The sequence below is a fragment of the Felis catus genome, chromosome C1 (assembly GCF_018350175.1).
Source record: "Felis catus isolate Fca126 chromosome C1, F.catus_Fca126_mat1.0, whole genome shotgun sequence".
NCBI lineage: Eukaryota > Metazoa > Chordata > Mammalia > Carnivora > Felidae > Felis > Felis catus.
In genome coordinates, this window is record NC_058375.1 from 41,741,375 (window position 1) to 41,999,556 (window position 258,182).

General features: G+C 39.9%; 4 protein-coding genes and 1 long non-coding RNA gene across 10 annotated transcripts; 2 read left to right on the forward strand and 3 right to left on the reverse strand.

Moving 5' to 3' along the window:
* Positions 1 to 627: 627 nt before the first annotated feature.
* On the reverse strand, positions 628 to 76,129 carry RAB3B (RAB3B, member RAS oncogene family). 4 transcript variants are annotated; one of them, XM_019837002.3, is made up of 6 exons: positions 75,985 to 76,129; positions 57,706 to 57,807; positions 57,332 to 57,559; positions 19,787 to 19,905; positions 16,754 to 16,878; positions 628 to 4,198 (listed from the first exon to the last, which is right to left on the reverse strand). In XM_019837002.3, exons 3-6 carry the CDS (start codon positions 57,557 to 57,559, stop codon positions 4,011 to 4,013), a joined length of 660 nt encoding a protein of 219 aa, XP_019692561.1. In that variant the 5' UTR covers positions 57,706 to 57,807; positions 75,985 to 76,129; the 3' UTR covers positions 628 to 4,010. The 4 variants fall into 4 exon arrangements, with proteins under 4 accessions (XP_019692561.1, XP_044891752.1, XP_044891751.1 ...); XM_045035817.1 differs by having other exon boundaries at positions 76,055 to 76,073; XM_045035816.1 differs by lacking the exon at positions 75,985 to 76,129 and adding an exon at positions 66,622 to 66,857.
* A 17,725-nt stretch (positions 76,130 to 93,854) lies between these two features.
* TXNDC12 (thioredoxin domain containing 12) lies at positions 93,855 to 121,269 on the reverse strand. Its single transcript, XM_003990099.5, has 7 exons — positions 121,049 to 121,269; positions 107,301 to 107,361; positions 99,832 to 99,884; positions 98,644 to 98,717; positions 97,701 to 97,770; positions 96,650 to 96,733; positions 93,855 to 94,710 (listed from the first exon to the last, which is right to left on the reverse strand). Exons 1-7 carry the CDS (start codon positions 121,143 to 121,145, stop codon positions 94,631 to 94,633), a joined length of 519 nt encoding a protein of 172 aa, XP_003990148.1. The 5' UTR covers positions 121,146 to 121,269; the 3' UTR covers positions 93,855 to 94,630.
* On the reverse strand, positions 99,850 to 104,312 carry KTI12 (KTI12 chromatin associated homolog). The gene is made up of 2 exons (XM_003990100.6): positions 102,701 to 104,312; positions 99,850 to 99,884 (listed from the first exon to the last, which is right to left on the reverse strand). Exon 1 carries the CDS (start codon positions 104,199 to 104,201, stop codon positions 103,137 to 103,139), a length of 1,065 nt encoding a protein of 354 aa, XP_003990149.1. The 5' UTR covers positions 104,202 to 104,312; the 3' UTR covers positions 99,850 to 99,884; positions 102,701 to 103,136.
* Positions 121,270 to 121,394: 125 nt separating the features above from the next.
* On the forward strand, positions 121,395 to 144,019 carry BTF3L4 (basic transcription factor 3 like 4). 3 transcript variants are annotated; one of them, XM_019837005.3, is made up of 6 exons: positions 121,395 to 121,443; positions 125,820 to 125,886; positions 129,192 to 129,305; positions 141,763 to 141,964; positions 142,799 to 142,858; positions 143,560 to 144,019. In XM_019837005.3, exons 2-6 carry the CDS (start codon positions 125,833 to 125,835, stop codon positions 143,604 to 143,606), a joined length of 477 nt encoding a protein of 158 aa, XP_019692564.1. In that variant the 5' UTR covers positions 121,395 to 121,443; positions 125,820 to 125,832; the 3' UTR covers positions 143,607 to 144,019. The 3 variants fall into 3 exon arrangements, with proteins under 3 accessions (XP_019692564.1, XP_011283292.1, XP_019692565.1); XM_011284990.4 differs by lacking the exon at positions 121,395 to 121,443 and adding an exon at positions 122,353 to 122,506; XM_019837006.3 differs by lacking the exon at positions 121,395 to 121,443 and adding an exon at positions 122,618 to 122,887.
* Positions 137,431 to 141,318, forward strand: LOC109502313. The gene is made up of 2 exons (XR_002160862.2): positions 137,431 to 140,757; positions 141,005 to 141,318. It is a non-coding gene; the product is annotated as an uncharacterized LOC109502313 (long non-coding RNA).
* Positions 144,020 to 258,182: the final 114,163 nt, after the last annotated feature.

Genomic DNA, 258,182 nt, shown 5'->3' on the forward strand with positions numbered 1-258,182 from the left:
GGAGAATATTCATATCATTCTGTGGACATTACAAGGCTGCACTCACAAAGTAATTGTGAGAGCAAAGGATTCTCAGAGATAATTAAACAATCTCAATTGGGACATTGGAGTCGGTCACTACTACTACTCTTGAGACACAACTTGAAGAGAAAAATTGAATGAAAACGAGTCAGACAGAGGTGAATTCAAATGACACTACCAAGTGACTTAAACATGTTAACTTTCCCAAGGCTATGTTTCCCTGACTGCCAAATTGGGATAATATTTTAGAAACAGCACATCCATTAGACTATAGGTACCTTGTAGGCAGGCATAATTTGTTTTCATATATATTTATCTAGTGTTTAACAGTGCCAGACTCACAGTAGATACAGAATAGATAAATTTCTACCTAGAGATAACCCAAGATCTAGTCCTGACTCTATCACTAATACACTCTCAGAGTGACCTTAGGAAATTTCCTTTTCCCAGGACTGCAACCTTCCTCTTTGTAAAATGGGAAGCCTGGACAAGCTTTTCTCTAAACTCCTTCCAGATCTAATATTTGAGTCTGTGGCCATTTAGTACAGTCTACCCCATTGCTGCTCCCAGAAGTTAATTAATGCTACAGACTGAGGAGACAATAAGTCACGAATCACTTTGTATTTACAGATACACATGCATTTAAAACAGATTCTGTAAATAGCTATGATACTGTATTGCACATTTGGCCTTCTTTTGCCTCTTTTGAGGCCAAGAGGTTTTTGTTTGTTTGTTTGTTTGTTTGTTTGTTTAGTCTTCCTTTATTTGGATTGTTAAGCAAGATGAAAACCGGGACAAGTTGCCACTAACACATATTATGCAGCTTGAACCTTGGTGGCTAATTGCACTATTACTGTGATTGATAAACATTGCACTGTAATCGGCTGGAAGCTCCTGGCTTCCATGTGGCAGAAATGAGGTCACAGAGCAGGTCTGGGGGACTGCCATCTAGCAAGCAGCTCTGTTGGTCTGTTGCCCAGTAGGTTTGCCATTATCACATTTAACTCTTGATTCTATCTGTTGTGAAGATGATTGCTCTCTTAAACTAGCTCCTGAGTTTTAAAGACTTTAACAATTTTTAAGTAGAAATTTCACTATTTGCCTGGATATCCAGTATGAGAGAAAAGATTGTTGGATATATGTGCTAAAATATCCAAAGGTCACAAGGAGCTCAGTTTGAAATCCTAGTACTAGGTTAGATGGGTGTTACTGCCCAGAAAAATAGTGATTATACCTGACCTGTATTGACTTAGCAGTATAAAAAGCACATCAAGAATCACTGCCTGTAAAGGGATCACATTTGTCCATGGTTGAAGAAGTTAATCAAGTCACTCCTGCAAAATGCCCCATTGCTGGAGGCTGCTTAAAGCATTGCTTGAGAGGTAGGTAAGAATTTCCTGACAGAGACAGATACAGGGACTTGGTCCTGAAAAACACTGGACAATTTTCGCTCAGGCCCTTGGGACCTGATTGCCTCAGAGACTGACTCCTTTCCAGAAGCATTAGATATCCATCATCTTGGATTAGTCTTAATAGTTGAGTAATTTGTTAACAGATTAGAGACATAAGTCTTTTCTCCAGTGGACTCTGAATCTGATGGCCTTGGGATTGAATCCTAACAGGGCTCTAATACTTGCTAGCTGTATCATCTTGGTCAAGTGTCTTAACCTTTTTGGGTCATAGTTTATCTATAAAAAATATCATATAGAATGTGATAAAGAGCACAGACCTTAGAACCTACTGCCTGGATTTGAACCCCAGCTCTACTATTTACTCGTTATGTGACCTTAGGCATGCTAAAGAACCTTTTTGTATCTTACTTAACCTCATCTTTAAATGAGGTTGATTATAGTGCATCCCTCACAAAGATATTGAGAAGATAAGTTAATATATGTACAGTGCTTAGAACAATGTTTAGTACAGAGTAAGCATGACCTCAGTGTTAGCTACAATGACATTGGGGTGATAATCCTCATCTCTCAGGTTCATTTTGTAGATAAACTGAAATGATAAAAGTGAAAAAAAGAGTCACAGAATTATTAGTGCTAGAAGAGACCTTAAAGATTACCCAAATAACCTCCACATTTTATAGGTGGGAAATCAAGACTCAGAGATGGAGTGATTGGTCCAGAGTCACACTTGATTTAAGGGCAGAGTCCAGGTCTCCTGATTCCAAGTCCAAGTCCAAAAGCTCTATCCTCTGCATCACATCAAAGAAAGCAACAACTCCATGGGGAGGACTCTGGGGGGTCCTCTTATGCAGTCATTGGACCTATGCTAGTTAATGTACTTTCCTAGGATAACGAACTGCATTTGGAATGGACAAAAAACTTGGGAGAGATTCTCCCCCTTCCCCCACCAACTTCTGAGGTGGCATGTTAGTGAAGGGGGAAGTGGGGATTCGGGCTAGGGCTGGGAGGAAAGATTTTTCAAGAATCAGTGCTAGTTCCATGTCATTATTTCAGCTAAAAACCAAACATGTGCCATGTCTAAACAAGCTAGAATCCACTCCATTTGTTTCTGGTGTCAAAGGTTTTCATGTGGTTTTGATTTTGGTTTTGGTTTTTCCTTTTACTCATTATGCGACTAATTAAGCAGCTTTAATTAAGGAGCTTTCCCTAGGAATGGTTTCACATCCTCTCTTCAGTGGAAACTAAGATTTCACTCCCAGGAGGGTGAGTTTGGGATTGGGACCTCTGAGTTCAGTTTTCCCAATTTTTTCAGGGTCATGCCCCCTAGATTTATTCTGCCTTAAATTACATTTCCCAGTTGTACTACTCAGCAGTGATTGAAAGATGGGTTGGAGGAAAGGGCAGTTTGGAGGGAAGACACCATGAAGAACAGCAGAACTATCTGACTTGGAGAAAAGGCAGAGGTCATGATTTCTGTTCTCAAATTATCTGAGGGTGTCAAGGGGCAGAGACTGTGAGGTCTCTGACAGCAGAGCTGGTACAAATGGGGTAAAAAGAGGAAGAAGAATTTCCAGGGCACAGATTTCAGCCTAAAGCAAGGAAAACTTTCAATTATGAGAGTTGCCCAAAGATGGTACGGACAACAAGCTCCCATCCCTGCCTAGAAGGTATGCTTTAGAAGAAAGAGATTTGGTTGTGAGGTCTGACAGCCACTTATCAGAGATGTGAAGACTGGAATTGACTAGTCAGACCAGGTAACTCTAAATATTTCAAATTCTGGGAGTGTAAAAAACAAAGACCAATTTCATGGAGTTCCCACGGTTAAGAACCACCTGGAAAGCAGCAAAATCAGAAAGTCATGACCTGTTCCTTTATCTTGCCTGTGATTCTCTTTTCTTTCTCTTTCTCTTTCTTGAGCTCACTCGTCTACTCTTTAATATAGCAGGAACCTTTGACATTTTGCAGGGAATAATCTTTTCTTTTAAATGTATTTCTGGCTTAGCCTTTGCTCCTTCAGCATCATTAGAGAGTCTGAGCTCTCTGGAGATTAGCTCTGGCCTGTCACCACAGCAACTGCCCAGGCCCTGTGGGCATCCATGGTAATAGGCATAGGGCTTTGAGAGGAAGCCCCACGGGGAGTCTGATATGAAACAAGCATGTTGTGTATGAGGAGGTTTTCTTTAATAGGATTAGCTGTGTAGGTTGGCCTCACTTACCCAGTTGGCCAGGCCTGAAAAGTGTGCATGTGTCAAATTTTGGTCAAAGGAGGAAATCTTATTTTAAAGGCAGAAAAGAGACTCGCTCTCCACATCCCTGAAGTGAATCCCCTTTGTAAGATTGAGTCTTCTTTTGTAAAGTGAACCTTAACCCATGCCATGACCTGGTTGTTGGTTTGGGGCTGGGTGTCTGCAAGGGAGGCCATCTGCAGAGAATTCGAGGGGCATGCTTCCACCTCCACTGCAGGCAAAGAACAGCAGCAACTCAGCTTGCTTGGGGCTGGGGGTGGACAGAGTGTAATGCGGGAAGCAGAGTGGGTGTGGGGTCACAAGAAGGGGAAATCGGGAGGGTGGGCCTTGCCTAACATGAGCAGTTCTGCTGCAGCAGCGGTGGGGTGTCTGAGAGACGGGTGTTCTTGGAGGTGCCCAACACAGAGGGGTCTGTGTCCAGCGAATCAGACATCTTGTCACAAATGGCATCTACCAGGCGCTCGAAGGCCTGCCTCACACTGATGTTCTCCTTGGCGCTGGCTTCAAAGAAGTCAAACCCTAAGAAGAGAAGACAGAAAATAGTAAGGATTTTTCCCTTCCTTTGTATGCCCCCTGGCCAGAACACTCCGAATTAATACAGCTGGTGCTAAGGAATGAAGTGAGGAGGCCTAATTCCATGGCAGGGGATTCTGCTTTAAAGAAATGGTACAAGGCAGGGGCATTACCTGCACGGGTTTTACAGTCAGTCAGGTCCTGGTTCTACCACTGGTCAGCTGTATTATCCCCAGCAAGTCACATATTCTCTTTATAAATCAAGTCCCTGGTTTATAAATTGTGTTAATTTTACCTAACTCATTAAACAAGATAATGCATGTAAAGTATATAGCCCTGTGCCTGACACAGAGTGGGGGTCACTAGGTGTTTTCTGAAAGAGTGAATACTCCAATATGTGTACACAGCACTTCACAGTGTTCCAATCCATTATTTTGTCTGATCCTCATGTCACCCCTGGGAGGAGGAGTATTTGGGCAGACCCCTCCATTTCACTAGTGCAGACACTGTGGCTTAGAGAAATAAGCTGACTTGCCCAAGATAAATAGAGGCACCAGTTAAAGAAGCCCAAGCTTTGACCTTTTTCACTAGGGCTTTTCCTCCTCTTTCCCTTGCCTTTCAGTCACCTCACAGCCTAGCCCTCTGGGATCTGGAAGGCACCCCAAGATCCACACCAAATAAAGCTTCATTTGCCCTTTCCACCCCAGACCCACTGGCTTATCTCTACTCCATGAGGTTCCTCCTCCCTGAATTCCCCTGGACTTTCTCTATAGCTCTGCCTCCCACACAAACCCAACAGAAGGCACATGGAAGGCTGCACTTGAAGCATAAAATATTCTTGTCTGTTTGGTACCTTGAGATCTTTAGTGACACTTTCTGTGACAAGGAACAGAACTTGATTGTCCCAAGAGACACAAGAAAGTCCCTCCTGATTCAGACAAAGTGGCTACTTCCCAGCTGAGGAATTCTGACCAGGTTGGTGGCAGTTCTTAGAAGTAAAAGCCTCCTTCTCTATAGGTCCCTGACCCAGTCTCCTCCCTCCTATTTGTCCAAGGAACTTCCTCTTTCCTTTCCTTTCAGGTCCATCTTTATTTCTTCTCAAAACTTCTCTCTTCCCTTGTTTTCATGTCTCTCCTTCTTTTCCCTTATGTTCCTCACACTTTCTCCTTTGGATTCTTTATATTTATTGAGCACCCACTATATGTCAGACACGATGCCAGGAGCTTTGGAACTATTATCTTACTGTGGGTAAATATAATCATCTTTAATTTATGAGTGAGAAAATGAAGGCTTCAAGAGATTGCATAACTCACACAAGGTCACGGGACTATATTAGTGGAAATTGGGTTTAAATCTGGGTTTGGCTAGCTCCAAAGTTCATACACAGTCCTGTCTCCTACTTCCTCTCTTTCTCTTCTTTCCGTCTTTATTTCTTTTCTTCCTTCCTTCCTTCTTTTTTAAAAAAATGTTTATTTATTTATTTTGACAGAGAGAGTGTGTGTGCAAGCAGAGGAGGGGCCAAGAGAGAGAGGGAGAAAGAGAATCCCAAGCAGGCTCTGCACTGTAAGCGCAGAGCCCAATGCAGGGCTTGAACCCACAAACTGTGAGATCATGACCTGAACCAAAATCAAGAGCCAGATGCTCAACAGAGTGAGTCACCCAGGTACCCCTCCTTACTTCCTTCTCTCTTTTCTTTCCTTTTCCTTTTCTTTTTCCTTTCTCCTTTCTCCCTTCCCTCCCTTCCTCCCTTCCTTCCTCCCTTCCTTCCTTCCTTCCTTCCTTCCTTCCTTCCTTCCTTCCTTCCTTCCTTCCTTCCTTCTTGACTATACCTTTCTCTTCTTTACAAGTCTCTTTGGCCTTTGCCTTTATCTGACTATTACCCTGTCTGAATCTGGACAAGTCACTTTATCTCTGTGAATCACTTAGCCTCTCTGAGTCTCAGACTCCTCAGTTGTCAAATAGGAATAGCTACAGTGTGTTCCTGCTGAGAACAGCTGGGAGAATTAAGTGAGAGGAGAGATAAACTGGTGTCCGAAGTTGCCTGTTAGAATAACAGTTTCTTTCCTTCTACTTTCATCTGCTCCTCTCACCTCCTCTTCATCCTGTTCTCCTTCTTTTATTGTCTTTTCCCACAAAGGAGGGGCTCTCTTTTCTCCCCACTTCCTACTCCCTATTATCCCACTGTGGACTGAAGGACTGAAGCCCCCGAGAACAAACAAGCCTCCTCTTCCTCCACCATCTCAGCTTGAAGGCACTCCCAGCTCCTTCCAGGCCTCCTTTGGTTGACAGTCTCTCAGTGGCCCTTTTCCCAACCTGAGAAAGGCAAGCAGCAGGAGTGCGTGCTAACCATCCACTTGTGATAAAGAAGGAGTTGGCTGCTGGCTCATTATCTTCAGACTACAGAAACCCAGTCAGCTTCAGAGACCTTCCAGCGTGTAGCTTTTCCTTAATGAGTATCATAAAAATTGACTCTCTGGCCTTTGACTGGCTTATCACAAGTGATAGTTTTTGGAGAAGAGGAGGGAGTTGCTTGCCTAGGAAAGGGGCAAACAGGTAAAGAAGTAAATAGGCTTTAACTATTAGTTTGGATGAAGATGAGGACCCAGTTCAAGGCCAGGGCACAAATCATTTCTGAGGAATTGGCACTGAGGGGAGGACATGTCATGTTGTACAGGTAGGCAGTGGGAAGAGGCCCAGGAGTCATATAACCCGGATTTGATTATAGTCCCTGTCAGCTAATGGCTGTATGACCTTGGGCAAGTTGCCCAACCTCTCTCAGCCTCTATTTCTTTATCTGTAGAATGGGGTGAATATTACCTACCTCATAGTGAGGTAATAAGAATTAAATGCACATAAGTATGTGAAATGATTGGCATATGGAATACATGTTAATTCCCTTTTCCTTATATTCCTAGTTCACTTTAGTCCCAGCTTCCTTGCACCCAGGGCCTTTAGGGAAATCTTCTTTCTCCTAATCATTCAGGGTCAATCAATAAACCAGTCTTTACTGAATATTGACTTTGTGCCAGGTCTCATGTTGAGAGCCAGGGACAAAAGGAGACCAAATCTAATTGTGGAAAAGATACACTAATCAGAGCCCTTATGTATGCATAGTCTATAACAGTTCACAAATACAATTTTATTTATTTTTTTAAGTTTTATTATTTGAGCGAGAGAGAGAAAGAAAGAGAATATGAATCCCAAGCAGGCTCCACGCTGTCAGCACAGAGCCCAACACAGGGCTCCATCTCACGAACCCTGAGATCATGACCTGAGCCAAAATCAAGGGCTCAACTGACTGAGCCACCCAGGTGCCCCCAAAATAATTTTAAAACAACCTTGTGAGCGGGGTGGGGGGCAAGGCAGGGGTTATTACTTGTAAGTTACAGACAGGAAAACCTAGACTTGGGGATGCGGTATAAGCTAGGGCTCTATCCCTTATGCCCCTTTGTCTCGCTCTCAGTTGGAATAGTGACTGAACACTATATAACATTTCTAACCCAAGTAGAGCAAACCAGAGGATGTGCAGGAATGCAGTGGAGAGAGAGAGTGGCATGGGAAGAGAGCAGGAGGAAGCTTCCAGAAATTAGTGGAAAGAAGAATCTTTGAGGCTACAACTGAGGAAAACTCTTCACCTAACTAACTTTTCATTCTTTCAGGCTCAGCTTAGATACAGCCTCTTATACAGCTATAGCACATGTTACCCTGCATGGTAGAAGTCCATTTGACAAGAAGGTCCCTGAACAGGGACTATGCCATTCATCTGAGCCCCAGAAATAGCCAAAGGTATAGGTGTTTGGTGAGTGCTGGTTGATGAAGAGATGACTGAAGGAGGGGGGAAGCATGGAGAGTGTGCTTGAGAGGATGTGGACAGTAGGGGTCATAAAAGTCAGCTCAACATGCACGATGACACTTGGGTGAATCGGTAGTTCTTACCCTTGAGGAGCTCCTAGTCTAGTGTGAGAGACAGACACACTGACAGTATTACCATGATAAATGCTGGAATGGTGGGAAGCAAGGGGATTAGCAGGACACAAGAGGAGGCACCTAACTGTCCTGGGGGGCCAGGGAAGGCTTCTTGGAGAAGCTGATTCCTACACAGATATCAACTAGATAAAGACAGGTGATTGTGAATGTATGTGTGAGCACATTTGTGTGTACTACACAAGGCAGGGGAAGCAGCATGAGCACAGATAATGGGGCAAAAACAGCATTGGTATATGCCAGAGTGAGCATAGTAGTTTGTTATCATTAGAGCAGAAAGCTCAAAGTGATGACAGATGAGACAGTAAGTCTCATGGAGACTCATGGAGGGCTCATGTGTCATGCCAAAGAGACGTCACTGTCATCTTAAAGGTACTCAAGGTGTGGGAACTCTGATTTGAGTAACCAGCTCATGGCCTTAGCCAGCTCATGGGTCTCTTTCCCTAGCAGGACCACTCCAAATTCACATCCATCCAATTACTGTCAGGCTTCTGGAAGGCTCTTCATTAGCAGGCCCAGAAGGTAACCTTTCCCTCAGATTCATTAGTAAGGATTCTCAGGAGCTGAGAACCTAGTGAGGTCAGAAAGATGACAACCAATTAATCAGACTAGCCCTCAGTCCTTTCCTCCCTCTAATTGGCTTCACAACAATATTTCTTCTATCTTTAATAGGGCCCAATTCTTAGCTGAATCTGAGATAATCCACATCCCCCCAGGATCATGTTTACCTATCCTGCCCAAAGGTAGCTGTCATAGACCCAGACTCTACAGTTTGTCCACGCTGCCTGCTTCTGAGTTTGACCTCAGAATCCTATTCAAAAATTCATAACCAACTGAACTTACCTCTCCTCATCCTGACACTGCCCTAGAACACTTCTCCACTTTTATGTTCAAATCCCTTCTCTACCTCCCTCTGATACCTCCCATCTCTGTCATGTATCAATCTTCAATTCATGACCTGCTGGTCATTGATAATTTGGCAAGTGACTCACTGTGTTCCTTTATGCCCAGGGTTGTTCTCATTCTCAGGAACTTTGGGTTTCATGTGGTCAATTCATCTAACACCCTTAATTTCTCAATCATCTCATTTACAGCGACCTTCTCTTTCATTTTGCTCAGCTATGCTTCTGTCCTATTTTGACTTGGATTTGTGTAACTGGGACTGAAAGAGGCCTAATTAATGCAATACCCAGACTCATTGGCTAAACATCCAAGATTTTTCGTGCCTTGGCCTCTATCTACTTCCCTGGCTCCATCTTCCTGGCACACACCATGCTCCAGAGATATGAACACTTTCTCATTTGGTGCCATTACTCATGCTATTACTCTCTAGCTCCTACTCCTAGTTACTTTCATTATTCAACTGTGGAATTACCTTTCTCTTCTCACCCCACCTCCACCACTTAGAACATACAATGTACCTCTCCCCTGTTCTCCCATAGTACCTTACGCAATTGTTTCCATCAGATTCCAACAGCAAAATGGGAACTATTCTTAACATTTAAACTAGAGGAAATTGGTTATATAAGAGACAGAAGAACAAAGAGGCCCATAAGAATAGTGAGGAAACCAGACATTATCACCAACAAATAAAACAAACCTACTACTAAGGCCAAAGGAAGCTAGAGCCCCGAAAGCAGGAGCCAAAGAAGAGGAGTAGCTTCTACTTGAGGAGTCATCCAAGGTGGGGAGAGGGAATATACAGGTTTCCCTTTTCCCCATCTCTAATCACCTGCCTATGTCTCTCCTTGGCTAAATGCATCCAAAAGCCACTGTCACAAGAGCCTGGGAAACACGGCCTGCAAATGTCAACCCCCTGGGATGGGGGTGGGGGACGGGGTGTTTGCAGGAGAGACAGCAGAAGAGTGAAGAATGATATCAAACAGGCTAAGGACTGACACAGCCATCTACCCAAAGGATGTTGAAATTACCTCTCTACTATTTTGTTTCCCTAGTCAATTGGCATCTTGAAGGCAGGGTGAAGGCAGGTGTTCACTTCTGTGTCCCCAGGGTCCATCATGTGTTAGACAACAGTGGCAGATTATTCACTGCCCTCTCTGTACAGGATTTGGCATATCCACCCATCGGCAAGTGCTTTGCAGAACCTCCTTGTGGGAGGATTATATCTTTCTGTTTCATTGACATCAAATTTGATCATGTAACTTGCTTTGGCCAACAGATGTGGGCATTCCAAGTCCCAACAGAAGATTTAAGAGCCTTTGTGTGGTTTAGCCATCCCAGATTAGACCCCAAAGTAGGAAAACACATGGAACAGATTCACAGCTGACTTGCAGCTAGCATATGTGAGAAATAAACCTTTATTATCTAAGCTCCTGACTCGAGTTATGTGTTACCACAACAGAATCTAAAGAAATCTCACTAACACTGTGACTAAGGGTAGAAATTTGAAGAGAAACAGTGGCAAGCTTTTGGGAAAATACCACTGGATGATGATATAATGGGAACATTAGGATTTTTAGTCCAAAGCCTGAGTTTGAGTACCGGGCCTACCACCTGATACCTGCATGGCTTAGAAAAGTTACAGAATCTTTAAATGAAAAAATAAAGAGACAGAAGTGAGTGGCACAGCTCATTGTGTGCAAGAAAACACAAGTTTGGATTCAGCTTCTTCGTCAGTATTATGGAGCTGATGATAATGACATCTTCCAGGCTAGGAGTGAGGATGAGGGTCACAGAAAATTGTTGTGAAAGCACCTTGTAAACTGTAAGTCACTGCATCAAAGTTAGTTACTATCAATGTCAGGTCTTTCCCTGCAACGAGGCTCTGTGGTGCAGGTTTCAACTGTTCATCCCAATCCAAAAAACAAACAAATAAACAAGCCCATTTAACAGGCACCTAAAATAAGCAAGGCAATGTACAAAGGTCTGTGAGGTCTGAGTGATAAGTAGGTATTGTGTGAACTGAAATCATGGAATCAAAGAGAAGGGATAGAGCCAAATGGACCTTCCCATTCAACTAACCCAAATCTCCTATTTTTCAGATGGGTAAACTGAGACCCAGAGACAGGAGACAAGATGCTCAAGATCATATAGCAAATTAGTGGCAGAAACAGGATAAAACCCTCAGCCTCCAACTCCTACTCTGGTGCTTTTCACACTAAACTTTGCTGGAGTGAGTGTATGTGTGTGTTCTAAGACCGCATCGTAAATGAGTCTCTCCCTCCCTTGTAAGCAGAAGTGCGTTTTTCTCTTTTACTATCCTCTCTGGGCTCTGGCCAGGTCCATTTGCATTCAGATCCAGAGAAGGGACAAGATGTCCCTTTCTGAGGGGCACAGGAGGGAAGAGGCCCCAAAATGCCATGCTTCTCACAATAGGAGTCCCTGAAACTGCTCCATACTCCCAAAGATCCACTTGCCACAGTCTCACCCATGTCCCAGGAACTTCGAGGATACTGATAGCCTGCTGCTACTCACAGCTTTAATAAAAGCTAGCAGCTGGCCATATGACTAGATTGGCCTAGTGAGCTAAGAAAAGCTAAGGGAAAGGGAGTCCTGAAGAGGAATCCCATCGAGCAGCGAGTGGCACTACTATGGTGGCAAACAGACCACTGAAACTCAATTGCTGGCATAGCAGAGATAGGACTGAAGTGGGAATGAGGAAGGCTGAGCATCCACCCTCACTGTTCCCAAATCTGATCACATCCTTGCAAAATTCTTAACATGATCCACAGGATCCTTCATGACTTGGCCCTTGCCTACCTCTCCACTCTCACCTCACACTACTCCCCCCTTGATTGTTCAGTCCCTGCGGTATGGCCTTCTTTCAATATCATGAGTGCTTCAAGCTTTACCCCACAGTAGGACTATTCTTGATCTGGAACATGGTCCTCTGCCTCTGTGCCCTGCCCCCGCCCCCACTACACGCTCACTCACACCCACTCTTTGCCTAACTTTTTCTCATCTTTAGTTCTCAGCTTCAGTGTTACTTTCTGGGAGGATCTTGACTCTCCAGTCTAAAATTAAGTTTCTCTGTTTCACTCTCTTCATAGCACTTGTAACTTATGTTACATTTATCTGCCCACCATTCCTTCTTTTAGGGAACCCTATTTTTAAACAGTTGTGGTGGCACTATAGGTCATAATACCCGCCTCCCCCAGCCATTGGAACAGGCACGTGACTCACAGGTGGCCAATCATAGTCTTCCCTAAGATTGAAGGGAGAGAGAAGAGAAGGCCTTTTTTTTTTTTTTTTCAGGAGTTGAGAAGATATGAATCTGGAGCTTCCATCACCCATCTTAATCCCCATGCAGAGTTTGCCTGGAGAAGGAGGGAGGCTGAAGGGATAAACAAAATTGAGAAATGGAAAGGGCAGTTGAATCCTGGGTCTAGTGAACTGTGCAGCTACATGAGCTAATAAGCTATTTTTTTTAATGAAAGCTAGTTTGATTTGGGATTTTATCACTTTCCATAACAAGAGTCCTAACTCATGTAGAACATATCACAATTTTTAACAGCTGTATTGAGATATAATTCACATACCATTCAGTTTGTCTATTTACAACATTTTAAATTATATATTTATTTGTATGATTATTTATTGTCCCCTTCCCATTAGTTCCATGACAGTAAGGATCATAGCTGTTTTGTTCACTATTATATGCCAAATGCTAAAATAGAACCTAGCTCAGAGTTAAGTGCTCAATGAATAAGTGAATAAATGTATGAATGAATGAATGAATGAATGAATGAATGAATATCTACCCTATGCTGGATCCTTAGGATAATGACCCAAATTAGACATAACCTGGTTGCTCTCAAGGTCTAGCAAGAGAAATAGATGTCCAATATGCAAATACTGGTAAGTAATGGAGGAAAACTCAGGAAATTGTACAGGACAGACATGGTTTAACTTTACTGCCCAAATAGGACTAATTCATTAAGACTCTCTTTAAATGCCTTCCTACACCCTACACTAAGAATTAATCTTACTTCCATCTACGTTCCTATATAAATTTGATAGATCTAAACTAACCCCACTATCTCTTAACTTGAGCAAATTATTTAACCCCTCTGAACTTCATTTTTCAGAGTACTGGACAAACCCTATAGTACCTACTTTGAAGGGTTATAGTGAGAATTAGATGAATTACTATACAGCATTTCATATAACACCTAGATCAATATATATATCACCTATTATTACCATATTTAGTGATAATACATGGTACCATATATAGTGAGGTTAAGTAGTTAGGAGCACAGGGTATGGAGCCAGACCACTGCTAGGGTTCAAATTCTGACTCAACCTGTTACTAGCTGTGTGACCTTAAGCAAGTTACTCAATTTCTCTGTGCCTTAGTTTTCTCCTCTGTTTAAAAAAACAAAAACAAAACAAAACAAAACAAAACACCTAACACAACTTAGAGATAAGAGAAGCACATATGTCAGAGAGTTCTAGGGGGATTAAATTAAGTGAGTGATACTTTAAAACACTTAGAATAGTGCCCGGCACATGGTAAACACCTAATAAATATTTAACCAACTCGCTTTTTAAAAATCTTAGTCCTAAGGGCTTGGCATGCTGGTTATTTTTTTTCCAAATACAAAACTACCTCATCTTTTAAAACTTGGTCTAAGGTCTTGATGTACTGATTTTTCCCCCCTTTCTTTTCTTTCTTTCTTTCTTTCTTCCTTCCTTCCTTCCTTCTTTCTTTTCTTTTCTTTTCTTTTCTTTTCTTTTCTTTTCTTTTCTTTTCTTTCTTTCTTTTTATTAAATAGGCTTCATGCCCAGCATGGAGCCCAACGTGGGACTTGAACTCATGACCCTGAGATTAAGACCTGAGCTGAGATCAAGAGTCAGATGCTTAACCAACTAAGCCACCCAGGCACCTCTATATTTTTTTCAAATACATACCAAAGTATATACATAAAATCATCTTGCACACTTCCAATGGCATAAGTCTCTTTGGGAAATGCTAGACTCACACAGTCAACAATTTATAGTACCCTGAACACACAGTGCTGTTCTTTGCCTTTGCCAGTGTTACTCCCCTGAAATGTCCTGGCTTCTCCTCACTTGGCTGCTCCTACTTGTCTTCAAGACTCAGCTTGGGCATCATGTTCTCTGATCCCCGCTGAGTTAGGTAACCTCCTCTGTACCCCCACAACCCTCAGCACATTCCTCTATCACAACACTGATCACTTGGGGTATCACTCTTTCTGTACTTCAGACCAGGGAATGTGTATCCTATTTCACAGCACAGTACCTGGCATAAAGTAGGCGCTCAGAAAGTCTTAATTGGATTGAAGTAAAATGAAGTAGCCAAATACTTAACATAATAAAATTTAATCGAAACATATTTCTGCAGTGTCTACTCAGAGCCAGGCCATATAGTAGGCACTGTGGGCACAAAAATAAACTAGACTCATTTCCTGTCCTCACAGAACTTTAGGGAGATGGACAAGTAAACAAGTGCACCCAAGTGCGATAGGGACTGTGACTGCTGTGTGTCTGAGGTACATTGGGTAGAGGCAAGAGGAAAAGAGCTCTGGGAGCCAGGAAGGGCTTTATAGAAGATGTGAAGCTTGAGCTGCTTTGAAAAGTGAGTTTAGGTTTACTGGCTGGATGAGGGTAGGGGGTGTGGAGTAGAAGAGAGCATTCCGAACAGATGGTTAGTCCAGGGAAAGTGCTGGGAGTCTCCCTGGGGACAGCAGGTTGAAGGCATAAAGTGATAGCAAGGGTCACCCAAACGTATGCTTAGCCACATGCTTACTGTTCTGTGAACCAGGGGGACAGGTAGAGCCTTTCTGGACCCTGTGAACTTCTGTAATGGGGTAAGAACAGCAAAATCCAAGATAACTCAACCTCCCTATTTATTAAACACCTACAGTTTGCTACTTTCTATTCCAGGCCACCCTGGGGAGCAGAGGAGGGAAGAAAGACATATAAGACACTCCCACACATGTACTCATAATATACATAATACAAATATATACCACACACAACTCACATTTATATATTACACAATTTTCCCACCTACAAGCCCAAATACCTATACTCTAGAGACCATAAGGGAGAATAACTTTAAACTTCCTACTCCTCAATACTTACAATACCTAGGTTGTGAGACATATTTAGGGAGGCTGGCTAAAAGTTAAGAAATATATACTTTCTTCTAGATGAAGTTTTTTCTGAGGTGATCCTACATTGAACCCCAATACTGAAAGGAAAGGAAAGGGGGGCGCCTGAGTGGCTCAGTCAGTTAAGCGTCTGACTTCAGCTCAGGTCATGATCTCACGGTTCATGAGTTTGAGCCCCGCGTCGGGCTCTGTGCTGATGGCTCAGAGCCTGGAGCCTGTTTCAGATTCTGTGTCCCCTTCTGTCTGCCCCTCTGCTGCCTGCACTCTGTCTCTTGCATTGCCCCAAAAATAAATAAACATTTAAAAAAAAAAAAGGAAAGGAAAGGAAAGGAAAGGAAAGAAAAGAAAAGAAAAGAAAAAAGCAGCTGCTCCTTTAAGCAAGTATAGGTAGGAGTTCTGCTGTGGGGCCATTGAGACACACCTGAGGTACCTGGGTCTCAGTGGAACACAGAGATAAGAGTGCTTTAATCTTGGAAAAAGTCAGACTGAGCTGCATACCTAAATCACATTATTTCATCCCTTCAAACATTTACTGTTGTTGTGAATTGTGTTTTGGTGAAGAAGCATCAGTTTACATTGAGAGAAATACTAAGACACAGTGTTGTGGTTGCTATAAGGATGTTTGCTATTAAGAACACTGTCACATCCAGCATATAGAGTCTGCTCTATCGTGGCCAGTGAAGAGAATAATGGGTTTGTTTTTATTTTATTTTGGAGGGGTTGTTTTTATTTTAAGGACCATCTTAAGACCATGTAATTGATTATGTTTCTCTCTTTGCATGGCTGGTAGGAAGCTAAAAGCCAATATTTTGACCCAACTCTTACACATGCCTGGGAACCTAAAACATACATACTTATCTCACCCCTGGCTTCCTCTTATTTTCCTCCTATCCTTGTTTTCCCTTTACTTTGATTTTCTAATTTTTTTGATGTATTATGATAATTAAAAAAATTTTTTTAATGTTTATTGATTTCTGGGAGAGCGAGAGAGCACGAGTGGAGAAGGGGCAGAGAAAGAGGGAGGCATAGACTCCAAGGCAGGCTCCAGGCTCTGAGCTGTCAGCACAGAGCTCCATGTGGGGCTCGAACTCACAGATGCGAGATCCTGACCTGAGCCGAAGTTGGATGCCTAACCAACTGAGCCACCCAGGTGCCCCTATTATGATGATTTTTATAAGATACCTCAAAGCCTTTGTGGAAGGCACTGGTGAAAAAAAATTGGTTCATAAATTTAAATTTTACTTATTAATTCAATGTAACAAAATATACACATTATCATAAATAATAAATTACCTAAAATTCATTAGCACAAAGCTTACACGTACATCACACAAATATAAACAATATACATAGAGCACACATGTACATAATTCACAATCACAACATACCTTTAATGTCACACTTAACTGTAAACATGCATGTGCACACACACACACACACACACACACACACACACACACACACGTTGTACACATACCAAGCTGCTCTGCAAGGAGCCGGCCCTTCTCAGTGGGAACAACCCTCTCTTCCTCCATGTCACATTTGTTCCCCACCAGGATAACCTGCGCATTGTCCCAGGAGTAGGTCTTGATCTGAGTAGCCCTAAAGAGAGACCAAGAGAAGACTGTGTTAATGACATCCTGCTCTGGTGGCAGACCCTGCAAAACTCTAAGACGTGGTTTCCCTTCCAGGAGGCAGGCTACACCCAAGTTATGTCAATTAACTCAGTTGAGGACAGACAGATACCTGCCCCTGCTGGTTGTCACAGGTGCTGACCCCTAAGCCCTGGTTGCAAACCTCACCCACCTCTTAGCAGCATTCCTCTAATACATCTGCCCATCCCTCTCTTCACTGGGCAGAGAGTTCTTTCTAAAACATCTAGCTGATCCTTTCCTGAAAGGACTCTTCTATGCTTCCCCCCCCCACCCCCAACCCTGCCCGCAAAACGAGTAGCTATGTGATGAAGTCTATATCCCTCAGGTGTTCAAGAACATTCACATCCTGTCTCTCCAGCTTTATCACACTTCCTCTCACTTCCCACCCATCCCCAAATGCTCTTCCATAGTTTGTGCCTTTGTCTATACTGGGAGTCCCTTCCCCACACTAACTCATCCCCCAAGACCCAAGGATGGTCCCACAATTCCTTGGGGGAAGCCGTCTCAGGCTTTCTCAGGCCCAGCTAGCCTCTCCTTCTTCCTCTGTGACTTGCAAACATTCACTGAAGCCTCAGATGATGAATATTTGTAGAAACCAAAACATCAGCAGTAGTTTCCCTCACAAAAGATGATGATGAAACTTTTCAAAAATACTTTATGTACTTCTCAATTTTTCAAAAGTGAGTATATACTACTTACATAATGAGAAACAAAATTTTAACGTAAGGAATAAAATAGGGCCCTTATATTGTGGACATCTCCTTGTGGGGATGGGCCTAACTCTGTCTCTAACCATCCCTTCAGACAAAAATGGAATCTCATTTTGGTCACTTAAACCTTTACCATGGCACCTGTTATATTTAGCTAAACTTATCAGTCTTTCCTTGAGGGCAAGGATAGTCTCATTGGTCTTTGGGGTGCCAGTCCCCAGCACGGAGCACAAAGTAGAGGAGATGTCAGCAAATTTCTGGTGAATGAATAAGCCAGCAAATGGTTAATCCTGAAGCAGATCTTAAATGCAACCCTATCCTGACACTGACACTCAAACTAACTGAACCCTAACTGTTTCTGGACCTATTACCAACCCTGCTCCTAAAGCTGATCCCACCACCAATCTTCTCTTTAAGGATGAGAAGCCATTCCCTTAAGGTACGGAATTCACTCAGCCACGTTGGTCATGGGCTGACAAAAAATGAGGCTCTGTGCTGGGCACTGGAGGGTCTAGGCTAGGACCAAGTTTCTCAGAGGCAAAACCTAAAGGCCAGGGCTTAGGAGAAATAGACACTTAATCTTTAGCCTCAAGGCAGGTCCCTGGAGCCAACTCTTAATGTCTCCCCATACTATTCTTTCTGTCATTTTTGTCCCTCTTCTCACCCCCATCCACTCTCAGCTCCCAGATTAGCAATTCAGGTTATTCTTGGAGGAATCGTCACCAGGTGTTAAAGTCACTGTGTTCCTGAGACAGAATGAACAGGGACTGATGGCAAAAGGGAAGGAGGTCAAGGCCAACAGGGAATTAGCAGTGTAGAGACACTGAAAGAAAGAGCTAATAATTCCATGGTAGGAGGTAGGGGGGAAGATGGAGAGGGAGAGAAAGAGGAGGAGCTGAGACAAATCGTGACTGAAGGGAAAAGAGGGAATAAGAAAGGAGAAAAGGAAGAGAAAAGGAAAGAGGAAAAAAGACTATTAAAGAGAAAAGGAAGATGGAGGGGTCTTGTTAAAAGGGAAGAGAGAAAAAGGAGGAAGGGGAGGATAACCAATAGGCTGAGAAGGAGAACCTAGACCACCATGAATGACAGACACGTGAATGGCACCTTGGAGAGCCTGCAAAGTCACTCACAACTCAAGACTACAAGGCACCAATAGTACTTCACACAGTCACGGCAACTGTTCCTTCACAGAAGGGAAGTCATCGAAGGATGGCTGTTGGGCAAAGGGCAGCAGAGATAACCTTGGCATTGGCCAGCACCGCTGCTGAATTGCTGGCCTTCTCAGCATCTCTGATTCTGAAGAAGACCATGGCACAGATGTTCCATCTTCTCCCATTCCAATCCTTTCTACTGATTAGGGGCACAGTGTCCTGGGCCCTCCCTCCTACCTGTCCTTCCCCTTGTGCTCCCTTCTCCCTGTGAATTATACTCTAGGAAGAAAGCTGTGTAAGTCATTCAGAGGTTGTACCTGTGAAGCTGTGCTGATTTCCATTGTGTGTTGAATCTTTACAAACTTGGACTAGATGTGCTCTTGACCCCTAGCCTGGGGATAAACTTTATGGGGATGTCATATGTGGATTCATTCACTACTATGACCAGGATGATCTTTCCAAAACATTAATCTGAACCTGCTGGTTCCCTGTTCAAATGTCGTCATCTAGGGAATAAACTCCAAATTCCTTATCCCAACACACAAAATTCTTCATGACCTCTGCTCTTTGTATACCCCTTACTTACCTTCTCATCTTTGTACATCTGTATACTTTTCCTGGAATATTCTTATCTATTCACCCCCTGGCTCACTCCTGTTCATCTTACAAAATGTAGCATCTGTGTCAGCAACTCCATGATCCCTTCCTTGATTCCCCAAGCTGGGTCACAGCCCTCTGTTGGATTCCCAACAGTACCTCTCTTTACCACTGCACATGTACATGATATTCTCACTGCTTGCTTACTTATCTTCCCCTCCTCTCATCTGTGAGTTCCTTGAGGACAGGAGCCATGTCTGATTCACGTAGATTTCCCTAGCATACAGCACAAGACCTAGCACACATTAGGTTTTCCTAAAGAGTTTGATGAATAATGAATAACTGAGGTGAATGAATGAATGAATGAATGAATGAGGCGAATGAATGAATCTCATACCAATCTTGGACAGCATTGAAGGACTCCTCGTTGGTGATGTCATACATCAGAATGAAGCCCATGGCCCCACGGTAATAGGCTGTGGTGATGGTCCGGTACCGCTCTTGCCCAGCTGTGTCCTGGGTAGGAAGAGAAAAGAGTTAGCATCCTAGAAAGTCTGCTTTTTTTCCTAAAAAGTCCTCAGGAACAATTAAGAAATAGCCCAGAGTATATTTAAGGAGTACCTATTATGTGTCTTGTATTGTACTTGGTAAGTAGAATAAAATGTTTTTTAAAACCTCATAAAAATTAATAAGAAAATAATTGAGGGGCTCCTGGCTGGCTCAGTCAGTAGAGAAGGCAACTCTTGACCTTGGGGTCACAAGCTTGAGCCCCACATTGAGGGCAGAGTTTACTTTAAAAAAAGAAAGAGGGGTGCCCGGCTGGCTCGGTCAGTAAAGCACGTGACATTTTTTAAAAAATTTAAATCTAACTCAATTAACATACAGTGTAATAATGATTTCAGGAATAGAATTTAGTGATTCATCACTTACATATATCACCCATCCCAACAAGTGCTCATCCCAACAAGTGTCCTCCTTAATGTCCCTTGTCCATTTAGCCCATCTCCCTACCCTATACCCCTCCAGCAACCCTCAGTTTGTTCTCTATATTTAAGAGTTTCTTATGGTTTATCTCCCTCTCTGTTTTTACATTATTTTTGCTTTCGTTCCATTACGTTCATCTGTTTTGTATCTTAAATTCCACAAATGAGTGAAGTCATACATTTGTCTTTCTCTAATTTTGCATAGCATAATATACTCTAGTTCCATCCATGTTGTTGCAAATGGCAAGATTTCATTTTTTTTTTTGATTGTTGAGTAATACTCCATTGTATATACATACACCACATCTTCTTTATCCATTCATCCATCGATAGACATTTGGGCTCTTTACATATTTTGGCTATTGTCGATAGTGCTGCTATAAACATTGGGGTGCGTGTGCACCTTTGAAACAGCACTCCTGTATCCCTTGGATAAATACCTACTAGTGCAATTGCTGGGTCGTAGAGTAGTTCTAGTTTTAATATTTTGGGGAATCTCCATACTGTTTTCCAGAGTGGATGCACCAGTTTGCATTCCCATCAGCAGTGCAAAAGAGATCCTCTTTCTCCACATCCTTGTCAACATCTGTTGTTGCCTGAGTTGTTAATGTTACCCATTCTGACTGGTGTGACGTGGTATCTCGTTGTGGTTTTGATTTGTATTTCCCTGATGATGAGAGATGTTGAGCATTTTTTCATGTGTCTGTTAGCCATCTGGATGTCTTCTTTGGAGAAATGTCTATTCACTAGCATTTACATTTTATAGTTGAGAATGCAAAAATGCAGGCAGGGTAAGTGACTTTCCTAAGGTCACAAAGCTGGAGACAAAAGCTATGCCTTGAATCCAGGACCTCTGATTCCAAGTCCAACACACACACCACTAAACTCCAATCAATGAAGGATTTATCCACAAGTATTTACTGAACACAATCTATTATGATAATAAAATAAGGGGACAATAATTCCAGTATGCCATTATTTGTGTATATGCTGCACCTGTTATCCACACACTTCAGAAAAACTCTGTAGGATATGTACGATTACTCTATTTTATTCCAGATAAGGAAACTGAGGCTTAAGAAGATTGCCGCTAAGTATCAGAATTAGAACTCAAAATAAATCTATCTGAGGGGTACCTGGGTTGGATGAGCTCCCGCTCAGTTGGTTGAGCGTCCAACTTCAGTTCAAGTCATGATCTCGCGGTTTGTGAGTTTGAGCCCCACATCAGGCTTACTGCTGTCAGCGCAGAGCCCCCTTTGGATCCTCTGTTCCCTACCCTCTCTGCCCCTCCCCTGCTTGCGCTCTCTCAAAAACAAATAAACATTAAAAAAAAATAAGTCTGACTCCTACACTCATTACAATTTATACCTTAGCCATGGACCATACTTTGTGTGATATAAAAATGGACAAGGCACTATCCCTAACTTGAGGAAGTCTCAGTAAAAGTGCAGAGGTAGCTAATGCTAATGGGGAGCATTAGACTGATAACTAGCAGTATGTGGCAGTATGTCATTAGTTCCAGATAAGCAGTATAAAGAAAATGCGTCAGGCTTGCACTGGCAGTGCAGAGCCTGCTTGGGATTCTCCCTCTCCCTCTTTCCCTGCGCCTCCCACCTTGTGTACACATGCTCTCTCTCTTTCTCTTTCTCTCTCAAAATAAATAAACTTAAAAAAAAAAAAAGAAAATGTGTCACACAAGTCAGGTAAGGTAGAAACATGGTGGTTTGGGGTAATTATAGAAGTTGTCAAAGCAGAGATAGTGTATCAGTTAGGATATACTGAGTTATTTAGTAGCAAAGCAATCCCCAAATTTCAGCAGCTTAAACGAGGTTTTATTTTTCACTATTGCTACATATCTATTAACAGTTGGCTGGGTGCTCTGCTTTTTGTCTTCCGTAGCTGACAGGGCAGCTACCAGAGGGGGGAAAAGTGTGTGAGTCATATTTTGGCTCTTAAAACTTCTACTTCTCCCACTTCACTAGCCAAAGCAAGTCACACACCCACATCCAAAAAAAATGCAATCTTATAATATGCCCACGAGGAGAATCATAAACGTGGTAGACAGCGTAACTCCCACTAATGGAATCTGTACCAAGTCCAGAAGCATTGGCCTGAAGATGTGCTTATTTGACAATAGTAGGAGGATAACAGGGACTTTCTTTTTATTTGAGGAAGAGAGAGAGCAACTGAGTGAGCAAGCAGGGGAGAGGGACAGACGGAAAGAGAAAGAGAGAAAGAGAGAGACAGAGAGAAAATCCTAAGCCAGCTCCATGCTCAGCACAGAGCCCAATGCCAGGCTCGATCCCACAACCGTGGGATCATTACCTGAGCTGAAATCAAGAGTTGGACACCTAACCAACCGAGCCACCCAGGCACCCCATCAGGGACTTTTCTAAAGAAGAATTTTCCAAGCAGTGAAGTGAGGGAAAAGTATTTTGGCAGAAGAAGAGTTTTTGCCATTGAGTACTCTGAAAGAACTTAAGGAATGGTAAGAAATGGGAAATGGGTAATGGATAAGTGCTGAAGCTAGAAAGAGCTTTAAATGTTGTGCTATGGGGTTTGGACTTTATCTTTTTTTTTTAAGTTTATTTATTTATTTTTGAGAGACAAAAGAGGGAGAGCACAGGGGAGGGACAGGGAGAAAGGGAGACAGAGGATCTGAAGTGGGCTCCGCGCTGACAGCAGAGAGCCAGACTTGGGGCTCAAACTCATGAACCATGAGATCATGACCTGAGCCGAAGGCAGATGCTTAACCAACTGAGCCACTCAGGTGCCCTTGGACTTTATCTTTTAAAATAAAAGATTTTGAGGCAGGGGATTAACATAATTAGATCTGAACTTTATTTAGAAAGATCACTCTGGCTGTAATGTGGGGAATGGACTGGAAGAAGAGATGGAAAGCAGGAAGGCTAGTTAGAAGATCTTTGCAGTGGTTCAAGTAAGTCCCAATAAGGATTTAAACTAGAGTGGTAGCAATGAGAATGAAGTCAAACAGATTCAAGAGGTATTTAAGAGATGAGTTATATAGGGCATGGTGATGAATTGGAGGTGAAGTGATGAGAAATCAAAGACAACAGTTATCTGTTACCTCATTTTCTCCATGTCCTCGGCAATTCAGCTCTGGTCTAGACTTGCACAACTTTACTCAGCAAAAAAATCTGTACTTACTACACCCACTATCCTTGGGGAGCATATAAATCTCCAACTCCTGTTTATTGAGCATGATCTTTGGGTGTCTTACTCTTCACCTCAAGCAGCTTATCAGAGTATCCCTTCTGACCACATACAATATTTCTTCCTACGAGCTCTGGTAAGAGTTCTTTCTAAAAGTTCTCCAGTTCATAAATGAGTGAGTGGATGAATGAATTAATATATAAATGAATGAAGAGATGGATGAGTGAGTGAACACATAATACTGGGAATTTTAGGCACTACTGAGAGAAATCATCAATTTGCACTATCTATGCAGAAGTTTTTTGGACCTATGAAACACTTCAACAGTATTTAATCCACCCCACACCCCTTGCCTTTGCTTCCTGAGCTCCCACACCACAAATAAGACTCCTCCCACCCATCTGCAGGCCAGGCCCCAAATTTTGTCCTGTGAGGTTTAGAATTAAGCCACCCATCCAGACTAGAGATTTAAAGGCCCAGACAGGATTTCTAAGCAGGTGGTCTCAACTCTTCTCACTCTGCCTGTGTTGTATCATTTCCCTGTGAGAGTTTTGAGGCCTCCATCTCTGACTGGAGTCTGGCCCTGTGCCCCAGCTCTTTGACAGGGGGGGTCCTGTCACCCAATTGATGCCCAATTAATTAGAAATCTTGGTATGGGGAGTGCCTGGCTGGTTCGGTTGGTAGAACATGCAACTCTTGATCTCGGGGTCATGAATTTGAGCCCATATTGGGTGTAGAGGTTACATAAAATAAAATAAAATAAAATAAAATAAAATAAAATAAAATAAAATAAAATAAAATAAAATAAAACAAAATAAATCCTAGTATGGAATACTAAATGAGCTTGGACATGGAACCAGTTTCATCTCTGTTCTCCTAGTGCCTAGCACAGGGCTGTGCACACAGTGGAGGTTCAATCATCACTTGCCAAACAAAAAGGCTACACAGTCTTGAAATTGAGGGTGGTCTCTGGGGTTAGACTCCTGAGTGTGAATCCCTGTTCTAGCACTTACTATGTGACTATGGTAGGCAGCCTTTTAAATGCCTCCTAATGATCACTATCTCCTGGTATTTATGCTCTTGTGTAATCTCCTTCTTGGGCAATTTGCCTTTTTGAGCCTTAGTCTCTTCATCTTTAAAGTGGGAATAACAACAATATCTACTTCACAAAGTTATTGTGAACATTAAGAAAGTTATTATACCTAAAATGCTTAGAAAAGTTCCTAGTACATAGTAAGAGCCATAAAAGCCTCAGTTACTATTTTTGCACTTTCAGAGTTAGCCCCAGGAACAGGGCCAGCTTCCCAGAGTCTGCCCAGCTGGAGTAGATGAGTTTCATGCTATGTGTCACTTCCCACTCATTCAAACCTGCTGAGGGCTGCTTCCAGTCAGAGTCTCAATATGATGCTTCCCTCAAAGAGTAGCAAATGGCCTGATAGAAAGGGAATGGATGAGTGTAAAAGTTGAGCAGGCCTTGGTCTGACTCCCAGCTCTGCCATTCATCACCAGTTCACCATTCATCACCAGCTCTGCCATTGTGTGGTTTTGGAAAGCTTGGGGTTTTTTTGTTTGTTTTGTTTGTTTGTTTGCTTGTTTTGTTTTGTTCTGTTTTGTTTTTTTATCCCTTTGAGATTCAGCTTCCTCACATCTGGAATAGAAATAATAATCCCTACTTTGTAGGCTGTTTGCAATTAAATAAGATTTTTTAAAATGTCTAGCTCATAATAGGTACTCAAATATGGGAGTACATATCCTTTTCATTATTACTTAACCCTTCTAAGCTTAAGTTTTCTCATTTGTAAAGTGATAATACCAACCTTAAAGTAGTTGTGTGAAGATTATAGATAACGTATTTGGAGAGCCTGGCAGAGTGCCAGGCACATAGTAGGTGTGCAATAAAGTCCATAGTAGTTCCTGCTATTACTGTTGATATTATTGTTATTGTCATTTCCCTTGAAAAGAAGCAAGGTTGGAAACAACAATCCAGCTCTCACCATCCTGTGCTCAATGGAAAGTAGCCCAGAGAACTGTTCCTGAACCTCCCTCTCTCTCCCTCTCTCTTTTATTTTTAAAAATCACTTCAACAAACATTGATTCCCCTCCCACTGATGAGAGTCAGAAATAGAACCAAAGAGGAGACAGGAAGGAGGAGAAAGAGGCATGACTCACTGGCTACTTGAGGAAGGAGACCATGTCATCAAGAGCAATCAATTCACTTCTATGAAGCAGGCATTCATTGAGCTCTTTATATGGGCAGAACATTATTCCAGAGAGTGGTCACCAGGGTGAGCAAGCCGCCGCCCTGGCCTCCAGCAGCCCCATGTGACAGACAGACACACAGGTAAGGGGCAGAGAAGCTAACATCAACTGAACACCTACTCTGTGCCAGGCATTTTGATAAATGTTTTATATGTGGGATCTCACTTATTATTTATAGTAACAAAATAAGACTGTTAGTTGAGAATTATTACAGGCCAGGCACCATGCTAAGCACTTAACCTATTTTATTTAATTACCAAATAACCTTGAAATATTGTTATCTCTATTTACAGATGAGAAAAAGTTAAATAATTTGCCTAAGATCTTGCAACCAGTTCATGCCAGACTGAGATTCAAACCTAGGTCTGATTCCAAAGCCTGTGCTTTTCCCAGGATGCTCTTTATTCTACATCATTTATCTTAATTGTTACAGCAGCCTAAAGCAGGACAAATTTGAGTCTCCATTTTATACATAAATCCACTGAGGATCACAGAAATTAAGTAAATTGCTAGAGTCACAAACTGTAAGGAGACAGAGTCAGGATTCAAATTCTGTCTTTTGACCACAGCCTGTGCATTTTCAACACAACCTATAGCCCAACCAGACTATGTATTCTTGATCCCCTTCTTCCCCCTAGGACAGGACCAATCCACTCTGCAGCACCCCGCCCCCCTCCCAGAGAGGGGGGTCCTCTAAGGTTTTCTGGGGTGAACAATCTCCCCTCCACCAGAGGGTAAGGCTGGAAATTACCCAGAGAGTTTAAATGGAATCACGTGTGTCTGGCACACATGTGCTCAACCAATATTAGTTATCTTCTTTATCTTCCACTGAATCATCAAACCACACAGACTCTTCATTTCTTTCTGGAGTTTCCTCATGGTCGCCCACACATGCCACACTCATTTCTGCTCCATATTTCTGTTCATGCTGCTCTCTGCCACATATGCCCCCTCCCAGTTCCTCCACTTGTCTTGACTACCAGATTGTTGAATTATAAAGTTAAAAGTAAACCTTAAATATTATTCAACTTACCCTCTCACTCAAACTAGGAATTCATTCCACGGCATACTTGTACTGAGTGTTTCTAATGTTGGACACCCACTACCTTAAAAGGCAGCCATTCCATTGACGGACAGTTCTGATTATTAGAACATTTCTTCCTTCTCTTGAGCTGAAATCTGCATGTGGCAATTTCTATCCATTGATTTAATTCTGTTCTCTGGAGACACAAAGAATAAATCTAATTTTTCACTCACGTGGCAGCCCTCCAAAAATTTAAATCCTATGTTTGTTTAGCTCTTAGAGGTTATAAAGTTTATTATCTCAGTTATCTCAGTTAATTCCCAAAGAAATCCTATGAGAGAAGAACCAAATCCCCATTCCACAACAGAGGCAACTGATGCTTGCAGAGGTGAAAGACAGTGAATGATGGAAAGGGGCTTAAAGAATACCAAGTCTTTTGGCTCCAAGAGACCATGGCTCCTGGCACAAGGCTATGTCTCTGTTTTAAGTCACCTGTCACAGGGACCTTCACAATTAGCAGAATAACCAGAACAGTGACAGGAACTTGAAACTATTTTACAGGGGGAACAACTACAGGATGGAAGATGTTTAGTACTCTAGGAAATAGCACTGCTATCTTCAAATATCTAAGGTGCCTAATAGGTTTTCCTCTTTTACCTTCCTTTTCTTTCAAATCTTCGCTGATTCTATGGTTAGTGTCTGCTAGGTCCCGAAGATCAAAGGATGAGTACAACGCAATACTTGCTTGAAGTTTGCTTTGGAAGGTAAACATGTGTCAGGTGGGAGTCTGAAGCCTGAGAGGCTGTTCCCGTAAAGCCTTCCTAGTGCCTTTCCTTGAGGCAACACTCTTCCTTTGGAGCTTAGCTCAACTCAGCAGAGAAGCTGCCCTGACCATCCTGGTAAAGTCAAATACTCCGATTACATGCTGTCCTGGCACCATGTACTTCTCCTTTGTAGCACTCATCCTCACTGTAATTTTGTATTTAGTCGTGCAGTTATTTGATTAAAGTCAGTCTCCTTGCCAAACTGCAAGTGCCACAAGAACACGATGTCTGCTTTTGCTTACGATTGTGTCTCCGTGACTGGCACAGCACTAGCACATAAGGTGGGGGAGATTTCCAATAAATACTTGTTGAAAGGATGAATTTATTGGGTGTCTGCAACATTTTCAACAGAGCATACTACAATGTCAGATGGGTCTTTCTAAAATCTAAATCTCATCATTTCCCTCTTGGTCTAAATCCCCTCTCTGGCCTCCCATAGCCCCCACCATAGGGTCCAAATTTCTCAGTAGAACATACAGAGTGTTCAGGATCTAGCTCAAGCTTCCCTTCCAGTTCTTTCCTTCTCATACCTCCACTGAACCCGTGAGTTCCAGTTTTGCCTAACTACTTGTGGCCTTTTGTTGATATGCAGATGTTTGCCTGGAATCCCCTTCTCTTTTATAATTTGTAAACTCATTCAAAGGTCACATCCTCTCTGAAGCTTTTCCTGGCCTTCCCTCCCCTGACAAAGTAACTTCCCTTTCTGCCCTTTCATGGTTTGGCATTATGTCACTGGACACATCACATTTATTATAGTACTGGTTTATTTGTCTGTCTCCTCTTTCAGATTATGAGCATCTTGAGACCCAATCCTATATTTAGCTAAATTCCAGGCCCTTGACTATAGCACTTGGGACATAGTAGGCACTAATAAGAATGCTGAATGAAACTCAAGAGCTGACCGTGTGGTTGGTAGGGAAAACTCATTTCAAACCTCATTTATAACCCCTTTGGTTATAAAAGGGTCTGTGAGATCATACAAACCACCTCCTCTTACTGGTCCCTTTCCATATTATAGATAAAGCAAGAGGCACAAAGCAGTGACACATCCTGGAAGGTCACACAACTGGTAAGAGGTTGTTTCTGGGGCCTCCATCCCTGGATACTGCCCTGTTGCATACTTTCTCCTCCGGGCCAGACTCCTCCCTCCCTCCTATTCAATTCACTCCCTCTGGGCCATGTTGGGAGATAGAAATAATGAACACCAGGAAGGCAGTAAGGAGAGCTTCTGGGCTGGCTCTCCCTACGCCTCACCCTCTGACCCACACCTGTCAAGCTCCAAGCCCTTTGTATTTGCAGCAGCAGAAAGCCAAGGCATTGTGTCCCATGGGAGTGGGAGGAAACCAGAGGTAGAGAAGCTTTTCAGAGAGGTTCAATGGAGTCTGGGAGAAGCCGAGGACTGAGGAATGGAGAAAGTGATCCCTTGGAGCTGGCTTGGTGTTACACCCATCTGTCCTCAGCAATACAGACCACACTGTGGACCACCTAGAGTTTATAAACATTTTGTTGCATCACCTTATTGGATCCTAACAATGACCCTGGATGCAGACTGTTTAGAGCCAGAAGAAATCAATCTTAGCTCATCTAGTCTGACTCCTTTATTTTGCAGGTAGAGAAATTGAGACCTAGAGAGGTAAAGTGACTTTCCCAAGGTCATATGGCTGCTTACTTTTTGGCTAGTCAAAGACTCAAATCCAACTATTCAGACTCCACATGATGTTCTCTTCAGCATACCATATATTATTGTCACTACTGGTTTACAGGTGAGAAAATTAAAGCCCAAGGGCATATAGGTAGTAACTGATAGATCCTTGAGGGCACAAGGCAGGAAAGAGGTCACTAGAATCCAGGACTAGGGATTATAAAGCACTTCCCTGTTCACTGTAATCCTATCTAACTTTGAGGTCCAGGTCAGCGGGCGCCTATTCTGGAAAGTTCTTTGGGATCTAGCATCAAAATTTGTCATCATTCCTTCTGGGCTTCCACAGAACGTACTTGGGACTTTATTTTAGCAGCAGCAGAGCACAGAATATTAGAGCTAGAAGGCCCTCACAAGAATATTCAATTCCACAAATATTTACTGATTTACCACAAATATTTCACTGTGCCAGTGACAAAGACCCATGTAATCCTTGCTCTGGGAATTCTCAGTCTAGTGGGGAAGCTACCTCATATGTGACTAATCCTATGATAGATACATATAGGGTCAACTCCCTCATTTTGCAGATGGGAAGCCAAGGCCCAGAGAAATGAATGCCCTGGATTCTTATTTTTGGCATTGGTCTCTTACACAAAACCCTTGTCAAACACTCAAAACTCAAAACCTCTCAAGGATATAACTATTGACTTCCATGATTTCCACATTTTACTTCAAGCAGATAAACCAAAGGTTATAGGACTTCCTTTCATTGCTCCTCAATGTATCTGGCATGTCTTGTGTGTTCAATAAATATTAATTTTATTTTATTTTAGAAAGAGAGAGAGTACACAAGCAGGGGACAGGGGCAGAGGGAGAGAGAGAGAGAGAGAAAGAGAGAGAATCTTTTTTTTTTTAATTTTTTTAACGTTTATTTATTTTTGAGACAGAGAGAGACAGAGCATGAACGGGGGAGGGTCAGAGAGAGGGAGACACAGAATCCGAAACAGGCTCCAGGCTCTGAGCTGTCAGCACAGAGCCCGACGCGGGGCTCGAACTCACAGACCCTGAGATAGTGACCTGAGCCGAAGTCGGCCACTTAACCGACTGAGCCACCCAGGCGCCCCAGAAAGAGAGAGAATCTTAAGCAGGTTCCATGCTCAGTGCAGAGCCTGATGCAGGTCTGGATCCCACAACCCTAGGATCATGACCTGAACTAAAACCAAGAGTCAGATCCTCAACCGACTGAGCCACCCAGGTGCCCCAATAAATATTTTTTGAATGAATGACTCACAGCACCTATATCAGGGATTTGTTTCCACTCCCATCTGCATCTCCTCATTTAGACTATGGTTTAGGGGCTATGTCTTTCATTTCTATACCTTCTGCAATGTCTAAAGCAGTACCTGGCAACTGGCAAGTATTCAAAAATACTAACTGAACAAAGAAATGAATGAATAAGAGAAGGGCAGATAATGTGGTCTCTCTTTTGCCCTAAATAACAAAGATGGCATCCCCCAAACATACATTCCTCTTCTTGAAACCCCACCTTTCCTCAGCATCACCTTGCTTCATCAATGTGTTCCCTTTATTTTCCCCCTGCTCCTGCTCTGTCTTCTACACTGGCTCTTTATCCTCCCCTCAACCCCTCACTTCTAAGTTTTAGATGGAAATTACTAATTATCTGCTGAACCTTTCCACTTAGTCTGGATGCCTTTAAAATATACGTAGTTGACTATTAATTACAACCTATTTCTGGGATGCCTGGGTGGCTCAGTTGTTGGGCTTCCAACTCTTGGTTTTGGCTCTGGTCATAGTCTCATGGTTCATGGGATCAAGCCCCAAGTCAGGCTCTGTGCTGGCAGCATGGGATACTCTCTCTTCCTCTCTCTCTCTCTCTGCCCCTCTCCTGTTCAAGCACACGTGCACATTCACCGTGCTCTCTCTCACTCTCTCTCAAAATAAACCTTAGAAAAAAAATTATGATCTATTTCATTTGTGTCTTCTCTAGCTAGTAAGCCCTTATCAGCACCCAGCACAGATCTGAGCATGTAGCAGGTATTTTAAAGATACCTACTGAATGAACCATCATCCATAAAACCTCAGTGCTTTGGCATAGACAAATTTAGCATCAGAGTTGGCAACCCATTTCCTCTTCACCGTTTTTGCCTCCAAATTGACATCAGCACCATTCAGAGCATTCTCAGAAGTCTCTCTGAGGAATTTACTTAATTTTTTACTTCCTGTATCCTTTAGGTGACTCACCCAACTCCCCTTCAGGATAGCAAGTGGTGGGGGAAGAAGTGAGGTAGGAGAGGGCTAGGAGAAAAAAGAGAAGCTTGGAACAAGATTATACTTAATACATTCCCAGGTCACAGCAAGTAAAATGAAATGAGAATCAGACCTTGTACTGAGAAATTGACAGTGATAAAAATAGGAACCTTGTCAAACAGACAATTTGCAGAAAACAAATGATTAATAAATATATAGATGACTGTTCCATATGTAATCAGAGGAATGTAATTTGAAATGATGAGGTACCATTTTTAACCTATTGAATTAGCTAAAATTAAGCTAACATCATATTCCATGCTGGCAAAGATAACATGAATTAGGATTTTCACTATTGAAAATCCATTTAAAGGAAATAATCTAAAACCTAGGAAAAGTTTTACGCACAAGGATGATCCCTAATCACTATAACATGATTCATAACAGCCCCAAACTGAAAAATAATTAAATATTTAAACCACAGAGAACAACTAAACTTTGAGAAACCAGAGATTGTGCCTCATTCTTTTACCTTATTTATAGTGCCCAACACATGTAAGTGCAACAAATATTGTTGACTACATGAATTAATGAATGGATCGGGTGCATCCTCCCTATGATGTACAATGAAGTCATTAAAATCATATTTGTAAAGACTTGCTAATAATTTTAGCTATATTTATGCTATAATGTTACATTTTTAAAATTTTTTTTAACGTTTTATTTATTTTTGAGACAGAGAGAGACACAGCATGAGCAGGGGAGGGTCAGAGAGAGAGGGAGACACAGAATCTAAAATAGGCTCCAGGCTCTGAGCTGTCAGCCCAGAGCCCGATGCAGGGCTCTAACTCACGGACCGCGAGATCATGACCTGAGCCGAAGTCGGACGCCCAACTGAAGTAGGGGCCCCGAAGTAGGGGCACCACCCAGGCGCCCCTATGTTACATTTTTAAAAAGCAGGATATAAAATTGAATATACAGTGTGACTTCAATTACGATAAAAACTCATAGAAAAGAAACTGGAAAGAAATGAACCACAACAACAATAATGGTTTTTTTTTTCTTTATGCCTGAATGTAATCTTAAAGTATTTTTTTTTTCAACGTTTATTTATTTTTGGGACAGAGAGAGACAGAGCATGAACGGGGGAGGGGCAGAGAGAGAGGGAGACACAGAATCGGAAACAGGCTCCAGGCTCTGAGCCATCAGCCCAGAGCCTGACGCGGGGCTCGAACTCACGGACCACGAGATCATGACCTGGCTGAAGTCGGACGCTCAACCGACTGCGCCACCCAGGCGCCCCTAACGTTTTATTTTTGAGACAGAGGCAGAGCATGAACTGGGGAGGGTCAGAGAGAGAGGGAGACACAGAATCTGAAACAGGCTCCAGGCTCTGAGCGGTCAGCACAGAGCCCGACGCGGGGCTCGAACTCACGGACCGCGAGATCATGACCTGAGCCGAAGTCGGACGCTTAACCGACTGCGCCACCCAGGCGCCCCTTAAAGTATTTTTTAATGGGCATATATTACTTCTATAATTAAGAAAAATTAAGTCCATAGTAGGTAGTGGCAGTTGCTCTTAATATAGCCCAGGGAAAACAAAATATGGAGAAAACATGGAGGATAAACCATAAGTTGATAATTGTTGTACATGGATTATGGAATGCATGTAATATGTAGTCTCCCCATTTGACTGCGTGTTTGAAATTTCCTATAATAAACAGTTTAAAAAAAAAAAAAAAGTGAAGCCTGAAACGCCATGGCGTCTGGGGAGAGTACGAGCAGTTCCATTTTCACTGAAGTATAAGATACTCAGAAGGACTCTAAGATGTTCACTTTTTCACATTTTAACATCTCTGAAATAAGAATATAATTTACAATTGATAGCATTTTAGATTCTCTGAAACAGAATAGTTAAAATACTAGGTGAGGGTAGAAGTAGGAAGTGAGGCTGGAGCTACCTAGATCATTGAGGCCAGGGCAGGTGCTTGGACACTGTCCTGCAAAGAAAAGCCACTGAGGGGTTTGTGGCACCCAACATTGGGCCTGTCACCTGGAAGACATTCAGGAAGTGTGTGCTAAATGGTGAGGCCACTGAGGATGGGGACACTGCTGCTTATGCCAAGGGCCAGGGAAATTGCCCTTTATGGGAGACGTGCTTGAGGCCTTGTTCCCGCGTCCTTCTTATCATCTCATTAGTCCCAATTCTCTTCAGCTCTGCAAGGCAGAACCATTGGGTTGTCTGAGAAAATTATCTTTTTCCCTCCAATCCCCCATGATACTTCTATTTTCCTGAAAGTAAGAATCATTTCTCCAGAACGTGAGCCAGCATCACAGCTAAATAGCTGATATGAATGTCCACAGGCCTGGGTTTCACATTACCTTCTGACATGACATTTGAATCCCAAAAACTCAGCTTGGAACCTGGCCAAAGACCTCTTTATGAACTCATTTCCAAACAGAGACAACAAGAATTAAAATACAGATGGCAGGTAAGACATTAGAATGAACTCTTCAGGGGGTGCCTGGGTGGCTGAGTCAGTTAAGTGTCGGACTGTTGATTTCGGCTTAGGTCATGATCTCACAGTTCATGAGTTCGAGCCCTAAGCCAGGCTCCTCGCTGACAGCCGGAGCCTGCTTGGGATTCTCTCTCTCTCCCTCTCTTTCTCTCTGCCCCTCGTCCGCTCACCCTCACTCTCTCTCTCTCTCAAAATAAATAAACTTAAAAAAAAATGAATGAACTCCCCAGGACTTCTAAGACTTCACTAGAAAGATAGTGCAGGATCTCCACCCCACCCTGGGCTGTGCTTTCCCTTTGGTTTCATAGCTGCTTTCTTTGGGGAGTTGGCCCAAGTCACCATAGCAGACAAAGTCCCCTGAGGATCATTTGCATACAGGTGCCAGAGTGTTCTAAAAATAGGATAAGCACAAAATAAATGCCTTGAAATTTATTTACAAAGGAGGGGAGACAATCATCTGTAGAGGGAGGGAGAACCTGTCAGAGGTGGCCTGACAATAGTCAGGGAGCCACACGGTGCAGGCTGGGAGTCACGAGTCCTGCGTATGATTTAATTCTACCACTAACTTGCTTTGTGGGATTATAAATACACCCCACTTTGGGCCTTGGTTTTCCACCTTTAAAACAGGGACATTAGGGGCACCTGGGTGTCTCAGTCATTTAAGTGTCCGACCTCAGCTCAGGTTATGATCTCGCAGTTCATGGGTTCGAGCCCTGCGTTGGGCTCTGTGCTGACAGCTCAGACCCTGGAGCCTGCTTCAGATTCTGTGTCTCCCTCTCTCTCTCCCCACCCCCCCCAACCCCCCCCCCCCCTCATGCTCTGTCTCTCTCTCTCTCAAAACTAAAATAAACATTAAAAAAAAAAACAACCAGGGACATTAGACTAGATAATTTTTAGGGCCCCTTCTGGTTCTAAGGAGTCAGGATAAATACTACTACTACTACTACTACTACTACTACTAATAATAATAATAATAAATTGAGTATTTACTAAGTATCAGGCACTGTGACAAGTATTTTTCATGCATTATTTCACAATCCTCACAACCAGCTCTGAGTGGGTAGGGCAAAGAAACCAAGGTACAGAGAGGTTAACTAGCCCAAATTAGTAAATGTTGAAGGTAGTTTAAGCCCTGTACCATACTTCTTTTCAGGATGCTAGGATGCTAAACTTATCCCTTGTTTTCTAACCTAATAGTTTTACTGCCTTAAGCTCATGCCACCCCTCCCATTCTTTCTCCTCAGATTCTAACCATTCTGAGCTACTCTCCAGGTCCCAAATATTGTTCTCCTCAAAGTCTCTGTGTTTTCTTCCATGTTGTTCCCTCTGCCTAGAACAGCCTGACCTGCCCTGCTAAACCAGTCCCTACTTACCATTCAGAATTCTGTTCAAATCTCCCCCCAAAACCCACAGATAGAAGGAATGACTGGCTGCCATTTGCCAAGCACTGCGCTAATTCATTGTTACAGCTTTCTGGGAGAGGTCCCATTGTCATACCACTTCAACAGATGAGGTAACTCAGACTCAGAGGTTAAATGCTTGCCTAAGGTCACATAGCTGATAATGGTCTGAACCAGGCAGTCTGACCCCAGGGTTAGCCTTCCTAACCCCCATTCTACCCTCTCTCTAGGGAAATACTGTATGAATTGCCAAGTTGTCTTATCCACAAGACCATAAACTCTTTTAGTTTTGTTTGGTCTGGTTTTTACTTTTTGGGATTGACTAAACTGCTAGGAGGTAATTTGGAGCAGCAAACCTGAGGGAAAAAAATCAGGCTAGAGTCAGAACCAAACTGGAAAAAAGAAAAAAATGATTCATTCTGTCTAATCTTTCTCTACCATTTTAAATCCCTGTGGAAACAAGACAAAAATATATTTTTTGTAAATATTATACATTGGTATTCAATTCTGTTCCCATCTCAAGGTGGGATCACCTCCTCCAAGAAGCCTATTAAAATCCTCATTCTCAAAATCCCCCCTAATTTTAGTACCTTCAGCACTTAATTTATCATTTAACCAAACACTGTGAGCACTGAATGAACGGGTACTGTAAGGAACAGCAGTAAGAGCATGGATTTGGGGATGGAACACATCTGAGTTCAAATTCCAGTTCTGCCACTTCCTGGCATGTAACCTCAGACTAGTTATCTGACTTTCTGAGTTGATTTGTTAGCTGCAAAATGGAGTTGAAAATAATATCCTTTTCTTTGTATTGCTGGAAAGATAAAATAACTGTTGTGACAGTGCTTGGGCAGCTGTAAAGCTTTGTATAAACATTAGTCAGGTTCATTCAATTTACATGCCCTCAATTATCTGCTGTTCCTCCCCTAGTGCCACATCCAGGGAAGACCTCAGATTCCCAGAGAGCTGGAGGTGTGGGAAAGTGCTAAGAGGGAGAAGCCCAAGAAAACAGGGCTGGTAACTACCTGAGCAAACTTCCGCTGGAAGGAAATTAAAAGGGTAATTATGCCTCCACTGGTGGTAAATTTCCAGGCTGGCCTTTGGGCTCAATCGGTTGACACAGCAACACAGCAGTCGGGGAGGACAGTATCCTGAGAGAACATTTTCTCTCCTCACAAAATGACTCCTCATAGGAGCTTGGACACAATGTCCAACCTTAACATCACCTCTGATTTCCTGTATTCACTCTTTCTCTTCTCTCTTAATTCTCTCATCTTTCTCTTTTGTTTTCCAAAGTTTATTTATCTATTTTGAGAGAGATAGACAGAGAAATCAGCGGGCAAGGGGCAGAGAGAGAGAGGGGGACAGAGGATCCAAAGCGGGCTCTATGCTGACAGCAAAGAGCCCAATTTGGGGCTCAAATTCACGAACTGTAAGATCATGACCTGAGCCAAAGTGGGACACTAACCAACTGAGCCACCCAGGAAACCACTCCCTCATCTTCTCCTCCCCAGTCCTTCCTGAGGAAACTAAAGGGTTCAGCCTGGACCCCTATTTAAAACAGTTCCTGCAGAGGAGGCTGGGATGTCCCGGGATGCTCTGAGACAGCACTAAACTGTTGCTTGGGGGTTAGGTCACATTTTTTATATGCAGAAACACTGTGGGCCAGTGAGAAAAGCCCAGGTTTGAAGGTGAGTCACAAAAGCCTGGGTTCAAGTCTCACTTAACCCATTTACCAGCTGTGTGACCTCCGGTAAAGTACAAACACTTCACCTCTTTGGTCCTCAGTGTCCTCATGTGTACAATGAGGATGACAAGACCCCCTCTCAGGATTAAATGAGATCATTGATGTACCTGATGATCTAACAGGACTGGTGTCCACATGGTTCTGAGAAGAAAAGCACGTGAGAAAGTGGTTGTCCATTCTACAGAGAGGCTAACCCAAGAGAAGCCTCAGACCTCCCAACCACCGAGGCGCAGAATTGACCAGAGGAGGTTCCTAGGGGCGGCAAAACTTAATCTAGGCCAAAGGAGTGTCAGATGTGCTGGGTGCAGGAGGAATGGCTAGCCTTGACTTTAGGAAGTATAAAGCCACAGCCTGAACACTGACTTCCATTTTGCCAAACTCTATTGAATGCTTACTCTTTGCCAGGCCCTGCTGGGCAATGGAACTGTAGACATGAATCAGACCTGACCCTGCAGTCTGGGAGGAAGACAGACAAGTCTGAAACACTTGCAGTATAGCTGGTAAGTGTAGGAAGTAAAGGAAGGGCCCTTAACTTAGGCTAGGGGTGAGGTGGGTCAGGAAAGGTTTCCAGAGAAGCCTTTATTTGCACTGAGCCTTTAAAGTCAAATAGAAGTTTGCTGGTGGAAAATGGGGGATGGGTGTGGGGGAAAGTATTCCCTACAGAAAGGGAAAGCAAGACACAAAAAAAGTGCATCCTAACTCTCACAGCCATGAGCAACCTAATCAGACATGACAACTAAATGCAGTATGGTATCCTGGATGGGATCCTGGAACAGGAAAGGGATAATAAGTAAAAACTAAGGAAGTCTGAATAAATTATGCACTCAGGTTAATAACAAGGTGTCAATATTGGTTGATTAGAACAAATGTACCATATTAATTAATGTAAGATGGTAATAATAGGGGAAATTGGGTGTGGGATAAATAAGAACTCTGTGTTATCTTTATAATTTTTCTATAAATCCAAAACTATTCTAAAAAATAAAGTGAGTTTTGTTCTTTGGTGGGGTTTTTTTGTTTGTTTGTTTGGTTTTTGGTTTTTTTGTAAGTGCATCCTGTGTTTGGATTTGGGGTTTGGAGAACACGCAGGTAGAGTGTGCCTGAGGGCTGAGTGACTGAGGATGGAGCTGGGAAGGCAAGAAAGGGCCTGGAATGCCAGGCAAAGGAATTTATTGGGTATCAGTGGACAGACCTTTCTGGGTTTTACGCAGTGGAGGGACAGTGACCAGAGAACATAAGGAGGGAGCAAGACTGGGGGCAGAGAGATTCCTTCAGTCTGTTGCTACAGTCTAAGGGGGGAAATAAGAGGAACCTAAAGTAAGAAAGGGGCAGAAGGGAGGCACATAGTTAACCCTAGATAAATGTTTATAGCACAGAACCAAGGAGGGAAATTTGGGAGATAGAATTGATAGTTCTCATGAACAACTGGATGACTAGGACAAAAGCTGAGAGGAATAAAGGAGGACCCTCAGTTTTGAGGTGGAGGCTCAAAAAGAGAGGGAGTATAGATATTCCCTTGGACTTGACCTCCCATCCTTTTCGTGTCTCCTCCACCTCCACCCGGGGCCTGAGCTCAGAGCCTCTGCGTCATTAGCACAGAGTTGACAGACTTCACAGAGGAAGGTGAGAAGCACAGGAGTACAGAGAGGATAAGAATTTCCAGCTGCCACCTGGCAACCCAAGGTGTGGGGCAATGGTGTTGGGCAACAGTGTGGGGGAAGAAGAAGTTTGTAGAAGGAAGGAATTATAAAATTCTCAGTTGAATGGCCTCCCCTACTCCTTCCCCTGCCCTTTGCAACACATCTGGCAGTACTTAAGCAAGCTAGGAGAATCTTTGAAGGCTTTGAAGGCAACTGGGCATCTTTGAGAGCGGAGCACTGCTGCTGTCTCTATCCCCCACTGAAAATGCGGGTAAAGCGTCCGTGACTCATATCTAATTTCTCTGCTGATAGACTCTACCCTGTAAACCCCACAGCTCGTAATCTTTGTTTTTTGTTTCTAAAGTTGATTTATTCATTTTGAGAGAGAGAGAGAGAGAGAGAGAGAGAGAGAGAGAGAGAGAGAGCGCATGTACACCCATGAGCATGAGCAGGAAGAGGGGCAGAGAGAAAGGGAGAGAGAGAAACCCAAGCAGGCTCTGGGCTGACAGCACAGGACTGGATCCCATGAACTGTAAGATCAAGACTTGAGCCAAAATTAAAAGTCGGACACTTAACCAACTGAGCCACCCAGGCACCTCCAATCTTTGAAATGGTAGTAACCAAGATCAGTACAATAGTATGGCACAAGAGAACACTCATGAATTTATCCTGGCTCTACCAATCACTGTGTGGCATTGGGCAAGTTTATTTGAGCACATAATATGTCATAGGCACCATGTTGGGTCCTTTCCTTATATTGTCTCATTTAATCTTTACTGCACTACAGAGAAGTAGCTATTAATATTATTCCTATTTTATAGCTGACGAAACAGGTTCAGAGACATCATCACTTATCACATTGCTGGTGCTGTGTTTTCATTCTACTTCTTCCTTAGCTGAACTAACCCAGTCCCCCATCCTTCCTTTGAATCTGCCAGAATGTGCAGCAGGAACTACTATATACCTATCTATCAGTGTTGTACAACTTTGGATGTCCATTAGAATCACTTGGGAAGTTGTAGTGGGGTGGAGAGAGGGAGGGGAAGGAAAGCTAAGAGGAGATAGATAGTTTACAACACATGACCCATCCCTTTCTGGGTGTTTGCTTGGAGGTTCCAAAGTTTCAGCCATGACATTGACACCTGTGAGGTCCCTGGGGTATCACAGGGCAGTGGGAAGAGTGGGAGGGGAGTTGGCTGTGAAAAGAATACAGGCTCCACAGCAGATGGCCTTAATTTTGAATCTCTGCTCTGTCACTTACCAATCTTAGTAAGATTAAGTTCCTTAACTTTTGAGTCTTAGTTTTCTCATTTGTTCTGTGCAGCATAGTTGTAATCACTTTTTGAAAAATGCATGTAATCATTTGCACAATATATAGTTGCTTCCCAATAAATTACAACTCTTAGCAACATCTTTACCATCTATTGAGTGCTTTCTAAGCACCCAAGCCCTTATCCATGTGAAGATATAACAAGAAGAGTAATGGCACAGGACATAGGGGAGTTTTAAAGACAGAACTCAGTTCAAATCTGGACTCTGTTACATGCTATTTGTATGAACTTAAGCTACCTAACTTCTCCGGACCTCGGTTTACTTATCTGTAAAATAGGGACGATAACAGCACCTAGCTCATAGGGTTTTGTGGGGATGAAATGAGTTGATAAAAGCACTGAGTATAGGGGCTCCTGGTTGGCTCAGTCGGTGAAGCCTGTGACCCTTGATCTCAGGGTCATGAGTTCAAGCCCCACATTGGGGGAAGAGATTACTTAAAAAAAATTTTTTTTAGCACTGAGCACAGATGGCCATCAGCCAGTGCCACTGGCAGCTTATGCTAGTCCTGTGAGAGGTATTATTAGCCCCATGATGCAGGTGAGGATATTTTACATAAATGGTAGTTGGTGTTTATTGCCACAATAATCACTGATGTGTGAAATCGAGAGGAAGGCAGTCCAAGTAAGAATGGCATCTCCACCAGCCTCTTGACTTCTAAAAGCAGGGACCAAGAGGAAGCAAGGCCCTATTCCTCTTCCCCTACAACCACCGCCTGTCTTGGTGCCATCTGTCTGCATTTTAATTTATGTTGCACTTTTTATTCCTCTATTCATGTCAGTCATGGCAAGCATCCCAAGCCTCTCAAGCCATTCTGGATCTCTGGACTCTGAATCTCATACAGCTCTGCACATTATCTTTTCCAACCCTCTCCAGTCCCCTCCCTACTGACACCTTTCACTGGGCCTTCTGAAACACAGAGTCATCAGAGAAATCTCGTTTTCCTCAGCCCCTTCTCTGAATGTTTTCTTCACCCCCTTGCTGTGACTGAAACCAGCTTTCCCTGAGGCCACACCTTCTCCTAACACCTCCAAATTGATAGTCCCTTTCCCTCTTACCACCTTTGAATCTCTGGGCCAGGAGGTGGGATAGATATTGCTGCTTTTCACCCCTGCTTCCAGATCATTCTTCCCCTCCTTCAAAAGTCAAATCAAAACACCTTCAGCTTTGAATCTCGAGCATCATGAGACTGTGCCACCCACTTATTTGTCTACTGACCAATCAACAACTCCTGGTTCATTGTTACTCTCTCCATAATTCTTGGTGATTTCAATATCCACAGAGATGAGACTTCCAATATCTTGGACTCTCATTTCCTCGAGCTTTCTTCTAGTAATGTTCATTTCTAATCCAGCTCAGCCATTCACCCTCATCGTCATACCCTGCACCTTGTCATTGCCAATAGTAATTTCCAGTCTCCCACTTTCCGATCTCTATGATCTTTGTAGCTCATTCCTTCTCAATGCTCATCAACCCCCTGTGATCTTTTCACTGTCCTCTACCCGCCTTATGTCATCACTTCCCTCTCTGCCCAGCTTGAATCCTATGGTCATTATACAATGGCTTCTCTGTACAAAACCCTGACTCCCCTGGCCTTCTATTGCTTTGTCCATACTCAGCAAAACAATACTTTCATTAAAGCCAACTCTCTGCCTACTCTATGACTGTATCCACAGAGCAAATCATGGTTGCAGAGAAACATACAACCTTGCTTCAAATTCATGAATTCATGTATTTAAATTTATGATCACTAATTTCAAGTAGAGCCTTAATGCTAATGAGCAATCAAATTACATTTCCCTAGTCTATTCACTCTTCCTAGATGACATTCTCCTTGAATCTCCACACTGCCTGCTCCCCATCCTCACTCTCCACCAATGACCTTGCTTTCTACTTCATCCCAAAATTGTATCCAGGAGAACCCCCACCAGCACATGTAGCCCCTGGCCACACCTGTGCCCAGCCTCTTTGTTCTCTCTCCTGTTGATGTGGATGCACAGTCTGTGCTCCTAGCAAGGGCTTACCCCCTGCTTGTGATGCCACCTCTTCTTATCAATTCAAGGATATTATCCCAGTAATTGTCCTCTCTCTCCTACAGCACCAGGTTTGTGTTTTTGTTTCTTTGTTGGTAGTTTGGTTGGTTGACTGCTATTGGATTGTTCCACCAGCACACGAACATACTGGTACTTCTACCATCTTAAAAAACAAAAAACATAAACCTTTTCTGACTCACTTTTCCCTTCACCTTCAGGTACCACACATTTGAGTACTTTTACCTTTTTTTTTTTTTTAATGTTTATTTATTTATTTTGAGAGAGAGTGCGTTTGAGCAGGACTTGGGCAGAGACAGAAAGGGAGAGAGAGAATCCCAAGCAAGCTCCATGCTGTCAGCACAGAGCCCAACATGGGGCTTGATCACAGGAACTGTGAGATCATGACCTGAGCCTAAACCAAGAGTCGGACACTCAACCGACTGAGCCACCCAGGCACCCCTCCAACAGCCTATTCTGTATCTCCCTTCAGTTTTCCAAAAGGCTTTTCAAACTCAACATAAACAGAACTCAGCCCCAATTATCTCCCCCAAATCCTGCTCTCCCTGCAGTCTTCCCTTCTCCATTAGACGCATCTTCAACCTTCTGGTCACTCAGCCCAAACCCTCGGCATTGTCCCTGATTCCTCGTCTTCCTTCTGTCCCCACTACCAATTCATTAGCAAATACCGTCAGCAATATTTTCAACATATACCCAGAATCTGACCACTTTTACTACCACTCAACTTCCAGACGCATTATTCCTGGCCTGGATTATTACACATCCTAACTGATCTTCCCTGCTTCTGCCCTTTGTCTCTTTATAATTTATTCTTGATGTAGGCATAATCCTTCCTCAGAGCAATCATATTAAATATTGAAATGTAAGCCACTAAAATATTCTGGAGTTAGTAGTGATGGTTGCACAATTTTAGGAATAGTAAAAATCATTGAACTGTATACTTTAAAAAGGTGAATTTTATGAGATATGAATTATACCTCAATTTTTAAAATATGTTATTAAATATAACATGAACTGGATCCTGGAACAGTAAAAAGACATTATTTGAAAACTAGTGAAATTCAGATAAAGTCTATAGTTTGGTTAATAATATTGTACTAATTTTAATTTCTTAGTTTTGACAAATGCACCATGGTAATGTAAGATGTTAATATTAGGGAAACTGGGTGAAGGATATATGAGAACTCTCTGTACTCTCATTGCAAATTTTCTATAAATCTAAAATTATCCAAAAATAAAGTTGATTTTAAGAATGTTAGCCAGATCACGTAATTCCTCTGCTCAAAACCCTCCCATCTCATTCTGAGTAAAACCAAAAGCCTTTTCTTAATTTTTTTTTTAACATTTATTTATTTTTGAGAGACAGAGTGAGCAGAGGAGGGGCAGAGAGAGAGGGAGACACAGAATCCAAAGCAGGCTCCAGGCTGCGAGCTGTCAGCACAAAGCCCGATGCGGGGCTCAAACTCACAAACCGTGAGATCATGACCTGAGCCAAAGTCGGACGCTCAACCGACTGAGCCACCCAGGCGCCCCTACCTTTTCTTAATTTTTTAAGGAATCTTCATATGGTCCATAGTGGCTGCACCTACATTCTCACCAACAGTACACAAGGTTAGAACAGTGAACAAGTGAAACAACGGTTCTGATTTCCCCACATCCTTGCCAACACTTGTGTTTTGTTTTGTTTTTAAATAGCCATCCTAACATGTGAGGTAATATCTAATGGTCTTGATTTGCATTTCCTTGATGATTAGTAATGCTGAGCGTTTTTCATATATCTGTTGGCCCATTTGTAGGTCTTCTTTGGAGAAATGTCTTTTCAAGTTCTCTGATAGAACTGCCATATAATCCAGCAATCCTACTTCTGGGTATGTACCCAAAAGAACTGAAATCAGAATCTCAGGGATATCTGTAAACCCATGTTCACTGCAGCAGTATTCACAGTAACAAGATATGGAAACAACCCAACTATCTATTGATAGATGAAGGGATAAAGAAAATGTGGTATACACATATGATGGAATATTATTCAGCCTTTGAAAAAAGGAAATTTTGCCATTTGCAATAACATGGATGAACTTGGAGGGCATTATGCTAAGTGAAATAGGCCAATCACAGAAAGATAAATACTGCATGATTCTATTTATATGACATATCTAAAGTAGTAAAATTCATAGAAGCAGAGAATAGAACAGTGGTTTCCAGGGACTATGGGGAGGGAAAAATGGGGAATTATGTAATTGGTATAAAGTTTCAGTGATATAAGATGAATAAGTTCCAGAGATCTGCTGTACAGCATAGTGCCTATAATTAACAACACTATATTATGCACTTAAAATTTTATTAAAAGGGTAAATCTCACCAAAAAAAAAAAAAAAAAAGATTTGGGGAAGAGGACACAAGAAAACTTTTAGATGTGATAAATATGTCTATCATCTTGATTATGGTGATGGTTTCACATATGTTTGCATATGTCCAAATTAATCAAGTGGCATACATTAAATATGTACAGGTTGTTTTGTGTACCAATTATACATCAATAAAGCTGTTTTTATTTTATTTATTTATTTTTTCAACGTTTATTTATTTTTGGGACAGAGAGAGACAGAGCATGAACAGGGGAGGGGCAGAGAGAGAGGGAGACACAGAATCGGAAACAGGCTCCAGGCTCTGAGCCATCAGCCCAGAGCCTGACACGGGGCTCGAACTCACGGACCGCGAGATCGTGACCTGGCTGAAGTCGGACGCTTAACCGACTGCACCACCCAGGCGCCCCAATAAAGCTGTTTTTAAAAACCGCAAAGTCCAGAGGCACCTGGGTACTCAATCAGTTAAGCGTCTGACTTTTTTTTTTTTTTTTTTTATGTTTTATTTATTTTTGAGACAGAGAGCACAAGCAGGGGAAGGGGCCGAGAGAGGGAGACAGAGGATCTGAAGCAGGCTCTGTGCCAATAGCAGTAAGCCCTATGTGGGGCTCCAACTCACAAACTGTGAGATCATGACCTGAGCCAAAGTTGGATGCTCAACGACTGAGTCACCCAGGTGATCCAACTCCCTGGCTCTTGATTTTGGCTTAGGTCATGATCTCACAGTTCATGAGTCTGAGCCCCCCATGGGGCACTGCACTCACAGTGTGGAGCCTGCTTAGGATTCTCTCTTTCCCTCTCTTTCTGCCCCTCCTTGGCCCACATTCTCTCTCTGCCCCACCCTCTATCTCAAGAATAAATTAATTAATTAAAAAAAAAACCTCCAAAGTCCAGTTATGAAATAAATAAGCTATGAGAATAAAGAACACAGCATAGGGAATATGGTCAGTGATATTACACAGACAATAGCTACCCTTGTGGTGAGCACAGCATAATGCATGGAGAAGTTGAATCACTATGTTGCACACCAGAAATTAATACAACATTGAGGATAAGTTATATTCAAATAAAATTTTTTTTCACTTTTTTGAATGTTTATTTATTTTGAGAAATTTTAAATAACACTGCACTTCCCAGTGTGGAGTTTCCTCAAAAAAATTAAAAATAGAACTACCCTAGGACCCAGCAATAGCACTACTTGGAATTTAACCGAAGGATACAGGAGTGCTGATTCATAGGGGCACTTGTATCCCAATGTTTATAGCAGCACTTTCAACAATAGCTAAATCATGAAAAGAGCCCAAATGTCCATCAACTGATGAATGGATAAAGAAGATATGGTTTATATATACAATGGACTACAACTTGGCAATGAGAAAGAATGAAATCCTGCCATTTGCAACAATGTGGATGGAACTGGAAGGTATTCTGCTAAGTGAAATAAGTCAGTCAGAGAAAGACAGGTTATCATATGTTTTCACTCATATGTGGAACTTGAGGCACTTGACAGAAGACCATGGGGGAAGGGAAGGGGAAAAAATAGTTTCAAACAGAAAGGGAGGCAAACCCATAAGAGACTCTTAAATACAGAGAACAAACCGAGGGTTGATACGGGGGTGGGGTGGGAGGGGAAACTAGGTGATGGGCATTGAGGAGGGCACTTGTTGGGATGAGCACTGGGTGTTGTATGTAAACAATGAATGACAGGAATCTATCCCCAAAACCAAGAATACACTCTATACAATATATGTTAGCTAACTTGACAATAAATTATATTAAACATTTTTAAACATATAAATAAACAAACAAATAAATAACACTCCACTTCAAGGGCACCTGGGTGGCTCAGTCAGTTAAGCGTCTGACTTTGTTTCAGGATATGATCTCGTGGTTCGTGAATTCAAGCCCCACATCAGGCTCTGTGCTGACAGCTCAGAGCCTGGAGCCTGCTTTGGATTCTGTGTCTCCCTCTCTCTCTGCCCCTCCTCTGCTCACACTCTGTCTCTCTCTCTCTCAAAAATAAATAAATAAATATTTTAAAAATGTTTAAAAATAACACTCCACTTCCTATATCCCTTTTCCTGCCATATTTTTCCCCAGAACACATCATCATAGCATATACTGTATATTTTGCTTGTTTACTGCCAGTCTTCCCCCTTAAATCTAGGGAAATGTGGGATAGGGGATTCTGTCTGTTACTTTTACTGCTGTATCTGTAGCACCTAGAACTATGCTTGGTGTGTACAATGTAAATATTGTAAGGAGGGAATGGCTACACCACATGGCAATTGAGGCAGAGGCAGGAGCTGTGACTTACATATGGGAGAAGTCCAGTCACCTCACTGGAAAAACACTGTACAAAGTACACTACAAATCATGCCCTCCTCTAATGTCAATCCCCTTGCTTGGGATGTCTCCATCACAACCTTCCTTCTTTCCCCATCCTATAGTGGTCCCCTTGCTGCTTTCCTCCCAGAAGTCTTTCTTACCCACTCTTACTGAACTCTTTCCCTTAAACTTCCATTAAATTTATTCAGTACCACATATTTTAGTTTTTTATGGCTTTCTAAATTGTTCTATCCCCCGAGCTAAACTGCATGTGCCATCAGGCACAGCTCTGTCAAAGAGATCAGCCACCAACCACTGCAGACTCAGCTCAGGACTCAGAGAAAGAATTCAGATGGATGTTCATCAAATCCTAAAAGATGCAGAGTCCAGCTCAGATAACATCCAGACTTTAGTGCCACAAATCAATCCCTGAGAGTACCAGAATAATAATAACAAAAACTACCAATTAATGATCACTTACTACATGCTAAGCATTATCTTATTTCATTCTCTCAACAACACTATGTAGTTGTTACTAAAATTATCCTTATTTCAAAAAGAAGAAAGAGAAACACAAGGAGGAAAGGGGACATGAACAAGGTAACAGTCGCAGAAATGGGTTTGGAGCATGGACCTGGCTCACTCTAAAGTCTCTGCTCCTAAGGACATGCTGCATTGCTTCCTGAACATGCAAATCGTTTCAGGGAATGTCAGAACATTGCCTCTGAGTCAAAAACCGGGGTCAGCCTGGACCACAGACCTAGAAGAATGAGACAGATAGCTCTGCCTCTGAGGATGTTATTATCTGCTAGACCTGACTTTCATTACAATAAGGCCACCTCCTCAATGAACCCTTCCCTGATGCTGTCAAGCTGAGAGGGAGCACTCCCTCTCTGAACTCCCTTAAAACTTTCTGTACCTCTCAAGGCATCATTCATGTCTACAACATCATTGATAATTTGTATGCGTATTATATCCGTCTTACTGCACTGAGTGCCCCTTAGAGGTAGAGTGCCCCTTAGAGGTATATGCCTACCACAGCCAGGCATATAACAGGTCCCTAAAAGTGATCATGCTTTTGCAAATAAATGTGTTTCCTTTTGCTTGATAAGATCTTCCCCAGCATTAACCTGAAAAACTCTGACTCATTTGCTAAGACCCAGCTCAAGTGTCCCCTCTTCGTGAAGCCTAAAATAACTTCCCCATGCAGAGGTAGCAGCTCCTTTCCCTTTCCTGGCACTTTCTTCACTCCTTTATTATATCATTCATATTGTATCATAGCTGTGTATTTGCCCTCTTATGACAGTGCCTGGCACGTAATAGGTACAGGTTTATTGAATGAATGAGTATGCAAATGGCTTGTAGGTATTTACTTTCCACCCACACCAGTTTGAGTAGAGGTAAAGGGGCGGTAGCCTTAAAGAACACAGACCCCCTGGAATAGCCAGTCAGGACTTCTGGTTAATTTATTTACAAGTTGCAAAGGCAGATGAGGCCTGCAATTCTGGTTTGACTTCCCATAGTCTTTGTTGTGATTTAAAAAATCAGATTAAACCTCTCTAGCAGCTGGTTCCTACACGCTTTGGGAGGTGAGTGTCAACATATCTCTGCAGCCACACCAGGAAACTTGCTGCCTATAAAAATCAATTCTGATTATCATAAGAGCTAAGCATGAGATGTTGTACTCAGAACTGTCTCCAGATTCCTGGAGCAACAGGGCCCTGTCAGAGCCCTAGTGTTCCTGTTCGGCCTCCAGCCTCTTCTATGCTGCCCGTCAGTCTCTCTATGCTCAGGTGGACAGACTTCACCTTCCTGAAGTGTAGGAAGAGCACTGAAATGTGTTAGGAAACCTTGCTGCAGCCCCTTAGTAAAGTCTGTATCTCTATGGACCTTAGCCTCATGTCTAAAATGAGAGACTAAGGTGTGATAAGCTCTGAGCTCACAGGCTTATTGGGACCTAACAATGTGACAGGCATTCTCAGTGGGCAGTGTAAGCCTAAGACATAAACAGTGCCTGTTTCAGGCAGCTAGCAGCAGGGACTAACATCAGAGGAGAGAGAACTTAAGTTAGAGTCTCGAAGGATAGGGAGCATTTATATTAGATCTTTTCCGTGGGTTGTTTTGTTTTGTTTTGTTTTTGCCTCTATCACTTTTATTTATTTGTTTGTTTGTTTGTTTGTTTTTGGTGTGGGGGGTTTAGGTTTTGGGGTTTGTCTGTTTAGTTTTTGTTTAAATTCCAGTTAATTTACAGTATAATATTAGCTTCAGGTGTATAATAGATCTTTTCCATGTTATTAATAGATGCTGTGGTAGTCAGAACAATTGCATCCCAAAAGATACTCACATCTTAATTCCAAGAACGTGTGAATATGTTACCTGGCATGGCAAAAAGGGCTTCATAAATGGGATTAAATTAAGGTTTTGAGGTGGGAGATTATCCTGATTATTCATGTGAGCCCAAGATCATGAAAGAGTCCTTATAAGAGAAAAACAGGAAGGTCAGAGAGAGAGAGAGAGAGAGAGAGAGACAGAGAGAGACAGAGAGAGAGAGAGAGAGAGAGAGATTGAAAGATACTGCATTGCTGGCTTTGAAAATGGAGGAAGGGACCCCAAGCAAAGGAACACAAGTGGCCTCCAGAAGCTGAAAACTGCAAATTAATGGATTCTCCGCTAGAGCTGCCAGAAGGAATGCCCACCTGCAAACACTTCAATTTTTTTTAAGTTTACTTACTTGAGAGAGAGAGAGAGGCAGGGAGAGGCAGAGAGAGAGAGGGAAAGAGAGAGAATCCAAGCAGCCTCCCCATTGTCAGCACAGAGCCCAATGCAAGGCTCAAACTCATGAACCATAAGATCATGACCTGAGTGGAAATCAAGAGTCACTCAACCAACTGAGCCACCCAGGCGCCTCCAACACTTCAATTTTTAACCCAGTGACACCAATTTTGAACTTCTGACCTCTAGAACTATAAGATAATAAATTGTGTTGTTTTAAACCACTAGATTTATGGTAATTTATGGTAATTGCTGCCCAATCTCATATAATCCATTATTATATATTCTTAAATTCTTAGAAAAAGTCAATCTCTCCTGATGTCCTAGTTTGTTTCCCTTAACCAGAACAAGAGAACTATGCTACTCATTTCACTTTTGGAGCTCACAGGTAAATCCAATCGCACGAGTTTCTGGAGAGCACAGGATGTGTCTCTTCATATTAATTTCTCTATCACCAGTGTAAGCCACAGTAAATATTTGTTAAAAAACTACTTGGGGCGCCTGGGTGACTCAGTCGGTTAAGCAGGGGACTTCGGCTCAGGTCATGATCTCGCGGTCGGTGAGTTCGAGCCCCGCGTCGGGCTCTGGGCTGATGGCTCAGAGCCTGGAGCCTGCTTCCGATTCCGTGTTTCCCTCTCTCTCTGCCCCTCCCCCGTTCATGCTGTGTCTCTCTCCGTCTCAAAAATAAATAAACGTTAAAAAAAATTTTTTTTAATAAAAAAAAAAACTACTTAAGGGGCACCTGGGTGGCTCAGTCGGTTAAGTGTCCGACTTCAGATCAGGTCGTGATCTCACGGTTCATGAGTTGGAGCCCCGCATCAGGCTCTGTGCTGACAGCTCAGAGCCTGGAGCCTGCTTCAGATTCTGTGTCTCCTTCTCTCTCTGTTCCTTACCTGCTCACACTCTGTCTCTCTGTCTCTCAAAAATAACTAAAGATTGAAAAAAAAATTTTTTTTAAAGACTACTTAAGATCCACAATCCTTCTTAGTCTAGGCTTCTGGTATAATTATATTTCCCCATATTCCTAAACCCCATTCCATTTATTGTTATCTTACTGGTTCCAAGATATAAGTTTTTTGCATTCCCAGATTTAATATTCACTACTTTTAATATTTACAAGTGACTCCAAAATCATGTGGTAACCTGTTATCTTACTGGTTCCAAGATATAAGTTTTTTGCCTTCCCAGATTTAATATTCACTACTTTTAATATTTACAAGTGACTCCAAAATCATGTGGTAACCTAAATTTCATTGAGGTGGCTGTGTGGGAATAAGGCAGTTGGCTAGTGAGTAAACCTAGCTGACTCCCAACAGCCCTGTCTCAACTAGTCTTACTTTTTCAGCTCCTGGTTACATAGGAAGTGAATCGTGTAACTGTGAAATTCAGGATTCCCAGGAAATCTGTTAAGACTCCTCCTATTTTTCCTGGCTTTCATTATTGTACTCAACCTCCTTTTGGAGTGAATGCTTACTTCCATCTATCTCCTTAATACAAAAAGAGCTGTTGGAGGAGGCACCCTCCTTTCCTCCATGAGAAAGACTGAACAGGGACATAGAGGCATCTACTATCATCCTAAGTGGGATGCTTTAGGTCTGAAGCATTAGTAAGTCTGGGCCACATGGACTTTGACCTTGGGTGTGCACTGCATGAGCAGATTGCAGCTAGCTCCCCATGTTGGCCTGTGATTGGGTTTCTACATCTATCCGACTCCAGAGTGAAGTATTAGCAAGCTCCACTTCCCTGAGGACTTGGGCCATGTGCTTCATCCTAGCTTTTATCAGTAGTAAGGCTGTCACATTACTCCCCATCTCTCTGACTCCTGCATCTATCTCTCACTTGCTTCCAAACTTAAATGGGGAGGAAAATGAATATCATTTCTTGATCACCCAGGAACCTTAATAAATACTACTGTTTGTTGAGTGTTTCCCCCATGCCAGGCAATATGTTGGTGCTTTATACACTTCACTACTACCACAACAAAGAAATAGAATAATGGAAGTACACACAAGGGCCTTAGTAACTGAGGGCTTCAGAGGAATGAGTTGCGGAGAAAGAAAGATGATAGGAAACAGTGATACCACAAGAGGCCCAGGAGTAAGGATAGTGGCCTATAAATCCTTCACAAGACAGAGTTCTTAAAACAGCCAACAGAAGAATGTTGGACAGGCCAGCCAGTATATTCCCCAATCTTTATACAAGTAATCCCAAACACGCGAGGTACTCCTATCTTTAAACCTTTCTGGACATTCAGGTCACCCAAAGCCTCACTGGTGGATGTAAGCAGGAGATACTATCTTTCCACAATGGAGACCCCTGCCACCATGTCCCCTAACAGAGACAGTTCTGAAGTGAACTGGTATGGTGAAGGTCATCAATTAAGCTAGCCTTTTAAATTGTGAATAGAGGGGCGCCTGGGTGGCTCAGTCAGTTAGGCATCCAACTTTGGCTCGGGCCCATGATCTCACAGTTCGTGAGTTCAGGCCCCATGTTGCGCTCTGTACTCATAGCTCAGAGCCTGCTTCAGATTCTGTGTCTCCCTCTCTCTCTGCTCCCACCCCCCCCCCCATGCCACTCGCAGTCTGTCTCTCTCAAAAATAAAAATAAAACATTAAAGAAATTTAAATTGTGACTAGAATTTGACCCTGAAGTCCAGCTGCAAGCCCAGGGATGAGATTAAAGTCACAGTTCAGCGATTCCAGAGTTCGGAGTCCCAGTGCCTGGGTTTGAAACAAGTCTATTCTTTTCCTTCAGGGTCCTTACCACAGATAAAATTATGTATTTTTTATTCATGTATTTAGTATTTATCTCCCCTCCTAGAGGGTAAACTCCATGTAAGTAGGAAGGGTGTTTCCCCATAGCTAGTATAATGCCTGGCATAGAGTGAGCACCAGGTAAATATCTACTGAATGAATTAAAGAATGAAGTTTAAGTTTGGCTCTACACAAGTAACTTCACATCTCTGACTTAAACACCAATTCTTTTAAGGCGATCAATACTTCCCTGGGTCAGAGGGCAGGTGGGAAAGATACAAAGAATGATTGAAAGCATATACAAGAAGAATTCACATAGCGGACAATATCCATAATCCTCTGATCTCCTCAAAGCTTCATAGTTCTCTTTAGGCTCTCCTTTGCATTTCCTCACTTGATCTTCACAACAACTCATGAGGCATGAAGAACAAGGATTATTTTCTCCGTTTGATAGTTAGGGAAGGCCCATGGAGGAGAAGGGTCACTCCAGCTCACATGACTGGAGGGCAGAGCCAGGACTGGAACCCAGGACTCCAGAGTCCTAGGTCAGCTGAGTTCTCCCACACACACCCAGATTCTTCCCTTGACCAGCACCAGATCCAACAGTCCCTGCAATGGGCTCAAAATGGAAGTAGTGGAAGGCCCTCTCCTGCTCATCTCTTCCCACAGGCCTCCAGTGGTTGCTTGGCAACCAGCACCAAGCAGTAAATGGCCTCTAGTCAGTCTGTTGCTGTGGAGTTACCTAATCTCTCTCCCTTCACACCTGTGCATGCTCTCACTCTCTATTAATGAGACTTCTCCCCTACCCCCACCTCCCCAGTAAGATTCTCATCTCTGATCCACAATAATTAACCTCTCATGAAACAGAGGGGTCTCTTAGGGACCTATGTATTCAGGGGCCCCAGGGAACAAAGCACTACCAATACCTTCATCATCCAACATCCTCCAGAGATGATAGAAACTCTTTCTGCGAATGGTCCTGCTCAGCAATGCTCATAACCTCCTCTTCCTCCCTGTCCACCTTCCACCCTGACAATGGCTTTCTGAAATCCCCTGAGAGATCAAATTGACCAGAGAAATTTAACTGAACATTTCAGACAGTGCTAGTGATGTTCCAGCACTCCTGGAACCATGGGTGGAAAATCTGGCAAGGAACCCAGTCACACTTTGCATTTATATCAGGAACAGAGAGAAAAAGGAACCTAACATTTATTGTGTTCCTAACATGTGCTAGGCACAATACTATGTTATCGCATGTAGCACCCCCCGTCAACAAACCTGTGAGCCTTTTACAGTTGAGGATATTATCTATTCATAGAAATAGAGTGACTTACCAAAGCTCACATAATTAAAAAAAAAAAAATCACAGAACTTTTGTTTACAGAAGTAAATATATGTAAGCAGATATATATAAGCAGATATGTGTTCCTCCTTCTTCCTAAACAATTAATTGATCATCGAATTCTGTAAATTCTAGTCCTAAATCTCTCTCCTCATTTCCATCCCTTTGGTCACTTTGTCGCTGTCATGATATTATGTTCCAAATGTCTGCATTCTCCTAAAATTCATAGGTTGGAGTCCTAACCCCCCAGTGTGGCTATATTTGGAGATGAGGATTCTAAGTTAGTGATTAAGGTTAATTGAGACCATAAGCGGGGGGCGGGGTGGCTGATTTGATAGGATTAGTGTCCTTATAAGAAGAGACACCAGAGAGCTCCCTCACTCTCCATATATAAGCACCAAGGAAAGGCCATGTGGGCACGCAGCTAGAAGGCAGCTATCTGCAACACAAGGGAAGAGTTCTTGTCAAACATCAACCTTGCTAGCACCTTGATCTTGAACTTCCAGCCTCTAGAACTAGAAGAAAATAAATTTCTATTGTTTAAGCTGTCCAGTCTGTGGTATTTTGTTACAGTAGCCCAAGCAGACTAATACACTTAATTCAGGCCCTTATAACTTACCTGAACCACTGGTTTCTTTGCCTTATTTCCATCCTTTCTCCAAACTGAAAGAAGGGATTTTTCTAGAATGCAAATCTGACCTTATTAAAACCCTTCTATGGTTCCCCATGGTCTGGTAATGGTCTCCAAATTTATACCCTTTAAGTAAGGCCATGTGAACAATGTGAGCACATACCCACAATATTTGTATATTTATTTAGATTACACATACATATAGATCTATATCTGTACACAAAAGATGTTAAAACTCATAAAAATGACAAATATTTAAATCTTTACATTTTAATGTATTTATGAACAGTAAACTTTTTCTCTGCTATAGAAAGGCACATATGCACACACGCACAAAATCTCTTTGCTAATTTTTTTTTTTTTAGCAAAAGCAATGTGATTGACTATGTCAGATCTAATTAGATCATCATTGATTTTACCTCAAAACATGGCTGACAATGAACTTATGCTGGGAGTCTGAGAAACATCAGTTCAGCCATTTTCCATGCTCACTTGGGCTCACTATAATTAGTATAGTCTTCAGGCAGAGGTTTCTTCACAGGACTCTTTTAAAGCCACATATCCATTGTGAGGGTTTATTTAGTTAAAATTAGGTAGTATAATCAATAAATCCACTTAACCAGGGACAGAGAAACTGCAAAAGTTCACAATGTACTGAACATAAATGAAGGACTGAGGGAGCCACCACTGCCAAATCCCTTAGAAGGGCAGACTGTCTTCTCCTACCTGAAGATTTTTTGAGTGTAGGATATGTGATCACGTGATGTGGAGATCAAATGAAGACATCTGTGTCAATCCATATAGGAAATATGAGTAAACCTTTATCTTATGTTTATAGATTAAAAAAAAAAAACAAACTCCTAATAGTTTCTTCAGGTCTCTAAAGAATCGTCAGGTATGTAAACTCCGGCCCATGATAAGAAACTTCTGTTTGCTGTGCAAGGTCTCCCTTACCCTCAAGCCACTGCCTAACAGCCTCTCCAGCAAATTTCCCTCTTAGCACCCCTCCCTGCTCTTCACAGCCTTGTTCCAGTTCCCCTGTATTGCTCACCACCCCCCAATATCCTGTGCTTTCACTTCTCTGTGCATTGGCTGCCAAGAGGATGTCAGATTACACAAGTGGAAGCAGTTGGCACATAATAGGTACTTAATAAATGCTTATTGATTCTCACCATAAGACAGTTAAACCAAATGGTAGTTAAACCAAAGTGGTTCTTCAATTTTAGCCTGCCTCAAAACCACCTGGAAGGCTTGTTATAATTAATACACATTGTTAGGCCATAGCTCAAAGTGTCTCATTTAAGTAGGTCTGAGGAGGGGCCTGAGAATTTGCATTTCTAATAAATTCCCAGGTAATGCTGATGCTGATGACCTGAAGACCACACTTCTAGAACCAATGAACTGAGTGGTCTTTGTAGCTTCTCATATTTCTAATAACTCACAATTCCTCAGTGATTTTAATAAAGACTAAATGAACAAAATAAACTTTTATCTCTATATAAATTAATACTTAACATTATCATAAATGGAAATAAGGGCTCTATAAGACCTAACATGCACAGTGTAGAGAAAAGAGCACAAAACTTGGAATCAGAAGGCCTCAATTGGAATCCCACTTTGCAATTGTGTGGTTGACTTAAGGCAAGTTAATTACTGAGTCTGACTTTTTTTCTTCTGTAAAATAGGAGTGAATTAAAATAATATCTGTCCCTTGGGGTTAATCAGAAGATAATAACATATGGAGATAATTTATAAAAAGAAAAGTACTGTATATAGCCAATAAGATATGTGCACAATGTATCAGGTTGAATGGAGAGATCATAAACAACACATGCTTTGAATACTAAAAATCACTAATTTTCAAAATATCTAATCCTGGCAATAATTCATTATTGAAAAGCATATGATCTACATTTTGCTATATCATCTCAAAGATGTATATATTTTATTAGTACCACTGGTAAATACCAATAATAGTAGCTGTGGTGGTCCCCAATGATCCTCACCTCCCAGGATTCATACCCTTATGTAATTTCCTCCTACACTGAATCAGTGACCAAAAGATACTCTAAGGCTAAGTAACAAAAGACATTGTCACTTCCTCTCTGCTTTCTTGGATCTTTCCTCCTGGGGGAAGCCAGATGCCATGCCATGAAGGCACTTACACAACTCCATGGAGAGAACCACATGGGAAAGAACTAAGGCCTCCTGCTAATAGCCAATACCTGATACATGAGTAAGCCACTTTGGAATGGGATCCTCTAGCCCCATTCAAGCCTTCAGATGACAACCCAAGCCAATATCTGACTGCAACCTCATAAGAGGCAACAAGACAGAAACCAAGCCACCCCCAAATGTTTCATCCACAGAAACTGTGTAATAATTAATTACTGTTATTTTAAGCCATCAAGTTTTGAAGTGATTTATTACACAGTAATAGATTATGGACACAGGAGCTAACATTTACAGTGCATTTACTGCATTCCACGAAGTATGCTAAGCACCAACAGCCCTATGATGTCGATGCTACACCCCCAAAGAGGAAAGGGTGGCCTAGAGAAGATAAATATTTAGTCGAGATTCCGTAACTAATAAGTGGCAGAACTGGAAGTTGAATCCAAATTTCTAACCCCAAAGCCCAAATTCTTGGTCACTCATTTGTATAGGCAGGATAAAGCCTCTTAGAAAGTTAAGCAGCAGAAACAACTGAGGCCCCAGAAGCGAGCAAACTTCTATCAAAGCAGCAAGGGGCAGTCCAGGGGCCAGGCCTTCAACAGCACTGGTGCTTGATGCCATAAGACCCAGAAGTTCCAGACTGGCCTGCCTCCCAGCTCTTGTACTAGCAGACCAATCACCCCCCAAGACAATCCTGCGCAAGATGCTCAGGACTCACCCAGATCTGCAGCTTCACTCGCTTCTCATGGCGGTAGACTGTCTTCACCTTGAAGTCGATGCCCACAGTGCTGACAAAGGCTGGGGTAAAGGTGTCATCGGCATAGCGGAAGAGGAAGGAGGTTTTGCCAACACTGCTGTTGCCAATAATGAGCAGTTTGAACATGTAGTCAAAATTCTGGTCAGAAGCATCTTTGACTCCGGCTTTACCATCAGTCACAGAAGCCATCTATAGGAAAGACCTGTGGTCACTCAGGAGGAACACACCTCCAGTGTCACCAATCTTTAATGGTTACTCCACCATTCACATACACTCTCTCCACCCAAGCATCACTGAAGAAACACACACACCATAGAATCACCCCAGTACTTCACCTGCTCCAAATGTTGTCTCAGGACTGGGGTGGAACCCGGTTCCTCCCATTCATTCTTTCAGCAAATATTTACTGAGCACGTTGCTCTGGGTCAAGCCTTGTGCTGGGTATGGGGAATACAAATATGAATCAGACATGGTGCTATAACCTCTGAGTGGCCACAGATTAGAGTAGAAAAGCATGTAAACACAGGGTAACAAGGCAGTAGATAAGTGATAGGACAGAGGGAAGGCTTGGCCCAGGAAGCCCACAAGAAACATCTAACATCTAACCCAACCTAGAGGCATGGTGGTCAGGAAGAGTCTCTTGTAGGAGGCAACTCCTGAGCTGAGTTTTGAAAAGAAAAAGTCAAAACAGTAAATATATGAATATTTCAGGAAAGGCCCAGCATGGGGCTATCATTCCCCTGTTTCAAAAACTTTCAAAGGGGCACCTGGGTGGCTCAGTCAGCTGAGCGTCCGACTTCGGCTCAGGTCATAATCTCACAGTTCGTGAGTTGGAGTCCCATGTCATGCTCTGTGCTGACAGCTCAGAGCCTGGAGCCTGCTTCGGATTCTGTGTCTCCCTCTCTCTCTGCCCCTAACCTGCTCACGCTCTGTCTCTCCCTCTCTCTCAAAAATAAATAAACATTAAAAAAATTTTTTTAAAACTTTCATGGCTCCCCACAACTCTAAAAATCAAGCCCAAAGAACCAACTTACCAAAAAATAAACTTGATCTTCTAGGCTTTCTCTCTACCAACCACTGCCACTTTTATACCAAATTACACACTTTACTCTAAGCCATGTTATTTCTTGCTTTATCCCTTTAGACATGTATTCTTTCTGTTTATAAGACTCTTAATAAACTCCTACTCATCCTTATAGATCCAAATGAAATCTCACCTTCCGTTGTGCATGATAAAGGCACGCACTCCTGCTTCTATGCCCCCAGACCACACTAACAGCACTGGTGTCATTTAGAAACTGTTTACTATTCCAGCTCCTCCTTTAGACCAAGCATCTTGGACTTAATGTACTTCATTTCTGCATCTCTAGCTTCTAGCATAAGTACTCGTACATAATCAGCACTCAGTAAATGTGTGCTGGATTCATAAAAGTCACTCATCACTCTGGGACTCAATCTCATCATCTGGAAAATGGAGAGGACAATTTCTGCCCTGCTTTGCCTACAGGGCTGTTATAGGACCCAAATGAGATAACACTAAGGAAGACCTTAATAAACTGATAAAGCCCTCACAGCTGTGAACATAAGTTATTATTATTCCAAATCCTTTAAAGCCCAGATCCTTTGTTTATTTATTTGTTCATTTGCTCACTCATCCATATACTCATCAGCAAGTATTTATTTACGTGCCAGGCCTTCCCTGAGACCCCAGCTCCCTCACACCTGCCACCATCCTCTCTTTTCCTAGAACACTTTGGATCTGAACCCCATAATCCAGCACTTGGTCCCATAGTCTTATTGGAATAAGTAAGTACCCTACTTCTCTACCTGCAGTCACCCCTTATGCTCCGCACTGGGTTCTTGGGCAGGCTGTATAAGCGGTCAAAGGAGGGTGGGAACACAGCCCTAACATGAGATAATGTCCAGGGTGCCACTCTCTTTGGGAATTCCTGGTTTTGTTCTTCAAAGGAAAAGAAAGAGAGTTTGGCTGGTGGGTTTAAGTCTATGGGCCTCTCAGGTGAGCTGTAAGGACAAGGAACTGACAAACGTGAAGGTTTAAAGCTCTCTTGAAGAAAGGTCAAAGAAATATATGGGATTATTAGCAGTCCTTTAAAATTTTTTTTAATGTTTATTTATTTTTGCCAGACAGAGACAGAATGTGAGCAGGGTAGAGGCAGAGAGAGACAGACAGACAGACAGACAGACAGACAGACAGACAGACAGACAGAATCCGAAGCAGGCTCCAGGCTCCAAGCTGTCAGCACAGAGCCAGGTGTGGGGCTCGAATTCACGAATTCATGACCTGAGCCGAAATTGGATGCCTAACCGATTAAGCCACCCAGGTGCCCCTGATAGCAGCCCTTTAATAATACTTTCTTAAATATGCCACCACTAGCCTCTGGTGGCCTCTGTTCTTCCTTCCTCTTTTCTCCCAGCTCTCAAGCCCTTATCTGAGACCCTTGGCCCCACTCCCATAATCAATCTGCCCCAGATCAACACTCACTAGTGGGTGTGGAACGTGCCCAGGACACCTGGAGCATTTACACGGAAGAAGAAAGTGAGATTAGAGGGGAGGATGCCATTGCTTGCTTAAACTGTCTCATAGCCCAGCTTTTCAGCTTTTCATGGTACCAGATGGAGAGCCTGTTTCCAGAATTGGCAATTCAAAGGAATTATGCTTCTTTTCCTACCTAAAACAAGGGAAGCAACCACAACAACCTCACACCATCCTCCACTCTGCTGCCAGTCATTATTGTTTGTTTACAAGACAGAATTTTTGCTTTGAAAGTATAAATTCACTATAAAAAATTAGAAAAGAACACAAGAGGGGTGCCTGAGCGGTTCAGTTAAGCGTCTGACTCTTGATTTCATTCAGCTCAGGTCATGATCTCATGATTTGTAAGTTCGAGCCCCAAGTCAGGCTCTGTACTTGCAGCACAGAGCCTGCTTGGGATTCTCTCTCTCTTCCTCTCTCTCTGCTCCTTCCCAGCTCATGCTTGCACTCTCTCAAAATAAATAAATATATAAATGAAAAGAAAAAAGAAAAGAACACAAGAGTGTAAAACAGAAGGTTTTACATTGTAAGATACCCCATCTACTCAGAAACAGCCATCATTAACAGTTAAGTGTATTCTCTCCCTTAATTTCTTTATTCTTTTCTTTCTTTCTTTTTTAGAGAGAGAGAGAGAGTGCACATGAGTGGGGCAGAGGGGAAGAGGGAGGGAGAGAGGGAGGGAGAGAGAGAGAGAAAGAGAGGGAATCTTAAGCAGGCTCCACGTTCAGCACAAAGGCCTAGATCCTCTGTGGGCTAGATCCCACGACCCAGGGATCATTATCTGAGCCAAAATTAAAAGTCAGACACTCAACTGACTAAGCCACCCAAGTGCCCTTGCCTTTTTTTCCTCCGTTGCTTTCTTATGCAACAAAGTACCATCTGTTTTTAAATTATATCTTATTATTTGTTGATTTTAAAGGTAATACGGGCAGACAGCCTCTCCTTTGCTGTCCTGCCTACCTCTCCCTTGCAGTGTATTCAATAAACTTCTATCTCCTTTAATAAACAAACAAACAAATAAATAAATGGTAATACATATGTTGAAAATAATTCAAACTTTTACTATTTGCAAGCATTATCTTATCACCATCTGTAGTTGGCATTATTTTAATTTTTACTTAAAAAAGAAATAATATGTAAAGGTTTATAGTGCTTTCCACTCCGACTTCCAGTCTCTGGTCCTCTCCTCAAAGGCAAACATGTTACCAATTTATGCACCCTTCAGAGATAGTTTTTGTATATATAAACATAGAAATCTATTTATACTTTTTATCTATATATAAATGACAGCATACCATATATCCTTGTTTGTAACTTCTATGTATATTTCACTTAACATTATATCATAAATATTTTTTCTGAGACTTCTATTTTTTCATTTTTTTTCAAAAACTAACAGCCACAATAGTTTATTTACAATTGAGACCTTTAAAACTTTTCAGAAATATCATTTCAATTGACTACATTGTATTCCATCTTATGGATGTGTCATATGACCAATTCTTTAATATTGTACCTTTACTTTTCTATTCTTAATTATTATAAATTAAATCAAAGTGGTCATGTATTTACATAAATATGTGTTCAGTTTTCTATTACTTCCTTAAGAAAGATCCCTAAAAATGGGACTGCTGGTCAAAGAGTAACTTTACCGAAACACAGATTTGATCCTTACTTCAATTGCAAGTCCTCTACCTTATTTTATTCTCTAAACCTGGGAGATAAAATTGGAAGAGGAGAGATTATAATTCCTATTTAATCAAGAAAGAAACTGAGAACCAGAAATTGAGGATTTGCTCAGGCGTTACAATTAACAGTTGAGACTAGACCTAGTACTGTGCATTATTATAGGGAGTTCAAAATCCCTGCTCTATTTATTGTTCAGCTGAATTTTTGGGTGAGTCGTACTGCCTCTCTAACCCACAACATTTTTACTTTACAATAGAGAAAATACTCTCTCTTCACAGAGTTGTGGTACATATGGAATAAGCAGTTGCCATATGTAATTAATCTAGCATAGTTTCTTGGCCTATGAGAGATACTCAATAAACATTATTTTACTGGCCCCTTTAATTCACTTCCATAGTCAGATCTTGTTCAACTGCCCTCTCCCTAACTGGGCTACATTATTGGAGTTTGTTTTACAATTAGCTGTCTGCTTCTTCTTCTGGATTCATCTGAGTTTTATCTATCCTTACAGCCTGGCAACACTGGACCTAAAGCAAATCTTTAGGGTATGCTACTCCTTAATTATTATTATTATTATTATTATTATTATTATTATTTTAAATATACATTGTTTTTCTTTTTTTTTTAACGTTTATTTATTTTTGAGACAGAGAGAGACAGAGCACGAACAGGGGAGGGGCTGAGAGAGAAGGAGACAGAATCCGAAACAGGCTCCAGGCTCTGAGCCGTCAGCACAGAGCCCGACGCGGGGCTCGAACTCACGGACCGGGACCGTGAGATCATGACCTGAGCCGAAGTCGGATGCTTAACCAACCGAACCACCCAGGTGCCCCTATTATTATTATTATTATTTAATGTTTATTTTTGAGAGAGAGAGAGACGGAGCACGAAAGGGGGAGGGGCAGAGAGAGAGGAAGACACAGATTCTGAAGCAGGCTCCAGGCTCTGAGCCGTCAGCATAGAGCCCAATATGGGGCTTGAACTCACCAACCATGAGATCAGAACCTGAGCCAAAGTCAAATGCTTAACTGACTGAGCCACCCAGGCACCCTATGTTACTCCTTTCAATAAACATTTACTGAGCATTTGCCATGTGCCAGACTATTAATGTAAAAGTCATATTATTGGTCTTCGTTTTTTCTGAGGCAGCTGTTTACACACTTAGATTTTTGGAATAAGAAGAGATTTGGGTGTGGCAGATTTACCATAACAAAAACCCTGACTCCTGGTCCCAACTTTCCCATAACTCAATGTATGAACTTGGGCAAGTCACTTAAACTCTGAGCCTCATTATCCTCATCTATGATATGAAAATATTACCTACCTCAGAAAGCTGCTGTGAATTTTAAATAAGAGAATGCATATAAATGTGCATCATACACTGTGTTGAGAAAAACACATGGGGCCTCCTGGAGAATCAGCGGGAAAAGTGCCTGCCTTTATGAGCTATGCCTGCCACAAGGAGTGAGACAAGACTAAAAACTAGTTTCGATTCCTGATATGATCCACTTCCCTTCATTGCACAGGTAAAAAGAACAAATAATAAAAATAAAATGAGGCTCTATAAAGACAAGTGATTTGTCCAAGGTCACACAGCAAGTCAGTTGGAGTATCATGACTAAACCTTCTGTTATTTAATGACTCCCAGATTAGATGAGGCTTAGGGAAATTAAAAACTTCAGTAACTTTAGCGTGAGTAAAGAAGCATCTCCAGCGCCCTGCAGCTCTTTCCTAGCGCTTGCCATACTGTACTATCAACATCTGTTTATGTGCACACAGCACAGCATTCCCAGTAGGTGGTGTGAGAATAGGGAGAGGCAGAGGGCAGAGAGGTTCAGTTGCAAGGCACATTCAGATGGAAGCCCCCAAGGAGATCTTTTCAGAAAGGTGGCAGGGGCTACTTAGACAGTTGGAAGGGAGGCAAAAAGCATCCCAGCAGGCAACCGCCTGAGGCAGATATGAGCAGACAGGTCACTCACTGCACAGCAGGGAGTGCAGAACGCATTTGTGAGATAAGCATCAATCAGATCTTCCTGTCTTTTGTGACAGTCACATAAATGATAGAGTTGGGTAGCTCACTGTCTCCATGACAAGCAATAAAGATGAAGGTCCAGGGACCATCTGGGAAGGCATCTCTAGTCCCAAGCTGGGGGAAAGAAGGAAATGGCCCCTGCAAGGATTGGTATGAAAAACAAGGCTTTCGGTCTGATAGGCAGCAAAAATAAGCACCCACGGGAGAAGCCAACTTCAGCTAGGAAAGAGGGGAGAGAGGAGGAGAAAGCCCTAAAATCCAGCAAGAGATCAATTCATTACATGTAATGAACAAGTGATCGGATGAACTTCTCTTTTGGTGGAAAGAGCACAAGATTGTGTCTGAGACACCTGGGTTGAGCTCTGGCTCTCTCAGCGCTTGTAAAACCTTAGGCAGATCAATGTTCTCACCTATAAAATGAGTTAATAAAAGACTTCCTGGCAAATTGTTATAAGAATTAAAACTACTATATGGGAGAGTGCTTTATAAACCCCTTAGTTTTTTTTTTTTTTTTTTTGTCTGCTTCATATTTTCTTCTACCAAGTCATCTTAGGTAGTGGAAGTAGCTTGGGGTTCCAAACCAAACAAACTAGATTCTGTTTCCAGGTCTGTCATTTATTAGCTCTGAGACCCTGGCAAGAAATTTTACATAACTAGGACACAGTTTCCTCATTTGTAAAACAAGCATCATTGGGAAAATTATAGTCAATGTTGGTAAAGCATCTAGGTAATATGTGACACATAGCTGGTGCTCAATAAATGTGACTCCATCTTCTCATTGGGAACATTTAGTGAGAATAGAAAGGGAGTTGGGCAAATGTGGACTTCATCCTATTATATCCAGCCTCCTCCCTAAAGCCAAACTCTACTAACTTTTCTAATTCAACCTTTCTTTAGACCATTCCCCAATGCAGCACCACCAGCCCAGCCTAGGCCACCTATTCGCTGTTTCTCCAGGTCTCTCAGAGCCACAAAAACAGTATCATAATAGCTACCATGTACTGAGCACCTACTAAATGCCAGGCACTCTATTAAGTGCTTTCAATGCAATCTATCTTGCACAGAATATAGGCACACCTGCATAATATTAGTGGCCTCTCTCTTTTGTACAGTGCTTTATAGCTTATGAAGCTCTTTTCACCCATGTTATATTCGCTTCTCACAATTCTTGCCTGGGGTGTGGGGTGGTAGTGGTAAGTGAATTGAGGCACGAGCACCAGCACAGGTCAATTGTTCACTGAATCAATATTCACTGAACACCTACTGTGTACCACACCTGTACTGTACTCTAGAGGGAGGGAGAGGAACCATAGGAGTTCTGAGTTTAGGGAGGGAAATCCTTCAAAACATCCTCTATAGGTTACTGGTATCTCTCTTCACAACATATTCCTTAAGAAACTGGAGATTCATTTAGTGGACTGGAGATCATGTTAGAGTTTGGGCTTTTCCCACAGTGTTTCCTCTGACAGAAACACATTGTTCTCCACTGCTAGCTAAATTCTTCATTACCAGAAAGGTTTCCCTTACCCATCGTCTTCTAGCAAGATGTCTCCCCTGGCAAACACAGGGCCAGGACTTCCCCACTACCATAGCCAGGGCTTTTCATGGCATTCCATGATTTTTCTCCCTTTATAGGCACAGAACATGTGGTCATCCACCTGTACACACACACTCCTTTTACCCTCCCCCACCCCTTTCTATCTGGATTCCAGAAAGTTGGGATGGAGGCCCTGTCTTTCTCCCACCCCCCTCCACACTTGCATTAGCTTCCAGAGGCTGCCATCCTGCCATCCCTGAAGTCCCCTCCCACATTTGGACTCTGGAACAGAGGGAGCCAGTGGATGAATTTTTCTTTCCAAAATTATCTTCTTGTCTGTGATCCCAGATGTCGGTGTAACAAAGTTCAGTGACTGCGCCCCCTCCTCAGCCTTCTTGAGTAGCTGAGACACAGCTAGCACCTGGGTGCCTGTGGACTCCACTACGGGCCACATCATCGTTTCACCCTCACACCACAACCCACACCTGGCTTCCTCTCCAGCCTGACCCAGCACACCCAGCACTGCCCTAACCTTCCCAAGGCTCTCAAACAGTTCCTCCACTCCCAGCCGCCAGACCCCTGCTCTATTCCAGTGCCTCTCCACCCGCCACCCCTAGCCAGAACTCAGGCGCCCACTGCCCATATCCAAGGCCACTGCCCTCTCCCTCCACCAGCTCCCCGCACCCTTCTTCTGCAGTCCGGGTAGATCCAGCCTTGCCTCCCACCTTCCCATTCTTCCAGGATTCCCGCCTCCGAGCCCCACCCCCCAGTCCCCACTCACGGTTATGCCCCGTGGCCACACAAGGCTGGCCTCTGGCTCCGCATCCTTTTCGCTCCCAGGTCTCCACTCACATCCCCTCGTGCTCTTCCCCTCTCCCCGACCAGCACCCCCCCTTTGCCCAGCGCCCCTTCCCTTCATCCCCTCACTCCTCTCCAGCTCACAGCGACCCCTGCGGATCCCGTCCCCTGCCCTTAGCTCTCCACCTCCAGCCACCCCCTTGCCCTAGCTGTCCTCAATGCCCTCGCTTCAGCTCCCGCTTCATGCTCCTCGGCTGCCTGGCACCCTCTTCCCGCACTGCCCCTCAGTCCCTCCTTACATCTCCCCTCCCCCAACGCTCCGCGTTTTCCCCCAGAGAGCCCCTACTGCGCTCCAGTGGCCGCTAGTCCTTTCCCACCTCCTGCCGCCCCCTGCCCTCGGAGCTCCCCTCCCCGCCCTCACGGTCTGGTAGACTCCCCCCCACCCTCAGCGCCGCTCCCGAAGCTACGCGCCTCCCTCCCGGCCGTGGCGCCCCCTCCTCAGCGGCCTCCCCCAGCCCCTTCTCCTCGGCGTCCCCTCTGCTGCCCTGCACTCGTTAGCGCCCGCCCGGTGTCGCCAGCGCCCCTAGCCCGGGTCGGTCCCACATCCTCCCCGGGCGGGGCGCCCGGGCCGCGCCCCTTACCTGGGACTTCGGGTGTGGGACGAGCGGCTCGCTCCTGGCAGTGCAATGGGACTGGAGATCTAGCTGCACGCGGCGGAATGTGCAGCCGGGTTCCCAGAGCAGGGAGGTGCGGTGCGGTGCGGTGCGACACGGGGAGGTGCGGGGCGGGTCTGGCGCCCACCGCAGCTACTTAGGGCTGAGGCTGTAGCTACAGCTCTGCTCCGCTACGGCAGCGTCCAGGCCCCACCCACGCCCCGCCCAGGGGCGTAGTCCGTGTTCGCTCCTCCCCGGGCCCCCGCAGCCTGCAGGTGCAGGAAATTAGTGGTATCTTGGGCCCCCCAGGCTTCTTCCCACGAGTTCGCGGATATCTGAGTGACTACAGTGATTTATCTTAACTGTCATGTCTCGTTCCATAGACTAAACTTACTGCTATGGTGGTTGAGAGCTTTGATAATAATATAGATGATGATTGGTACCCAGCTTTGCCATTTCCAAAGAACTCTCCTGTCATACTGCTTCATCCTCACAAAAGCCCAGGGAGAGAAGCAGAACCTGGACCGCTGACTGCAGGAGGAAACTAAGTCAGAAACCTGGGCACTGTCCTCTTCCCTATGCACTCCTTCACACCCCACATCCCATCAAGTCTGGTAATAAAACCCACTTAACATACCCTATCCCTGTCCTTCCTCTCCATCACCACTGCTCTCACCCTGGTTCAGGCTCATCACTTCTTGCCTAGGCTAATGTAACAGCCTCCTAATAGATGTCCCTGCCTCCACTCCAATTTATCCTCTATACCAGCACCATGAGTGATTGTTCTACATGTCACCGTGTTACCATCAACCTAGTTAAAACAAAACAAAGTTTCAATGGCTCCCCATTAGAGTGAGAAAATGTTATTTCCTAGTCATTAGGAAGCCCCAATTCTGTCAGAGGAGGCAGGTATAGGAGGCAATTTGACCTCCCATCCTGACCTGCACTTCACTTTAAGTCTTCCCAAGGTCATAGGAGTCAGCTGCCAGCTTTGGTTTAGAATCATTGTCCTTTTCCACATTCTTCCTCCAACCCAAATCTTATAGGTCTGAATCAGATACCAAAACCATTTTCCCTCAAGTTCCATTACAACCCTATCTATAATTTGTCTCCCCAACATGGGAAACCACCCAATTGATAGCCTCTGGTTGTCTAACTTCTCTCTGACTCATCATTATACATTTCTGAATTTCTCCATCTTCCTCCCTTTCACTCACCTTCTCCCTGTCCACTTCCCTGGCAGACCTTTCCACTGTGCCCTCTAGAACCCTGTTCCTTTCTCAATAAACTCTCCTACAACCTCTGCTTCTTCAGTGAGTTTTCTTCTTTGCCTTTGTTGAAACTTGACCTTCTTCCAGGACTCTTCTTGTAGTCCCTCTGCAGGAAGACTTCTCACTTTCCCACTCTCCACACACCAAAAGCTAAAAGTCAGCATTGCCACATTTACCCTCGTACAAAAATTCCTTCTCCTTTGCTCTTCAACCATACCACCTTCTACTCTTCATCATTGCAAATATCACTGACCCCCTTAGTTGCTCCTTATGCATTGAAAATCCCAACCGCCGATTTGTGGTTATCCCAATTAACACCTGTCCTGCCTTCCTGACTTCAGTAGCCATATGATGTCTTGATCCTTCAGTCCTTGGTCTACTTCTCACATCACTTTTGCCACTGGCTCCCATGGCACACCCTGAACTTCTTACTAACCTGGAACTAGTGCTTCTGTGATCTCAAAATCCAATATCCTATACTACCTGCTCCCTCATTTCCTGTCTCCCATAAGGGCCTAGTTTACTCACTTCAAAGTAGGTGTCATAATAATTACTATTCATTCTTCACAGGAAAAATGAGTTAACATATAAAAACATTCTTTTAAAGTTGTGAAACAATATGAGAACAGATGGTGTTGTGTTTATGTAGCCTCAGGTCTTCTGATTACTTTCTCTTTCTGCTTCCCCTGGAAGGCCATGTAGTAAAGTGGAAGGAGCACAGGCGTGGGGCCAGCTAGATCTGGTTTTCAATCCTTGTTCCACCACTTGCTTGCTATGTGATCTTATGCAAATTACATAATTTTTCTGATACACACACCTCATCTTCGTTTGTATTAATCGCAATAATGAGAGGTACCTCTTAGGGTCATTGTGAAGACTAAATAAGAAAATGAGATTGCTACTGGAAAGCACTTGATAGATCGCCAGGCACATAGTAAGCACTCAATAAAGAGGAAACACTGTGGTTATTATACCAGAAAAAAAAATGCTATTTTTAGCCACAATTGCCTCCCAAGAAGGATTGACCCTAATGTACAAAGATCTTTTGTCTACTTAGGGCCTTGAGGAGTGTGGGTATGTAAGTGTAGGAGGAGAACGGGTAATACTAAATTGCTCTGGGTAGGAAAGGGAGGAGAATTTAGAATTCACTTGGCAAAATGGAAGGGAGAGGCAATAAAGAGAACTTGAAGGGGGAAAGGAAAAAGATGAGTACGAAAATCAGTGTAAGGGTAGGTGCTACATGGGTAAAAGCTGAGAAAAAACCCTCCCATAGCAGATGGACAGAGTGTTTAAGTTCTAGAATGTATAAAATGTGATATGTTGTTTGTCATACATATGATGTAACTCTCGAGACTTTGGAACTCAGGAACGCTTTCTGAGACAGGGGCATACTGAGGATGAGTAAGCAGGGAAATTGTGCAATGGGCTTTGTTTTCCTGAGTTGAAAAAGGAGACTAGAGGCAGAGACTATAAGAACACAGTCCTCATAGAATTTACAAAAATTTCCAGGAAGACTTAGAACATATAAGGATTATAAAATGTAAAAATTGAGGTTCGAGTCCATTGCAGTTAGATCTTAAGGGGGCAGAGAGGCCACTTCTGGCATTTGGACTGTATCAATTATGCCCCCTGATAGCTACCTCCCTATTATTAACTAGCAGGTTACCACCAGCTCAAATTATATTGAACTGCCTTCACTTCCAGATCCAAATGCCCAAATAAGAACAGGAAGAAAGATCTATTCTATCCCAAAAGTCTAGTCTTTGTCTTTGATTAGATTGATTAATAACTATGATCATTAAGACCTTAACATGTGATGGGCCCATTCACATCTTTTATCTCCTTTAGTTCTCAATACAATCATGCAATGTATGGATTGTCATCCCCTTTTTATAAATGAGGAAACAGAATTCAGAAAGTTCCAGTGACTTGCCAATGGTACATGTCTGGTAAATGGCAGAACCAGATACAAGTCTGTCTGATTCCAAGTCTAAGACCCTTCTATTAGACCCCCCAGAATTGTGGTTGGTCAATGGTCACCACCGTGGTTTAGAGTCCTACAAATAAAATCTCCTTAAATCTTTTCTAACTTCCAGAGTAATCATCCTTTTCCAGCTCCTATTTTTTACATGAAATATAAAATTGATGTTTTCTGTTGAATGAGAATTAGTCACTTAGAAAAGGTAATATCATAAGTGTGTATATCATTTGGAATGTTCAAATCTTTACAAGGTTCAAATCCACACCCCAGTGCCAGTCCCTTATGACCAACCTAGATGTGTTGACAGGTTAAGTAAGTGTTTTCATCTGACCTCCTCGATGGGTCATGAGCTTCCTCATGCAATGAGGGAGCTTAAGCAGGTGTCGGAAGGTCACTAGAATCTGTAAAGCAGCTTTAGAAACATTGGGTTCAATGAGAGGAGTGTTGGAAGACAGGACTGGGAAGAGGAAGGGGCCAGGTGATCTTAAGTCCTCATAAATCAGGGCAAAGATTTGAGAATTTACCTTGCAAGCATAAGGATTTAAGCAATGGAGTAACCTGGCTACATATACATATAATAAAGAATGGTCTGGGGCACCTGTGTGGCTCAGTTGTTTGAGCATCCGACTCTTGACTTCCTCTCAGGTCATGATCTCAGGGCCATGAGTTTGAGCCCTGCATCTGGCTCAGTGCTGACAGCACAGAGCCTTCTCTCTCTCTCTCTCTCTCTCTCTCTCTCTCTCTCTGTGCCCTTCCCCCGCTCACTTGCGCTCTCTCTCTCTCTCTCAAAATAAATAATTAAACATTTAAAAAAAATAAAGAATGCTCTGATTGTGTTGGGTATGACAGATTGAATGGGAAGGGTAGGGAGCAGGGCGACAACATTCACTAAACAGGGAATATAATTAGAGATTGCTCTGATAATCCAGGTGAGAGATGAAGAGGGCTAGAACTCATGTCCTAACAGTGGGGAAAATGAAGAGTAGAGAGATTTGATATGTATTTAGGAAGGATTAAATGTGAGATATGAGGCAAAGGGAACTGGCATAACTAACCAGGTAGACAAGGAAGCTATTTATTGACAACTGGAGCCCAGAAGCTGATTTAGTTACCTATTGCTGCATAACAAAGAACTCCCAAAAATTCATGGCTTAAACAGCAATACTGTATTCTTTCTCCCAGTTCAGTGGATGGCTGAATAGGTTAGTCTGCTAGTTTTGTTTGAGATCACTCTGAGCAGCATTCAGCTGGAAGTTCAGCTGGACTAGGAGGTCTAAGATGGCCTCACTAATAGGTCTGGCAATTGGTTCTGGCTGAGAGCTGAGCGCCATGGTTCTTCTCCACTTTCTAATCCACCAGTAGGCTAGATCAGCTTACCTGGTGGTCTCCAGGCAGTATGCCAAGAGGATAAATGCAGAAGATACAATCTCTTAAGGGCTAGCCTCAGAAATTGCATAGCATCACGTGTACTTTATTCTATTGGCCGAATCAAGTCACAAGAACAGCCCAGATTTCAAGGAATGGAGAAATCAACTTCTGATGGGAAAGAATAGCAAAGTCACATTGCAAAGGGGGCATCGATACAGGGAAGGGAAGAATCTATTGCCATTAACCAATCTACTGCAGGAGTGGGACCAGATTTAGATAATGAGTATCTCAAATGCCACTTCATGCACTAATCATTCCTTCCCTCTCTGTGCTCCAGTTTCTTCAACTGTAAAGTAAATGAATGTGCATGGGCATTCTCCCCACTAGTATAAGTTTATAAGTGAAATTCGGTAAAATGTACATTGAGGACACTGCCCCCATCATCAGGGCACACCACTGTCAGCAGGAGTGGAATCTGAGACACACAGGGAAACATTCAATTGTGAATAGTCAGAACACAGGTACCACCCACCACTCCTCCCTCTTCCTTCACCCACTCTGCCAATCCTTCACAGAAGCTGATCCATTCTACTTCCTGAGAACTCTCCATTCCATTCCTTCCTCTTCATTCCAGTGCTGTAGCCTCTTCACTGTCCTACTGCCACCATAGCTCCCAATCTTCCCCTGTAATCTGAGCTCCATGCTGCAGCAGAGGGCTCTCCCTAAACCCAGTTTAAAATCCCCCACCACATTGCCCTCCTCCAAAGTCCATCTGTTAATATGCACATATGGCCCTCTGTGGTCTAGCCTCACTTATTCTCTAGACTCATTCCTAAAAATTCCCCCATCATATCCTAAGTACCAACATTAAATTACCTACTGTTCCCTGAATGTGACCTGATCCATAACACCTCCATGAATTTGTGTCAGGGTCTTCTACATGGAATGCCATTCATTCATTTATTCATTCACTCACTCACGCAGCAAATATCTCCTATGTACCTATTATATAGAGGGGTGAATAACAAGCAGTCCCTGACCCCAAAGAGGCTCAGTGTCCGGTGCAGCACAGCAAGCTATAAGATCCAGCTAGTCTGAGTTCCATAGGGCAAAGGCCACACTAGTACTCAACAATGTGCCTCCTGGGTCATTCTTAGAAGGGGTCAGGAGATATTTGCTGAAAAATAGTCATATAAATATTTACAAAGGGTTTCTCCCACCCACCATCTCATTGAACTTTCACAATAAACCTATAAGGTAGAGACTAATTCATACTATCTTGGATGTGAAGAAGAAATAACTAGGCCATGGTTTCTTAGCTACTGAGAGTAGGGAAAGCCAGGACTAAAATCAGCCACAATAATAAATCTGACAAGACAGGACTGTATTCTCACTGTGGGATGTGTCAGTAGGGAGGTGCCTGAGAGTTAGGTTAGGCCCCATGCTGGAATGCAGAGTTGAGACTTAAGCTGAGCCTTCAAGGATAAGTAGGAGTTTGTTTTGTTTGTTTGTTTGTTTTTTAGTTTATTTATTTATTTTGAGAGAGAGAGTGCAAGTGGGGGAGAGGCAGAGAGAGAGAGGGAGAGAGAGAGAATCCCAAGCAGATTCCATACTGTCAGCACAGAGCCCAATGCGGGGCTCAAACTCATGAACTGTGAGATCATGACCTGATCTGAAGTTGGACGCCCAACTGACTGAGCCACCCAGGCACCCCAAGGATAAATAGGAGTTAAACTCATAGAGAAGCAACCCAGGAAGATGGGGCATCATGAGCAAAGGCCCAAAGGTTGGAATGATGTGTGAAGTCTTTGGGGGAACTGCAGGGGTTGTGAGTTGCTGGAAGCACAGACATGACAGGCACAGTAGAGGTGATGAGTGAGGTGGGAGGTAAGTCAGAGCTGGAGGCTGGCCAGGCCTGGGAGGAGGGGAGAGGCGTGCTAAGGATGATGGACTCATTGATCAGGGCAATGCGGAGCTGTTACAGGGCTTCATCCAGAGGGAAGACTTAGCCAAACTCACGCTTTGTAAAGATCTCAGCCTGCACAATGGGAGACAGATTGGAGGCTACAAGAGACAAAGGACAGGGAGACCAGAGAGAAGACTGGTGCAGTGACTTCAAAAGAGATTATGAGACCTGATCTGGGAGGTGCAGTTGAACATTAAAGGGATGAAAATATAAGAGCTGGTAACTGGATTAGATGGGGAGAAAGAATATTGAGGCAACTAGGAGAACTTTCTGACATGGGTGATGCATTCCCTATGAGAAAGGGAACAGAAGAGACAGCCAAGGGGGAGGTGAGTCCCGGAAGAAGGGAACATAAGACCAGTGGTAAAAGCAGCAACTGAGCTGGAAATGATTACTCATAATTGTTTTCATTTATTTTATTCAAATTTAAGCAAGCCCACCAATGCCTTAGGCCTTTGCCATAGAGCCCAGAAGAAGGAGCTAGTATTGACAATTCCCTTGTCTCTGCCTCCCCTATCCTCTGGGCTAATCTTCCCCTAGTTATTAAGAGAAAATACCCAGTTCACAATTTTTTTCAAAAAAAATTTTTAATGTCTATTTATTTATTTATTTTTGAGAGAGAAAGACAGAGCATAAGCGGGGAGGAGCAGAGAGAGAGGGAGACACAGAATCCGAAACAGGCTCCAGGCTCTGAGCTGTCAGCACAGAGCCCGACACAGGGCTCAAACTCACAAACTGTGAGATCATGACCTGAGCTGAAGCCAGACACTCAACCGACTGAGCCACCCAGGCGCCCCTACCCAGTTCACAATTAAACACCAACAATGACTAAACCACATACTATTATCAGGGTTTTAGTTCAAAATCTAATTAAGATTTTACTGAGAAGCCAAAGGAACCTCAAATCAGCCCTTCCCTCCAACCCAACATGGAAGCCTCCCCTAAGCCTTGGCACGCTCAGAATGAGAAGGCTACCTCCTCCAGAGCAGACTTTGTCTTTGAACAACTCTTATTGTTAGGAAGTCCTCTTCTTTGTTGAAATATGCCTGCTTATAGCTTTCACCCTCTGGCCCCAGGTCTTTATCATTATGTCATTCATTCATTGATTCCACATAGGTTATTGATCACTTAGCAGTATTCTAGGCACAGGATACACAAACAGTGAACTAAACAAACAGAACCCTACTCACTGGGAGGTTATGAATCCTAGGAGGGGAGACTAACAAATAAGTAAGCAAAATGTATAAGATAATTTCAGTTAGTGATGAGCACTTTTAAGGAAATATTCCAACAAGACAATGGAATAAAAAGTAACTAGGGGAGGGGATTATTTTAGAATGATTAAATAGGGAAAGCCTCTCTGAGGAAGTGACATCTGAGTTGAGACCAGTTGGAGACCAGCTCATTTTAGAGATGAGGAAATTAAGAGCCAGACAAGACAGGCAATTCTCCTAGGGTGAGACCACGGCTAAATAACCAAATCAAAACTTCCCATCTTGCAGCATGTTTATACAGCAGCAACATGGGCACAGCAATGGTCTGTGGTCAGGGTCTTTGTGTCCACAAGCCCACTGTGGACACAAAGTCCCCCTTGGTCTCCTCCATTACTACTCACCACTGACCAGTTCTCCTTCTAGACCATTTCTGTTAAATAAGGGAATTGAATTAAAATAAACCCCAAGACTTTCTAAGGTAAACCAGTGTGGAATAATCAAAAGCATATAAGGTCTAGGTTCAAATCCAACTTTCACCATTTGTAGTTATGTGATTAATTTTCTCTTGATCACACAGGTTGCTCATCTATAAAAAGGGAGTGAGAGTTAAATTAAAAGTGATAATATATGTAAAATAGGTGGTGTGTAATAGGATATTTAAAAATATCAGCTGTTTTAAGGGATCTGATGGCTCTTATAACTAAATCCATCATGCTTGCCAATAGTTTCCCCCTTCATATACATGTCCAGGAACCTAAAGGCAGTTACTACTTAGTCAGGTTTCCTTTCTAGTTTTGGAAAAACATCTATTTTGTCTTTCTCAGAAGGTTGGCTAAGTGAGGCTAAGTCAGCCCTGTGACGCTCTGGAAAGGTTTGGTTTCATACTCCCTCTTGTGCTCTAAATGGGAACTGCATTCTCTCAGGACTGACCAAAAGCCATGGTGCTGAAATCATAGGAATGAAAGAAAGGGAAGTAACATTAAAAAAAAAAAAAAAAAAAAATTGGGGGCGCCTGGGTGGCGCAGTCGGTTAAGCGTCCGACTTCAGCCAGGTCATGATCTCGCGGTCCGTGAGTTCGAGCCCTGCGTCGGGCTCTGGGCTGATGGCTCAGAGCCTGGAGCCTGTTTCCGATTCTGTGTCTCCCTCTCTCTCTGCCCCTCCCCCGTTCATGCTCTGTCTCTCTCTGTCCCAAAAAAAAAAAAAAAAAAAAAAAAAAAAAAAAAAAAATTTAATGTTTATTTTTGAGAGACAGAGAGAGCCAGAATATGAGTGGGGGAGGGGCATAGAGAGACAGAGATACAGAACTCAAAGCTGGCTCCAGGCCCCATGCTGTCAGCACAGAGCCCCACATGGGGCTCAGACCCACAAACCACGAGATCATGACCTCAGCTGAAGTCTGATGCTTAACTAACTGAGCCAACCAGATGCTCTGGAGCTAACTTTTTTTAAAGTAATCTCTCCACCCAACTGGGGCTCAAACTCATGACCTGGAGATCAAGAGTTACATGCTCTACTGACTGAGCCAGCCAGGCACCCCAAAAGGGAACTCACATTTGATAAGCATCTACCATATTCCTGGAACCTCTGAAGTACCATCCATGCCTTATCTCATGTCTCTCACCAGCCATTCAACAGGAAGGGAAATTGAAGCTCAGCAAGATTAAATGACTTTCCCAAGTGTCCATGGATAAAAGACAAAGCAGACCTAAACAAAGGAAAGAACTGTAAAAATCAGTGATGTTTATTGCACTATAAAATAAAATTCAACCTATTTAGCAAACTTGACCAGATTCTTTACTCTTATCTTTATCTCCCATCACTAATGCTTTTTGCTCCTTGCTCTGTGGACACACAGAATGACTTATAGCTTCCAGAAACTTCTTTAAAGTGACTTTTCACAGGCCTTTTCTACCTTGAGTGTCTTTCTCAATACCTCTCCTTTATCTAGAAAACTCCTTACTCATCCTGCAATCCATCCTATCCTTCTTACTTGGAGATAACTTAATCACTTTCCTTTGTACTACTTCTGGACCTTAGGCTTGCTGTTGTTACATGAGAGCTAAAGTAGAACATTCAGTACTAAGAAATTAACACTGGCCATGCTTTTATTCAACAACTATTCATTTATGGTACAGAGGTATGGTTGCAGTCTGAGCACTAGAAATACAATAATGAGCAAAACATATATAGTCTATTCTCCCAGAGTTTGCATTCTAATGAGGAAATCAGACATTAAACAAATAATCACATCAATAATTAATTAACATTGTGATAATTGTTTTGAAGGAAAAGAAGTGGGGGATATGGGTGTCATGATCAGAAAAGATTTCACAAAGTAATATTTAGGTGGGATTTTTGGAGAATGAAGTAGGCAAAAATCTGGGGAAGATTACTCCAGTGAGGGAATATCATGTGGAAAGGCCATGAGGAACTTTGAAGAATGGCTGGAATACTCATGATAGAATGAGAGAATAATATGCATCAAAGATGGAGACTTGTGGGCCAAATTATGCCATCCACTTAAACAGTATTATTGATTTTGGACTTTATCCTGAGAATAATGGAAGAGAGACAATAAAGAGTTTCAAGCAGGGGAATGATATAACCAGAATTTTTATATAAAGAGAATAGTCTCTGTGGAGAACAGTTGAAGAGAGGGGCAAGGATGGTTGCAAGGACACCATCTAAATAGCTATTTGATTATTTAGCTGTTTCATTAATATTTATCAAATGCCTATTATTTGCCAGATTCTGTCCTAGGCTTTGAGGATATAGCAGCAAATGAGATAGATAAAGCCCTTCCCTGATGGATCTTACACTGCAAAAATCTAGGCAGCAAATGTTTGTGGTGATGGGGATAGAGATGAAGAAAATGTATTAGTCGACTTGGCCTGCCATAACCAGGTACCACAGACTGGGTGGCTTAAGTTACAGAAATTAATTTCCTCACAGTCCTGGAGGCTATAGGTCTGAGATCGGGGTTGGTTTCTTAAGGTCTCTCTTTTTAACTTATAGATAGCCATCTTCTCCCTGAATCTTCACATGGTCTTCTCTTTGTGTGTCTATGCCTTAATCTCTTTCTATGAGTACATCAGTAAGATTGGATTGGGGCCTACTCGATATGACATAATTTTAATTTAATAACCTCTTTAAAGCCCTCATCTCCAAATATAGTCACATTCTGAGGTACTGGGAGTTAGGACTTCAACATATTAATGGAGGGGGGACATAATTCAGTCCATAACAAGGAGCAAATCAATTTTTAAAATATTTAGGAGAAAGAATGAACAGTAATTGATGATTAAGGAGTAAGGGAGAAGATGTGAAGGATGGTGTCAGTTTTCTGACATGTAAAACAGTGGAGGGTTGTGCTATTTACTTTGATAAGGAACTTTGTAGGAAAGTTCACTGTTAGGCCCATTGGGATCCATTTCCTATTTTTTCAGTAGTTGTGATCTTTTGGAAGTTGTAAAGCAACATATAAAAATACAGTAGTTTGACCAGCAACATATTGGGGCATTTATTGGCACATAACATCACAAATGCATGGGAGGTTGTATCAAGCATTATCCATGCAAGTCTGAATTAGAAAGAGAACTTTCAAAAATAATTTGATCAGCCAAACTCCCCTGACTCACTTCTCAATATCTTCTCCCATAGAGTTGTAAAGGGATAGGCCAGAGTGGAGCAGGTAGAAGGTTGAAGAGAGAATAAGAGGTGAAGAAAGGTTGACTGCATTGGGTCAGGTTGAAGAGACACATAAAGTCTACAGATGGTTTGGGTTTTTTTTTCTTTTTCACTTTTTATTTTTTTAAGATTTTGTTATTATTTTTTATGTAATCTCTACCCTCAATGTGGGGATTGAACTCATGACTCCGAGATCAAGAGCCACATGCTCTACCGACTGAGCCAGCTAGGTTCCCCTAGATGGTCCGGTTTTAAATTTTTTTTTTCAACGTTTATTTATTTTTGGGACAGAGAGAGACAGAGCATGAACGGGGGAGGGGCAGAGAGAGAGGGAGACACAGAATGGGAAACAGGCTCCAGGCTCTGAGCCATCAGCCTAGAGCCCGACGTAGGGCTCGAACTCACGGACCGCGAGATCGTGTAGATGGTCCGGTTTTAAATGAGAAAAACAGTGCTTGTTTAAATGTGTATAGGAATGATCCAATGAAGATAGACAAATGATATAAAAGAGGGAAAAAGAAACATTTATGATGGAAGAAAAAAATATGAGGACAAAGAGGGGATGGCTCCAGAGCTCAGTGGAAGGATTAGCCTCTGATAAGTAGGAGTCATCTCCTCCACTGAACAAGAGGGAAGAAGATGGGACAGATTTAGGGAAGGTCTATAAATTTACCAGTGGAAAGTTGAGCAAGTTTCAGCAGAAGATTTAGATAAAGTCAAAGTGTAATAAAAGATGTTGATCAGTTAGGAAGAAAGGACAAATAGGTGGCTGTGGTCAAAAGAATTTCTGAATTTAAGATTTTAAAAGTAGAACAGTTTTGAGTGATAACAAGATGAGACCATTGGAGTGAGTGGCTGAGATAGAGTGGAGGTCATTGGTGATGATAAAGTCAAATAAATGAGAGGTTAAGATGTTAGATGATGTTTTACATAGTTTTTCATGGCAAGTAATGGGAAGCTGAGCTTCAACGGTATTAAATATAAGGGAATGTTACCTCACATATCTCAAAGTCCAAAAACAATGTGGAATTCAAAGTTGGCTTAATATCCTGGCTCCCACCATGTTTCACTGTAGTTTTCTCAGTATACCCCCTCCTACCATAAGTCAACTTCACAGTCAGTCTGGTAACATGTAAAAATCTTTCTTGTGAGACCTCTCAGAATTTCTAAAGTATTCCTTTGAATTATGAATCATTCTAAGAGATACATTGTTATCCAAACTTACTGAGCCGTGGACTCTTTTTCTGAGAAACTAGTGTTCCATGAAATAGACTTTTGAAGATGCTGCTATAACCTTTTTTTTTTTAGATTGTTGCATATCTTTTACTTAACTAATTCTCAGTAGATATTTAAGCTGTTCCCAATTGGTTTTTTTTTCTTATTTATTTATTTAAATTCAAATCCAAGTTAGTTAACATATAGTGTAGTAATGGTTTGAGGAATAGAATTTAGTGATTCATCACTTACATATAATACTCAATGCTCATCCCAACAAGTGCCCTCCTTAATGCCCATCACCCATTTAGCCCATCACCCCACCCAACTCCCCTCCAGCAACCCTGAAAGAGCCCAAATACCCACCCACTGATGAATGGATAAAGAAGATGTAGTATATATATACAATGGTCAGTGATCAAAAAGAATGAAATCTCGTCATTTGCAACAGTGTGGATGGAGCTGCTGTAACCTTTTAAACGATGGTATTGATAATTATATCAATCACAGTTAGTGGCTAACCACAGAAACTTACTCTGGCTTATATATGGAAGAAAAGAATTTATTATATAATATTGAATAGACCATGAAATACCCAGGGAGGCTGGAGAACCAGGTTTGGGGGTACATGTTGCAGGCATGCTGGGAAAGACACTACCGCTGTCGCCACTAAGCACTAAGCTTGTACCGCCAACACTACTAGCTTCCAACACTGCACACCACCATGGGCACTACAACCACCATTCCCCCAAGAACTGTCACATTTCTGCTGCAGAAAGTTGCAGGTGTATCTGATTGGCTGAGCTTAGGCCATGCGCCTGTAGTCTAGCTGCAGAGGAGGCCAGGAAAGCAATTATCTGGCACTTCCAACTTCTAAAATGGAAAGGGGGTTTTGCCTCCCTTCCAAATTTATAAGGTGAAAGATTTATTAAATCTAAGAATGAGATTTTAATGCAACGGGTAAAAAGAATTTTTAAATGTCCGTATAATTCACTAATTTATTTGCCCTCCACGAACTATAACCTTCCTCCCTTCCCCCATATTTATGCTTCAGAAAAATCCCAGTTAACATAGTGCAACTCAAAGTTGCAATTACTCACTCACTAAAGATGGTGCAACCCAAAGTCTCTTCGTTCACTACATCCAGTTACAAATCTAGAACCTCTAAGTAATGACCTGGGAGTTATGTCTGTACATAGGATATCTGAATTAGAAAGTTCACCACTATAACCATCAAGGTTCTTTTGTGGTTACTAGGAGCCATTCTAACTATTATAATCAGAAAAGCATTTTTTTTAACGATTTAATTTTTTTTTTATTTTAGAGAGAGAGGGGAGAGGCAGAGAGAGAGAGAGAAACTTTAAAAAAATTTTTTTTAACGTTTATTTATTTTTGAGACAGAGAGAGACACAGCATGAACGGGGGAGGGGCAGAGAGAGAGGGAGACACAGAATCTGAAGCAGGCTCCAGGCTCTGAGCCATCAGCCCAGAGCCCGACGCGGGGCTCGAACTCACGGACCGCGAGATCGTGACCTGAGCTGAAGTCGGACGCTTAACCGACTGAGACACCCAGGCGCCCCAAGAAAGAATCTTAAGCAGGCTCCACACTCAGCATGGAGCCCAACATGGGGATCAATCCCATGATCCTGGGACCATGACCTCAGCCGAAATCAAGAGTCAGACATTCAACCAACTGAGCCACCCAGGCACCCCAGAAAAGCATTTAATACAGAGAATTAGGTACTAAAAAAAATCAGGTTGAGGGTTAGAGGCAAAGATACTGGGCTGGGCCTCAAGGAATGACTCCCAGAACATCACAGACTGTCCTGAAAAAAGGAAAGAAAGTTTCACATCAGGAATTTACTACCCTCCAGATTCTGGTTCCAGGATCATACAACCTTGGCCACAATCTGGAAATAAGGAAGCCATTGTCCTCTTGGAATACACTGACATAGTTACAACCTGGGATGAGGAAGCTGCTGCCAGAACTGTTAGCTCAAGAGCCATGTCACACTTGCAAGGTCATGCCAGCAAAATGGTGGCCTCATACTCTACCAACTCTTTCCCCCACAATTCCCAGTTCAGGTATCACAGGCAAACATCACTGTAAAGTGAGTTCACTGCTCAAAGGCAGTATTAAGCGAGGTAGCATGATGATATATAAAGCAGTCTGTAAATCCACAGAGGGCGATGTGACAGCAGGAGCTTGGTGGGTGAGAAATCCAGATTAAGATTCTCTTCCAATAAAGTCAAATCACTACTTGATCCATGATAGAAGAAACCGGTTCAATCAAATGGATTTTGATTCAGTGCCTGACTGGAGCTTCAGTGTTGGTTGCTACTGCTGCTGGCCTAGTGGACACTCAACAGTGCCAGGTGACTCAACAGTGTCAGACTTGGAGAAGCAGTGTAACTGCAAACAGTAGCCCTGATGCTGTACTGCTCCTCATGGCTCTGAGTGGCCCAGGAGGGCAACCAAATTGTCCTGCCCACAGAAGGGAGTAGAAAATGGTGCTGAGGAGCTGATGGAGCCAGAGGGGTCTTGCTGACAGGATAAAGGAACAGAGTGAGTGGACTGACCACTGGAGGCTGATAGGAAAATAGACATCTCAGCAGATGCTTTCATAGGAGTGCCAGGACCAGGCAGGATGCCTTACATCTCGGAAGATGGCAGCTTGGGCAATGTCTATCTGATGTCGTGACACTGCATAATTTTCTGAGATTTAGATGCCACACCCAAGGGAGAAGAAAATAAAAATTTTAAAAGCTGACAGAGTTAAAACTTCAAATACCTAAAAAACCTTGGATCTGACTACATAAAATATTTCTCTGTTTTCATGAGAAGGGAGGCTTGAGAAATAATTATTGGAATGTACAATTGTTCCCTCTTTTTTTTTTGTAACTGTATTTATTATCTTGAAAATTTAGATCAGCTACACAGCACAAGGCATTGATGCATTCCCTGAGTTGGTTGACTAGAAACTGTATCAGATAGGATAGCAGTTAAAAGTATGGATTCACCAGCCAAACTGCCCACATTCAAATCCCAGCTCTAATACCTACTAGGTTGGGTAAGTTACTTTCTCGCTGTGTGCCTCAGTTTTCATGTGTATAAAACAGATGATAATGATGATAATAGAATCAAATCCATCAGGTTGTTATTAGGATCAAATGAGCAAATGTAACTGAAGGTTTAGAACAGTTCCTGGCATATAGTGCTATATAAATATTTGCATTATTAGATGAGGAATGTTTGAAATCAGTAGTCTTGAAAGAAATTTAGGTTGAATAATCCTTGAAAGAATTTTGGAAAACTATGTACTTTTAAGATGACACCTTTAGCTTGATATTTACAAGTTTCATTATTTAAATAACTGCTAAGGACATAATTTCTGGCATACTGTAAATATTAAAATTTAAAAATAAAACTTAGGGGTGTCTGGGTGGCTCAGTCAGTTAAGCATCTGATTTCGGATCAGGTTATGATCTCATAGTTCGTGAATTCAAGTCCCACATCTGGTGAGCTTCAGCCCTGCTTTGGGTGAACGGGAGCCCTGCTTCCAGTAAAAACAAGTCCCACTTTGGGTGAGCCCCCTTCTCCCTCTCTCTGTCTCTCTGCCCCTCCTGGATTCTCTCTCTGCCCCTCATTCACTTACACCCTCTAACAAATCAATAAATAAAATAAAATTTATGTCATTTTCTAGAATGTATCCACTAGAATCTAAGTACCATAGAAATTTTATACCCATCTTATCCACTTAAAACACATGCACAAGCTCTTCTTAACAATTGGAAATTTTGTATCATAGTTTCCCCTTAAATTTGTATTTCTCTCATTCTTAGAAAATTTTAACCTAATGGTATACTTTTATATGCTTTAAAGTCTTTTATTGATCATCATGCCATACTTCTCTGTAGTAAAAATATGTACTTGATTGGTATTAAAATGCTAAAATTTCCTTTGATTGTAAGAAGCTATGTTAGATAGCTTTCATACCTTATTTTACAATCTTTTGACCTCTTTTTTTCCCCTTCAGCTGTCACTCTGGTGACCAGCTACAACAAGAAGCTGAGGACAACTCTCTATAACTGCATTCCCTTATCTCTTGCTGTCTGCCTCAAGGTTCTCTGTCACTTTTTCGTGTATGATCTCTCAAGAAATTAACTCTTCTGAGGCAATCCTTGACCGACAAGGATAACCAGCTCAACAGTAGACCCTATTTTGACTATCCCTCCTATGCTTCACTCTCCCCAGTTCCCCACTCTTGTTCCCTAGAATCTCTTCCTAAAATATATGAGCTGTACAGAAAGCTTTATCTCAGGCCCTGCTTTTAGGGGAACCTAAACTAAAACATATGAGTTAAATTTTTTCTTCCAGATTCAGTTATCACTATAAGAATCATGAATATGTCAATCAGAACAACAAACATTACAAATGCTGATAATTATTAAATATAAAAGCAAAACTTTACTGAAAGTGCATCTCTTAGTGACACAACTTTTTAAAAATGTCATTCATGTATCTGTGGGAAGAATGTTCGTTATGGCTAGCAGGACTCAGCATTAACTCTATTTTTTTTTATATCAAAAGTAATTCTTAGAATGTTAAAAACTTAATTCTAAATTTCTGAGCACATGCCAAAATTTTAACTGATTAATGAGGACCAGCAAGATGACAAAACTAATTCAAAAGAGGATACAAGAAATGTATATACATATCGTCAGTAACAAAAAGGAATCCTGAGATAAGATTGCTAAATCAGATATAAAACTGGTTAATGACCAAAAGGTAACAGAGCCAACACTTTTAAGGTTATTTTCTCCCTGGGAAAGAAATCATTTTCATCTTATTAGTTTTTTTTAAGTTAACATATAATTCATAGAGTTGTAAAATGTCTGTACCCTGATTAATAGTAAATGGTGAATTAAATTAAGTAATATTCTCCTAGAAAGTCATATAACCCTTTATGCAAGCTTGTTACAACAATGCTCTACAAAAACATTAAAAGTTTCACAGAACTTTTATTATTTAGTTATTATTTTTAGAGATATAATTGCTGAGAAATGTTCATATAAATAAATACAAGGGAATGGAAGGAGTTTTGTTATTGCCATGGCATTAAATTCTTTCAACTCTCAACCGAGTTATATACTCCAAAATCACACTGGTGTAACATCAAAAATTTCAAATGATAGATGAGTTGATAATTCAATTAGGTCATCTTTAAATCACATTGTAAGCAAAGAAGTAGAAAATATCTACTTAGTGAAAGAATTTGTTGCCCATTCATTAATCATTCACTTTCTCAATTTCTAAGACATGTACCACAAAGACTTATCAAATACTCATTAACCAAATCTCAGACCTTTCCACTTGCCTTTGAGATATACTGTATAACCCAATTCCTCACAAAGGGCTAAGAAAACCTTTGCCAATACAATATACTTTGAAGGAACATAAAATAGGTGATGGGGATTAAGGAATGCACTTGCTGTGATGAGCACTGGGTGTTATATGGAATAGTTGAATCACTATATTGTACACCTGAAACTAATATGACACTGTGTTAACTAACTGGACTATAAATAAAAACTTTAAAAAAACACAATACACTTTCATAAAATGTATCTTCTCATGTAATTTAAGTATGTTTTTTTTTTTGCTTTTGTGAATTTTTTTTTAATATGAAATTTATTGACAAATTGGTTTCCATACAACACCCAGTGCTCATCCCAAAAGGTGCCCTCCTCAATACCCATCACCCACCCTCTCCTCCCTCCCACCCCCCATCAACCCTCAGTTTGTTCTCAGTTTTTAACAGTTTCTTATGCTTTGGCTCTCTCCCACTCTAACCTGTTTTTTTTTTTTTTCCTTCCCCTCCCCCATGGGTTCCTGTTAAGTTTCTCAGGATCCACATAAGAGTGAAACCATATGGTATCTGTCTTTCTCTGTATGGCTTATTTCACTTAGCATCACACTCTCCAGTTCCATCCACATTGCTACAAAAGGCCATATTTCATTTTTTCTCATTGCCACGTAATATTCCATTGTGTATATAAACCACAATTTCTTTATCCATTCATCAGTTGATGGACATTTAGGCTCTTTCCATAATTTGGCTACTGTTGAGAGTGCTGCTATGAACATTGGGGTACAAGTGGCCCTATGCATCAGTACTCCTGTATCCCTTGGATAAATTCCTAGCAGTGCTATTGCTGGGTCATAGGGTAGGTCTATTTTTAATTTTCTGAGGAACCTCCACACTGCTTTCCAGAGCGGCTGCACCAATTTGCATTCCCACCAACAGTGCAAGAGGGTTCCTGTTTCTCCACATCCTCTCCAGCATCTATAGTCTCCTGATTTGTTCATTTTGGCCACTCTGACTGGCGTGAGGTGATACCTGAGTGTGGTTTTGATTTGTATTTCCCTGATAAGGAGCGACGCTGAATATCTTTTCATGTGCCTGTTGGCCATCCGGATGTCTTCTTTAGAGAAGTGTCTATTCATGTTTTCTGCCCATTTCTTCACTGGGTTATTTGTTTTTCGGGTGTGGAGTTTGGTGAGCTCTTTATAGATTTTGGATACTAGCCCTTTGTCCGATATGTCATTTGTGAATATCTTTTCCCATTCCGTTGGTTGCCTTTTAGTTTTGTTGGTTGTTTCCTTTGCTGTGCAGAAGCTTTTTATCTTCATAAGGTCCCAGTAATTCACTTTTGCTTTTAATTCCCTTGCCTTTGGGGATGTGTCGAGTAAGAGATTGCTACGGCTGAGGTCAGAGAGGTCTTTTCCTGCTTTCTCCTCTAAGGTTTTGATGGTTTCCTGTCTCACATTCAGGTCCTTTATCCATTTTGAGTTTATTTTTGTGAATGGTGTGAGAAAGTGGTCTAGTTTCAACCTTCTGCATGTTGCTGTCCAGTTCTCCCAGCACCATTTGTTAAAGAGGCTGTCTTTTTTCCATTGGATGTTCTTTCCTGCTTTGTCAAAGATGAGTTGGCCATACGTTTGTGGGTCTAGTTCTGGGGTTTCTATTCTGTTCCATTGGTCTATGTGTCTGTTTTTGTGCCAATACCATGCTGTCTTGATGATGACAGCTTTGTAGTAGAGGCTAAAGTCTGGGATTGTGATGCCTCCTGCTTTGGTCTTCTTCTTCAAAATTCCTTTGGCTATTCGGGGCCTTTTGTGGTTCCATATGAATTTTAGGATTGCTTGTTCTAGTTTCGAGAAGAATGCTGGTGCAATTTTGATTGGGATTGCATTGAATGTGTAGATAGCTTTGGGTAGTATTGACATTTTGACAATATTTATTTTTCCAATCCATGAGCAGGGAATGTCTTTCCATTTCTTTAAATCTTCTTCAATTTCCTTCATAAGCTTTCTATAGTTTTCAGCATACAGATCCTTTACATCTTTGGTTAGATTTATTCCTAGGTATTTTATGCTTCTTGGTGCAACTGTGAATGGGATCAGTTTCTTTATTTGTCTTTCTGTTGCTTCATTGTTAGTGTATAAGAATGCAACTGATTTCTGTACATTGATTTTGTATCCTGCAACTTTGCTGAATTCCTGTATCAGTTCTAGCAGACTTTTGGTGGAGTCTATCGGATTTTCCATGTATAATATCATGTCATCTGCAAAAAGCGAAAGCTTGACTTCATCTTTGCCAATTTGGATGCCTTTGATTTCCTTTTGTTGTCTGATTGCTGATGCTAGAACTTCCAGCACTATGTTAAACAGCAGCGGTGAGAGTGGGCATCCTTGTCGTGTTCCTGATCTCAGGGAAAAAGCTCTCAGTTTTTCCCCGTTGAGGATGATGTTAGCTGTGGGCTTTTCATAAATGGCTTTTATGATCTTTAAGTATGTTCCTTCTATCCCGACTTTCTCAAGGGTTTTTATTAAGAAAGGGTGCTGGATTTTGTCAAAGGCCTTTTCTGCATCGATTGACAGGATCATATGGTTCTTCTTTTTTTTTGTTAATGTGATGTATCATGTTGATTGATTTGCAAATGTTGAACCAGCCCTGCATCCCAGGAATGAATCCCACTTGATCATGGTGAAGAATTCTTTTTATATGCCGTTGAATTCGATTTGCTAGTATCTTATTGAGAATTTTTGCATCCATATTCATCAGGGATATTGGCCTGTAGTTCTCTTTTTTAACTGGGTCTCTGTCTGGTTTAGGAATCAAAGTAATACTGGCTTCATAGAATGAGTCTGGGAGTTTTCCTTCCCTTTCTATTTCTTGGAATAGCTTGAGAAGGATAGGTATTATCTCTGCTTTAAACGTCTGGTAGAACTCCCCTGGGAAGCCATCTGGTCCTGGACTCTTATTTGTTGGGAGATTTTTGATAACCGATTCAATTTCTTCGCTGGTTATGGGTCTGTTCAAGCTTTCTATTTCCTCCTGATTGAGTTTTGGAAGAGTGTGGGTGTTCAGGAATTTGTCCATTTCTTCCAGGTTGTCCAATTTGTTGGCATATAATTTTTCATAGTATTCCCTGATAATTGTTTGTATCTCTGAGGGATTGGTTGTAATAATTCCATTTTCATTCATGATTTTATCTATTTGGGTCATCTCCCTTTTCTTTTTGAGAAGCCTGGCTAGAGGTTTGTCAATTTTGTTTATTTTTTCAAAAAACCAACTCTTGGTTTCGTTGATCTGCTCTACAGTTTTTTTAGATTCTATATTGTTTATTTCTGCTCTGATCTTTATTATTTCTCTTCTTCTGCTGGGTTTAGGCTGCCTTTGCTGTTCTGCTTCTATTTCCTTTAGGTGTGCTGTTAGATTTTGTATTTGGGATTTTTCTTGTTTCTTGAGATAGGCCTGGATTGCAATGTATTTTCCTCTCAGAACTGCCTTCGCTGCGTCCCAAAGCGTTTGGATTGTTGTATTTTCATTTTCGTTTGTTTCCATATATTTTTTAAATTTCTTCTCTAATTGCCTGGTTGACCCACTCATTCGTTAGTAGGGTGTTCTTTAACCTCCATGCCTTTGGAGGTTTTCCAGACTTTTTTCTGTGGTTGATTTCAAGCTTCATAGCATTGTGGTCTGAAAGTATGCATGGTATAATTTCAATTCTTGTAAACTTATGAAGGGCTGTTTTGTGACCCAGTATATGATCTATCTTGGAGAATGTTCCATGTGCACTCGAGAAGAAAGTATATTCTGTTGCTTTGGGATGCAGAGTTCTAAATAGATCTGTCAAGTCCATCTGATCCAATGTCTCATTCAGGGCCCTTGTTTCTTTATTGACCGTGTGTCTAGATGATCTGTCCATTTCTGTAAGTGGAGTGTTAAAGTCCCCTGCAATTACCACATTCTTATCAATAAGGTTGCTTATGTTTATGAGTAATTGTTTTATATATTTGGGGGCTCCGGTATTCGGCGCATAGACATTTATAATTGTTAGCTCTTCCTGATGGATAGACCCTGTAACTATTATATAATGTCCTTCTTCAACTCTTGTTACAGCCTTTAATTTAAAGTCTAGTTTGTCTGATATAAGTATGGCTACTCCAGCTTTCTTTTGGCTTCCAGTCGCATGATAAATAGTTCTCCATCCCCTCACTCTCAATCTAAAGGTGTCCTCAGGTCTAAAATGAGTCTCTTGTAGACAGCAAATAGATGGGTCTTGTTTTTTTATCCATTCTGATACCCTATGTCTTTTGGTTGGCGCATTTAGTCCATTTACATTCAGTGTTATTATGGAAAGATACGGGTTTAGAGTCATTGTGATGTCTGTATGTTTTATGCTTGTAGTGATGTCTCTGGGACTTTGTCTCACAGGGTCCCCCTTAGGATCTCTTGTAGGGCTGGTTTAGTGGTGACAAATTCCTTCAGTTTTTGTTTGTTTGGGAAGACCTTTATCTCTCCTTCTATTCTAAATGACAGACTTGCTGGATAAAGGATTCTCGGCTGCATATTTTTTCTGTCTAGCACCCTGAAAATCTCGTGCCAATTCTTTCTGGCCTGCCAAGTTTCAAAAGAGAGATCAGTCACGAGTCTTATAGGTCTCCCTTTATATGTGAGGGCACGTTTACCCCTTGCTGCTTTCAGAATTTTTTCTTTATCCTTGTATTTTGCCAGTTTCACTATGATATGTCGTGCAGAAGATCGATTCAAGTTACGTCTGAAGGGAGTTCTCTGTGCCTCTTGGATTTCAATGCCTTTGTCCTTCCCCAGTTCAGGGAAGTTCTCAGCTATGATTTCTTCAAGTACCCCTTCAGCACCTTTCCCTCTCTCTTCCTCCTCTGGGATACCAATTATGCGTATATTATTTCTTTTTAGTGTATCACTTAGTTCTCTAATTTTCCCCTCATACTCCTGGATTTTTTTTATCTCTCTTTTTCTCAGCTTCCTCTTTTTCCATAACTTTATCTTCTAGTTCACCTATTCTCTCCTCTGCCTCTTCAAGCCGAGCTGTGGTGGTTTCCATTTTGTTATGCATTTCGTTTAAAGCGTAATTTAAGTATGTTTTAATCAAACACTCGGCTTTCACTCAATTTATGGGAAAAATCTTATATGTTACCTAACTGGCCACATCGGCCTTTACTGTTAAATCAATCAGCCACATCAGACCTCTTTCAGAGACTTCAGTTTGGAGAGTTGGAATAGGTATTTTAAAATCAAATGTATTGGCATATAAATTACATACAAAAATATACGTTTACAGTACGAGTTTTGACAAATGCATAAACCTATGTAACCATCACAGTCAATACTTCCATCACCACATAAAGTTCCCTCCTGTGCCATTGCAAGTTAATTCCCTCCCTGCCACTCCCAACTGCAGGTAACTGCTATTTGATTTCTTAGACTATAGGTAAGTTTTGCCTGTTCCAAAACTTCACATAAATGTACTTTTTTTTTTTTTTGAAAGAGAGAGAGAGCGCACACACACACGTGGGGGAGGGGCAAAGAGAGAGGGAGAGAGAGAGAGTATCCTCACCGGGCTCTGTGCTGACCACAGAGCCCGATGTAGGGCTCAAACTCACAAACCATGAGATCATGAGCTGAGCCCAAACCAAGAGCTGGACATTTAACTGACTGAGCCACCCAGACACCCCCCACACAACATGTTTTTAAGATTCATCCATATTGTTTCATGCATCAGTAGTTTGTTCTTTATTCTGAGAAGTACCCCTCTGTATGAATATACCACAATTTATCCATTTATTTGTTGATAGACATTTCGGTTGTTTCCAGGTTTGGAATATTATGAATGAAGTTGTTATGAACATTTTTATACAAGTTTTTTGTTTGCAGACCTGTTTCATATAATCCACATAGTCATAATCTTGGAATTGCTGGGTTACAAAGTAAGTGCATTTTTAACTTTACAGACATTCCCAGACTGTTTACCAGAGTGGTTTTACCACTTTACATTCCCACCAGCAATATATAAGAGTTGCTCCATAGCCTCTTCAACATTTGGTATCATCAGCCCTTTTAATTTTAGCAATTCCAGCAGGTAGGAAATGGTATCTCTGAGTTCTAATTTGCATGCCTCTGATACCTAATAATATCGCACATTTTCATATGCTTATTGGCCGTTCATTTATCTTCTTTTTGAAGTATCCATTTAAGTCTTTGCCCAGAGGCAACATTGTAACTCCATGTTCCAATTCAAGTAAATGTGTTAACATGAATCTCTATGACAACTATCCTAGGTCCAACTTCTAAGATTAATTCTGAATTCTTTTTTTCTTTTTTTTTTTAACGGGGTTTGAACTCACAACCCTGAGATCAAGACCTGAGCTGAGGGGCACCTGGGTGGCTCAGTCGGCTAAGCGTCCAACTTCGGCTCAGGTCATGATCTCGCGGTCCATGGGTTCAAGCCCTGCGTCGGGCTCTGTGCTGACAGCTCAGAGCCTGGAGCCTGTTTCAGATTCTGTGTCTCCCTCTTTCTTTGACCCTCCCCTGTTCATGCTCTTTCTCTGTCTCAAAAATAAATAAATGTTAAAAAAAAAATTAAAAACAAAAACAAAACAAAACAAAGACCTGAGCTGAGATGAAGAGTCGGACATTTAACTGACTGAGCCACCCAGGCATGCCTAAGATTAATTCTGAATTCTAAGAGGTGAAGACTTGTCCTGAATTTGTCATCTGGATGACTTCAAACTTCCTTCTATGCTCCCTTAGAATTCTCCCTCAGGAGAGATCCCTTCTTTAATAATAACTGGGGATTAGAAGAAGCAAATTTTCAACACTTCACTGTACAACTTGCCTGAATTCAAAACACTTCCAAATGGTACAAACTGTCCATTTCTAATGTCAAGTTTTGCTCCCAACAGAACTATGCTTAAGACAGAACTGACAGGACAAAAGGCCTTTAATCATGGCAACTTATTAGTCTTATTTCAGTTCTCCTTTGTTTAGCACCCCCGAGGTTTTACATACCAGAGCAATGCACCACGTTAATATTCAAGGTGAGAGGTGTGCTTTTTTTCTGTAATGGGGAAAGGTGAATAGTGAAAAGGGAGGTGGGAATGATATTTCTGGGTAAATCTTTTTTTTTTTAATTGTGATAAAATATATGCATAAAAGTTACCACTTAACTTCTAAGTGTACAGTTCTGTGACATTAAGTACATTAACATTGTTGTGCAGCCATCACCAACATCCATCTCCAAAACTTTATCATCTTTCTCAACTTCAATTCTGTAAATGCTAGCTCCCCATTCCCCCTCCCCCCTGTGAACCACATTCTGCTTTGACTATGAATTTGACTGGTATCTCACATGAGTGTAATCATACAATATTTATTCTTTTGTGATTGGCTTGTTTTACTTAGCATAATGTCTTCATGGTTCATTGATGTTGTGGCATGCATCAGTCCTTCCTTAAGACTGAATAACATTCCACTATATGCATACATCACATTTTGTTTACCCATTCATCCATCGATGGACCCTTGAATTGCTTCCATCTTTTGGCTATTGTGAAAAATGCTATGAACATGGGTGTGCAAATTATCTATTGAAGTCCCTTCATTCAATTCTTTTGAGTATGTAGCCAGAAGTGGAATTGCATTATATGGCAATTCTATGTTTAATTTTTTGAGGACTCCTGGGAAATCACTTTTAAGAAAATGAAGATCTGGATATCAATTCACTGAAGTTTCTGTGTCCATGTCTCTCTGGTAAAGTCTTTATGTAACCCAGATTAAATACTCCTGTTCTGAGTCACACCTTAGAACATAAGGGAGGTAATGCAATGTGTGGTGTGAAAAAGCAGGAGTTTGGAATAAGATACGTGTAGTGAGAATCCAGTATTTACTTAACTCTAGAAACTGTGGGCAAGCCATTTCCCTCTCCATAGTTTCCTATTCCATGAATGAGGCTAACAATGCCTGTACTATAGAACTATAAAGAGAACGGATAAAAAGAACCTACCATAAGACGTTGACAATTCACTTGAAACTACATTGTTTGGAGACCTGGCTACAGGCCTAGGATCTCTGCCCTGGAGAAGAATGACCACCTGGTGACAGCCACAGATAGAGAATTATAATATAATGTAGTGTGGTGCCGGGACAGATGTGTTTGCGGGGGGATACGGGGACACATTATTCTCATGAGTAGGGTCAGGAAAGACTCTCAGGAAGAGATGGCAGTGGAAGCAAGCCAAGCAAAGACACAAAAGCATAAAAAAGCATATCCTGGGGGGAATTTGAAGCAATTTGGTGTCACCACAACACAAAATGCAAAGACATGAATGGGAACAAATGTGGTTGACAGAGCAGGCAGCTTCTTAAAGGCCATGGTAAAGATTCTTTCTTCTGTGCCTTGGTTTCATTGCATATTTCAAATTCTTCTGTAAAATGGGGATTGTTATATATCTTTTCTTTTTTAAAAGTTTATTTTGAGAAAGAAAGCAAGCAGGGGAGGGACATAAAGAGAGAGAATCCCAAGTAGGCTCTATACTGATGCGGGGCTTGAACCCATGAACCGTTGAGGTCATGCTGTGAGCTGAAACCAAGAGTTGGACACTCAAACAACTGACCCACCCAGGTGCCCCTATACCTTTCTCATAGGGCTGTTAGGACTATAAACACATGAACTGGGATAACATACACACACAGCACTTAGAAGAGTGCCTGGCACATACTGAGGCCCAAATATTTCCTTATGTTAATACTATTTTCTTGAGGTGGCAAGAAAGGCTTTAAGCAGGGGAGTGACACTGTCACATTTGCATTTTGGAAAGATCACTGGGGAAAGCAAGGAGGATGGACTGTAGGAGAAGAGAATACTGGAGGTAAGTAGGCAAGTTAAGAGCCTGTCACAATAAATCATGTACGAAGTAGAAAAAGCCTGCTCTACCTGAAAACAGTGACAGTGAGGAGAGAGGGAATCCAGCTATTTAACTAGCAGAAGACATGAGTTCTGATGCCCATGTGAATGTGGGAGAAGCAGGAGTGGGAAGAGTCCTAGATTAGGCCCTCAAGCCTAGTCTTCTTCCTGAAGTGATCTCCATCCCTCCCTCCATTCTCTAGTAACAAAAAGGCCATCACAACACATTTCCTTTCAAAGTTTTATTAAAGTTTAATGGAACAATTAATATCTTTTAATTTTTTTGTTAACCTCAGTACAAAAATACAGTTGACGACTTGACAAAAATGGCTCCACATAGGGCTTGAAGGTTTCTGTTTCTGTAACAGTAACAGGGAAAAGCATGCTTCCAGCTGGGGCTGAGTCCAAGCACACAGCCATTCTTGCACACACATGCGTGCAAACAGGGAAGCCCAAGCAGTAGAAGAGGATGGAAGTTTCTGGGATTCAGGAAGAAGCCCAAGATTATTCCCAGGAGAAAATGAGAAGAAACAGGCTGGTCTCCTTGGTGGGGTAAAATTACTGATTTACATTTAGGTTTGTTGTTTTAAATGATAAACTATTTCTGAAGTTTTACTATTGTAGAAAAGATGCTACTTGTCTCCTTTCACCGCCAAGGTGAATAAAGCTGGAGGAAATGGAAAAAGATTCAAATACTGAAGTGTGAGGAATAAACCTCCAAATGGCTCAAGTTTTGTGTCAAAAGTGTCATCCTTTACATTCAATGACAAATAGACATCTTTAAGAGGGTGCGAGAAAAGGAAGTCTGCCACACTCTGCTGGATCCAAAGCACGGAGACCAGTTTCTGTTAGAAGTCTTCCACAGTGACAGCGCTCCTTCCCATGTAGGCAGGAGCAAGGTTTCCTGGTTGGTTTAATTGTTCTGAGTGATTTCTCAATGTTCCCTCCCCTGCTGCTTTCCTTCCAGAACACTAACTTTGATGAAAGAAGGGATATATTCATGTTACAACTCATCTTCAAGATGTTTCTCTCTGAAGGCATCACCAGTCAACCTTTCCTGAGCTTCCTTCATCCCCTGAACAACTGTGAAATAAAGGTGGGGGTGGGGGGAGTATGAAGTAGGTTTTTAATATCCGACATTTGACAACTAACACAGATTTTTGTTATAGGAGAAATATGACAGGAGCACAGGATCTGGACTCGAGATCTAGTTCTGGATTTTAGGCCTGGAAAGTCATTTACCTCTTTGAATCTGTTTATAGCTTATCTATAAAATGAGCTAACACTACTTACTTCACACAGGATTATTATAAAAATTAAATAAATAATAAGAGCTTTATAATTTATGAAATACTACAAAAATATTACTAGTTACTATGGCTTACCATCCAGGATTAGGACTGAATCCCTGTCATAGACTACAGATGTTCACTTGACATTAAAGGAGTAGAAAACACCTTCCTGCCATCCCCATCACATCGTTTTGATGAATGCTGCATTTATTTCATGTGCTGTGGAAGTTACAGGCATGTGTGTGCATGTGCTAGAAGGGGGAGTGGTCTTCAATGAAGTAGGTAGTCATTTCTAGTATCACCTATACATAGAAGAAGGCAGGTTCTCAAAGAAAGAGTAGACTGGAAGGAGGGCCCTACATAGATGAGACATGAAATTTCATGTTTATCTCAGGACATCTCTCTTGTAGATTTAACTTCAAGGAGAGCAGGTGTTTTGGTACAGGCTCTCTAATACAGTGACAGGCCAGGAGCTAGATTGAGCCAGAGTCTGTAAATCTCAGAAAGCAAGCCTGTAACCTCATAAGAGCCAGGTAGAATAGTTGGTTACATCCCTTTTGCTTTCCCTAAGCCTTTAGTAAAGCCAAGTTTGAATGTTCCAGTTTCATGTCAGCTGAGCCATGGGGGACTCAGGCAAAGGTTCTATGTCCACATTTGGACTAATGTGTTAAAAGATGATGGCAGTGTGGAGATGGCAATGGTAAGTTCGATGAAATTCTAAAGGGAATGTGAATCTCAAGGTTCAAGAATTGGGGACCTAAAATCTAGCTGCCCTTCCCATAAGGGAAATTTCCAGCTTTTAGTGATCTGCATTTGGGTAAGGAAGATGACATTCTCCTTACCCATGGGAAGGAGATAACTTCTCCAGATCTTGTTCCTCTCCCTATTCTAAGAAATAAGAGTTCCAAGGACTCAAAACAAAGTGATCAACAACAACAGCAACAGCATGGCAATGCTGAACACATGGCAACTTAGCAAACAACCCCCTCTTATAGATGACACAGGGGAACTTTGGAAGGAAAACAGGCAGTACGTAGCATGAATTCCATCTCTGCCTCTAGAATGATTGTGCTCAAGGATTAGAGAACAAGAAGGCATGACTGACATGATTTCAGCCTTCCTTCACCTGTTTGTGCTGATGCTGTTCTCTTTGCCTGGAACATGCTTTTTGCATTCTTCTGCTGGCTAGGTCTCACTCTTCAAGATTCAATCCAGTCACTGGGTCCTCCACCAAGCCTACGTACTCCATGCTGGGCTACACCTCCCACCCCTTGCTTCCATACCTTGAAATGTCCTCATATCTGTCCATAGAGACAAATTCTTATCTTTCTAGGTCCAATTAGAGATTACGATCTATGAAACCTCTTAGACTTGATCAGCTAACAGCATTCCCCCTCCTCTGACTTCTTACAGGAAGAGTGCCATTAGTGCCATGGGAAAAAACTTAAGTTCTGGACTGAAATCCTGGCTGTGACTTAATTGTGAGACCACAGGCAAGTGACTATCTCTGTAAGCCTCAATTCTTATTTCCTGTGTTTCAGTTAGCTCCAAACTAGATTTAAGCAGCTAGGGATAGGGCTCAGTCTCATCTTTCTCCTATATTCTATACAGATCCTAGCCAAAAGCTGGTCATGCAGGAGACGCTGAGCTAACATGCTGAATCGAGTCTCCTACCATAGAGCTAGTTAAATTTAGCAGCAATTCTCCTCCTCTCTCTCAACATAACATACCTTGTTCAGCACTGACGTAGAAATACTTGTAGCTGGGGTTTCCATTCTCATTGATGATTTCAGGATGCACCTTGCCACTGGGATCTATTATAGACATAATGCCACAAGGATTGCAGTAATTATAACGGAGAGGTGTTTCAAATGCTATAGAGTATATTAGGCCTTCTAGGAAACAACACTTGCCCATCTTTGCAGCCCATTATCTCACCACTCTACCCCTTGTGTTTTATGTTGTAATCACAATGAATTCCTTGCAGCTCCCTGAAGTCAAGTCCCCCATGCCTTGGCATATGCTGTTCTCTTTTCCTGGCATGTTTCTTTTCTGCTTGATGATGGGGGGATTCTGCATTTCTATTGTCTCCCCCACAGAATCCAGCAAAGATTAGATGGTCATTAAATTTAGTATCTTTTAGGGGCACCTGGGTGGCGCAGTCGGTTAAGCGTCCGACTTCAGCCAGGTCACGATCTCACAGTCCATGAGTTCAAGCCCCGCGTCGGGCTCTGGGCTGATGGCTCGGAGCCTGGAGCCTGCTTCGGATTCTGTGTCTCCCTCTCTCTCTGCCCCTCCCCCATTCATGCTCTGTCTCTCTCTGTCCCAAAAATAAATAAACGTTGAAAAAAAAAAATTAAAAAAAAAAATCTTTAAAAAAAAAAAATTTAGTATCTTTTATAAGTTGTTTGTGGAAAGACATTTGTTAAGTTATAGTATTCCACTGCCTCAGTTGCACTATGAAGTCAAGGGTAGGAACTATGGCTTCTCTCTGTCCCTGTAGTGCCTAGCACAGGGCTTGACATGTGGCTGATACCCGAATGAATGAATGGATGCTCAGTACTCTGTCATTGCTCACAAAAACAGTTAGTTAATAAAAAAAAATGTTCCTTCCAATTTGAAGTTCTAGCATTTAGAACTCCCCTACTCTCTTGAAACTGGTGTTTGTTTGTTTTTGTTTTTAGCCATCCTACTACAATTTCACTAGATGGAGTAAGTGCCTTGACTCCTTTACCTCTCCTTCCACATCACAGATCCCCAGATTAAGGTCTTTCACCTTACCCAGAAAAAGGATTCGTGGAATATAACCCCCATCAGGGCTGAAATCTTCATCCTTGGGCTCTTCTTCATCCTATTAAGTATAAATCTTAAGTCAGATCATGCATGTCCTTTCTTTCTTTAAAACCTTTCAGTGGCTTCCCCTTTCACTCAGGGTAAAACCCCAAGTCCTTGCACTGGCCTAAGAGGCCCTACATAATCTGCCACCTGGGCACTTCTCTAACTTTATGTCCTTCTACCCCTTGTTCAGTCTTTTTCAACCATGCTAACCTCCTTGTTGTCAAGGCATTAAGCCAGGCATGCACCTCACTCAGGCCTTTGTACTTACTCTTACCCTCTGCCAGGACATGCTTTCTCCATTATCCACAAGGCTCACTCCTTTTGTTTCAAATCTTTGCCCAAATGTCACCTTCTTTTCTATTTAAAATTGCGAAGTATCCCCTCCATCCCTCATTTTAAGCCATAGCATTTACCACCATCTGACATATTTTGTTTCACCTGTCCCACCATATTCAATTCCCCATATATAATTTCAATGAGGGCATAAAGGATACCTAATGAAGAAACAGGAACGTTGTACATACAAGCCCAGCACAGACAAGGTGCTCAAATGAATCACATTTTGCAGAGATCTGTGTCCTGCATGTGTTACTATACCTTTAGTTCAGCAATACAAAGATGTAAAACATGTCATAATTATAGACCAAGACTGAAGGACCTTACAATGTGGTCTTCTTAGCTAATCTCTCCTCCCCTTCCTCCCACAAGTGGAGGCTGGATGGCCTTTTACACCTGACACAAGCTTTACTATTAGAAGTGAAGAGGAAAACACATACATACAGGATGCCTGCTCTGCTAAATATGATTTTACACCATTAATGATGTTAATTCTAAAACAGCAAAGACTTAAAATCATAGCAGAAAGGAGAAATCCCCAAAGTCTTACCTCAAGATTCACCATAACGAAATTATGGGAAAGTTCTGAAATTTCTGTAGATTCTGCAAATTTGGGCTTTAAAGCTACGAGGGAAAAAAAGAGTTTGAAATATAAGAAAACATCATTTTCATACCCAAACCCTAATTTGCAGAGTTGATTCAAATAACTGAACTCTTTTTTGTTTTAAACTCCTAAGAACCAGAAATCAGGACACCTGAATTCTGGCTGTGTTTCTGCTACTTACTCACACAGGTAGGTCACCTGGAGTGAATGACTATTTCTCTGAAACTTTTACTTCATTTATAAAATATAGATAATGGCATATAAATGAAAAAATTATTCCTATTTACTTTTTATAGCCACATGTCAGTAACTTCTATTGAAATAACAGAAAACACAGTAACATTACTGTGTGCGTGTGTGTGTGTATATATCATATATATATATATATAGATATAGATATATAGATATAGATATAGATATAACACTATTCGCACTAATTTTCTACTCCTTTTCCAACTAGGATTCTGCTGAGTGTAGCATACCAAAAAAAGGAAAAACCTGACCGGGAAGTGGCAAGATGGCAAAGTAGAAAGAATAGGTGCCACAAATAACATTGGGTTCTAAATTTCATTCCCACCTCCTCCAGAAAGACTTCCCTAACCACTTCTCATGTTTCCCTAACCACTTCTCATGTTTCTGTACACTTCAGCTTCCTGTATTTACTGTCTATACAACTACTATAGCACTAATACTATACTCTCCCTAACCATATCTCAATTGCTTTACTCTCCAACCCCTTGCAAAGGTAACTGCAAACTTCTTGAGGGCAGGGAATCTATGTCATATATATTTCTTTGGTATTCCTTAGAGCAATCAGTACTGCTGGGAAAAGTCTGTGCCAATGTTTTTTATTTATTTTTTTAAAATGTTTATTTCTGACAGAGAGAGAGAGAGAGACAGACACACAGCATGAGCAAGGGAAGGGCAGAGAGAGAGGGAGACACAGAATCCGAAGCAGGCTCCAGATCTGAGCTGTCAGTACAGAGCCTGATGTGGGGCTCAAACTCACGAACCGTGAAATCATGACCTGAGTGAAGTCAGACACTTAACTGAGCCACCCAGGTACCCCTGTGCTAATTTTAACTAAATGTTAATATTTAAGAACACATTTGAGGTTTGATTATTTGTACTTACCTTTGCAAGCTCCACACCAGGACTTATGGATGATCACCATTAGGGGCAAGCCACTTGAAAAGAAAACAAAGGAATTAAAATCTAGTAATTCCATTTCTTTAAGTCTAGCCTAATAAAATGACCATATATAAAGACAAAGATTAATGTATAAAGACGTTCAGGTAGTAAGTACGATTTGGATTAAGAAAATTTTTAGGCAACATAAATATTCAATAATAGATTATAATAAAATTATTGGTAAGTTCTGACATTCCTATAAATTCTGCAAATTTGGGCTTTAAAGCTAGGGAGAAAAGACTGTAGAAGAAACATCAAATTACAGTATTTCTAAATGTTATGGTTATATAATCATTGAAAATGTTAAAATTTTTCATTGGTACATCAAATTAAACAGAATGGGGCGCCTGGCTGGCTCAGTCAGTAGATCATGTGACTCCTGATCTCAGGATCATGAATTTAAACCCGTTGGGTGAAGAGCTTACTTTAAAAAAAACAAAAAAACAAAAAACTAGAATATAAAATTATCATCTACAGTTTGGATTTAATTGTACAACTATGTACAGAGGAAAGACCCTAAAATGAAATGAAATATACCAAAACATAATAGTTATCCCTAGATAATGGGATTGTGGATTTTACTATACTTTTTCTATATTTTCCATTTTTTCTACAATTAAATATAATCTTTATAATCAGGGAGGAAAAAACTTTTTCTTTTTTAAAATGATGAGCAACATCATCCACCTGAACCAGTCTTGGCCAAATGAAGTCCTTAAGCTCTCAAGGCTTAAATGCCAACTTGTAGGAAAGTCCTATGTAAGCAGCCATGGCTTTCTGAATCATACAACCCCTGTAACACCACACTACACAATACAATCATTGCATTTACTATATTTACTCTATTACTTACCCATCTCCCTGCAATAGACTCGGGAGTTCCCTAAAGCAAAGAACTCAGCTCTCCCTACATGCCTTACATGTGGCACATAGAATATTATTGATATTATTGAATATATTGATAAATGCATAGCATTTACTATGTACTAGACACTATTCTAAATACACATAATTAATTGTCAAATGAATTATTCAATACCTCATTAGAGGCCTACTACAAATCCGGGGTGGATTTGTACCTCTAATAGTCGTAAAAACCGAATAAGCAGGAAAAACTTATGTGAGAAGTGGGATCTAAGTAACCATAATAATAATAATAATAATAATAATAATAATAACCAAAATATGCTACCCATTTATTATACATTGTGCTATGTGCTTTACAGGCATTATCTCATTTAAATCCTCACAACAATCCTAATGTATATACTACTAACGTTCTCATAATAGAAATAAGAAAACTGAGACTCCCAAGAGATTAAATATTTGGCCACATAAAATCTAGGTTCTGTCATTTATGACCTAATTCATTAAGTCTGACTCTAAAACCAATGTTCTTTCTGACCATTACTGTCTACTTCAATTTAGAATCGCAATCCACAACCAATAACTAACTTTGAATCTGAGAACAGAGGTTGGAAAAGGCATTAGAAGTTGCCTAGTCCAAACCTTCCTTTCACACAGGAATTCTAATATATATCATCTAATATAGCATATGTAACTATAATACATCCACTATATCAAATATAACAAAAGGTGGTCCAGACTGCCTAATGAGCAAGAAACCCACCACCAAGGTAGCCCAACCTTTCAATAGCTCCATGCACTTACAGAGCAGTTTGGAATGCCTTGCTCCCTCCTCCCTCTTTAGTAAACTCTTATTTATCCTTCTAGAGCAGAGATCAGCAAATCTCTGCAGACCTGATCCAGGCCACTGCCTGCTTCTGTAGAGCTGTAAGATACAAGCTATTTTTTTTTCATTTTTAAATGGTTGAAAACAAATCTAAAAATAGTCCCCCTTGTGATATGTGAAAATTAAATACAATACACATTTTGGTGTAGTTTTATTCAAGCACACTTATACTGAGGTGCCTGGCTGGCTCAGCTGTAATAGTATGCAACTCACGGTCTCAGGGTCATGAGTTGGAGCCCCGCTTGGGTGCAGAAATCACTTAAATAAACACAAACACACACACATACGTACTCATATTCAGTTGTATACTTATTGTATATGGTTGCTTTTGTGCTAAAATGTGCTACAGCTAATAAGTTACAACAGAGACCCTATGGCCCACAAGGCTAAAACATTTACTATTTGATGCTTTGCTGACACATGTTCTACAGTAACAGCTCAAATATTAACCCCTCTACAAGCCTTCCCAAAACTACCTTCTCTCAACAGCTAATTAGTCCTTTCCTCTTCTGGGGTCCCAAACCATTCTGTCATTATCCTGTAAACACCGACATTTTTACACCATAATCATGTTTACTTGTATTTCTCACCAAACTATTAATTTCTCAAGGGCAAAGACATATCTAATTCATCTTTGAAAATCACAAGTGCTGATTTTTATTTAATAAAATCAGTGAAAGAATGAAAAAGCTTAAAGTGATATTTGCCTTGAAATAAAGAATGAAGCACAACACTTATGGAAGTTGTCATCATCACTCTAGGTTAGACCAAATATCCAGTCTCTCATCAAGCACTGTCAAAGTACTATTTTGGTCAAAGGCATAACAGTGATACATGTGTCTCTAAATGTTACATTAAGTAAATTACATGAAGAACATTAAGTTACATGAAGCAAAAGAGATTCCAGCAGACTTTCTTCTAAAAGATTTTATTAGATGTAAACTCTAATAGTTATGTCTTTTGCTTCCACTAGAACCAAAGCTTCCCAAGGACAGAAACCAGTGGCTTTATCAGTGACCCCTGGCCCCAGGACAGACTAGCAAAAAGTAGACACAGTACTTTAAAAACTGGTATGAAAGAAAGGCCAGTGCAGATGCAGAACTGTCTCATCTTCAGTTTCCACTCACAATTGTTTAAAAAAAAATTCATCCATCCAGTCTGCTCTCCTACAATTCAGATGGGGGAAATCCTGGGTGTGTGACACCACAGGTAGAACCCAATCTAAACAAATCCTGTGCACCTCAGCTCTGTCCTGGAGAAAATTGCCAAGATCCTCCAAACCAGTTCTCCATTTTCTCTAGTCTCAATTTATGCTGTAACTCAAGGCCTGTCACAACAGAGGCACTCAGAGGAAAATGTGAGTAAAATCAGTCACAACAGCTGTAGTACGACACATCAACATGCTCTGTAGACCTTCAGATTACTTTATCAAGAAACACAGAGAGCAGTGGCGGTTAGACAAGGAGCCAGGGCTTTCCCCCCACACCTCCTCTGTTTAGTGCAGGCTCTGGCTCAGATACTGCAGAAACATGTTGGCCAGCTGAGGCAGGTTCTCATTGTTGGGATGCATTTTGGTGTAGGAAATAAACTGGCGACGGAGGCGACTCAGTTCTGCCATGGTCAAAGGCCGGGTAAACTGCAGGTGCTCCGTGGTGCCAGGAAGCTTAAGCAAGTCTCCAGGGACCGCGCGCTTCTGAGCTTCCATCAGTCCTGCCAACACCTGGCTGGTGACCTGATCCAACTGGTGCAGAAAGCTGCCGGAGGCAAGGGGCTGGGACTGTGTAGACTGATGGGGTGGGGGAGCCTGGTTCTCAAACAAGGCAGCCCGTATCTCTGCCAGGGGTAATGGCTCCTCTAAGCCCACCAAGGTGAACAGGGGCCGGTCCCAGCGGTTCCGAGAGTCGGGAGCCTCAAAGCGCAGCGTTAGTGCCTCCATAAGTTCAGGAGAGTAAAAGGTACTGACCATACGCTTTTCACATGTATCAAATTCTGAAGTCACAGGAGCTGGAAGATCTAGCACCCCGGTTTCCTCCGGCTCCAGTTCCTTAGGTACAACTGCTTGGGTTCTCCCGCTTGCTACAGAGTCCACTGCCTGTGGTTCCCTGAGGACAGGGGTGCCCACCGCCAGAGGTCTCCCTCTTTCCTCAGTGCGCGGCCTCCAACTCACACTGAGGTTCAGGCCTCGGTGGTCCACCGCATCAGCCACCCGAGGTCCCCCGCTCAGATCGCCCGGCCGTACGCAATATACCAGACAGAGCGGAGTGCGCGCCGCCCGCGCCAGGCAGTAGAGCTCGTAGCGGAAGCCCTTGATGTAGTTAAGCGAGTCGAGGATGACTACATCGTGGCGACTGAGGCGCCGCTCCACTGCGGCTCGCAAGGCCCCGCGCAACGCCTTCTCACGGGCCGAATCGCCATACACCGTCGCGTCCTCCGTACCCAGCACCAACGCGTCATCCACTACGTACACCGCGCGGCCCTCGGCCGCTAACGCCCCACGGAGCTCCTCCGCCCGCCGGCTCTTGCCGCTGTATGGCAGCCCGCAAAACACTACGAGCGGCATCCTTACGGGACGCGGCCATGTGCAACCGGGTAGCGTCACTTCCGGGTTGCTGAACTCTTCGGCGCAAACCGGAAGGGCAAAGTGCACTTCCTGTCCCTCTCTACTCTTTTTTTTTTATTTTTTTTTTATTTTTTTAAATTTTTTTTTAACGTTTATTTATTTTTGAGACGGAGAGAGACACAGCATGAACGGGGGAGGGGCAGAGAGAGAGGGAGACACAGAATCGGAAACAGGCTCCAGGCTCCGAGCCATCAGCCCAGAGCCCGACGCGGGGCTCGAACTCACAGACCGCGAGATCGTGACCTGGCTGAAGTCGGATGCTTAACCGACTGCGCCACCCAGGCGCCCCATGTCCCTCTCTACTCTTAAAGGACTTATTGTTGCTGTGGAAACATGAGATCTACCCCAACTAAACGCAGGATCTGCTCTCAGAAAAAAGATGGAAATAAGAATGACATCAGTTATTTATGTCAAACAAGCCTCAAGAGAATGGGATCTGCCAAAGACTGCCCAACCGTTTATAATAGGGCCCTAATGAGCATTAAACATTGCAAAGCAGTCAGCACCATATTTATCATACAAAGACCATTCACAAACGCTAGTTCCCCTTCTTTCCTTACACCCAGTGATTCTCAGTAACTGTTTACTCAATAACCATTTCAATCATTCAACTTCTTCATGATTGGGAATTCAGATGAACATAAAACAGTTTCCCCATAGAAGTCTGAATGGGAAAAATAAAGCACCTTACATGGATAGAATACGTCGTTGGAATATAAAAGTATAAAAGAGAAAAAACAACATACCCCCCAAAGTCACTTAAGACTTCATCTAGGAACAGTCATTTGATTTAGAACTTGAAAAACTGGGGCGCCTGGGTGGCTCAGTCTGTAAAGCTGGGGACTTCAGCTCAGCTCACCATCTCCCAGTCTGAGTTCCAGCCCAGGGTGGGGCTCTGTGCTGACACGTCAGAGCCTGGAGCCTGCTTCGGATTCTCCCTGTCTCTGCCTCTCCCCTGCTCACGTTCTGTTTCTGTTTCTCTCTTTCTCTCTCTCTCTCTCTCTCTCTCTCTCTGTCAACAATAAATAAACATTTAAAAAATTAAAAAAAGAAAAAAAGAACTTGAGAAACTAACATAAATTTTTCTCCTGGGTAAGGTTGCTTGATAATATACAGGATGCCTAGTTCAATTTGAATTTCAGATAAGCAACATGTTTTTAGTATGTCTCAAATATTGAATGGGCCATATTTAAAATTACTTACAATTTACCCGAAATTCAAATTGAACTGGGCATTCTTATTTTTATTTGCTAAATCTGGCAACCCTATTCTACAGAATGTGTAAGACTCAAAGTCATTAAGCTGTAGGGTCTGTTCTAGCAAAAGCAAGCACTATACAGTTGACCCTTGAAAAACAGGGGTTTGGATTGCACAGGTACACTTATAATGCAGATTTTTTACAGTACAGTCTATAAATGTATTTTCTCTTCCTTATAACTTTCTTAATATTTTCTTTTCTCTAGCTTACTTTGTTGTAAGAATACAATATGCAATACATATAACATACAAAATATGTTAGTGGACTGTTTATGTTATCAGTGAGGCTTCCAGTCAACAGTAGATTATTAGTAGTTAAGTTTTTGGGGAGTCAAAAGTTATATGCAGATTTTGACTAAGCAGGTGGTCAGCATCCCTAAGCCCCCATCCCAGCATTGTTTAGGGTCAATTATAATTTTGTAGGTGCAGAAGTGTGAGAGTTTCTGTGCAAGTGTGTGTGTGTATAAAGTAGATGCACAGGGGTGCCTGGGTGGCTTAGTTGGTTAAGTGTCCAACTCTTAATTTCGGCTCAGATCATTATCTCACAGTTCATGAGTTTGAGCCCCATGTCATGCTTTGCACTGACAGCACGGAACCTGCTTGGTATTCTCTCTCTCCCTTTCTCTCCAACCCTCCCCTGCTCATGCTTGCTCTTTCTCTCTCTCTCTCTCAAAATAAACATTAAAACATTTTTTTAATAAAGTAGATGCACATATTTTGGGTCTTTGTATCTCTCCAGTACAGTACAATAGAGAACATTCAAGTATTGGCTTTATCACTTACTAGCTGTGTAATCAATTGACAAATTATTTAATCATTCTGTGTCTCAATTCCTCTCCCATACAATAACAACAGTTCTTATTTCACAGGCTGAACCAACCTCATAGGTTATTAAGATTAAATAAATTAATGTATGTAAAGCACTTAGATCAGTGTTTAGCCTTCTCTCCCCTGCTCTGCCTTTTCTTCTCCTTTGCATCAGTTATTTGCATCAGTGCATAGACTAAACCTAACTGAAACTTGAGACTATTCAACTTGAGACTATAAGGCAGTGTGGTTTACTGGTGGAGTGCAGGCTCTAATGCCATAGTGCCTGGGTCTGAATCTTGGCTCCACCGCTTACTAGCTATGTGATCTTGAGGAAGTTACTTAACTGCTCTGTGCCTTAGTTTTCTCATCTCTAAAATGAAGGTAACAGCATTAGCCACCTCAAAAGAATTCTTGTGAGAATTAAATGAGTTAATTCACATAATTCAGTGTCTGGTGCATACTAAGCACTTATTAAATGTTAACTAGTAGTGCTTTTTTTTTTATATTTGGTTATTTTTTGAGAGAGAGAGAGAGAGAGCGAGCGAGCAGGGGAGGGGCAGAAAGAGGGAGAAATCCCAAGCAGGCTCCGCAATGTCAGCACAGAGCCTGATGTGGGGCTCAATCCCAGGAACTGTGAGATCATGACCTGAGGTGAAACCAAGAGTCCGATGCTCAACCAACTATGCCACCCAGGCACCTCAACTAGTATTGTTGTTGTTGTTATCATCAGGCAACTCCCCAGTTTTGGCTCTGTTTTGGCATAATCCTTCACCTGAAATTAATGTTAAGCTGATGGCTGGAAAGTGTTTTACCACCATAAATAACCTGCTGAATGTATTTTATTTTTACAGCAACCTCTAGGTCCAATGTGGGATTGTACTTGTGACACCAAGATCAAGAGTTGCATGCTCTATCTGATGAGCCAGCCAGGCGCCCCTTCCACCATAAATAACCTAAAACCATATCTTGTACCTTGCAGCTGCTTCCTTCTTCCCATCTTCTAGTGTCCTCCAATGAATGTGATCTCCAAAACCTGGAAGGAAAGAGCCTTATAAACATTCACCCGTGAATAAAGGCAAAGACCCAAAAAAAGAAATGTAGCATGTTCACAAGGTAGCCATAAAAAAGTTTTCCTCTGTCAAGAACATGGTGTTCAAGTCTCAGCTCTACCACTTTCTAGGTGTATGGGACCATGAATGGTCCCATACCTCAAGCCTCAGTTTACTTTCATATATATAAAACAGAGAAAACATGACCTAATTCATAATTTTTAAGAACAGCAAATAATGGTTGTGAAATTCTTTAACATTGAGTATGCAAATAACACTATAAGCATGAATGAGAACTTTCCACAGAGTAAACACAAAATAGGTCATAACAAATCATTACTGGCTGGAGACAATACAGGAACATAGATTTAGGGTCAGAAATACAAGGGTATGGGATGCCTGGGTGGCTCAGGTCATGATCTCATGGTTTGTGGGTTCGAGTCCTGCCTCGGGCTCTGTGCTGGAGCCTTCTTTGGACTCTGTATCTCCCTCTCTCTCTGCCCCTCCCCTACTCATGCTCTCTCTCTCTCTCTCTCTCTCTCTCTCTCTCAAAAATAAACAAACGTTAAAAAAAATACAAGGATATGTGACTCCACTTCCTATTAAATGTGTGAGTTTTGTAAATGTAGTGAACTCTCCAAGTCCCAATTTATTCATCTTTAAAATCAAGATAATAATACCTACCTCCAAGTGTTGGTGTAAAGATTAAATGAGATAATGTATCCAAAGCTACTCTTATTATCCCCCTAACTTCCACCAAAATCATACCTCTGTTATGTCAAAACCTTTCAGAGGCTCTCCAATTACCTAAAAAGAAAGGTCAAACTCTGATAGCAGGGCTTACAAAGCCTTTCAAAATATGGCACCTGCCCATCTCCCCAGGCTCACTTTCCACACTTTTTCTAAAATCCTCTACACAAAACTATTTTCATTTCCTTAAACTTGGCATGTACTGTCTCCCCTCCAGCCTTCATAATTACTGCCTCCTCTGCCTTTCCTTCCATCCTCACTTCCAATTTATTCTTCAAATACAAACCCAGAGGGCATCATTACATCTGATAAATCTTCCCTGACTCCCAGAGCAGCCTATTCTTGCTCCATCACAGCATTTCCCAGGCTGAACTATAAATGTTTATGTGCCTGTCTCCTTCACACTAAAGGGAACTACCTTAGGGCTGAGATCATATCTGTCTTATTCCCTCCTGTTTCTCCAGCATTGAGCATTATACATGGCCATAGTAAGTGCTCCATAAAATATTTTTTGAGTAAATGAATCTTATTTAGGCCATATCATGTAAATGACTTAGTTTTATTACTTGAAAAATGTTGAGTGATCACAGTAATACTGTCATTCATTGGCCCCTCTATATGTGCTCATGTTAACTACATGTTATCTCATCTAAATTTGGCCTTGGGGCGCCTGGGTGGCTCAGTGGGTTAAGCATCCGACTTTGCCTCAGGTCATGATCTCAGTTTGTGGGTTCGAGCCCTACATTGGGCTCTGTGCTGACAGCTCAGAGCCTGGAGCCTGCTTCGGATTCTGTGTCTTCCTCTCTCTCTGCCCCTCCCCCACTCATGCTCTGTTTCTACCTCAAAAATAAATACATAAAAAAATTTTTTTTTAATTTGGCCTTAACAATAACCCTATCTATATTTCCCTAAACTTCTGTTTTCTCATCAGTAAAATAGGTAAAATAATAGCTGTATCTCATAAGATTGCTACTGGATATTATATAAGAAATAAGAATATATAGTACCTTAGCACACTGCTTAGCATTTATAAATGATCAGTAAATAGCAGCTTTTGTTATGCTTTTCATTTGAGACTTCTGAGGCTCCGGGAAGTTACATAACCTGTACCAGGTCACATAGCTGGTAAATGGCCAAGCTGGGATTTAAACTTCAATTCTATGACTTTTCAGTTATGATACTTCAGTTATGAATTTCCCAGAAGAAATTCAAATTTCCATCAGTGTTACCACAGGGAAATAAACAGCTCATCTAGATTAGTGCACAGAGGCAGTATCCCAACTAATCATCATCATTTTTCATTTCCAGCAGTGTGGGTTGCTAGTCAAGAGAAATATGTCACTTGCCTAGGGCCCAAAGTCTAATCCTGAAGAGTTAATGATTAAGTGAGAGTGAAACTGGGAGAACTGGAAGGTGCCTAATGTGACTGATCACCATCATTCTACCTGTCAATACCTAAACTCAGTGAACTTAATCCTGCCTTGGCGGGATTGCCCAAGTAGACAGTTTGGGGCGGTATCCACCTACAAAATAATAAAATCCCAGATAAAACAGACTTTCAAAATGTACTCACTGGGCTAAAGTAAGCTAAAACCAGATAGTGAGCAACAAATAAAAGGGAAAGCTGACCTGAAAGCAAATGTCTATTACGATAGAGCAAAATGGAGATAAATCTGAGATTCCATATTTAAACAATTAAAAAAAAGACTGAAATGATAATACCCCTAGTTTTCCAGATAAGTCAAATTTCAAACCTTTCTAGAGGAAAGTACTCCCCACTTTAGGCCTCCAGAATAGCCAAAGATGAACAGTTCACAATCATAGATTCCCCCAAACACATAAGAAAACAGGCCACCACAAGTAGGAATCAGCAGAGGCAACAAATAGATTTAAACCCCCTACGGACTTCAGATATTAGAATTATCAGCCATAGGACACAAAGATAACTATGTGTGAACATTTAAAGAAATAACACATGGAGGGTGCCTGGGTGGCTCAGTTGGTTAAACGCCCGAGTTGATTTTGGCTCAGGTCATGACCTTATGGTTTGTGCACTGTCAGTGGAGAGCCTGCTTGGGATTCTCTCTTTCCCTCTCTCTCTGCTCCTCCCCCACTCGCTCACTCTTTCTCTCTCAAAATAAACATTTTTTTAAATTAAAAAAACATAAAGAAGTAACACATGGGATCACAAAAATGCATGCAACACATGAAATAAATAGGCAAATCTATAAAGGCACCTGGACTTCTAGAAATTAAATATATAGGGGCAGCTGGGTGGCTCAGTTGGTAGAACATTTGATCCTTGGTGTCGGGGTTGTGAGTTCAAGCCCTACCTTGGGCATAGAGCCTACTTAAAAAAAATAATGGTTGAAATATAATATCAATGGATATTCAGTGATAAAAAGAAATGAGCTAGTAAGCCACAAAAAGACATGGAGGAACCTTAAATGCATATTGCTAAGTGAATGACGCCAATCTGAAAATGCTACATAATATATGATTCCAACTACATAACATTCTGGAAGAGGCAAAACTATGGAGATTATAAAAAGATCAGTGGTTGCCAGGGGTTCACGGGGGACGGAGGGATGAGTAGGTGGAACATAGAATTTTTATAGCAGTGAAACTATTCTGTACGATTCTGTAATGGCAGATATATGTTGTTATGAGTTAAATTGTGTCTACCCCACCAAATTGGTATGTTGAAGTCCTAAACCACAATACCTGAGAATAGGACTGTATTTGGACAGAGTCTTTAAAGAGGTTAATTAAATTAAAATGAGGTCACTAGTATAGGTCCTAATCCATTATAACTGGTGTCCTTCTAAAAAGAGATTAGGACAGACACATATAAAAAAAAGGAAGACCATGTGAAGACACAGAAAGACAGCCATCTATAAGAAGAAACCAATCCTGCCAACCACTTGATGTTGAACTTCTAGCTTCCAGATTTGTAAGAAAATAAATTTTTGTTAATTAATTAATTAATTATTAATTTATTTCTACAAGTCTGTAGAATTTGTTATGGCACCTCTAGCAAATTAACATATATGTCATTATACACTTGTCAAAACCCAGAGACTATATAGCACAAATGTAAACCATGGACTTTAGTCAATAATAATGTATCAATACTGGCTCATCAATCGTAACAAATGAACAACATCAATGCAAGATGTTAATGATAGGGAAAACCCGGGGAGAGGGAAAGTGGAGGGGTGACAGCTGACATGGAACTCTATTTTCCACTCAAGTTTTCTACAGACCTTACACTGCTCAAAAAAATAAATTCTATTAATTAAGAAAAATACAATGAGGGGCACCTGGGTGGCTCAGTTGGTCAAGCATCCGACTTTGGCTCAGGTCATGATCTCGTGATTTGTGAGTTCAAGCCCCGTGTCGGGCTCTGTGCTGACAGCTCAGAGCTTGGAGATATTTTGAAGGGGCACCTGGCTGGCTCAGTCAGAAGAGTGAGTGACTCTTGATCTCAGGATTGTGAGTTTGAGCCCCATGTTGGATGTAGAGATTACTAAAAAAATAAGTAAGTAAACTTTGTATTTTTTAATAAATAAGTGTTAAATGTTTTTTAATTAAAAAATAAAAAAATTCAATGAATAGGTTAAAACAGCAAATTAGAGACAAGTGGAGAGATAAATCAGAAGTTATCCAGAATGCAGCACGGAGAGATAAGGGGATAGAAAATTTGAAGAAGAGGCCAAGAAATATTGAGAAGATTAATAGAGCTAGTATAAAAAGAATTGGAGTTTCAGAATGAAAAGATGAGAGAAAAGGATATATTTGAAAAGACAATATCACTGGGATAGGGCACTGGGTGACTGGGGAACAAAAATGGGAGGAAAAAATACCTTTTGAAATATCAAACCATATGAATGTATTACTACTTAAAATACATTTGCATCTTTCAAAAAGAAAAAGAAAGAAAGAATGGCTGAGAATTTTCAAAAACAGAGAAAACATAAATTTGCAGGTACACAAAGCACAATCTGTAGCAACTGAGACAAATTACAAAATCAAAATACATACACTTACACCATAGTGAAACTGCAGAGCAGCAAAAATATTAAGATCTTTAAAGCATTTCAGAGACAAATGACATATTTCCTACAAAATATCAATAATTAGACTGACAGGAGCAAACTAGAAATCAGAAGAAAGCAGAATACCATCTTCAAAATACTGAAAAGAAAATATCCCTAAATTTAGAATTACATGCCTAGTAAAACTATCTTTCAAGAACGAGGGCAAGACAGACATCTTCTGAAAAACTAAGAAACTTTTCCACCATCACGTATTCACAACTCATTATTATTTCAATGAATAAATATTTACTATGTAGTATTACATAGTGGTTAAGAGCATGAACTCTGGACCTAGACTCCCTAGGTTGGAATCCTAGTTGCAGCTTACTAGCTGTGTGACTTAGGGCAAGTTTCTTACCCTCAGTTTCTTCACCTGTGGATAACCAAGGATTACAACAGTACTTACCTGTTAGGGTTGCTGTGAGGATTGAAAAAATGAATACATTAAAGAACTCTGAACAGTGTCTGGGACTGGAGAATTGCTACAAGTATCCGCTGTTAATATAATATGCAAGGCACTGTTCTAAGTACTTTATGAATATTGATCCTCATAATAACCCTAGAGGTAGGTACTCTTATTAATCCCATTTTACAGATGAGAAAACTGAGGCACAAAGTCTAAATAACTCCCAAGTTTATATCACTAGTGAGTATCAGAGCTGGGATCTGAACCTAGGCAATCAAGGTCCAGACTCCCTGCTTTTAATCACTACACAGTGGTGTCCCTAAAACTAGAGGGAGGTAAGAACAAAGAGGGAACAAAGAGGAGGGAACAGATAATGCAGGGCCTGTTAGGCCACTGTAAAGACTCTAGCTTTTACTAGGCTCTTGGGTTTTGATCAGAGTAGTAACACAATGTGGTTTATGTTTTCACAGGATTGCTTTGGCTTCTATGCTGAAAACAAACTATAGGGGGTGTTATGAGTTGAACTGTATCCCTTAAAAAAAGATATGTTGGAGTCCTAACCCCCAGACTTGTGACCTTATTTGGAAATAGGGTCTTTACAGAGGTAATCAAGTTAAAATGAGGTCGGCGAGGTGGGCCCTAACCCAATGTGACTGGTCTCTATCTAAAAAGGGAAATGTGGACACAGATATGCACACAGGAAGAGCATAGCCATCTACAGATCCATCCCTCACTGTTCAGAAGGAACCAATCCTGCCGATTTGAAACTTCCAGCCTCCAGAACTGTGAGACAATAAATTTCTGTTGTTTAAGCCACTCAGTTTGTGGTACTTTGTTACTGCAGCCCTAGTAAACTAATATAGGGGGGAAAAGGAAAAGCAAATGAGACTAGTAAAGTGGCTATTGCAATAATCCAGGCAAACAATGATGACGGTTTGGACTAGCAGAGATGATAGAGGGTATAAGATACTACCGGATTCTGGATATATTTTGAAGGCAAAGTCAAAAGGATTTTGCTATGCATATGGGGTGAGAGAAGTTGAGGACAACTCTTAAGGTTTTTGGCTTGGGCAACTGGAAAAATGGAGTTGCCATTAACAGAACTGGGGAAGGGAGCAATTAGAGTGAGTTTTGGAAAGAAACATTAAGAGATTTGATTTGGGTATGTTCACTTTGAGATGCTTACTAGACATCTAAGTATAGATGCTGAATAAGCAACTAAATGTCTAAGGCTGAAATTCAAGGGACAGGTATCAGAATGTGGATGTTATTAAAGTCATGAGACTGAATAAGATCACCAAGGGAGTGAGTATAGATGGAGAGGGAGTCTAAGAGCCCTGGAGGACTCCTAGGTCAGGGGAGATAAAGAAGAACAAGACAAGGACAAGAGAAGGAACTGCCAAGTGAGAGTGGCAGAAAACTAGCAGTGCATGGAGTCCTGGAATCCAAGTGTTTCCAAGATGTTTCAAGAAGGAAGGATGATCAACTGACTCCAATGTTCCTGTTAAATCAGAAATGACTTCAGCATTTAGCAACTGGAGAGCAATGCTGACCTTGATAAGATCAGTTTCAATTAGACAAGTGGGATGAAAGCATGATTAGAGCAAGATCAAGATAGCCCAGGGGAAGAATCAGAGGAGTACCTACAACTCTTGCACAGAATTTTCCCATATGGGGGGTAATTGTTAGGGGGAGCAGTGACTTGAGGAAGGGTTTTTATTCAATATGGAGGAAAGTATAGAGATGTTGAAAGCTGATAGAAATGATGTAATAAAGGGAGGACAATTGCTGATACAGGACAAGAAAGATGAGTCAAAAATATCTAGAGGAGGTGAAAGGAGAAAGGAGTTAGTACTCCAATAGAGGGATCAGCTTTTGCTAGGAGCACAGATAGTTTATCCAGCAGACAGGGGAGGAAGAATATATGGACACTGGTGCTAGAAGGTGGGTAGATATAGTGGTAACAATTTTTGAAAGGCCTCTTCCAATTGCTTCTATCTTCTGTTAAAGAGGAAACATGATCACCAGCTGACAGCAAAGATTGTGGAGAAAGTATTGGAGATTTGAAGAGACAAAGGGAAATTAAAATAGTCCCCTAGGAGGGAAGAACCAGAGAAACTAAAAGAATAAGTGAAGGTCACATTTCAGGAAGAAAATGATTCCAGAAGAAAGCCTAGATACAAGGAATAGCGAACAAATAAATTGGGAAACATGTGGATAAATCTAAATATTATCTGTACAAAGAATGTTAGTGCTCAATTGGTAGAGTTAAAAAAACAAAACAAAACACCAAACAACTGCTTATAAGTAAAGAGGAGGTGACTGAAGTTGAAATGTTCTAAGACCCCTTTCCATTGGACAGTTAAGATATTAATATTAGATTTTGTAAGTATGTAGGTAAAATTTCAAAAGTAATCACCAAAAGAAAAGAACTAGACTGTCAACTTCTACACTAATAAAGGAGACAAAACAAAATGAGAATAAGAAAATACTAAATCCCTAAAGTAAACAAGAAGAAAAAACAGTAGCAATGCAAACCAGATGACAGAAATAAGACCAGCTCTGGCAATAATCACCATAAATATAAGTGGACTAAACTTGCCAGTTAAAGTTAAAAAATAGAAATTGTCAGATTTCACTTAAAAAAAAAAAAAAAACCTACCTCTATACCATTTAAAAGAGCACCTAAAACAGACAGACTTGAAAAAGTCTAAAGTAAGTTGATTGAAAAGTATGTGTCGGGCAAATGTCACCCAAAAGAAAGTCAAAGAAGCCAGATTAATATCAGGTAAAATTCAATTTCTCCATAAACTGGGGCTACTAAGAAGCTAGCTGACACAGCTAAAGGTCATAGGAGGTTCTGGCTAAGAATAGAGACCCTGTGGCAGCACCATTCAATAGAACTTCCTGCAATGATGGAAATGCTCTAGATCTGCACTATTTAATATGGTAGCCACTAGCCACAAGTGGCTACTGAATACCTGAAATGTGGCTAATGCAACTGAAAAGATGAATTTTTTATTTTGATTAGTTTAAATTTAAGGGTGACATGTGACTAGTACCACTGTATTGGGACAGCACAAACTTAAGAGATTAGTCCAATCCTTTAATACTAGGAAGGCCTAGAAAAAGGAAAAGGCTACCCAAAACCACAAAATCACAACCAGAATTTAGGTCTCCTGATTCCTAATTAACATGCTTTTCCAGTATCCCAACATGTGCCAACCTGCCTTACTGCATCATCCCTAAGAGTCAGTCTAGAGGTATTATTTGAAACAATTCACTACATGTACAAAATTGCTTTGAAAATTTGTATTAAAAAGTACATTGGAGGGCCTCATGGGTGGCTCAGTTGGTTAAGCATCCAACTTTGGCTCAGGTTATGGTCTCGCGGCTTGGGGGTTCAAGCCCCACATCAGGCTCTCTGCTCTCAGTGCGAGCCTGCTTCGGATCCTCTGTCCCCCACTCTCTCTCTGCCCCTCTCCTGCTCGCACACGCACACTCTCCCTCTCTCAAATATAAATACACTTAAAAAAAAAAAGTACATTGGAGGGGCACCTGGCTGGCTCAGCCGGTAGAGCATGCACCTCTTAATTGTGGGTTCTAAGTTCAAGCCCCAAGTTGGGTATAGAGAGGACTTAAAAATAAAATTGTTAAAAAATAAAAATAAAAAGTATACTGGAATTTTTCATAAGAGTCATAATCACCACCATCATTTTCTGAATGCTTACTTTGTGATGATCACAATAATACAACGATAACAACAATATTAATAATGACTAATACTCACATGGCATTCATTGTATGTCAGGTCCTGTTTTCCATACTGTTATACATATTAACTTATCTTCCCAATAAACTTACAAGGTAGAAACTCTAATTATCCCCATTTTACAGATATGGAAGCTGAAGTCAAACACCTTGCCCAAGGTTGCACTGCCAGTAAATGACAGAACTGGGATTAGAACTTAGGTGGCCAACTTCTAGAGTCTGTATTTTAACCACACACTATACTGCCTTTCCAGCAAAGATTAAATGAACAAACGAATGAAAGAATACAGTCTCACCAAAGGAGAATGAAAACACTGACTTCAGATCTGGAAAACCAGGTCCTTTTGTTTCACTTCAAATATAACTTGAAAGGGTACAGTGTTAACTTTGTTATTAAAATCACCTACTCTCCTGACACCCACCCACACTTATACACCCATGCCAACGTGGAACATTTGAAAACAGTCCAACTTCCTGAAGTGTCACATGCAGAGCCACCTAATTTATGCCGCTATCTGCAAAGTGAGCTGAAGGCTCCCACATCAATAGCCCTTTCCCTAAAACATTAATTTTTAAAGTGGGGTTGGGGAGGACCATTTCTAAACACAGCATTTACAGCAGAATTCCAACCCCTTCATCCTGAAAGTGTTTTCATGAATGTATGTGAAAGACATCAGGAAAGTATTATCCACCCACTCCTGCTGTTGAAACAAAAGGTCAAGTGTCGGAGCTGGCAGCCAAGCCTCTAAAACAAGCAACACTGTACCTGAGAGATAGAATAACACAGTAGCTAAGCAAAGTCCAACTACAGTAGAGCAGAACTGGACTGGAATCCCACTTCCACCCTCTTGGCATTTTCACAAATGCAAAATATGGCTAAGAAAAATATCTATCCCATAGGATTCTTGTGAATGTGCGTAGGACACTGACACTTCATGTGTCAGTGCCGAAATTTTTATTCCAGAGACTTAACAAAGTCATCTATCTCTGTTTCAGGCAGTGACAGCATCTGAACCACCCCCATTGACAACTTTCTTATTTCTCCTGTGAAGTCTTCAAAGGAGTTTCTGCACTCTGAGACAGGAATGGTATACTGGTTAAGAGGACGGGCTCTAGGATTTCTAAACCAGAGAGTCCATATACCAGCTGTGTGACTCCCTTGCCCCATTTTAGATTCTTCATCTGTGAAATGAGGATGATAAGAAAAAATATTATCCATCTCAGAGGGTTATTGTATTAAACTAGTTAATACATGAAAAATGCACAGAACAGTGCCTGGAATATAGTAAATGTACAGAAAATGTTAGTCATTACAATTCTCCCCATAGATGATATATCCCAAATTTTTAGGACACAGAGAACAACAAAATTATCGTTGACCCCTGAACAACATGGATTTGAACTGCATGCACCTACTTATACATGGATTTTTTTACAGTACAGTACTATAAATATATTTCTCTTCCTTGTGATTTTCTTAACATTTCTTTTCTCTAGCTTACTTTATTATATAAAAACAGTATATAATATATAGAACATAATAATATGTGTTAATCAAATATTTATGTTATTGGTAAGGCTACTGATCATCAGTAAAGTTTTGGAGGCGTCAAAAAAGTTATATGCTGATTTTTCGACTGTGGGATGTGCAGGGGTCAGCATCCCTAACCCCTGTGCTGCTCAAGAGTCAACTGTATTTGTTAATACCACTCCAATACCATACTGTTAGAGCTGAAATGACTCTTAGGAATCATTTCTAGTTCAACACTCTCATTCAATTAATAGTGCCCTGGTAAGACCAGAGCTACACGGTCTGACCAGCATTAAAACCCAGGTTTCCTGGGGCACCTGGGTGGCTCAGTCGGTTAAGCGTCTGACTTCAGGTCATGACTCGGGGTTTGTGAGTTCAAGCCCCGTGTGGGGCTCTGTGCTGACAACTCGGAGCCTGGAGCCTGCTTCAGATTCTGTCTCCCTCTCTCTCTGCCCCTCTGCCACTCATGTTGTCTCTCTTTCTCTCTCTCAAAAATAACATTAAAAAAAAATTTTAAAACAACAAAACAAAACAAAAACACCAGGTCTCCTGATTCCTATCCAGTGCTCACACTTCTGTATTTCCTATTTTTAATGAAAATAGTAGGGTCGTTCAGTCTTTTCTCTCTGCAAACCAACAGGCCATCTTCTGGAAAGAGCCAGAGCTCTGAAAACATTTGGGAACAAATCATACTCATCAAAATTTTCAGGAAATACTGCTTCAGGTAGCACATTTTGGGGGAGGTAGCGTAGGTAGGCATAATTTATTTTCCAAGAATCCATACCCAAGAGATACAAAAAACAAAAATTTGAAACATTATTAATTCCTTTCAGGAACAATTAAATATTCTTCCTTGGGAGGGCATAATAATAAATATTAACTAAATCCTTTCTAAGTTTATAACACAATATTACATGCCTTTTTTTTTTTTTTTAATCCTCAGAGCACAGCCCCCCTTCCTCAAGTTGCCTTCTTACATACTGCTACAGTTACTGGTATTTTCCTTGCTCACCATACATATCACAGCTTATGCAATTGCTTGCTTACTTGCTTTGACAGTCCTCAAACTATAAGCAGAAAAAAGACAGGGATCTCAATGATCAGATACACCATTCATTTCTTCTTTCAACAGATATTCCTGAGCATGAATGAGACAGAAATGGTCCTGGCTTACTGGAGCAGACTATACTTGTAGCAATATCTCATTCCACATGCTTTTCTTACAAAGTGTCAACATTCTTTCCATGGAGGTCCTTCCCCTTGAACACGACCTTACAGACTACAATGGAAGTGATGCTATGTGACTTATAAGGCTAGATGATAAAAATGCAATGCATTTCCACCTTGGTCTCTTGGGATGGACCCTCTTAAGAGTCTGGCTGTCATACTGAGGAACCCCACACCTGGTCTATGAAGAAAGACCACATGGAAAAGTAACCAGACATGGAACCAAGGGACACACCTTCCCCATGGTGCCTTGTTTGAAATCCTGACTCACAGAATTATGAGCATAATAAAATGAGTTCCTTACACTATTAAATTTTGGGGTGGTTTATTATGCAGTAATGGCAACTGGAACAACCATTAATAAATATATGGCTTAATATCTACCAAGGAGTAAAGATACTGAACACATGACTCTAAGGTATTGCCTACACCTAACGGTAACTGGAACAGAGTAATTATTTGTTGAGTGTCCAAGGTAGTTATTATTATGCCCATTTTGTAGATGAGGAACTGAGCTTTGAAAGGTGAAGCAACTTGCCCTAAGCCTCTCAGCTGGCCAATAGCAGAATAAATTAAAACTCAGATCTACACCCACACTCATAACACCATACTCTGTCTCCCTTGGTACTTACATTTTTGTGCTAAATATACAGTAATCTGTTTCAAAATGAGATTGTCAGTACTGAAAATATTCTGGCCCAGTAGAATTCACCATGAAGTTTCATCACTGAGATGGAAATCCACATATCACCTTCTTACAGAAGTCTTCTTTGACCTTCCTAGCTCAAGTAATGCCAGCTCCCTCACCCTCCCCAGCCATTCTTTCTACTCCATCACGATTTCATTTTCTTCACAATACTTATCCCTAGCTGAAATTCTCTTGCTTCTTACATTTGTTCTTGTTCACGTGTCTACTCTCTGTATCTCTGACTTGAATATGAACTCTGTGAGCAGGACCCTTATCTGTCCTGTCTATTCCAAGATCCCCAGTGCCTAGTACAGTGCCTGGAATATGGTAGGTGATCAAAAATTAATTATTTACTGAAGGAGTGACCACCCAACCTCATCACCTGCCAATAAATATGCAAATTGGAAGGATAAAGCAAAGTTTAAAACATCAGGACTGCATCAGAATCACTCCATCCAGTAAGGTTGGTACAAAAAAGGGAGAGGAGAATCCATGCTACCACTCTTCTACTTAGAAAAAGCATAAACCCTGAATTCCAAAGGAGATGTAGGTAAGGGGATGGGGTGGGGGTGGAGGTCACACCGATCTCCCATTCATAACCACTGTCCCCTCAACTCCTCAAAAAAAATCAGTTTCTTCAGACACATTGACTGAAGCACACCAAGGACAACTGTTGGTGACCCTCTAACACCAGACCTTCTATCCTTCACCTGGCCTTTCCTTATATACCAGTCCTAGGATGCAGGTGCTGTTCTCCCCAAGGTCCGGAAGAAGCAGTAACCTAACTCTTCAGGGAGAAGGTGAGTAGGGGGATCTTCATAGCCAGGGAAAGGGTCTCTGCATGTGCAGGTCTCCAAAGACCATATTTCTCCCAAAAGGAAAAATGATTGTTCCTGAGGACCTACCAAGTGCTAGGCACCTATGCTGGCTCTTAAACCTGCTTTAGGGTCGTTCCTTACCTCCAACCCAAGAATTTAGGGAGGCCTCAAGCACAACTTCCTCATCTCACCATTTCCCAGACCCGCTACTCCTCATCCCCTAGAAATCCTCAAAATCCAGGAGCGGTTAGAGAGGATAAAAAGAAACCTGGCGTGGCCTAAGAGACAGAACGGGAGGGGGATCGTGTTAGCATAAGAAGAGGATTATACTGGGCTGGGGCCCAGTATGAGTAAAGATTAATATAAGAAGGCAGTCTGACCCTTTCCAAGCCCAATATGTCCATCAGAAGAGGTGATGAGAAGCAGGAAACTGAAGCTCAGCAAACAAGTGGCCCCGAGATGAGACCGAAGCTCCATGGTGGTAGGTGCGCGGAGCCACCGGGCTGAGCAGACGGAGGAGGACCAGAGTCCTAGCAGAAGGTCCGTGCCGTTCCCCAAGTGCGGCTCAGCCCAACCCCTCGCGTTCCCAGATTTTTTTTTTCCTAACCGTGAAGGAAGTGATGTTAGACGGATGTGGGTGGTGCCTCCGGGGTCTGGTTTGAGATGGAGTAAGTTTAAAGGTGCAGATCACGTAGAAGGGTGCGGGAATTGCTCTCCTGCGCGACCTGCTTCCCCTCGATTCTGGATATTCAGTCCGAAGACTGAGAAGGAGAAGGTGGGCCGAGATAGTGGGGGTGGGGAGAGGGCTCAAGAGAACCGTTGCTGGTTGCCTCAGCCTGCAAGCTAGCCCCTCCCCCCAAGAACCGCTGCACTTAATATTCACAACGCGAATTATTGATCGGTGAAGTCAGCTGCTCCCTACAGTGGGCGCGTTGCCCATTGGCCTCCCCTTTCCTCCTCCTCAAAAAAACCCAAACCAAAACAAAACAAAAAAAATCCCAAAAACCTAGACTACGCGATTTCATTCTTAGGTTCCTGCTCTGGTCACGAGGAGACCTGGCAAACCTGTTCTGCAGTGTATTGTCTCGTGCTTTGCAAGAATGCCCCTTACTGCTGGAGAAGCAGCGCTGGACCTTATTTTTCCTTGCAGCCGCAATTCGTCCACTCTGGGATGATGCAACCAACCGATGCAAGCTCCCAGAAAACCAAATTTCGAATCCCTTATTGCAAAACTAACCCAGATCTTCAGGGAACGAGGACAAAAGTCACTGCAGACATTTAAAGCGTAAAACTTCTGGTTAAATCTACTTGACTTGTTTTTAAACTTTGTGGGTTGAGTATTTCTCCTCAAGTTTTCCTCTCTGATTTACATAACAAACGGTAAAATTTCCCGTCTCTCCTTCCAGTAGAAGCTGGTTGAGTCAATACACTAGTGAGTCCGCACTAGTTGACTCCGACAGTGCGTACTTAATGAGTAGTGAAAGACATGAGACAAAAATACATCCTCAAACAAAAATACACACCTCTTTTTTATTAGTACCCTTACAAAATTGTAGGCACAATGGAATCCTCGGGAGACTGCAGGCTCCAGAATGCAGTGCGGCCACCTGCACCTGCCGCATTTCTATTGGTAGGCGCAGAGCAGGCTGGGTTTTGTAGTTCGTGTGTGCGCTCTCCACGATAGGCTGCTCTGGTGAGAGAGAAAGAGAGGCGGAGCCGGTTGTGTCACGTGGGCCCCGCTCCCGCCGCCGCTGCTGCCGTCGTCTTTCTCTGTCTCGACTGAGGCAGCCATCTTGCTCTTGCCGCGTGCTGTTGTTGGAGGACCCTCCCTGCTTCAGGTGAGACCCCCGGCGGTCCCGCCACTCCACGGCCATAGGCCGCTGCGCACGGTCTCCCCCCGCCCTCTTTTTCCGACACCCGCCAACCATTCGGGCTGCCACTTCCGCCGTGGCGGGCCGAGTGGGGGCGGAGGCGGCTGGTTTGGCTTGTCGGTTACCGGCGGCGCAGCTGGGGGTCGGCACCTGAGGGAAGGTCCCCAGCACCATCGCCCCCTATGGGGGCGAGCGGGGACCCGCGGTGTTGCCTCCCAGATCCAGTCCCAGGAGGCGGGTTACCCCCGCCTCTCTCCTGTTACTCTATTCACAACAACAATGCTGTGACAACAGCCTATCTGTTGTCATCTCGTTTGATCGTCCCACTCTACAGATAGGGAAACTGAGGTTAGCAGCCCCCGGCCCCCAAGCGCTTGGGACTGAATTCCGTTGCAGCTCTGTTCACCTCGCAATGGCAGTATTTACAATTCTGATTCCCTCTCTGAGACATTGCCTTGTCCATCTCGATAGCCCCATCAAACTGCCTGATGCATAGTAGGCTGTCAGGAAACAGATGATCGACCGACGGGCACCCTGTTACACAGCTAGTGAATGGCGGTTTCAATTTCCGTTCCCACGTTCTTTCACTTATACCATAGATGTTCCCTCGGGAGTGGTAACAATAGTTACCAGTTTTTGAATATATACTGTGAGCCATACCCTGTGCTTGTTAACTTAACCTTTAACCTTTAAAACAGCCCTATGAATTGTGTAGTGTTAAACCTTTTCTAATACAGAAGGAACACAAGTTCAGAAAGTAAAATACCTTTCTGAAGTCTTAAGGGGTAGAACCTTGATCCTTTTGATTACAAAACTTGTGCCTCTGTTAGAGGAACCCCACATAATAAAAAGTCAGGACAAAGGATTGAAATTACTTTATCTGTGTAAACAAAAAGAAAGTGCCTAGCATAATGCTTGGAACTTAGGCACTCAATAAATATTGATCAGAACCTCATTATTTACACTTTTCTTGAGTCCTTGAGTAAAGGGCTAACCGATCCTAGGATCCCCAAGGAAGAACGCAGTAATTTATGTTCTTAGGAAGTTCTTCCTTTTGGGTCTAGGAAGTGACTTGTCCCTTCTGGACCTTCATTTCCAAATCTGTTAAATTAGGAGGGAGGTGAACTGTTTTATTTGTTCATAATTTTTTAATACCCTGCTGCTGCTTGCAGGTATTTGAGATGGCCTCACATACAAGACAGGAATAATGGGTACAATGAAGTAAAGGTTGGTCGAAGAATAGGGAATTAAGCCAGGTGATCTTTGAGGTCTAGTACAGATTCTGAGCTTGACACCTCATCTCTCATAGACTGAGTCCAGTCCTCTTTTCTCCTTCAATTCCACATACCCCAACCTGCTAATAGACAAAGGACCATCTTTCTTTCTCCCCTTCCCCCTTGAGAACCTCCCTAAAATGCTTTTTCTCTGAGATAATTCTTGGGAACAAGTTTTCTGTTACACTGATTACCTGGAATGGAAATCTGTTCTTTCATCAACACATTGATATAAAGAGTTAATTTTGTTTTTGCTTTTGTTTCAAACAAGTCAAGACTCTTTATCTTGACTTCATTCTCTTGTTTTGCATCTCTTCTCTTGGGGATTGTTACTTCAAAATGCAGAAGAGCCCCTAAGGTTTACATTGTATCTAGTTCTAATATTTTTACTTCGTCCCTTTTTTGTAAAAAAAAATTCCTTAGGCTCTATACTAAGTTCACTATACTTTCATGGCCACATTCCTTTGAGAAAAGTGAATATTGGTCCTCTTCTATGGATATTGAGTATAGACATTGGGATTTGCATCAGCAAATTTAATTAAGTCTGGCAGAGTTGAGATTGACCTACACCTAAGCCTTCTGGCTTTGTACTCCTCCTGTAAAAGCGTGTTTTTAGCTGCTTGAGCATTGTGATACAGTGCTGAGTAAAGATTGAAGAACTATAAATTCTGAATGTTATTTGGGAACTGGACTTTATTTGGCCTTGAAGCATGTGTATGTGTATGTATATATATATATATATATATATATATATATATATATATATATGTATGTATACACACACACACACACACACACACACAGGTTAGTGCTCCAGTAGTGTCAGAAAACAGAACAATTAGTACTTATATAATCTTTATTCTCTTTCATCTCTCAAATGAAGACATTATCTTTTTCATGTGAATGATAATTATAAAGAGGTTAGAGAATTGGCCAAAAAAGGTTTGAGAACAGCCTTTATTCCCTCTCTCACATCTTGGTAATGATCTGTTGTTCCACAGAACAAGTAAAACAAGACTTTTAACCTTGGCTTTTATTTGTTTATATAGTGTGGAATGTTACAACCCATTATAAACTTAACTTTTTTTCTCTAGTCAGGAATATCACTGACCAGATTAGGTTTTATGGCTTTATAATTTTCTTAAGAGTTTTCAAAATCAAAATTGGCCTTAAAAAGGCTATTTCTAAGACTCTCCTCCCCACTAAGCACTCACAAAAATTTAGTATTAATGTAGCAGAGATGTTTTTGTCAAATTGTGCAGTGAGGAATTTTACCCAGTGTGCAAGAATATCTTGACAAGTCTGACATACTGTATCAGTGCAAGGTACTGAATGAACTCTGTGGAAAGGGCTGCTGAAGTGCTGAATGTCTGAAAGTCTGGCTCTCTTTTCCTGTTATTAACATACCATCTGACCTTGAATAGAAGATGTGACTCCCTCATATCTTGACAGCTAGAGAGCCTATTGTTGAATTTCTTCTTTGTCCTGCTTTTTCTTCTTCTTCTTTTTTTGTTTTGTTTTGTTTTGTTTTGTTTTCTATTTATGGGCACAAGGTTTTTTATGGCTCATTTATTATTTGAGAGAAAAAAATCTACTTAAAGGTTGTGCTGGTAACATTTGGTAACTGCTCTCTGTTGTAAAAACCTTTGGGGGAAAAACTGGCTTGTCTATAGAGATTTTCTAATTGGTTAGGTTTTACTGAATGCCCAAGAACTGAATTATGCATTTAAGGAGGGATCCTCAAATAGGTAACTTTGAATCCTATTCTATTTTATGTTTGTGTATTTGATTCCCTGGTGGTTTTATTTAATTTTCATTCTCTTAATATCTGGTTTATGAAGCGAGAACAAGTTATTAATATTTATTAAGACTATATAGACAGTATTAATATGATCACAGTGGTAATGCCTATTGCAAGCCTAGTGAACCAGAAGGTACTGTTGCATAAACAGTTATTTTGTTTTGGTAAAACAGTGATTTTAACAAATGTATTTTTCCCCCCCTAGATTTACCAACAGCATGAATCAAGAAAAGTTAGCCAAACTTCAGGCTCAGGTCCGGATAGGGGGCAAGGTGAGTGTGGCATAAGAAAAATGGATAGGAAAATGTATTATCAGAAAGTAGTATTATTTTGGATTTGTGGTCATTGAAAATCTAAAATCTTTTCAATAATCAAGATCAAACCACATTCCAATTTGAAAAAACTTGTCTAGATTTAATATAGGTAACTAGAAGACTTCTCTCTCTGGTGGTGCAATGTTAATAGCCACCTTTGTTTGAATCCTCTTAACATCTGGTAGTTATGTGACATGAACGAGTTACCCAACCTTGTTAAGCTTCCATTTTCGCATGTGCAAAATAGAAAAAATCCTGCATAAGATACATCTAAAGATTAGAGTAATACTTACAAAACACCTATCTGGCACAGAATAGATACTTAATAAATGATAGCTGTTATTATGTTAGACTCATTTACAGGGCATCCCAGATGTTGAGGTTACCTTATCTTGACTGGATACACCTATTTGGTACAGTTAGGCTTATAAGTGGTTTAAGTGTAGATGCTCAGACTGATTATACTTTTTTCATTGCTGGGTTTTCCTCCCAAATTCCTGTCTGTTCTTTGTTGGTCAATATAAGCATGAACATTCTTATTCCATGTATTTTGAAGCCCAAAGAAAAGCTTGTTCTGAGAATCTTTGATTCCCTTCAGCTCTTGCCCCAGGCTTAAGGAGAATACTCTGCCCTTATTTCTGCCTAGTACAATATTTGTAAAAGGAAAAGAGATAGTACTTAGCTCAGACCTGGAAGGCGGTAGGTAGGACACTATGTAGCAACTCTACCTGTCATTTACTTTGATGATTACCACAACTCCTAAGAATGGAGATAAAAGGGGAAGGGAAGAAGTGACTAGTACTTTCTCCTTCTTCCATAGTGACACAGGTATAGGACTCTGGAGTCATATTAACATATTCATGTAACTAAAGTAGTCACATGGTAGCATCAAGTCTAATGCAATGTACAAATGAAAAAACTAGGGATATTCAGGAACCATAGAATATACCTGGAAGAGCTTGATGCAGCACATCACTGTTACATATTTTAAACCAGATGGTTCACACATTCATTCATTTAACTAGTTTACTGAGCACCTACTATGTGCTTGGCACATAGTAGATAACCTAGTCAGGGTTTTCTTCTCTTGACATAACTAAGCTTGGAAGAGAGACGTGCTCACAGTTACACTACTGGGTAGTAAATGTTAAAATGAAGTACAAGGTGCTTTTGCCTAGGAGGGACAAGGAAGTCATCACTGAGCCGAGATTTGGAAAACAAACAAGAATTTATCACTAGGTAGACTGGTGAGGGTGAGGGTGTGAGGTGACGAGGGGATTGTTATTCTCATACATGCTAAGGCACCTAAGATGCTGAGATAACATGGTGCTTAATGGAATGGCTTGTTTTAGTTTGGTACAGTTAGAGTTTAGACTATCCAATGGATAAAGAATGGTAGGAAACTAAACAACCAGGTAAGTCAAGGTTATATCGTAGTCTTATATGCCATATTAAGGAGGTTAGGATTTTATCCTATAGGCAAGGGGCAACTATTGAAGGATTTTAAGAAGAATAGTCATTTTAGAAAGGTAGGTGCTAACAACATGGAAAATGGAAATGAAATAGAAGTCTGGCATAGAGGAGAACGATTGAAAGGCTGCTGCTATAGTATATGGAACACAAATTTAGGAGTTGGAATTGACATGACTCAGAATACAGAGGAGGGATGACCCCCAGATTCCTGGTTTTAAAGACTAAATATATGGTAGTACTACCAGCTACAAATCTAGGAAGAATAGTTTGGTGGACTGGTAAGCTTTTAGACATTGAATTTGAGGTACTGAGGATCATTTCATTTGAGCAAGCGATTGAGCTTTCCCTGAGTCAGGAATGTTTCACAAATAAACGAGGATCTATGAAAATAGTCCTCCTAGTCCATCCTCCAGCAACTGGATTTTGTCACATCCTCTGCTGCTACTCACAGAGCTCTCTTTCACTCCCATCAGCATTGCTGAGACGGTAGCCCCTGCCTACTGTATAAGGCTGGTTCCCTGAGTACTGCGGGAACTACCCAGAGAATTAAATCTCTCTTCCTTTCCCCTTACTCCTGCCAGGTGTCAGAAAGATTTAGCCCTCAAGACGTAGGCTTCTTTTGGTAATGTTTTATTTTTGCTGTAGGTTACATTTTTGTAAATTGGCCCAGGAATTTAATCCATTATTTTAAATAACTTTTCAATGGAAATCTATATTAAGAGTTTCGAAGTATCCATTTAGAAATGAGCTCTTTCTGTCTTTGTGAATAGTGTAATTTTCAACCTATTTGCTCAGGCCAAATTTCTAAGCATCATTCTAGATTCCTTTTTTCCTCATATCCCACATCCAGTCTATTAGTATGTTGGTTCTTCTGACAGTCTAAGATCTCACCATCTCCACTGCCAGAACCCTCATCTCTCATCAAGACTACTACAGTAGCTTCCTGATTGATCTCATTGTAGTCCATTTTCTACAGCAACTTCAGTCATCTGTAAAAATTATAATAAAAATCATAAATGAGATCAAATCATTCCCATGCTTAAAACCTTCCTATTGCAATCGGAATAAAATCCACCTGCTGCCCATGGCATTCTAGGCTACATGATTTGGCCCTTGCCTGTCTTTCTGATTGCATTTTCCTCCTCCTCCTTTGTTCACTCTGCTCTAGCCATAACTGACCTGCTTTCTCTCTGTAGAAACAATAGGTTCACTCTTGTTTCATTCTGCTTGAATCACTCTTCTGCTAGATCTTCCCATGGGTCTCAGCTCATAATGTCACCTCTTCACTGAACATTCTAATAAAATAGTGCTTTGCCCTCACCCAGTAAATATTCTTATCACTGTTTTTTTTTTTTCCCTTACTACCCTTATCTCATTTGAAAGGATCTGATTTGTTTATGTATTTATTGACTTTTCCCTCTCATGTATGCTCCTTGAAGTAAGAACTTTGTCTTTTTCATTGTCAGGGGGTGGTAGGTACTGTAAAAAAACATTCCTTGTAATGTTTGGAAGTTGTTATAAAACACTAAATTACCTTGAAGTTATAAATTATTTTTATTAGAAAACTTTTGAAACATTGAAATGATAAATGGATATTTAGAGAATAAGAACTGGCTAGAACTGACCCTCAGAAATCTGGGTTAGGTTGACAGTCACAATTCTGAAAAGTCTTCTTAGTTGTTACTATTAAGTCAGCAATTTCTTACATGGATTTTAATTAGAATAGGAAGTCATGTGACTGCGGTTACCAGATGCAAGCATCTTAACACTTCTGTTTGGTTATTTTTCAGGGTACAGCTCGCAGAAAGAAGAAGGTGGTACATAGAACAGCTACAGCTGATGACAAAAAACTTCAGAGTTCTCTAAAAAAACTGGCTGTGAATAATATAGCTGGTATTGAAGAGGTACGGTCATTTTGTAAATTGTTAAATTGTGTGGACATATGGCACATTCACAAATATCCACACTTTTTGAATGTAAAATATCAGCTTAGAAGAATCTGATGTTGTCACTCAGGTAGCTTTGAAGAACTAGCTGTTGAATTTGCTGACTGTATAAAAATGGCTGATTGTAAAAAAAAATAATTTTAGTGGACGGTTAAGGAATTCATCATACTTTTTGGACTCAGAATTTGCACATATGACAAAATTATGGAACTGCTCTTGAATTTTCATGCAAAGTAACATTTTTTTCTAATAATATAGAAATAAACTCCAAGATTTCTTCAAATAAGGTGGACTTTTTTCCCATAAGAGCACCTTTCTACTCAACAATATCTCTTTAATTACCTCAGCCAAGAAGCTCTAGTAATAGCCTTACATGGATTGGATTTCTTATTAGACCCTTTCCAGAAATTATTGGCTACATTTTTAAATCATTTTATTATATGTTGGTGATACTGCTTTTCTCAAATATGAAACCAAAGACTGATGTTATTTCAAAAGATACTCAAGAAAAATGATAACATCAACTATTTGTGATCTGTTACCATCTAGAGTCACTTCTGCCTGATGATTAATTTCCCATAGTAATCAATGTTTAAATTTTCGCTGCCATAAATTACGTTGAATGTTTAAATTATACTTAATGATATCATTACTTTGTATGGTACCACCCCACAATTTTTAACAGATTGTTAATGCACACGTGCTGTAAAACAGATCAGAAATAATGTGGAGTCAAGGATCACTAAGAAATAGCAGAGTACCAAAGAAAAGGCAGTGAAATGGCCACATGTTCCTTCTAATATGCATGTATGAATAAATATTACTACACTATTTAATTCTGCATTGTACTTTCAAAATTAGTATACTGAAGTAGTAGAAAATGTAAGCCACATGTATCTTTTTTTCCTTTTAGCTTGATGTGCCTGTGCATTCTTACCCTGATAAAGATAAGAACTTCATTTGCAAGTCTTGAAATTAAGCATTTTATATGCATTTTTCCTTCTGAGTTATTGAAAACTTTTATATATCTTTATTGACCTAAAATAATTTTCAGAGAGATCATTCTCTTTATCTGGGGTATATATGAGAGAAAAAAAAATCTCAGCCTCTCTTAAAAAATCTAAAGCTTGGTAAAAAAGAACAATTTGTGGGGTGCCTGGGTGGCTCAGTTGGTTAAGCGTCCAACTCTTGATTTCGGCTAAGGTCATGATCTTACAGTTGTGAGATCAAGGCCCAGGTCAGGCTCCGCACTGAGCATGGAATCTGCTTAAGACTGTCTCCTAGGGGCACCTGGGTGGCTCAGTTGGTGGAGCATCCGACTTCAGCTCAGGTCATGATCTCATGGTTTGTGGGTTCGAGCCCCACGTTGGGCTCTGTGCTGACAGCTTGGAGCCTGCTTTGGATTCTGTGTCTCCCTCTCTCTCTGCCCCTCCCCCACTCATGCTTTGTCTCTCTGTCTCTCTCTCTCTCTCTCTCTCTCTCTCAAAAATAAATAAATGTATAAAAAATTTTTTTAATGAAAAAAAAAAAAGATTCTCTCTCTTTCTGCCCCTCTCCCCAGCTTGCTGTCTTTTTTTTCTAAAAAAAAAAATACACAATAAGCTGCAATAATAGACAATAACTCTAATAATGCTAAACCTAAACAACTTGAATTTGTAAGTGTTTTGGCAGTCTTCCATCTTCGCCTACATTTCTACTCTCCAACTACCACCCACCCCACCCCACCACTTCAGCACTACTGATATTTTAAATCAGACAATTCTTTATTGAGGGAACTGTCCTGTGCATTGGAGGATGTTTAGCAGCATCCCTGGCCTATACCCATTAGATACCAGTAAGCCCCCCCCCAAACCCTCCCCCCAATTATGACAACCAAAAATATCTTCAGACTTTGTCATATTCCCTGGGGGACAAAGTCACCCTTGGTTGAAAAATAACTCTTTAGAGAGGAAAAGATTCCATTTATACCACCATGATGTATAGATTTAACTATGTAATATCTCCAAGGGCATGTTTTTTATTTATTTATTTATTTATTTTTTAAGTTTATTTATTTTGAGAGAGAGAGTGTGAGCAGGGGAGGGGCAGAGAGAGAGGGAGAGAGTGAATCCCAAGCAGTCTCCATACTGTCCAGAGCCTGATGCAGGGCTACATCCCACAAACCATGAGATCGTGACCTGAGCTGAAATCTAGAGTCAGATGCTTAACTGACTGAGCCACCCAGGCACCCTCAAGGGCATGTTTTTCTAAATGTTTGTTTTTGTTCAGATTTGGGACACTTTATGGTTCTTATAATTAATAAAACTTTTCATGGTTGGATAGCATTAATTTTATAAATGTTTTATAATAAAATAAGGAAATCAGTCAACTAACAGTTTTTGATTTTTTCAGTATACAGCTAAACTTACTACAATGCTGTGCTGAGTTGATGGTATTACTGCAGTTGAAATTTTCTTAATAAAATATTTAATGATAGTCAACACTTAGTGAACATCTACTGTGTGCCAAACATATTGCCAAGGACTTGCTAGGCAGTAGTGGAGCTTATTATGATCTAGTAGGGAAACTAATTGGTTAACTAGACAAATACAAATTACCCCATTTCAGCTTCACAATATCTCTTTGAATCAGTTGTTGTTGGCTACAGATGAGAAAGCTGAGACAGAATTAGGTACCTGCCCAAGATCACATAGCTAGTAAGTATTGGATTCCAGATTTGAACTAAAGTGTGTTAAAACCAGAGTTCATTCTGTTCATCAATTTATCCTGCTTTTGGTCTTTTCAGTTGTACTTTCTTATATCCACTCTTGGCCTTTTCCTCTCCTATCTCCCTGTCCATCAACACCCACCCCCTTCCCACCTTATGCCCTGTAATATTGAGCACCTACCATGGAGAATTCATTAGTTACACCATAACAGATAAATCCCCAACAGTATTTCCAAGGACATTGCTGTTTCTCTTTTTTTCAGGTCTTAATGCAGACATTATTTCTTCCAGAAACCTTCTTGTTAGCACCCATATACACTTGTGTAAAGAAGGGTTAGATGCCTTTCCTATGTGCCTTCGTAACATACTTTTATTTTACATAATATACTTTTATTTTATATAATATACTTTCATTATAGCATTTATTAAACTGTAGTGTGAATTCCTTTTTGTTGGTACTACTGATGCAATTCTAACCTTTTGAGGAGTCATAGCTCCAAAACATTTCACAGAAAATTGATGCTACATAATAAGCGTTACTACTTTCATTGCACCCCTACCCTGTGTGTGTGTGTGTGTGTGTGTGTGTGTGTGTGTGTGTGTGTGATGTATTCCAGCCCTCACAGACTAATTATACAGAGAAAATATGTATAAAAATAATTAACAATGCAAGGTAACAGGTATAAAATTTCTGAGTATTTGAACCTAAGATGGGAAGGAGCTTTACTTTTTTCGTACTTCTCCCTTTTCTAAAATTGATTTTTTGAGAACTAAGATATTCGTACTTTATATAACACTTTGCAGATTTTGTGTAGGAATATCTAGTATACTATATATAACATGGTTTGCCTCAAACATTATGTTTTTTGTTACTATATTTAGAGTTTTTTTTCAAGAAAATTTTTTAAACAAAATGATGACACATACTGGGTTTAAAAACAGCTCTTCAGAGGGAGAAAAGAAACTACTGCATTCAGTGTAAACATGAAAACATGTACAGAAGTTTTCAGAAACACAAAGATGTGAAAAAATATATCTTAGACTAGAAGAAACACATTACTGATTACAATTTTGTTATCTTTAGTTTCTTTAGTTTCAAACAATGTTTGAAACTTGTTTCAAAGTGCTGAACTCCGGGGTGCCTGGCTGGCTTAGTCAGTAGAGCGCGTGACTCCAGCTCCACTTTAGGTGTAGATTTCGCGTGACTCGAGCTCCACTTTAGGTGTAGATTTTACTTTAGTATTATTTTTTAAGAAGTTTATGTATTTTGAGAGAAAAAGAGAGACAGAGGGGATGAGGGCAGGCAGAGAGAGAATCCTGAGCAGCCTTTGCGCTGTCAGCGCAGAGCCCAATGCAGGGCTTGAACTCATAAACAGTAAACTATAGAGTTTACTATTAAAATAAAAACAATGCAGGGGGGCACCTGGGTGGCTCAGTCTGTTAAGTATCTGATCTGGATTTTGGCTCAGGTCCTGATTTCGTGGTCATGAGAATGAGCCCCATGTCAGAGTCTGTGATGAGAGCACAGATGAGAGCACAGAGCCTGTTTGGGATTCTCTCTCTCTCTCTCTCTCTCCCTCTTCCTCTCTCTCTCTCTCTCTCTCTCTCTCTCTCTCTCTCTCTCTCTCTCTCTCTCTCAAAATAAACATTAAAAAAAAATGCTGAACTGTGAGGAATATGCTGTCTTTTTGTTTTTTGGCAGTTTAAGAAAAGCAGATAAAAACTTTCAAAAAGATAAGACACCACTGCCATTGTTGTAAAACAAAAATAATATTACTATGTTTTCTGTACTTAGATATTCAAAACATCAAACAAGTAGAAAGTACTCAGTTTATTGGGTGGGGAAGAGGAAGATTGACCGTGGGTTCCAAAAACTCATGGAATGTACTTCTGCCAAATAAAGTTTTAATCTTACTTTCTAAGCTGTTGGTATTGGCGACTTTTCCCCCCCTCAAAGCTTAATTTATGTCTTTAGAAACTTTAAAAACTGAAGGACTGTTTGGATTATGAGTCTCTGGTCTTTTATGTATTTACTAGTTTATTGATTTGGTGTAATAAATTAGTCATCTATGGATCTTTTACATGTTACCAAAGAGAAATACACAGCTGTCAAAAAGTAAGGGGCAGGGGAGTGTCAGAGACTGTCTCATACAAAAACCAAGTAAATAACCAGGTTTTTGGAGGGAATTCCTAGGCAGACTCCAAAAGATTTATAACCCAGAACTAAATTTCTAAAAATGGTTTATATTCTATGACATTTGAAGGTATTTGGATGTGCTTCTTATTTGGTATTCTGGTTGAATATAGTGACCTGTCTTCATCTGATAACCTAAATCTATCAAACAGTGGGATCTGTTGCATTTCTCAGAAATGATTAATTTTATCAGATTTATTTGGTAAGAAACATCACCAAAAATCTGAATTTCAGATTCAGATGGCCTAGTTGCTTTGTAGAGTTTTATGTTCAGAAGACATCTTCTCTTGTACCTAGGATATAATTCTGCCTCTATGAAACTTCTCCTATCTTTCCAGGCATAATTAATCAACCCTTTTCTCTGTACTTCCACTGCCCTTACCTTAAATTGCTCTGCTCTAATACATTTATTATGACAACCTCATATTGTGGGATATAATGGTTACTTATTAACCACCGATTAGTGTCATCCCCCCCTCCCCCCCCCCCCCCCCCCCCCCCCAGATTATAAGAGTCTTAACAGCAGGGATTGTGTTTATTTATCATTTTATAGTCTGTAGCATTCTGGCTCCCATGATGAATTTGTTTGGGGTCCATTAAGTTTAAGGGATACTGATTATTTGAGATGGAATTGTTCTCAAGAAGTTAGCCATTGGGGTACCTGGCTGGCTCAGTTGGTGGAGCATGTGACGCTTGATCTCAGGGTCGTGACTTCAAGCCCCACGTTGGGCATAGAGATTACTTAAAAAAATTTTTTTTAAAAAGGTAGTCATAGGAAACTTGAGCTCAGGAGAACGCATAAGGCTAAGAAATGTAGATTTTGTAATTGTACACATAAGTGTTACTGTTTGTATTTTCTTCTTCCTGAGTCTTACTTTTCCTGAACCACTTATACCAAAGGAAGACCTAAAGTTATTGGTGACTCTTCACTACAGTTTCTTCTCCCTCCAACTAGAGCCTCAGATACCAATTGGTGGACAGCTCTGAGTACCGGAGAGTAAAAGGGAAGCACCATGTCCCATTCACCTTATTCCATAGCAGCCTTACTTTATCTTTTAAGATCCTGCTTTTTGGGTTTGTGTTTTGTTTTTTACTACTTTTTTTATTATGGTAAAATATAACATAAAATTTGCCACTTTAACCATTTTTAAGTACAATTCAGTGGCACTAATTACAGTCACACTGTTACTCAACTACCATCATTATTTATTTCCAGAATTTTTCATCATCCCAAACAGAAACTCTGTACTCATTAACCAGTAACTTTCCATCCCCTCTTCCCCAGCCCCTGATAACCTCTAACCTACTTTTTGTCTCTGTGGATTTGCCTCTTGTAGTTATTTCATGTAATACAATATTTGTCCTTTCGTATCTGGCTTACTTCACTTAGCATAATGTTTTCAAGGTTCATCCACATTTTAGCATGTATCAGAACTTCACTCCTTTTATAGCCAAATAATATTCCATTGTTTGGATAATACCACATATATCCATTCATCTGTTGGTGAACATTTTCTGATTTTGAAATAGCTTCCCCCCTCCAATATGAAAATATATTATCATTGTAGAAAATTACAGGTATATAGAAAATATGAAGAATGTTAACATTCAGTCATAATCCCACTACCCAGAAGGGACTACTATTAGTTTTACATTTCTTTCCCATCTTTATATGCATATATTTTTAACATATTTGAGACTACAGCTGGAAGCACAATTTGGAATCTTTTTTTCCAAGCATTATATCATAAAAATTGTTTCGTATCATTAAAAAACTCTTCTTAATCATCACTGTAGATGTCTACATATATTCAGTAAATGGATATACCACAATTTAGTATTTCTTAATTTATAGTACATTAAATGCTTTCATAATAAGAGAACCATATGTTGGACTTCAATATACATAATATGTATCTTCATCTCTGATTTCCTTCAGAGAGATTCTTGGAAATGTAGTTACTGGCTGAACAAGCATGAACATTTTAGAATTCTTCATCCGTGTTGCCAAATTGCTTTTCAAAAAGGTTATGCCATCTTACTCTATAGCATAGCTGTGGAGAATCACATCTCATCAGACTCTTGCCACCAGAACATAAGAGAAAATGATCCTAGCTTATCATACAGTTTAATGACAGCTGTTAGCTTTAGCTCATATCAACAATAGTAGATTATGCTTCATATTACGCTTTAGAAATAAGCAGGTGCTGAGCTTAGAAGCATTGAATGTGAAAGATACTGATTTATGAGAGTGCGCCCCAAGCCCATAATCTTCAAACTCATATATCCCTTAGCCTCACAAAACCCCACACTTGTGTGTCCTCTTCTTAAAATGTTTACTATTTCACCTTATTAAGATATAGGAGGAAGGCAATAAAAGGTGAAGTACCTGATAAACATTTAAATGCTACTACAGGGGCAGCTGGCTGGCTCAGTCAGTAAAGCATGCGACTCTTGATCTCTGGGTTCTGAGTTTGAGCCCCATGTTGTATGTGGCAATGACTTGAAATTAAAATCTTAAAAATAAATACATAAATGCTATTACATACAGGAAGGAGTAGCAGAAAAACTTGATTTTTAAGACAATTGTCAATTCTTAGAAGTGCAACTACCTGACCTAGTGGGGACTTGGATACAAAAAAAAAAAAAAAAAAAGGAAGAATTTAAGCTTCCTTTCTGAACTGTGAGGGCAATTGTCAGCAAGAGATGTAGAGTCAAGTATAACTTTGTGAGCCTCCTAGAGCCATAACAATTTACTGCTGTGTAGGAATAAAGCAAGCATCAAATTTACCAGCTAGAAGGGTTGCTGTGATTAATATATGTGCCCTACTCAGAGGTGAGCAAAGGTAGGGGTTGTTAAGATTTTGATAGCAGCATAATGGGGCCACCCAGCAGTTGCTAGGAATTACTTAAAATTCCCCTGAATTCTGTCAGGCATTCAGGCTGATTCTGAAAAGTCAGAACAATAGGAAAAGTCCAGCCAAAGATGCAGCTCAGCGGGTTCTGGGCATTTTCATCAAGACCACTACTGGAGTTATTTCTTTTTTTTTTTTTTAATTTTTTTTTTCAACGTTTTTATTTATTTTTGGGACAGAGAGAGACAGAGCATGAGCGGGGGAGGGGCAGAGAGAGAGAGAGAGAGAGACAGAGAGACAGAGAGACAGAGAGAGAGACAGAATCGGAAACAGGCTCCAGGCTCCGAGCCATCAGCCCAGAACCTGACGCGGGGCTGGAACTCACGGACCGCGAGATCGTGACCTGGCTAAAGTCGGACGCTTAACCGACTGCGCCACCCAGGCGCCCCGCCCCATGGAGTTATTTCTAAAACTTCAGATGACCCCTCATCTAGCATTTCGGGAGTTTAATTCTGACAGTATCCAAGATTTGAAATTGTATTGGAGGTGTCCATTCATTTGGCAAATGTGAGTGACTATTATGTATTGGACACTTAGGGGCATACTATGTCTAGTAAGGCATGGTCTCTGATGGCAAGATGTTTACCTTCTAGTAAGGTCAAAGACTTGCAAACACAATTATAGTACAAGACAATTCCATATAATTGCAATACCCATGAAGTACAGAAAGTGCATAAACAACCTTAAATTTTCACAAAGAGGCATCTGACTCAAGTCTTGGATAAATGAGAATTTGCAAGGTGGAGAAGCATAAAAAGATTCTAAACAGTAAAAACAGCATATGTAAATGTACTAGGCATGAGAGACCATTTTTTAATAACTACAAGACACAGCAGTACTGTCCAAGCACCACCCGGTGCCTGGGTGGCTCAGTCAGTTAAGCGTTTGACTTCGGCTCTGGCTCCAGTTGTAATCTCACTGTGAGTTCCAGCCCTGCGTTGGGCTCTCTGCTGTCAGCACGGAGCCTGCTTCAGATCCTCTGTCCCACTCCCCATCCCCATCCCCCCCCCCCCGCCCCGTGCACCTCCCCTGCTCGCTCGTATGCTCTCTCTCTCTCAAAAATAAACAAAAAAAAGAAAATTCTACTTCCTCCATAGCTCAAGTAGCATCCTTTACCTTAAACTACCTGTTAAAGTGGAAAAAACATTTTGACATAAGGGGTTGTTTGATTGAAAAGGGACCTGAGTGCTGGCACAGTAGCTAATTTAATAGTCTTTGTTTCCTTGTCTGCTCCTTATTTTTATACTGTATATAGACTATGTATGACTTATTCTGACTAAGCAGTGGTAACTGGAAAAGGTGAAGTCTCCTTATGAAATGTGTACAATTTGTATTGTGAATTTAACAAGGTCCTTAATCCCTTCTTTTGCTTCTAAAAGGGTAGGGGAAGTGTCTGATCTTGCTCAACCCAACAATTCATCCTTTGATAGTTTCTAATAGCTTGAGTCTAGAAGCCTTATATAATCATGTTATTTGCTCAGTAGAGAGGAATGAATGGTAGATAGAAATAAAATATTTTGGCCTTCTTTAACTTAAAGTACTTCATTTTCTATTCTAAAATTAACTAAACTTGGGGCGCCTGGGTGGCTCAGTCGGTTAAGCATCCGACTTCAGCTCAGGTCATGATCTCACAGTCTGTGAGTTTGAGCCCCGCATCAGGCTCTTTGCTGACAGCTCAGAGCCTGGAGCCTGCTTCAGATTCTGTGTCTCCCTCTCTCTCTGCCCCTCCCCTGTTCATGCTCGGTCTCTCTCTGTCTCAAAAATAAATGAAAACATTAAAAAAATTAAATTAACTAAATTCTTCACCCCTTTCTGGACCTTTCTCTTCATGAAGCTACATCTTTTGTGCAACCCCATTTAAAACAACTATTTATAAATTTATTTCTGTTTTACAGTCTGAGATGGAATTCATCCTGCTTTTCACACTAAACTCAGCATATTTTAAACTACTAAGATATGACTTAATATTTAGCCTTTGATAAAGAAGCTTGAACAGAAAAAAAATCATGTTTTTTTTTTTTTTTTGGCCCTGTGTTAGCTTTTTGTTTTGTAGCTAGCAAGATATATATTATCCATATATCTGTGTCAGTTTTCTTTTACATTCTCCACTTAGCCTATATTCTGAGATAAATAATTGCTGGCAAGCTTTCATGGGGCCAAAGAATTGAATTCTTAAAGGCAAATAAGCAATTTTAAGAATGAGAATGACACATGCAGAGGGAGAGAGGCCAACCAAGAAACAGACTTTTAACTATAGAGAGCAAACTGATAGTTACTAGAGAGGTGCATGGGGGAATGGGTTAAATAGTTGATGGGGATTAAGGAGGGCACTTGCTATGATGGACACCAGGTGATGTATGTAAATGTTAAATCACTATGTTGTACACCTGAAACTAATATAACACTGTATGTTAACTTGAATTAAAATAAAGTGAAAACTTTAAAAAATTTAAAAAAAAATAAAAGAATGACATCGTAGGAAGGAAACTAAACAAAGTTGGGAACCCAGGTTCAAGTTCTAGGTTTGCATGTAACTATTTATCCTTGAATATTTGCTTAGCCAAGAGCTCTTGCCTTTAGTATTTATTTCTCTCACGAGATTTGAACTAGAAAACCTCTTAAGTTCAACAAATATATGGCATGACTTTTGGAACAATATTGATTTCAAAATCTCTTATGACTTTAACATCTGTAAATAAAAAATATCTCAAATGCTAATATTTCAGACTTTTCAGTCCTGGAAATATTGTAGAAATCCTTTATTAAAATTATGTGATTTAGGGGCGCCTGGGTGGCTCAGTCGGTTAAGCAGCCGACTTCAGCTCAGGTCATGATCTCACGGTCCATGAGTTCGAGCCCCGCGTCGGGCTCTGTGCTGACAGCTCAGAGCCTGGAGCCTGTTTCAGATTCTGTGTCTCCCTCTCTCTGACCTTCCCCCGTTCATGCTGTCTCTCTCTGTCTCAAAAATAAATAAACGTTAAAAAAAAATTAAAAAAAAAAATTATGTGATTTGGTCTTGATTTGGAAAATGGAGTCCTACCATATCTTTATTCATTTCCCAACTAGAACTATGTGATTCTAGGATAGATACAGAACAACATCCCATTTCATATCCACTATGCCACCTCCTTCTCAAGCCGTTCCTCTTCCAAATTTTCAGCCGCTTTAACATTAAAAACTTTTCTATCTAAACTTATACCTTCAGAACTATATAATTTTATCTTTTTCTAAAGTCAGTATAAATTATTTTTAACTCATAATGGTATTTGTTCAGAACAGTTGGATTGAATGCTTACTGTGTGTAATATGCATAATGGAACCTTAAGTACAATACCGATACTGGGAAAGATAAAGAATTCAAATAGTAATTTTTGTCAGAGAAAATTTGGGAAATTATTTGTGTAGCTTAGTTATAATTTTCCAGGGGATATGCCTTTATTTTCTCTGTGTTCCAGGTCTTTCCTGAAATTTAGAAGCCCCTTTGTTCCCCTTCCTTTCTGATGCTGTCAGTGGTGATGATCACCTTTGAGGAAGAAAAGCCCACTTCCACTGACCATGGAGAATACACAGCATCTCTGCTTGATTGTGACAAGGGTAGTTTTTGGATGGATCATGAAATGCTTCTAAATTAGCCAAGAGTTAACTCTCCTAGCCTTTTTATATAATAAGCATGTTACCACCAAGGTAACTTATCCAAGTGGAATCAACTACATAGTGGAATCACATTATTTACACTTTTAACTTATACAAATTTAACACCACTAAAACACAAATAAGAAAGTACATGAGTGAGAGAGAAAAATAATATTGTAAATAGCACATGTTTAACCTTCCTTTTCAGCAAGTCCCAGGCAATGGATAAAATCAAATCTGAAACAGTTGATTCATGTTGGTGAAAGCTACCGAAAGAATGTGAGGATGGTTTTAAAGATTTCCTGGTAATGGATAAAGCATGTTCAGGTGGCCAGGCAAGTTTAGAGACCTTCTTTGACATTTACAAGGGTTATTAAAGGTTGTTGAGAAGCTACATTTAGGAGTTAGAGGAACTGACAAAATGCTTTTCACAGAATGACATGGTGAGAACAAGTTGAAATTTTTGTAAATTTATTAAGTGTTCAAAGGAGTGAAACACCTGATTAAATTTCTGATGCTCTTTATGGATCTTCCGTGGTTATTTTTACCATACGCCATTACCCCTTTACAACCTGTTGCCTAAGTAAGATGCTACCCCACCAAATGGTATCTGTACCAATTTAGTTTGATAGTGTAAATTGATTAAGATACTGGGTAATTTCATTAACAAGGCAGTTCTTGGCTGATAACTTCCATTATTTTAAAAATATGGTCATAAACTTCTTTTTCATAGTAGAAGTCTTTGAATTTAAAATCTAGATTCTATAATAAAATGTAATCTGTGCCGCCTACACCATTTTACTTTGTCATTAGGGTCTTTTTCCACCCATATCTACTGCTTACTACCTTGGGGTTGTTAAAAAAAAAAACAAAAAACAAATGTAATTGGCTAAATCGTTATTTAAACAGATACTGTTTTAGTTGTACCAAATATGTGATGTACATTTTGCTTCTGTGATCATACAGGTGAACATGATTAAAGATGATGGGACAGTTATCCATTTCAACAATCCCAAAGTCCAAGCTTCCCTTTCTGCTAACACCTTTGCAATTACTGGTCATGCAGAAGCCAAACCAATCACAGAAATGCTTCCTGGAATATTAAGTCAGCTTGGTGCTGACAGCTTAACAAGTCTTAGGAAGTTAGCTGAACAGTTCCCTCGGCAAGGTAGGTATTTCAGTTTAGTGTCTTTCCTTCTCCACCTCTGTTTAAAGAACCTAATGATTTAAAAGGTGTTCCATTTTATACTGGAAGGATTTGCTTGCATGTAAATTTTACTTTTAAAAATGTTGCTTTGCTTATATGCTTCATAATTTTTTGAGTTTGTTTCTTTAATAATTATGCAGTGTAGCATACTGAATATTCAGATACATTTCGGTAGTAATACAGATATGAGAGGTAATTACCTAAAAGCAAGGTGCCAGGATCTGCAGACCACATTTTATGGACAATATTTACTATTCACTTCTGACTAATGACAAGAAGATACTGTTATTACAGAACTATATTTTTGTTTAATATTGTTGATTGTACTATAGGTGCAGCAACCATAAGTTCTGAATTTCCAAGATAGTCCTGGTTTCAAATGTGTCTTCTCACCCCTAAAAATCAAAGAGCCTGTTATTTCAGTAACTAGATACTTTCTTACACCGAAAGAGATGGAAAAGGTCTTGAATATCGACTTTTGACTTGGAGCATATGGAATTTAAAGAATAAATTAACTGTAATGTGTTTTTATTCCAACTCATCCTGAATTATTTCATTTTTCATATAAATTTTACCTTCACTACCCATTGAAATTGCCAGCTATATTTAGTATATGCCTAATGAAGTTAAAGTTTTATTGATTTTACTATTAAGTAAAAAATATGGTATTAGATCAGACAATCTTTAGCTTTTTCCAAACAACTATATAAGATTTAGACAGAAAGAATAAATATTACAAGTGTTCTATGAAGGCCTTTATTCTTCAGGACTAATTTTAAAATAAACTTTTCATAGTGTTGGATAGCAAAGCACCAAAACCAGAAGACATTGATGAGGAGGATGATGATGTTCCAGGTAAGTGACATTTCTTTAGCTTTAAGATTTCTAGCAGCCTGTTTATCACATTTAATTCATTGTATAATGAGTTTCAGTTTTTGTTGATGGTAAGCTCATAAATTTAAACTGATTCACGACAATAAGGATACATCTAATGAAAAAGAAAAAAAGCCCTCCCATTTAGAACTTAGAATCAGAAATTGTAACACAAAGCTCTGTTACCTGTGTTTATTAAATTAGAATCACTGTGATTATAAATTTGCTTAGTTATTGTTACATTTCTGTGGGAATTATGATTGGCATATAAAAATGCTGTTCACCTTAGTAGTTTGCATAGACTAAAAAAAGACTTACATTTCGTTAGGATTACTGTTTTAAAAACAGATAAATGTGGGGCGCCTGGGTGGCTCAGTCGGTTGAGCATGCAACTCTTAATACCAGCTCAGGTCATGATCCCAGGGTCGTGGGATCGAGCCCCGTGTTGGGCTCCACAGTCAGCGTGGAGCCTGCTTGAGATAGAAAAAAAAAAAAGGAGATAAAGGAAGCATTATTAATAAGTGAAATGCCACCAGTTCATTTCTGCCTCTTGTCCTATATGTTTTCAGGCTAATTCTAGTAGCAACAATTTTGTTTTTATTAGGATTAGAAGTTAGGAATTTAATTTACCACTTTTTTTTTTCTTGTATCTTTTACTCATTTCCTTTTTTATTTTTTTCCAGATCTCGTAGAAAATTTTGATGAGGCATCGAAGAATGAAGCTAACTAAAAAATTTTTTCTGGTGTTTGGAAGCTGGCATGGACTAGATTTAACAAATCAGCTATGTGGTTCCAAAGTTTTACAGACATGGAGAACATCAACTGTTACTAGTTCAGTAATATAAATATTTTGTATATTAATAATGCTGTTTGTTCAGCATTTTTCGGTCATTTGATTTTGCATTTTGCACTTCCTCCCAGGATCTATTCTTTTGGTCAAAATACGAAGTATTGGTGCAGTTTGAGGGTGTTTTGGTGTTTGATTCTCAGTTTTTTGTTTTGTTTTTTTGTTGGAGTATTTTTGGTGTGTGTATGTGTATGTATGTGTGTGGGTATGTGTGTATACAGTGGAGAGCAAATTGGAAAACAGTTCTATTTATCCTCCTTCTTCCCCCAGTAGAAATAAAACAAATCTTTACATTTGTTACTTTTTATTTTTTTCTAATAATGCAGAGAATTAATGAAAAGTGAGTATCTTGGATTTCAGATCTGAGGAGATTTTACCCTTGGAAGTTTGGTTAATTTGCTTGGTTAACATATTTTTCATACATTTCTCTGGGTTTAAAATGTCTTGAGATATTTTGCCACCAGCTCCATGTTGGCATAGTGGATAGCATATCTTTGGTGTGGTTGCCTTAGATTCACTTACCTAGTCAGACCCAGAAGATTTTCTTCTAGCTTTCTTCCTAAATGCCTTTTTCCCTCTCCCTTTGGTCTCCCAGTGGCCTGGTCAGCCTTTGGTAATGCTCTTCCTCATCTTCTACCTAGCCTGAGAAGGATGTTCTCCATATAGAGTTAAGTGAGTGCCTAATCCCCTCTTTTTGTAAGACATTTTCCCCCCATCTTGAGGAACAACAACTCCATCTTCAACTTTTTATTTCCCCATTAATTTTATAGTTTGGTAGATTTCAAACTGGAATAGCTAGCATGTGCTTGCTAAATAATTTTATGCCAGCCTTATCCTGTATACTAGCTGTTCTTAATAGCAGGTGCAAAAATACCTGTTTCCAGCAAGGTTAAAATGAGGAATGTTCTTTTGAGTCAGAACAAGACAGGCCATAGACTCATTCCCCAGCACAAAATGTCATTCTATGAAATGGTACTGGCCCCAGGAGGATTTCTTCAACCACTCTCCAACTATTGGTCTTGAACCTACCTCTGGATTGGATCTTACTGTTGTAGCTGCTCACAGCATCCTCCTGCATGCTTAGAGTAATGCTTTTGGGGGGACACTGGTAAAATACAGTATTTATTTTTTCACCTCCTTTCAGAAGACTTGGAGGTAAGTTGCATTCATTAATTCAAGATTCCCTCTTGCTGTCTGATGATAAAAGCTTGCATTTTGCCATATCAGCATTTGTTATAGCCAATATTTAAGGATAAGATTTAGAAAACCTGTCATTTCCTGGCCTACCAGCAAACTAACTGTGGCTTAACCTTGTAGCATATCAGCTTTTGTTTCAAGCTAGATATCTTTATTTGATATCTAAAGTGCAAGACCAACAACATATCAAGAGATCTATAGACAAGAAGGCAAAGCTCTTGTATTTTTTTCATCCAGACACTTCAATTTATTTTATAAATTTGTTCATTTTTCCTGTTCTGTTTTATATAATATATGGACTTAACTACAAAATAAAGTAACAGTAATAAAATAAAAAAGAGGATAATATTTCCTCTTGTGCTTCTCTTATTATTGTCTACAGAATTTCCTTCTTTTGTATTTCCTCTCTACTCCCCACCCCCAGATGAATTTTAGCCTAGTCATTATTTGACATAATGTTTCATCCATTGTTACATCAGTAGCTCTAAATATTCTACATAGTCCAGAATTCTGTTCTTCTGACTGTCCCTAAGGGGTACATTGTGGGGCAGAGAGGGTTATGGATACTTCCAAGTGGTTAAGGACATATAAGAGATAGTATAGCAAATTTTTAAAAACAGAGCTCTCGTCTGGAAGTCAGGAAACTTGGGTCCTAGTCCAGACTGTGCCATTAACTGTGTGACCTCAGGCAGGTGACCTAACTACTCTGAATTTCATCATCAGGAAAGTGAGATGTTTCTAAATCTTAACGTTTTTTCTGCTCCTGCAGTTTGGTGAATCTCATTTCTGAAAATTCTCAAGGAAGTGATTTTATGTTTTCAGAAATGTCTGTTTTTATCAAGATCCATAAAACTATATATATACATATATATATATATATATATATATGAAATGGTATTGGCCATTTTTTGTACTGTGGTACAGTGGTACTGTACATACAATGGTACTGTGTGTATACATACATATATATATATATATGTATGTATACACACACACACACACACACACACACACACACACACACACACACTGCTCTTTTTCCTTTTGATCACATTTTAACTACTGACCCAGAGGAGCTCCAGTCAGTATTTCCTTTTATCCTATTGACAACAACTCTGAATGGCTGGCCTCTCTTGGGTGCAAAGAGCCAATATTCTTTTTTGCTTTATATTTTCAAACCTTCCCCTTTCCTGGACAAAGCATATTGAGATCCTGACTCAATCCAAAGAAATTGTTCTGCCTTTAGAGTGAGTAGGCATAGGTAAGAGTATGGATGAAACTTTTGTAAGTAGTGTTCTTGGCATAAATACTAGTTCTATAGTTTTTAATATATGAAGCATAACTAAATGTATACTTTTTACTAAGATCATGTATTTATTGCCGCGATAACTATAGAAGTATTTTCTGGGGAAATTCACCTTAAAATTTTGGGATAATTAAACGTCTGTAGAAATTCATTCATGGTCTTAATTTTTGTGATTAGTCCTTTCCAATCATGTAAAGCTACTCATTTATCTGTCTTGGGAAGCCCAAAGTAAATTGTTGAGACCCATACTTGTTTTATCCTATTTTTCCTATTAAGTAATGGTTTAAGACTACATCAAGCAAGGAGTGCCTGGGTGGCTCAGTTGGCCAAATGTCTGCCTCTTGTTTTTGCCTCAGGTCATGATCTCATAGTTCGTGGGTTTGAGCCCAGCCCTATGATGGGCTCTGCACTGGCAGTGCGGAGCCTGCTTGGGACCCTCCCTCTCTCTCTGCCCCTCCCCTGCTTGTGCTCTCGCTCTCCCTCCCTCTCTCTCTCTCTCTCAAAATAAATAAACTTAAAAAAATACAACAAGCACTTTGATTTGTTGTCAAGTAACTAGTATTTGTGGGATTCCATTAAACTAATTTTAATATGCTTACCAGGTTCCTGTGAAGACCCATATTGGGGTGTTTTGATTTGTTTCTTTGTTGTAATTCAGTGTTTAACCTAACTATGCAATATACCCATAAATAGTAAGACCTAGTATAGTATAGTATAGTATAGTATAGTATAGTATAGTATAGTATAACATAACACGAAATGCACAGGTTTTTAGTTGGAGATCAGTTCCATTATCTACCGCGCTGTAACCTTTACAACATGGCTGCTACAATGCACAACTTCAGGGGCCATCATTCATGTTTGTCTTCCAGGGAGGGCCATTTTCATAGAATACAATGTGAATAGTGCCCCTGTAATAGTGCAATAATGGCCTTGATCTCTGAGCCTGTTTTCTCCTCTATAAAGTGATGCCTGAAAAATGGCTGAACAGGGTTCCTTAGAACCCCCTAAATGGTTAAGGTGTGTCGTGTCTTAAGCCATGGGAGAAAGGAGCTCATGTTTCTAGGCACAGCAAGGCTCTATTCTACACTGCTACCCTCCCAGTTCAACCTTTTTTGCTCTGTCACATATGAGTTTGCCTGAATTATCATAGCCTCCCTATGGAGTCACTCCCTTCAGTTCACAAACTACCTAAATCTCATATCTGAGCATGTCCCATCCTTACATTTATCTCCAACATGCCATTCTGTTTCAAGCTTCCATTCCTTTACACACATTTTTACTGTAACATTATTTTTATTTGTAAATAAATTTTCCCCTTTTTATTTGTAAATTATATTTTCCCCTTCTAGATCATGAAAACCCTGATGGCAGATGGGGTGTCATACATCTTTTATCCCCAATATCTAGCATAGTGCCCAACATGTAGTCTACTCATAATAACTAATACATATTGAATACAGAGTTATTTAACAGTCCAGTGGGACAGATATTCCAGTCTTACTCTTATTTTATTTTTTACAAAATTTTTTGTAATGTTTATTTTTGAGAGAGAGAGAGAGATACAGTGCACCAGCAGGGGAGGGGCAGAGAGAGGGGGGACCGAATCTGAAGCAGGCTCCCAGGCTCTGAGCTGTCAGCACAGAGCTCAACGTGGGGCTCAGACCCATGAACCATGAGATCACGACCTGAGCTGAAGTCGGACGTTCAACCAACTGAGTCACCCAGGCACCCCATATTTTAATTTATTTTTTAAGTAAACTACTCCCAACATGGGACTAGAGCACGAATAGTGGGCCATGTGTAAGCTGGGGAAGCTGGCAAGAATGAAGTGGACTTGATAGGTTATATAACCCTAGAGAGAGAGATCAACCTCAGAAAATAGCTTCAACATTCCTGTCCTCATGAAGCCTAGTTACCCTTTTTCTTTCCCTGGGTTGCTTATTTGCCAGTGAGATTTTTTTGTTCTTTAAAAAAAAAAAAAAAAAGTCTACAAAAATAGTTAGAACTAATAAATCTGGCAAAGTTACAGGGTACAAGACCAACATACAAAAATCAGTTGTTTTTTTATATACTAACAATGAACAAGCCAAAAAGGAAATTAAGAAAACAACTCCACTTACAATAGCATCAAAAAGAATAATATACTTAGAAACAAACATCACCAAGGAGGCAAAAGACTGCTACCCTGAAAACTACAAAACTTTGCCGAATCAGGGGTGCTTGGGTGACTCAGTGGGTAAGCATCTGACTCTTGGTTTCAGCTCAGGTCTGCTCTGTTTCAGCTTCCATTCCTTTGTTGTTAAAATACCTCCCTCTGCCACCATTACTATTTGTTTAAGCTAGCTTGAGTGAGTGTTCCCTTTAACTAAATGATCCTAGAGAGAAGACATTTGCATTTCCTCTATAAGAATCTGATTACAGATGAAAAGGAGTGCTTTGAAGAGCTCTCTGGTCACTGGAGGGCGGCAGATACGTTAAATGAAAGAGTTGGAACAGATTAAGATATTTTTAGACCACTGTGGACTGCTGGAAGTAGCACGAAGGTAGTAAGGTGTAATGGTAAAGAGGGTTTGAGGTGCTAGCAGTAGTCATATATTCAAATCTGAGCTCCACCACTCTGTATGTGACTTGGATGTTTTACTTAATTGCCTAATAATCCTCCATTTTTCCATGTGGAGAGTGAGAGATGATAATACCTTGCAGAATTATTGGGGAAAATAAATGTATATGAAGTGTGTGCATATAGTATGGACTCAGTAAATGAGATTTTATTGTTAAAGCATGACTGGGATGCCTGGGTGGCTCAGTCGGGTAACTACCCAACTCTTGGTTTCCACTCAGGTCATGATCTCACAGTTTGTGGATTTGAGCCTTGCATTGGGCTCCACACTGACAGTGCTGAGCCTGCTTAGGATTCTCTCTTTCTCTCTCTGTCTCTCTGTCTCTTTGACCATCCCTTTCTCATGCTCATGCTCACTCTCTCTCTCTCAAATAAACTTAAAAATAAATCATGACTAATATGGATTGTTCAAATCAAATCATGGTGGTCTTGGCCTAATGTGTAGTATATTTTTAATTAATAGAATTGTTCTCAAGTTTTTCCCCATCTGACCCCTCTTTGTTACTACCTGAATCTTACTTAGCAAATGCCAGGAAGGATAGAAGAATGGATGAATCAAACAGCATACAACAGTAAGAGTAAAATAGACTCTGAGTTACTTAGGAACAGGGGATGGGTTTTATTACATCTTTGTGTCTTTGGTGTCCAGGACAGGGCCTGGAATATAGTAAGCACATATGAGGTAAACTTGAATCAATTTAATTTAGAAATCCATGGATGACCAAATATTTGAATTGACTGGTAGGTAGTCAGAGGTTTCATACCGTGTTGTTGTCTACCCCAGATAGCTCAAGTATCATGGGATTTATTGAGTTATATAGCATTTGCTTATGCCTCAGCCTTGACCTTTCAGAGCCCGTTCTTGCTCTGGACCCCAGTCAAAGGTACCAACTTGTATCCACTTATAAATGGGTCATAGCAGTATTTTCCAAGTGCAGAATATGCTGCCTCCAAAACTCAAATAGGTCTACCGAACGTGTTTTCTTCTTGGTGGTAAGAGGTACTTTGTGCAATGGCTTGTTCTTTTCTTTGGAGGGAATGTCCTGGAAAATTTCAGATCCTTGAACCCCTAAAAACTTTACTGATGTGGTAAGCCTCTAATCTTTTGTGTAGTTTCTTCCTCACGTTCTGGAGTACATGTGCCTTACTTACTAAGACATCCAGACCAATTGACATTTACTTCTTATTATGTCTGATTAACATGACGGTATTGGCATACTGGGCCAATATGATGTTTTGCAAAAAGTTCAGGTCCATTTAGACTATCTTATGGACAGAGAGCATGTGAATTAACATGACAGTGGGTCAAGACCATGAATGTATACTGTTGCCCATCCTATGTGATCATCTTTTCAGATGGGTGTGGAAAAGAATACATTTGCCAGATCAGTGGCTGCACACCATGTACCTGTTAAACTCTTCTAGAAAGCTATCACATCTAGCATAGCAGGTGTAGTTGGAGCCACTTCTTGATCAAATTTGTGTTAGTCTTCTTGTTATCTGCCATGGTCCATCAATTTTTGCAGAGGACAGACTGGTGAATTAAATGTGAATATGACAGGGGTGCCTGGGTGGCTCAGTCAATTAGGTGTCTGACTTCAGCTCAGGTCATGATCTCATGGTTCGCGGGTTCAAGCCCCATGTCGGGCTCTGCCAATGGCCCATATCCTGGAGCTTGCTTCGGATTCTGTGTCTCCCTCTCTCTCTGCCCCTTTCCTTACTCTCTCTCTCAAAAATACATTTTAAAAAATTTTTAAAAATTGTGAATATGACAGTGACCATCATTCTTGCATTCTTTAAAGTTTTGAGGGAGGCACTAAACTCTGCCAGTCCCCTAAAATGTGACAAGTTTTTTTATTTATGTTGGCCATTGTCAAGGAGCAGTTTCAGGGGCTTCCGGTTGGCCTTTCTTACAACTACTTAGTAGCTCATATTCTACAGATCAGAAACTAATGTGAGAGTTCTTTCATTTCTATGTATGTTCATTCAATTATACATTCAGGAACAGGGGAAATAACTGGGTAGGTCTGTATCTAGTAGAACCTGGCCAAAGACTCCATGTATTAACTGATTCACTTATGCTCCTATTTCAATAAAAGAACGATGTTAATGTTTTAGGTCCCCGGGTATCAGTGTTAATTTGGATCCTGTATTCATCAACCCTAAAAAGATCTGGATATTTTTATTCAGATAACTAGAATACTAGAGTTATAGTATATAACATAAATATATAAGTATATATTTAATATTAATTTTATATTATATATTAATATATATTTAATATTATTATATATAAATATAAATAATATACAAATGGCCATAGTTCCCTTTGGGGAAGGACTTGGGGAATCACTACCATATTTACTTGCTGTGATTTTGCAGGGTCCTTCGTGATGGGAACCTGGTCTCCTTCAGTTGGTAGCTTCTGAGTCTGACAATAGGCAAAGATTTTCAGCCTTTTCCTCCTCATCCATTTTTTTAACAATTAAAAAAAGTATGGTGAAAAAACACAACATAAAATTTACTATCTTAACCATGTTTAAGTGTACAGTTCAGGGGCACCTGGGTGGCTCAGTCGGTTAAGCGTGCGACTTCAGCTCAGGTCATGATCTCGCGGTCCGTGAGTTCGAGCCCCGCATCGGGCTCTGGGCTGATGGCTCAGAGCCTGGAGCCTGCTTCGGATTCTGTGTCTCCCTCTCTTTCTGCCCCTCCCCCGTTCATGCTCTGTCTCTCTCTGTCTCAAAAATAAATAAAACGCAAAAAAAGAAAATTAAAAAGTGTACAGTTCAGTAGTGTTAAGTATATTCATTGTTGTGCAAGAGATCTCCAGAACTTTTTCATCTTGCAAAACTAAAACTCTATACCTATTAAGTAACTCCCCATCTACCCCTTCCCCAGCCTCTGACAACCACTATTCTATTTTCTATGAATCTGACTACTTTAGATGCCTCATATAAGTAGAATAATATATTAATTGTCTTTTTTGTCTACTTATCCATTCTTGATCTCTTTTAGTTATATATAATAGGCAGTCAATCTATATTGGCTCTGAGAACAACATGTTCTTTGAGCTATCTCCAAAATCTGTCAGCCAGACCTTCCTGGCTACCATTCTGACATTAAGTCCACCCTTCTGAGGGTTAAGTACTGCCATCTGGCCTCTAGTCTGAAGTCTTATCCCCACTGCTACTAGGGAGCCCACTTCCTACCATCAGTCCTAACTTAGAGACAACAGTTGCTACAAGATTCTCAATGATGCTAGTGCTTTCCTTACCTAGTGCATTCCTTGGTGCTTCAATAAATGGAGTATCTTCCAGGCCCTTCCAAAAAAGCACAATCAACTGGTGGATTTTTCAGTCTTAGATAATAGATCCATTATAGCAAGCCTACCTCTTTGAACCTTTTGATTCCTTTAGCCACAGTTTTTCCTGGCAGTTCTGGCATGTCTGTTTGATTTAATGCGGATATGGGTTGTCGTTTTTTTCAAGCTTCAAAGAACCATCCCAGTAGTGTAGAACCATCTCTTGGGGTCCTTGCAGAGTATTAAATCCTATGTCATAGCACAGTGCCCTGATACTGATGACTCTCCCTTATCCAGCCTTAAATCCCACACCCATTTATCGAACTCTCAGTTATACTCCCCTACTACTTGCCATTATATTGAAGTCAGGTCCTATAGCTGCTCTGGGATATAATCTTGCCTCATTGGGCTATTTGATCCTAGTTATGGATCCGTGACCAGGAGGAGAAATCAGGGCATATCCTCAAGAGGACTTGCATTGTTTTATAAGGTACCTACAAAGTGCGGAGGGATGAGTCTTTATCTTCCTTCCTGAGAGACAGTCACTTATATAGGCCCAGAGTGTCACCAGCTAGACCCCAAGACCTGATGTTTACTGCTCACCTGCTTGTACCCACTGACATTTGTTCCACATTTTCCCTTAAGCTTTTCTTTCTGGCTCATCTCTTAACTCAGACAAAAGACCCTACAGGCATAACATCTCATGATGGAAACTGAAACCATCCCACAGGCAGTAACAACTACTCAGAGGAAGAGCTGTGGTGGCCCAGATCACCCGGACCAGTTTGAGCTAACTCCCCAACTTGCGCCTGCGCAGATAAGCCATGGAGTGACCTCTGGAATGACCGACAATTACTTTTACCTCATTATAATACTAAAATCTCCACCCAAGGAGGAGCACAAGCTTCATTTACATAACATATACTGTATGTACAGGCATGTTTCCTTAAGAAGCATGCATGACCTTATGCCTGCCTCTACATATATGACAAGACTTCCCTATTTAAATATTCATCCTAATCCTAAATGAAAGGAGCCCATTCACCCTTGCTCAGGGAGTCCTGGCTTTGGAAATTATTCCCCGTGATCTCCTTATTTGCTGCAAATAGTTTCATTCATGCAACAACTCACCTGGTGTAGTTTCTATCCGTGATTCACCAAGAAGCAAACTCATGTTAGTTCAGTTACTAGAGGATTCAGAGGAATCTTGGGATTCAAATTTCTCAAGGACATTTACTTAGATATCTTTGCCTCAGATCTCGGGTTCTACTTTTTCCCTATTAGGACCCAAGTTTTATGAGGAGACTCTCCTATACTGAAAATTCAGTCTTTTCTAAAATTCTCTAATTCTCGTGTTTGCTTTTGTTTCTCTTGCCTTTCGTGACATGTCTATTGAGAAGTTGCCCTGGCCAAGGCCAAAGGGGTTGCTGCGGGTGTTCTCCTCCAGGAGTTTGATGATTTCCTATCTCACATTTAGGTCTTTCATCCATTTTGAATTTATTTTTGTGTATCGTGTAAGAAAGTGGTCCAGTTTCATTCTTCTGTGTGTCATCATCCAGTTTTCCAAACACCTTTTGTTGAAAAGACTATCTTTTTTCCACTGGATATTCTTTCCTGCTTTGTTGAACATGAGTTGACCATATAGTTGTGGGTCAATTTCTGGTGTTCTATTCTGTTTCACTGATCTATGTGTCTGTTTTTGTGGCAGTACCATAATGTCTTGATCCCTACAGCTTTGTAATATAGCCTGAAATCTGGAATCATGATGCCTTCAGTTTTGTTTTTCTTTTTCAGGATCGCTTTGGCTCTTCAGGGTCTTTTGTGGTTCCATACAAATTTTAGGGCTGTTTGATTTAGCTCTGCTAAGAATGCTAGTGGTATTTTGATAGGGATTGCATTAAGTGTATAGATTGCTTTGGCTAGTACAGACATTTTAACTATTTTTATTTTTCCAATCCATGACCATGGAATGTTTTTTCATTTCTTTGTGTCTTCTTCAATAGCTTTCATAAGTCTTCTATAGTTTTCAAATTACAGATCTTTTACTTCTTTAGTTAGGTTTATTCCTAGGTATCTTGTTTTTGGTGCAATTGTAAATGGGATTGATTCCTTGATTTATTTTTCTGCTGCCTCTTCATTTGTGTGTAGAAATGCAACCAATTTCTGTGCATTGATTTTACATCCTGCGACTTTGCTGAATTCATGTAGCAGTTCTAGTAATTTTTTTGGTGGAGTCTTTCAGGTTTTCTAAATAGAGTATCATATCATCTGTAAATGGTGGAAGTTTGACTACTTCCTTGGTGATTTGTATGCCCTTTATTTCTTTTTGTTGTGTGATTGCTGATGCTAAGACTTCCAGTATTATATTAAATAATAATAGTGAGAGTGGGCATCCTTGTCTTGTTCCTGACCGTAGGGGAAAGGTTCTCAGTTTTTCACCAATGAAGATGATATTAGCTGTGGGTCTTTCATATATGGCCTTTATGATATTGAGGTATGTTCCATCTCTTCCTGCTTTGTTGAGGGGTTTTGTCAAAAATGGATGCTATATTTTGTCAAATGCTTTTTCTGTATCTATTGGCAGGATATGGTTCTTATCCTTTCTTTTATTAACGTGATGTACCACATTGCTTGACTTGCAAATATTGAACCAGCCCTGGAGGCCAGGAATAAATCCCACTTGGTTATAGTGAATAATTATTTTAATGTATTGTTGAATGCAATTTTCTAGCATATTGTTGAGAATTTTTGCAGCCAGTTTCATCAGAGATATTGGCCTGTAATTTTCATTTTTTTGGGGGGGTCTTTATCTATCTATTGGGACTTCATCAAGATAAAAAGCTTCTGCACAGCAAAGGAAATAATCAACAAAACTACAAGGCAGCCTACGGAAGAAGATATTGGCAAATGACATATCTGAAAAAGGATTAGTATCCAAAATCTATAATGAATTTATAAACTTGACACCCAAAAAACAAATAACCCAGTTAAGAAATGAGAAGACATGAATAGACACTCTTCCAAAGGAGACATCCAGATGGCTAACAGACACATGAAAAGATACTTAACATCACTCATCATCAGGGAAATACAAATCAAAACCATGATGAGATACCACCTCATACCTGTCAGAATGGCTAAAATTAACAACACAAGAGACAAGAGGTGTTGGTGAGGATGCAGAGAAAGGGGAACCCTCTTGCACTACTGGTGGGAATGCAAACTGGTGCAACCACTCTGAAGAACAGTATGGAGGTTCCTCAAAAAACTAAAAATAGAACTACCCTATGATCCAGCAATTAAATTATTATGTATTTACCCAAAGGATACAAAAATACAGATTTGAAGGGGTACATGTACCCTGATGTTTATAACAACATTATAAACAATAACCAAACTATGGAGAGAGCCCAAATTTCCATCGACCAATGAATGGATAAAGAAGATGTGGTATACATATACAACGGAATATTACTCAGCCATCAAAAAAATGAAATCTTGCCATTTGTAATGACATGGATGGAGCTAGAATGTATTATGCTAAGCAAAATAAGTCAACCAAAGAAAGACAAATATATGATTTCATTCATATGTGGAATTTAAGAAATAAAACAGATGAACATATAGGAAGATGGGGAAAAAAGAGGAGAAAGGGAAACAAACTACAATAGACTTTAAACAATAGGCAACAAACTGAGGGTTGATGGAGGCATGTGGGTGGGAGATGGGCTATATGGGTGATATGTATTAAGAAGGGCATTTGTTGTGATGAGCACTGGATGTTGTATGTAAGTGATGAATCACTGAATTCTTCTGAAACCAATATTTTACTGTATATTAAATAATTAAAATATATATAATAAAACAATTCTCCAATTCTCACTATTCTGCTTTATAATTAACTGTCTCTGACCATTGGCTGCAAAAGATGAGGATTTCTTTAAATGCTAACAGTGAGGTCCTTTGCTTTGAATTGTTGATTAACAGATCTGAGCCTGTCATTTTCTTTCATCAGTTAACCAATGGCTCTTAGCAATAGTCACCCACTTCCACAATCCTTAGAGTTGTTATTTCCCAAATATCTTACAAATGCCTGAGACATTGTACCTGTTACACTGAGCATCCCCTTCCTTCTACCTGTGTCCCACCCCAATTCACTACAGGCGAAAGACTGCAATTGGATCTACAGTATGCCAGAGAATTTCATGCTCCATCTACCACAGTCTGTATGATCCAACTCCAGAATTCCATCATTTAGTATCCGCTTTTGAGGAGCATTCTTGGCAACAAATGTCTTAGGTTCCCTAGAAGCAGAGCCTGAGATAGGGATTCTAGTTCAAGTGACTTATGGAGGGATTTGCTCTTAGGAAAAGAGGAGAGATAAGCAGTAGTAGAGAGGGGAGAAAAACTAAGGAACAGTGTAGATTTTTTTTTAGGTTTATTTATCTATTTTGGGGGGGGGCAGCAGAAAGAGAGAGAATCCTGAGCGGGCTCCACACTTCCAGCGTGGAGCCTGATAAGGGGCTTGAACTCATGAATGACCTGAGCCAATACCAAGAGTTGGACATTTAACTGACTGAGCCACCCAGGCACCCCAGAACAGTGTAGATTTGAAGACCAGCTTCAATCTAATCCCACAGGGAAACTCTGAAACAAGAATTATACTCTAAAATTACTATCTTCAGACATGGGACTATGTCAGACAGCCATTGACAATTCTCCCCACTTCCTTTGCCCCCGGGAGAGATGGCTCTTGTTTGGTTGAGGACAAGTTTCCAAGAAGGGGAAAAACTGTGAGTTGTTATCAACCAACACTGGTAGTTACTGGAGATTGGATGCATCAACTGGGAAAAAGGATTTGAATGTGGCACCAATATATCTTTCATCAAAAAAAAAAATACATATTTTCTTAAACTTTGGAGATCTACCTATATATAGCAGTCATATTATCTTCAAATAATGTTTACAATTCCTTATCCACAAGTCCAAATTCCCAAACTAAATGCAAGATGGTTTGAAAAAAGTGTATTTTCGATAAACTTGGTACAAACTGCAGAAACATAGATGTGTTAGATTATAGAGTACTGCCTTAGACTCAACTGGATCTTACTTATATGACCCATTTCCTATATTACATTTTCTAAATCCAAAAAAAAATCCTAATTCTGAAGTAAATCTGGCTTGGAGTACTTTGGATACAAAATTATGGACCTATAGCTACCATTTGTCAGTGTGTAAACAGTTACATGTGCTAAAAGTAATCCTTAACAACCCTGAAACAGGGATTTACTTTCCTCATTTTTCACATGAGGCATCAGTGGTACAAAAAGGTTAACTAACTCGAGTAATTAACTTACTCAAAGTCACAAGCTAGTGAATGGAAAAGTCAAATCTGTGAGACTTCAAAGGCTGGTCCTTCCCGTTACACCATGCTGTGTCTGCTAGTGAAATCATTTCTTGTTTATGTAATGATATTAGCTCTCAGTAATCTGTGATGTTTTGCAAAGAGCACTGTGACTTCTAGGAGCTCTATTACCTGAACATATTTGAAAATCCCTAGATTTGATAACGTTAATGGTCTTTTCTACCCCCTGGAATTCTGTGTGATTCTGTAATTCTAAGCACACTGCCACTGGTGGGCTACTACAAAAATGACAGCTAGCTATTTTACTCATTAGCATTTATTCTTCTCACAGGATAATTTTCATGGGATTTAGAAAGGACTGCTTATAAGTACATCATGCCCAAATAAAATGAAAATGGGTTTGGGAGTTAAACATAAATTCAAATCTGGTTTTTGCTACTTCATTCATTCAATAACATACAAAGGAACTACGTCACTGTGAGACACAAGGAACAAGTTGGTCCTTAGATGTCAGACTTCTATTTTACTGTCAGGTTTCTATTATGACTGAATATCATATGTTGGATTTTAATATATATCTTCCTAATGTTAGCAAAATATATACCAAATATAATATATACCAAGTAATAAATCAAAGTTACTTTCTGCAGCTAATAAAAAATGTGAAAGTGTGACATTTTCCTTTCACAAAATGAATATAAGAACATTCATATCTTTTTTTTTTTTAAAGTTCATTTATTTAAATAAGACAAGGACACAGAGAGTGCAAGCAGGGGAGGGGCTGAGAGAGAGAGAGAGAGAGAGAGAGAGAGAGAATCCCAAGCAGGCTCTGTACTGTCAGCGCAGAGCCTGATGCAGGGCTCAAACTCACAAACCGTGAGATCATGACCTGAGCTGGAATCAAGAGTCAGACACTTAATTGACTGAATCACCCAGGAGTCCCAAGAACATTCATATCTTATGTATTCTTTGTGGAATGACTGACCACCAAGGTCAGGTTATTTTGACTATGATTGAATCCAGGGAGCCAGAATCTAGGTCATTGATAAACTTGCCAATGCTCATATTATCTAATTAGACCTTATAAGGATATTGCCCACCCCCATCTCCTGGAAAAAATGGGACAGCAACTAGGACACATGGCTTCCTCAATGAAACTCCGCTACCCACCACAGGCACTGGTTGCCTGCACCAGGGGCTACTCAGAGGTGACATTCATGAAGGGTACAAGAGGATTCTTACCTTGCCACTTGTATTATTTTGCCTTTTATCTGACTTTTCTTCCTTCCCTTGGAGGCCTGAGGGATGTTTTGGGGTGGTGGTAATAAAAGAGAACAATGAAACTTTCATTTGGCAGTTGCTCCTGAGAGTTATTTCCTTAACCTTATTGCCTGAGCCTAATAAAATAGAACTAAAACCTAAAGATAAGAAGTTTTCCACAGCTTTGATTGTGTCCTATCCCCCAGAACATTATCCAATCATGACCTCAAATTTATGAATTCAGATTTACTTTTTATATCACTGATGATCTTGTTCAGTGAATTAGAAGAATTTAATCTTGACTTATTTTTGCTTTCAGTTTTACATATACAGATCTCTAGGCACTTTAAAAGTCCTGTTTTAGAGGCAAAATTGGAAGTGGCACTGAGTTGGAGGCTTGCAAGTCACATTCCTGTGGCCTCGACGGGGAGGTAATCAGAAAAATATTTTGCAATGCATACATACATAGGCAGGGGTCTGCTTTACTTTTTTTGTTTTAATCAGCATCTAAGGTGAGATCAGATAGATTTACACTCATCCTATTTAATTCCAACAACTTTGAGATAGGTACTATTGTTACACCTGTTTTATCAGTGAGGAAAATACGGATCAGAAAGTTTGATTAACTTGTCCAAGTGTATTTTCAATAAACTCGGTACAAACTGTCCAAGATCACACAGCTTGCAGGTGTCCTAACTGGAATTTAAACCTATTTAAACAAATAGGTTTGTGGAACTCCAAAGCCAAGAGGTTTGTGTTTGGGCTTGAGTTAAGAATAAAGTAAACAAGGGGCACCTGGGTGGCTGAGTCGGTTGAGTGTACGACTTTGGCTTAGGTCATGATCTCACCCTTTGCGAGTTCAAGCCCCACCTCGGGCTTCCTCCTGTCAGTGCAAAGCCTGCTTCAGATCCTCCGTCCCCCTTCTCTCTGCTCTTCCCCAGCTTGCGCACATGCTCATGCTCTCTCTCTCTCTCTCAAAAATAAATAAACATTAAAAAAAAGAGTAAGATAAATAGTACAATCCTCAGGGAATTAGCTGTACTGATAATCATCCCAGTAACCATGTTTCTCCTCTGTCCCCCACCCCCCAGCCTTGAATGACAGCATTTAATGATTGCTTCTCTGTGCTCATCACTATGCTAGGTGCCTTACAGGCATTGCATCACCTAGTCCTCAACAGCTTCCCTGCTGAATGGGTATTACTAGCCCTCTTTTACATATGAAGAGACTGGAGTTTGGAAAAATTATAGAGTAATTACAAAGTATTATTAATAATATAGTAATAAGGTACAGCTAACATTCATTGAGCTCCATGTATAAAGTATAGCTAATATTTCTTGAGTCCTCACAACAACTGTATGAAATAGGTGCTCTTATCTCTACTTCACAGATGAGGAAACTGGGGAACAATTGATTTAGTAACCTTCTCAAGGGAATACAGCTAAGTAAGTGGGGAGACAAACCTAGGTGCTCTGGTTTCAGAGCTCATTTGCTTAACTACTGTGCCAAATTGCCTAATGCCAGGAAAACTGGATTCATATCCCAAGTCTGTCTGACCCCCAGTCATTCTCTGTCCAGGCCATATGTTGCTCTTCTGCTCAGTTTTCCACATCCACTTCTTTCGTCCTCCTTTTTCTTTTCTTTTCTTTTTTTTGGAACCACCCACTTCCTCAACAAACACTCACTGAATACCTACTGTATATGCTACATACTAGGGAAACAGGATACCCAACCAATGAAATATTGTGCAGTCATAAAAAAAAAAGAGAAGGAAATATTTCTTTTTTTTTTTTTTTTTTTTTTTTTAAATTTTTTTTTCAACGTTTATTTATTTTTGGGACAGAGAGAGACAGAGCATGAACGGGGGAGGGGCAGAGAGAGAGGGAGACACAGAATCGGAAACAGGCTCCAGGCTCTGAGCCATCAGCCCAGAGCCTGACGCGGGGCTCGAACTCACGGACCGCGAGATCGTGACCTGGCTGAAGTCGGACGCTTAACCGACTGCGCCACCCAGGCGCCCCAAGAAGGAAATATTTCAATACACTGATAGAGCATAATCTCAGAGCTACATTGTTAAGTGATTAAGCAAGGTACAGAAGAATATATATACTTTTTTATGTGTAAAAAGGAAGACAACTATCGAAAGAATGGTCTAAACTCTTCACAAGTGTTGGTGTAATGAATGACAAAGAAAGGTTAAAGGGTGAATATTAAAAGACACTAAAGAGACTTGACAAAGTAAATGCAACATGGGATTCCCCAATAAGATCCTGGATTTAGGGAGGAAAAAAGTTATCAAGTGTTAAGTCCTAAATTATAAAGGGTCTGAGATGCTACCCCAGTTGCACAAACACACTTACACACATGAAACCTCCAGATCTGGATCAGAGATAAACTGCTTTTACTGACACAGCAATCTTAGTCCCAGTCTCCTATGCCCTGTTTTCCCATGGGGTGACAGAAAAAGGGCCTGGTGTCACCTACATGAACAGACTACATAAAAATAAGTCTAAAATTATTGGTCTCAGAGCTTATCTAGCACGGCCTTCACAGCTGCCCATCCTTCCTTCCAAAGATGGACAGAGAGATCCTGGCTCTGGAATGTAAACAAAGCCTATGTGGGAAAAGGTAGGAAAGATCTCTAATTCACCTTTTTGGAATGTAAACAAGTGGCTGGGGAGGGAGGAAGGTAAGACTTTTTGTCACTCCAGAAATCTTTCTCTTCAGGATTTCTATTCAAACTAGAATTTTTTTTTTTTTTCTCAGAAAGCCCTAACCATGCAGAAATGTAAAAGTATTTGTGGAGAATTGTTTTTTGACCTTAGGGACATCAGTGGGACAATGAGTGAAAATTACATAAGGATTATATGTTAGACAAAAATATGGAACGAATATTAAATTTCCTGAAATTGATCACTGCGTTAATATATACAGTAAAACCTTGGTTTGCAAGAATAATTCATTCCAGAAACACGCTTGTAATCCAAAGCACTTGTGTATCAAAGCGAATTTCAAGAACAATTGACTCAGTTGTGATCATGTGACATTTGGTGTCACAAACTACTCGTATTACAAGACTTCGCTCATTTATCAAGTTAAAATTTATTAGAAGTGTTTGCTCATCTTGTGGAACACGTGCAGAACAAGTTACTCACAATCCAAGGTTTTACTCTATTTGAAAATGCCCTTTTTCTTAGGAGATAAATGCTGAAGTATTTATGAGTAAAGGTTTGTGATGTCTGCAACTAATTTGTAAATGGTTCAGCAAATAATAATACAATGAGCCTAAAATAAAAAATACAAGAAGCAACAAGTGTTGGTGAGGGTGTGGTGAAAAAAGAACACAATCCCAACAACAATCCTTTAAGGAAGGCATCATTATCCTCTTTGTGTAAAGGAAGAGACTAGCTCAAAGATAAAAAAGGACTAGCTTAGTCGCATAATTAGTAATTTAAGGAGACTGCTTTTCAAACCGAGGTATGTCTAATGCCAAAGTCATTTTATTTGTTTTTCCACATGATTTCCTCAGGGGCAGAAACTACTTGTGATTTCTTTTTATATTTCTAAGGCCTACATTGTGCCTGTGAGTAGTAGCCATGCCATAAATATTTCTTTGCTGAAAAATTGCTAGTCCAAACCATGTTAGATCATACTTCTGTGTTTTCTTTGAGTATTTTCCCACCTGAAATACTCTTATTCTTTGCCTATTTAAACTCTACCTATCTTTGAAATGCCTCTTCTTGGAGTTTCCCTGACTGTTGCAGCCTATATTGATCTCTTTCTCTTTGTTTGAATAATGCCAGCCCATACATGTTAGCACTGGATTGCATTCTGCCCTATATTGCCTGTACTGTCTTATTCATAGCTACCGTCTCAGGACAGGGTCTTCTCTTTGGAATGCATCAGAGCACATAACATAGGAGTAATCACATGGCTTATTGATTGGAATACTTCTTTCATCTAGAGCCAAATAGCCTTTAGTAACACTGGACGTTACATTCAATTCTATAGACTTCTGAGATTAGCAGTTGAAATCCTCTTCTCTGATTAAGAGTCCTCCCTCACTGAGGGGTGCCTGGCTTGCTTAGTCAGTAGAGCATCTGACTCTTGATTTTAGGGTGGTGGATTCAAGTCCCATGTTGGGTGTAGAGATTACTTAAAAATAAAATCTTAAATAAAAAAGAGTCCTCCCTCATCGAACAGGAATTGTTGCTGAGGCACAATAAATTCACTATTAATATAGGATAAGGGTTGAAAACAGAGATGAAAACTAACTACATCAAGATCCCACCAATATAACTCCGAGTTCTACTTTCAGTCACAGAATTATTTAGTGTCTCTAGATTGTTCTACTGGAATTCCCAGGTTCTATTCTATCAACCCCAGATTCTAATATTGGACATCCAGGTCTACTCTGAGAATATCAGATTCTACTATTGGGAATCCATATTCTCCCATCATTCTACTGTTGGGCTACAGATTCTACTCTAGGAACCTAATAATTTATGTTTGGAATTCCAGGTTGCATTCTTTGAGTCCCACATTCTCCCATTGGACAAACAAATTCTGCTATTAGAATCCAAGATGCTGCTTTTAGAATTATAGCTTCTATTTTGGCAACTTGAGATTCTATTTCTTAAATTCCAGATTCTAATATTCTAACAACCCCAGATTCTATTGTCAAGGCTCAAGATTCTTACATTGGGGGGCAATTGGGTAGCTCAGTCAGTTAAGCATCTGACTCCTCATCTCAGCTCAGGTCCTCATCTCAGGATCTTGATCTCAGGGTTGTGAGTTCAAGCCCCATGTTGGGCTCCATGCTGGCAGTGGAGCCTACTTAAAAAAAAAAAAAAGATTCTAACATTGGAACTCCAGATTCTATTTTTGGAATCACATATCTCACTTTTGGAACAAAATGTTGTACTCTTTGAACTCAAGATCTTAATACTGGACATTACATTCTGCTATTACAATTTAAGATCTCATTATTGGAATCCCAGTTTTTGATCTTGGAACTCAAGAATCTAATAATTCTAGATTCTATTATTAAAATGCCTTGGTTTTGTCTCCCCTAAAGTTTCTACTATTAAAACTCAAGGTTTCATTCTCAGAAACTAAAATTCTACTTTAGTAACTTACACTTTAGTCTCAGAAACACAGAATCCACTATTAGGATTAGATGTGACAATTCAGAGTTGAAGCAGAATTTTGGAATCTCATATTGAGGTTAAATCAAGATTCTTCATCTGGAACTCTAATTTCAGAAATGAATAATTTTTTTTGAAACCCCAGATTCTATTGTGTAAGCCCCTCATTCTATCATTGGACATAAAGATTATTCAAGATGCTGCTACTGGGACTATAGTTTCTTTCTTGCTTGCTTGCTTGCTTGCTTGCTTTCTTGCTTTCTTTCAATGTTTATTTTTGAGAGCAAGAGTGCTCATGAGCTGGGGAGGGGCAGAGAGAAAGGGGGACAGAGGGTCTGAAGCAGGCTCCATGCTGACAGCAGTAAGCCCGATGTGGGGCTCGAACCCATGAACTGTGAAATCATGATCTTAGCTGAAATTAGACACTCAACCGACTGAGCTACCCAGGCACCCGGAACTATAGTTTCTATTAGGGTAACTCTAGGTGCTATTTATTAAACCTCAAGTTTTCCTAATGGAATTCAAAGTTCTAGACTCTAGTATCTAGAGATACTTATCATGTGGTTGGAAGCATGAGCTGTAGAGGTACACAGCTTATGGTCAGATACTATCTCTGTGCTTCCCAGGTGTGTGACCTTGGAAAGTTACTTAATCTCTGTGCTTCAGTTTCTTATTTGTAAAACAAGAATAATAATAGAATTTTTGTGAGCATTAAATGTAATAATAATAATACATGCAAAACACTTAGAACAATGTTTGGCACATAGTAAGCACATAGTTAGCTATTAGCATTATCACTATTGAAGGCTGATTATAACAGTAATCTAATAAATTAGATTCCAATTTCAAAATTTCATAATTTAATATTGCACCATTATGGCACCTCAAGATTCTCTACTGAAGCTCAAGTTGTGCTATCTGAATCTCATACTTTATACTTGTATTTCAGGCTAAGCCTTCAACCTTCAGCACTATATTATTGGAACTTAAAGTTCTAACCTCAAAATCAAAGATTCTAATTATATAATTCCATGTTCTAATATTGGAACTCCAGGTTCTAGTTCAGAAACTCTAGGTTCTTTCTCTGAAACTGAAATTCTGTTGTTGAACCTCTAGATTTTACTCTCATAACCTGACATTCTACTATTAGAACTTCAGGCTCAAAATTCAGAGCCTGAGATTTGGATACTAAATTATAAAATCTACTACAAAAACTTCACATTCTATTTTGTGAACCTGAGCATTCTACCACTAGAACTCAGCTGCTACTTGGAATTCAAAATTCTACTACTGAAAGTATAGGATCTACTCTTTGAACTAGAATCCTATAATTAGATTCCTAAACCCCAACCAGAAATTCTACTTTAGGAATTTCAATAATGGCAACCCAAGATCTATATTTAGAATACCAAGTTCTAATCTGTCACTTTTACATTTTATTTTTGACCTCCAAGTTCTATCAAAGTCTGATATTCTAACATTAAATTACAGGTGCCAAACTTGGAATGGCAGACTTTACTATTTTATTCCAGATTTCATTCTTTTAACCTTAGATTTGAGTCTCCATTTTCTAGCTTCTATCTAGTGGATACTGAGAAAGGTTTCTTGAGAATTTCCTAGGCATTACTACTTGATTATACACTGTCTGAATCATGCTCTCATATTCCTGAGATAACAAACTCCTTGATGAATGGAGTCCTCTAACAATGGCTACAGTAATAGGGAACAAAGTTAGCCTATGACAAAATTGTTAAGTTAATGAAACTTCCCATAGTTTTCCTTCCTTTCCCCCACCTACTGTCTCATGTTTGAGGCTCTTCCTCAGGTACCCAGTTCCCTTATGCACTCCCAATGCATCCATCCAATCCACTTCAGTCAAGTAAGTGGCTCTCAAGAATATATTTGAAACTTTTTACACTAAAGTAAAAATGAATTAAAGTATTTCATACATTCTCCCTTCTCCTCCATTTAAATATTTACAATTTAAAGCCTCAGCCAGAGAGTTGAAGCTCCTAAAGTGACATTTCCTATATTTTCAAGAAATGAGAGCAGTAATTTGGAAAGAAAATCACAGGGCCTCTGGAGGACCCTTGTAATCAATCACCTTACCTGGATAATCTATATTACGATCCAAAAAGATTCTGGGGTTTGGAAAAGTTGTCTCGTTTCCATTACCATTTATTAAATGGGGATAAATATTTATGTAGATAATTTATATAAAAGAGCTTTGTGAACATTATGCAATTATGCAGTGTTGGTTATTGTTATTGCCTCTCTCCCTCACTCTTTTTTTTTTATTTATTTTTTCAACGTTTATTTATTTTTGGGACAGAGAGAGAGCATGAACGGGGGAGGGGCAGAGAGAGAGGGAGACACAGAATCGGAAACAGGCTCCAGGCTCCGAGCCATCAGCCCAGAGCCTGACGCGGGGCTAGAACTCATGGACCGTGAGATCGTGACCTGGCTGAAGCCAGACTCTTAACCGACTGCGCCACCCAGGCACCCCTCCCTCACTCTTTTCTAAAGAGCACTTCCTAGCTGCTTTGACCAAGACTGCTGTGCCACGTGTTGGACATGGCTTGAATTACATTGCTATTTTTCTCCTAAGCAATGTCCAACAATCACGTTAGACTTTCTCTGACACACTTGAAGATCCATTAGAAAGAAAACTCCCCTTGGCATAAAAACAGACACTCAGATCAATGGAACAGAATAGAGAACCCAGAAATGGGCCCACAAACATATGGCCAACTAATCTTTGACAAAGCAGGAAAGAATATCCAATGGAATAAAGGCAGTCTCTTCAGCAAGTGGTGCTGGGAAACTGGACAGCGACATGCAGAAGAATGAACCTGGGCCACTTTCTTACACCATACACAAAAATAAACTCAAAATGGATGAAAGACCTAAATGTAAGGAAGCCATCAAAATCCTCCAGGAAAAAGCAGGAAAAAACCTCTTTGATCTTGGCTGCAGCAACTTCTTACTCAACATGTCTCCAGAGGCAAGGGAAACAAAAGCAAAAATGAACTATTGGGACCTCATCAAGATAAAAAGCTTCTGCACAGCAAAGGAAACAATCAGCAAAACTAAAAGGCAACTGACAGAATGGGAGAAGATATTTGCAAATGACATATCAGAAAAGGTTAGTATCCAAAATCTATAAAGAACTTATCAAACTCAACACCCAAAAAACAAATAATCTAGTGAAGAAATGGGCAAAAGACATGAACAGACACTTCTCCAAAGAAAATATCCAGATGGCCAACTGACACATGAAAAAATGCTCAACATCATTCATCATCAGGGAAATACAAATCAAAACCACAATGAGATACCACCTCACACCTGTCAGAATGGCTAACATTAACAACTCAGGCAATACAGATGTTGGTGAGGATGCGGAGAAAGAGGATCTCTTCTGCATTGCTGGTGGGAATGCAGGCTGGTGCAGCCACTCTGGAAAACAGCATGGAGGTTCCTCAAAAAATTAAAAATAGAACTACCCTACGACCCAGCAATTGCACTACTAGGTATTTATCCAAGGGATACAGGTATGCTGTTTCTTTCTTTTTTTTTTTTTTTAATGCTTTTATTTATTTTTTAGAAGCAGTCTCCAGGCTCTGAGCTGTCAGCACAGAGCCCGACACGGGGCTTGAACTCACAGACTGTGAGATCATGACCTGAGCTGAAGTCAAACGCTTAACTGACTGAGCCACCTAGGTGCCCCCAGGTATGCTGTTTCAAAGGGGCACATGCACCCCAATGTTTATAGCAGCACTATCAACAATAGCCAAAGTATGGAAAGAGCCCAGATGTCCATCGATGGATGAATGGATAAGAAGATGTGGTATATATATACAATGGAGTATTACTTGGCAATCAAAAAGAACGAAATCTTGCCATTTGCAACTACGTGGATGGAACTAGAGGGTATTATGCTAAGCAAAATCAATCAGTCAGAGAAAGACAAATATCATATGACCTCACTCATATGAGGACATTAAGACACAGAACAGATGAACATAAGGGAAGGGAAGCAAAAATAATATAAAAATAGGGAGGGGGACAAAACATTAGAGACTCTTAAATATGGAGAACAGAGGGTTACTGGAGGGGTTGTGGGAGGGGGGATGGGCTAAATGGGTAAGGGGCATTAAGGAATCTACTCCTGAAATCTTTGTTTTACTATATGCTAACTAATTTGGATGTAAATTAAAAAAATAAAATTAAAACACAGCCACAAAAAACAAGAAAACTCCCTTGATTGGTTTCACTGAATTTATAATAAATTATTTGAGATTAATGGGTTCAACAATTACCTATTGAACATTTACCAAGTGGAAAGGACCAAGGAGACAAAGATGGAGAAGTCTTAATGACTAGAGTTGAGGGAATGAAGGATATGCCAGTGTGTTAGGGAAGACTTCACAGAGTAGGTGATCTGGGGAACCTGGGTGGCTCAGTTGGTTTAGTGTCTGACTTCGGCTCAGGTCATGATCTCACAGTCTGTGAGTTGGAGCCCTGCATTGGGGTCTGTGCTGACAGCTCAGAGCCTGAAGCTTGCTTCAGATTCTTTGTCTCCTCTCTCTCTGCCCCTCCCCAACTTGGGCTCTTCTCTCAAAAACATAACATTAAAAAAAAATTTTTTTTTTAATTTTAAAATGGTGATTTTTCACGAGACCCAGGTGATTTCCTACCTGGGTCTCGTGAAAGCAGTAGAATTTTGAGAGGGGAATAAGAGCACTCCACGCAAAGAAAACAATATGAACAAAGGCACAGAACTGTAAATGTGCTTTGGGAGGGGCCCCTGGCTGGCTCAGTCAGAATAGCATGTGACTGTTGATCTCAGGGTCATGGGTTCAAGCTCCACCTTGGGTGTAGAGATTACTTAAGTAAATAAACCTTAATAAATAAATATTTAAAATGTCTTTGAGAATGGTAAATTTCTCTGTATAATCAGAGCGTTAGGTCCAAGGAAGAAGGAAGTGATAACAATGATTAATAGTCAATATTCACAGCCTCCTTGTGTACAAAGTCCTTTTAAACGTATTCCCTCAATGCATGCTTTATAGTACAATGGTTGACACCATGGACTGTGATACCAGCTAGATCCCGGTTTAAGACTGTGTTATATTTGATAACTGAGCCATTTAGTAATTATTTAACCTAAGTTTCAGTTTTTTCTTCTGAAAATAAAAATGCCCACTTCATTGGATTCTTGTCAAGATTAAATACATTGGTCAAATTCTTATACACTAGCCAGCACTTAAGAACTGCAATAATTAGTAGCTAACATAAGCTACTATTATTTTTTTTAATGCTTATTTATCTTTTGAGAGAGAGGGAGAGCACAAGCAGGGAAGGGGCAGAGAGAGAGAGGGACACACAGAATCCAAGGTAGGCTCCAGGCTCTGAGCTGCCAGCACAGAGCTTGACATGGGCCTTGAACCCACAAACCATGAGATCATGACCTGAGCCATGAGTCAGACGCTTAACTGACTGAGCCACCCAGGCACCCCCTATTTTTTAATCTAGTAGGTAGAACATACTATCACAGTACTACAGAGGAGGAAAAAGGTTAAGTGGCTAACATAAGATGCCAAATATTATGCTTTTTTTTTTTTTTTAAACCTATATCAGAGACTCCAGATTGCAAAAGTAGGAAAGCAGGTTGGGACCAGAGTGTTAAGAGCTCTAAACGACAGTATAGAGTTTGGGCTTTATACCATATAGGTTTATGGGGAGCCACAGAAGATTTTTCAGCAAGAGAGAGTTTTGAATCCGATTTCTATTTTATGTTATTTTAATTTATTTTATTTAAAAAATATTTATCCATTTTTGAGAGAGACAGAGAGAGACAGAGAGAGAGACAGAGAGACTGTGAGGGAAGGGCAGAGAGAGAGGGAGACAGAGGATCCAAAGTAGGCTCTGTGCTGAGAGTGCAGAGCCTGATGCAGGGCTTGAACTCACAAACCATGAGATCATGACCAGAGCTGAAGTCAGACACTCAACTGACTGAGCCACCCAGGCTCCCCTAATTTTATTTTTTTTTAATGTTTATTTATTTATTTTGAAAGACAGAGAGTGTGAGCAGGGAAGAGGTAGAGAGAGGGAGAGAGAAAGTCAAGCAAGCTCTGCATGGTCAGCATGGAGCCTGAGGCAGGGCTCAATCCCATGAACTATGAGATCATGACCTGAGCCAAAACCAAGAGTTAGATGCTTAACCAACTGAGCCAACCGAGCACCCCAAATCAGATTTCTATTTTAGACAGAATTCAGAACCTTCTGAGTAGATTCACTAGACTTACAATCAACAGTTGGATTTCTCATGATAATAAAAAGGTATTGAGCACTAATTATGTATTAGGCATGTGGAAGGAGGAAAAACTGCACTGCATTTTGTTTTCAGAAAATAAATTGTTAGATGGCATTACCTAATTAAAAAAAAAACTCATAGGAAGAAAACAGAAGGACAGTTATATTAATATACATATTTTTAATTTTATTTAAGAGAGAGAGAGAGAGAGCATGGAAGCAGGGGAGAGGGGCAGAGAGAGGGGGTTGGGGAGAGAGAGAGAGAGAGAGAGAGAAAGAGAGAAGAGAGAGAGGAGAGAGAATCCTAAGCAAGTTCCATGCTCAGGGTGGAACCTGATGCAGGGCTCTATTTTACAACCCTGGGATCATGACCTGAGCTGAAATCAAGAGTTGATGTTCAACCGACTGAGTCACCCAGGCTTAATATTCTATTTTTAATGTGATTTTTTCCCCCTTAAGCGAAAAAGAAATTATATGCTTTTCTTCTACAGGAATTTTACAGATGTTATCTCTTATCTTCACAGCATGCAGGATATGGAGATCTGAGGACAGAGGAATAAACTGCCCAAGGTCACAGAGCTGGTAAAATGGCAGGGCCAAGATTCAAACCCAAGTTTATTCACTCCAATGCCCTTCCTCTTTCATCCACAACTCATTTCCTCCCAGTGGGCAGAGGAGATATTTTAAGGTGGGAAGATGCCTCCCTGGAATTATACTCAAAGAGTATGAGTGTGAGGACCAAGGGTGGGGGGTTGGGGCTCCTTCCTTGAATGCAGAGAAGAAAATAAATTTGAATCCCGGGAGCTTCCAGTCATCAGCTGAGACTCTAGGGGAGCAATGACAGGGATGGGAAGCAATAAGGGCAGCAGTGGATGGCATTCTACCTGATAAGTCTCACCTCACCAGGTAGCCAAGAGCTCTGGGGAACTTATGCTGTCCCAGGGACCTAGAGTTATAAGAACTAACAAGATCAGAACCAGCAGGACCAGAAATGAAGTCCAGTATTCTCATTGTACAGATAAGGAAACAGGCTTAGAGAGGAGCAGTGATTTGCCCAAGGGTCACACAGCAGTGAGAGGCAAAATTTAGCACCCTTGGGGCACCTGGCTCAGTCAGTTAAGCATCCAACTCTGGTTTTTGGCTCAGGTCATGACCTCTCGGTTCCTGGGTTCCAGCCACGACTCTGGCTCTGTGCTGATACTGCAGAGCCTGCTTGGGATTATCTGTTTCCCTCTCTTTCTGCCCCTCCCCGCTCTCTCAGTCTCTCTCAAAAATAATAAATAAATAAACATTAAAAAAAAAAAAAAAAGAATTGGAGCACCTGGGCAGCTCAGTCAGTTAGACGTCCAACTTTGGCTCAGGTCATGATCTCACCGTTTGGGAGTTCAAGCCCCACATCAGGCTCTATGCTGATAGCTCAGAGCCTGGAGCTTGCTTCAGATTCTGTCTCCCTCTCTCTCTGCCCCTCCCCTGCTCGCATTCTGTCTCTCCCTCTCAAAAATAAACATAAAAAAATTAAAAAAAAAAAAAAGAATTTAGCACCCTTGCCTTATTAGGATTTACTTCTTTTTAATTCATGCCAAAATGAAAGTAACTGATAGAAGATGCTTTCCCAAAAGCATACTTTTTTTTTTCAACGTTTATTTTTTATTTTTGGGACAGAGAGAGACAGAGCACGAACGGGGGAGGGGCAGAGAGAGAGAGGGAGACACAGAATCGGAAACAGGCTCCAGGCTCTGAGCCATCAGCCCAGAGCCCGACGCGGGGCTCGAACTCACAGACCGCGAGATCGTGACCTGGCTGAAGTCGGACGCTTAACTGACTGCGCCACCCAGGCGCCCCAAAAGCATACTTTTAAGAGAAGAGAGAACACCCATGTTGGGTGCAGAGGTTACAAAAAAAAAAAAAAAAAGAAAAGAAAAAGAAAAAGAATGAAAGAGAGAGAGAGAGAGAGAGAGAAAGAAAGAAAGAAAGAAAGAAAGAAAGAAAGAAAGAAAGAAAGAAAGAAAGAAGCAAGCAGTGATGTGACTGGTCACTGAACGTGACATTCATGGATTGAAGAGACAGCAGCAAAATTTGTACTTTATGCCATTACTTACAGTTAATATGATACATGAAGAGTCGGCATGCAACTCTTGATCTTGCAGGTGTGAATTTGAGCCCCAGGTTGGGTGTAGAGATTACTTAAAAATAAAATCTTAAAAAAATGAAACTTGAATTGTGTTGTTGGGGGCTGTTATTACACTAATCTGTGGTAACTAAATTTGCATGTTTCAGAACTGCGCAAAGCAAGGGCTGCTTGTATTTAACTGTTTTTAATGTATTTAATTATACTTTTATATAATTTAGCTTTTTAAAAATTGCTGTGTTTAACAATTGGCTCACAAAGTTTCTTAAAATTTAATAACTGGCTCTCATGGCCCAATACAAGCTGGCCCCAGCCCATCACTGAGTCTTCAATTTTATGAATCCAATTCTTCCATTTACAGCCCAAACACAGACACATATACATATACATACTTTAAAAATGAGGAAAAACATTTTTGTTTCAACTGTGTATTCTTATAGTGTCTGGATCATAGTTGGAGCTCAGTGTTTGTAGAATTCAGGTGAATTCATATTCATACAAGAATGTACACACATATTCAGCTATTTCCTCATATACACATTTTGGGTACAACATGTCCAAATAAAATACACCTATGAATCATCCGGTTGTAATAAATGCTGACTACATGGGCTGATCTACTCTGTGCCCCCAAATATTGCTTACTTGGTTTTTTGATTATGAGAGAACATGTGTACATTGGAAAGAATAGGGAAGGGTATAAAGAAGCTGTTAATTCTTTTCTAGAGCTTCAGAGATAGTGTTTAAGGTGGAAAAGATGCGAAAGGGCAAGGGAAGATAATTAACTTTGAGTGCCTACCATGTACCTGGCACTTTCTTGATAACACATGTAATCATGTACCATACAAATGAGAAAAATGAGACTTAGAAAGAATAAGTGACTTCTTTCAGTCAAACAGCCTGAATTTGGTAGCGCTATGAATTGAACTCATATCGCTTAATTTCAAAGTGCAAGCTCTTTCCATTATACTGCACCATCCCTGTAGTGTGGTATAGGCTGGTGGGCTAAAGGAGCCCTGACTGAACTGGACACCCTAAGGAAATGTCCAGAGATTCAAACGCCTAAATAACAACTTTCCTCCTCGGTCCAGTAGATTATCTATATCATTAGAACCCAGGTGTCTAGTCTCTAACCCAGGGTCTTTCTACTGCACCATAAATGCCATGCTGCCTCATATGTAATTCTTATGAAAAATACATCATAAATATTCCCCAATGTCAAGTGTATCCTAATACTTCCCTTCTGGGACCAGAGGATGGCAGTGTGAGTCACCCTGAACAGTGTTAATAATAATGTTTATGCTTATGCAAACACACTCTTGTGTTATTATTCAGTCAAATTTGATGTATATGAAAGCATTGCACTCACATTATAAATGCTTGCAGTGGTTTTCCCCTCCCTGGTGGTTGGTGCACATTCCCATTCTAAGTGTGGGAGGAGGTGTGGCCGTGCTGAAGCAACAAGGGAATGTGTAGTCAGATGGACCTGAGCTGGAATCTTAGCTCTGCCACTTACAATCACCTTAGACAAATAACTTCACTTCTCCAAACCTCAGTTTCCTAATCTGTCAACATGTTAAAGCAGCACTTATCATTTTTTCCCCCAAGCCTCCTCCTCCTCCCCTACTGTCTCCCTCTCTGATAGCACTGACTACCAAGTTGCCCAAGCCGGAAACCCAAGTGTCTCCTTTGACTTCGCCCTCTTTTTCACATGCCAACCCAGTCACAGCTTGATGATTTTGCCTCCCGAGATCACCACTCTCCCTATACTACCCTAACTCAGGTCACCATCACTTTTGCCTGGATTACTGCAAGAGACACTTATAAATGGCTTCCTTGTCTCCAAATGTGTATTCTCTAGTTTCTACAACAGTTAAAGTGATCTTTTCTAAAAGCAAACATTTTAGACCAGCTTAAAGCTCTAATGGCTTCCCATCACCCATAAGATAAAATATAAAGTCCTTTATATGAATTATAAGGCCTTTCCTGATTTGGTCCCTGTCTTAGCTGTCACTACTCCCAATCTTGCCCTTACTGTCTCAGCCAAAACAGCTCTCACAGTTCTCCAGACACATCATGCTTTCTCTTGCCTCTAGATTTTGCACATTATTTTTTTTTAATGTTTATTTTTGAGAGAGAGAGAGCAACAGAGCACAAGTGAGGGAGGGGCAGAGACAGAGGGAGACACAAAATACGAAGCAGGCTCCAGGCTTGGTGCCAACAGCTCAGAGTGATGCAGGACTCAAACCCACAGACTGGGAGATCATGACCTGAGCCAAAGTCAGATACTCAACCAACTGAGCCATATAGTTGCCCCTCAGTTTTGCACATTTTATTTCTGCTGCCCGAATGTGTTCTTTCCCTATCTACTCCCCTCCTACTCCTCCACCCAATTTTTACCTACCTAAGTCCTAGCCACTCTTCAGATCTCTGTTCAGGTATCATTTCCTCTAAAAAGTCTTGCCCAACCCTTATGTTTGGGTCAGATGTCCCTGATTTGTGTTCCTATAGCACACTATGCTTACCCTCTAAAATCATAACTATTTTCTCATCTGCCTCTATCAGGCAGATGATAATTCCTTAAGTGCAGAGGCAGTACCTTGCTTATCATAGAACATAGTGCCTGGTAAATAGTAGTGTTCAGTAAATAGTTGAGCAACTGATTGAATTTACAAACTGTTCTTTGCTCTCATTGCCCAGATTCTTGGCTTTGTGCTCTAGGTTTTAGCATCTAATTGTGGCCTCTTTTCTGGCTTAGGTGACCTGTTGTCTTCTTGCACCCTAGGTATCTCCCAAGGCAACTCTATATTCTCTCCTATTGTTAGCATCTTCTGTAGTTCCAATTCCTCAAGGAATATAGGATATCTGTGCTGGTCGACCCTGACCACCACACTTACTTGCCCAGAGAGATTCAGATAATAACAACCATTACCATTTAATGAGCACCTACTATGTGCCAATTCCTTGTATATATAACACACATTAGCTTCATTTTTTTGATGAGAAAACAGGTCCTTCTGTTCATATCTAGTAATTACTCAGGATGTGAATCCATGGCTATCTTGTTCCAAAGCTTTGTCCACTACATAGTCTTGAAAGTGTTAGATCTCTTATTATATCAAGTTTGACAGAAAATATGTGTGTTGGTAGGGGATAGAGGCAATGATAGCAGTGAGGCACAACCCTTGGTAAGGGGAATTTGGTGAGAGCTAACAAAACTACATATGCATTTATCTTTTGGGTTGTTTTTTTGCTTTTGTTTTTTTGAGAGGGAGAGAAAGCATGCATGAGCAGGGGGGTGGGGCAGAGGGAGAGAGAGAGAATCTTAAGCAGGCTCCATGTGGAGCCCAATGCAGAGCTGGATCTCACAACTGTGAGATCATGACCTGACTCAAAATCAAGAGTCAGACACTCAACTGACTGAGCCACCCAAGCACCCCAGCATTTATCCTTTGACTGAGATATTTCACTTCCAAGAATTTACCCTAAAGATACATCTTCAACATTAGAAAAACACACATGTACAAAATTAGTCATTGCAACATTGTTTGTAATGCAAAATACTGGAAACAGCCTAAATATCTTCACATAGGAGAATGGTTGAATAAACTTGAAGTGGTTCTCAAACATTTTGGTCACAGGCCCCCTTTACTCTCTTAAAAATTATCAAGGACCCCAGAGTTCTTTGTTTATATGGATTATATCTATTGATATTTATCATCTTTGAAATTAAAACTAAAAAAACATTTTAAGGCAATTATTCATTTAAAATACAAATAACAATAGTGAACCCATTGTATGTTAACATAAATAACTCACTTTAATAAAGGTAACTGCATATTCCAAAACAAAACTATAGTAAGAAGAATGGTATTATTTGCATTTTTGCAAATCTCTTTAAAGTTAGTCCACTAGAAGACAGCTGGTTTATCATAATCTGCTTCTGCATTCAATCTGTTGGGATATGTTGTTTTAGTTGATGTATATGAAGAAAATCTGTCCTGTAGTTAGAAAAGTGAGGAGTATTTTAATAGTCATTTCAGATACTTGTGGATATTTTCTTTGATACTACATCAAAACTTGACAAGTGGTAATTTCTTAAAGGTTGCTGCAATGTGGAATCTGAAACCATTATCAATGAACTTTTTTGTACTCTGTCCCATTAAGATCCTTTGGTCTATAGTACACTTTAACGGGATATTTTATCCATATATGTTTTTGTAACATCATGCATTGGTCATTTGAAAAAAATACCAGCTGAGTTATGTAGACCTACCAATGTTGACACATTTCACTGTATAATTAAAAAAAACCAACACTCCACAACATTTAATATCACCACCCATGACTTCAGAAAAGTTTGGAAGATGTTGAGTTTATGGTGGTGAATATAAGTTTTCCAAAATTCTAATTATTACTTGAAAGCTTGCATTTTATTACTGGCAACAAATACTATTACTCCTTTTCCTTGAAGTGACATGCTTCATTTTTACTTTCCAGAAAATGTCTGCCAAATTCCCACATCTGAATAACCATAATCTATTTTTCTTTAAAGTAAAAATGATGTTCAAATAAAAGTGAGGGATGTGTGTGTGTGTTTCCTAGCTTTACTCACTGAGAGAGCTCAGAAGCGATGGCCCTGTAGTGGCAATGAGCACACCTACTACCTAGATCTTGATTTTTAAATACCATCCTCCACTAAATAGAACTAGGGCTGTGAGAGGAAATGGGTGATTCTAGTCACTGGGAAAGCACAAAGTGATCCTGGGATGTAGTGCCAGAAGCTAAGGGAAATGCTTAAAAAATAATGAGGAGATGATAAGAGAACACAGAACCCAGCCAAACCTGAAAGTATTTTTATAGTGATTATATAATTCATAGAATAAAAATTGATGAGCTCATTCTGATATAAATCAATACATTGATAAATGAATAAATGGTGAAGAAGCAAGAGCTCTCCCATATAATAAGAAGACAAATAAAAATGTATAAGGAACGATAATGATGAAATTAGAAAATTATCATTTGGCAACCTCTATTGTCATAACTGATTCAAGCAAGAATTATCAGTAAATGTTAAAACTTGTGTGTTATCCCAAAAAATCCCCCCACAAGATATTTATTAATTACAAAAAGCAAACTAGTTACTTTACACTGGATAAACCTGGCAGATACCACCTTAATTAACCAAGTGAACAAAGTTATTACCAGTGATGGGACATACAGGTATCACATGCCTCATGATGCATTAAGAAAGACACAACATCGATTCTGTGGTATTCCTGCCGAAAATGCATAACTTGAATCTAATCAAGAAGAAAAAATCAGACAAACACAAATTGAGGGATACTTTACAAAATAAATGGCCTGTATTCTTTAAAAGCGTCAAGGTCATAAAAGACAAAGACTGAGAAACTGTTACAGATTAGAGAAAATGAAAGAGATTTAACAACCTACTATAATGTGTGATCTTGCACTGGATCTTAGAGCAGAAAAAAACAATTATTATTTTGTGTGTGTGTCTGTGTGTAAGAATATTGGTGAGACAAGTGGCAAAATCTGAATAAAGTCATAGATTAGATCATAATATTGTATCAATGATAAGTTTCTGATTTTGCTAATTGTACTGTGATATTTGTACTTTGTTTTGAGGAAATGCACTAAAAAATAAATGGGTCAGAAAATAATTACAATAGTTTGTTTATACAACTATGTATATCTCTTTATAGAGACTGAAGAAAAAGCAAGAATGGCAGCAAGTGCACACATAAAGTGAGCAAGAATAATAAAGCCAATGTGGTTAGATGTGGGTGAGAGATATACAGGAATTTTTTGTAGTATTTTTGCAAATTTTCTTTAAATCTGGAATTATTATTATTATTATTATTATTATTACTTTTTTTTAAGAGAGAAAGCATGAGTGGGGGAAAGGGGCAGAGGGTGAGAGGATTTTAAGCAGACTCCACGCTAAGCAGGGCTCAATCCCACAACCCTGTGGATAATAACCTAAGCCAAAATTAAGAATCAGATACTTAACCGACTGAGCCATCTGGGTGCCCCCTAAATCTGAAATTATTTAAAAGGTTTAAATATCCCATAAATATTTTCCACTATTTCCTTCTAAATGTTTAATTTATATATTTAATAAATATATAAAAATATAATTGGGATCATATAATAATCTTTTTTACTTAACACTTTTTTTAAATTTGATATTGAATCATGAGCAGTTTTCAATGCCATTTGAAATTCTTTAAAAACACAACTGTTAATGAATAATATTTTAATGTGTATACTGTGATTCATTTAATACATTTAGTTTCCCTTATATTTTTGTCATAAACCTACAGTAAAATATATAATAAATTTCTTTTTGCACATATTTGTTCACATATTTAATTACTTACTTATGTTTGATTCCCAAAATGGGAATTGGCTTGTTGTTTTTTAAATGACTCAAGTGACCTAACAAACTCCTAAATGCCCCCGATTTCCTTTTTAAGTTTGTGCTGCTTTACTGACTTATGGCTTGCTCTAAAGCTTGCTCGTTTGGTAACAGGCTGAATTCTGGGTTTGACTCCTGGCTGTGGTTGGTGATTGTAGATGGGTGTGGAGGGCTGTAGCTGGCAGCAGCAGGCTGGGGTGCAGGGCAATCACTGGTTGAAGGGGAGTCTTACTCTTTCGTGGCCCCTGAAAGTTAAAAGGAAAGGCCTAAAAAAGTCACTCACTGAATGAGTGGAATACACTAGCTTGATGCACATCAGGCTAAGACAGCTTAGTCCAGTTTAATATTCTCTGAGCTGTATTCTGTGTAGAGACTGGTTGTAAGGACACAGAGATGAATCAAACACTGAACCTGGCTCACAGGGCTCAAAATCTCATACGAGAGACACACAGGTAAACAGAGACTGACAGTGTAGTGATGAAGACTTACAAATTGAGAAGCACAAAGATTATTGGGAGCATCAAAGAGGTTTTGTGCCTTCTTTTAAACAAACTTTTATACAGTATCTACTCATACACAAATATAAAATTCTTTCATTCCTCTTTCCTCCATCCTTTCCTTCTTTTCATTCATTGCACATATATTTTATTTTTTTAAATGTTTATATATCTATTTTTTAGAGAGAGTGTGAGCAGGGGATGGGCAGAGACAGAGGAAGACAGAGGGAATCCCAAGCAGGCTCTGCACTGTCAGCACAGAGCCTGACATCATGACCTGAGCCCAAATCAAGAGTCAGATGCTTAACCAACTGAGCCACCAAGGCACCCCTGCACATATAATTTGTTGAGCATATACCTTAGACCATGGTGGGTGGCAGTGGAGTTGGAGAAGAGAAAAATTCAATAAAAGCAAGAAGTAGAATTTATCAGGCTCAACAACCAATTGTCCAGGACAGAAACAAGAGTTAAGGATCACTCCTTTGCCATTGACAAAGCCAGGAAATGGGTATCTTTTTGGCCTGATTTCTCCCCAGTTTTATTGAGGTATAATTGACAAGTAAAAGAACTGAATTTTTTTTAAGTTTATTATTATTTTTTTAGTAATCTCTACACCAACCATGGGGCTTGAACTCAGGATACTGAGCTCAAGAGTTGCATGCTCTTCTAACTGAGCTGGCCAGGTGCCCCAAGGCCTTCATTTTTAAGAACAAATTTTAAAGGGCAAAGAAAATTTTGATTGGGGTGCTACAGCTTTAACTCATGTGGAGAAACTATTTTTAGAATACTGGCTTTCTAGGGGCGCCTGGATGGCGCAGTCGGTTAAGCGTCCGACTTCAGCCAGGTCACGATCTCGCGGTCCGGGAGTTCGAGCCCCGCGTCGGGCTCTGGGCTGATGGCTCAGAGCCTGGAGCCTGTTTCCGATTCTGTGTCTCCCTCTCTCTCTGCCCCTCCTCCGTTCATGCTCTGTCTCTCTCTGTCCCAAAAATAAATAAAAACGTTGAAAAAAGAAAAAATTTAAAAAAAAAAAATAGAATACTGGCTTTCTATAGGATATGGCACAAAAATGAAAGCGGGAAGGTCTACCAGGTTACAAATAAAGAGGTATTTTAGAGTCACTGTATAGTTGTGGAAATCAAAACAAAATTGAGAGTGGGGTAACTAAAGCAATTGATGGCAGGTAAAAGATTAAAATTAACAGAAGAGGGGAAAACAGATGAGAGATATTTCAGGAGCAGAGAGCACACTGGGTAGGAAGAGTTGAATGACAGAATGAAATTATAGATGAAAGGATTTATAGTAATTACTATGATCTGGGAGGTGGTAGTGATGATAAAGACAGTCTCTTTCAGCAACATACAAGGGGAGAAAGTGTGAAGCAAGAGGAAACTGGTCCTGGGAACAAATGAATCATCTTCAAGCAGTAGCTACACCCTGGGTAGCATGATTATTCATAAACAAATGCAGATTTCCTGTGGTGGTAGTGAACCAAGCTTGGAAAGCAGTACTAATGTTGGGTTGCCAAACTAATCTAAATGAAAGGGCCCATTTCTCTAGATTGAAAATTTTTAGCAACAGTAACTTACTCTTACAGCATTTTCTGAATATTGTAGAAAGGACTATTAGGGGCATCAGAAGGGAGAATGAAGGAATTCAGGGTATACTTCCAGCTTTCCCTTAGGTAGATGTATTTCACATGTAAAATGGTGGTAGTATAGTACTTAATTCAGAGTTGTTATGAGGATGAATCATGGTTTCCCTCGGAGCCCCAGTTTCTCTTTTTATAAAAAGGGGATAGTGATTTTTTTTTTTGTAATGTGACTCAGAAGTAGGTGGTGAAGGCACGCTCAGGATTGTACAATAACAGGAACAGCTTTCATTGATTGGAAGAGAGCTGTAAGGTCATATTTTCTCTAAGGTGGCTGCTCAATTATTATTTGAAAGTTCCCAGAGACCTTATATAATGTTCTCATTAAGATTTATTATTATTAGGACATAACCTAAGGTAAGGTGAGATTGCCTTATAATTTTTATATACAGAAAATATACTAGTTTTATGCTAACATCTGCTATGCAATAGAATGTTATAGCATCCAATGTATTAAACTCTATTTTTCCACAGTAGAGTTATGTTATATAAATCCATTAGGGAAATTTTACCCAGACTAGGGATGATAAAGAACAATGCATCCATTTTTTTTTCTTTTCTGATGCACTCATCTTTTGATAGGAATATATTTACATACAGAGATTAAGAGAGAAAGAACACAGATGAGAACAATCTTGAATCTAAGAAAGACTGAAAGGGTGTTTTGGAACCAACAATAATTGGAACTAACATTTATTGAGTATCTTCTCTAGGCCAGTTCTTTCACATAAATTATCTCCAGTTTTCACAACAAGCAGCAAGGCAGGCATTAGAAAACCCAGGTTCCGAAATATTATGTAACTTCCCCAGGGTCATAAAGCTAACCATGACAGAGCTGGAATTGGTAGGATCAGGAACAGTCCACCACCAAAGTCCCTGTTCATTCTACTATAGCACTCTATGATAAAATAATGTACTGTTATTTGGGAAATTTGGGACCAGAGGATTTGAAGAATTTCTTTCCCTACTTATTTCCCCTCTAACTGGTCTTTTTGTTTCTATTGTTTTTGGTTCTGATGCTTGCATTCTAGAGCTTGAATGGGATCGAATATGGGGTATATGTAAACAGAATGATTCCACAGTCCCCGCTCAGTAACAATTTCCTTCCTTCAGAGCCTTACCTGGGATCTGGCAGGGGTTGGGATGAAAGAGTAGAGGTAGAGGTGGGGGAGGGGGTTCGTTAGAAAAGATGGATGGTTTTTTCTTACCTTTAAGTTGTTTATGAATTTCAGGACAACCCGTTGGCTATTCTCTTGCTCGGCATATTATTTTTTTCTAATTTTGGGGGCGGTTTGGGATTAAGGATTTAGTATCTGTAGGACATTTCTGTAACGATCAGCACAGTAAATCCAAAAAAAGTTAAGGTCAAAGACAATTCCTTCATCTGTTTTGGGAAAGGAGTGTGTGTGTGTATGTGTGTGTAAAAGGTTGGTTCTGGGTCGCTCTTGTTACACCCAGACACACTGAAGGGATTAGAAGGGATCCCTCTTGAATCATGAGAGATGAAAACGAGCATATTCCCTCACCTCCTGCTCTCAGGTGAACGTCCGAGCGACAGAAACGTTCACGTACCTTCTGGAGAGAAGGAAAAGGTGCAAAGGCGCTCAGGGCCTGAGGGCTGGGAGTGGGGCGGGGGCTCGCCACGGTCGGTGGGGATCGAGGGGCTTCTGCCTCCAAGGAGGAATCGTCGGGGGCGGGCCGGGGGCCGAGGGCAGCGCAGCGAGCGCTAGGCCCCCGCCATCCCCAGGCCGCGCTCCCCCGCGTTCCCTGCGGCTCGTGCCCGGGCGGCCGCCGCAGTCCCGGCGCCGTAGCCGGGCGTGGGGTCCAGGGGGCGCTGTGGCCCAGCGGCGCCGGCGGCAGGAGCGGCCACGGCGACGCTGGAGGCTTCGCCGAGGATCCCCGCCTGCAGCACCTCGGTCGTCCCGCCGCAGCCTTGAGCCCCCGGCCCGGTTCAGCGGCGCTCCTCCGGGATCCGCGTGGCTGCGGCGGTCCCGGAACCCGATGCGGCTCGGCGGGCGCCGGGCCTTAGCAGCAGCGGTGACCACAGCCCTTTCAGGAGCGGGAGGCTTCGCAGCGGCGCCTGGGGCCGCGCCGGTGCCCTCCGGAGGAGGCTGTCGGCTTAGGGACGACCCCCTCGGCCATGCTGAGGCGGCGGCGGCCACTGCTCGAGGTGAGTGTGGCGCGGCGCGGTCCCGGGCTCGCTGGCCTTCCGCCACGGGGAAGGGCCCTGGCAGCAGCCTTCGGGCCGGGCGGACGGGGCGTCCTGCCGCTGCGGCCCCCTCCCCCACCCCGCGGCTCTGGGCCCTCAACCCTTCTCCGCGTCCCCCGGGAGGCGCGTGGGGGTGAGTAGGCCCCGCGCCGCCGGGAAGCTCTCGCCTGGCCTCGGTTCCTGCGCGGCCCGGTGTGTGTGGAGCGGCACTGCTGGCGGGGGCACTGGCACCTTTCGGGTTGGCCCCGGACCCGGGCCGAGCTCAGCCTCTTAACCCGGGCCCGGCACGTACATCCAGGAGGGAGGCAGAGGACGCCTGTTTGCAAACAGCCTCGGCTTTTCCGCGCCCCGGTAGCGAGTCCCGCAGAGTCCCGGGGGGAGGGGTGGGAGGGCTGGTGAGAATTGGAGTGCGGAAAGTGCGGGGCCCTGAGAGCCCTTGGTACTCCCGAGTGTCATTCACGGATCTGACTGGGTTGAAAACAACCGTTTGCGTTTTATTTGAGCTGAAATTTCATCACCTGCAGGTAGCTCATCCCTGCCGCCTTCTATTACATTTTGCCCCTGAGAGTGGTCTGCCTTAGAGAAAGCCCTATCCTAGCTTTGCGCTAAGTTTCCTACATAAATACAATTACAAAAATATCTTTTTGGTTTTTAAACAAGGGTCTCTTCCCCTTCTCTCCAATAAAAGAGTGTAAATATCTTAATACCTCAGTTCTAGGTATAAAAATGTTACACCTAAATAGATCCATAGACTGGATGACAAGAGAATTTTAAAAAGTCGTGCTAACTATCTTAGTAACAGATACTGATGGAAATGGAACATATTCTAAATTTTAGAAGTTAAGTAATTTGCTCGGTATTAATGTGAAAAAAAGGAAGTGATGATTGCAGTTTGATAACTTAAGTCAGGTGTTTGGGGTGTTTATGGTTTATGATCGATCAATATGATTACAGGTTTTTCTTGTTTTCCTATTATGTATATGAAGGTTGTAGGATTAATAAGTACTTCTGAAACTTTCATAATCATGAATACAATAAATATGCTTATTGTAGGAAATTCGGAAAGTACAGGATTGTACCGTGTCAACTCTCAGTAAATATTTAATAGTGAGGGAAAAGTCACCCGTTATCTTACAGTTAGTACATTTTGATGGTCATTTAAAGTTTTAAATGGGCTTGTATTGTTGGCGACTTTAAAATGATCGATTTATGATTAATTTAATTATTAATTATTCAAGTTATTACTATTTAATTATTATTATTATTTCTGTCTACCAGGTTGAGTTAACTGTTCGATTTTACTGTTTAACATCCAGTCATTTGTTTAAGACCTATAAAAATGTTTTACTAAATTACATTGCAGTCATAGTTGAATTCATCAATTTAAACAGAATAACATGGGTAACTGTCTAAAAGACCCCTGATTTACCTCCTGTGCAGCATGGGAAGCTCCTGAAGTCTAGGGAGGTTTGGTGTAGTAAACATTTTTGAGGACCTGTTCTGTTAGTTAGATGCGCTGGCCTTGGATTGTTTCTGTTAAGGTTTTGCTTAAATGTTTATAACTGTAAAAACTTGGCCTGATTAAAAAAAATTGCCGGGGGGGGGTGTAGTTTAAGTTTCAAAAAGTCTAGTTCGGTTCTCAATGTGTTTCTAAAGATTACCAACATTACAATCAGCTGAGAGTGCTTATTAAAGTATGCAGATTCCTGGTCCCTTGAATCACAATTTCTAGGGATGATGGTAGTTCAGGGATGTTTTATTTTTATCAAGCTCCCCAATTCTTAGTCCTAAAGTTTGAGAATCACTGATATAATAAGTTAAAGCTTAACTAACCTTGCCAAGGCTAATGACAGTATCTGTTTTCTAGCAAAGCTATCAGTGTTAAGCAGCATTACAATCATTCCTCATAGCAACAGATGATGGTGTTACAATATTAGAAAAATGATATTTCAAGGGATAGTGATTCAATTAACATATATTGAGAGCTTTTTCTGGTAGATGTGGTGTTATAGAAGGATACCTAGCCATTTACGTTGGCATTTAATCTCTCCTTGGACTTTGAAGACATTGTCTATAAGATGCAGATAGTTATTATACTTACCTTGGAAGGCTTTTAGAGTAAATTCATCTGACAAAGTTTTGTAATTTGTAGAATATCTTTATAAAATTTTAGCTATTAATATTAAGTGCCAGGTCCTATCTTTGATGTTCTAAGAAACACAAAAATGACCATGGTCACTGCTAGCAACTAGCCTGAAGCAGAACATGTTTAACTGTTACAAGGCAGGATCAAACAGGAGTTGCAATTGAGTATAACATGCTAGCTCTCTCTTTAAGGCTTCTAATGTTTAATCCAATAGCTTGTCCTTTAAGAATATTAATATTCTTAGTATATTCTTATTCTTATATTAATATATAAGAATATAATATTAAGAACTTTAATAATTTTTATATATGGTGATTGCCTTTTCTTCTAATTCCTGATTCAGTGTTTTATTCTGTAAGGAGAAAATTGTATATTTTGCCTGGTAACCAGTAGTTGTAGATTAACTCCCTTAGAAAGAATGAATGAAGATGATCCTATTTTTTTCTTCTGTTACTAAGCTACTGGTGTTCATCCCATTCAGTAAACTTTTACTTGGCACCTGTTATGTGCTGGCCACAGAAGAGTTGCAAGGCACAAAGCTTGTTTAAGAGCTAATTGCCTGGATTTTAACTTAAAATCTTATGTTCCTAAAGGGATGGTGTGTGGGGCCGGCGGGGAGAGGGGTGTATTATGCCTGTCAATTGCATGATGTGGTGCAGAGTATGGAGTCAGATGTGGGCAGGAATCCTTACTGCAACTCTGAGTGGTGTGACATTTAGATCCTGAGTTTCTTCTTGTGTGGTAATAATTGGAGTAATAGTACCCATCACAGGGAGGTAGAACTGGTTCCATGAGATAAAAATAATAAAAAGCAATTAGCTCAGGGTCTGTCTCATAGAAGGTACCCAATAAATGTTCACATCCATTCCTCTTTTTGGGAAAAACAAAAACAAAAATTAGGCTTTGGAATTTCTATGTGAGTTAAAACATGGTAGCTTTAATTTTTTTAAAGAATGAGTCTACTTTTGGAATTCTAAAAAATTTTTGATAGAGGGGCGCCTGGGTGGCTCAGCCGGTTAAGCGTCCAACTTCGGCTCAGGTCATGATCTCGCGGTCCGTGAGTTCGAGCCCCGTGTCGGGCTCTGTGCTGACAGCTCAGAGCCTGGAGCCTGTTTCAGATTCTGTGTCTTCCTCTGTCTCTGACCGTCCCCTGTTCATGCTCTTTCTCTCTGTCTCAAAAATAAATAAATGTTAAAAAAAATTAAAAAAATTTTTTTGATAGAAAACAATTTTGATCTTAATTATACATATTTCTCCATTCATTTTTACTGAATAAATGAGCTATTCTCTTTGTATAGAGTACGCTTGTTACATTATCTGAGTTTTATTCATTTTCCATTTTCAGAGTTTTACATGATTCTTTATTTTACTTGTGTGTTTAGCTGCATTGCACTATATAGAGCAACATTCTTAGTATATAATAATCAACGAAAGATAAATGGTGACAATTATTGAATAGAAATAGTTCATATACTTCGTTTTCAACAAATGATATCAATTTATTAAACTTACATTATTTAAAAACTGAAGAATCTTCAAAACATAGGCTTTTCCTTATAAACTGTAGTAGATTAGATCTAGATTTTTATAGATATGTCAGATATGGGATCTAGTCTTTTCTAATAACCTGCAGGACCCTGGACACATTTCTTATATGCCTCAATTATTCTATAAAATGAAGCTGATAATACCCATTTTACAGAATTATTGTGAGGATTAAATGATATAATGTATAAATCAGAACTGTAATTTAGTTCTATGAATCTTGGTAAATCATTGTTACCCTGAAAGTGGAAAATATACTTCTTGTTTATTTCTGTTTGAAAGAACTTGAAAGATCACTATTTATATAGTTTACAACCAGGAAATAAAGTCAGTGTGATCAATTTGAATTATGAATAAGACTGCTAAATTAAGGAGAAACCAGGGTGTCAGTAGAGTTAGTATTTTATTTTATTTTTTAAATTTATTTATTTATTCTGAGAGAGCACATGGGTAGGGGTAGAGAGAGAGAGGGAGAGAGACTTCCAAGCAGGCTCTGCAGTGCAGAGCCCAGTGTGGGGCTCAAACTCATGTATCATAAGATCACCACCTGAGCGGAGATCAAGAGTCAGACGCTTCACCACTGAGCTACCCAGATGCCCCTAGAGTTAGTATTTTAATGGCACAGTTAGTGGAATGCTTTATGCTTTATAAATAAATGTTATTTAATAAAACAATTTGAAAATACTGTTTATAAAAGTATTTCCTGTTTTACATATTAAGTGGTACCTAATTTTTTTTCTTTTGAATTATTATAAATAGCTCATTTCCAGAGCTGAACTATTGGAAAAATGAGGACAGTATATAATGTTTTGTACTTATGAAATATTTTCTTGATAGCCTTTAATAAAATAAGGTAAAGATGAGGAAATCTCTGGACATGTTGATATCAAGAAAAAGTTGTTGAATTCATATTGGGCAAGGGAGAAGGAGAACTTAATTCATGTTGATAAGTATCTTGAGGCATTTGGATTTTATATTATAGAACTATTTGTAAAAATCTTAAATTTTTTTCTGTAAATTATCTTTTAGTTGAAAATTCTTACACTCGTTTTTTAAGCTTAAAAAATGCTTTTGTGGCCCAAGGCTTTGGACTATAATAGTTTCTTTAATTGATAATTCTGTAGTGACTTACCTTTTTTCTGATTATTTATCATAATATATGCTTGAGGTTATGTGGCTTAATATTTATAATGGTAGTTATGTTGCATTTTTTTTAAATACAGAAGTAGTAAGTTCATGCCCTAGGTTTTAAGGATTAATTAAATTTAAATGAAAATGTAGTGCCTTTTGAGGGAAGGAGTCTTAAGAAGTAAGACCTAAGGAAATGGTAAAATTAGTCTAGAATTTTTCACCAATTAGGAAAAGTTTGGGTATATTCAGTCCTGGGTTCTTCTGGCTCTTTGAAATAATTTTAACTTTAGAGAAATAATACTAAGTTTAAGATACGAAGTGAAGAATATATATATTTCATTAAATTTAAAATATTAGGCAAGACCCTTTTTTTTAATAGCAGCCTTATTGAGATATAATTGAAATACTATACAATTAACCCATTTAAAGTGTACAGTTCAATGCTGTTAGTATATTTGGCATTATGCAGATATCACCATTATGTAATTTTAGACGTTTTTATCACCTCAGAAAGAAATCATTCCCCATTTCCTCCCAATCTACCCAGCCCTTGGCAACCACGAATGTACTTTCTGCCCATATGGATTTATATTTCATATAAATGGAATCATAGGATATGTGACTGGTTTCTTTCCTTCAGCATAATGTTTTTAGGGTTTGTCCATGTAGCGTGTATCAGTACTTCATTTCTTTATGCTACTGAATAGTATTCTATTATATGGATATACCACATTTTATTTATCCAACTTCATCAGTTTGGGTTATTTTTTTCTTTTGGCTGTTATGAATAATATTGCTATGAACATTTCATGTACAAATGTTTGTCTTTCTCTTGGGTATATACCTAGGGTTGTATTGCCAGAGTCAAAAGATAACTCTTTGTTCAAACCTTTTTGAGGAACCCCACCAATTTACATTCCCACCAGAAGTGTAGGAGGGTTCCAGTTTCTGCACATCCTCACCAACCCTTGTTATTATCTGTCTCTTTGATTAGAGCCATCCTAGTGGGTGTGAAGTGGTAAGTTAAGTCTCTATTTGAGGATTGTAACTTTCATTTACAGTCATTAGGTAAATTGTTCAAGTTTTTACTTGCAGATACATTGCCAGATTCTTTGAGGATAAGGAGTCTTTTTGGCTTGAGGATAAAAGCTGTGAACTTTCTAGTTTTCTGTTTAGTAAATACTGAACTTGATGGAACTGGTTAACTACTTTGGGTGGTAGTGGGGACAGTGGTATGGGGACTTCCAACTGAAAGGTTGTCTTCTAAGAATATTTCTTAACAAAAGGCAGTTGTAAATCTTATGTTTAGCTTTCCTTTCACTGCTAAAATGTTTCTAAAAAGATAGAGTCCAATAGCATATTTACCCATTAACATTTCTAAGCACTCCGGTCTGATTTTTAGGATTGCCGTTACCTCTCCAAGATATATAATTCTATATAAATACAGTTTAGTTATTGTCCCCCTCCCTCTGAGATTTTATTTTTAAGTAATCTCTACATCCAACGTGGGGCTCGAACTTACAACCCCAAGTTCAAGAGTTGCATGCTCCATGGGCAGAGCCAGCCAGGCACCCCTATTCTTTATTCTTGTACATAGTATGGTCCTCTATTGTTTGTTCACATGAAAGATATTAAAGCTTTTCTATGAGATTTTGTAGGACATAGTTCAAAGTCAGCAATAATGACTTGCTAACATTTAAAAAATTTTTTTCAAACTAGTTAGGAAATACTGCAGGGAGCTATTGTTTGAGCAAACAAAGTGCAAGTTTTGGACCTTCATTCTACATACAGTGGATTTCCCACAGTATTTTCCCACTTGATTAGGATCACTTTTAGGTCCTTTAATGCTGACTTTTATGGTTAAGCATCTGACTTCAGCTCAGGTCATGATCTCATGGTTCATGGGTTCAAGCCGCACATCAGGCTCTGGGCTGACAGCTCAGAGCTTGGAGCCTGCTTGGATTCTGTCTCCCTCTCTCTCTGCCCCTCCCCCTCTTGTGCTCTGTCTTTCTCTTTCTCTCTCTCAAAAATAAATATTAACATAAAAAGATTACGTATTATAATATAATTAACATATAATATGTTATTTTAAAAATATTAAATATAAAAATAAAAATAAACATTAAAATAACACCAGCATTCTTCACAGAGCTAGAACAAATAGTCCTAAAATTTGTATGGAACCAGAAAAGACCCCGAATAGCCAAAGCAATCTTGAAAAAGAAAACCAAAGGTGAAGGTATCACAATCCTGGACTTCAAGATGTATTACAAAGCTGTCACCATCAAGACAATATGGTACTGGCACAAAAATAGACACTTAGATCAATGGAACAGAATAGAGAACTCAGAAGTGGACCCATAAACATATGGCCAACTAATCTTTGACAAAACAGGAAAGAATATCCAATGAAATAAAGACAGTCTCTTCAGCAAATGGTGTTGGGAAAACTGGACAGCGACATACAGAAGAATGAACTTGGGCCGCTTCTTACACTGTACACAAAAATACACTCAAAATGGATAAAAGACCTAAATGTAAAACAGGAAGCCATCAAAATCTTAGAGGAGAAAGCAGGCAACAACCTTTTTGACCTCAGCCGCAGCAACTTCTTACTCAGCACATCTCCAGAGACATTTTGCTCATAGGCAAAAATGAACTGCATCAAGATAAAAAGCTTCTGCACAGCAAAGGAAGCAATCAGCAAAACTAAAAGGCAACCAACGGAATGGGAGAAGATATTTGCAAATGACATATCAGATAAAGCGTTAATATCCAAAATGTATAAAGAATTTATCAAACTCAACATCCAAAAAACAAATAATCCAGTGAAGAAATGGGCAGAAGACATGAATAGACACTGTTCCAAAGAGGACGTCCAGATGGCTAAGAGACACATGAAAAAATGCTCAATATTACTCATCATTGGGGAAATACAAATCAAAACCACAATGAGATACCACCTCACACCTGTCAGAATGGCTAAAATTAACAACTCAGGCAACAACAGATGTTGGCAAGGATGTGGAGAAAAGGGAACTCTTGCACTGCTGGTGGGAATGCAAACTGGTGCAGACACTCTGGAAAATGGTATGGAGGTTCCTCAAAAAATTAAAAATAGAACTACCCTACAGCCCAGTAATTGCACTACTAGGTATTTATACAAAGGATACAGGTATGCTGTTTCAGAGGGACACATGCACCCCAATGTTTATAGCAGCACTGTCAACAATAGCCAAAGTGTGGAAAGAGCCCAAATGTCCATTGACAGATGAATGGGTAAAGAAGACGTGGTGTCACACACACACACACATACACGCACACACACACACACACACACGCATACACACACACAATGCAGTATTACTTGGCAGTCAAAAAGAGTGAAATCTTGCCATTTGCAACAACATGGATGGAACTAGAGTGTATTATGCTAAGTGAAATTAGAGAAAGACAGATGTCTTATGACTTTACTTGTATGTGGAATTTAAGATACAAAACAGATGAATATAGGGGAAGGGAAGCAAAAGTAATATAAAAACAGGGAGGGGGACAAACCATAAGAGACTCTTAAATACAGAGAACAAACTGAGGATTGCTGGAGGGGTTGTGGGTGGAGGGCTGGCTAAGTGGGCAAGGGGCATTGAGGAAGACAGTTGTTGGAATGAGCACTGGGTGTTATATGTAGGGGATGAATCACTGGATTCTACTCCTGAAATCATTATTGCACTGTATGCTAACTAACCAGGATATAAATTAAAAAATAAAAATAAATGATAAATAAAATAAACATTAAAAGAATTTAATGCTGACTTTCAAGTTAGTGAGCTGAAAGGCCTCCACTGGTTTGTTTTACAGTATTTTGTAGTGTTTATTTTAGAGAGACAGAGCACAAGCGGAGGAGGGACAGAGAGAGGGGGACACAATCCCAAGTAGGCTGCAGGCTCTGAGCTGTCAGCCCGATGCAGGGCTCCAACCCACGAACCGTGAGATCATGGTTGGACACTTAACAGACCGACTAAACCTCCCAGGCACCCCATTTAGTTTTTTTGAATGTCATAATTTCTATATAAAACTACAAAAAGCAACAGATCTGGAACCTTTTAGGTAGGATTAATGGAGAGGTATGCGTTTCTGTTTGTAATATGGTTCTTTTTTTTTAAAAGGTGTTTTTCTTTTTTCTTTTTCTTTTTTTTTTTTTTAAGATTTTAAGCAGCCTCTACAACCAACATGGTGTAACCTTTACACCCGTTGTGGGGCTTGAACTCACAACCCTAAGATCAAGAGTCGCATGCTCCACTGATTGAGCCAGCCCAGGTGCCCCTGTAGGATGATTCTTTTCTAACCTCTCATGGTTACAGTTTGGTAGTTCATCTGCCAAACTTTTATGTTTTTGTTATTATATCTAAGCAGAACACAGCCTATCTCAAAATTCTCCTTACTAAAATAAAGAGCAAGCAGTATCAAAATTTTGTGAAAACATTCTGTCAGGGCTTATGTAAATTTTAGTCTCCATTTTTCATTTTCAGTTGATCCAGAGAAATAACTCCTAAAAAGCAATTGAAGCCAAACACTGCCGATTTGAGAAAAACCTTACAATTTCAGAATACGTCATCTAAATCTTTTAGTGATTCTGGTGATGTAATAACTGCCCATAGGTTTTTTGTTTTTGTTTTTAATTAGTAGCTGAAGTAAACTGTTTTTGAAATTATGAGATCAACTCTTGGAAGTTTTTGCTCAACGTCTAAACAACAAGGTTGAGCTCTGGGAGGAAGATGCGATCACAGCTACAGTGGAGCTCTGGGCTCCTGCTCCTGACTCACCACTGTTTGCTCTTGCCGAAGAACAAGTCTGTCAGGAAGCCACACTGCAACCATGTCTTTTAAAAACACTGAGAAGATACCTGTGGAATTGGAGGTGGTGATTCAATGAATTAGAATTACTCTAACCAGCCACAATATGAAAAGTCTTTGGAGAAGGTATGTGCTGACTTGATCAGAGAGGCACAAAGGAAAAGAATCGTGAAAGGACCGGTTCAGATGCCCACTAAGAAAGACTCTGAGAATCACTATAAGAAATACTTCCTTGTGGTGAAGATCGTTTGAAGATGAGGATCCACAGGTGACTCATTGGTTTGCTCAGTCCTTCTGAGATTTTTTTTACCCCCCCCCCCCACCAAGTTTATGTATTTATTTTGAGAGAGAGCAAGGGAGGACCTGAGAGAGAGAGAGAGAGAGAGAGAGAGAGAGAGAGAGAGAGAGAGAAAACCAAGCAGGTTCTGTGCTGTCAGCACAGAGCCTCAGGTGGGGTTTGTTCTCACCAACCATGAGATAGGTTGAGCCAAACCAAGAGCCAAAATCAAAAGTAGGAGCTCAACTGACTGAGCCACCCAGGTGCCCAGTTCTGAGATTGTTAAATTACTTTCATCAGTATTGAGCCAGGAGTCAATGTCGAAGTCACTATTACAGATGCTTAAATCAGCCTTTTTAATAAATTATCAGTTGTTAGAAATAAAGGTTGAGATTTTTTTTTTTTTGATTCTTTAACGTGGCACAGCCCTTCATGATTTGGTTCCAACATCGTTGTTCCTCACTTGTTTCTGCATGCCCCACTATCCAGTCCTTTAAAGATTCCAGGTTTATGGAGTTTTTCTTAATTTCTTTTACCTTATATTACTTGTATAATATAAAAACTTTATAGACCACTGTGTGGCATCTTTCTGCTAGGTGTTTCATGTATGTCATTTCTAATTCTTAAAATGATCCTATAATATTCATAGTGTCATGCATGTTTTATAGCTGAGGGAACTGTGGCATGGGGATTTTTATTGACTTTCCTAAGCCCACATCCATGATTCAAACCGTATATCTCTGACTACAGAGTCCACTCTTTTTCATCATGTGAACCTCTCCATGTATTCTGTATTTGTTTATCTTAAGATTTTTCATAGTGCTTTAGGAAGTATTTATTATTAGCAGAGCTCAACTCTAGTTGATGGACTTTGGTGGAATTTGCCTTTGAAGTATACTATTGGCATGTAGCATTTTGTGTAAGAAAAAGATGTGTATGTGCATATATTTTAGGCATTTCAGCTTTCATATATGTATTTTTGAAGTAGTTAAATGCCTGCTTTGCTGTTAGAAAAATATAATAACTGATCTCTGGGCCTCATTTCTCTGATCTGAAAATGAGTGGTGGGCTAGATGTTAATGCCCCTTCCACATTTAATATTCTATTTAGGTTTCTAAAGAACTGAATGAGAAGATGGCATATGGACAGCTCCAGGCAATGATGACAGTATCAGTAATGAAGAACCAGAATAGGGGACAATGAGGTATGGGTGGTGGCTAAGGAAAACAGGAGAATTAAGACTAAGGGATTGTAATTTCCATAAAAGTTTCCCCTGTACTAAGTAAAGAGAATATCTTTCTAAATGAAAACATAGAGACTCTGGGAATTAGCTGGCTGAGTAGTTTGTAACTGATGCCTCCTCCTCCCTACCTGTTACCCCCATTCTTCTGTCCTTTCTTGTGATGGTGTATAATGTGTTTGAGAAAAATGCACCTAGAGCTGTGTTATATGAAAATAACCAGGTCATCAGTAGCACACTTGAAATAATTATAGCTTTCATATTGTTCATAAAGTGAGAATTCAGTAATTAAAATGTGAACCCATTATTGTAGATCTTCGGAGTTTGTTGATAAAGCAAAGGAGGACATATTTTGCATTCAAAAAGGATGAAATACCTCTTAGTGACAAAATTTTTATATAGCCTTTCTACCCTCAAGGTATTAGAGATGCTTATATTGACATATAGACGGGTGATGGTTTGACTAGGTGGAAAATTGTTAACCAGCATAGAAAATTGTCATTCGTTTCCTTGTTAGCTTCTGGAGACCTTAGATCAGTGAATTTTGAGTTTGGGACTAAATCATCCTAGGCCAGGAGCAAGGAAATGTCCTTTAGTTAGAGAAGTTTGGTTTTTTCAGCATACTGTAGCCCTCAGATAGAGATTTATAAATACACTTTAGTATTTTTAAAAACTTAGAAGTAAAAGTAAAGAAACTGGTTTAACTTTCTTCAGCAGTATATTACCCAACTTATTGGCTGGGGACCCTTTTTTTCCACATAATACTTAGTAGTACATCTTTTACTGATCTAGGTTAACTTTTATCTGTTTTATAAAGCCTCACTCTCAAAATATCCATGACTATTTCAACCCTCAGGTGATAGACCCTGATTACTTCCTGAAGGACCTCATTCTATTGTTCATTACTGATAATTATTACAAAAAAATCTTTTGTATTTGGCCAAATGTTGTTTTTCTTTAATATCTATCGTTTCATTGCTTTGCTTCCTAAAATTGTACAAAATAAATAATTACTCTCATCTTAATATCCGAAGATGCCTTGGCTAGCATAGAGATTAAAAGCCCAGGCTTTGGAGTCAGATTGCCTGAGTACAAATTTTAGCACTACTGCTTTTACTGTGTGATCTTTTCTTGTCTGTAAAATGGGAATAGCCATAATACTTTAATGGGTTAAATGACATGATTCATAAAAGAGCTGATTATGTAGTGTGTTGGTTTGGTTCCTTGGAAAGTAGATATTGAGATGGAGTTAGTGCAAGAGATTTTATGGGGAGTAGGTAATAGAATGCCTGTGAAAGGAAAGGGAGCGCAAGCTGAATTGACCTACAAGAGTCTCAGTCTTTGATGCAGATCTTAAAAAAAACAAACAAAAACACACCAACAACAAAAAAAAAACAACAACACAAAAAACTCAGCCAATCCAACGGGGAGCTCCAGAGCAAAAATCGCCTGTTAGAGGAGTCCTGCATTGGGAAGAAATGGCCAGGTTCTAGTACACCTACCATGTTGTTACTGGCTAGGAGCTGCCCAGGAGGAGTATGGCCTCAACTGGAAAGCTGAGATGAATTCTGAACATGCTGCACCTGGAGGCTGTTAACTAACAGTACTCCTTGCATCTGATTGCAAGTCCTTCTTTCCTCCCTTCCTCCCTCCTTTCCTCCCTCCCTTCCTCCCTCCCTTCATTCCTTCCTTCCTTCCTTCCTCTGTTCCCCTCCTCCCTTACATGCAAGTTCTTTCTTCAAGGGAGATCCAAGTGATTGCCACAAGTCCATTTCTTGTGCTGCAGGATCTAGGTCTCCAAACATTTTCTGAGAGCAGTTCTTTCAGGGGTCCATGGACTTCTCCTTTTTTTAAGGATTTTATTTTTAAATAATCTCTATACCCAATGTGGGACTCAAGCTCACAACTCTGAGGTCAGGAGTTGCATGTTCCACCAACTGGAGCCAGCCAGGCACCCTGGACTTCTCTTCTTGATGGGGAAGTTCAAAAAGTAGGTTTGTGAGACAGGTTTCAGTCCCCATCTGTGTACCTGGTCTCAGGGCCACAGTGATTCTCATGGTCTCTTCCACTACTCAGTCTAAATTCCCCTTGACATCAGCTATAATTTTTGTTGGTCTTGGTGGTTTACCTAGACCCACCCGTCATTTTTGAGGGATCACAGTCACAATTGGGCAGGGGAGTATCAAGTGGTACCCATGTGGGTCATCTGAGTTCCACACATACTCCTTGTTGTTCCCATTATGTAACAGCATACCTGCTTCCTTCTGAGGATGAAGGTTAATTTATCCTGCCATGATAGTGATTCCTTTTCTTGCCTCTTGGTCCAGGGGCACAAAGAGTCGCAAATGCACTGGCTCCAGCTATAATTTATAGCTCAGTATGATCCTTGACATGTCTCCTGGCAAAAGTATGCCCAGGATCTCTAACAAGATGGAAAGCACAAAGTCCTCTAGTAGATCACTAGAAATTTTGCTAAGTGGAGGCCATTTCTCCTTCTACCTTTTGGTTCTCAGACCCATGTGTTCTTTCTACTAGGAGCATAGCTCTGAATCAGTGCATATACTGCATCCTTGTCTCTGAGCTGGTATATCATCTGTGTCTTCAGTAGGCCATTTTAGTACTCTATAAGGCTGGATGATTTTGTATGGTGCTGTTATGTGATAAGACCACTAGAGCCCCTGGTTATGCGCCCATTGCCACAATTCCTTCACTGTGAATTCATTCCCTTGGTTGGACGCTATGTTATATGGGACTCCATGTCTGTGGATCAGGTACTCTGTAAGCCCTTCTCTAGTGGTGTGGCTGGAGGTCTGTGGACGGGAAAGAAGAACCCATACCTGGAATAAGTATCTATTGAATGCCTGTGGGGATCAACTGCTGGCCTTTCCAAGATGGAAGGAATACGATATGGTGTGTGGTTGATCAGCTTGAGGCACAGTGCTATATTGGGGGCTCAGTGTTTGTCTCTGTTACTCATAGGTTGGATGTTCAGAGGGGCTGGTAGACTGATTGGGCCTTGGTAAATGGGAGTTCAGCCTTCCTTTGCTTCTTTGTGCCACACTGGTTCCTTTATTCATTTCCCCATCATGCCTTTTTCTGGGTGGCTAATGTCAACTCTCTGAGTCATTTTGTTTATTTGGTTATTCAGTGTCTTCTATATTGGATGCTTTCTGGGGGACATTAACATGTGAAAAGAATTTTCACACTTTATGCACTCCCATATGTGCATTCATTTGCCTCCACCCATAACTTCTTGTAATAATTGTATAGACTTTTTCCTTGAAGGGCTCTGACCAGTTAGCCAATCCATTTGCAGTTGCCTATGAGTCTGTATATATTTTCAACTCTGGCTACTTTTTTTCTCATACACAAAGTTCATGACTAAGTACATCACTTGAAGCTCTATCTTTAGGAAGATTTTCCCTTTCCACTCTCAAGGTCAGCCCTAAGTATGGCTGTAATGAAGCTGTTTTGTTTGTTTTTTTTTTTTCCAGCTTGCATTCACATACTGAGCCATTTATAAGCTATTTATAAGTCAAACTTTGGCTTTTATCTCTTCCTTAAGTTGGTCATATAGGATCACCCAAACAGCTATAGATGTGAACTGAGGAAAGGATGCTAGTACAATTTTGGTAGGTGTCAGGGAAGTTTTGTGCCCTTTGGTTCTATGGGGTTTGAATTTTTTTTTTTTTTTTTAGGGATATTGAGAGTGTGAGTAGGGGAGAGGAGCAGAGGGAGAGAGAGAGAGAATCGTAAGCAGTCTCCATGCTCAGTGCAGAGCCTGACATGGGACTCAGTACCCCAATCCTGGGATCATGACCTGAGCTTAAATCAAGAATCAGGTGTTCAACAAACTGAGCCACTCAGGTGCCCCTGGTTTGATTTTTGATGTACCATTTCCATCTCATAATGGATTGTTTCTGAGCTCACTTGACTTTATAACTTGGAGAGTCTGTTGAATGCAGCTCCTTATGGGCAGTTCTGGATGTATAGTGTCCAGTGGTCAAGTGATCTCTTTCCAGAGCCCAGTAGCACACCAGGAGCTGTTTTTTTAATAGCATGACTCTCTTGCAGACCTCTAGGTTCCTGCATTGTGATTCTCCCACTAAGGCTTGCTATAAACTCTACTGCAACTTTTCCCAACATTTATACCTCCAACAGGATGGGGACTGCTTGTACTACAACCTCGACCTGATGCAGAGTTGTTTTCCCCACTCAAAGCTGGCAGTGAGCTTTTCATATCATTCAGTATGTGGATTACCATAATATTCCTACGTGTAGAATGTGTTGCCTCTAGAATCTGAAGAAGCCTATTAAAAGTTATGGTTCCTTTTTTTGTAGTGGGAGATGTAAGATGCAGTAATTTGTTTCTTGCTTTGGAGGGGATGGGATGGCATGACCCTGACTGCTGAACTCCTAAAACTTCACTGAAGTGGTAGAACCTCAGATATTTGTAGTTTTTCTCCTGCCCTTTGGAGCACATGTATCTTACCATGTATTTCAGCTTGCTAGTCATCTCTTGTTCATCTTGCATGATCAGCATGATTAAATGGATCAATGTGCCATTCTGAGGCCAGTTCTCTTCAGAGTTTATTATGATAGAGTAAGAGAATTAATATAGCCCTGAGATAAAACTGAACTTATACTGTTGTTTATTCCATGTGAATGGGACTGTTTCTGATTGGGATAGAAAAGAACTCATTTGCCAAATCAGTAGCTGTATGCCGTATACTTGAGGCTATATTTATCTTTTAGAGCAAACATACTATATCCAGTATGGGCGGCTGTGGTCATGGCTACTACTTGGTTGAGCTTGTGGTAGTCTCTAATCATTTTCTAGGATCCATCTGGTTCCTACAGAGGCACTGAACAAACATATGAACAACATATGAAAGGGACCATGAATCTTGCATCTTTGAGATCCTAAGGGTGGCACTAGTCTCTGCCATCCGCTATACAATACTGTTTTTGATTTACTATTTTGGCCAAGGGGTGGGGAGACATTTAGATATTTTCAGGTTTCGTTTGGCCTTTTCCTCAATGGTAGTTCTTATTTCAGAGGTCAAGGACCCAGGGTGGACATTACCCCAACTTCCAAGGATGCCAGTCTCATTGTTATATTCAGGACCTGGGACAATGACCTATGGACCAAAGTGGACTTTGGCCAGAACTCCATTTTTTGCTAGTTCCTATATTTTTCCTGTAACAGAGCAATAATGATGTTCTAGGTGTCTAGATATCAACATCAACTCAGACTCTGTGACCAGTAGTTTTTTAAATGTCTGGATTTTTTCATTTCCCACTATATAGTCACCTGAATAAATAGGCATAGGTCTCATTGGAGAAGGACTTGGGGGGAATCATTTATTATCATATATATATATATATATATATATATATACACACACACACACACACACACATATATATGTATATATATATATAATGTTCCTGTGTATTATATCTATATAATATTAGATATCTATATAATATAGTATATCTATCTATATAATATAATCTATCTATATATATTATCATTTTTATGTGTATAATATAGATAATATATATCTAATCAATTATATATATTTATATATAACCTATATTTATATAGATATATATCTATATATATTTATAAATTATATTTATAAATTATATATTTATAAATTATATCTATATATAGATATAAATGATTATATAGGATAATGATATATATAAATGATAAGTGATATATATAATGTTCCTGTGTATTATATCTATATAATATTAGATATCTATATAATGTAGTATATCTATATAATATAATCTATCTATCTATCTATCTATCTATCTATAATGTTCCTGTGTATTATATCTATATAATACATATGTTGCAGGGTCGTTACTCCTAGGGAACCAGCCATCTCTTTAAGCTGGTCGGTCTGGATCTGAAAACTGGATCAAGTACAGGAATTAGGCAAGGGATAGTATTATTTTAATGAGGCAACCACTCTCAGCCTTGTGTTTATATGATCTTGCTTTATTTTGTTGTACATTAAGCAGCACTGTTGACTGCCTATTTTGCTTTAATGACACTGTGTTCTGTTAACTATCTTCACAGCTCCCTGTGGGTCAAGGTTTATTGGCTGTTTTCCATCTTGCCAGTTATGATGATAACTGTGGTCCACTGCCTTCTGTTTTTGTTTGTTTGTTTTAGAGAGAGTATGCACACACTCTCTCCAAAAGAGAGGGACATAGGGGTAGAGAGAGAGAATCTTAAGCAGGTTCCATGCTCAGCACAGAACCTGATGTGGGGGCTTGATCCCATGCCCTTGAGATCATGACCTGAACTAAAATCAAGAGTCGGATGCTCAACCTACTGAGCCGCCCAGGCGCCCTCACTAGCTTCTGGTTTTAAGTGCCACCACCAGGTTGCTGTTGCTTTGGAGCCTCATTATCCCAATTGCCATCAATGAGCAAAACTGTGATGGTGTATACTTTAGAGGAGAGCCACTACTTCTTTGTGATGCTTGTGTCTCTCTCACCAGTATATTCCTGATAGTCTTGGTGAATAGAGTGTCTCATGCACCCTCTTATGGAATGTAATCTTCTGGTAGGTCTTCTGGCCTCACATAATATATTCAGTCTAGCATACCCACTTTCCTGAGCCTTTTACTCCTGTGCCCCACCCTCTGCTGTGTTAATTCAGGCATTTCAGTTTCACTCAATGTGGACCATTTTTTCCAGGCTTTTAGGAGTCACCGTAGCAGTGAATTTATGCCAAACCCTAGATTCTTCCCATATCCCGAGATGGTGTCCCCACCTCCAAACTTTACCTTATAAGTCTAATATTCTGGTCTCCTTGATTAAGTACCCTTAAAATCCAGCACTGTGTTCTCCTTGATCCTGCTGGTATATGTTGGCTAATTCTTTCAGTAACTTTGGGCTGTTGTCTCTTTTCTCCCTTATCAGGCTCAAGATATCATTGGCAGGGTTAACATTAGTTATTATCATGGAAACCAGGAGTGGAGGTGGGGGGTACCTCCTGAGAGGGAACCTTTGTTGCCTTGCAGGTGGGAGGCCTCAGAAGTGTGTTCCTGTGTAGTGGAAAGTACTAATGTCATTTTTACAGATTCTGAGAGTTCAGAGGAGTCTGGAGAATCAAAATCTCTGGGGGCAACCATTTTTTAAATTAATTAATTAATTTTTACTTTTTAAACTTTATTTATTTATTTTGAGAGAGAAAGAAACAGAGCACACCAGCAGGGGAGGGGTAGAGAGAGAAGGAGAGAGAAAATCCAAGCAGGCTTTGCACTGACAGTGCACGTGAGGCTTGAACCCATGAATCATGAGAAACCTGACCTGAAATCAAGAGTCAGCCGCTTAACTGACTGAGCCACCCAAGTACCCCTGGGGCAACCATTTTAGATGTCCCTCTCCCATCTATCATGCTTCCATGTTTTCCAAACCAGGACCCAGACCTTCGCATAACAAACCTGCCCCCGGCTAAGTTTAGTCATCTTTGAAGCATTGCATTAGCTATCCTGAATTTGTCTTTATCTTCTGGAACTCTCTTGCTGTAGATGATAAGGACCTCTTTTCAGCTACCAGGGAACCCTCTGGCTTTGACACTTAGTTTCTAATTGTTTATTAGTTTCTCTCTGTAGGGAGTAAGTGCAGTATAACAGCTAGCCACTTCCATTTGTGCTTACATGCATTGTTCTCACACATTTCAAAAATCAGAATCTTTATACCGGAGTGTTCTTCTTTGGGAATAGTCTCCTAAGAAAGTTTTAGCATTTTTCCTAAGAAAATTTTAGCATTGGGGCTACCAGCTTGTGCCAGGGACTGTCCATATTTCCATAATAATAAAAAAAAAGGAATCCAAAAAATAAATTAAGAATAAGCCAATGTTGGACAGTAATAACAATATTAAGTAGTACTGGACTCTTCTTATTTTTCATTAGGAGCTATGGGCCTCTTGTTTTTAGTTATATGCATATAATTAAAAAACATATCAAGCTTAATGGTGAAACACTAAACAATTCCCATTAACGTCAGAAATAAATTGTTCATTATCACCACTTATGGAAGAATTAATGATATGATTAGACAAGAGAAGAATAAAAGACCTCACTGGGGGAAAAAGAGAAGACAAGCAATTTGATGAAGGAGCCCCATTGATCTCCTTTGACTCAGCATTAGAGAAATAAAAGTCTCACTGGAAAGATTGTGGGAGCCCTGAACAGTCTGCTCAGGTGGGTGTTGTGTGTGTGCCTGTGTGTTTACATACATGTGCATGCATAAAAGGAAACGAATCAATTGAAACCTGGAAAATTTTTGATAGGTCAGTGAGGTCCACAGGAATCGCTATTGAAAGTAAAGGAGAGATGCAAGGTGAGTTCATGGGGTTGTATATCCATAGTGATCTTCTGGCCACTCACTTCAATCTGAGGACTTACTCTTCCATATGATGCTGTTGAGGCTCTGCTGCTAATACTACCACATTGGTCTAGAACCCTACGGATTCTTCCAACAGAAAAGCTTAACAGTTCAGGTTCGGTTCAGGGGTTAGTAGTCAGCATGTTCTAGAACACAGCAGGATGATTGAGATTATGAGTCACTGAAGGGACAGACATATAAATAAGATTAAGTTAAAAAATGTTTTTTAATGTTTATTTTTTGAGAGTGAGAGTGAGAGAGAGAGAGTGTGAGCAGGGGAGGGGCAGAGAGGGAGACACTGAATCCAAAGCAGGCTCCAGGCTCTGAGCTGTCAGCACAAAGCCCCATGCGGGGCTCGAACCCACCAACTGTGAGATCATGACCTGAGCCGAAGTCTGGACACTCAACTGACTGAGCCACTCAGGCACCCCTAAATAAGATTAAGTTTAAATGTCTTCTAGGATGTGTGATCAATTATTGAAGGGTTAGAAGCATATTTTATATTTCATTTATCTTCTTTGAACCTCCTTCTGTTACTTTAGTTTTCTTTCTTACTCCCTCTTTTTTTTTTTTTTTTTTTTGAAGTCAAGATAATATCCAAAGAAAAATTGGCTAGTTGAGTTCAAATATTAAGTGACTGTGCAGGTGCTTTCTTGAGACAGGCATCACACTTTAGTATGCTGCAGACATGGCTTATTGGTACTTCTCATTTTGTCATGCAGAATATTAAAAAGACATTTACTCAGGAATTAAAATTTGACAAAATTAATTTTTATTGCTTTGTTGACCAATTGAAACTGGCATTTTTTAAAACTGAAGAGTGTGTGGCTGTGAAGAATATGACTACTAGTACAGTTTGGTGTTGTTGCCTTGATTCGTGCAAAGGTGCAAGCGTTTCTACATTCCTTTGCTTTTGCAGTGTGCAAATATGTATATCATGCAGATGTCAACACAATGAAAAAAACATACTAAGAAGTTATGTTTTAGTGTTATGAAAATAGTTTAAAAAATTGAGATATAATTAATACATTATACTATATTAATTTCATATGTACAACATAATGATTTCAATATATGTATAAAAATAATTCTGACCTCATACTTCCTAGAAGAGTTTTGAGGATCCCTAGGAGTCCGGGGACCACACTTTGAGAACTCATCCATTTTGTGCTTGGATGCTTTCAAGCAACCTGAACTTTTAACCTTATAAAATTACCTACCTGGTTTTTAAACTTCCATAAATTCAACAGCCTGGTTAGGTAAACTCCACTGAATGTTTAACTGACTTAATCGTTAAAAAATGTTTTAATAGTACAGTGCACCTGTTCTTATTTTTAGTCTGAATATTTTACTGCTTACTCATACATACCCTGGTGACTTAAAAAAATAGTTTTAAGGTTAACATTCCATACTTTTTTACTTTGAACAAATCTCTTTAAATTAAAAAAGCATAGCAGTTGATCTTTGACATTTAAATTCTGTGAGATTCTTGCAACAAAAATCTTTGTTTTGACTAGCTCCTTTGGGAAACAGTAAATAAATTTAGGATTGGTGGAATATTTTCAGCAGACTCTTGAAAGCAGTTAGAAGTTTCATAGCATTGTAGTATTATGTACATTTGTCTTATCATCCAGTAGTTTCTGTGTGAAATTTGGGGCTGCCTTTGGAGTGAGGTGGGACTGATTTCATTTAGTGTAGTCCATTATTAAAATCCCTTATAAGTGAAATTTGAAAATAGAAATAAGTTTGTGTTACAGATTAAATTCCTTAATAGCAAATTCTAGATGGATAATCAAGATTCTTTTAGTATATTAAAATTTTATTGTATTGATTTTTGCTGAAATAATTGGCATTGGCCAGCCTTAATCTGATCCCTTTCATAAACCCCTCCTGCTTATCTAGTGTTCTCCTCCCTTAATTTGCTTTGTCCTTGGTATTCCCTCTGCTTGGAACTCTCTTCCCCTAGATATTTTTAGAGTTGTTTCCTGACATTTAGGTTTTGACATAAATGTCACCTTCTCAGTGGGACTTTCTCTGACTGCCCTGTCTAAAATTATAACCTTTCTTGGGGTTCCAGGGTGGCTCAGTTGGTTGGGCGTCCAACCTTGGCTCAGGTTGTTATCTCATGGTTTCTGAGTTTGAGCCCCACATAGGGCTCTGTGCTGACAGTTGAGATCCTGGAGCCTGCTTCGGATTCTGTGTCTTCCTCTTTCTCTGCCCCTCTCCTGCTCACACTCTAGCTCGCTCTCTCTCTCTCTCTCTCTCTCTCTCAAAAATGAATAAAAATTAAAAAAAAAATAAAATTATAACCTTTCTTTTCCTTTTCTTTAAAAATTTTTCTCCTTGGCATTTATCATTTTGTATGTCACATATTTTACATGCTTTTGTTGTTTATTATCCATTTCTATCCATTAGAATGTAAGCTCCAAGAAGGCCAGGATTTTGCCTGTGTGCTTGCCAAGACTTAGACTTGTGCTGAGAACAAAACAGGTGCTCAGATATTGGTGAGATAAATATTTATATCCTATTATAAGTATGAATTCTGTAGAGGTTATTTATTTATTTATTTAAAAAAATTTTTATAATGTTTATTTATTTTTGAGAGACAGAGACAGAGTGTGAGCAGGCAAGGGGCAGAGAGAGAGAGACACAGAATCAGAAGCAGGCTCCGGGCTTTGAGCTGTCAGCACAGAGCCTGATGATGGGCTCGAACTCACGAACCATGAGATCATGACCTGAGCTGAAGTCAGACACTTAACCAACTGAGCCACCCAGGCGCCCCGAGGTTTTTTTATTATAATTATGTTCGTTATGAGATTTTACCCCAAATCTTGCTCTTATGAAGTCTTTCATCCTAGCTCCCTGTCTTCTTCTTCTCAATTTGTTCTTGGCCTTATAGTAAGCTCAAATACATATTCATTGAATGGATTTGTCAATCAGGAAAGCTCAGTTTTTTTTCCTGCAGAAACATACTTTTGTTTTATGATATAACAATTGTATACATTGAAACAGCCTAGGATTAGTTTCGATTTTTATAGATTAAAAAAGATTCATTTGCCCTTCTTTTTTCCCCAACTCCTACCTCTCTCCCTTTTAAATTTTTTTTTATTTTTTCAAAATGTTTATTTTTGAGATAGAGCATGGGCAGGGGAGCAGCAGAGAGAGAGGGAGACACAGGATCTGAGGCAGCTCTGAACTGTCAGCACAGAGCCCACAGGGAGGCTCGAACTCAGGAGCTGAGATCATGACCTGAGCAAAGTCAGACACTAAATGGACTGAGCCACCCAGGCTCCCCTACCTCTCTCTTAATACTCATTTCAAAGTATTCAAAATACTCTTTTCCATGGTGCCTTCTCAGATTATTTTAAGCTGCAATGATTTTTGTTTCCTCTGAGTTTTTATAACAGTTACATTTGTACATCTGTTCCATTTTAATATTCTGTAATTTTTTTAAAATTCTGACTTGTACTTTATATTGTTATTTAACTTCTCAAGAGTATATGTCTTTCTCATCCTTTACTACATATCAGTAAGCTTTTTTTTTTGGAGAGTGAGTGAGAGCAATCACAAGCAGGGTTGGGACAGAGAGAGAGGGAGAGAGAGAATCCCAGTCAGGCTCCGTGCTGTCAGTGCAGAGTGTCAGTTCAAGTGGGGCTCGAACTCATGGAACTGTGAGATCATGACCTGAGTGGGCATCAGTTAGACGCTCAACCGACTGAACCACATAGCCTGCCCCCCCCAACCTTTTAAAGTTTGTTTATTTATTTTGAGAGACAGAGAGCAGCGGAGAGGCAGAGAGAGAGGGGGAGAGAAAGAATCGCAAGCAGGCTTCACACTGTCAGTGCAGAGCCTGACTTGGGGCTTGAACCCATGAACTGCAAGATCATGACCCCAGCAGAAACCAAGAGTTGGATGCTTAACTGACTGAGGCACCCAGGTGCCCCCTAATCAATAAGTTTTTGAGAAGGAATAGTTATCTTTCTTAGTAGGGCCCTGTGAAGTATTTAATTCATTCATTTATTCATTTAGCAACAATTATTGACATTTCACTCTGGCAAGACTGTGCCTAAGTGCTGGTGATAGAAAAAGGAATAAGACATTCTTGCCATCAGGAAATTAAAGGACTTTTGGGAAAGGGGATCATGTGAATAAGTAAATGCACCAGATTTAGTGAGGATTATCAGTTCTACTAAGAGTTTACTGAAGAGATGATGCATGTTTACTGAAGAACTTACTGAAGAGATTGATAATTAGCAGGAGTTTTCCATGAAGATAATAAAGAGAGGGATATCTTAAAGGAAAGTCTGGGCAAAAATATGTGGAAGTATGTGGAGCAACATGTCATATTTGGGGAACTGCAAATAGTGTGGCATGGTAGTTTTGTAGGTTGAAAAGGATGAGGCCAGCAGTTGAGGTAGAAACCTAGGTATGAGGCCAGATGAAGAAAAGCTTCATATACTATTTAAAGGAGCTACATTTTTTAAGTGGGGCCTGAGGAACCAGTGAAGAGTTTAAAATAGTAGACCAATTGGTCCATATTTGAGCTTTTAGAATAAGCTCAGTGTCAGTGTAACAGATGGATTGGAGGTGGGCCAGAATGGAGACAGGTATACCATTTGGGAAACCATTGAATAAATCTAAGCCAGAGATCACAGTATGAATTAGGGTTATAATATCTGGAGTAAAGAAGAAAGAATGGATGTGAGAAGTAATTAACAGAATTGTTGACATTGATTGGACATACTTTATGAAGAGAATGGTTCCTAGGTGTCTGGCCATGGATTATTGAATGTATGGTGAAAGCTTTATTTAGAGAGGGAATACAGAAAAGATAATAGGTTTTAAGAAGAAATAGTTAAAGTCATGAGAGTGGATGAGACCATCCAGTGAAAATGAGTGAAGAGAGAAGAGGTCTGAGAACATGTATGGATAAAAATCATATTTAAGAGACACACAGGGGGAAAGCCCACAAAAGAAGACAGAGAAGGCAAAGGCAGAGGAGGAAAATCAGTAGAAAGTATCAAGTTTTAAAGAAGAGAGGGAGGAGAATTTTAAAAAGGAGTGATCAGCTGTGTTGGTTCCAGTGAGGATTTAAAGATCTATTGGGCTTGGCAGTTAGAGTCTGATGAACTTGATGAGTTTCAGTGGATTGAAAATGTGAGTATAGATCCGTAGATTTTTTATTTTTTAAGAACTTGGCTGTGAAGGGAAGGCAAAAGGTAATAACTTAAAGAGAATGTAGAGTTGAAGGAGAAGGGTTAATATTAAAAGATTAAAAGATAGCTCATACTAAAAGATACCTGAAGGTATTTATAGGCTATGAGAGGGAGAAGTTGTAAAGACAGGATATAAGCACTCAGTGTATATTGGAATATAGACCGATTTCAAAATTAATTTAATGTGTGTGTTGGGAAATAAATTCATCTCCAGTTGAGCATACTAATTATAAATGTTTGGGATATATTCTTGTAATTTGTTAGAACAGCAACCGTACCTGAAATGGCAAGACCTTCAGCCAGGTGGAAATTAAGTCTGAGATGATTGCCCACTACCTGGGCAAGTTCTCCATCACCTACAAGCCTGTGAAGCACAGCAGGCCTGGCATTGGGGCCACTCACCACTCACTCCTCCTGCTTTATCCCTCTGAAGTAGTCTGTTCAGCCAATAAAGGCACAGACTTCTCTAAAAAACAAGCAAACAACAAACAAAAACCAATAACGACCAACCAACAGATAGAACATTCAAAGTCAATTTTATTTACTTATTTATTTATTAAGAAAAAAAATTTTTAATGTTTATTTTTGAGAGACAGGGCGTGAGTGGGGGAGGGGCAGAGAGAGGGAGACACAAAATCCAAAGCAGAATCCAGGCTCCAGGCTCCATGCTGTCAGTACAGAGCCTGATGCAGGGCTGGAACCCATGAGCCGTGAGATCATGACCCAAGCCGAAGTTGGATTCAACTGACTGAGTCCCCAGATGCCCCTCAAAGTCAATTTTAGAAGTCATAGAGTACTTAGAGATCTTATAAACTAGTCCTTTCATTGGCTAGATTAGTGTATTGAGACATATTTTGGTACTTTGGTCATTTAAGTTATTAATTTTATTTATCTAAAATTATTATTTTTTTAATGTTTATTTATTTTTGAGTGAGGAGAGACAGAGTGTGAGCAGGAGAGGGGGAGAGAGAGCGGGAGACACAGAATCTCAAGCAGGCTCTAGGCTCCAAGCTATCAGCACAGGGCCCAACATGGGACTTGAACCCAGAGGTGTGAGATCATGACCTGAGCCAAAGTCAGAGACTCCATGAACTGAGCCACCCAGGTGCCCCATATCTAAAATTATTTAAATCAAGAAGGTTAGGGGTCCTGGGTGGCTCAGTCGTTGGGTGTCTGACTTTGGCTTAGGTCATGATACCACAGTTTGTGGGTTTGAGCCCTGCATGGGGCCCTTTGCTGACAGCTTGGAGCCTGGAATGTGCTTTGGATTCTGTGTCTCCCTCTTTCTCTGCTCCTCCCCTGCTCACACTCTGTCTCTCTCCCTCTCTCAAAAATAAAATAAAAATATTAAAAAAACAAACAGGGGTGCCTAGGTGGCTCAGTCGGTTGAGCATTCAACTTCGGCTCAGGTCATGACCTCACGGTTTGTGGGTTTGAGCCCCGCATCAGGCTCTGTGCTGACAGCTCAGAGCCTGGAGCCTGCTTTGGATTCTGTGTCTCCCTCGCTCTCTGCCCCTCCCCTGCTTGTGCTCTGTCTCTCTCTCTCTCAAATAAACAAACATTAAAAAATTTTTTTAAAAACAAACAAGGTTATATACTTGAATTTCCTTTTTCAAGACCAATCTTTGTTACATATATGCTTGTTTAGGTAAAATACATTCAATTTTTAAGACATTTTATTTGCTTATTTTTTAAAGTTTATTTATTTTGAGAGAGAGACTGTATGTGAGAGTGGGGGAAGGGCAGAGAAAGAGAGCGAGAATCTCAAGCAGGCTCCAAATTTAGCACGGAGCCTGATGTGGGGCTTGCGCCCACAAACTGTGAGATTATGACCTGAACTGAAACCAAGAGTTAGACGCTTAACTGACTGAGCCACCCAGACACCCCTTAAGACATTTTACTTACTTATGTAATTTTTAAAAATAGCATCAATAAAAGACTAGTCTGTATCAGTCAACATGAGAAGCTTAAATGTAATGGGTTAGGCAGCAAACTCATTTCTTAGATTCCACATTCACCTCAGGTACTGTCTTGATTTTTCTTATTTCCTCTCAGTTAAATGGTGTGTGTCAGGGGTGCCTGGCTGGCTCAGTTGGGAGAGCATGCAGTTCTTGATCTTGGGGTCTTGAGTTTGAGCCCCACGTTGGGTATGGAGATGACATACATACATACACACACACACACACACACACACACACACACACACCCCTACACAAAGTAACTTAAAAAAAATTAAATGCTGTATCTCTTAGCACCCACCTGTCATGCATTATATTGTATTGTTTGTCCCTCCCTGCATTGGGCTGGAAGTTTCTTATTTTCAGAGCTCTTAGCACAGCTCTTGAGCATATATAATAGGTGATTAGTAAATATATGTTTGAATAGATACATGCTTGAATGAATTCACAGACTGGTCAAAAAGATAGACTTTCCTTCTGTTCATGCATAAATTTCCAAGTGCCCAAGGGAAGGAATTTCCTACATCTACAAGTGTAACATTCTTGCCCTGGATGAGTTTCAACAGTCTTTGAATTTATGAGCTTTATTTTCGGTATTTAGGTGTATTTCCCTTCTGTTACTTTGAAATATCACAATTGTGCATTTTTTGAATTGTTTACCTTTAGCCCCTGACTTTATTTCATTGGATGTTTTGAAGATACAATTGATGTAAACCAGTGTCTTCCTTACCATTTATGGGTTGTCTTTGATTGTGAAGATTGACCAGAAAATATGTTTGAGTTTTTGAATTGTGAACATACTTCCAGAATTCCCTTATTGTTAGGTGTGTTCCCTTTTCTGTTGTTATTCTTTCAATTTTGTCTTCAATACAAGCTTGTCAGAGCTTTTCCTTTTACAAAAATAATTTTTATAAGATATTTAAAGTAGGGGTGGAGTGGGGATGCAGACAGGACCTCATGATGTTTTATAAATTCATGTAACTGTCAGGTAATCTGATGTATGGAATGTACCTTTACCCCTGGAATGTACCTTTTTAGCTGGCAACTTTAGGTTACTTCATGGTTCTATTTGTCTTTTTGGTGTTTCTTTAATGACAAGTGTGGATGTCTTCCTAGCATGGTATTCTTAGTATAGTTTGCTTAGGGTATGTTAGAGAAGGCATTACTTTGCCTAAATATTATTAGTAGTATTTCAAAAATAACATTAAGCAGGTCAACATGACATTTTTGTGACTTACTACTTAGAAAGCTTTAAGGAAAATAATTTTGAAGTCAGCCTTTTCAATTTTTTTGTCTTGCACAAAAACAAATTCTTAACTGCCCAGGAAGATTATCACTGTTAATGATCCTTTAGATTTAAAGAGCTGTTAATATTTGCTATAAAATAATTGATAAAAAGCTTTACAAATCCAATGACATACTACTTTTTGTTGTTGAAGGAAACAAACCTTCATATCTGTTTCCCCAGTGTAGCACCTCACGCCACACCCATCCCAGGTTTATGTTTTTTTTCAGACTGTTTGATATTTTAATCGTCTCCTTGACCAGGTTTTTCATTTGGGGAGGTAATAATTATATCCTACAGAGTGCTTTTTCTTTTGATTTTCATAGCGATCAAATCAGGGTTAGGGCAGATATTTTTCTTATCCCCAGTTTGGAGGAAGAAAAAATAGGTAAAAAGAAGTTAGCAACTTTTGTATAGTCACACCATGCTAAAAGATGGTAAATTCCTGTGGAAAGCCTAATTTTGACAAAAATGTCAATGCTTAATGTAGGTTCTTCTTATGAAACCGCAAGCTTGGGAAATGTTCAGGAATGTCTAAAATTCTGTTGCTTAGCTCTATTGGGCAATTATAGAATATTAGTTCCTGATTAACAAACCAAACAAGTAAAATATGCCATTTATTGAGCTGGAAGTCCTAATACAGAGTTTTGCTAAACACTATAAACTCCTTTGTTGAAAACTCCTGGAGAGCCTGGGTGGTTTAGCAGGTTAAGCCTCTGCCCCTTGATTTTGGCTCTGGTCATGATCTTGTGGCTCATGGGATTGAGCCCTGTGTTGGGCTCTGTGCTGACAGCGTGACGCCTACTTGGGATTCTCTCTCTCTCTCTCTCTCTCTCTCTCTCTCTCTCTCTCTGAAAATAAATAAACTTAGAAAAAAAAAAACTGAAGAAACTAAGCAATTTTATTATAGTTGGTGTTTGACAAATATTTTGAAAAATATGATATCATTGAAAAATAATAGTTTTATCGCCCTTAAAATGAATTTGTTTCCAGAAGTCTGGTTGCTAATTTTTCTATTTTATAATAAAGTTGAAGATTCATGGGGGCATCTGGGTGGCTCAGTTGGTTAAGCTGCTGACTTCGGCTCAGGTTATTATCTCACAGTTCTTGAGTTCAGGCCCTGCGTCAGGCTCTGTGCTTAGAGCCTGGAGCCTGCTTCAGATTCTGTGTCTCCCTCTCTCTGTTCCTCCCCTGCTCATGCTTTGTCCTCTCTCTCTCTCAAAAATAAATAAACATTAAAAAAAAAAGGAAATATTTAAAAGTTGAAGATTCATGACAATGGTTTTTATAAGGTAGATTGACAGACATGGCCAAGCATGCATATTAAGTTCAGGCAGATTAGAAATAATAGTTTTTTCTAGTTTTAATTCATTAAAAAATAGCTTTATTGAGATATAATGCGCATTTTATAAAATTCACCTCCTTAAAATGTATTGTGATTTTTAGTATATTCAATACAGTATCGCCACTATCTAATTGTATTATTATTATTTTAAATGTTTATTTATTTTTTGTGTGAGAGAGAGGGCAAGCCAGGGAGGGGCAGAGAGAGGGAGAGAGAAATCCCAAGCAGGCTCTGTGCTGTCAGTGCAGAGCCCGATGTGGGCTTGAACTCAGGAACTGTGAGATCATGACCTAAGTTGAAACCAAGAGTTGGACCCTTAACTGACTGAGCCACCCAGGCACCCCTACCACTCTAATTTTAAAACATTTTCATCACCCCCCTAAAAAACACCCATTCCCATTACTAGCCACTTCCTGCTTCCTTTCATCATCTTTCCTCAGCCCCTGGCAACCATTAATCTATCTTCTGTCTGTATGGAATTGTTTATTCTGGATATTTCATATAAATGACATCTGGCTTCTTTCACTTAGCAAAATATTTTCAAGGTTCATCCATATTGTAATATATATTAGTACTTCATTTCTTTTTATTACTAAATGATATACCATATTTTATTTATCCATTCTTTCGTTAGTGGACATTTGGGTTGTTTCCGCTTTTTGGTCACTGTAAATAATGCTGCTTTGAACATATGTGTACACATTTTTGTATAGACATAATCTCTTGAGTATTTACCTAGGAATGAAATTGCTGGGTCATGTGATATCTCTATATTCACCTTTTTTTGAGGAACTGCCAACCTCTTTTTGCAAAAGGGTGCACTATTTTACTTTCCCATCAGGAATGTGTGAGGATTCCAATTTTTTCACATCCTATCCATCACTTGATATTGTTTGTCTTTCTGCCATCATAGTGGTTGTGAAGTGATATCAGGGTGTTGATTTGCATTTCACTGATGCTAATGAGCATTTTTTCAGGTGCTTATTGACTTTTTGCATATTTACTTTGGTGAAATGCCTTTCAAATTCTTTCCCCATTTTTAAATTAGGTTATTTGTCTCTTTTTATTTTATTTTAATTCCAGTATAGTTAACATTTTTAAAATTATTATTTGCCTTTTTATTTGAGTTGCAGGAGTTTTTGGTTTTGGGTGTTTTTTTTTTTGTTTGTGAGTTTTTTTTTTTAAATTTTTAATATTTGTTTATTTTTGAGAGAGACAAGTGTGTGAGCAGGGGAGGGGCAGAGAGAGAGGGAGACACAGAATCCGAAGCAGGCTCCAGGCTCCGAGCTGTCATCATGGAGCCTGATGTGGGGCTCGAACCCACCAACCACGAGATCATGACCTGAGCTGAAGTTGGACGCTCAACCGACTAAGCCACCCAGATGCCCCATAGTTGCGGGAGTTTTTGAATATATCCTATATGATTTTATACATTTTACAAGTCTCTTATCAGCTACGGTTTGCAAATATTTTCTCCCATTCTGTAGGTTGTCTTTTCACTTTCATGAAGGTATCCTTTGAAACACAAAAATTTTTAATTTTTTAAAGATTTTGTTTTTAAGTAATCTCTACACCCAGTGTGGGGCTTGAACTTAAAACCCAGAGATCAAGAGTCACATGGTTCACTGACTGAGCCAGCCAGGTGCCACTAAAAGTTTGAAATTTTGATGAAGATTAATCTAGTTATTTTTCATCCCTTGTTTTTTTGATGTCTTACTTAAGAAATTACTGCTTAATCTAAAGTCAAGAAGATTTGCTCTTGTGTTTTCTTTTAAAACTTTTAGCTCTTACATTTAGGTTTAGGGTTTGTTATAGGTGGCATTTATCAGGTTGTGGAAGTTCTCTTATATCCCTAGTTTGTTGGGTGTTTTTTTTTGTTTTGTTTTTGTTTTTGTTTTTTTGTAAAAGGGTGTTGGATTTTGTCAGATGCTGTATTTGTCAGATGTGTCTATTGAGATTATGTAGTTTTTTTCCTTTCACTAATATATTACATTGATTTTCATGTGTTGAACCCACCTTGCAGGTATGGAATAAATCTCACTTATTCATACTATGTAATTCTTTTTATATGTTGCTGGATTTGGTTTGCTAGTATTTTGTTGAAGAGTTTTCATGTATGTTCATAAAGGATATTGGTCTGTAGTTTTCTTAGGATGTCTTTGATTTCGTATCCGGGTAATATTGGCCTCATAGAATGAATGGGGAAGTGTTCTTTTTTTTTTAAATTTTTGTGAAAGATTGGCATTAATTTCCTCCTTGCATATTTGGTAGAAGCCACTGGTGAAACCACCTAGGTTTGGATAGGATGTTTAAAAATTAATGATTCTATCTCTTATTTATAGGTCTGTTCATAGTTGCTGTTTCTTTTTGAGTCAGTTTTGGTAGTTTATTTCTAAGAATTTGTCCATTTCATCTAGCTTGTCTAATATGTTGGTGTGCAGTTATTCATAGTATTGTCATCTTTTGTTTCCATTAATAATGTTCCCACTTACATTTCTGATTTTAGTAATTTGAATCTTCTCTCTTTTCTTGGCCAGTCTAGCTAAATAACAGTTTGTCAATTTTTATAATCTTTTCAAAGAACTGCCTTTTGGTTTTGTTGTTTTCTCTAATTTGTTTTCATTCTAATCTTCATTCTTTCTTTCTCCTTACTTTGGGCTTAGCTTGCTCCTTTTTTTTCTTTCCCTAGTTTTTTTTTTTTTTTTTTCTTTAAGTTTATTTTGAGAGGAAAAACAAGTGGGGGAGGGGTGGAGAGAGGGAGAGAGAATCCCAAGCAGGCTCCAAGCTATCAGTGCAGAGCTCGAACCCTGGAATCATGAAATCATGACATGGGCTGAGATCAGGAATCAGGCACTTAACTAACCGAGGCACCCAGGGGCCCCTTTTTTCTAGTTTCTTACAGTGGAAAGTTAGATTATAATTTGAAATTTTGCTTTCAAAAAATGTGTAGGTGTTTAAAACTATAAATTTCCTTTGAAGGATTGTCTTTACAATATCCTTAAAGTTTTGATACGTTGTGTTTACTTCCTTTTTTAAAAAATATTTTAAGTAATCTCTACACCCAACATGGGGTTCAAGTTTAACACCCCTGATGAAGACTCACATGCCTCTACCAACTGAGCCAGCCAGGTGCTGACATTCTTAATCGTCTCAAAGTATTTTCTAATTTTTCTTGTGATTCATTACTTGGTTATTTAGTGTATTGTTTAATTTGTACATATTTTTGAATTTCTCAAATTTCCCTCTGTTAGTGGTTTCTAATTTCATTCCGCTGTAAGATTTCAATCCTTTTAAATTATTTTATTGAGAGTTGTTTTATGGCTTAACATAAAACCTGAGAAAGATGTGAATCCTGCTGCTGTTGGATGGAATGTTTTGTAAATATCTGCTAGGTCTAGATGACTTATAGTGTTGTTCATGTTTTTTTCTTGCTAATCTTCTCCTTAGTTGTTTTATCCATTATTGAAATTGGAATATTGGGGCGCCTGGGTGGCTCATTTGGTTAAGTGTCGGATTTTGGCTCAGGTCATGATCTCACAGTTCATGCGTTCGAACGCTGCATTAGGCTCTGTGCTGACAGCTCAGAGCCTGGAGCCTGCGTTGGATTCTGTGTCTCCCTCTCTTTCTTTGCCCCTTCCCTGCTCGTGCTCTGTCTCTCTCTCTCTCTCAAAAATAAACATTAAAAAAAAAGTGGAGTATTGAAGCCTATAAATATTATTGTTAAATTGTCTTTTTGTTCATCTCTGTCATTTTATGCTTTATGTATTTTGGGGCTCTGTTGTCACATACTTTAGCTTTTTATTTTTATTTTTTTTTAATTTTATTTTTTAAGTAATCTCTAAAGCCATCCAACATGGGGCTTGAACTCACAATCCTGAGATCAAGAGTTGCATGCTCCCTACATACATTAGCTTTAATTCTGAGGCATAGTATGGATTGGATTCTAGGGATGTGAACACTATTGATAACTAAATAAAACATTATCCTTATCTTATATTCTATGACCAATATATGGAATTTGTTTGATACAGTTTTGATGCTTAAGTGATCTTGACTAATAATAAATTATTATGTCTAGATAATATAAAGAAGCACTTGTCTCTGAGAAGACTTTTTTCACTGGGGCAGTGGTTCATTATAAAGGTTTATGTGCATGTGAGTCACGTGAACTATAGCTGTTTCAAGATGGCTGAGAGAAAGTATTTAAATAATGGCTTTGCCAATATATTAATTTTTATTGAGATTAAAGGGCAGTGATATTATAATGTTCCTTGACATAGAATGATTTGGGTTAGTACCCATTATTATTAAACTATTAACAGTGTCTACCTTTTATACAGCCAACCTCTAAATCATATCTGACTTAGAAAGAAACAAATAGAAAAGTATCCATTATGTTATATTCTATGGATTTTTTAAAATGGTTTTTTAATGTTTGTTTTATTTTTGAGAGAGAGAGACAGAGCATGAGCAGGGGAGGGGCAGAAAGAGAGGGAGACACAGAATCTGAAGCAAGCTCCAGGCTCTGTGGGGCTCAAACTCACAAGCTGTGAGATCATGACCTGACCTGAAGTCAATGCTTAACCGAGCCACCCAGGCTCCCCATCTATGGATATTATTTATTTTATTTTTATTTATTTACATTTTTCTAATTTTTTTTTAATGTTTATTTTTGAGAGAGAGAGAAAGAGAGTGAGAGAGAGAGCACAAGTGGGGAAGGGACACAGAGAGAGGGAGGCCCAGAATTCGAAGCAGGCTCCAGGCTCCAGGCTCCAGGCTCCAGGTTCTGAGTTGTCAGCACAGAGCCAGACACAGGGCTTGAACCCATGAACCATGAGATCATGACCTGAGCCAAAGTCAGACGCTTAACCGGCTGAGCTACCTAGGCATCCCTATTTTTTACATTTTTCTTAATTTTTATTTTTTTTTTTGAGAGAAAGAGAGCGTGCAAGAGGGGGAGGGGCAGAGAGACAGAGAGAGAGAAGGAGGGAGGGAGGGAGAGAGAATCTGAAGCAGGCTCCAGGCTCCAAGCTGTCAGCACAGAGCCCAATGTGGGCTTGAACTCTTGAACTGTGAGGTAATGTCCTGTGCCTAAGTCAGACACTCAACCAACTGAACCACGCAGGCGCCCCTATTATTTCTTTTTTTAAGATTTTATTTTATTCTTATTTACTTTTTTAACATTTGTTTGTTTTTGAGAGAGAGTGAGGGAGGGACAGAAAGAGGGGGACAGAAGATCTGAAGTGGGCTCTGCAGTGACAGCAGAGACCCCGTTTCGGGACTCAAACTCAAACTGTGAAATCATGACCTGAGCTGAAGTTGGATGCTTAACTGACTGAGCCATTCAGGTGCCCTTAAAGATTTTATTTTTAAGTAATCTCTACACCCAACATGGGTCTTGAACTCACAACCCTGAGATCAAGAGTTGCATGTTCCATAGACTGAGCCAGCCAGGTGCCCTGATATGATTTCTTTTTAATCCTCCTAGCAATCTTTTGCTGTCGACAGTGGTGCTCTCACTTTACAGATGAGCAGATTGAAACTCAGAGATTTATTACTTTGACTAAAGTCACTGGTGTTTTTTTCTTTTTTTTCATTTTCTATCATTTTTCTAGTCTTTCGACAAATAACACAAAGCTCTGGAGATGTAGTCATGACCCAGACAGATGTGATCTTTGCTTTCAGGAAGTGAATTGTCTGGTGGAATCCGTTTACTGAGGTTTTGAGCCATATTTCATATGGTAGTGACATATATTTATAAAATATTTCTGCGTTATCTAATTTTATAATTTTTATTTTGCAGTCTTGTAATGCAGATGCATTAGATATTATTGAAGATACCTTCATTTGAAAACTGAGGAAACTTGAGACTTAGGGATATTAAGGTCCTACAGTTAGTAAATGGCTGGGCTAGTACTCAAACCCAGGTCATCTGACTCTAAGGATCCTGCAGTTCTTCCATTATACCACACTGTCTCATTGTTTCACATGAAACTACAAGCCTAGATCACCAAGAGTGATATTCTAGAAAGTAACCAGTCTAGTAACACTTTGCAAAACAGAGCTCTATTGGACAGAGTGTGTGGGAAGAGAAATCAGGAGACCCAAACAGCTGTTGTCTAGAGTGCTGAAGTGGACTGATTCTTAAATAATGCAGGGACAAAAAATGCTTCGGAGAGATAACTAAAACAAGAGAAATATTGCACAGATGTGGTCAAGCAACACCTAAATGGGCTCAGGACACAATAACTTGCCTGGGGCATTTTTTTCCCCTAAAACAAAGACTTGAAACAGCGAATTTAGTACGAAGAGACTCAAACAACACTGGACTGTGTACAGAGCTACCCACAGCTACAAATCAGAGTGTAATCTTTATATGAGGAAGGGATTGCTTCTTTTACATGGATTACCTCAGTTACTTTCATACAGGTACAGAGATAGTGATCTAGTCGGTAAAACCATTTGAATGCCTCTGTGTAAGAGTACTGTTAGGCATTGTGGGAGTGATACCAGTGTCAAATATGACACCATCCTTGCCCAGAAGGTGCTTGTAACCTAGTAAGGAGATTTTGCATTCATTCAAACAATACTTGTTCATCTAGAGTCTGTTATGTGCCAGACCCTGTATCAGGTGCTTAGGAGACAAAAGTGGTAAGATAGAAATTGCCCCTTAGCCTTTAGCATACACTTCTCATTGCTTGTATTTCTTTACTTCCTTCCCCTAAGTGTAAGCAATTAGAAACCTTTGAAAGTGGAGAATAGGATCTGAAATTCTCTTACCAAAACAGTAGTCAGTACTGTTACTCTTATGATTTGGCCACAAATAAAACCCAGTAACCTATTTGTCAGAGGTTAGGTGTCATACTAAAAAATATTTGCATCATATTTACCGGTCAAATCATTCAGAAAAGTACAAACATCCCAACAGAAATGAACAAAGGATATCAACAAGAGATAACAGAGTAGGAAATAAAAAAGGAAAAATATATGTCAGTCTTACTAGTAATCAGAGAAATGATCATTAAATAATAAAATACTGTTTTTACCTCTCCTTGGCAAAAATAAAAGTTGATAATAACAAATTTAAGTAGTCACAATAAGAAAACGTTATTGAGTACTTTTTCTATGGCACACACAGCAGTCTTCACAACAATCCTGTGAGGTAGGTACTATTATTGTTGTTAAAAAAAATGTTTGTTTATTTATTTATTTATTTATTTATTTATTTATTTATTTAGAGCACATAGAGGAAGGGCAGAGAGAGAGGGAGAAACAGAATCCCAAGCAGGCTCTGCACTGGTAGTGTGGGGCTTGATCTTATCAACTGCAAGGTCATGACCTGAGCCAAAATCAGGGTCTGATGCTTAACTGATGGAGCCATCCAGGCACCCCTATTATTACTGCTTTACTGATAACGAACTTGAGGCATAAGGATAGAGTAACTTGCCCAAGATCAGACATCTGGTACTTGTTGAGCCAAAATTTGAAATCGGGCAATTTGTTTCTAGGGCCTTCACTCTTTTTTTTTTTTTTTTTTTAAATTTAGAGAGATTGCGTGTGAGTGAGTGGGGGAGAGGGGCAGAGGAAGAGAGAGAGAATCCCAAGCAGGCTCCACGCCCAGTGAGGAGCCCGACATGGGGCTCGATCTCACAGTCGTGAGATCATGATCTGAGCTGAAATCAAGAGTTGGACGCCCAACTGACTGAGCCATGCAGGCACCCCGTTAATGTGTATCTTAAAAAAAAAAAAAAGCATGTGTATGAGGAGGCATGTACACAGGTATTTGTGGCAGCATTCTTGGTAATTATGGAAAAATAGGGGAAAGTGTAAGTGCTGTTACTACTATAAATAGTTATATATAGTTAGAAATATAAATTATGATATAAGTATATTTTAGAATTCTATTGTGCACAGTCAAAATAAACAAAGGAGTTGATCTGGAAAGATATTTAGGATGTATCATTGAATGAGAAAAGCAAGTTACAGAACTTTTCTTACCAACATAGATTCTAGATGATGAAGAGTAAAACAAGCAAAAAGAAAAAAGAAAAATAAGAAATAGAGAAAACATGGGTGAATATTTTTATTATATTGGAATGAGGGAGGCTTTTCTAAGCATGATATGGAGTGTAGAATCCATAAAGAAGATTGATGAATTTGACTACACAAAAATGGAAGATTTCCACATAGAAAAAAAAGAACAAACATTAAGATTCTAAACATGACACATATAAAGCATTTATAGGCAAGTTGTAGAAAGGCTGATAAACATAAAAGATATAAATAGATGTTCAGCTTTTACTCATAATTAAAAATAGAAATTAGAAAGTCACATCCCATTTCCTACTTGTGGGATTGGCAAAGATAATACTCAGTACTGATGAGAATATATAGAAAAAATTTTACATAATCTTGGAGGAAATATAAACAGCATGTTTGGTGTAAGTTTTGACAGTTTTTATTAAAATTTAAAATGTATAGTACCTTTGTCTCATGGCCACTTTTAGGAATTTGTTGTATGTTAAATTTGTTGTATGTTGTATGTTAAAGATACATGTATAAAGATAACCATTATAGGGGCGCCTGGGTGGCGCAGTCGGTTAAGCGTCCGACTTCAGCCAGGTCACGATCTCGCGGTCCGCGAGTTCGAGCCCCGCGTCAGGCTCTGGGCTGATGGCTCAGAGCCTGGAGCCTGTTTCTGATTCTGTGTCTCCGTCTCTCTCTGCCCCTCCCCCACTTGTGCTCTGTCTCTCTCTCTGCCCCTCCCCCACTTGTGCTCTGTCTCTCTCTGCCCCTCCCCCACTTGTGCTCTGTCTCTATCAAAAATAAATAAAATGTAAAAAAAAAAATTAAAAAAAAAAGATAACCATTATCTTGTGTATAGATATAAAAATATGGAAACAATCTAGATGTCCCCTGATACTTTTGAGAATTAAATTTTAATATATTCATCTAATGAAATACTCTTTAGCTGTTTAAAGAGACTATGGCAATTCTAGAGGTACATGCATGCCTCGTTTCACACTGTTCTTTATAGTGTTAATTGATTATAATGCTGTGTTAAATAATGTGTATGAATATAACAGTCGACATATATTAAAAAAATCTGTTATATGGGGCGCCTGGGTGGCGCAGTCGGTTAAGCGTCCGACTTCAGCCAGGTCACGATCTCGCGGTCTGTGAGTTCGAGCCCCGCGTCGGGCTCTGGGCTGATGGCTCAGAGCCTGGAGCCTGTTTCCGATTCTGTGTCTCCCTCTCTCTCTGCCCCTCGCCCGTTCATGCTCTGTCTCTCTCTGTCCCAAAAATAAATAAACGTTGAAAAAAAAATTAAAAATAAAAAATCTGTTATAGTAACCTGTTGATCTGTATTTCTTCTGCTCTGAGTACTATTATCTGCAGTGGGAGCATTCATAAATTAAGACATACTGTAATCTAGTATTTATATATTATTAAACCAGAGTTTCTTTTTCTAGCAAAACAGTGAGAACAACTTTTGGCTCATGGAAGCATTTCTACATTGCCTTTACTCCTGAATGGTAAAGAGAAGTGAAGGAGTAATGTAGTTTCCAAATATGTACATACTCAGTAATTAAGAGTCTGGGATATGAAACTGGATTGCCTGAGTTCTAATCCTGGCTCTGCCACTCTGTGACTTTGTGCAAGTTACTAAACTTCTTTTTGCCTCCATTTCCTCATTATTCATTCAGTAAATATTTGAGTGCTTACCATATGCCAGACAGTATTTGAATTCCAGTGACATAACAGGGAGGATTAAGACAAAATCTGTGGCCTCTTGTAGTATATGTACATTGTGGAGGGTTTAATTCCATACCTACTATTTAGGTTTTAAAAAAAAATTTTTTTTCAATGTTTATTTATTTTTGGGACAGAGAGAGACAGAGCATGAACGGGTGAGGGGCAGAGAGAGAAGGAGACACAGAATCGGAAACAGGCTCCAGGTTCTGAGCCATCAGCCCAGAGCCTGAGGCGGGGCTCGAACTCACGGACCGCGAGATCGTGACCTGGCTGAAGTCGGACGCTTAACCGACTGCGCCACCCAGGCGCCCCCCTACTATTTAGGTTTTTAAGGGGATTAAGGGTTTAATACCTATAAAACACTTGGCAGCAGTGTCTGGTACATAGTAAGTGGACAATAGATAATATTATTTTCCCCCTCTCTAAAAAATGGACCCACAGGGTGTTGATTATTAACTGTTTTATGGAAGTTTTGTATTAAATTCAACAACATTAAAGGATGTATATAACAATCTGTTTCACTATATTCTTACCTTTGTTCACATTCTGAGTGAACACCTCCTACACTCTCAGTCACTGAGCTCTAACTTGGCAGATTGTATTATACACTATTGGCTGATGAACCTTACCATACCATGTTGCAAAAGCTCTTATCTAATGAGTGTTCTTCCACCTTATTTTGAGTGTGCTAGATGTTGAAAGTGCAAAGTTTATAGGGGTTCCTTTAAGGAATCTTGGTTGAAGTGGTAGAGAAATCAAGAGGGTAGAGATAATAACAGATCATTAAGATTGGTAAATTGAAGGTCATCATAAATATTAGTGAAGCCTGGGAGGATTCACCAGTGAGTACATAGCATTTAGTAGGAGAAATTACATGTTGTAGTTGTATTTATTAGTGAATTTATAAAATTTCAGCATGTATATAGAAGAATATTTAATACTTGCTAAGTGTTGTTTGGTGAAGAAGATTGTCATGTAATCTGTCCTCATATCAGCTGATGGTTACAATGTTACAAAAATAATTATAGAGTTACAGGAGAGCTATGCATAAAACATATGCTGAGGGGTCAAAGGAGCTCTTCCTTGAAGAATGAACTTTAATCTTAGACCTGAAAGTTGGTGAGTTTGTATTAGCCAGAAGGAGAGAGGCATAAGAAATGAGTGGGAAACAACAAACCAAGGTAGGGAAACAGCATGGATAAGGGACCATTGGTGGGAAACGATATGATACTCATGAGGAACAGTAGGTGTGGATGTAGAGAAGTAAATAGGAGGGAAAATGGCCAAAGAATGAGCTGAGGAGTTAGGCAGGGATTAAATTATTCAGGACCTTGTAAAGTCATAGTAAGGAGTTTTGGTATTATTTTAAGTGCAATGGAAAACAGTGGAAGAGTTTCAAGATGAAGAATCATCTGAGGGGTGCCTTGGTGGCTCAGTTGGTTAAACGCTTGACTCTTCGTTTCAGCTTGGGTTGTGGATCTCATGATTCATGGATTCAAGCCCCATGTTGGGCTTCATGCTGATGGTATGGAGCCTGCTTGGGATTCGCTCTCTCTCTCTCTCTCTCTCTCTCTGCACCTTCCCTGCTCATGCTCTCTTTCTCTCAAAATAAATAAATGATTATCTGGTACTAATACCTTTAAAAAAATCATTTGATTAAATCTTTTTTAGATGGAAGTGTAATTGATATATAACAAATTAGTTTCAGATATACAACATGATAATTTGGTATTTGTACATATTGTGAAATGATCACAATTAGTTAACATCTATTGCCATATATAGATACTAAAATGTGTTTCTGTGATGAGAACTTTTAAGATCTACTTTCTTAACAACTTTCAAATGTACCATACAGTATTATTAACACTAATCACCATGCTGTACATACATTACATCCCCTTGACTTACTTATTTTATACCCAGAATTGTACCATTTGCCACCCTTCACCCATTTCACCCATATCATCCCCCACCCCTTCCACTGGCAGCTGCCAGTCTGTTCTCGGTATCTACCAGCTTGGATTTTTCTTTTGTTTTTAAATTCCACATCTAAGTGAGATCATGTGGTATATGTCTTTCTCTGTCTTAATTCACTTACTGTAACGTCCTCAGGGTCCATCCATGTTGTGACTAATGGCAAGATTTCATTCTTTTTTATTGTTGAATAGTATTCCATTGTAAATATGTACCATATCTTCTTTATTCAGCTATTGATGGACACTTTGGTGGTTTTCATGCTCTGATGAACATGGGTGCAGATATCTTTTTAAATTGGATTTTTCATTTTCTTCAGATAAATACCCAGAAGTGGAATTGCTGGGTCATATAGTAATTCCCATTTTTTTTAATGCTTATCGTAAATCATGAGATCTTGACCTGAGCCGAAACCAAGAGTCGGATATCTAACTGACTGAGCCACCCAGGTGCTCCTACAATTCTATTTTTTTTATTGAAGTATAATTGACATACACTGTATCAGTTTTAAGTATACAACATGATTCAGTATTTGTTATTCTGGAAAGGATCACTACAATCAATCTAGGTAACATCTGTCACCCTATTTAGTTACAGAATTTTTTTTCTTGTGATCATAACTTTTTTCTTATGAGATTGGCTCTTTTAGCAACTTTCAAAATATGCAGTTACAATATTATTATTATTTTTTTAATAGGCTCCACACACAGTGCAAGAGCCCAACACAGGACTTGAACTCACAACCCTGAGATCAAGACCTGAGCTGAAATCCAGTTGGATGCTTAACTGACTGAGCCACACAAGTGCCTCATGATGTTTGTTTGTTTATTTTATAACAGGAAGTTTGTATCTTTTGATTGTCTTCACCCATGTGCACACCTCCTATACCCCTGCCTATGGCAACCACCAGTCTGTCTGTGAGCTTTGTTTGTTTCAGATTCTACATATGAAGAAAATCTTATAGTATTTGTTATTGTTTGGTTTACTTAACTTTGCATAATGTCCTTAAGTTCCATTCATGTTGTTACAAATGACAAGATTCCATTTTTTTTTTTTTATGGCTGAATAATACTCTGACACACACACACACACACACACACACACACACCAATTTTCTTTATTCATCCATTGATGGTTACTTAGGTTGTTCCCGGTATTATTTAACTTAAAAAAAACTTTTTTTAATGTTTAATTTTTGAGAGAGAGAGAGAGAGAGAGAAAGAAAGAGAGAGAGTGAGTTAGGTGGGTGGGGGAGGGGGCAAAGAAAGAGGTTGAGAGAGAGAATCCCAAGCAGGCTCTGCATTGTCAGCACAGAGCCTGTTGGGGGACTCTATCCCATGAACTGCAAGATCCTGACATGAGCCGAAACCAGGAGTTGGACGTTTAACTATTTGAGCAATCCAGGTGCCCATCCTGGTGCTTTTAATTTTTTGAAGAACCTCCATACTGTTTTCCAAAGTGGCTGCACCAATTAACGTTCCCACCAACAGTGCACAAGGAACCCTTTTCCTCCACATTCTTGCCGGCACTTATTATTCCTTTTTTTGTATAATAGCCATTCTAACAGGTGTGAGATGATATATCAGTGTGGTTTTGATTTGCGTTTCCCTGATGATTGGTGATGTTGAGCACCTTTTCATGTACCTGTTGGCCATCTGTTGTCTTCTTTGGAAAAATGACTGTTCAGATCTTTTGCCCGTTTATAATTGGATTGTTTGGTTTTTTGCCATTGAGTTGTATGAATTCTTTATATGTTTTGGATATTAATCCCTTACTGGATATATGATTTGCAAATATTTTCTCCCATTCAATAGGTTGCTTTTCATTTCATGGATGGTTTTCTTTGCTGTGTGGAAGTTTTTAAATTTAATCTAGTCCCACTTGTTTGTTTTTGCTTTTGGAGTCAAATTCAACAAATCACCTCCAAGACCAGTGTCTGGGAGGTTACTGCCTCTGTTTTCTTGTAGGAGTTTTATGGTTTCAGGTGTTATGTTCAAGTCTTTAATCCATGGTGAGTTTATCTGGTATCTGGGGTTTCATTCTTTTGCGTGTGACTGTCCAGCTTTCCTAGCACCTGTTACTGAAGAGACTGCCTTTTCTCCACTGTATATTCATGGTTCCTTTGTTATAATTTAATTGACCAAATATTCTCTATTTCATTGATCATTGCGTCTGTTTTCATGCAAGTGCCATACTGTTTTGATGACTATAGGTTTGTAATACAGTTTGAAATCTGGGAGTGTGGTGCCTCCAGCTTTGTTCTTCTTTCTCAAGAGTGCTTTGGCTGTTTGCGGTCTTTGTGGTTCCATACAAATAAATTCTTTGTTCTAGGTCTGTGAAAAATGTCATTGGAATTTTGATGGAGATTGCATTGAATCTGTAGATTGCTTTGGGGAGTATGGACATTTTAGCAATATTAATTCTTCCAACTCTTGAACACCATATATCTTTCCATTTATTTGTGTCGTCTTCAGTTTCTTTCATTTGTGTCTTACAGTTTTCAGAGTACAGATCTTTTGCCTCCTTGGTTAAGTTTATTCTTGGGTATTTTTTTTTTAAGTTTGTTTATTTTTGAGAGAGAGAGAGAGAGACAGACAGACAGACAGACAGAGACAGAATCTGAAGTAGGCTCCAGGCTCCAAGCTGACTGCACAGAGCCCGATGTGGGGCTCGAACTCATGAACTATGAGATCATGACCTAAGCTGAAGTCAGATTCTCAACTGACTGAGCCACCCAGGTGCCCCTGTTCTTAGGTATTTTATTCTTTTTGATGCAGTTATAAATGGGATTGTTTAATTTCTCTTTCTGATAGATTTTTTTTAAGTTTATTTATTTGGAGAGAGAGAGAGCGCGCGCGCGTGCGCGCGCCAGTGGGGGAGGGGCAGAGAGAGAGAGAATCCCAAGCAGGCTCTGAACTAATAGCGCAGGGTCTGATGCAGGGCTCGAACCCATAAACCATGAGATCATGACCTGAGCTGAAACCAAGAGTAGGACAACCAACTGAACCATCCAGGTGCCCCAGGATTGTTATTAGTATATAGAAATGGAAACTGATTTCTGTATGTTTATTTTGTATCCTGTGATACAGAATTCAATTATTTACTGAGTTCAGTTATTCTAACAGTTTTTTGGTGGAGTCTTTATGGTTTTCTATATGTAGTGTAATGTCATTTGCAAATAGTGACAGTTTTACTTCTTTTCCAATTTGATACCTTTCATTTCTTGATTAATTTCTGTAGCTAGGACTACCAATAAACACTGTTGAATAAAGCATTGAAAGTGAGCATCCTTGTCTTGTTCTTGATCTAAAAGCTTTTAGCTTTTCCTCTAAGATCAAGATAAGCATGATGTTAGCTGTGGGTTTGTCATATATGGCTTTTATTACGTGGAGGTATGTTCCTTCTATACCCACTGTGTTCAGTTTTTGTCATAAATGAGTTTTTGTCATAAATGTATATCACATATTTTGCCTAATATAAGTAATTGTTACTCCAGTTTCTTTTGGTTTTCATTTGCCTGGTATATCTTTTTCCATCCCTTTACTTTTACTGTGTGTGTCTTTACATCTGAAGTGAGTCTCTTGTAGGCAATGTATAGATGGGTCTTCTTTTTTAATCCACCCTATGTCTTTTGATTGGAGCATTTAGTCGATTCACATTTAGACTAATTATTGGTAGGTATGTATTTATTGCCATTTTGTTCATTGTTTTCTGGTTGTTTTTGTAGTTTTTCTTCATTCCTTTCTTATTCTCTAGGTCTTCTCCCTTGTTGGTTTGATGGTTTTCTTTAGTATTGTGTTGGTATTCCTTTGTTTTTTTCTTTCCTGTTTTTTTTTTTTTTTTGTATCTCTTGCTGGGTTTTGTTATCTATATATAGATATATAAGATTCATATATATATCTACATAAATATACAGCAGTCTATTTTAAGCTGATAGTCACTAAAGTTTGAATGCATTCTAAAAGTACTACAGTTTTACTCCTCTCTCATTTTGAGTTTTTGTTATCATATTTTGCATCTTTTTATTTTGCATATCCCTTAACTACTTATTATAGTTATAGTTGATTTTACTATTTTTATCTTTTAATCTTCATACTGGATTTTTATTAAAAAATTTTTTTTTAGGGGCGCCTGGGTGGCGCAGTCGGTTAAGTGTCCGACTTCAGCCAGGTCACGATCTCGCGGTCTGTGAGTTCGAGCCCCGCGTCGGGCTCTGGGCTGATGGCTCAGAGCCTGGAGCCTGTTTCCGATTCTGTGTCTCCCTCTCTCTCTGCCCCTCCCCCGTTCATGCTCTGTCTCTCTCTGTCCCAAAAATAAATAAACGTTGAAAAAAAATTTTTTTTTAAGTAAGATCTGTGCCCCACTTGTAGTTTGAACTCAACACCTCAAGATCAAGAGTTGCATGCTTTACCAATTGAGCCAGGTAGGCACTCCCATACTAGCTTTTTAAGTGGCTGCTCAAGTTCCTTTACTTTTTATTTGCTTTCACCAGTGAGATTTCTTTCATAAGTTTTCTTATTTCTAGTTATGGCTTTTTCTTTTTGCTTAAAGAAGATAATTTCACATTTTTTGTACACTGATTTAGTGGTGATGATCTCCATCAGTGTTTGCTTGTCTGGGAAACTCTTTATCCCTCCTTCAATTCTGAATGATAATCTTGCTGGGTAGAATATTCTTGGTTGTAAGTTTGTTGGGAGGTTTGTGATTGATGATTCAGTCTCCTTACTAGTGATTTGTCTACTCTTTGTTTTTTTAAAAAAATTCATTAAAAAGTTTACATATTTATTTTGAGAGATAGAGATAGTGGGATTGGGAGTGGAGGGGCAGAGAGAGAGAGGGAGAGGGAGAGAGAGAGAATCCCTAGCAGGCTTCATGCTACCAGCCTAAAGTCCCATGTGGGGCTCAAACTCATGAAACCACAAGATCATGACCTGACCTAAACCAGGCGTTGGATGCTTAACCAACTGAGCCACCCAAATGCCCCAGTCTGCTCTATTTTTCATGACAGTCTTAGAAGGTTGTATGTTTCTGGAAATTTATCTTGTTTTTCTAGGTTGTCCAATTTGTTGGTGTATAATTGTTCATAGTCTCTCCTTTTTATTTTATTTTATTTTATTTTATTTTATTTTATTTTATTTTATTTTATTTTGTTTTGTTTTGTTTTGTTTTGTTTTATTTTAATTTTATTTCAATTCATTTCATTTCATTTCATTATTTTTAATTTACATCCAAGTTAGTTAGCATATAGTGCAACAATGATTTCAGGAGTAGATTCCTTAATGCCCTTTACCCATCCCCCCTCCCACAATCCCTCCAGTAACCCTCTGTTTGTTCTCAGTATTTAAGAATCTCTTCTGTTTTGTTACACTCCTTGTTTTTATATTATTTTTGCTTCCCTTCCCTTGTGTTCATCTGTTCTGTGTCTTAAAGTCCTCATATGAGTCAAGTCATCTGATATTTGTCTTTCTCTGACTAATTTCGCTTAGCATAATACTCTCAAGTTCCATCCATGTCGTTGCAAATGGCAAGATCTCATTCTTTTTGATTGCTGAGTAATACTCCATTGTGTATATATACCACATCTTCTTATCCATTCATCTTCATCCATCAATGGACATCTGGGCTCTTTCCGTACATTGGCTATTGTTGATAGTGCTGCTATAAACATTGGGGTGCATGTGCCCCTTTGAAACAGTATACCTGTACCCTTTGGATAAATACCTAGTAGTCCAATTGCTGGGTCGTAGGGTAGTTCTATTTTTAATTTTTATGGAACCTCCATACAGTTTTCCAGTGGCTGTACCAGTTTGCATTCCCACCAGCAATGCAAAAGAGATCCTCTCTCTCCACATCCTCACCAACATCTGTTGTTGCCTGAGTTGTTAATGTTAGCCATTCTGAGAGGTTTGAGGTAGTACCTCATTGTGGTTTTGGTTTGTATTTTCCTGATGATGAGTGATGTTGAGTATTTTTTCATGTGTTAATTGGCCATCTGGATGTCTTCTTTGGAGAAGTGTCTGTTCATGTCTTTTGCCCATTTCTTCACTAGGTTATTTGTTTTTGAGTGTTGAGTTTGATAAGTTCTTTATAGGTTTTGGATACTAACCCTTTATTTGAGATGTCGTTTGCAAATATCTTCTCCCATCCTGTCAGTTGCCTTTTAGTTTTGCTCATTGTTTCCTTCACTGTGCAGAAGCGTTTTATTTTGATGAGGTCCCAATAGTTCATTTTTGCTTTTGTTTCCCTTGCCTCTGGAGACATGTTGAGTAAGAAGTTGCTGCAGCCAAGATCAAAGAGGTTTTTGCCTGCTTTCTTCTGGAGGATTTAAAAAAATTTTTTTTTCAATGTTTATTTATTTTTGGGACAGAGAGAGACAGAGCATGAACGGGGGAGGGGCAGAGAGAGAGGGAGATACAGAATCGGAAACAGGCTCCAGGCTCTGAGCCATCAGCCCAGAGCCCGACGCGGGGCTCGAACTCACGGACCGCGAGATCGTGACCTGGCTGAAGTCGGACGCTTAACCGACTGCGCCACCCAGGCGCCCCTCTTCTGGAGGATTTTGATGGCTTCCTGTCTTACATTTAGGACTTTTATCCATTTTGAGTTTATTTTTGTGTATGGTGTAAGAAAGTGGTCCAGGTTCATTCTTCTGCATGTCGCTGTCCAGTTTTCCTAGCACCACTCGCTGAAGAGATTGCCTTTATTCCATTGGATATTCTTTCCTGCTTTGTCAAAGATTAGTTGGCCATATGTTTGTGGGTCTATTTCTGGTTTCTCTATTCTGTTCTATTGATCTAAGTGTCTGTTCTTGTGCCAGTACGATACTGTTTTGATGATTATAGCTTTGTAGTACAGGTTGAAGTGTGGAATTGTGATGCCTCCAGCTTTGGTTTTCTTTTTCAAGACTGCTTTGGCTGCTCAGGGTCTTTTCTGGTTCCATACGAATTTTAGGATTGTTTGTTGTAGCTCTGTGAAGAATGCTGGTGTTATTTTGATAGGGATTGCATTGAATGTAGATTGCATAGGGTAGTATTGACATTTTAACAATATTTGTTCTTCCTATCCAGGAGCATGGAATATTTTTCCATTTTTTTTTGTCTTCTTCAATTTCTTTCCTAAGCTTTCTGTAGTTTTCAGTGTATAGATTTGTCACCTCTTTGGTTAGATTTATTCCTAGGTATTTTATGGTTTTTGGTACAATTGTAAATTGTAAATTGATTCCTTGATTTCTCTTTCTGTTGCTCCATTATTGGTGTATAGGAATGCAATTGATTTCTGTGCATTGATTTTATTTCCTGCAGCTTTGCTGATTTCATGGATGAGTTCTAGCAGTTTTTTGGTGGAGCCTTTTGGGTTTTCCATGTGGAATATCATGTCATCTGTGAAGAGTGAAAGTTTGACCTCCTCCTGGCCGATTTGGATGCCTTTTATTTCTTTGTGTTGTCTGATTGTTGAGGCTAAGACTTCCAATACTCTTGAATAACAGTGGTGAGAGTGGACATCCCTGACATCCCTGTCTTGTCCCTGACCTTGGGGGGAAAGCTCTCAGTTTTTCCCCATCGAGGATGATATTAGCATTGGGTCTTTCATACATGGCTTTTCTGATCTCGAGGTACAATCCTTCTATCCCTACTTTTTAAAGAGTTTTTATGAAGAAATGATGCTGTATTTTGTCAAACACTTTCTCTGCATCTATTGTGAGGATCATATGGTTCTTGTCCTTTCTTTTATTGATGTGAAGAATCACATTGATGGCACAAAAACAGACACATAGACCAATGGAACAGAATAGAAACCCCAGAACTAGACCCACAAACGTATGGCCAACTCATCTTTGACAAAGCAGGAAAGAACATCCAATGGAAAAAAGACAGCCTCTTTAACAAATGGTGCTGGGAGAACTGGACAGCAACATGCAGAAGGTTGAAACTAGACCACTTTCTCACACCATTCACAAAAATAAACTCAAAATGGATGAAGGACCTAAATGTGAGACAGGAAACCATCAAAACCTTAGAGGAGAAAGCAGGAAAAGACCTCTCTGACCTCAGCCGTAGCAATCTCTTACTCGACACATCCCCAAAGGCAAGGGAATTAAAAGCAAAAGTGAATTACTGGGACCTTATGAAGATAAAAAGCTTCTGCACAGCAAAGGAAACAACCAACAAAACTAAAAGGCAACCAACGGAATGGGAAAAGATATTCGCAAATGACATATCGGACAAAGGGCTAGTATCCAAAATCTATAAAGAGCTCACCAAACTCCACACCCGAAAAACAAATAACCCAGTGAAGAAATGGGCAGAAAACATGAATAGACACTTCTCTAAAGAAGACATCCGGATGGCCAACAGGCACATGAAAAGATGTTCAGCGTCGCTCCTTATCAGGGAAATACAAATCAAAACCACACTCAGGTATCACCTCACGCCAGTCAGAGTGGCTAAAATGAACAAATCAGGAGACTATAGATGCTGGAGAGGATGTGGAGAAACGGGAACCCTCTTGCACTGTTGGTGGGAATGCAAGTTGGTGCAGCCGCTCTGGAAAGCAGTGTGGAGGTTCCTCAGAAAATTAAAAATAGACCTACCCTATGACCCAGCAATAGCACTGCTAGGAATTTATCCAAGGGATACAGGAGTACTGATGCATAGGGCCACTTGTACCCCAATGTTCATAGCAGCACTCTCAACAATAGCCAAATTATGGAAAGAGCCTAAATGTCCATCAACTGATGAATGGATAAAGAAATTGTGGTTTATATACACAATGGAATATTACGTGGCAATGAGAAAAAATGAAATATGGCCTTTTGTAGCAACGTGGATGGAACTGGAGAGTGTGATGCTAAGTGAAATAAGCCATACAGAGAAAGACAGATATCATATGGTTTCAGTCTTCTGTGGATCCTGAGAAACTTAACAGGAACCCATGGGGGAGGGGAAGGAAAAAAAAAAAGAAAAAAGAGGTTAGAGTGGGAGAGAGCCAAAGCATAAGAGACTGTTAAAAACTGAGAACAAACTGAGGGTTGATGGGGGGTGGGAAGGAGGAGAGGGTGGGTGATGGGTATTGAGGAGGGCACCTTTTGGGATGAGCACTGGGTGTTGTATGGAAACCAATTTGTCAATAAATTTCATATAAAAAAAATAAATAAATAGAAGCCGAAAAAAAAAAAAAAAAAGAACCACATTGATTGTTTTGCAGATACTGAACCAGCCCTGCATCCCAGGTACAAATCCCACTTGGTTGTGGTGAATAATTTTTTAATGTATTGTTGGATCCAGTTGGCTAATATCTTGTTGAAGATTTTCACGTCCATGTTCATCAGGGAAATTGGTCTATAGTTTTCCTTTTTAGTGGGGTTTTTGTCTGGTTTTGGAATCAAGGTAATTCTGGCTTTGGAGAAAGAGTTTGGGAAAGTTTTCCTCCCTTTTCTGTTTTTTGGAAGAGCTTCAAGAGAATAGGTGTTAACTTTTCCTTAAATGTTTGGCAGTATTTCCCTGGAAAGCCATCTGGCCCTGGACTCTTGTTTTTTGGGAGATTTTTGATTACTAATTCGATTTCTTTACTGGTTATTGGTCTGTTCAAGTTTTGCTTCTCCCTGTTTCAGTTTTCGTAATTTATATGTTTCTAGGAATTTGTCCATTTCTCCCAGATTGCCCATTTTATTGGCGTATAATTGCTCATAATATTCTCTTATTGTTTGTATTTCTGCTGTGTCTGTTGTGATCTCTCTTCTTTCATTCTTGTTTTATTTATTTGGGTTCTTTCCCTTTTTTTTTGATCAAACTGGCTAGGGGTTTATCAATTTTGTTAATTCTTTCAACAAACCAGCTTCTAGTTTCATTGCTCTGTTCTGTTGCTTTTTTGGTTTTGATAACATTGATATTTGCTCTGATCTTTATTATTTCCTGTCTTCTGCTGGTTTTGGGTTTTATTTGCTGTTCTTTTTCCAAATCTTTAAGGTGTAAGGTTAGGTTGTATATCTGAGACCTTTCTTCCTTCTTTAGGAAGGCCTGGATTGCTATATACTTTCTTCTTAGGACCGCCTTTGCTGCGTCCCAGAGATTTTGGCTGTGGTGTTATCATTTTCATTGGCTTCCATGTACTTTTTAATTTCCTCTTTAACTTCTTGGTTAGCCCATTCATTCTTTAGTAGGATGTTCTTTAGTCTCTAAGTATTTGCTATCTTTCCAAATTTTTTCTTGTGGTTGATTTCAAGTTTCATAGTGTTGTGGTCTGAAAATTCGCATGGTATGATCTTGATTTTTTTGTACTTCTTGAGGGCTGATTTGTGTGCCAGTATGTGATGTATTCTAGAGAACGTTCCATGTGCACTGGAGAAAAATGTATATTCTGCTGCTTTAGGCTGAAATGTTCTGAATATATCTGTTAAGTCCATCTGTTCCAATGTGTTATTCAAAGCCATTGTTTCCTTGTTGATTTTCTGTTTAGATGATATGTCCATTGTTGTAAGTGGGGTGTTGATGTCCCTTATTGTTACGGTATTATTATCAATGAGTTTCTTTATGTTTGTTGTTAATTGATTTATATACTTTGGATTTGGGTGCTCACACATTTGGCACATAAATGTTTGCAATTGTTAGGTCTTCTTGGTGGGTAGACCCCTTAATTATGATATCATGCCCTTCTTCATCTCTTGTTACAGTCTTTATTTTAAAGTCTAGATTGTCTGATGTAAATATGGCTACTCCGACTTTTTTTTTTGTCGGCCATTAGCATGATAGATGGTTCTCCATCCCCTTACTTTGAATCTGAAGGTGTGTTTAGGTCTAAAGTGGGTCTCTTGTAAACAGCATATAGATGGATCTTGTTTTCTTATCCATTCTTTTACCCTGTGTCTTTTGATTGGAGCATTTAGTCCGTTGACATTTAGATTGAATACTGAAAGATACGAATTTATTGCCATCATGTTTCTTGGAGAGTTGGAGTGTCTGGTGGTGTTCTCTGGTCCTTTCTAGTCTTTGTTGCTTTTGGTATTTTTTTTCCTTTTTCTTTTCTTTTCGTGTCTTTTTCTTTTTGTTTTTCTTTTTCTTTTTTCTCTTCTCTTCTTTTCTTTTTCTCTTTTCTTTTCTTTTGTCTTTTCTCCCCTCAGAGAGTCCCCATTAAAATGTCTTGCAGGGCTGGTTTAGTGGTCACAAACTCGTTTAATTTTTGTTTGGGAAACTTTTAATCTCTCCTTCTATATTGAATGTCAGCCTTGCTGGATAAGGAATTCTTGGCTGCATATTTTTCCAGTTCAGCACATTGAATATATCCTGGCACTCTTTTCTGGCCTGCCAAGTTTCTGTGGATAGGTCTGCTGCAAACATGATCTGTCTTCCCTTGTAGGTTAAGGATTTTTGTTCCCTTGCTGCTTTCATGATTCTTTCCTTGCCAGAGTATTTTGTGATTTTGACTTGATATGCCTTGTTGATGGTGTTTGATGAATCTAATGGGAGTCCTTTGTGCTTCCTGAATTTTGATGTTGGTGTCTTTCCCCAGGTTAGGAAAGTGTTCTGCTATGATTTGCTCACATAAACCTTCTACCCCTTTTTCTCTCTCTTCCTCTCTGGGACCCCTATGATTCTGATGTTGTTCCTTTTTAATGAGTCACTGATTTCTTTAATTCTTAAATCATGCTCTTTTGTCTGAGTCTTCCTCTTTTTGTCTACTTCGTTATTCTCTGTTTGTCCTCCTTATCGCTGATTCGCTGCTCTGCTTCATCCATTCTAGCTGCTATAGCATCTATTCGAGATTTCAGCTCAGTTATAGCAATTTTTATTTCATCTTGACTAGCTTTTACTTCTTTTATGTCTGCAAAAAGGGATTCTAATCTATTTTTGACCCCAGTTATATTTTTATTATTGTGATTCTAAATTCTGGTTCAGACATCTTGCTTGTATCTGTGTTGGTAAAGTCTCTGGCTGTCATTTCTTCCTGTTCTTTCTTTTGGGGTGAATTTGTTTGTTTCGCCATTTTGAAGGAAAAAAAGGAATTAATGAGGTAAAAAATAAATTAAAATTAAACAAAAAATCAAAATTAAAAAATTGAAAACAACACACACAAACACAAATCAAATAAATGATGTTAGATCCTAGGTGTGTTTTGGTGTGGGTGTTGAAAGGGGCTTGATAGATTACAGAAAAACGGGGGAAGAAAAAAAGGAAAATGTTTGAATATTTGAAAAAATGAATACAGTGAAATAGAATGAAATGATTGAAGTAAAATAGAATTTGAAAAATTTACAAAAAAATAAAAATATAGTAGGAAAAATTAAAAATATTTTCAATAAAAATTGAAAGTATAAACTCTTCTCTTTCTGTATTCAAGAAAAAGACAAGAAATGAAAAAAAATTGAATAGATGGACCAGTGAACAGACTGAAATACGATGGAAGTTATATTGTTTTCCCTCGAAGTCAAAGTATGAAGCACTTTATAGTCCATAAACTAGGCAGGGAAACTTGTGGTGTTCCTGAAGAGCGAGTTTGGCCCACTTTGGCGGGGCTTAGTTTAACAGCTCCATTCTCCACTGGATGGCGCTGCTTAGCTTACTGGGGTGGATTGTTGTGGCGCTTGTAGGTGTGTATACACATGGTTGGGAAGGGTGAAAATGGTGTCCTCCAACTACTCAGTCTTTAGTATCAGAACTCTCTTCTGCCCGATCTGCAATCGCGCACCCATTCTTTGTCTCCAGCTTCCATCCACTCCCTGCTTTTACACTGTCTGTGACCAAGCCCCAGGTGGCATCTCCCTCCTGAGTTTTATCTCAGATGGGGATGTTTTTCTGACCCTTTACTTATGAGGGACTGTGGCTTTGACCCATTCTGCTTCTCTGTGACACGGTCTCACCGAGCAGTGGCCAGGTGCCGGCTGCACCCGGGAACGTTTATGGGACCATGCTGCTGCTGATGCCCAGAGACTGCGGATGCCCAGAAAAACTCATGTGATCGTGTAGCAGCAGCGTTTCAGTGCTTATGGTAAATCACAACACACATCTGGCACCAGGCTTCATCCTTAACGACCATGTTTCAGCACCAGCGAATGTGGTTGTTCTCTGGGGTCCACTGGGGCCTTTGCCTGTGGCTGGCGGGGGAGGGGGGGAACACAGCCTCTACCAAATTTCCTCCCAGCAGGGGAACTGCCTCTTCCTGTGTGTCCTGAGGACCCCTGGACTTCACTCTGCTCCTGGGGATTCGCCCTTCTCACCAGAGCACTGCCTGGTATCTAACTGCAGAGTTTTAGACTCTGTACTCCCCCTGTTTATAGAGTCTTAATGGAATTTAAACCCCCTCCTTTCTTTCTCCCTTTTTAGTTCAGTCCCTGCGGCTGTTCCCACTTTCTGTCTAGCTGCTTTTGGGGGCGTGCTTTTCCCATACTCTTCCCCCCCCACCCACAGTCTCCATCCTCTTTCCACAAGCAAACACAGCTCCCTGCCCTCCACGACCTCTCTCCCCCAGCTCACCTTTCTGCACTGTGTACCTGCTGAGTTCTGTAGTTTAGGTTGTGCAGATTGTTGTGTTAATCCTCAAATCAGTTTTCTAGGTGTGCAGGATAGTTTAGTGTTGATTTAGCTGTATTTCATCAATGGAAGACAAAAATTTCAGGCTGTTCCTCCATCTTGGCTCCTCCCCCCTCTCTCTTTTTTTTCCTCTGCTCAGTATAAAGGTTTTATTTATTTTTTTTATTTTTTGATATTTTATTTTTATTATTTTTTTTTAATATGAAATTTATTGTCAAATTGGTTTCCATACAACACCCAGTGCTCATCCCAAAGGGTGCCCTCCTCAATACCCATCACCCCCCCTCCCCCCCCTCACCCCCATCAACCCTCAGTTTGTTCTCAGGTTTTAAGAGTCTCTTATGCTTTGGCTGTCTCCCTCTCTAACTTCTTTTTTTTTCCTTTCCCTCCTCCATGGACTTCTGTTAAGTTTCTCAGGACCCACATAAGAGTGAAAACATATGGTATCTGTCTTTCTCTGTGTGACTTATTTCACTTAGCATCACACTCTCCAGTTCCATCCACGTTGCTACAAAAGGCCATATTTCATTCTTTCTCATTGCCCTGTAGTATTCCATTATGTATATAAACCACAATTTCCTTATCCATTCGTCAGTTGATGGACATTTAGGCTCTTTCCACAGTTTGGCAATTGTTGAGAGTGCTGCTATAAACATTGGAGTACAAGTGCTCCTATGCATCAGTACTCCTGTATCCCTTGGGTAAGTTCCTAGCAGTGCTACTGCTGGGTCATAGGGTAGGTCTATTTTTAATTTTTTGAGGAACCTCCACACTGTTTTCCAGAGTGGCTGCACCAGTTTGCATTCCCACCAACAGTGCAAGAGGGTTCCCGTTTCTCCACAACCTCTCCAGCATCTATAGTCTCCTGATTTGTTCATTTTGGCCACTCTGACTGGCATGAGGTGATATCTGAGTGTGGTTTTAATTTGTGTTTCCCTGATGAGGAGCGACGTTGAGCATCTTTTCATGTGCCTGTTGGCCATCCAGATGTCTTCTTTAGAGAAGTGTCTATTCATGTTTTCTGCCCATTTCTTCACTGGGTTATTTGTTTTTCAGGTGTGGAGTTTGGTGAGCTCTTTATAGATTTTGGATACTAGCCCTTTGTCCGATATGTCATTTGCAAATATCTTTTCCCATTCCGTTGGTTGCCTTTTAGTTTTGTTGATTGTTTCCTTTGCTGTGCAGGAGCTTTTTTATCTGATGATGTCCCAATAGTTCATTTTTGCTTTTAATTTCCTTGCCATTGGGGATGTGTCAAGTAAGAAATTGCTGCGGCTGAGGTCAAAGAGGTTTTTTCCTGCTTTCTCCTCTAGGGTTTTGATGGTTTCCTGTCTCACATTCAGGTCCTTTATCCATTTTGTTTGTTTTTGTGAATGGTGTGAGAAAGTGGTCTAGTTTCATTCTTCTGCATGTTGCTGTCCAGTTCTCCCAGCACCATTTGTTAAAGAGACTGTCTTTTTTCCATTGGATATTCTTTCCTGCTTTGTCAAAGATTAGTTGGCCATACGTTTGTGGGTCTAGTTCTGGGGTTTCTATTCTATTCCATTGGTCTTTGTGTCTGTTTTTGTGCCAATACCATGCTGTCTTGATGATGACAGCTTTGTAGTAGAGGCTAAAGTCTGAGATTGTGATGCCTCCTGCTTTGGTCTTCTTCTTCAAAATTACTTTGGCTATTCGGGGCCTTTTGTGGTTCCATACAGATTTTAGGATTGCTTGTTCTAGCTTCGAGAAGAATGCTGGTGCAATTTTGATTGGGATTGCATTGAATGTGTAGATAGCTTTGGGTAGTATTGACATTTTGACAATATTTATTCTTCCAATCCATGAGCAAGGAATGTTTTTCCATTTCTTTATATCTTCTTCAATTACCTTCATAAGCTTTCTATAGTTTTCAGCATACAGATCTTTTACATCTTTGGTTAGGTTTATTCCTAGGTATTTTATGCTTCTTGGTGAAATTGTGAATGGGATCAGTTTCTTTATTTGTCTTCTGTTGCTTCACCATTAGTGTATAAGAATGCAACTGATTTTTGTACATTGATTTTGTATCTTGTGACTTTGCTGAATTCATGTATCAGTTCTAGCAGACTTTTGGTGGAGTCTATCGGATTTTCCATGTATAATATCATGTCATCTGCAAAAAGTGAAAGCTTAACTTCATCTTTGCCAATTTTGATGCCTTTGATTTCCTTTTTTTGTCTCATTGCTGATGCTAGCACTTCCAACACTATGTTAAACAACAGCGGTGAGAGTGGACATCCCTGTTGTGTTCCTGATCTTAGGAAGAAAGCTCTCAGTTTTTCCCCGTTGAGGATGGTATTAGCTGTGGGCTTTTCATAAATGGCTTTTATGACATTTAAGTATGTTCCTTCTATCCCAACTTTCTCGAGGGTTTTTATTAAGAAAGGATGCTGAATTTTGTCAAATGCTTTTTCTGCATCGATTGACAGGATCATATGGTTCTTATCTTTTCTTTTATTAATGTGAAGTATCACATGATTGATTTGCGAATGTTGAACCAGTCCTGCATCCCAGGAAGGAATCCCACTTGATCATGGTGAATAATTCTTTTTATGTGCTGTTGAATTCGATTTGCTAGTATCTTAGTGAGAATTTTTGCATCCATATTCATCAGGGATATTGGCCTGTAGTTCTCTTTTTTTACTGGGTGTCTGTCTGGTTTAGGAATCAAAGTAATGCTGGCTTCATAGAATGAGTCTGGAAGTTTTCCTTCCCTTTCTATTTTTTAGAATAGCTTGAGAAGGATAGGTATTATCTCTGCTTTAAATGTCTGATAGAATTCTCCTGGGAAGCCATCTGGTCCTGGACTCTTACTTATTGGGAGATTTTTGATAACTGATTGAATTTTTTCACTGATTATGGGTCTGTTCATGCTTTCTATTTTTTCCTGTTTGAGTTTTGGAAGTGTGTGGGTGTTTAGGAATTTGTCCATTTCTTCCAGGTTGTTGGCATATAATTTTTCATAGTATTCCCTGATAATTGCTTATATTTCTGAGGGATTGGTTGTAATAATTCCATTTTCTTTCGTGATTTTATCTATTTGGGTCATCTCCCTTCTCTTTTTGAGAAGCCTAGCTAGAGATTTATCAGTTTTATTTTTTCAAGAAACCAACTCTTGGTGTCATTGATCTGCTGTACAGTTTTTTTAGATCCTATATTGTTATTTCTGCTCTGATCTTTATTATTTCTGTTCTTTTGCTGCACTTCGGTTGTCTTTGCTGTTCTGCTTCTGTTTCCTTTAGGTGTGCTGTTAGATTTTGTATTTGGGATTTTTCTTGTTTCTTGAGATAGGCCTGGATTGCAATGTATTTTCCTCTGAGGACTGCCTTCACTGCATCCCAAAGCGTTTGGATTGTTGTATTTTCATTTTCACTTGTTTCCATATATTTTTTAATTTCTTCTCTAATTGCCTGGTTGACCAATTCATTCTTTAGTAGAGTGTTCTTTAACCTCCATGCTTTTGGAGGTTTTCAGACTTTTTCCTGTGTTTGATATCAAGCTTCATAGCATTGTGGTCTGAAAGTATGCATGGTATGATCTCAATTCTTGTATACTTATAAGGGGCTGTTTTGTGACCCAGGATGTGATGTATCTTGGAGAAGGTTCCATGTGCACTCGAGAAGAAAGCATATTCTGTTGCTTTGGGATGCAAAGTTCTAAATATATCTGTCAAGTCTATCTGATCCAATGTATCATTCAGGGCCCTTGTTTCTTTATTGATCCTGTGTCTAGATGATCTATCCATTGTTGTAAGTGGAGTATTAAAGTCCCCTGCAATTACCACATTCTTAATAAGATTGCTTATGTTTGTAATTGTTTTATATATTTGGAGACCCCCATATTCAGCGCATAGCCATTTATAATTGTTAGCTTTTCCTGATGGATAGACCCTGTAATGATTATATAATGCCCTTCTTCATCTCTTGTTACAGCCTTTAATTTAAAGTCTAGTTTGTCTGATATAAGTATGGCCACTCCAGCTTTCTTTGACTTCCAGTAGCATGGTAGATAATTCTCCATCCCCTCATTTTCAATCTGAAGGTGTCCTCAGGTCTAAAATGAGTCTCTTGTAGACAGCAAATAGATGGGTTTTGTTTTTCTTATCCATTCTGATACCCTATGTCTTTTGGTTGGAGCATTTAGTCCATTTACATTCAGTGTTATTATAGAAAGATATGGGTTTAGAGTCATTGTGATATCTGCAGGTTTCATGCTTGTAGTGATGTCTCTGGTACTTTGTCTCACAGGATCCCCCTTAGGATCTCTTGTAGGGTTGGTTCACTGGTGATGAATTCCTTCAGTTTTTGTTTGTTTAGGAAGACCTTTATCTCTCCTTCTATTCTAAATAACAGACTTGCTGGATAAAGGATTGTTGGCTGCATATTTTTTCTGTTCATCACATTGAAGATTTCCTGCCATTCCTTTCTGGCCTGCCAAGTTTCAGTAGAGAGATCGGTCACGAGTCTTATTGGTCTCCCTTTATTTGTTAGAGCATGTTTATCCCTAGCTGCTCTCAGAATTTTCTCTTTATTCTTGTGTTTTGCCAGTTTCATTATGATATGTCGTGCAGAAGATCGATTCAAGTTATGTTTGAAGGGAGTTCTCTGTGCTTCTTGGATTTCAGTGCCTTTTTCCTTCCCCAGATCAAGGAAGTTCTCAGCTATGATTTCTTCAAGTACCCCTTCAGCACCTTTCCCTCTCTCTTCCTCCTCTGGAATCCCAATTATGTGTATGTTATTGCATTTTATCGCATCACTTATTTCTCCAATTCTCCCCTCATACTCCTGGATTTCTTTTATCTTTTACTCAGCTTCCTCTTTTTCCATAATTATATCTTCTAATTCACCTATTCTCTCCTCTGCCTCTTCAGTCCGAGCTGTGTTCGCCTCTATTTTATTTTGCAGCTCGTTTATTGCATTTTTTTTTTAGCTCCTCCTGATTGTTTTAGTCCCTTGATCTCTGTAGCAATAGGTTCTCTGCTGTCCTCTATACTTTTTTTCAAGCCCAGCGATTAATTTTATGACTATTATCCTAAATTCATTTTCTGTTATATTGTTTAAATCGTTTTTGATCAGTTCGTTAGCTGTCACTACTTCCTGGAGTTTCTTTTGAGGAGAATTCTTCCGTTTTGTCATTTTGGATAGTCCCTGGAGTGGCGCGGAACTGGAGGGCTCTTCCTCTGTGCTGTCTGGAGTAACTTGCATTGGTGGGCGGGGCCCCAGTCAGACCTGATGTCTGCCCCCAGCCCACCACTGGGGCCACAGTCAGACTGGTGTGTGCCTTATCTTCCCCTCTCCCAGAGGTATGACTCAGTGTGGAGTAGCGTGGCCCATGTCTGTGCTACTTGCATACTGCCAGCCATGTGGTGCTGCTTCTGTGGGATCTGGCGTATTAGCTGGGGTGGATCCGCAAGGTGCACAGGGGCAGGAGGGGCAGACTCAGCTCGCTTTGCCTTTGGTGGTCTGCTTCAGGAGGTCCCTGCGGCACCGTGAGGGAGGCAGACCCTCGGAGGGATGGATCCACAGAAGCACAGCGTTGGGTATTTCTGCGGTGCAAGCAAGTTCTGTGACGGTAACTGGTTCCCTTCGGGATTTTGGCTGGGGGATGGGCGAGGGAGATGGTGCTGGCGAGCACCTTTGTTCCCCACCAAGCTGAGCTCTGTCCTCCTGGGCTCAACAACTCTCCCTCCCGTTGTCCTCTAGCCCTCCCGCTCTCGGAGCAGAGCTGTTGACTTATAACATTCCAGATGTCAAGTCCCACTGGCTGTCAGAACTCATGCAGTCTGGCCCCTCTGCTTTTGCAAGCCAGACTCGGAGGCTCTGCCTTGCAGGGCGGGCTGTCCCTCCACTGCCCCAGCTCCCTCCTGCCAGTCTGTGTAGCACGCACTGCCTCTCTGCCCTTCCTACCCTCTTCCGTGGGCCTCTTGTCTATGCTTGGCTCCGGAGAATCCGTTCTGCTAGTGTTCTGGCAGTTTTCTGGGTTATTTAGGCAGATGTGGGTGGAATCTAAGTGATCAGCAGGACGTGGTGAGCCCAGCGTCCTCCTATGCTGCCGTCTTCCCTGCTCCTCCCCTCTCTCTTTCTTAACATTTCTTTATTTTTGAGAGACAGAGACAGTGTGATTGGGGGAGGGGCAGAGAGAGAGGGAGACACAGAATCTGAAGCAGGCTCCAGGCTCTGAGCTGTCAGCACAGAGCTCAATATAGGGCTTGAGCCCACCAGCTGTGAGATTTTGCTGGGTATAATATTCTTGGTTGTAAATTTGTTGGGAGGTTTTGATTGGTGATTCATTCTCCTTACTAGTAATTAGTCTGCTCTATTTTTTAAATTTTTTAATTTTTTTAATTTTTACATTTATTTATTTATTTTTGAGAGACAGAGCGCACAAGTGGGGGATGGGCAGAGAGAGAAGGCGACACAGAATCTGAAGCAGGCTACAGGTTCTGAGCTGTCGGCACAGAGCCTGATGTGGGACTCGAACTCACAAACCGTGAGATCATGACCTGAGCTGAAGTCAGGTGCTTAACTGACTGAGCCACCCAGGTGCTCCTAGTCTCCTCTATTTTAAAAAAATTTTTTTATTAAGTTTACTTCTTATGTGAGGTGAAGTCGTATGCTTAACTGACTGAGCCACCTAGGCGCTCCTAGTGTTGATAGTTTCTTATAATCATTTTTATTTTTGTGGTTTTGATTGTACTGTTTTTTCTTTCATATTTGATTTTATTTATTTGAATTCTCTTTTTTTTTTCTTGGTTAGTCTAGCTTAAGGTTTGTTAATTTTGTTTATCTTTAGAGCACCAACTTTAATTTCATTGATCACTTTTAATTTTTTTAGTCTCCATTTATTTCTGTTCTGATCTTTTTTATTTCATTCATTCTACAAACTTTGGTCTTCTTTTTCTTCTTTTTCTTCTTCCATGAATTGTAAAGTTCGATTGTTTATTTGAAATTTTTGTTATTTCTTGAGCTAGGCCTGTATCCCTATGAACTTCCCTCTTAGTAATGCTTTTGCTGCCCCTATAAACTATATTGTGTTTCATTTGTTTCAAAGTTTTAAAAATTTCTCTTTTCATTTCCTTGCTGACCCTTGTTTATTTCTTTTGAAAGATTACCTTAACTGCTGAGTAGAGAATGGATTGGGAGAGGAGGTAGCAAAAATGGTTTTAGAAGATCATTGAAAAGATTAATTCAGTAATCCAGATGTGGGATAATAGGGACTCAGTAGTGATTATGGATAAAGTAAATGGATTATCATCAATTTTAAGTGATGGTTGAATGTTGATTGTGAGCATGATGGAGAGGGAGGGATAGAGAATGACTGTATTGTGAACAACTGGGTAGATGATGATATAAGGAATGGAGAAGAAACAGCATTGATAAGTATCATAGTAGATATGCTTATGGAGTTTGAGATATCTATGAGACACAGAGACATGAATAGACACTTGTATATGTAGGTTTGGAACCCAGAAAAGAGGTTTGAAGTGGATAAAAGGAAAGTGGGACTTGTTACCAGATGGTGTTAAGACAATGGTAGTAGATAGAATCCCCTTAAAAGAGAATATAAATTGAGGGGCATCTGGGTGGCTCACTCGGTTAAGTGTCCAACTCTTGATTTCAGCTCACGTCTTGAACTTGGGCTTGTGAGTTCAAGCCCCACATTGGGCTCTATGCTCGGTGTGAAGCCTACTTAAAAAATATATATGTGTATGCATATTCTCAGTTTACATACATATATATGGTATACTATATGTATATATAGTGTATTACATATGTATGTATATATATTGAGAAAAAAAAGAGGACTAAGTACAGAACTCTGAGGAATTTCAACATTTAGGATTGTGTAGAAGGAGAGGAGTCAGGAATGAAGTTGAGAGGGAAGAGTCAATGAAATAGGAAAAAATCAGAGTTTTTAATGGCAAATAAGTTAAAGATTTTTATAAGGGATGAAGATGTGATTCACTATAATTAATTGAATGTTGATAACATGGGGAAAGAAGCCAGAAAAGAATGGGGTATGAGTGGGAGGGAAGAGACATTAAGAGTACATAGTTCTTTTGAGATTACATTCTTTTTGGATTTGAAGAGTTCACCATTTGAACGTTGAGGTGGAGTGAAATATCCAGTGGAGAAGTAATGTATTTCAGATTGGTGAAGCTGTGGCCCTGAGATTTGAATGAGAGGTAAGGGTTAGAGAAATCTGAGAGTCATTCGTATGGAGATGGTAGATGAAAACTTCAGAAAAAAAGGGAGCCAAAGATAGAAATGGTAGAGACCTACAGTCTCTTTGGATTGTCATTAAATAATATCATGTTATTCATAATTAGAATAAATAATTTGAGCATGGGCTTGTTTCATCCAACTTAGTTGTTCTGAGCTTTGGCTGAGATAATGCATGTTTTGTTCTTAAATTTGACATTGTTAAAAGCAAGTTATAGTACTCTAAATGCTCACAAAGAGTTGTCAAAACAAGAGCATACATGGTATCTAGTTTTACCACAAGTATTAAGATAAAATTTTAAGAACATACCAATTTGGCTAATTTTCCAGTAGTTGGTATTTTGCAAAATATATTACTTGTAGTGACAGTATTAGTAGTGAGTCATCCAGTGTTACATATATTCTTATTATTACTCTTGGTTCATACAAATGGTGATACACACTTTGTCAGTCTGCTACCTACAGTGATCCAAAAGATAAGACCTTCCTCCCAGTGAATTTGTCTTTTGTTTATTACCTACTTGTAGATTATAGAATATCTGAGTTAGTATCTGATTTTGGAAATTTTCGGTATGCAGTTAAGGTTGAAACTATGATTTTCACATTGTCTCAATTTATATCAAACTATTTGGGGTATATTTGTTAATACTCTTGTTGCAAGTTAAAATTTGCTTAAGAAAAAAAGAGTTATATAAATATATCAGGATATTTCACAGAATCTAAAGGTAGGTATTGCAGCTGTATCTCTCAGGAATAGTGTAGAAGGGTCTAATTAATTTAGCTTAGATCAGGAGTGCACACCTGGTTAGTAAACTAGTCAGGTTAATAAGTTTTCCTGGAACATCGTATTTAATCTTATAATAAAAATGTACATGTCTGCATGGGGTGAGAGGCAGGCAAATCTAGCATTCTGTTGGCCAAGATAATCGAAAAGATACGTACTGTCTAGAAAGTCAAGGTATGGGGCACCTTGGTAGCTGAGCCATTTGAGTGTCCAACTCTTGATTTTGTCTCAAGTCAGGATCCCAGGGTCATGGGATCAAGCCCCGCTGTCAGACTTCACACTGAGCTGAAGCCTGCTTAAGATTGTCTCATCCTCCCTCTGTTCCTCTCCCCACTTGCTCTCTCTCTCTCTCTCTCTCTCACACACACACACACACACTCTCTCTCTCTAAAGTAAAATAAAATAAAACAAATAAATAGAAAGTCAAGGTATGGACTTGGGCTAATATAGAGTTAATTAACGGTTCCAGTCATGGAACAAAAATCTATGTGCTACTTTAGCGATGTTGTATATCTTAATAGTTTCTGCCCTATATCATGTATACACAAATTCATGTATATGGTCTTGAGTCTTATTACTGCAGACATGAAAATTGTTCATGTTCCTTGTTTTAGTGCCAATCTCAAATCAGTTGCTGTTTTAGGGTTTCAGTGCATATGTATATTTGGTACATCTGTTCCCATCACATTTCCCAATATTTTTTAAACTGTGCTTTTTTGTTTAGTGTGTACCAGAGGAAAACAACCACCTGGTTCTAATAGCTCTTGACTGAGAATTCAGTGTTTGTGAAAGATGCCAGATTGATATCCTGGAAATTAAAGCCTTGTGTGAATGTGGAATAGCAACAGTGTCAGCTCCCCGAACCTGCCCTCTTAATGTACTTTGGTCTGATCTTCAAGAATAAAGCTCTTCTCAAAGATTATCTCATTTCTTTTTTCTGCCACTGTGAGTGTGTTGATATTCAATGGGCTTTTTAAGGATCAAATATACTTAGGCTCTTCAGAAAGTTTAACTGTCAGGTTACTTTTTTGTTCCTGTATTTCTTTTCATTGTTCACACTTGAGTTGATCACTTAAGATCAGTGGCCCTAATGGATTATTAATTGTAGAAACAAACCAGCCTGCTGGTTGGTGTTATGGTTCAAATCATACTCTTCCTTTCTCTTATAATTCTTGCACACAAATAGCTTTTTGATTATGAATAATAGCTGCCATTTATTGAGCACTTGTATGTCAGATGTAAGATGAGATAAATAGGCATGTTATATGAAGTCATTCTTCATCATTAAAACTGTCCTGCAATGGATAGCTGTTAAGTGCTAGAGCATGAATTTGAACCTGGATTTGCCAGAGTTCTGCGTAAATGGTGTCTCACCAAACTGTATTGACTACTCATAAAAAATGTTTTTGAATTAAACATCCGAGGAACAAGTCTATATTATATTTTGGTAATGGTTGTTTTAAAATTCTAGTTCCCTGAAACCAAGAGTACACTGTATACAATGTATGTTAGCTAACTTGACAATAAATTCTATTTAAAAAAATAACAAGGAATAAAATTCCAGTTCCAGTTTTGCTCGACATTCCATGGTTGTATTCATAGATACTCTTGAATCGCACTTTTTCTTTTAAAAAAAGGTAAAAGTCATCAGGGGCGCCTGGATGGCTCAGTTGGTTAAATGTCTGATTCCTGATTTTGGCTCAGGCCGTCATCTCGCCATTTATGGGTTCAGGCCCCACTTTCTTGCTCTGCGCTGGCAGCACAGAGACTGCTTGGGATTCTCTGTTTCCTCTCTCTCTCTCTCTCTGCCCCTCCCCCACCCAAGCTCGCTCACTCACTCTCAAAATAAATAAATAAAATTATAGTTAAAAAAAGGTAAGTCATCGAACTAATGGGAGCTGTCTGAAGAGTTGAGATCATGGGTAGAAAGCCTTGATAAAACATGGTTTAAAGTTTGAACTGTTCTTCAATATGCAAATTCATAATTTTATGTTAGCATTAACAGGTTTTCAAATAATAAGTACATAAGAGCTTAGCAGTCTAAGCACAGCTCTGGGTTCCTTTGTGTGGAAAAATTTTCTAGGTGGAAGTGCTTTGAAAGTTAGTCCTTTAGTTATTTTATTTTGCATCTGAGTGTTTAGTGAACACTTACTGTGTGCCAATTATTGTGCTATATATTATGAATACAGTGATAAATAAGACAGAAGCAGTCCCAATCCTGAGAAACAGGAGGCTGGAAGGGAGAGAGAAACAGTTTTTTTCTTTTAATTTTTTTTTTTAACGTTTATTTATTTTTGAGACAGAGACAGAGCACGAATGGGGGAGGGTCAGAGAGAGGGAGACACAGAATCTGAAACAGGCTCCAGGCTCTGAGCTGTCAGCACAGAGCCCGACGCGGGGCTCGAACTCACGGACCGCGAGATCATGACCTGAGCCAAAGTCGGCCGCTTAACAGACTGAGCCACCCAGGCGCCCCAAAACAGTTTTAAAAAAATTCATAATTCAGTTGATAAGGTGCTATGATAGAGGAAGTAAAAGCTATACAAGAAAGAAGGGACATGGGGCACCTGGATGGCTTAGTTTGTTAAGTGTCCCACTTCAGCTCAGGTCATGATCTCACGGTTCATGGGTTCAAGCCCCGCATCCGGCTCTGTGTTACAGCTCAGAGCCTGGGGTCTGCTTTGGATTCTGTATTTCCCTCTCTCTCTCTCTGCCCTTCCCCTGCTCATGCTCTCTCAGTCTTTCTCAAAAATAATAATAAACATTAAAAAAGAAAGGACACCTATTTGAGGCTTAGATCAGTAGGTTGTTGTTTTTTTTTTTTTTGAGAGAGAGGCAGAGAGTGCACGCATGTGTACACTCATGCAAGTTGGGGAGGGTTAGAAGAAGAGGGAGAGAGAGACTCTCAAGCAGGCTCCATGCCCAGCACGGAGCCAGATGTGGGGCTCGATCTTACCACTTTACCACCATGAGATCATGACCTGAGTTGAAATCAAGAGTCAGTTGCTCAGCTGACTGAGCCACCCAGTCACCCCCAGAAGGGTTTCATAGAAAATTTAATGTGTAGGGTAGGATAAGGAGGATAAGTAAGAATTAGTAAAGTAACAGTGGAAGGGGCAGAGTATTCTAGGCCTAAATGTATGAAGGTCTATTTTGTTACGTTTTGTTTTAATAACAGCTTTACTGAGATATAAATATTTGACATACCTATCACAAGAATCATTCTTTTAAAGTATACATTCAGTGGTTTTCAGTATATTCACAGAGTTGTGTAACTATCACCACTGTCCAATTCCAGAACATTTTTATCACACTGAAAAGAATCCCTGTACCCATTAGAGGTAACTCCCTATTCTCTACTGTCCCTAGCTTCTGGCAACCACTAATCTACTTCCTGTCTCTAAGAATTTGCCTGTTCTGGACATTGCATATAAATAGAGCCATATAGTATGCAGTCTTTTGTGACTGACTTCCTTTCACTTAGCATAATGTCTTCAAGGTTCATCTATATTGTAGCATGTATTAGTAGAAAGTCTGTTTGGAGGCATGGAGATGGGCAAGATTAAGAAGTAAAAGTTTGGTTGATTAGAATGACCAGTGCATAGAGTAAGAACCTGAGAATAAAGAGAAGTTGTCATACTAAAGAGGTAAGCAGAAACCAACTCAAACAGAACTATGTTTTAGAGATATGGACTTTAAGGGCAGTCGGAACCATTGAGTGGTGTTAAGTACAAAAATAATATAATCAGATTTGTGTTTTGCATTTGCATAGAGAACAGGCTAGATGGACACAAAACAGGGGGCAGGGAGAATAGTTAGGATTCTTACAAAAATCTGGGCAACAGAAAGATGTCAGTGATATGGAATATGCCAGTGGAAATGGAGAGAAATGTATGGATTTGAGAGGCTTAAAAGGCAGTATTGGTAAAACTTGGTGTTAGACTGAATGTAGAGGTAGAAGGAGAGGAGAAGTAGTATCTAGAATGGCGTTCAAGGCTTTGAGTTTGTCACCTGGGTGGATATGATTCATAGACTCATTAAGGAGCTGGCTACCTAGATAGGTTTCAGGGTGCTGATCTGTAAGGAGTTCTAAAATGGGACTGGAAAGTTGATGAGATGAAAAATGTATTTACCAGAACACTTGGTAGAATGTTATATATCCTTTAGAGGAAAACTTTAATAAGCTTCTTTGGAAGAAGGTAAGATCCCCTCCTTCACCTAGCTTCTTGCTTGAATAATGAGGTATTTCCCAAACTATACTCTCAGAAGCTCAAAGGCTGTTTTATTTAGTGGTATATGCAAATTTAGAGTCAGCTAAATAGTTGAGTAGAGAAGAGGCTATCAATGGATCTTCTTTTTTCCCTGTCCTTTTTATGGTTCTTACCCTTTCCCTTAGAATATTTATATAAGATTGGGTTGAAGAGTATAAAAGTACTAACTTATTACATGTGTCTATTGCTATGTAATAAATTACACCAAAACTCATGGGTTTGAGCCCCACATCTGCTGCGCTGTCTCTCTCTCTTTCCCCTGCCTCTCTGCTTCTTCCCCACTATGCTTTCTCTCTCAAATAAATAAACTTAAAAATTAAAAAAATATATTAAAAAATAAATAAGTTACACCAAAACATAGTGGCTTAAAACAATAATTTAACAAAATCGTCGAGGAGAAAGCAGGCAAAAACCTCTTTGGTCTTGGCTGCAGCAACTTCTTACTCAACATGTCTCCAGAGGCAAGGGAAACAAAAGCAACAATGAACTATTGGGACCTCATCAAAATAAAAAGCTTCTGCACATCAAGAAAACAGTCAGCAAAACTAAAAGGCAACTGACCAAATGGGAGAAGATATTTGCAAATGACATATCAGATAAAGGGTTAGTATCCAAAATCTGTAAAGAACTTCTCAAACTCAACACCCAAAAAACAAATAATCCAGTGAAGAAATGGGCAAAAGACATGAACAGATACTTCTCCAAAGAAGATATCCAGATGGACAACTGACACATGAGAAAATGCTCAACATCACTCATCATCAGAGAAATACAAATCAAAACCACAATGAGATACCACCTCAAACCTATCAGAATGGCTAACATTAACAACTCAGGCAACAGCAGATGTTGGCAAAGATGCAGAGAAAGAGTATCTCTTTTGCACTGCTGGTGGGAATGCAAGCTGGTGCAGCCACTCTGGAACACAGTATGGAGGCTCCTCAAAATATTAAAAATAGAACTACCCTATAACCCAGCAATTGCACTACTAGGTATTTATCCACAGGATACAGGTATGCTGTTTTGAACCCCAATGTTTATAGCAGCACTTTCAACAATAGCCAAAGCATGGAAAGAGCCCAAATGTCCATCGGTGGATGAATGGATAAAGAAGATGTGGGGTGTGTGTGTGTGTGTATAATGGAGTATTATACATATATATATGGAGTATTATATATATACACACATATAATATATACATATATAATATATACACATATATACATATACATGTGTATATATATTGTATATACATATATAAATGGAATATTATACATATATATGTATATATAACGTATATAATATATAGTGTGTGTGTATATATATGTATATATAATGGAGTATTACTTGGCAATCAAAAAGAATGAAATCTTGCCATTTGCAACTATGTGGATGGATCTAGAGTGTACTTTGCTAAGCAAAATTAGAGAAAGACAAATATCATAATGACTTCACTCATATGTGGAATTTAAGATACAAAACACATGAACATAAGGGAAGGGAAGCAAAAATAATATAAAAACAGGGAAGAGGACAAAACATAAGAGACTCTTAAATATGGAGAACAAACAGAGGATCATTGGAGGGGTTGTGGGAGGGGGGATGGGCTAAATGGGTAAGGGGCATTAAGGAATCTACTCCTGAAATCACTATTGCACTTTATGGTAACTAATTTGGATGTAAATTAAAAAAAATTAAAAAAATACAATAAACAATAATTATTATCTCTTTTGCTTCTGGGGATTGGCTGGGATCAGCTGGGTGGTACTCAGGGTTTTCATGAAGTTGTAGTCAGACAGTGGCTGGGGCTTGCCTGAGGTTTGCTTCTCTTGAGGCTTGTTCATATATGTAAAGGTTCATGGGCAAAATCGTCTACATGTGGCCTTTCCATGTGGTCTCTCTGGTATGATAGCTGGATTCCAAGAGTGAGTATCCCAAAAAGACCAGGCAGAAACTGTGTTTTTGTGACCTAGCTTTGGAAGTTTTGCTCTGTTAGTTAAGGTAGTCATGAAGGTCTGCCCATGTTTAGAAGAAGGGAACATAGATTTCACCACTCCTGTAAGAAGATCATGTGGGATGGGAGATAATGTAGCAGCTGTCTTTGCAAATACAATCTGCCACACCTAATTTGAGAGTCTTGGATAGGGAACAAAGAAAATTACTTTGGAAAATTGAATGCAATTTTGTACATACTGAGTTTAACTCCTTGTCAGACTTACTGGTGGAAATGTTAAAAAGTTTGGTTACTAAGCAGATACTGAATTTGTTCTATGGTAAATAGTATTAATGAGTGTTCTATGGTAAATAGTATTAATGAGAGCCAAGATAGGAAACACTATTTAAATGAGAACACTTTCTAGTTTATCCTTGTTTTCTTCTTCTATTTTAACCTGTGGCCAGGATTTTGGGAATTACCGTCTTTTCCCTATTTAACAGTGGTTTGACATAATGATTTTTTGACTTTAGGTTCATTCTAAAGCAATACACATTCAGTAGAAACCATACTTCAGATTTTGAATTTTGATTCCTTCCCAGGCTTGTAATATGTGGTATGATATTCTCTTGGGATGCTGGGCAGCAGCAGTGAGCCATGGCTCCCAGTCAGCCATGTGATTGCAAGGATAATGAGCCAGTACACTTACAACCTCTGTACCTATTCAACCATTCTGTTTTTCACTTTCAGTACAGTATTCACTGAGTTACATGAGATATTCAACACTTTGTTATAAAATAGGATTTGTGTTAGATGATTTTGCCCACCTTTGGCTAATATAAGTGTTCTGAGCATTTTTAAAGTAGGCTAGGCTAAACAGTGATGTTCAGTAGGTTAGGTGTATTAAATGTGTTTTTGACCTAATGATCTGTTCAACTTATGAATAGTTTATTGGGATATAATCCCACTGTAAGTTGAGAAAGATCTGTATTACCTTCATACATCTCTTCTGTTATAAACATGTCCATACAAGGGTTTCCTATAAATCACTTGCATTTTAAAAAATATTTATTTATTTTGAGAGAATGTGAGCTGGGGAAGGAGGAGCAAGAGAGAGAGAGAGAATCCTAAGCAGGCTCTGCACTGTCAGCACAGAGCCTGATGTGGGGCTTGATCCCATGAACTGTGAGATCATGACCTGAGCCAAAATCAAGAGTCAGGCGCTTAACTGACTGAGCCAGCCAGGCATCCCAATCGCTTGCATTTATTTATTTATTTGTTTGTTTATTTATTTATAAATGTTTATTCATTTTTTGAGAGAAAGAGAGACAGAGCATGAGCAGGGGAGGGACAGAGAGAGAGAAAGGGAGACACAGAATCTGAACCAGGCTCCAGGTTCTGAGCTGTCAGCACAGAGCCTGATGTGGGGCTTGAACCCACCAACCATGAGATCATGACCTGAGCCGACGTCTGACGCTTAACTGACTGAGCCACCCAGGCACCCTTGCATTTTTATATTTTAAACATCAGTTTTATTCCTGTCATTTTCCTTATAGGTTTATTTTTTTTAAACTTAGTTTTAAATTTTCAGTGATTCTTTCTCTCTTTTCCCATATATAATTAAAATTTAATCCCAGAAAAGTAATCGTCCAAAATCCTTGTTTTTTCCTATCCTGTTCCATTTTCAGTTTTCATAGTCAAAGGTAAAACTTTAAGTAGCATGGGTCTTAGTAATTAAAATTCATGTTTCTTCAATTCTCTTTTCTATTATTAACAAATAATAAATAGGGGCACCTGGGTGGCCCAGTTGGTTGAGCCTCTGACTCTTGATTACAGGTTAGGTCATAATCTCACTGTACCTGAGATCCAGCCCCATGTCGGGCTCTGTGCTGACAACGTGGAACCTGCTTGGGATTCTCTCTCTGTCTGTCTCTCTTTCTCTCTCTGTCTCTGCCCCTCCCTTGCTCTCTCTCTCACTCGCTCTCTCTCAAAATAAATAAATAAATGTTTAAAAAAACAGAAATAATAAACATTCATTCCATGAAAAATTAGGGCTACAGAAGATTGAAAAAAATGTAAATCACCTGAACACTACCAAGAGTTTTTGTATTATATTTTAGTGTATATTTCTTAAGACTTTAAGGTTTTGAGACACCTGGCTGGCTCAGTCAGTAGAGCACATGACTACTCTTGATCTCAGGGTTGTGGGTTTGAGCCTGTGTTGGGTGTGGAGGTTACTTAAAAATAAAATCTTAAAAGAGACTTAAAAATTTTCCCAAAACATGGGGAATTTATAAAATTTGTACATTGGGGTGCCTGGGTGGCTCAGTCAGTTAAGTTGGTTAATTAAATAATTAATGAATTAAAATAAATAAATAAATAAATAAATAAATAAATAAAATTTGTACTGTTAAAATGGCTGCTTTCAATTGACATTTAGATTTTTTCCCCAATATTTAACTATTTTAAACATCAGTCTAACAGTTAACTTAGTTTATATCTTTTCTCTTTATCTAATTATTTCCTTGAGGTAAATCTCTGGAATGTAATTGTTATGTCAAAGGGCCTGTGTTTATATAGTAATGATCAAATTTCCCAGTTATTGCATCTGGCTTGCTCAGTTGGCGGAACATGCGACTCGTGATCTCCAGGTCATGAGTTCAGGCCCCATGTTGGGTGTGGAGCCTACTTAAAAAAAAAAAATTCCCAATTATTTAAATCCTTGTCACTTTTTTTTTCCTCTTCCACTGGAGAATTTCTCTGTTTTTGTTTGTCTCTTGCATTTACTTACTGTCTCTTTTTCCCACAGTACACACATCCACAAATATTTATTAGGTAGGAAGAAGTCTTCATCATGAGATTGATTACTTAAATATGGACTTCATCAGTCTCAGTGAAGACAGTCCTTGTTCTCAATGGACTGACAGTTCATTGGGGGAGGTAGATGGGCATACTGACAATGTAAATTAATTTGGTAAGTGCTGCCATTAGTAGAGAGCATGCATGACACTAGCATAGGGTGAGTCTTCTAAAACAGGCTACAGAGAATCAGGGAAGGCTTCCCAGGTTGAGTTGAGAGTGAGTTTGAGTTGAACCTTGTGGTAACGCAAATTAGCTAGGCAAAGAAGAGTGGCAAAAGTGTCTCAATATGGGCATAGAGCATGCAGTGAGAGAGAAGTATGATAAAGCGTCTCACCAGAAATTGGGTATTTTTGTATGATTGGAGCTTAGGGAAGTAGTGGAGAACAGTTTGGAAAAGAAGCAGAGACCAAGTTCTGAAGGGATCTATATGCCATGCTAAAAAACCACACTGCATTCTTAGGGGAAGGAGTAAGGGGATTTATTCATTAGCTAGAAAAGCACAGTCAAGCTGGGTAGTAGTTGTGGTGACAAATGAAGACCCATCACTGACATCCAGATGTGTCTATTAAGTAGGTGAGATAGGAAGGGGATAAGGTGAGAACTGATGAGGGCCTAAAATAAGGCAGTTGTAGAAATAGAAGGAGGTAGATGTAATTAAGAGCTTTTTATTTGGAATCCTTGCCATGGGAGGTGTGTTATATGCTATACTTAATTAAACATCCTGGATATTTTGAATACCTGCTATATGACAAGCACTGTGCTGGGGTCTTGGGATAAAAGTATGAATAAAAGGGTTTCCTGCCTTGAGTGTGGCTTATTGTTATGTAGAGTGCAGCAGATTGCAAAGAGAGAAATTACCATGTAATGTAAAACATGTTGTAGGGGTAAGTACGTTATGAGAGCATAGAGAACTAAGCAATTATTAATTTCATATTAGGAGGTGACATTGAGCAGAATCTTGAAGTTCTGAAGTTTTTTTTCCTGCATATCTTGAACTGTATTTAAGGCATTTTATATTGTATTTTATGTGGTATATCCATCCACTTACAAAACTTCTTTTGTTCCTTCCAAAAAGCAATTACATAATGCCAAAAGACAATGAAAAGTCTTCTACCATAAAGTGTTCATTCTGGTAAAAAAAAAAGTACTAGATAACCGTTTCTTATCTGGAAAGCACTACTGGTTGCTTGTCTATTTATCTTTCCCTTTGTTTTTCTAAACTATTTCTTAGTTTGTTAGGACATTGGCAACTTTTAAGGCTACTTTTGAGAAAGAATACAATATTGTATTCCATTATATGTCAGTTCTCAAAGATAAGAATAAAGACTTGTGACTAAATAGGAAGGATTGACCCCCCCCCCCTTTATTTTTGTCTTCCTAAAACTGCACTGAAATGATAGGAAGAAACAACAGAAAAGGAAAACAACAGTGGATGGGAGCTTTCAGTGAATGAAAAAAGTAAAGAAAGGTCTTAGAACTGAAGAAGCAATAAATTGTAGATGTGATGAGAAGCAAGTCTACACCCGCACAGAACCTTAGAGAAACTTATGGAAGTTCTAGGGATCTCTGAAGGCTTAGGTGAGGTGTGGTGCTGAAAACAGAAATTGGTTGGTAGTCTGTGCAAGGAGTGGTTAGTTATGCTGGTATTCTGTCCTAATTATGTAGCTAAGTAACGTTATCCTTGTCCTGCAGGAGACAAAAGGTTTATTTTCTGGAAGAAATGAATTGTGAAAGCTTTGCATTAAGAAATCCCAGACATATCAAAAGGTAGGAATAGGTGCAGGGTTGAAAGTAGGTTGACTAAGGGAAATGTAATGTGAAGTTATAAATGTAAACTTGAGAACAGTCTCCATCTTGTGTGAGTTTCCTCTAGACACATTTAAGCTCCTTAGGGGAACACAGGGAGTTAGACAGTTGGATTTAACCAGACTTGAGGCTTTGCCAGCTGAGGCTAAAGGTCAAAAGAATAAAACTCTAGAAGAAAAACCTGTGATGTTTGAGATAGCTACATAATATTATTGGACTTGCCTCACACATGACAATAGATACAGACATACAGGATTTAACTTGGAGTCTATAGAGTTAATTTTATTTGTTTAAAAAAATCTTCAGTTAGGTAGATATTAGAGGAGAGGATCTTTTGCCTCATTCATTTTGACTTTGGTACTTCTACTTGTATAATCCTTTCCTACTTCTGATGTGATTTAGTTCTTTGATAGATGTAAGCCTGGTTCTTAGCATCAACAGCACTT

Excerpts from the sequence above, each read along its gene's own strand:
- RAB3B (XM_019837002.3), bottom strand. The coding sequence starts at position 57,559 with ATGGCTTCTGTGACTGATGGTAAAGCCGGAGTCAAAGATGCTTCTGAC. Across the intron at positions 16,879-19,786 it reads TTCAATGCTGTCCAAGATTG|GGCTACTCAGATCAAGACCT; the intron begins GTATGAGATTCA and ends GTCTCTCTTTAG. Across the intron at positions 4,199-16,753 it reads GCTCCTTGCAGAGCAGCTTG|GGTTTGACTTCTTTGAAGCC; the intron begins GTATGTGTACAA and ends TTCTCTTCTTAG.
- KTI12 (XM_003990100.6), bottom strand. The coding sequence starts at position 104,201 with ATGCCGCTCGTAGTGTTTTGCGGGCTGCCATACAGCGGCAAGAGCCGG.
- TXNDC12 (XM_003990099.5), bottom strand. The coding sequence starts at position 121,145 with ATGGAGCTTCGGTCTCATCTCGGGGCCACTTGTTTGCTGAGCTTCAGT. Across the intron at positions 107,362-121,048 it reads ACATATTGGGCTTGGAAAGG|GTTTTGGAGATCACATTCAT; the intron begins GTCAGACTGCCT and ends CTTTCCTTCCAG. Across the intron at positions 98,718-99,831 it reads CTGGTGTGGAGCTTGCAAAG|CTTTAAAGCCCAAATTTGCA; the intron begins GTAAGTACAAAT and ends TTTCCCTCGTAG.
- BTF3L4 (XM_019837005.3), top strand. The coding sequence starts at position 125,833 with ATGAATCAAGAAAAGTTAGCCAAACTTCAGGCTCAGGTCCGGATAGGG. Across the intron at positions 141,965-142,798 it reads TGAACAGTTCCCTCGGCAAG|TGTTGGATAGCAAAGCACCA; the intron begins GTAGGTATTTCA and ends AACTTTTCATAG. Across the intron at positions 142,859-143,559 it reads GGAGGATGATGATGTTCCAG|ATCTCGTAGAAAATTTTGAT; the intron begins GTAAGTGACATT and ends ATTTTTTTCCAG.